At 43.1% G+C, this 285,393-nt stretch overlaps 1 protein-coding gene, 2 non-coding genes and 2 pseudogenes across 3 annotated transcripts; 1 reads left to right on the top strand and 4 right to left on the bottom strand.

Moving 5' to 3' along the window:
* Positions 1 to 40,315: 40,315 nt before the first annotated feature.
* On the bottom strand, positions 40,316 to 242,415 carry TGFBR3 (transforming growth factor beta receptor 3). The gene is made up of 17 exons (XM_070405583.1): positions 242,139 to 242,415; positions 214,240 to 214,415; positions 158,093 to 158,277; positions 114,459 to 114,596; positions 89,011 to 89,194; positions 84,430 to 84,598; positions 82,266 to 82,413; positions 77,123 to 77,312; positions 72,798 to 73,123; positions 72,253 to 72,405; positions 69,417 to 69,557; positions 69,075 to 69,233; positions 64,503 to 64,802; positions 61,197 to 61,317; positions 53,008 to 53,049; positions 50,550 to 50,657; positions 40,316 to 43,707 (listed from the first exon to the last, which is right to left on the bottom strand). Exons 2-17 carry the CDS (start codon positions 214,304 to 214,306, stop codon positions 43,589 to 43,591), a joined length of 2,550 nt encoding a protein of 849 aa, XP_070261684.1. The 5' UTR covers positions 214,307 to 214,415; positions 242,139 to 242,415; the 3' UTR covers positions 40,316 to 43,588.
* LOC139001896 (large ribosomal subunit protein uL15 pseudogene) lies at positions 222,136 to 222,597 on the bottom strand (annotated as a pseudogene).
* A 17,397-nt stretch (positions 242,416 to 259,812) lies between the features above and the next one.
* On the top strand, positions 259,813 to 259,938 carry LOC139004771 (U6atac minor spliceosomal RNA). The gene has a single exon (XR_011470587.1). It is a non-coding gene; the product is annotated as a U6atac minor spliceosomal RNA (small nuclear RNA).
* Positions 259,939 to 267,014: 7,076 nt separating this feature from the next.
* LOC139002443 (large ribosomal subunit protein uL22-like) lies at positions 267,015 to 267,976 on the bottom strand (annotated as a pseudogene).
* A 905-nt stretch (positions 267,977 to 268,881) lies between these two features.
* On the bottom strand, positions 268,882 to 269,017 carry LOC139004642 (small nucleolar RNA SNORA66). The gene has a single exon (XR_011470496.1). It is a non-coding gene; the product is annotated as a small nucleolar RNA SNORA66 (small nucleolar RNA).
* Between the last annotated feature and the right edge of the window lie 16,376 nt (positions 269,018 to 285,393).

The raw sequence follows: 285,393 nt of genomic DNA on the forward strand, positions 1-285,393 counted from the left end.
TCTCCCTCTTCACAAAAGCAGTATTGCATCGAGTGACATAAAGAACTTTTTCATTGCTAAAGAACTTGAAAAATGATTTTTATGCATCTTTAAGGCTTGTGTTAAATGACCCAACTTATTGGAAATTTCTTAAATGAAGAAAGACAATAAATCATCCAGGGACAGATATTATAATCATTAAATGCCTCTTTCTAAATCATATGACTTGTGACTATTTCTGAATTAAATGGCACTTAAATCAGCATTATTATTATCTCAACTCAGTAAATACATAGAAAACACCTAATAAAAAGTAAATAGTAAAAACTGAAATTGTTTGTGACGATTCTTTCTGCATAGTGGGAAATGGTTGATTATTACTTTCTTCTTTAAACTTATAGATACTTACACTCACTTTTGTCACATCTCTTCTTTGTTTTCTAAGTACATGACCTTCCTTGACCCAGGAAGTACATGGCACCAACCCCTTTTCCTGAAAAGAGCAAAGTGAAACATTTCCCCTCCTGTCAGCTCTGAAGAGCAAGTATATTTTCTTTCCCAATTCAGTTTTTCCTGAATTAGATTTGCATTTTTTTTTTTAGCTCTAGCAAAATCTCTCCCACTGAGGTTACAGATCTGGCCCCTCTCCCTTTGGTGCTCTTGATGGGTTCAGATCATCCTAATTTGTTCCTCAGGCACCAAATTCTGCCCATTTTACCTCTGCTCTATCTTCTTCCAAGAACTAGTTTCTTGACATTCCACTTTGGAATTCTTTCCCTATATTACTTCTTTCAGCCTGACTAGAAGTGATATAGATCGATAGATAGATAGATAGATAGATATTTCCTAGAGGCCTGGTGCACAAAAAATTCGTACACTCCAGGGGGTCCCTCAGCCCGGCCTGCGCCCTCTCACAGTCCGGGACCCTTCAGGGGATGTCCTACTGACGGCTTAGGCCCGCTAAGTCACAATCTGGCCTCCCTCTTCAGGAGGCAACAGGGCTGATCAGGGCACAGTGCCAACCAGTGTGCCCCCCCTCAATGCGCCTCTGCTGGTCGCTGCTGTCTCCCCTCCCTCTGCCCACTGGCATGCACCTTGGCTGACCTGGTGCTGCCTGCTCGCCGGCCCCATCCCCCACTGATTGGTCATCCTGCTGATCAGTCAATTTGCATATTACGCTTTTATTATATAGGACATAGATCCTATATAATAAAAGGGTAATATGCTAATTGACCCTCATGCCATCGCAAAGATGGCGGTGCTCACAGCCAATAAGGAGTGAATATGCTAATTGACTGCCCCACCCTCAAAGATGGCAGCTCCCACGGCCACAAGATGGCAGTGCCCAGTCCCCTCAGCCCCGCTGGGGCAGCAGGCATGTGGCAAGGCTAGGCCTTCCCCCAGGCAGGCTCAGCTGCTCAGCCCGCCTGCCTCCAGAGTCCCCCAGTCCCCTCAGTCCCCCAGCTGCTCAGGGCTGGCCCGAGGCGCAGGCAAACCTCAGATGGCCAGTCACTATGAGGCACACTGACCACCTCTTGGTCCCTTTCCCTGACTGGCAGGCTCTGATCGCCCAATGGCAAAGGGGGAACTGGGATAGGGGGCAGGGCCAGGGAGCAGGCAGAATGGCTGACCTCTTGGTCCCTCCCCCCCGCTGGCAGGCTCTGATTGCCTGATGGTGAACGGGGAACCGGGGGTGGGGGGTGAGTGGCGGCGGGGGGCAGGGCCAGCTGCGGGCAGCCGGGGAAGATGGCCCTGATCACAGCCCAGGCCTAAGGACCATACCCATGCACGAATTCATGCACCGGGCCTCTAGTGTATGTGTGTGTGTGTGTGTGAGTGTGTGTGTGTGTATAATTTTATTTTTCTTCATTGATTTCAGAGAAGAAGGAAAGGGAGAGATAAAAACATCAATGAGAAAGAATCACTGATTGGCTGCCTCCTGCACGCCCCACACTGGGGATCGAACCCTGACGTCCTAGTTCATAGGTTGACGCTCAACCACTGAACCATGCTGGCCACAGAAGCGCTTTATTCTTATTGGTAAATTGAGGGGTAAAGGGAACTCCTCCAAGCCTTTTATCTTTATCTAAAGGGGAGATGAGTGCTAAGTGAATTCTTAGCACTTAAAATGTAAAACCCCTTAAGGAAAGAGGACTGGCCTGGCACACAGAGCCTGTAGGTCAATCACCTTGACTGTTCAATGACCATATTTACTTCTTAGATCACTGTGGTCTCCAGGAAACTAACGTGGCAAACTGCCTGTTAGTTCTACCTGTTCACTGTCAAGACGTCTTAGGAAAACTGCTTGTAATTCTCTCCTGGTGCATTTGTACCTGGAGGGCAGATTAAATTGATTTTGATCACCTGACATTCTACTTCCTACAAGGGTGTCTCCTAATCCTATTCCATGAAATGCTGAATGCCATGGACCCCAAGATGGGTAGGGCCACTCGGGCAGATTCTGACTGTAACAGATAAAAATAATTATTTGTTTTGAGGATGCTTATTTTGATGTGGAGGAACAGGGGCTAGACTGTAACTAGGTCAGGAAAGGGGGAATACATTTTAAAAATAAACGTGAGGGGGAAAAAAAAGATCAGGAATGACATAGCAATTTAAAGACAGAAACTATAGTATGGCTGGGCTCCATGGGAAAACAGACTAGGATCTGGAAATCTACGAGATCTGCTTCTCTCTGGGTGACTGTTCCCTTCTCCTTCCCAAGCTGACCAACTTCCCTTGCTTATCCATATTTTCAAATCCCTCATAACTTTGTAATGCCTTTGACTTACCATAGCCACCCAGGATCCTACCTAATAGCAACTTTCTTTTTTTTAATCGTCACCTAAGGATATGTTTTTTTAATTGATTTTTAGAGAGAGAGGAAGTGGGGTGGAGAGAGAGACATTGATGTGAGAGAGAAACATTGATCAGTTGCTTCCCATACGTGCCCTCACTGGGGAGCAAACATGCAACCTAGGTATGTGTCCAACCTGGAAACGAACCTGCAACTTTTTGGTGTACGGGATGATATTCCAGCTAACTGAGCCACCTGGACAAGGCCCTAATGGCAACTCTTTGAAGTTTATTCGTTTAGTTTTATAATAGGTACAACTTAATAGATAATGAATTCCCCCCAAACCTGTCATCCAGCTTTCAATTATCAACATTTTGCTAAACTTTTGTTTCTCTTCTCTTGTAGAATGTTTTATAGCAAATCTCAGAAATCATTTCACTTTACTTCTAAATACTTTTATTGAATTTCCATAATTTAAGATCATTAGATCCGTTCTAATAAGAAGGAATCTGATTGGTCTATCTCATTATTTTAAGTTTAGCCATACAAATGGTTACTGGACTGTCCATGGAGTGTATGTTTTTGGCTCAGGTTACCAACCCAGTCCCATCAAGAGTGACTGGGGACAACAGTGGCTATTGACACAAAATAAGCCTAATTGCACTGCTTCTCCACAAGGTCAAAGGTGGAACCGTTGTTTTATAAGGGATTCAGGCATGGTACGTACGCATTGTAACACTTGACTTAATCATCCCTGGATCACTGAGTCACCCACCAGGACTAGGATTAAGATGAGGGAAGTGAGGCACTTGAGTAAGGCACAGCATTTAGGGAAAGCCAAAATACTTAGTGGCCACGATAAGTAATACTTTAATGCAATTTTTCAAAGAGTCAAAATTACCTTTAGAAAATCCGTGGTGAACATAATATCAAAATGTTAAATAAGGACAAGCTCAGCTCACAACAAGAGTAAAAATCGTCCTTCATTGAATGATAATCTTGTATGCTTCAGGTACTTTACATTCATTAGATCATTCAGTCCTCATAATAACCCCATGCGGAAGGTATAATGAAATATCTTTAAAAAATTATTGATATAAGGCAGTGATGGCGAACCTTTTGCGCTTGGCATGTCAGCATTTTGAAAAACCCTAACTTAACTCTGGTGCCATGTCACATATAGAAATTTTTTGATATTTGCAACCATAGCAAAACAAAGACTTATATTTTTGATATTTATTTTATATATTTAAATGCCATTTAACAAAGAAAAATCAACCCAAAAAATGAGTCTGCGTGTCACCTCTGACACGCGTGTCATAGGTTCGCCATCACTGATATAAGGCATCAAAAACTCAGTCAAGACACATACAAAAAAAGCAACCACAGTTTCTGTTTTTAAAATGTCTTCTTCAATTTTCCTTTTCCCGGTATGTGCTGTTCAATGACCTAACTTGCTTAGAAAAATAACAAGGCCTTTCCAAAAGAAACAACATTTAAATCAAAGAAAATCCCTACAACAACAGTGTTTTTAAACATGATTGTTTTAATACTCTGATATTTCCAACAGGCTGAGTTTTTGAAACCTCAAATTGGGGTGCTTCATCACTCAGGGGACTAATACTTCAGGGGAGTTTTATAGCTGCATTTAGGAGTTGCTAGGAGAGGTTATTTTGCCTTTGAACTATGATACTTCTTCAACAAAAAGGAGGTTTCCATTATAATTATTTACACTGGAATCTTAGTGACAGGCAGCTACTATTAATCATTTACTTATTCAACAACTATTCATTGGGTGCTTTCATGGTCCAAAGCCCACGCTTGGGACACAACTAGGAAATGAGACAACCAAAACCCCTACCCTCATGAGATTAACATTTGATGTTTAGTGTTATTGTAGAGCCGAGTGGCATGTTTGATTTAGAAACTTATTTTACAACATTTAAAAGAAATAATTTTAACTTGTGCAATTATAACAAAAATCAGAAATACATTCAATTTCAACTGGTTATAGTTTGAATGCACTGGAATATCCCCTAATCAGTAAAGCCCTAGACCCGTGGTCGGCAAACCGCAGCTCATGAGCCACATGCGGCTCTTTGGCCCCTTGAGTGTGGCTCTTCCACAAAATACCGACTTCTGCGCATGGGCCACGAAGTTTCAATCGCACTGTACGTGCATGCCCGCAGGTACTATTTTGTGGAAGAGCCACACTCAAGGGGCCAAAGAGCCGCATGTGACTCACCAGCTGCAGTTTGCCGACCACTGCCCTAGACTGATGTTACCATTCTCCTAAATATTCTAGCTCATTCCCAAATAATGGCTTATTAGTCCCCCCCTAAGCTACACATTTAATAATTAACAGATTTGCTCATGCTACACGGTTATTGTGTGTTGGTAAGTCTCATATTTTTTTCCTTCCTTCTTCTAGACTGTCTTTCTGAAAACAATTCAAGAATGTAATAAGGAGTTAGTGAATTCTGCCCTTTATGACTTTATCATGAAAATGAATAAGGGTAGTTAATTTCATGACAAGTTTAACCTACTTTTCAAATTATTTCTGACCATAAAATGTTTCCATATGTTATCGGATGGCTCCCAGCTGCTCTATGAGCTGAGACATGCCTTTTCTGGTAATGCCATGTAATTCCAATGCCGACAGTCCCCATGCACAGAGATGCTCTCTCTGGCTTTCCAGGACTTCAAGACAATTCTTAGGAACTGAGGCCAGCATTGCTGGAACAAATCTTTTTTAAGGTAGGTGGATGCTCTTACTGGTTCCATAGTTTAAATTACCCACTTTGATAACTTACTCATTTCCAAAGACACTTGTTTTCTTGAAAAAAATTGTCTCAAGGCCCCATAGTTACACACTATCTTTGCATTAAAATGCAATTGCTGAGATATCAGGAATAGTAAAGGGGACATCACTAATGAGCTTAGGGAAACAAAAAGGATTATAAGGGAATACTATGAACAACTATGTCAACAAATTAGATAACATAGATGAAATGAATGAATTTCTAGAGAGAAAACTGACTCCAGAAGAGGTATAAAATATGAATAGCCCTATAACAAGTAAAAAGATTAAATCATCAATTAAAAACTTCTCCTAAAGAAATGTGCAGGCTTAGAAGAGGGAGAAATGTGTCAAAGTATACCACTACAAAACATCATCAAGTCACAAAGACAACATCAAGAGAGGGAGAAAGAAATTACAAAACAGCCAGAAAACAATTATTAAAATGGAAATAATAAATCTTTACCTACCAGTAATTACTTTAAATGTAAATGGATTAAAATGTCTAGTCAAAATACATAGAGTGACTGAATGGATTAAAAAAAAAAACAACAAATCCAACAATATACTGCCTACAACAGTGGTCAGCAAACCGAAGCTCGCGAGCTACATGCAGCTCTTTGGCCCCTTGAGTGTGGCTCTTCCACAAAATACCACGTGCAGGCGCGCACATACAGTGCGATTGAAACTTCGTGGCCCATGCGCAGTTGGTTTTCGGCCTGGGCGAGTCTATTTTGAAGAAGTGGCGTTAGAAGAAGTGGGGGGTGTCGGTCAGTCAGGTGATGGGAGACACGCGGGAGAGGCACGTGCGCTTCATGCACGAGTTGAGTGAGCCAGTCAGCAGTCTCATTGTGCAGTAGTTAGTGCTAGTCGCGTCCGCAAATCGCGCACAGGTGACAAAAGATAGATGAAACAAGTATACAAGACGAGTGTGGATGGGAGAGTTGGAAGGGGTCAACCTCAGCGAACGTACCTCAATCAGATTGAGGACGTTTTTAGCAAAGGCCAGGTTAGGAGTACCCTAATTAAGTTAATAACAATGTACCTACCCATATAGTTTAAGTTTAAAAAATTTGGCTCTCAAAAGAAATTTCAATCGTTGTACTGTTGATATTTGGCTCTGTTGACTAGTAAGTTTACTGACCACTGGCCTACAAGAAACTCACTTTAACTTTAAGGACACACATAGACTGAAAGTGAAGAGATGGCAAAAGATAGTTCTTGCAAATGGTAACTAAAAGATATCAGGAGTGGCTAAACTTATATCAGACAAAATAGACTTTAAGTCAAAAACTGCCAAAAGAGACAAAGGTGGTCACTATATAACGATAAGGGACCAGCTAATTAAGAGGATATAGCATATATATATATATATATATATATATATATATATATATATAAAGCAAATATTACCAGAACTGAAAGGAGAAATGGATAACAGCACAATAACAGGGGACTTCTATACCCATTTTCAATGGCTAGATCATACAGATAGAAAGTCAGCAATGTTGAACTTGAACCATACTTTAGACCAAATTGACTTAAGGGTTATACAAGAACATCCATCCAATACATTATTTTCAAGCACATTCTCTAGGGTGTATCATATATTAACTCACAAAATGAGTCTTGGCAAATTTAAGAAAACTGAAATCATACCAAGTAACTTTTCTGACCATAATGGTATATAAAACTATAATTCAAAAGCAAGAAAAAAAATAGAAAATTCATAACTATGTGGAAATTAAACATATGTCTGAAAAACCAATGGGTCAAAGAAGAAATCAAAAGGTAAATTTAAAAAATATATTGAGACAAATAAAAATGGGAACACAACATACCAAAACTTATCATATGCAACACAGTTCCAAGAGAGAAGATTATAGCAATAAATACCTACATTGAGGGGGAAAAAAAAACACACACACACACACCTAACTTCACACTTCAAAGAACTAGAAAAAGAACAAACTAAATCTAAAATTATATGGGAGGAAATAATAAATATCAGAGTAGAAATAAATGAAATAGAGAATAGAGAAACAATGGAAAAGATCAATGAAACTAAGAGTTGGTTTTCTGAAAAGATTTTTAAAAAGACAAACCTTTAGCTAGACTAAAAAAAAGAGAGAAGACTCAAATGAATAAAATTATAAATGAAAGAGGAAATATTACAATTGCTACCACAGAAATACAAAAGATCATAAGAGACCACTATAGCTGGGCTGGTGTGGTTCAGTGGTTGAGCTTCAACCTACGAACCAGGAGGTCACGGTTCGATTCCTGTTTGGGGCACATGCCAGGGTTGCAGGCTGGATTCTCAATAGAGGGTGTGTAGGAGGCAGCTGATCAATGATTCTCTTTCATTGATGTTTCTCTCTCTCCCTCTCTGAAATCAATAAAAACACATTTGAAAAAAGAGACTGCTATAACACCTATATACCAACAAATTGGACACATTTGAAGAAATGGATAAGTTTCTGGAAATGTACAACCTACCACGGAGGTTATAAAGAAACCGTATTATGAAAAAAAAAAATACAAAAAACAAACAAACAGAAACAAGCAGAAAATCTGAACAGGCCAGTAATGAAGAAGGAGATTGAATCAGTAATCAAATACCTCCCAACTAATAGAAGCCCACACATTCTCTCCCATTACTTAGACTCTTAGTTACCTTCTTGAGTGCTGTTTTTGTAACATTTACTGTGTGTGTATTTTTACTAAAAAACAAATGCATATTGAATGCAGAAAACTTATAAAACATAAAGAAAAATTTTAAACTACTCAGAAATAATGTCACTAATATTTTTCTGAGATAGATTTTTTAAAATTGAAACTGGGGTTATACTACACATACTGTCTTGAAGCCTGCCTTATTCATTTAACAATGCATTATTCCTTTAACACTGCTCTTCTACAGCCTCATTTTCAATGGTCCATAATAAATGCATTCCTAATTGTTCTATTAGGCTTGTTCTCACTTTTTGGTATTAGAAGCAACCCTGTAATGAACATCATTAACTATTTTTGCACAGATTTAACTAATTTCCCAGAAGAGCTTCCTTTGCGCTGTTGGCCCAAAGGCATTCTTAAAGCTCTTAGTTATAGGTTGCCACCAACATAATATTGATTGTCTGGGCTCACAATTTACAACTGAAGACCCCATTGGGTCCCCAGCTTCCTCCCTGAGGAACACGGCAGGACAGAATTATAAACTTCAAAGCACTTCAAATCCAGTCTTTATTTTCTGTTTGATGCTGTGAAATCGCTTTATCTCTCTATTTTTCAATGCCTCCTTTTGCCAGATGAAGCTACAGCACTTTCCTCAATGCAGTGAAAAAGCCCCTTGAAACGATTATGACTTCCCAAAGCACATATTACTTAAACCAAAGAATCCTGAGAGACCAGGCTCTGTCCTCAAAATCATACTTCATCTGCAAAAGGGGGAACAAGCCTGCTTTGTCTTCCAAGCCCATTTTCTCCTGTTTTATTTTTAATCACATCTGGAACTTTACTGAATTGAGAACTGGGGAGAAGGAACCAAAGGGCTCAAGAACGAATTGTCAGGAGCTGCAGCCTTCACCGCTGTCTGGTGCAAGTGGGCGTTTCCAGCCAGGAGGCCTGGGAGGAGGCAGTGAGCTCTTCCTTCTCAGCCACACGAATCCGGCTTGGTGTGGAATAACGCTTGTTGAACTTTGAGGGGATGGGCTGAGCTAAGCCTGCTGACCCAGGGCGGATGCTCCTCACCCTCACCCCAGGCAGGGGAAGGAGGGGTTGGGCTGCCTCCAGAGGGGGTGCTGGGAGACGGGAGTGGTGGGAGCAAAGGAGGAAGCAGAGGCCATGGTGGCCTCTGTAACTCTGGGGCCTTAGTCCTGAATTGACACCATTGGGCATCCAGCTTTTTGCATCCTGCTGTTGTGGATCAGTCTCAGCAGAGAAAGCTGAATGTCCTCACTGTGGTTGTATTGAAGACATGGATGTGAATGAAGCAGAATTGGAGTCCAGCACCAGACTCTTTTGTTGTCCAGGTCACAAGATCTCCAACAACTTGCTGGGTAGCCATGCTTTTCCAATACTCAGCCACCCCAGGGCTTCCAGGCCATGAACTTCAGAAAACCCTAAGCAGATGATCTGAGGCATTGGAAGAAGGCGCCCTGACCCACACTCAGAGCTCTCCAGGAAACCTCAGGGCCCTTGGTTTATACATTTGCATTCTTCTGGAAACCCTCAGCTTCCCCAAGTTACATGGCTTTCACAGCACCCCAAAGGGACCCAGTTGCTTTTTTCGGGTTGAGGTACTTGCTTGTATGAAGTCACTTCACCCAAGTGACTCCTCAGACCACACAGCCGCCATTCTTCCCTGACAAATGAGCACGGTCCTCCCTCTTGGCTTCTCACGTGGACCACATTTCAGGATGGCGCTCCTCAGAGTGCAGCCAGTGGCCCTGCACGTGACCCAAGGTCCCATGGAAACCACAGCAATGGCAGAGATCCATCATGTGTCATCCTGGCCTCAGAGACCTGCCCCTCAGGCAGGCTGGCTGGATGTCACAAAAAGTCATTAAATAACAAATTAACTGTTGGGGTGTTAACCCAGAGCAGGCTTCACAGGGCAGCGAGAGCTAATCTGAGTCATTGTAAAATGGGTCCCAGTGGAATCCAAATAAACAGGGAGGTGCAGGTCTGGCCCACTGCCTGCTGAGTCAGAGCAGGCCTCCCTCTGGCCCGCCCCCCTCCCCCCATAGGTCCTGCCTGTCCTGGTCCCCGTGGGGGCTCACGCTTGCTGCAGGAGAGGACAGACTGATGCCTGCTCAGGGAGGGGGACAGTAGGTCGCCCTTTGGCGGTTTTCCCCAATTACCCAATAGGCAGATAAGAATGTGTTTATGGGTTAGTAAGGTCGGAACAGCCCAAGAATTGTTTGGGAATTGTTTATGTCAATCTGATATTATATCATATACATGTGTATGTATGTACATATTATCACATACACTGATATACACATCAGAAAAATCATACCTTTGCTTAACTTGTTGACACTTTCTTTGTGGTTTAGTTTAGTTTTTCTTTTGAATTACAGGGGAGTACATGTGCACAAACACCATCATCTTTCCTGAGCTTAGAGCTGTTCAAGTCGTGTGAGGGGTCGGAGTTTTGAGAAGCTGTGGCTGGGTTAGTATGGTTGGAGGGGAGACAAGCGTGGATCATAGCTGTGTTCAAGAACTACAATAATACTCGGGATTGTTAGTAGATGTGAGTGGTGTCAGCTACTTTGGGGGCAGCAGATAGTAGAGTGTCAAATGCACAAACTTTGTGGTCACACAGGCTGAGTTCAAAACCCAGCCCTGACATTTATATCCGGGCTGGTCTCAGCGAGTTATTCATCTTCTCTGAGGATCAGTTTTCTCATTCAGAAAATAGGTGGCCCTGAGGACTGGGTGAGCTAACATGAGTAGACCACTTGAAACATATAGTAAGTATTCAGTAAATGATAGCTGTTAGTTTAAGCTTAAGTTTTAAAAGCAATTCTGCTGTTTGTATTATCAAGACTTACAACATGATAAATTTTGCCTCCTTTAAAATATTTTTTTGTAAGTAAACTATTAGGTTTTAAAAATATATACTTTTGCTCTTTAATATAGAAAGATCCTCTGTTAAAGGCTGGTAAATAAGCCATATAAGCCCTTAGATTAAGAATGTAAATGTCAATATAGGTATAATATATTATATGGAAGCCAATGAAGTTAATATATCAATTTCACCTATAATTAAAAAAAAATCTAGAAGGAGTGGAAGAAACGCTGTCTTTACCTAAGCTATGTTCCCAAAGTTGGAAAGGACAGGAAGTGAAAGGTAGCAGACCCACTGAGACAGAGCAGGTAAGTGTTCCCATCCCGTTAAAGACCAAAACAAGAGTCCAGGGAAGCAAAGATTCACACAGGAAAGGCCTAGAAAACTGACAGCTCAGTGGAGGGCTCCCACCAGCGCGCTGCTGCCCCGTGACTGATAGCCCCCATTGTGTCCGAGCCTAGTGCTTCCGGGCGGGAAGTCCCAGCCTCCGCACCAGGATAAGGCCAGTGAAAGCCAGCCTGGGAGCAGGGCCAGTGAGGGCATCTCACTGCCACTTCCCACTCTCCTGAGCGGGCGGGGCTCAGGCTCCTTTCCCAGGCCCTCAGGGTCAGGGCTAGTGTGAGGTGGGCTGGTGGGGGTCAGTTGTTAAAGCCAGGCCAGGGGGTGGGAGTGGGGTGCTGGTTGAAGGTAGGGGTGTGAGAGAAAAAGAATTTGAATGTTCGCAAGGTGGCTTATCTTTGGGGAACATAGTGAGGTCAAGGGTTATGGTAGATGGTGATTTGAGAGTTGAGATAGGAAGAATTCTCTCTCCCCTGTATATTGTTTCCCTGGTTTTAACTTTATATTTTGGCTAATTTGGTTAATAAATTAAGACAAAATAAATCTTGAGTTTTTTCTAAAATCTGCTTACTTTGGAGATGGTAATGTTGAGCCCAGGGAGGCCCAGCTGGGGCTCTTTCCTGGGTTCCTGATGACATATCCTAGTCACAAGTTTGGGCTAAAAGAGTCCCAGTATGTGGGCATTAAAATGCCTGACCTAGGTTTGCCTCTGCCCATGCATTTTTAAGGATAGGATGAGAGAATTTTTTTTTTAAATATATATATATTTTATTGATTTTTTACAGAGAGGAAGGGAGAGGGATAGAGAGTTAGAAACATCGATGAGCGAGAAACATCGATCAGCTGCCCCCTGCACATCTCCTACTGGGGATGTGCCCGCAACCAAGGTACATGCCCTTGTCCGGAATCGAGCCCAGAACCCTTTGGTCCGCAGGCCGACGCTCTATCCACTGAGCCAAACCAATCAGGGCAGAGAATTTTTAATGATAATAAAAATAATGATGCTGTTATTGTGATTAGCTGGTTAATATTAATAATAGGAAGAGAGCAAAGGGGAGGCCAGACTTTATAAGCATGGTCACCTGGGCAGCTCCGCCAGGAAGCTACAGCTTCACGCTCCCCAGGGAACAGCGGTCCATTCCCTGCAGATCACTGGGGGAAGGGATCCAACAAAGGTGGAGATGGACACATATGAAGTAGAAGTCGGAGGGCACAGGAGAGGTGCTTGCCTATCAGTCTGGCCTGGGGAATAACGGATTGGCTAGGGGGTGGACCCCTCCAGAAGCATGAAGAATCTTGAGTTAATTGGTCAATTTGAAGAAGTTCCTGGTTAAAATCGCCAGAGCTCCTTGCTCTTGTTCTCTCTTGCTCTCTCTTGCTCATGACCCGCACTTGCCTGTGCACTGGCCTGTTCTCTCGCCATAGCCATGTGGTCTTGAGCAGCCGCATCGTGTATGACCCTGCAGACCCCACACACAATGGACTGCAGCCGGGGACGCGAGCTAAGCTAGGCAGATGCCTGAACGGACTGGACTTTAATATGGAGCAGAATCTCTGGGCAGTGGCTTTAATTCTGGCCCTGCTGATGACAACACTGGACTTCTTCCATGGAGAGATGAACAGAGATAGGACCTTGGACGGAACCCCCTTAATTTTACATCATTAATAAAGCTTTCCACAAAACCCAATCCTCCATGGGGGCCTCAGAAAGTTCTTTCCCTCAAGGCATCCTGACCTCCACTCCCACCGATAACAATGACAATAATAATAACAAATTCATATAGCACGTGCTGAGTCCCAGGCACTATGCTAAATGCCTTAGATATGATAACTCATTTAATCCTTATAACAACTCCTTAAGGTAGGAAGTAATATTATTTCCATTTTACAAAGGTAGAAACTGAATAACAGATAAGTAATTTAACCAAGATCACATTGCTCATAAAAGGGAGAGCTGGGAATTGAACACCGGCAGTCTAATTCCACTCACCAATTTCTTACCAGCTACACTATGTTGTCTTTGGTTAAGTTGTAACTTCATATCTTAATTTTAAAACAAGAATCAACACTTTATTACAACTGCTTTTAAAAAAAAAAATCACATGATTGCTTTATTCTCATTATAAAATGTATAGTTAGTGTAGAAAATTTGAAATAAATAAAAACAAGAATAAAAGATTTTTTATAACTGCTCTTTAAAAAAATCACATTATTGCTTTTTTCTCATAAAATGTATAGTTATTACAGAAAATTTGAAAAAAGGAAAACATCACCAAAAAAATTAAAACTAACTTTCTTCTTGCCACACAGAGATAAATACTATTAACACTTTAATGTATTTTCTTTCAGACACTTTACTACACATAAATATATGCACAATATTAAGATAATACTCTACAGATTATTGTAACCTGCTTCTTCTCCTGGAAAGAATTCAAGAATGAGTTTTTATGCCATGCGGTAGTCTACGACTTGGGTATCCCATGATCACATTTCTATCATTTATTTAACCAACTGCCTACCATTTGGACACTCAGTAATTAGTTTTTTAACTCTTAAAAAATTCATTCTGTGATAAGCATAACAATCACTTTTAAGTACATTATTTCATCCTGCTGAAACACAGAGGGTTCATTAATGTGACAATTATCCAGTGAGTTCTAAGTTTAAACAGAAAGTTCTGAGGAATTTGAAAGGCCATCCAAATGCAGTTTTCATTCTTCCCTGGCTTGCAGAGCACACAGATCCGGGCTGAACTAGCATGGAGTATTAATTCACCTTGATGGCTAGTATTTTTTGGACACCTACTATTTGACAAGCACTATTTCAGGAGCAGGGGCTACAGCCTCCAGAGCATTCATGGAGTTTTATAGCAAGAGCCCAGGGGCCTGGAGTCCCTAGGAAGTCTGGCTGTGTGCCTTTGGGCATGTAACTTTGAAGCTTAGTCTCTTCCTATGTGAAGATAATAGTACTTACCTCGTGGACTGTTATAAAAATTAAATAAGATGTCATAACCAGTTTGGCTCAGTGGATAGAGCTTCGGCCTACGGACTGAGGGGTCCCGGGTTCGATTCCGGTCAGAAGCATGTACCTTGGTTGCGGGCACATCCCCAGTGGGGAATGTGCAGGAGGCAGCTGATCGATGTTTCTCTCTCATCGATATTTCTGACTATCTCTCTCCCTTCCTCTCTGTAAAAAATCAATAAAATATATATATATATATATTTTTTTTTTTTAAATATATTTTATTGATATTTTACAGAGAGGAAAGGAGAGAGATAGAGAGTTAGAAACATCGATGAGAGAGAAACATCGATCAGCTGCCTCCTGCACACCCCCTACGGGGGATGTGCCCGCAACCCAGGTACATGCCCCTGACCGGAATCGAACCTGGGACCTTTCAGTCCGCAGGCCGACGCTCTATCCACTGAGCCAAACCGGCCTCGGCTAAAATATATATTTAAAAATAAGATAATACTTGTAAAGGTTTCCTACAATGTCTGGCACATACTGAGTGCTCTACCTATTACCGTTAGCTCTGACCTTGCCCTTCTGCCTTTACTGGTCAAGATCTGTCCATCCGAGGCTCTAGTCCAGGGGTGGGCAAACTTTTGACTCGAGGGCCACAATGGGTTCTTAAACTGACCGGAGGGCCGGAACAAAAGCATGGATGGAGTGTTTGTGTGAACTAATATAAATACTTCAAAGTAAACATCATTACATAAAAGGGTACAGTCTTTTTTTTTTTTTTTTTTTTTTTTTTTTTAGTTTTATTCATTTCAAACGGGCTGGATCCGGCCCGCAGGCCGTAGTTTGCCCACAGCTGCTCTAGTCTCATCTCTCAATAATTTTAAAACTCTCTATTATCTACATTTAAAATAATCCATCTCCTCTCCTCCTGCCGGAGCTTAATTGAGGGGACTGCCTGACCTCTTATCGCTTGAGTGGTGAACACTGTCAAGGAAAAAGGAAACACGAAGTTAACAGATAAAAATACAGACTTCAGCAGTTAGCCTTCCAAACAACAGTAGGTACTTGATTAATCTTGAAACTTAGAGTCAACAAAACAATGGCTTAAATTGACTCTGGACAAAGAGATTTGCCCCGTGCGAGAAAATCCTGCCCAGTGCCTCATGCTCCTTGGAGTTCAGTTTACATTTTGAGACTATCTAACCCTCCAGTTACTCTTCTACAAATCACATCTGCTGTGACCCACACCATGACCGTATCACTGATGCTGAGTGAGAAGGGTGGGAGGAGTAGACCGCTTCATTCCACTCAGGGCATTTCAGTCGCTTTTGTGGTCAGGAGCTTCCTGGGATTCCAGGGTTGCACAGCAGAAAGGTGCTGGGGCCCAAGTCACAGTGGTTGCTCCACCCATTTCACTCTTTCCTCTGCAACATCTCAGCAGCTTGGTCACTGCATTTCATTTTCATTCCTTGACAGCACTAACCCTTTTTTTTTTTTTTAAACTTTAACTTATATCATTTAAATAGCAAATTACAGTGCAAAACTGTGCTCGTTGAAATGGAGATTTGCAAGGTGCTGGGGGGGGGGGGGGAGGGGGGAGGGGGGATGCCAAAAGTATAGCCATGAAATCACAAAGGGCCTCAAGTTTGCTTAAAAATCTTCTCAGCTATTTATCCACAGTCTTTTCAAAATGCTGCAAGTTGTGGGAAATAAAGGCGGCTTTCTGTAATCCCGGAAGATAGCATTTGGGCAGGAAATGCGCTTTTTCAGGGAACCAGATTTAGGAGTCCTCGAGGAGGCAGCGTCATCTAACAGGTGGAGGATCAAGCTGGATTTTCTGTTCCTTCACCCATAGGCAGCGGGGTTCTAGAGCCGGCTGGACACTTCACTTCTGGTGTTCTTGTTTCCTTTTCTGTGAAGTGAGAATCGCGCTGCTAGGTAACCTCTAAAGTCCTGTAAGGTACTATGAAATATTTTTTAAAACATGATTTTGTACATTAATTAGAATTTGGACACCTGCTAAATATATTTGTCAATAATATAAGATGGGCAAAGAGCATGAGCAGATAATTCATAAAAAAAGACAAATAACTAAAAAACCTCTCCAAAGAAGGTCAACTTGATTAATAATCACAATTTTCTATTTACCCAAACAATAAATCATTTTAAGAAACAATTTATACTGTAAAGGTTTTTTAAAAAGTCCCTGGAGAGTTGAGATCACCTTGCTTGCTGGGAAGGTCATGTAGGTACAGGTACACCTACTTCAGGCAGGGTGTGAGCAGGGGAGGGCCCTGATGCCTCACAGCCTCACCCTCCATCCCTCCGTGGGGTGGACCCGGTTGGTTTTGTGTGTGAGCACTGCTTGGGCAGCCACTCACTTCTGCCTCACAGGCTATTTGCTGTGGGGATGTTGGCAAACTCCCGGTCAGTCCAATCGAACACAATCCTGAGACTTTGACCAAATTATCAGGAAAATGAGTTTCCTTTCTGCTGACACTAATAGATATAAGAAAACATCATAAACTAGAATGATGGCTGCCAGGAGCTGGGGGCAGAGAAAAACGAAGAGTTGTTTAATGGGTACAGAGTTTCCATTTTACAAGATGAAACGGTTCTGGAGATCTGTTGCACAACAATGTGAATGTACTTAACACTACTGAATTGTACACTTAAAAATGGCTATTTCTAAACCACAATTGAAAACATTTTAAATTAATTAAGAAGAAAAGAAGAATGAAAAAGAACCCATGCACCAGGAGGCCCTGTGACCCAAGACGAGGGCTTCATTGAAAATGAAGCCAATACAGAGAACGCAGAGGTGAGCCATCAAGTCTTGATGACTTCATGTAAGTTCCTGAATCCAGTCATCCCTGAAGCTGGTCCTATCCATGGGCTTTAATATTTTTTTAAATTATTATTTTGTGATTAACAACACTTTATTTGTTGAGCCTCACTAAACATATTTTTAATTTTTAAAAAATATTTTTATTGATTTCAGAGAGGAGGGAGAGGGAGAAAGAGATAGAAACATCAACGATGAGAAAGAATTATTGATCGGCTGCCTCCTGTATGCCCCACACTGGGGATCGAGGCAGCAACCCCGGCATATGGCCTGACCGGGAATTGAACCATGACCTCCTGGTTCATAGGCCAATGCTCAACCACTGAGCCACGTCAACCGGGCTAATTTTTAATTTTTCACATACAGTTGACATACAATATATTGTATTAGTTTCAGGTTTATAACATAGTGATTAGACGTTTATAAAACGTATGATCACCCTGATAAGTCTGGTACCTATCTGACACCATACAGAGTTATTACAATATCATTGACTATATTCTTCATGCTGTATCTTATATCCCTGAGACTGTTTTTACAACTGAAAAAAATGTTTAATAGGTTTTCCCCAAAATTTTCATCTCTTGACTCTAGAGACAGGAAAGAAGAGAGAGAGAGAGTGCAAAACATCATTTTGTTGTTCCACTTACTTAAACATTCACCAGTTCGTTGATTCTTGTATGTGCCCTGACCGGGTATCAAACCCTCAATCTTGGTGTAGTGGGACAACGCTTTATCCAACTGAGCTGCCTGGCCTGGGCTATAACTGGCAGTTTTATAACTGACTTTTTATGTCATTATTATTTTTAAAGTGATACATCTACAAAGTTTTAAAAGTAAAATAATATTATAAGGTTTATAAACAACAACAGTCCCCTGACTACTCCTTTCCATCTCCTTTATCTTCCTCAAGTATTTTCTGCTCTTTATGTCCATATGTCTAACCCATAGGGGTATACTGCTACTCCTCAGGTCAATACTTTTATATATTATCCATTGGCTTTCAACACAGAAGATGAAGATTTAGCCCTATTCCTCTTCATCAGTCCCTTACCCTACTTCACTCTTCCAAAATAGATATTTTAAAATGTTTGGTTAAATCACTGTTTAGCTTTCATCTTACTATGACATGTAATATGATTACATTTCTTTCTTTTGCCATTTGTTCTTTCTATAGTAATAATTCCCCCTCCCCTTATCCTCTTTTCAGTTTTCATTATTATAATTTCTTCCTGCGCTAACAAAAGCATTGTAGAACCCTCTGGATTCAACTTTCTTTTTCAGTTACACATCTGCTGTTCCTTCAGCTCCATCTGTTCCCTGGAGACATTCCCTCCTGCTGCCTTCCCTCTGCCTGTCTCAATCGGACTAATCAGCTTCCAGGCCTGATGTGAGAATTCCCTGACTTTATCTTCCAGCACTTCTAAAACAGACCCTTCCTCTTCCTGAGCACAAAGCAAGACTGTGTTCGCTTCAGCTGGTGGAACATGAGCAGAAGTGACGCTCGCCACTTACGGACCTGAGCCATCAAACACTCCAGAGATCCTCCTCTCTTCCCCGGGGCCACATTGGAAGCCAGGGGTTAAAGATGGCAGAATCTTTGTCAGCTCAGCCCCGAAAAGCTTTGTGGGGGAGTCCCACCCCTTTCTGCTGTCTTTATCACTCATTGAACTCATATGAATGAGAAAAAAAGTTTACTTATTCTGTGATTGCTCCATTTTATGGTGTGTAGTTTCTATTTCGATGATGCAATATCACCTATTATGTGTCTGAAGACACTGAAGGATTTTTGTCATGGTTTTCAGTTTTCTTTTTTGCTGCCTGCGTTGTCTGTTTCCTCTGAGTTCTTTTTGCCATCAATCTGCCTTTGCGACTGTCTTTCACGTTGTTCTTCCCCAAGTATATCAGTCTCATCATTGACCATATTTGAGAGCGAGGCACTAAAAAGCGGGTTAAAAGCTATGTGAAATTTTCGGAATATGAAAATCAGATAAAAGAGGTTTATTGCTTGGTGATCTTTATTAGGGTGATAAGATGACTGGCTTGCTTTTTTTACTTGAGAATGGTCAAATCTCACTGTGGTAGGTCTTTTCTCTTGGGCTGGCCAGTCTCCTTAGAGATGAATTCCCTGTCCAGGCTCCTGCCTGCTGGGGTTGGTGGTCTCACCACTCAGAACGTGGAAATGCCCATTTTTAGAAAATTGTCTTCACCTCTTCCATTTTCAGGTGCCTCCCAGGGCACCCCTGCCATATTTGATGTCTCTGCTCTGGAATCTCTCTGGTTGAAGTTCTCCATACTGTGAATCTTCAGTCTTCCCCAGGGCTCAGGAGAGGTGGGGACCTTCTCATATACGCTTTCACTTGATGCCTCTGTTTTCAGCACCAGGCCTCCCCTCGCCCTCAGACACTCTTGTCCCTGGGCCTTGCCCAGGTTCTGTGGTGTGAATGGGTTCACTTCTCCTTTGAATATCTTTGTATTGAGGGGTGGGGTGCACCACCCAGATATTCCTTTTTTGATCGAGGCTCTCATTTCTCAGCTGTTGGGTGTATTGGCTGATGAAGGCTGATGGCTGAATTCCTTCCCAGGAACTGGCCCTGGATGAAGGGACTGGCCTCACCCAACGTTATCTTCCTTCTGGGGAAGCCACATCCAGTGATTGCTCGGTGGAGGGATACAAAGGCCTGCACCCCTTGTCTCTGTTTGGGACCACTCTAAAGAGCTCCCTGGAGTTTGTTGAGACCATTGTGACTGCATCCCCGTTTCACGTCCTCCTCTGCCTGGTCCTGCTTCTTTCACTCCACAGGTGTGTTTCCAAGAGCTCCGCCTAATGAACTTCCTGCATCAGAGCTCCACCTCAGCATCTGTTTCACAGGGAACTCAATCTAAGACACCTCTCTGCTCCCTAATGTGATTTTCATACTCCAACAATTTCCTGGCATTTCTCATCTACTATTGTCTCCTCTCTTTGGCTTTGTGAGTTTACGCCTACTTTTTTTTCCTGCTCTATTCTCATTTCAGTGGTATTTTTACAAGGCAGCTGGGATAAACACATGTGTTTAATCTGTTTTGCTTAACCAGAAGTGTGAAAAGTATTCATAACATCATGGACCATATGAGCCCCCCAGCTTCATATAGGTCAAGTGAAATGTACTAAATTAACTCCATTTCTGAGCACCATTTGAGATGAAATATTAAGAAATAAGAACTCATAGGTAAACATGACAGGTCCAGATCATCAGTGGAAAAGCTAGACAGTAGCCTCCATGCATTCCTGGCACACCCCTGCCCAGTGAGTCTGCACCAAGCTCGGAGCCTGCTGTCTGTCTTCTCCAGGCCTTTGTACCTGGTGCATCCTTGGCCAGGAATGTCCTTTCCTCATTTCACCTGGAGGGATGCTCCGAATCTTCCAGAATCCAGTGTAGAACACCATCAGGCCCCATACCCAGCATCAGGCCAAGTACTGACCTGTTATTCAAAGCACCCCACACCTACCTTCATAATAGCACTCAGAACAGCAGGACTATAACTGCCTGTGATTTTGAGCTCTTGAGCACAGGAACTGAATATTTGTCACCCAAATATGTTTAAGACCTAGGATTTCTCACAGTACTGGACAGATAGTGGATGCTCAATAGTGTGTGTGGAATAAATGAATGGCTTGATGGCTGGATGATTTGAACAGGCTCTCCGTGGAGTCAGCCATAGATGAGCAAGGCCTCAGGTTTGAGGAGAAGAGTCCAAATCATGAATGGGTTTCTCCTGTCCAGGCCCTCACCAAGGGTCACCTTGGTGAACAAGAGCCCAGAGATACTAGAGCAAAGGAATCATTCCAGCCAAACCGAATTAGGTTGGCAGAAATGGAAGAAAAGATGCTAAATTAGCTACTTTGAAATACTGATCTCAAAAAGACAGAGAGTGGAGGCTATACATAAAAATTATTACCAGCCTGAAGTGGCAAAAAAACACAAAAAAGAACCTCCCTAAGAGCTTAGAATACCTGCAAGAACACTGCTACAAACAGTTGTGTTTAAGGGACTTTAAAAAGATCGGCATATGTTTTAACTCATTGTATGTTCACAATAGTCTTATGAGTGGGTGCTTGTTTATAGTTTATAGATGAGAAAACTGAGGCACAGAAAACTTGCCCAAGGCCAGGAGTTGAATCCAGGAGGTCTCTTAACCACAAGACAAAAGCTTCTTTCTCTCCTACCATTTCTTGATGTCACCAACTCACCACCCACCCGAAGTTGCTAGAAAGGAAATTCACCCTTTCCCGCCTTGACAGCATTCCCAGCTGTGTTCAGTCTCACAGCCCCGGCATAAGTAAAGTTAGGTGAGGAAGGGAGCTGGGAGGGAGAAAGGCCCAGTTGGCTGGTGCTTTTATTTCTCTCCTTTGACAAATGAGTTCTGGGAAGAGTCAGTGTAGAGGACAAGGCGGGGAGGGGAACTCTCTGGAGGGGAGGCCCAACTGGCTGTGCCTCACTGCAGGGCGGTCCCCTGCAGGCCTTGTCGCAAGGACTCAGGGGTCTGCTATCAGAAGATGGGCTTTAGTTTGTGGACCCGGGAAGAAGGGGACACTATGCAGCAGGGATCAAGTTAGAGCCAATGACTCACCCCGCACGGGGCCCAGAGGTTCAGGAACACATCACAAGATGCTGAGACACGTCTCAGACACTTGCCAGCTGAGTCCATCTGGAACATGACTTCTGAGCATGAAAGACCAGGGAGACGAGGGGAGGGGCCCTAAATGTGAGGGTCAGTGAAAGCTGACTCAGAGATGACTCCAAAGGCCAACAGGGGACGATCCAGCCCTGTCTCAGACCAGCCCCAAAGTGCTATGAGAGGTCATGAGAGCTGCAGGGCTGAGCCTCGAGACTACTTTCCCAAGTAGGGAGGGAAAGCCGCTCCAGTGTCGCCCAGCTCTTCCCCATACCCTCCCCCTTAAGTCTCCTTACTCACATTAGGACTGTCTGTTTTCTCAGGATGGCCCATCCCGACATGTGGGAGGCAGAAGAAAGGGATGGCCATCAAAACCCCCAGGGATAGTCTCCTTGCTATTCCTCTGACTCCCTTGGAAGGATTGCAAAAGGACCTTGTAAACCAGGCCATGGAATTGTTCCCACTAGACTAAACCGAATTTTCACACTTGTAATTATTGAATTTGTTTGTGGAGTTACTTATTCCATCTTTCTTTCTCATTGGGCAGTAAACTTCACCGGGGGTCAGTTTGGTCTTGTTCACCAGTGCCTAGGAGAGGGCCTGGTGAATGAATACATACTGGCTGAGTGACACACGGTGCAGGACCGTATCCAGCCCTTAGAGATTAGTATGAACAAAACTCTCCCTGCACCTCTGCAGGGACCAGCCTTCAGAAGCTTCAGATGCTCTTGTTGCCCCCTCCCCAACTGACCAGAGCCTTGGGGAGTTTGTTGTTGTTGTTGTTGCCTTTGCAGACTTGGCAATTATAGCTCTGCAGGGAAATGACTTGGAGCCAGAGCCCAGGTCACGTGGCTGAGGCCCCAGTTACAGCTCAGGTGTCAGGGGCTGGGGTGGGGGCTCTGGGCTAGGAGGGCAGGATCTCTGGGAATCATTTGGAGACTGAAGGGCTCAGATGAAGAATTTGAGAAGCTGGGCAGTCACTTTTGAAAGGAAATGTCAGTAACTCGGGAAAAACGAGGACGAAGGGCGAGCTCCTTGGCTATGAGGAAGTGCGCTGGCTTTGAGTCAAACTGGCTCTCTTCCAGATTTTTATTTCTGGTGTTTGGTGGTTAAATAAAAAAAGCTTATAAACTTAACTCCAGTTAGAAAAAAAATACAACTATTTCAAATATTGATCCTGGATAATCCTTTCAAACCTGGCAGGGGGACCACCCGGTGTGAAGGGGGACCAGCCCAGTGGGTGGGAACCAGGGGAGGGCTGGGGCCAACCATGGCCCTGTGGCTGCTGAACTGGAACAACACATTGCCATTGTGGGCAAGTGTTTTATTGGTCACCTTTCTCCCTCTGTTGGGTTTTAAGGACCAAGGAACAAAAACAAAACACAACAAAAAAAGAAAAATCAATTTTTAGGCATGCAGCCTCCAGCAGTGATTCTCAAATGGTTCCAGATTGCTCACTCTTATCTCTCTTGGTGGAAATAACATGTAACTATATATTTAAAATGGAAATGACTTCATTGGATCAATAAAAATATGACAAATCCCCAAAAGAAACAAATGCCCAATAAACACCTAAAAAGATGTTCACTCCCAATAGCTGTTAAAGGAATGTCTTTCAGATTCAAAAGGGATGAAAGAAATAATGTTATTTGCATATTTTAACTGTTGGAAAACGAGAGGTAACTGGAAGACTACAGAATTGAGACCTCAATCAAGTGACTGGACACCATATTCTTACTAAATAGTTATATGATTCCCAAACACCCACAATAACCAGTATTAAATATGAAAAAAGATTACATTCATAGTAGCAACCATCACAAGATTAAAAATGCCCAGGAATTAATATAACAAGAAATGAGGGACCTATATCAACAAAAGCATTCCAAAAACAAAACAAAATGACTGTGGTAGGCAGTTAGACAGACATGAGCAGCACAAGGACAATGGGCCAGGTACAGAAGGTCACCAGAGTGGAAAGTCCTGGATGCCTAGCAAAGAACAAATGTCAGTGGGACCTCGCCCCAGGGTGACCTTTCCTCCTCCAACACAGTTTTGGTCATTGCATTTGGTCCCCTTGACTTTCCCTCCCTTTCCTCCCTAGAGATAACATCTAGACCTCAGTTGTATTTCCGCTCCAGGCCCCAAAAAAGCATCAAAACTAGACAAGCAACCCCATGGCTGACTTCAGGACCAGCTGCATTGCATAATGACCAATCCATCAGTGGACACCCTGACCCTGAAAGGACACACCTGGAAAGCTGCTAAATATTCCAATGAGATCTTCCCCTGGGACCTCCCCCAAAACCTCCATCCTTAAAACCCTTAGGATGGAGGATCCAGAGAACTCTCCTTCCCAGGAGCATGTCTGAGCCTTTTCCTTCCCCCTCCCCCTTCCATTAAGGTGCCCCCTCCCGATATCAAAAAGGCATTTCTTATCAGCCTAGCCCAGTGGTCGGCAAACTGTGGCTCTTGAGCCACATGCGGCTCTTTGGCCCATTGAGTGTGGCTCTTCCATAAAATATCACGTGCGGGCGCGCATGTACAGTACGATTGAAACTTCGTGGCCCATGCGCAGAAGTAGGTATTTTGTGGAAGCACCACACTCAAAGGGCCAAAGAGCCGCATGTGGCTCGCGAGCCGCAGTTTGCTGACCACGGCCTATTTGCTAACACTCTTACTCTGCTCTATTTCTCTGCATGTTTGTTTATTTGATAGACTTCCCTAGAAGAATGTAGGTTCTCTGAAGGCTTGTCTGCTGTTCACCGATGTGTCCCCAACACCTAGAATACTACCTGACACTCAGCGTTAGTTGCATGAAAAAGTAAATGAATGCGTGAACTGCCACAGAAGAGACATGACCTAGTAAGCTTCTTTTCAGGTTTTTGGAAAGTGTTCTGTGAAACTCAGGGGGCATAGGTAACAGTAGAAACTGGTATACCAGCTGCCTCTTTTTTTTTCAGTCCAGGGTTTTACATTCTGTATTTTTTTCATTCTTATCATCATTCAAAATGCAGTTCTAAAGCCTCATGGCTTCTATCCAAACCAACACGGTTTATGACATGGCACAACCAAACTCCTTCTTCCTTACCCATTTCCCCAAACACATCCACATCCACACCCACAATTAACCTTAGCAAACAAATTCCTCACAGCCAACCAAGTATATAAAAGGCTATATTTACACAAAGATTAGGAGGAGTTTATGCATTTCACAAAAGGATCCTTTGCTTTGGAAAAGTATTCACCACAGGAATCCTTTAAATAACCAGTTCACTAAATGAGTTTAAAATAGGACTTGGCTTCAAGCATCTCCCCTAGAAAAAACACCACCACCTACCTATGTTCTAGTCAGTCTGCCTGTACTCATGGCCATTATTTTATTTAATCAGGGATATATCTAGTTATTATATCAGTTTATTTGTATCGTTTGAGTTTCTTTGAGCATTATAAACCACCATATTCTTTCCCAGTGAATATATAAAAATATGTAGCATTCTGTGGTTATTTAGTCTTGGGGAAAATAAATTTTACACACCTCTAAAGCACCTAAGGAGGCAACTTCCATTTCTAGCCATTGTAATATCATACTAGTTTTCCTCTGTAAATACCTCTTAAACTGGCAAAAAGGTATGAAATAGTTGTTTTCAAATTCTAAACAGGACTATCATTCTTGAAAGAAGGTAAATAAATGTGATGAACCCTTCTGTTGCCCTAACTTTGTGCCCCACTATGGTACTGGGAGGGGCCCCTCAGAGCATAGCCGGCTTGCTGAACCGAGAAAATAGAGATCTGAGTTTGGGGCTATTGTGGTGGTTGGAATGTAGGCACTGGAGAGGAGGGAACTCTGCAGAGGATAAACTCTAGACATCTGTTTAGGGGTCCCCATGAATCTTGGGCTGCCTATTAAGCAAATACGGGCAAGAATCCACAAGGCTGGGCAAAGAACCACTGCCAGAGAAATAACCACCACTGAGGTGCTATGAACTAAAAGATGACTAAAACTCTCCCAGGACCAGGAGTCATTCAAGTCCTGACCAGCCAGATGGAATGATCTCACTGAACCTGCAAGCAGTGAGGAGAATGGTAATCTATCCTTTGAGTAAAGTCTACTCTAGACCTAAGTTGATTCACAAGTAAATTAATTGCCTGCTAAAACAGAACTCAACTCTCCATTAAAGAAGATAACAAAATCAAGCACTCAACAACTTAGCATCCATAATGCCCAATGATTACCAGACATCTGAAGGAGAAATACAACCCAATAATAAGGAGAACTATCAGTCAATAGAAACATCCACAATATTTACTTTCAAGAATGAGAGAATTCTGATTCAATAAGAAGGTAAATGATGTTCTGATTATTTTGTTTAAAAACCAGAAAAGTATATAATACTTTTTAGAAGGATTTACATCCATTTCAAATGGAAAAAAATAAAAAGATTTTGTATGTTGAGAGGTAAGCATTACCCCTTTGAAAATCACTCTTCATATGAATAATTTATAAAATTACCATGCTGTAAGGGGCCACAGAGAACATCTATTCCATGATTTAGAGATGAGAAAACCTAAGCCCAGTGACTTGCTCTGGTAATAGCAGCTGAGTAGTCACTGAGCCAGGTGAGCTTCCTGGCTATGTTTTCTCCATGCTGCTTCTAGACCCATCTTGTTAATTTTTAAACTCCACAGTATTCATTGCAGATCTGGAGAGCACTGTTCCTGCCACTGGACCAGAGAGAGTCTAATAAGGCCCTTTTCTCAAGGCACTCACATTCTAGTGGGAAAGACATGCAACGAGCAAAAAACAAAAAAACAACAACCACACAAATGATTAATAATTCCAGATGGTTAACTAGACTTACTGTGGTGATCATTTTGCAGTATATACACATATCAGTTCATTATGCTATATGCCTGAAACTAATATAATGTTATAGTTCAATAATATCTCAATTCCAAATTGGGAGAACTACTTAGATGAAAATAGAAACCAAAAAACAGCAATAACAACAAGATAGAGAGTGATTGGGGAAAGTTGCCTAATTGGGTTGGTGTGGTCAAATAAGTCTTCTCAAAGGAGATATCTGCTCTGAGGCCTGAATTATGACGAAGAGCTAGCCATGTGAACATCTAGAAGAAAAAAATTCCAGGCAGAGGGAATAGCAAGTGTCAGGGTCCTGAGGTGGAAATGAGCTCAGCATGACTGAGGTAACGGAGTGGGGAGAAGACTAGTGATGAAGAGTCAGAGATGGCGGATTTATATCCTAGACCAATTGCTAATTTACTGAACCTCTTAGTTAAGTCTTGGTGACCAGTAAAATCCTGTCAGACCCTGACATATTATAGTTCTCTGATATATTGAGCATGTACAATGTGCCAGTAACAGTAGGTGCTATGCAAAGGTTCAAGAAGTAAGATGATGTCCCGGTGTGGTACCATAAGAAGAAAATGGGCCTTGAAACCAGCTGGCCTCCTGGGTTCACATGTGTAAACCACGTGTTCTTGGGCAACTTCTTTGGGGGCTTAATAGAGCTTCAGCTTCTTTATTGATAAAAGTGGACACAATGCTGACCAGCTCAGAGTGACCAGAGGACTGAGTGAGATGTAAAATAAAACCCAGTCCAGTGTTTGGCACATACTGGCAGCTTTAAAATATGTTCTTTTCAATCCTCTTTCTAGGAAATATGAGAGGTGACACTCATTCTAAAGGTAAAGGTGTGTGAAAATGCCTAAAGAGAGAGTGAAAAGGTACATTGATTACATGATCTGTGTGACATGCCTACTATGTGCCAGGCACTCTTTTAAGCCATGGAGATAGAGTGGTGAGCAAAACAGACCCTGTTTATCTTGGAGCATCTATTCTGGATGGGGAGAGACTGATAATAAACAAAACAAAACAAATAAGAAAAGATATCAGTGAGGAATAAGTGCTACACAAAGAATTAAACGCAAATGGCGAGATGGAGAGGAACTGGGTGTCTTCTAAAGACTTGGGCTATCCAGGAAAGCCTTGGTTATGTGATACTTAAGCTGAGATCTGAAAAAAAAAAAAAAAAAAAAAAAAGGAGGGTCTGGTTGTATGATGATGAACAGCATTCCAGGCAGAGGAGCAGTGAAGGTAAGGCCTCAGGCAAGAAAAAGATCATAGTATATACTATGGTGACTGGAGTGTAACAGGTGTGCTGTAGACCTATGTTAACTGAGGCCAGAGATGAGGAGGAGTCAGATCCCTATGGCTTTAAATGCCAAGATAATTACAATAAAGGACCGATCTGCCCAATATAGAAATAATTCTTAGAAATTGAGAAGGTAAAGGACAACAACCCAATAGAAGAACAAGCAAAGGACAGAACAGTTTACAGAAGGAGAACAATAGATGATCCTTATACTTATAAAAAGATGCATAACTTCATTCATCATAAGATAAATTCAAATTAAAATTATATCGAGATTCCATTTTTATCCATTAGATCAGCCTAACTACCAGAATTGGATAGTACCCTCAGCTGGTGCAGCTGTGGGAAAACGGGCATTGTGGATAGGAACACAAAATGATGCAACTTCAATAGGATACATTTGGTAATGTTTATTAGAAATATAATCGCATGGACTCTTTGGTCTGGTAATTTTTTTTCTGGAACTTTATCCTGGAGATATGCTTGCACACAAACCAAAGAACCTACATATAAGGCTATTCATTGTATCTTGTTTATAACAGCAAGCGATAAAAACAAACCCAGTGTTCATTGAAAAGGGGCAGACTAAACAGATTATGTGTTCCCACAGTAAAATCTCACATGGCTATATGGCTATAAGAAAGGAATGAGAAATTGCCTCATTCTGAGATGGAAATGAAATATATTAGGTGAGAAAGTAAAATGCTGAACATGAACATGCACTACCATGGTGTATATAATAAAGGACAACATAAGGAGAGATTCTTATTTGCTTGCATTTACTTTAAGAAACATGACAAACTTGTAAACGTGATTATCTATGGGGAAATAAAATGGGTAGACACAAGAGTAGGAGCAAGATTTACTAATATATACTTTTTTATCATTTAAAGTTTCAAATCATGTGAATTGTATTTTTATTTAAAACTTAAAAAATAAAAAAGCCAAAGACACGAATGGCTAAATAGGAAAACCTACAGCTTGAACTAAGAACACCTGAAGGCCTTGATGAAGAATTTGGAATTTATTCAAAGTGTGATGGGAAGTCATAGAGTTTTAAACAGGGATTGACAGGATCTAGCGTATTTCAAAGGGAGAGCTCTAGCTGCAGAATAATGGGGCATAGAGGATGCAAAAGTCTGCTGGGTGTGTTGGTTCACCTTGGAGATGTGGATGCCTTAGACTAGGATGAGTTGGTGCAGATGGAGAGGAGCAGAAATGTTTTGGAAATAAAGTCAAAAGGACTTGCTGATGGATCAGCTGTGAGGGCTGGGAGAAAAGAACGGTTGTACTTTGAGCAATGGGGTGGATGATGGTGCAACCAGAGGTCAGAGGTGATAAAATAACTTACAGATGGAGCGGTTCATAACGTTTTATGGAGAAGATTGCGAATCAGCACAGCTGTGAAGGGCATCAGGATCTGAGGAGGTGGTGAGAAGGCATTGCAGATGGAAAGGAGGGAATGGAGCAGGCAGGGGGCACAGGGCAAGGGGCAGGGGACAGAGGGCAAGGGGAGGTCTCTCCTAATTGTGGCTTGTTTTTCTCCATTTCGGCTCAGTTCAGACTCCACAGGCATGAAATGACTTGAAACCAAATCCTCCATTTCCATTAGCACATGCTTCTTTTAACTGCTTCCTACACTTCCTGTGACTGTTTCCTTATAGCAACTGAAGAGTTTCTATCACGCACATTGGTATTCTGAGAAATACAGTAAAAGGGAAAAATCGACCAGTCAAAATGGGGACTGTCTGGCTGTTTTTAAGATTTGTGGCTTTTTCCTTCGCTGGCACTGTGAAGATTAATAAACAGAACCTTCATTTAAATTGGATGTCAATTGCCCCAAACAGGAAGAGCAGTACCTGGCATCTCCAACAGGTAGATGTTTTTCTACTCCACTACTTCAGCAAGAGGGAGGATTTTCTCCACAACCACTCAGTCGATGAGACTTTAACAACTCAGCCAATGAAAAGCCACTACTCTTCTAACTACCATTTTCTCCAATGGACTCTTTGTTTATGACAGCTCCTCTGAATTCCCCCTTTCCTCTATAAAAGAACGTCCCTCTCCTTTGTTCTCGGGACCTGGGCATGGTTTGCCATTAGATTGCATATCCCTAATTGCAGTTCTTTGTTGTTCCTGAAAAAACTCATTTTGTTGGAGAAATATCTGGCTATTTGTTGGAAGTCAATAGAGCAATACCTGAATTGCCTTCTCTCGGAACTGTACTAGAGTGGTGAAGAATGGTGAATTCCCCTAGAGTCCAGGTTGGATGCTCCAACAGATACTTCTACTTTTGAGGCTAAGAAGCTCTTAGTTTTTAACTCTCCCCTCCACTTAGGAAAAACATGTGATAACTAGACTCTTTAATGGGGACACTCTGCTGCAGGTGCTGTGCTTATCTTGAAAGAGTAGTGGCCACAGAAATTTGTGTTTCTGGTGGAAATACTTGAAGCTCTGGTTTCCACTTAGATTGTTATTCTCTGGGTTGGGTTTTAATACCAATAATCCAGTTTTCTCCCTTCCCACCCTTCTCCTCTACTAAACAGAATCCATGTGTTTTGTCCCTGTTAAAAATCAGTATATTTCAACACTCTTGTCAAGAGCTCTGTGTTCTTTGCAGGAACTATGTCATAGGCAGTTTATAAACTGGACAAGTAACAGACCAGCAAAAGCTGCTCCACCCAAGTGACTTATGAAGGCTTTCAACTCTGGATCTTTGATTGGTCAAGTGAAAGGAACCAAGTTGGGTTTTAAAACGAAAAAATGTTTGTTCTCCTTGCCCATCCTTCTTGTCCAGATGGTGTGCAGTGGTATATAAAAGGATCATGAGATCTGGGGCTTCTGAGCCGAAAGAAATATTGATAGCATGTTAATTAAAAAGAAAGCAGAGTGCTGGCATGTGGTTAGAGTGTCAGCCAATGTACTGCAGTGTCACAGGTTTGATTCCTGGTCAAGGGCACATACCTGGGTTGCAGGTTTGATCTCTGGCTTCAGTCTGGGCTTGTGGGAGAAACAACCAATCAATGTCTCTCTCTCACATCAATGTTTCTCTCTCTCTCTTGCCCTCCTTCTCTCTCTCTCTCCCATTCTCTCTAAAAAGCAATGGGAAAAATAAGTAAAGAAATAAAATTTAAAAAGAAAGAAGAAAATGGCTGAGATATAAGTCGTGTGTGTGTGTGTGTGTGTGTGTGTGTGTGTATATGTGTGTACTCTCAAACCTCATTTCTTTTTACGTCAAGGGTTCACTTCAGCATGTAGTTCTCCCTGGAAGTTCTTTCCTTTAAAAAAAATAAGATAAAATCTCAGCAATAGTAAATGGAAAGGTCATTAAAAATCAATTTAATCTGTGATCTTCTGAGGAAGAGTTGGTGATGTGATTTGATCTTTATTTTTTAAGTGTGAAATCAAATCTACATAAAGTGTTTAGTTCCTCTGAAGAAGTTGAGATTTAGACACAAAGGCAGCAACTATGCCAAACTCAAACTTTAGATTATCAATGACATCTATAAAATTTAAACCAGCCACTTGCCCATTTTCAAACACATTGTGTTGGGAAAGAGCAATGCTACAGGTCTGACTTGCTTTGAAACCAAAGAAGATGTCAAGAATCACGTACCTCACAAAATTACCCCCCACCCCATACCTCCAAGCACCACATAGTCATACCAACACTATTAATTTGCACCCCATGCTGTACCCCACATCCCTGTGATTATTACTGAGGGAAGGTGAACAATTTGAGAGGTATGTGATTGCCTGGACACTGTGCTGTACACCTGCAACCAATACAAAGGAATGTATTATTTCATTCATTGAAGGTGAACTGTAATTGTATAAAAAATAGATGTCAACATTTTCCTTGAAAATGGCACTTGGTAATTTTACTTCACTTTACAGAATTCTAACATTTACAAGTGCTAGGAGAAATCAAAACTTTACTTAGCTAATATTAATTTTTTAATAAACTTTAATGGGGAGGAGAGAAGAGGAAAATAGTAGCAAATCATCATGCAAATCAATAGTTTCTTAGTCTGCTCAGGTTGCTATAACATACCATAGACTGGATGGTTAAGCAGCAAACGTCTATTTCTCAGTTCTGGAGTCTGGAAGTCCAAGATCAAGGCCCTGGCAGATCTGGTGTCTGGTAAGACCACTTCCTGGCTTGTAGAAAGCTGTCTTCTCATTGTAAAGTCACATGAGGGTGAGTGGAAGTAAGGCCTCTCCTTGTCTCTTCTCCACCTTCAGGACTTAATTACCTCCCACAGGCCTTTCTCAAACAACTTCACACTGGGGGTTAGGCCTTCAACATAAGAACCGTGGGAGGATGCGAACATTCAGTCCATAGCATTTCACCCCTAGCCCTCCAAATTCATGTCCTTCTCACGTGCCAAATACACTCATTTCATCCCAACAGTCCACCAAGTCTTAACTCTTTCCAGCATCAACTCTGAAGCCCAAAGACTCATTTAAATGTCATCTAAAGCAGATATGAGTGAGAATTAAGTTAGATATGATTCATCCTGAGGCAAAATTGGTCTCCTCCTATGAATTTGTGAAACCAAACAAGTTATATGTTTCCAAAACACAATGGCAAGACAGGAAGAGGGTAGATATTCTGAAGGGTAGCAGAACATGCCACCTCAGAGGTTGACTGCAGCAGTTCAGGACATGCTGCCCCAAAATATGCTGCTTTGTTGTATTGATTATTTTAAGCTGTAGGCACTTGAAAAACAGCAAATTCAGGAAGAGGCTTTCTCTGAACTCTCCTTATCTGCCTAAAGACAGATCCTCCAACAGGAACTTAATGGTCATAAATCCTCCCCCTGAGAGTTTTAGCAACCAAGGAGGATTGACTCATTACCGGATAGAAGACTAGACATAGACACCACACCCAAACTTTGTCACAAACTATCATACCCCCCATCTATTCTTCTAAGGGCCTGTTCATCTTTCCTAAAAACCATTTACTCTCCCCTAAAAGGCCTACATTCCCTGCTCCTGCCCCTATTAAGATGGCATTTAATCCTGAGTTCTAAAGCCACCTCCTTGAGTTATTCATTTTCTCCTGGGTATCTACCATGCATGAGGCACATGTATGGAGGAGGTATACATGTTAATAAACTTGTTCGTGTTTCTTCTTGTTAATATGTCTTTTATTACAGGGGGTCTCTCAGCTAAGAACTCAGAAGGGTAGAAAGAAAATTATTTCACTCCATCACAATTCCCATTTCAAAAGGGGGGAATAGGAAAGAAGGAAGGGGTGATGTGTTCCCAGCATGTCCAAAACCTCAAAAGACCAACTCCAAGGCTTGAGAATAATCTCTTTAGCTCGATGCTCTGCCCTCTGGGTCCATTGAGGTGGCAACATCACCCACACAGCCCAGCCATGTTGAACCATAAAAGTTCTGATTTTTTTACATTGAAAAATAGACAGCATATATCATAGAATCCTTTAAGAATCTAATGAAAATTATGACTAGGACCTACCACCCCAAAGGATAACTGCAGCTGTTCCTATATCTACCCATTTCCTTTGACCTTCCATCCCCAAAATAAAAGAATCACCGTGACCTTGTTATTGACTACTTGGTAGAATTTACCTGTAAAACATTTGACAATGTTTTTTCTCATTTCTTAACTGTTTTCTGTTTTGTCATATGTTAAGATCCTAATGAATTATATCTATTTCTGGTTCCTCTATCCATCTGTTTGAGTTATCTATTTAAATCTTCCTATGCTACTACCTTACTATTTTTACTATCAACTTTTATACTAAATTTTAATATCTGCTAAAGCCAAATGTCTCTCACCATTCTTTTTCAAAATTTTACTTCAATGGGAAATAGATGAACTTTCAAATAAATGCTCCTGGTAGAATTGAATAATCATCTGGAAAAACCCCCCACAATAATAGACACCTACCCTCAAACTATCTTAAAAATATGAAATAAAGATCTACATTTTAAAAGTAAATTAATAAAAGTATTAGTATTTATCTAAAGAGACCTTAAGCAAGACAGGAAACCCAGAAGCCAAGAGGAAAAGATAAACATATTCAACTACATAAAATTAAACACTTTATCTTGGCAATATCCATTATAAACAGAATGAATTAAAAGACCATCATGGCCCTAGCCAGTTTGGCTCAGTGGATAGAGCGTCAGCCTGCGGACTGAAAGATCGTGGGTTCGATTCTGGTCAAGGGCAAGTACCTTGGTTGCAGGTTCAATCCCCGGCCCCCGATCAGGGTGAGTGCAGGAGGCAAAGGATCAATGTGTCTCTCTCTCACATTTGATGTTTTTCCCTCCCACTTTCTCTCTCTAAAAAAAAAAAAAATCAATAGAAAAATATCCTCTGGTGAGGATTAAAAACAACAACAACAAAGACCATCATGGATTAGAAAAATATTTAACATACATTACATATGACATTTCATATCACTAATATGGAAATTATTAAGAAAAATATTCTCAATAAAAAAATGGGCAAAGTAAATGGAAATTACAGAAAATCCTGAAAAAGACCAATGACCATCCTATCTAATAAAGAGGGAATATGCTAATTGACCCTCACACTGTCGCAAAGATGGTGGTGCCCACAGCCAATAAGGAGGGAATATGCTAATTGACTGCCCCGCCCTCAAAGATGGTGGCACCCACAGCCAATAAGGAGGGAATATGCTAATTGACTGCCCCACCCTCAAAGATGGCAGCATCCACAGCCACAAGATGGCTGGCAGGGGAGGGCAGTTGTGGGTGATTAGGCCAGCAGGGGAGGGCAGTTGGGGGCGACCAGGCTTGCAGGGGAGGGTAATTAAGGGCAACTGGGCCGGCAGGCGAGGGCAGTTGGGGGGAACCAGGCCAGCAGGGGAGGGCAGTTAGGGGCAACCAGGCCATCAGGGGAGGGCAGTTGGGGGCAATCGGGCCAGGAGGGGAGCAGTTAGGCGTCGATCAGGCTGGCAGGGGAGTGGTTAGGGGGTAATCAGGCCAGCAGGCAGAAGCAGTTAGGGGCAATCAGGCAGGCAGGCAGGCAGGCGAGCGGTTAAGAGCCAGCAGTCCTGGATTGTGAGAGGGATGTCCGACTGCTGGTTTAGGCCCGATCCCTGTGGCCTAAACCAACAGTCAGACATCCCCCAAGGGGTCCCAGATTGGAGAGGGTGTAGGCTGGGCTGAGGGACACCCACCCCCAGTGCACGAATTTTGTGCACCAGGCCTCTAGTCCTATCTAATAATAGACAAACATGGTAATTGACCGTACCCTCACTACACCCCCATTGGCTAATCAGCGAGATATGCAAATTAACCCAACCAAGATGGCGGCCGGCAGCCACGCAGCTGAAGTGAGCAAGAGGCTTGCTTGCTCCAATGATGAAGGAAGCCAAGGTTCCCCGCCTGCCACAGCCTGGCTCTGAGCTCCGAAAGCAACAAAGTTTCAATTATAGAAGTTAAACAAACCCCAGATACCTGCTTTCAGCAGGCCGTGGCCTCAGAGCTGGAGCGAGCAGGAGCCCAGGTTTCAGCTCCAGTGATGGCAACAAAGTTTCAATTATAGAGGTAAATAAATCCCAGAATAAAAAAAGAAATAGAAAAAAAGGAGAGGCTGGGAGCTTCAGTCGCCGGCCAGCCTGAAAATGGCCCTCAGTCCCTCACCCAGACTGGCCAGGCACCCCAGTGGGGACCCCCCACCCTAAAGGGGGTGTGGCCAGCCTGAAAACAGCCCTCAGCCCCTCACCCAGACTGGCCAGGCACCCCAGTGGGACCCCTACCCTGATCCGGGACACCCTTCAGGGCAAACCAGTCGGCCCCACCTGTGCACCAGGCCTCTATCCTATATAGTAAAAGGGTAATATGCAAACTGACCCTAACAACAGAAAGACTAGGAATGATTGGTCACTATGACACACACTGACCACCAGGGGGCAGATGCTCAATGCAGGAGCTGCCCTCTGGTGGTCAGTGCACTCCCACATGGGGGAGCTCTGCTCAGCCACAAGCCAGGCTGATGGCTGTCAGTACAGCGGTGGTGGTGGGAGCCTCTCCTGCCTCCTCAGCAACACTAAGGATGTCCGACTGCAGCTTAGGTCTGCTCCCCGCTGGCAAGTGGACATCCCCCGAGGGCTGCTGGGCTGCCAGAGGGATGTCTGATTGCCAGCTTAGGCCCAATCCCTCAGGGAGCAGGCCTAAGCCAGCAGGTGGTCATCCCCCAAGGGGTTCCAGACTGCAAGAGGGCACAGGCTGGGCTGAGGGACCGCCCCCCCCAAGTGCACAAATTTTTGTGCACCAGGCCTCTAGTATAATAATAATTTAAAATTCACTGGCAATGAGGATAATACAAATTGATATAATGATACAATATTTCAAGCATCAGGTTGGCAAAATTTAAAACATGTAGTGTTGGTAATAATAGTATATGTTTATGAAGTAATTAGTGTATCCTATATACTTTATGTGGATTACCTCATTTAATATTCATGACAATTCTAAGAAGGAGATTTTAAAATTTTTGTTTATTGGTGAGAGAGAGAGAGAGAGAGAGAGAGAGAGAGAGAGAGGGAGAAAGGGGGAGAGAGATATTTGTTGTTCCACTTATTTATTCATTCATTGGTAGCTTCTTGTATCGAACCCTCAAGCTTGGCATATCAGGATGACACTAACTAACTGAGCAACCCAGACAAAGCCAAAAAGCAGATTTTTTTTTTTTTTTTTAATTTAAGGAAATAGCTCAGCTAGCAAATGGTGGAACCAAGTTTAAAACTCAGGCAATCTGATGCCCAGGGCCCAAGTTCTGTTTCAACAGCCCAAAGTGGACTGGGCAGGCCTGTGGCAGTGTGATTTGCTACAATCTTTAGAGAAAGTAATGTGGTAATAGAGACTAATATTTAAAAACTCATTTCCTTTAAAAAAAATAAATTAAAACAAACAAACAAAAAAACCTCATTTCCTTTGACCTGCCATCCCCAAAATAAAAGAATCACCATGACCTTGTTATTGACTACTTGGTAGAATTTACCTGTAAAATCACCCGAGTTTGACAATGTTTTTTCTCATTTCTTAACTGTCTTCTGTTTTGTTGTAAATTTTAAACCACTGATTTTCTCAATGTTGAAATGTGCTTTTGATTTTCCGTTGCTTCTTGAATTGCTTCTGGCAAATTATTTACTCCATGAAATTGTGTCGTTTACTAAGGTGATGTCTCTCAGTTCCCAGTCTACCCTTTTCTATCTTCCTGGTGGTCCTGGTACTTGGATACAGCAAACCACTCCCAACTCTAAGTTCCTACAATCCCCAGCCGACATTTATCAACTCTGTTACCTCAGTGTCCTTTTTCACTTTTTCAACCATCCAACACCTGCTTAACCAGGTCCTCATATTAATGGTTGTGTTAAAGTACCTAGTGTGGTTTCTGTTCACCCACCAGGACCCTGACTGACACATCACCCACAAAGTCTGTTTTCAAGTTAATTGGAATAAAGTTGTTCATGGCAACCCCTTGCTTATTATCTCTGCAATATGTGTTTTGTCCTCTTTTCATTCCTAAAGCATGCGTGTGGTTTTTGTTTATTTTTTACTTAATTTTTGTCTATCTCTAGTAGGCTTTTTAAGTAATAAATAGTTCTTGGCATTTTTTCCTAATTTTCTATATTGGATACACTTTCATTTTCAACCTCTTTCCCCCCCTCCCCCCGTCCCCCACCCAGTATAAACATTTTACAACTATAAATTTCTCATAAATTATTGTTTTGTTACGTTTGAATTCAGAATTTTCAAGCCTATATATTTTTAAATTTCTATTATGAGTACTTCTTTGGACAAAAAATTATTTAGAAGTGTTTTAAAATTTCCAAATGTATTGAATATTTTTAAATGATCCTTTTCTGATTTTGAAACTAGTTGTGTTGTGGTTATGGAACGTGATCAATATGATTAAGTTCTGTGATATTTGCTGAGAATTCCATTATAGTCTAGTAGTGGTCAATTTTTATAAATATTCCATATGTATAAAATTCTCAAATTTGGGGATGCAGGATTCCATATATGGCCGTCAGTTCAAGCTTAATTGCATTGTTCAAATCTTCCATGTCTACATCATTTTGTTTTGTCAACTTCTGAGAGTAATATGTTAAAATATTCTACTGTGATGATGAAACTGCCAGTTTCTCTTTGTGACATGGTCACATTTTTGCTTTAAAGCACTAGAATGCAAGGGCATATAGTCAAGGATATTAACTGCAGCAGAATATCTTGGCAAAACCCTGAAAATTGGCTAAATTCATTGCATGAAATATTAGACAACCATTAAAAAGCATGACTTTATCCTATACTTATTAATCTAGAGGGAGATCCACGTTACGTTAAAAAGGCAGGTTTCAGAGTATGTACATTGGGATCTGTTTTAGTAAACTCAACAAACATTCCTCTATTTGTGAATACATGTTTTGATATGTTTGAGTTAGAAAAAAAAGGCTGTTAACATTAGTTCTTCCCAGGCAGTGACTGAAGGGGCTGGGAAAGAGTATTGACAAATAACTGTTTTATTTTGCCTCCTACAACTTAAGGAAAGTCTAGTAAAATAACGATGACCAGCACTCATCTCATGAAGCCTCGTTGAAGATATGCCTGTGAAGAAAGGAAGTCACACATGTTATATGATCTTATGATAGTGGCATGTACATGTTGATAAGGAAATGTCTGGGAACACACACACACTAAGTCAGTGTTATCTCTAACTGTGAGGATTATGGGGGCTTTTTCACTGCCACCTATGTCTGTATTGTTCGCATTTATTTTATACATACATATTAATGTGTGTGCTATAAAAATAATTGTTTTAGAGGATGTAAGTACAAAAAGGCTATGGACTCTCTCAGCAAAGAAACCCAAAACAACAAAATCTCAGAAACTTCGATGCAAAATTTTACTATAATATCATGTAGTTGATAGCTTCTTTGAAGCCCCTTTATAGATCGCCTAGGTTTCTGCTCCATAGACATAAGGAGAGTTTAACGGCAAAAAAAATCAGTGGGACTGCTGCCCTGGCTGGGTGGTTCAATCGGTTGGAGTGCAGTCCCGTACACCAAAAAGGTTGTGGGTTTGACTTCCAGTCAGGGCACATACCTAGGTTGTGGGTTCGATCCTGGTTGGGGTACATATAGGAGGCAACCTCTCCATGTTTCTCTCTCACATTTCTCACATCAATGTTTTTCTTCCTCCCTCCCTCCCTCTATCTCCAATCAGTAAAAACATATCCTCAGGTGAGGATTAGAAAAAGAAATGAGTGGAACTGCCAATTTCTCCCTCTATCCCTTGGTACTGGAGAATGGCTGGACTCCCGTCTGTAACAAGAACTCCAGCCGCACTGCAGGGAGACGCTGTGTAAGCCCCTCGCACTGTTCCTGCTGTGTGAGCACCTACCTGTGTGAGTGTGAGTGTGAGGGGCGATCAGCTGGCCTTGATACCTTTTCGGGTTCCTATTTCTAACTCTCTACATTATTCATTCTTAAAAGGGCAGAAGATAGGAATGTAATAGTGTAATATATAAACACATATTCAATGTCATAGTTTAACCTTTGATACTAACAATTTATATTCATCACATAAATGTATCTGGCTCTAAAGAGGTGAGTGAAGAGGCTGGGAGGTGGGCAGATGACTCTCTTCCAGCCAGGTTTAGGTTGAGCTTTATCCTGAAGGCGAGAGGCGGTGTTCCGAAGGTGGATGTACTTGGATTTATTGATTTGGGGGTGTGGGAGCCAAAGAGGAGTCGAGTTTGATGCCCAGGCTCCTGGCTTGAGCAGCCGGAAGGTGGCAGTGCCATATTGAGAGGGAATACCACAAGGAGCACTGGGGTATTTGAAGGAGATAAAGAAAGTAGATCCAAAGTACACATTATTTCTCTCTCCCGCCTGTAGGAGATTGACAGAAAGCCCAGGAAAGGATTCCAACGCTGACACCCACTTCTAGGTCTCCTGCCACACGCTTCCAGAAGAGTGACAGCTCCTGCTGCTCTCCCTCCGGCCTGCCCCGCCCTCCCTCCGCTCCGGAAGCCTGGGGTAATGTCAGTCTCCCTCTCTCCTCCTCTTCATCTCAGCTGTATTAGATACACTGAGGAGACAGTCACAGTGCAAAAGGGTTCTATCAGCCTGAGGGTAGAATTTAATGATGACCAAACAAGACATGCATTAATAATTGATATATATCTTTTTATTATGCACAAATAAAGTACTTAAAACGGTGGTTATCAAAACTATACATCTAAGCATGTTCACAAAATTGCCGACACATTGAACAGAGGAAAGACTACATACAACAGGGGTGTTCAAACTGGCCACAGGGATTTTAAGGGTACTCTTTTTACCCTCATAGATGATGAAAAACAGCAACAAAATCAGGCTCATTCAGGAAAAACCAGAAGAGAGAAGCATTGTACTTGGAAACTGATAATAGTCCTTTTCAGAAAAACGTCTGTCAGTTTCATGAACAATCCCCAGCTAAAACAAACAGAAAAAAAAATCACACACACAATTCACCCGACAAAATGTGCTCTGTTAACACAACCAGCAGTACAACCATCACTCAAACCATGAGGTAGTTACAGTACAAAAAGACTGGCATGCGAGTGCGCGCCCCCCACAGGCCCACAATCATGCCCACCACAGAACACACGCAGGAAACGGGTTTACAATCTCATTACAGACAAGGAAAAGAACATTTCTGTTGTGGTGGTTGAGAAAATGCTACAGAAACGCTTAGACAGAAGGCATTTCTGACTTTTAAAATACAGAGCAACAGCTGGTAAACCCCACATGGTGAAAAGCTACAGGGTGTTTCACGATAATCTGCCTTGGAGTTTAGAGCATTTTAACAACAGCCTGAGCATCCAACAAAACAAAACAAACAAAATGGCTTCTGCACACTCAGGGTGTAGCCTGCAGAAGTGACAAAGAGGCAGCAGATAGGAGCGTTTAACTGGAATATAACAACAGTTTTATAGAAACTTGCAAAATGTGTTATAAAGTTGAGCTAGTATTTTGTATTAAAACTGTGAAGTCTGAAGCAACTGGAAATGCTGTAACAAGAGGCTAGGGAGAAAACACTATTTTTTTTTTAAATGCTCATTTTTAAAGGAACATTTCAGAACTACTTAATGACATTCACTCTCCAATTAACATGGGATCAAGTTTTATCAACACAGATTTCTTGATCTGAATAATACTTCTGACAATCAGACCCAAACAAACAAAAGTTGACTCTTTTTTTCTCTTTCTATTAAAATCTTTTGGTTTGCATCTATAAATTTGTAAATTAATTTTAAATTACTTATAAAATCATTGGCAATGTAGCATCTCTCTCAAAAATATACATTTAAATATATTACAAAAAGTTTTAACCCTGTCCATCTAAAAACTGGATCTTTTAATACTTCTTTAATAACTAATTTTCTTTTTTAACAGAATGGAAAGGGTTTTTTAAAAAGCAAAGAACTGATCAGAAGAATTCACAGTAACTGAAGTTAAACATTTCATATGGAGTAACTTTTTTAAAAATCTAAAACACTTAAATATATCTTTATACACAATTTTTTGTAGTAAAATATAGCTATAAGTGACTTAAAGACTCTAGTCTTCTTTGAAGACATCTTTAAACCTTTTTATACATAGAATATGCTAAAACAATACATTCTGCTGAAGGTTAGGCAAAGCGCATTATTTTCAAACACAGGTAGCATAATCTAGTCCTGCACTCTGATACCCTTATGTTAAGAAATGTTAACTAGAGGGAAAAAAATTATCTAACCTCACATATCTTCATTTGTATGTGGAAATATGCAAAATTATAGACAACCCAGAAATCTTAGCCTTCAAGTCATCCTTTTTGGTTAAAATTATCCTGATTGAATGTCTATGCCTCTCAAGTAAGTCAGAAGATTACTCTAGAATTGAGTAACCTTGTTTGCCTTGCAGACATTGCCCTTAGGTCTTGGGTATCATCAACATTTCCTACTGAAGGTTTCATTCACGGAGAACCAAGCACAACTTCCTTACTTAAGGGCAGTAAGATTTGCTTATGAATATTTTGGGGTAGAATCTAGCCTGTTCTATTTGTAGAATGTTGAGTTGTTTGGGGAGGGGAGAGGCGATCTGGAAAAAGAATAATATTTATTTGCAATGAAGCTATCCTCAGTAGTAAATGATTTGGCATGGAAATTTTTCCTCTGGCTTCTTTTTTAACATAGAGGTATCAGTTGAGCTTACTTTAATTGCAAAGTGGCATGATATTATTCCATTTTCTTCCATTATTCCACCTTAAATTCTTTTCGAGTTTGGGATATATTTAAGGCAAGAGAACTACAGCAACCCAAAGGAGTGTGCCCGTCCCCTATCCCAGCACTTTCTTGGCAGAATTGGTGACACTGTTCACATAGCAGGCTCTGCCCTGCATTTGCATCTTACAAGAGCTTGGTTTTTACAAAAGGGTCTATTCAAAAGGTTGACAAGTTTTGAGTGGAAACACTAATTCCCCCAAATATATTTACGAATACATTGAACTCTAAAGGTATAGGAATTTTTAAAAGGGGAATTTTTTCTTCTTCACAACTACAAAACGAATGTGCCAGATGACATATGCTTTTACTGGCATAAATATCACCAAGCAAATTCCTCCTTAATTTTAAAACTAAATTTTGCCCTGATTTATAATTAATTTATCAGAACACAGTGTCATAAAGGGGAACACATCTGCAGTCCCAGATTTTGGCCATTTTCCATTTCTCTAGGCCTGTAAAGAAATAGGAAATCTGCATTAAGACGCTTGCAGTGGGTGTGCTGGTGCGGGAAGAGGGAGGAAGCTGAGGATGTGCTCAGTGTTGGTTTGGGCCCAGGGCACAAGAAAGGAATGTTGCCTTGCTGTGTGTCAGGATGCGGCCCGGAGGAGGGCAGTGTCTATTAAGCAAGACAGGGCCTCCCCGGGGCGGGGCGGCAGCAAGGTGAGAAGTGTGCACCCAGGAGGCGCGAACTGCGTGTAGAGGAATAGAAAGTCTTGAAGCATCTCGTTTGCTTTACATCTTGGTTCAGCTATAAAGGAATCTTTGGCCACATCTCCCTGGTTCTATCTGGCTGTCATCCTTTTACCAACTCCTTGAGTCCTGGGTAGAGCTCAGGGCCCCAAATTATAGATGTTCTTACCTGGACAAAGCAGCATTTTAAAAACTGGCATGTGTTTCACATTGTAAGCCCCCTAACCTGTGAGGGGCTGGTGGGCAAGGCCACCACCTTAGCTTTCTCACACGGAAGTCCAGGGGGCACATGGAGATTCGCCCTGGGTTGGGGGGGTGAATACAACAGGTGATGTTTATATCGAAATTCACTCTCTCTTTACAAAGGAACCACAATCAAGCCTTTCTGGAGTCTGGCCACCCGTGCTGTCCGGCCGAGCCCGTGGCAGTGGCGGCTGGGCTAGGCCGTGCTGCTGCTGGAGCAGGGCGTGCTCTGTGTGCTGCCGATGCTGTGGGCCGCGCTGCTGTTCTCCGAGGCCGGCGGGGAGGTGGGGACCTGCTGCCTTCCTGCAGTCTCCCCTGTAGTTGGTAAAGAAAAGGGGCGAAGAGAGACACATGTTACGGGCGTTCATTCCCCCAAAGACCATTTCTCTTTTTGCCATTTTATCTGGTGTTCATCTCAATCACGGGCAGAAGCAACTAGACCAGAAGGCCTTCCACCATAAGGTTGTTCTGTTTGCTGATCTTTTGTTGTTTTTATTTTTTAAAATACGTTTTTACTGATTTTTAGAGAGAGAGGAAGGGAGAGGGATAGAGAGAAACATCAATGAGAGAGAAACATCATCGATTGGCTGCCTCCTGCACGTACTCCCACTGGGGATCGAGCTCGCAACACACGCATGTGCCCTGACTGGGAACTGAACCGGCGACCTCCTGGCTCCTGGGTCAACACTCAACCGCTGAGCAACACCGGCCGGGCAGTCTTTTGTAGTTTTTAAAGTCTCCTTCGTCGGAAAGCTAGAACTGTTTCCTGGGTGACTGACAGGCAGTTACAGTGGTTAACACCCCTGATAGTTGAGGACGAGTGCCCAGGATTCCAGTGCCTACAACCTTGGAAGAAACCACCACCACCACCTGTAGCACGTGACCCAACTGACCAGCGCTTGCATTCAAGAAACACTGTCCGTCTCCTCTCATTGTAGGGCTTGGGAGGGGAGACCTTTAAACTGTAATACGAGACCATTGGCAGTTTGGAGACCTTTTTGTCGATGCATTCAAAACGTGGGTGGTGAAGCCTCGCTTTCGTCACAGCAGAGAGAGCCATGCACCCCAAGCACACAACCTACAATCGGAGGAGGCGGCGCCTACTCTCAGAAAAACCTTTTGGGGAAGGGGTTCCGCTGTCCACTCATGGGGACTGTGGTTGCCAGGGAACACGCCCCCCTCCTAGGCTCACTGCGGGGCGCCCGGCGAGTATCTCCTAACACAGAAAACATCCCACTTTTCCTTACGTACCCACTGCATTTGCGCTAAGCCCATCCCGTGCCAAGTGTGCAGTGCTCTGGAGCGGGAGGAAGCCCGGGTCACACACATGGTTTGCATTTAGCGCCACAAAAGCCTGAGAGTTAAGTGTTTTCCTCCGTGCAACGGGCCTCAGGGCAGCCCTCAGAAATGGCTCGAGGTAGGGAAAAGTGATCAAGGCTCTCCGATGACAAACACTGCCTTTTCTTGGAAAAGTCAGAGCGCACACTTCATGAAGGAGTGGTCGGCAGTCTCCCCCGACCCCCTCCAATGTCTGTTTATGAACGAGCCTCCTCTTTCCTGTCCTCCTTCCTGTCCCGCTGAAAACACACAGCTATCAGCTGAAAACACACGAGCAAAGGCTCTGCCCTCCGGGCTCAGGAGCTGAGTCCATTCCCTTCCAGGGCCCCTCCAAAGCCTCTGCCAAAAAAACAACAACAAAAAAACAGTTTTGCAAAAGGTAGACCTGGCTCATGCCCATGGGTCTGGTTACAGCTTCCCCACCCCCACCCCATTTTAGGAACCGCAGCGACAACACACATTTTCACATGAACCTCAGGGCATTTACATGCTTGTCGCATACTTGGCCCTTGCTATATTTCCTCTGATTATCTTTGCTTCTGGGATTGGCGGGATGGAGAGGAACTAGGAGGTCAATATTCTCCAGAAGCGGAGAAACACTATTTTTCCTCTTCTTTGTTTTTTTTTGGCAATGTGTATTTCGGACCCTCCCCAGCACTGCCCTCTACCCGTCCTGTGTGTATGTGATTAAAGGCGGGGAAGTCTGCTTCCATGACAGTGACTTTCTGCCACAAACTGTCTTTCCCCACAGTGGGAGCTTTATTTCTAAAAAGAAATCAAATCTCTTAGTTATTCTGATGTCCACCCCCACGGGCCCCAACACACACAAACCCAAAATAACAAAAACCTCCAGAGACCCAAACAACTCGTGATATACTTTAAAAATTCAGCCCCTCACAATCCACATGTGCATCCACACCCAGCTGCCTCCTCATGTTATTAATTAGAAGGTCCGATGTGGCTGTGTGTGAAGCATATTGTAAGTATGTATTTTCCCCTTTTAAACAAAGGCTATATCAGGAAAGCAGGTTAAGCCTACACCCCAGCTGCTCTTTATGGCTCACCTGGGCTTCATCCGTGCAGCCTGAGAGCAGCGCAAGCAAGGAGGCCTGCGCTCCCCTATGGACAACCAGCAAGCCTGCCCCATCCTGACGTTGACATGTGCCTGATTATTCACACTCAGGAAAAGTGCCAGCACTACTCCCTGCCCAGGAAGTCTGAATATTTGCTTTCTGATGTCTATTTGCCAAATATAATTTGTTGCCATGTCAGTTTATTTTAATCAGGGCCCATTACAAAGGTCTTTCAACTCCCGGAGTTTTGGAAACTCTAGTGATGTTGACGCAAAACACTGTCCCAAATGAAACCCACGCAACACAAAACAAAGAAACCCCTTATGCTCAAGATGGCAGGACACATTGTATTAAGGTGGCTAAGTCAACCTAACCTAGCAGTCCATGGACCTGAGCCAACAATGTGCCAAGGAGAGTCTCTGCGAATCTGCTTGGAAATGTTGAAAGCACCATCTTTAGACGATCCCTCCTACCTCTGTGGCTGTTTTCACATGTAAGACATGGCATTTCTCAATATAACCAAGTTGCCAAAAACGTGTACGTTTTGAGCAATTATGAAAAAGTTTGTTTCACTGTCAGATGGTAGTGGCACTACAGAAAAAGTCACCATGAGAAGAGGGGGTTAATGTGCAGATGTTTCTGCTTAACAAATGAAAAAAAAACCCTGGGTTTTCTGAGATGGATTCTCTGCTCTCTATCACAGTGACCTCTGGCTTCTTGGAGCACTGACTTTCTCTGAAACATCCCTTGCGTGACAAATACAATCAGCCTAGTTCTGGAGAAGATGGGCAGGGAGGGCCCTGGGGGTAAGCAGGAGGCCAACTGAATCAATGGAAGGAGTTTAAGGAAAGCTTCTTGCTCATAAATACCAAACTGGGCCACCAGGAATGTCTTCGGTCTTCATGTTTTGCTCCTAAAATCTCAAACCACATCGAGGAAGAGAGACTTGGGGAAGAGGGAGAGTGAGCAGAGGAAAGAGGCATTTGTTGCATGGGGTTCACAGAAGGAGGGTGTGTTAGGACATAGTTTAATTACACCCAGCTCTGTGGCTGAGCCTACATATTGCCAGAGAAGCTTTCAGAATATATGTTTTTAAGGGATAATCTGTTTTACTTCTTTAGCTTGGCATGGAATTGTCCGGATCTGATTCCCTGCCACCTCTTTTTGGCGGTCTAACTTTACAACCGGGTCCTTATCTCTAAGTCTCTCAGCATGGTGGGTCCTGGGGAGGAAACCTGATTTAAGAAAGATCTGAATGACACGGAGAGGCGCTATGGGGACACCACAGATGGAAGAATTTTAGAGAAAGGTGATAGGAATTTCGATTATTTAGCCCAAAGGAGACTGTTTGCAAATATTGTCCATAGAGGATAATTACAAAGAGGAACAGACAGCTGTTCTTTATCTCCCTGAGGGCAGAACACAAGGAAATGAGTTTAAATGCCAGGGATAGGGGTTTAGGTCACAGAGAAAAGAACTTGCTGATTATGAGGATCGGTTAGTTCTAGGGGGAATGTATAGAATTTCTTCCTTGGGAGATATGTAAGCATTGGATTGAAAACCGTGTGCCTGGGGGCGATTTAGATTTAATATTACTTGATGCTGGGAAAGAAGACAGATATTTTCCTCAAGGTCTTTGTGTTGGTTGCAATTTTGTACCAAGTAATATCTTAATCTCTTGATATCTTAACTGTAATTTTTTTCCACAAACTCACTCCTGTAAGAAGAGCGAACCAGACTGCCTTTGGTTTAGGGAAGTGGGTCGCTTTCACACACTGACTCACCTCACTCTCCAAGCTCTAAGACCGTATTTTTGCAGCCAAGACCGCAGGAGGGGTGGATTTTATGTTGCTGTAAGTTGTGGGGAAAGGAGAATTGTTCCAAGGCAGGAATTAAAATTTCCCCACATGCCCTGCCTACCACTTTCTGTCTGTACTCCTGCAGGACGGCCCACCTGTCTGCACCTGCACCTGGGTTTTGGGTGGGTGTCTCCCTTTAACTTACCCGAGCACTTGGGTGAAGAGCACATCCTGCCTTCTTTGCACTCACACCAGGGTCTTCCCTTCTGTCCCAGCTGCATTTTTCTGATCCCTGGACTTGGTCTCTTGCCTCTTACTTAGTCGCATGGTAGCCTAACTCTGGCTGTTTCTCCCTTCACTTGGACTAGAGGTGGGAGCTGGGAGAAACTTCAGCCCTCTAAGAACATTTGAAGCCTCCAGAGCTGTTCCTCATGAAAAGCCGTTCACCTGACTCAGGCAGAGCGGGGCATGTGCTTTAAGAACGCACGCTCTGTTCCTCCGAGAACTGCTGGATAGAAGCCCCTGGGAATGGAACAGGCACACCTAATTCAAGACCCCAGCATTTTATTACGCTCTGTGAAGCATGGAGTTCCTCCCATCCTTACATTTTTTTCCTGCCTACACATACAAACAACCTTAGATAGCTTATATTTTTTTTTGTAGGACTTTGGGTTTCAGAAAGCTTTTCACATGCATTTCTTCCTGAAGCACTCTCACCTCCACCAACCCTGTGGAGTAGGGCTCGTCTCCATGTTTACTGAAGGGAAATATAATCCCTGCACCTGGGTCAGGGGATAAGACCAGCAGTTGAACAAAGTAGAGCTTCAAGTCCAATTTCTGATGACAGCCCACACCTACAGGTTGTACAGACACACGCGCGGAGGGCAGCCTTCCTCCTTCTCCAGCCCGCCCCCACCTTTTCCTTCTCTTTCTCCTCTTATTCTCATCAAACTCTGAGTGCACCCTGTTCAGGGGACAGAAAGGCACGTTTAAAGTAAAGATACATGATAACAACTAACCTATCCCTCCTACAGAGTTTCCCCTGCAAAAGGGAGGTCCTTTAGCTGGGAAAACGGGGAGGAACCCTTTTGAAATCAATAACAAGTGACGGAAAACGTCTCTAAACTGAAGGAGTGAGCTCGTCTAAATAACTACAATTAGGATATCATTAATTGGTACAAAGTCGCAACCAACTCATAGGCCTGGGGGAAAATCTCACCAAAATGGCAATTTACAGATTTTTAATCTTACTTACGTATTTTTTGACCACTTAAACCATTTTTATGCATATAATTCAGTGACATTAACAACATTCCCAATGTTGAGCAACCATCACCATTATTTAACTATAAAACATTTTCATCATCTCAAACAGAAACGCTACACCCTTTAAACAATACTCATCACCTCTCCCCTCCGCCCCTGGTAACCTCGATTCTATTTTCTGTCTTCACACATGTGACTACTCCAGGTGTTTCATAAATAACATCATCCAATATCTGTCCTTTTGTGTCTGGTTTATTTCACTTAGTGTATGTTCTCAAGGTTATCTTTGTTATAGCATGTTTAGCATTTCATTCCTTTTAAAGGCTGAGTAATATTTTATTGCATATAATTTACTTCATTTTGTTGATACATTCACCTGCTGATGGACATTTCCGTTGGGCTATTTACATCTTGTGATTACTGTGAGTGCTGCTGCTATGAACATGGGTGTGCAAGAACCTGTTTGAGTCCCTGCTCTTAGTTCTTTTGGGTATATACTTAGAAGTGGAATTGCTGGATCATATGGTATTACTACATTCAACTTTTGAGTAACTGTCAAACTGTTTTCTGTGGTGGCTGCACCATTCTACCTTCCCATCTGCCATGCACAAAGGGTTTCCATTTCTCCACATTCCTGTCAACATGCTATTTTCTGTTTCTTTTTTATAACAGCCATCTTAATGCATACGAAGAAGGTATCTCATGGTTTTGATTTGCATTTCCTTAATGATTAGTGATGCTGAACATCTTTTAATGTGCTTATTGGCCATTTATACATTTTCTTTGGAGAAATATTTATTCAAGTCCTTTGTCCATTTTTTAACTAGGTTGTTTATCTTCTTGTTGTTGAATTGTGGGAATTACTTATATATTCTTGATATTAACCCTTTATCAGATATAAAATTTGCAAATATTTCTCTCATTCTGTGGGTTGTCTTCTCATTGTTTGTTTTTTAAAATGTATTTATCTTTATTATTGAGGGCATTTCTCTCTCACATTGTTTCTCTCTCCCTCCCCTTCCTTCTCTCTACAATCAATAAAAACATAATGAAGAAAACGAATTTTGGGGGGTAGAGGAGCATAACTTGAAAACAAAGAGCTTTTTTCATCATTTGTATTTGTTTACAATTCATGAATATATATTTTGAAAAATTAAATAACTTTCTAGAAAGAAATGAGAATTTTATGTTTATCAAAGAGGACAGGTCAAGAAATGTTGGTTTAAACCATTAATTAGGGACTCTGGTGGGCTCAGTCCTAGGCAGATGTGGTAATAAAATCTTGGCTTCCCTTTTCACTTCCTGCCCATTTATATTTCTATTCTGAAGTCTTTAGCATCGGGGGAATAGTTTATATTTCCAGTTTGTCTATATTACCTTCCTTTAATTAAACACAAACCACAAAGTAGCTTTATTAGAAGCTAAACTTCACCAACATCTCAATTGCAATTAACGTTAAGTAGTTTAAACAACCCTTTTCCTAAAACTGTTTAAAGCAAATTATATTTTTGCAAAACCCAATTTATGCCAAATGTGTAAATGTGAGAATAGGGGGAATGAACTTTCTCTCTCTTTCACTCATTATCTCATCCATTCATCCATGCAAAACGAAACACTGGGAGTCCGCCGTGTGGCAGGCACACGGGATGTGCACCGAGTACTATTCAACAGTCACACTAACCTGTGTGGGAGTAGATGTACCACAAGGCCCCCGTTAGGAGTGCTCCAATCACAAACGCTGCAAACGCAATGCCCATCACGGTTATGGTGTCCAGACCATGGAAAATTGCTGAGGAAGAGAAATACTTTATGTTAATCTGCATCAGACGTTGCAATTTTATATTTGTCTCACAAGCACCATCCGAAAGGCTAAGCCCCGACTAATGCAATCTGGGAGGATTCCAACAAAACATACGGTATTTATAACTTACAAACTTTTTCTTTAAAGAAAAGTCAAATTATCAGACTTCCAAGATTCCTCAGTTTGCAATTGTTTTGAGCAACAAACTTACTAAAAAGATCAGATTTGTCAACTCTGTAAAACCTTAAGTCTCTGGTTCATTGTCTATTTGAACGGTGAAGAGACTTGAAAATTCAGAGGTTAAGATGCTTTGGAAAATAAGGTGAACTTTCATTATAAAAATCTGGTTAACTGCTTTTTATTCACGGAACACTTCCAGCAATGAGACACTACACAGAAAAACACACTTCAAATACTTTACAAACATACTTTATGCACATTTAAAAGTAGGAAAGATAACAGGAAGAAAGGAGTGAGAAGGAGAAAACAAAATGAGGATAAACTGTTCCTGTGGATTATAACATTTCACTGATACCCTCATATTAAATCCTCAATCTTAACAACTACACATTGTGTCATTTAAAATAACCTACTTTTTAACACTTTTCCAACCGTGATCTTTCTATGAGGGGAACGGAAATACTTCTCAGTGGGGGATGATGTCAGTTTTATGGTCAGCAAAACATATAAATAGAACCAATTGTTTCTCTGTTTGGCAAAGATTTTTATATTTGAAATCAATTCCAGGCCACAGAAATAGAACATTTCCTTTCATTTAAGAGAACTACCTGCTTTGAATCACTTAAGAAAAGTTAAAATCAGTTTCCAAGGGAGAGGGGTTTTCGGCAGAATAAGAATTTCTAATGTCTCTGTTTTTATATCAATTTAAGCGATAGGCTCTCCCCGTTAGTTCAGTACTGTGTCTAGGATCCTCTCCAGTCAGAAGTGACTCCAGGTGACCTCTATGTAAATTAAATCTGTTTGCCTTTCAACTCACTCTGTCAGTGTAAAAGATCCAGTTATAGAAAAATGTGACCCTTGAGCAGGCCCAGAAAAGGTGCAGGAAAATATGTCATCGTGGAGAAGATTCTGGAAGGATCCAAACTCCCAAGTTCCAGTCCCCAGTTGTCTAGCCGATACCCATTGATGTTCATTTAACTTCTGAGAAATTGGGGCTAGCCCTACTTCACCTGCTGCAGGCAGGAGGTGAACAAAAAGGGTTTGTGAAAGGGCTGGGGATCCCCTAAGGAGTAAGAAAAGGGCAGAACGCTCTGGAGGTTAAGATGAACCTAGCCATCTGCCTCATTTAATTTAATCTAGTTCACAGAACAACGGATGTTAAAAGATGACTTGCCTTTTTACGCCTGCAGATCACAAAGTGGGGCAGGGTTAAAATTTTTAGTGAAAACATTCTAAAATTCTAGAGGTGGAGATGTCATTTATGAAAATCTGACCAGGTAAGTATGAGAGCATGTGTCCATGTGTGTCTCCTTCTGGGTTAATGGTACTGTTCCATGATGGCATGAAGGTAACGCACTCATTTAATAGAATGTTTATAAAGGGATTCTCCAGGCTATCACGTGTGTGCGAGGGAGTTAGCCACGGAGACTAACCTGGACAGTTTCAAGGAAGGAAGCAACATCATCTAGAAGAGCTCTGGGTGTACAGGCAGAAAGCCAGGTCCTAGTCCTCTGGGCTTTTCATTACAACCTCAATGTTAATTACAACCATGGCCGAGGTACTTCATTGTTTCTGGGTCAGAATTTTCTTCCATATAAAGTGATGAAACTGGCCCAGATAATTTCCAACGCATCGTTTTGTAGTAGTTTCTCTCTCTCTCTCTCTCTCTCTCTCTCTCTCTCTCTCTCTCTCCTTATAAGCCGTCTTCCCCCAAGGCCCTTTGGACTACAGATTGTCTTGAAGGTACAACTAGTTCCCTTAGCTTAACAAGTGAATGCTGTTGACAGTGGTAAACGGTAAAGCAAACCACTCCCATAGCTGTATGCTAATGCTTTCAGTTCTCAACTGATGTAAGTATGTAGATAACAAACTTCTCTCTCTAAAGCTAAGAAAGTTACTACCTTTCCATTAAGGTCATACACACCAATGGGTCAACAAGTTCACATTTAAAGGTGGTGAAGGTACAGAGGGAAAAAGAAAGGAGAATGAAGTAAGGACAGAGGGAAGGGAAAAATAAGTATAAGAAAAAAAGAGGGGAGGGAAAGTAAGAGCATAAGTCTCCTTATCAAAACTCAAAGTTTGGCATATGCTCCATAACCAACTCATTCTTATAAAAGCCCAGGAGGCTTTATTTCGAAATAGTTGCATAAAGACTTACGTGGAGAAATTGGATTCGGTTCCTTAATGTTTGGACTTGTTCCTGAAACAAAAACATAAATCACAATGCATCACCCAGAGAAATCAAGTTTTAAGCAAAAGGTCATCAAAAACTCCACAGACTCTGACACTTTTCTATTTGTTAATACTTTGTGAAAGTTCTGTCAACTGTCCTCTTAGATACCAGAATTATAACATGAATTACTCAGAAATTTTAAGTGGTAAACTCTAACCATCAATGATACAGGCTTTCTGGTTTGAAAAAAACTTGAAGGCAAATACCTAAATGTAAGGAATTTGAGTCTGACAATTTGTGTGTGTGTACACCTTTATAGTTATTTAGGAAAGGATTCAATACCTTTAAATACCATATTTCTCCAGTGTATTATAATATTATTCCTAATTTAATGTACACAAATTCTAGAAAAGTATCTTTACTTTAAAGCTTAATGCTATTGTAGTTGAGGTCCTCTTCATCACACATTTGCACTATTTTTTAAAAATGTGTTCTTATTGACTTTTAGAGAGAAAGGAAGGGAGAGGGAGAGAGAGATAGAAACATCAATGATGAGAAAGAACCATCAATGGGCTGCCTCTGGCATGCCCGTTACTGGGATCGAGACTGCAACCAGGCAGGCATGTGCCGTGACCAGGAATCAAACCAGTGACTTCTTGGTTCCCAGGTCGATGCTCAACAACTGAGCCACACAGGCCGGGCTGCACTATTACAGAGCTTCCCTAACTGCTCTCCTTGTCTCCACCACTGCCCGACTCCAGATATTTCCTATTCCACATGTGCCTACCAGAATGAATTTTCCAGAGCCCAGAGGTGGTTATGCAATTGTCCTGATTAAATGGCTCAATGACTCCCCTTCATTTATAGGGAAAATATTCAAACTCTTAGCGCAGCACACAAAGTTCTGCCTCCCTCCTCTTCCCACCTCTCTCCAGCCTCCTTCCCTGTTGGGGTCCTTCACCTACTAGTATGCTGGGCTCCTCATCTGTCTGTCTATACCAGCCATGGGCAAACTACGGCCCGCGGGCCGGATCTGGCCCGTTTGAAATGAATAAAACTAAAAAAAAAAGACCGTAGCCTTTTATGTAATGATGTTTACTTTGAATTTATATTAGTTCACACAAACACTCCATCCATGCTTTTGTTCTGGCCCTCTAGTCCAGTTTAAGAACCCATTGTGGCCCTCGAGTCAAAAAGTTTGCCCACCCCTGATCTATACTAATAAAAGGGTAATATGCTAAGTAGGCCAGGAGACTGGCCAGGGAGGGCAGTTGGGGGCCATGAGGCTGGCAGGGGAGGGCCTAAACCGGCAGTCGGACATCCCCCGAGGGGTCCCAGATTGGAGAGGGTACAGGCCGGGCTGAGGGACAAAAGAATAATATTTCATGACACGTAGAAATTATATAAAATGCAAATGTATTCCCTACGTAAAGTTTTATTTGATCACAGCCATGCTCATTCATGTACATCTGGTCTGTGGCTGCTTTCATGAGGTAACAGCAGCTCTGAGTAGTTGAGGCAGGGACTGTATGAGCCACACACTGAAAAGATTCACTACCTGGTCCTTTATAGGAAAAGGGGACTGAGTCCTGGCACAGACTCAGCCCCATTTCTTTAGAATTTAAAAGTGGTAAGTGTTGAGTGCCTCTCTTTTCATCTCTATTTTCATTCAATGAAGAAGGAATACATACTGTGTTGGACTCCACAGTGAAGTGCAAAGAACTTATGAAAAATTGGCCAAAAACAATCAACGTTTGAGCTGCTGTTTACAAAAATAAAGAAGCTAGACAGGATTATAAAATCTCAGGAATAGCCACCTCAGCTGGGCTGACCACATCCTCGCAGCACAGGGTACTGTGGTCCAGCCGAGGGGGAGGGATGCTACCAGACGGGTCAGAGCCACTACCACTGAATGGTGCCTCCTGGAGCTGTGCAATATGGTGGCACTGGAATGAGTTATACTTAAATAAAATTACTAAGAAAATTAAAATAATTGTGTGATTTTAAGAAAATCTAATTCAGTATGCAGAACACCCACCACCAACAACATGCCCACAAGAAACTCTTTCCTGAGAGTTTGGTTCTATCAGCCTCATTGGCAGCAATAAAATAATGACGATGACAATTTATATTTGTACATCTCTATGGTGTGTTACAAGTGACAAAAAGCTTTCGCTTATATTTTTTCATTTTAAACTCCCCAGAACCCTATGAAACAGGGGTAGTTAACCACAATGTTCTCCAACTTTCAAGAAGTAGTGGTTTGATTTGCTGAACTAAGTCCAAAGGCATTTAAAGGTCTCCACAGTGTGCATCATGTGAGAAATATACACACTTCTGGGAACAGTTCCATCTAATTAACTATCCATGGCTCAATTTTGTCACTTAGAATCCCTAAGAGGTTTTAAATAATGATTCTCCCCCAAGGAGACCTCCCATGTAAGAATTTTGCAAGGCCTGTGTGATGGATGGCATTGTTTTAAATTTCTTAATGGACTTATGTTATGATCTAATCCTCTTCCCCCACCCCAAATGGGGGCCTTTTCACAGAGTTAAGCAGAAAAAGTTGTTGCTTATGTCCCGGGGGTAAAGCTCCTCCGTGATTCCTGTGCATAAACAATGACAAGCACAAGCTGCAGCACTGAGGTTGGAGGGTTTTTACCCTCTAACTTCTTTGTTCCAAAATCCCTAATAAGTTCGGAGTAGAACTAAGAGAGTTTGGTCTCTATGGAACCCTGCAATCGAGTTGGCATGCTGAAAGGAAAAGAGTGGCCACAACAATATTTACTTTGGGTTTAAGGGTCAGATTGTAAGAAAGGAATCCTAGCTATTACTGTAAAAAGAATTTTAACAATACAGATTTCTTTACAGAAAGAACAAACTATAATCAACATTCTGAATTGAATCTTTTCGTATACTCTGAGCAAATTTTGGTCAACTTCTAGCACCAAAAGTTTCCTCCTTGGAGTGGCAGGCATGGTTTTCATAAACGGGACATTTCTGGGGTTATGCATGAGTAACTGGCCACAGCTTTCTGGCCTCCAACTTTCAACTCAGTTCTCCTCAACATGCTAGAACGAGCAGGCCCAAAGGAAAACAAGGTATCTAACTGGTACCTACATCTATTGGTATCTGGCAAAGAGGGGGAGATGAAGAAGCTAGAGACTCAGGAGCCTTTATGAAGTCACATTTAAGATTCAGTTTTTACTAGTACTCACTTTACTTCACTGTAAATGAACCCCTTCTCTGGGTTGTTTCAATATTTATGGCATTTGCTGCAACTGCGGAGTCACTAATCTGTATCCTTCCACCAGGATCAATACTCCTCACCTGAGCCTGGTTTTTGTGTCTTGCCCTCCAGGGGACATTTGATTAAGTCTGGAGACATCTTGGGTCATCAGAGCTGATCGTGGAGGAGTGCGCTATGGGCAACTAGTGGGTAGAAGGATGCTGCTCAACACCCTCCAATGCACAGGACAGCTCCCCAAACAAACGCCATTTGGACGTTATCCAACCAAAACACCAAGAGTGCTAAGGCTGTGAAACTGTACTATGCCCTGAAGGCCGTAAGGACAGGGTAATCTATTTACTATATGCCAAGCATACAGTAGGTACCCAAAAGACTTTTTTTGGGGGGGGGGGGGGGGGCGGGGGGGAGAATAAGTAACCATAAATATCATGTATACTTTTATTTTGATCTTATCAGCTCTACTGGGATCTTTTGATGGGTCTTACCTTTCAGAGGTGCACAGCGGAATATTTATGGATGAAATGAAATGTCTGGGTTTCCTTCAAAACAACCCAGGGACAGGAAGTGATAAAACAAGACTGGCCACGAATTGGTAATTGTTGAAACCAGATGGAGGAGGGTTCATGGGAGTTCATTCTATTTTTGTATATATTTGAAATTTTCCAGATTAAAAATTTTTTAAATGTGAAGCACATTGAATTAAAAAAAATATGCCTAAGATACCTCTTCTCCCTTACGGGATAGAAACTAAATGTCTTGGTGTGTCAATGAAGTATTTCTATATTTCTTTCTTCTCACCTTCCCCTCATTTCTACCTCAGGCTGAGGACAAAACCTGGCTGGTGCTTTAGAGTATTTTTGTTCTGGAAAAATCAAATGTGTTCCAAAAAGTAACGCCTCTCTTGGATTAACTCCTAACTGACGTTCATAACTTTCCCTTCCATCCCCTTCACCTCCCTCCAAAAACTCCGTTTGGCTGAGAGGTTATGGGGAAGGAAAGGAAATTAACATTTATTGAGTGCCCATGATATGCTGGGTGCTGTCCTGAGCACACTTTTATTGTTTAAAAACTATGTGGTAGAAATATGGGAAAAATTCAGTATTTTCAACATTTAATTTGTTCATTTTAACTCGCTGAGAATTACATATTATATATAAATCATGGCAAATTGGGTATGACATTCATTGTGGGATTTTTGGTGCCCATTTTTCATGTGTATGTCCAAAATTTTAGAGCCCCAAATTTCAGAGAAATTACTCTTCCCTTTCACAGTTAAAAACAAAACAACACACATCACTGACGTGGAAAAACCAATTTTACTGTGGAAGCCTAAGTGTTCTCAAATGCTATAAAAAGTGGTCACAGCATCCAAAGCAAACAGCATGCACATGCCTATACTTCAAAATATGTCAGAAAATATGGCAGGATGGCATCACCTCAACTATTTTAATTGTTTTGCCATAAACCATAATATGCACACACTATTCATGTTTTTTGAGCGTTTTTGTGAGTTATAATTCAAAGTCACAGAATGTCTCCTAAACTTTAATACTCTCTTAAATAGTTTACATGTTTCCCAATATCTTAACCCTCTGGGGGAACAGATTTTTTTCCTAAAAATCTTCATCTTCTTTTCAGTTCATAGAGTGTTAACTATTTACTTGTAGTTTTTATTAAAAACTGGAATCAACTTCCACCTAGATTAAGGCATAGGGTTTAAGAGCACAGGCTCTGGAATCAAAGTGCCTGGAATCGAATCCCAGATCCACCATTTATATGTGGTGTGACCCTGGCCAAGTTACTGAGCCTCCCTCTATACCTGCCTCACAAAGGGGTGAAGAGGATTAACTATAACCCCTATGAAGCACAGAACCCTGTATTAAGTAAATGCTCATTAAATGTTAGACAATCATTATCACCATCATCTATTGCTGAAAGTATCAACAGCAAAAGATAGCTCACCCAACACTGGCTCCCAAACAACTGAGAAATAAAAACTGGCAAAGATGTGTTGCAGGAGCTCGGGAAGTTTCCACTAAAAACAGTGGCCCAGAGGAGGCACCCAGAATTATTTATTTAGTCTTGATGGCCTGTTCTCCCTGCCCACAGAAGGAAGAAACCTTGCTTGAAATGTGTCCATGCTATTGGCAGGAGCCCCTGAGAAGACCTCTGCCTGGCTGTGAAGTTGGCACTGAGAGCCTTTATAAACTGCCCCAGCAAACTCAAGTATTGAGAAATACGACAGACCCAATGGCCAGGAGGGCCAGAACTTGCGTGGCCTTGAGCACCTGTGCCGGTAAAAGGACAGTAAAAGGTCCCATTGGTTGGAAAATTTTTACCCCAAATGTCAATCCCAATAGGAGCCCTGCCCACTTCCAGAGGGAATATAGGATCTGTGTCTTACTATAGTAACACACAACGCTGTCTGGAAGGAAGAAGAAATTCATGATTCTATTATTCAAATAAACAAGTGCTATTAGGCAAATGTCACACTCCCTTTTCAACTGACTGTCCCAATGCACTGAGAGGCAGGGGGAAAGCACAGACTCAAAAGTCTGCATTGAGGAGAAATCATTTAGAGTCAAAGGAAAATAAACATTAAAGGTAAGAGGAATCCCTCCTAGAGCTGAAAACCGTCAGAAAACCTACCCCATTCAGTGCAAAGTGAGAAAGCGTCTATGCACACAGCCCCTGGGAAGTGGCCTACAGTCCAACCTCCTCCATTTGTTTAACAAATCTAAGCAGTGAACTTTCGTCACTACACACTTCTCCACCAAAATCTAGTCTCAATTAGCAAATCTCCTGAAAGTGCTTTGATATCTGGTAAAACTTTCCCCTTGAACTTCACGTAAAGAAAACACTGACCCTTCAGAATAATTGCACGAAGTTTAAATAAAAGCAATTGCCTAATTTACAAGAGGAATTACTTAGAAAAATACTACCGGACTTAAAAGAAGAATGAATGAATTACTGGAAGTTATACTGCTGCAATATTAATGCCTAATTACTGTCTGGCCTAGGAAAAAGCAAGCTGCTGCCTTCAATTACCAGCAGAATTACTGCTCTCAAAGTAGGTAGGAGTAACAGAGGGAGTAAGAAGTGGCTGCTGCTATTGTTAAACCACGTGCCCAGTGCAAAACAGAGCCAGCTGTTGCCCGATTGTGATACACTTTACAGCACAATTAATTTCTTTTTCCCTGGACCCCATAAACAAGAAACTAATTGGGCAATCCATTTATTGAAAGACTATGGCTGCTGTCACTGTTTCAAATGGTTAAAAACCAACTAAAAAAAAAAAAAAGCAAACAAACAATACCTACAATGAAAACAGTGCTGCGGAACCACTAAGCAGCTATATTTCACACCAACTTTTGGATGGCCGGGAAATGAAGAAAAGATTAGTTTGCTTCTTCAAACAGGATAGCTGAGGGTTACAGCTCACACTCTGAAAGGCCTCTGGAAGTCATCTGGTCCAAACCCCTCCTTTTCCAGATAAAGAAAATGAAATCCGAGGCCATGCGGGGAGATCTCCTAAGTCCCACAGCCAGTTATCAGAGAAAGCTAAGAGCTACCCCCAGGCTCCTGGCTCTACACCAGTGCCCTCCCGCCACCCTCTCCTGCCTTTCTGAATGGAGCCTGTTCCTGGGAAGGGGACAGATGTCGTCACCAGATATGACAGTAGGAATGGCACTGCTATTCTCACCGAGGTCACTCCACTGGATGGCATCCACATGCCTCTGCTCTGTCCGGTCCTGTTTGCTCCAGGGCCGCCCCTGTTGCCTACTCTTGCCAAATCCAACAAAGCTCGGATCAGAAATGCCATCCCAGAGCTGCCCGAGCCCAGATCTGGTGTCAACACCATCCAGCAGGTCTTCCAGCTGATGCCCAGCAACTTCAGTCAGGCTGCTCACTGGCTTTTGTCAAGGCCCTGGGTGCCGGTGACAGGCTCCTCTCTGCCCCTCGGGTGGTAGAAGGCAGCCTGGGGCTCTAGCCCTGAGATATTTACCCCAGAGGCTTGAAATCCACTTTCACCCTCCCAGCCTTCTCTTAGTCTGGCACCTTTAGAAAATGTTTCTTTGATAACTGTAACTGCCCAGATGACATTTGGTCGTTGACAGCTGCCTGGTGCGTTCTTGCTTTTTCATGCCCTTGGCTGGAGCGATGCTGCTCTGTCAGATCAGTCCACAGGGCCTCGCAGCCACTCCTAATAGCCCCTCAGAGCCCGACTCTGCTCCTCTGCTGGTTTGGCTGGCCTGGCCTATGCCAGATCTGCTTTGCCCTGCCGTCCTCCCAGGTACTGGTACCCCCCCTCTTAGAGTACATCCTTCCTTTTCTCCTAGAAGATGCATCTTGCTGAATGTTCCTGCATATGCAGAAAGAGCCATCCTTGTCTTCAAGCAACAGCTGTGACTGCATAAAATTCTGAAAACTACATTATAAAAACATATTTGAATACTAGTTCTCAACCTTCCTTCTGCTGTGACAGATGGTGTTCACATACATAACACCCTCCCCAAAGGCATTTGCGATCTTGACAAAACACCACAAAAGCTTGTAGCCAGCACCACCATTCCTAGGAGATCATGGAAAGTCCATCTTTCCATGCCAGGAGGAACTCTAACCCCTTCTTACACAGTTGAGGAAGCATATTTGAATGCGAGAGAGAGTGACATTGTGACCGGGACCACCTTGACTCTGATCAAATAATAAAGAGGAAATCATTTGCAAATGTATCCCTGACCACTGAGCTACATGTCAGTAGGACAATGAACTAAATAAAAAACTCCTCAGGTAAAGAACCCTTTTCTAAAATTACTAATTGGCCATTAATGTATCTTTTGAATAAAACTGGACTTACAGTGTTGGAACCTCCTAACGAGCAGCCCTGAGGCCCCATCCTCTGATTGAGCCTCCCAAAACACACCTTTAGATTCCACTTCCTGATGGATCACAGCGAGAGGCTTGGTGAACGTCTTCTTATTCTGCATCATGGCCCAGATCATTGAGGCGTCCAGGGAGGTGCAGGCTTCATCGGGAGGCACGCACTGCAGAGAGGCAGAGCCAAGAGAGTCAGGGGTCACTCTATAGGCTTCACCAGCTCAGCCCGCACAGCTGTCCTGTGCCCCTTCTCAGACAGCTAACAGCTGGTGGCCACAGAAAAACAAGAGATCTGGGTGTTTTCCAAAGAACTACAAATAATCTGGGAGATATAGTGGCAGGCCCCATGTATTCTCAGCTGCACTTAAAGATGCAAATATTACTGAACAGCTTATAAATATTGTCATTCCCCCCCTCCCCCCACAATCTTCCCATGAAACAACTGGAGGTTTTAGCATTATTTAGTGTGAAAAATAAAGAAACTATCCAACAAATGTTGGCCCTAGACCAAGCCGGTTTCACATAAATGGTTCATGTTTACGATCTGTGATTGTGGGAAACTTCATGTATTGCATTATGAAGGTGACAGATTTTACATCTGTTGTCCAAAAAGATAATCATGTTGTCAAGTCTGTTTGATTTAAATCCTGGTAAAGGCTGTGCAAAATAAAGCTTCCCAGCTATCTGTTTTTCTTGTTCCCAGAGTTCAGGGGAGTTGTGCCCAGGTGTGGATGCCAGGAGATCAGCTGCTTCTAGCTATTTTAAGGCCCCAAACTTAGAACTAGTGTACCCAAGCCCAGTGGACCTGTTTTTAAAGAGTATGATTACATTCCATTACTTTTTCTTTAAATTAACTTTGGTTCCTTGTCTATGCTCATGAATAAGTGAAACTCTAATGTCATCGACATCTATTTGCTTTTGCTGTAAGAAGAAATATATCAACCATTTAAAAAGTCTATAGCAAGGCACCCCTGAAAATGAATTAACTCCAAGCTCTTCCCATCACAAAAGAACAAAGACTTTTGGCTTTATCATCATTGCTGCTTTGAGAAACATGCAAGTCAAACACATAGTATAAACAGACCTCCATCCCCAAACAGAGATAAGCCTTTACAATAGCCCTCTTGTCAAGAGAAACAGTGGATTTTCTGTGAAGGGGCATCATTGTTGAAAAGATTCGCATTTTAGGAAAAGCTTTCTTACTTCCCTACTAGTTCTTCAGTCACGTTAAGAGCCTAAGATTCTAGGACTAACTCACTGCTTGACTCTGGGCAAGACACTGTACTCTCTGGCCTCAGCAAAGGGCAGGGGTGAACTCAACAATCTTTGAGACTGCCTCCTGGAAGATTCTGTGGGTCTCTCTATCGTCACAGAAAACACTCAGCAGTCACTAGAAATATGACATTAACTATAAGCAGTGAACAGGGAGACAGTGGTAACAGCCATCCTAAGCCATTGCGCTATAAATGGGGAACTATCTTATTTGCTCCTCCACCCGAGGGAAGCCAGGTACTATTATTTCAATTTTATAGATAAGGAAAGGCTGGTTCTGAGAAGTCATGGGATTTGCTTAAAGTCCTTGTCAGTCCCCCTGCTCTTTCCACTGTATCTTACCTCAGGTATAAATAGCGACTTTAGGTTTTGGGTAACACCCCATGTCACCCACTGGGACTTACAGTTCTCCTTAGAATGTTGGGAAGAAAATATTAGGACTAATTTTCACAGATGAACACACTATGAAGCTGGGCCTCTACAGTCTAGGCTCTGTGCAAGGGAACAGCCAAAGCCATCAATAAACACCCAGTAACTGCCAGGCCTCCCCTACTGGATGCCTTACTCCTAAAAGTCCTCCACTGCCTGCAGGAAACAGCGGGGTCTCACAGCCAAGCGTTCAGTTCCCCGTGGCTCTCTACCACTGCCCACCACGGCCCAACCTTGCTGGCCACTGGAAGGTGAATGCTACAAGGCTAAGGCATCAATGTTTCCCAGAGCAACCTAAAGAACACGGTCTACATCACCTTATATGTAGGAACTCCCTAATGATTATGATCAGATCGGCTGTATTTTCATATGCACTACAAAATATTATTTGATATTAAGTGGATGCCCCCGGGGAATATGATAGTGCAAAGGATTCAGATCAATGAAAATCTATCTGATACTGATAATTTTTCCTCCTACCTCTACATCTATCTCTTACAACCTATGCAGTGAGAGAATTCCATACCTACAATGCATTATTAATGTCACAGCTCAATTATTAGACTTCTAGACATGGATTTATATGTGACTACAAAAGGATGAGAATTAAGCTTACGCTGTGTAAAATATCCACAGAATAAATGCACACGTGAAATTATCCATAATTACCGCAGATCACAGAAACGAAACAGTGGTAGAAGACACTCTCCATGCGCAAAGTCAACTTTATGAGGTAATTAACTTGCTGACCCCCTTCTTCTCCCCCCCCCCCCCCCCCCCCCAGTAGCCATTCCAGCAAGCTCAAAGGGTTCTGATTTCTGTACAAAATGTACTAGTTCAATATGGGGAGTGGTACGAAGTAAACATGATGAACCGATATGGGACCAAGAAAAATCTAAATATTTGTTACTTTCCCTTAGAAGTCCTCCTGAGACAAGTCAACCTTATAACTCACACAGAGAAGGTCAAAAAACAATCGCAATACAAGTCTCAGTGGGACCTGGAAAAATCAATCCTCACACTGAACTTGTCCTTTCGGCTCTCGGCACTTTTGGCACCGCACACTAACTGAATAGCAAAGATAAAGCCAGACCTCTCCCTCCATGGAAAACAGTCTTGATTTATCATCCATAAAATACTATTACTTAGCATGCATGGAAAAAAAAAATCATACTGCCAGGATTTATTCTCTAAGACTCCAGAAAACTCACAGTTCCCGGCTCACACGGACTTTATTACAGTGGGGCCTTGTCTTAAGAGTTTAATTCGTTCCGTGACAGAGCTCGTAACTCAAATTACTCGTATGTCAAATCTAAAAGTGAACGAGTGAGACACGTGATGCTGGGCTGATATTGTGGCGTTCACTGTGACATTCGCTGCGCCAACTAGCGGTGGGGTATCTGAAGCTGGCTCGTAACCTGAATTTTAGCTCGAAACTCAAAGCAAAAAATCGGCCGAGAGACGGCTCGTATCTCGAAAAACTCGTTAGTCGGGACACTCGTAAGTCAAGGCCCCACTGTACTTTGATAGGGCAGTTCCCAAACCGAAAACCGCCACCTGGGATAACCCGTGGTTGAACGCCTCTGGTAGGTCACACTGACTCACCTAAAACTGTCAAAGTAACAGTACACGTGGATGAAGGCCCACTAACCTTGGGTAACTTCTGGGGGTCCTTTTCCTTCTTGGTACACAAGGTGAGCTCACACTGCAGAAAGAGCAGCGAGGTGTTGAAGACGGGCTTGAAAACAAAGCTGAACCGCTTCTTATCTATCTCGGCGTGCGGGACGGGAAAGTGCACTCTCTTGGGATTGTAGAATTTCACAGAATCATCTTTGGGACAAATGTTCTCAATGATGGTGTAATCAGACATCCGATCGGGGTTTGAATTTGGAGAGATAAAGCACGTTTGGATGGCAAATCCCAGTTCCTGGTCAGCCTTAGTAACAGACACCTACAGAGAACAGCGAGATCAACACAGAAACAAGTTAGCATCTCATTTTTACTTTAGGCACAAGGGGAACACACCAATGTAGTCCTTCTGATGAGAGACATTTCTTTATTCCCATAACATCCATCTATAGTCTTCTTTCTAATGATAAAAGTAACATATACATTCTTTGAAGAAAGAGATATTTTCTACTGAAACTTGATATGGATGGTGACAGTGAATTATTTAGTTCCAACGCCAGCCTGGAAGATTCCAGTACAAAATGACTAAGTCTCTTCAGCCTCCCATAAGTCCTCTGGGAGATAAAAATAAAAGCAAAGTGGATTTTCCAAAATAAATAAAACACCAACAGGCAAAGCTCCTGATGTCATAACAGTGCAGTTGTAAGGCAAGCTCTTTTTTAAAAATTGCTCAAAAAATAGAGACGCAGAATCTACTTAACCTAGGCAGGGAGTACTGGACTTCTAAACTGCACAAGTCAGAGTGGGCCTAAACCATGGCAGGGAAAGCTGCCGATTCATTTAGAGTCCTGCTTCATGAAACAGGCAGAGCTGGCCCTGTGGCTGGATGCCAGCTACGGTGCAATCTGGTGGCGATCACGGGCCTGGCAAAGTGTCCCAGCCGCTCACAGGTCCAAACCAGGCCTTGCCAAGTACTCTCCCTTCACTCTTTAAACCCAACGGTGTTTTAAGGGAAATCTAATCTGGAAACGTTTCCGACTCATTTACACTTCCCTCTTTCAAAACATTCTATGGGCTATGTCCAAACCTTGTTAAGGTTCTTTTCTTTAGAAACAGGAAGTAATGTTTGGCCCAGTGTAAACAGAATTCAAACCTCAACTATCCTGAACTCAGCTAAAATCCCTGCACCAGACTGGATTCTCCATTTGGTGATACACGGATGGCCGTGCGAGCTGCCTCTCCCCTCTACGCTTCATTCCTTGACTAAACTTAGAATCAAAATAAACTTAAACACTTTAGAAATAAAGTGAGGCCTTCACCATAGGCCAATAGCTCCAGAATCGTTTCAAAAGGCATGGAGATGTAAACACACTTTCCATTCTGAGAAACCCAGGGGAAGTCCCTGACACTGCATGGGGCTCTCAGTCCACAGCGCTATTTTGCAAGATCCCTTCGTGGTTAACTACAGGACACTCAACAATGGAGATGATTACGATTATGTCACTCCGTTGTGCCTTAAAGCTTAATCCCTCAGAACAATCTGATGAGATAAACATGTTCTTCTCCACTTTATAAACCGAGAAAAAACTGAGCATATAGAATAGATGGCTTATCAAGACCATATCTAGCAAATACTGGGTATAACCAAAGTTTAAGCCCAAATATTCTGATCACAAGTCCATTTTCTCTTTCCTATTTCACTGTAGCTACACAGTCAATTCAACCAGGCCCAAGAAGTGGCCTTGGGAGAACACTTTGTAGGAAATATTTCTAGCAAGTAGTGTTTGATAGTCTGTAAATAGTCATGTTGTTATTTTTGCAATATTCCTGAAAGATATTTTATCTTGAAAAGATAGCAAATTACACATACCCCATTTAAACTAAAAAAGTCTCCTTTAACATGAACTTAGGACCCACAGTGCAAAACTGTGTGATAGAAGAAATGTAAATCTTTTCTCTAATCTCGAAATATGAAATGGCAGAATGTCTAAGGCAGTGGTTCTCAACCTTCTGGCCCTTTAAATACAGTTCCTCATGTTGTGACCCAACCATAAAATTATTTTCGTTACTACTTCATAACTGTAATGTTGCTACTGTTATGAATCGTAATGTAAATATCTGATATGCAGGATGGCCTTAGGCGACCCCTGTGAAAGGGTCGTTCAACCGCCAAAGGGGTCTCGACCCACAGGTTGAGAACCGCTGGTCTAAGGTATCCCAAAAAGTCATTTTGGAGGAAAAAGGTTATTAATAAGTCTTTTACTCTAAAATGGACTGGAAATGAGTATGGGAGGGCTGTGGGCTTTGGAGTGAGACAAACCCCAGGAAATCGCATGCGCTGCTGCTCATGAACGTGAGCTCTGAGCCTCAGTTTCCTTCCCTAGAGACTGAGGGGGACTACCTACTATATCCGGTCATTGTGAGGATGTGTAAAGTCAAAACGACATGCAAACAGCACAGGTCCCGGCTACTCCAGGAACACCAGCTATTATTAGTGGTATTACTCAAGATTTATATTTGGGGGTTATTTACAATTTTTTTAATTCACCAATTCAAATGAACCAAAAGAAAAGTTTCCATTATGTGACCAAATATCACTCAAGATGACCAAAACCCAGATGGAAAAACTGATCAATTCTTGGATTAAAAGAAGGGAGTATGATCTAGAGTAAATAGAGGATTCTGAGAGGGGATATGATAAGGATGGCCAGGAGAAAAAAACTTGGAAATAGTTCTTTAGGCAAGACTATGACTAAGTTTTATTCAGCCTAAGAAAAAAAATTCTAGAGAAAAAGTTTTTTTTTTAATTTTCTTATTAGCAGTGAAATCCAAACTGGGAAACAAAGAATATGCATAACTGCTACCCTGTTTAGCAAAATATTTACAGATCCTCTCTCATGTTTAGGTGGTCTAAAACAACTTTAAAATAAAATAGCATATAGCATTTCCCCCCTGCCCAAATTCTCCTCAATGTACTTGATATTTAAAATGGTAGCAAAAAGATTTGGCTCATTTCTTTCTCATCACTTGACAATGTCTTTGACAGAACTTAATTGTGAAAAACATAGATGATATATGACAAGATGTAAGTGGGAAAATATGAACAAAAAACAAACCCATATCTTAAGTAGGCCCACACTGGAGGGAAAGGGAGAAAAACCAAACACCCAGGGTTGGATACACGAGGAAGATTGGCCACAGATTAGCATAAAGCAGCTGAGCCATAAATTAGCAAAGCCAGGCGCACATTTGGAAAACAAACTGCAGTTAAGCAGAGCCTCTAAAATCTATAGCACAACAGGGAGTCACGGACCAACGGCACACATGGACCGCGCAGCCAGAAAAGCAAGACGGGAACAGCGATCTTGGATTAGAAGAGATCTATGATTAGGAACAGCATGCAGAAAGCAGTATATTTTCCCCAGTGGAGAGAGAAGGTGTACCCAAAGAAAGAGAATACCTCTTAAGACAGGGAATTAAAAAAGAGAAGAGATCCAGGAAAATGTCTAGAGTCAGCAGGCTCCGTCCCAGAATCAGTACAAATACGAGAGTTATTTGTCTTTCTAAAGTAGAAATTATGTGCACTGCAGTTACTGCAATATATAGAAGAATCCCATTTGACCGTTACGCTTCTCACTCCCCCCACCATGAAGCAGAGCACTGGCTTGCAGCTTAGCACCAGAACTAGCTCATCAGAGGGTGACTCCTCTGTAAGACCAGCAGACATCCTGGGGCCATAAGGAAAGTTATCTTCTCTAGAATCCGATCTGAGAACTTGGATATTTGCACTGCTAATACGTTACATTTTCTCTCCTTTCAAATGGCACTTGAGAATACATGATAGTAGCATCCAGTGGATAACAGTGTGGGCTCTGGGGTGAGTCCTGACTCTGAACTCTAAGAGGTACTACCTGTGTGACCTTAGATAAGTTTTGCCTCGATTTCCTCATCCACAAAATGGGGATATTAATAGTTCTGCCTCAGGGGATTACTTTGAAGAATAGTTTATTACAATATTTATAACTGAGTTTGGCACAAAATAAATCCACAGTAAGTGTTAGCTGTTGTTATTTCATTATTACTACCACTACCTAATATTTTTGTAGCTATTCCACAGACTTATGTTGTGCATGATCATTATCATTGTATAGGAAATAGTTTTAATAAAAGTACAGATACATCTAAACAATGATCTAGGAAAAAAAGACAATCTTCATGAGATATAGTAGCACATAGCATTTCACTAACTTGTGTGCAGTTTAAAAGATAATATGTGAGGTGGTTTGAAACATTTCATGATTAACTCTGACACTGCCACTACTGAGCTACTGTTCCAAAAATGCTAATCAAGAACAGGTTTTATTAGAATTCACACTGACAACATTTTTAAAACATTCATCTATAGAACACTCTCCATTTAGGATAATGTAGCAAGTCCTGAAATTTTCTGCTTTGGTCAGAAATCAAGCTGGAAGCATTTTCACCCAGAGCTGGTCAAGGGCTGTAAGGAAGAGCAGGGCAATTGAGCTCACACCCCAGGAGCTACTACAGCTGCGCACTAACCTGAAGGCCAAGGCTAATGTTGCAATCTCACCTCAACATAGATGTGTCCATTCTCTGCCACCGAGAAGACGCCCTGGGAGGGCACCAGAAAGAGGTCAGTGTTGTACAGCTCCATGTTGAAGGTGATGTTTCTGTTGGGAGGGTCCTGGAAACTCCTGGGATTCCCCACATGCCGCAGGCTGCAGTTAAACTGGGGGAAAAACAAGACAGAGGACCATCAGTCAAAGGAAGGATCAAGGATAAATGCCCTGTAGCTTTGTGAGCTTTGGACTTTAACATCTTAATCCCTGCCCCCACCTCACCCCCACCCCCGTCCTGAGTGTTCCTAAAGACAACATCTTCCACATACGACCTAATACAAACACACACGTACCACCACAATTTCAGGTCGGCTGAAGTGGGAAGTATCTCCGTCATCCATATCTCCTGGAAATCCATTATCACCGGACTCCAAATCTTCATAACCATCTGGCCAACCACTACTACCCCCAGGGGACGGAACCTGTATCACAATCTAAAAGGCAAAGATACCACAGAGAACGTCATAAAAACACCAAATCACATACACTTGGTTTCACGTGCATGTGTGAAAACCACACACACACACACACACACACCTCCAAGTGCGCTTAGGATTTCTTCTTCAAAGAGACGAAAAATAAAGAGAAACCCAATTCGGGTTCAAAATATGTATCTTCCTTTGTGAAAAAAATATAAATAATTTCAAACAGTGAGAAAACACTAGACATTGAAGTAGGGTTGAATGGGGTTATCAATAGACCTGCCTATCTAGTAGGATAGGGGAGCTTCTCTTCATATTAAAGCTTTCACTAGGGGGCTTCTCTTCATATTAAAAGTTCTCTTTATATTAAAAATTCTAAGAAATAGTAAGAGCTGGCTAATGCAGGGAGCTCTTGTTATTTGTATCAATTAGGATTTGTAAAAAGTTTGGTTTGAGTTAGAAGCAAATGACTTAATGTTTACTACTGAGCCATTCTCTCCTCATTTTTTTCTCTCGTACTCCTCTATCCCTCCCCCTCCCCCCACCACCACTTTCTTCCTAATATATTTTTCTATGGTGTAGAGATGCACAAAAGTACATTATGTTTTATTCCATGGCACTGACTGAAATGATTATTCCTAGGTTAGCTGTGGGTAAGATGAAAAAATTCACCTAAGTACCATGACTCCATAAATAATTTCTCTGCATATGTAGGACTGTCATGCTGTCCTTCTGTTTTACTTATTTTATTTTTTGCTTTACATGCTTAGATTATGAATATGTTCCAAAACAAAAATATATAGTAAGTTTGACAACTACTACAATCATAATTGGAACAAATAGCTAAAATATTCACTGAAGGCAATAGAACAGAAAGAGAATGTAGGAAAACCACCTCTCTGTTCTTTACCAGGTCCTCAAAAGAAAGTACTGATGCAATTAAAGCAAGCACCTAGGATACTGCTTACCCTAGAATCATCTTCTCATCATCATAATCACCACCACACTACATACATATAAGAAGAAAGGGTTTTCAAGGGCTCATGATACACCTTTCTCTTCTGAGGCAAATAACCCTTTTTTAAGTTTTTATTTAACAGACAGATTATCATAGCCTCTTATTGGTGTTAATTTACACACAAGTTTTAAATTCCAAAATTAAGTACAGTATATCAGTAATGTGACATTCATTATATCTGGAAAAAATAGATAAATGCAACAAAAATTAGCGTTGGAATTGGCAGGAGGGTATTCATCACAGAGGTCAAAGGTTCATAAATTATTCCAATAACAAAGGGAGATCAGCTGGGCTAGCCCGGTGTTGAGGAAAGATGAGTGCACGAGAGCTCAGGAAGCTAGATTCAGTCCTGGCTCTGTTGTTAACTAGGTTCTCAAACCTAAGCAAGTCTCTTAACTCCCTGGAGTTCAATTTCCCACCTGTGAAATGAGGAAGTTGAATGATGGCATCTTAAGGTTCTGTCCCGCTCAAACATTCTAAGCTTGTCTGAAGCTTGATAAACTTGGGCTCACAAGGAGAGTGGGTGCCCACATGAGCCACAGTGACTGGAGTACCTGATCGCCAGTCTATTCTCTAGGTGGGTCAAGCGTGTCTATCCATCAGCAGTGGAATGAAGGGGAATGAGCAGCCCCTCCCTCCCTGTCCCAAGCCAAAGCTGGAATAGGCGCTAAGAACACACACACCATGTCAAAGCTGGACATAGGATCTTTGAGCCTTATTTTACCATCAAAAGTAAAGTTCCTTTGAGACATCATGTGTCCAAGTCTTTTAATATTTACTGCCTAGGGCAGGGGTGGGCAAACTTTTTGATTCGAGGGCCGCAATGGGTTCTTAAACTGGACCGGAGGGCCGGAACAAAAGCATGGATGGAGTGTTTGTGTGAACTAATATAAATTCAAAGTAAACATCATTACATAAAAGGGTACGGTCTTTTTTTTTTTTTTTTAGTTTTATTCATTTCAAACGGGCCGCATCCGGCCCGTGGGTTTGCCCACGGCTGGCCTAGGGTCATCTCTGCAAGAACAGGTTTAATCTGAAAGACTTTAGATGCACTGACGAGAGCAATTTCAGAAAGGCTTGCAATGGATTATCATTGGGGGAATCTGGAAAACCTCCCTCCGGGAAACTTCAGAAATGAGATTTTCTTCCATCTAGATCTTTCTTAGAGGCGGAGAGAGAGACTAAGTAATAATTTCTTAATAGCCCGTTCTGGATTTCTCTCTTTTGGCTCTTTTGTTCATGGGGGAGGGAGAACTCTGGGCAGGACTCAAATGAGACCAGAGAGGATGGGGTCTGGTTGGCTCAGTGTGTAGATGTGCTCACTCATAGCCCAAGGGCTTGGATTTCATCCTAAGGACCAGGCCTTTGACCCTGCAGCTTAGCCAGAGAGATGGGTCATAATTACCTTGCCAGCAAACCCCTTTTCACCAGGATATGGAAGAGATGACCACCAATGCTCCAACCAAGAAAACAGGGCCTCCCAACTCCCACAGATTCACCAATAAAGCAAATGAAACAAAAATGTTCAGGGTCAAAGTACATCTCATTCTGTTAAGAACGGACACTTGGCTTGGTTCGGGCCTGAGGTATATGCCCCTCCTCATTTTCACAGAAATTTTAAGACTAGTTTTAAGGTAACACCCTGCAAGCTCTGGCCAAGGGCCAGGCTTTCCTCTGGAGGACACTCACGGAGTTGAAGTAAACCACGCCATCCGGGGCGGAACGCCGGTGCCGAGTCCCGCAGCCATTCAAGGGAGACTCCAAAATGAAGTGGGTGCCATTCATCTTGGCCTTGCAGTTAGGATCCAACAGGGTGAGCTCCATCCCCGAGTAGCTGTTGGACTGAAACAACAACCACCAAAACATAAAGGGGGCCCACAGGCAGTTCTGCAGCACACAGTTCACAGTTTGCCTGGTCTTCCAAGTAAAGGTTGCTGGAGGCCTGCGTCCCACCCCCCCTACCAACCGCCTCTCAAACAGGATTGTGTTTGTTGGCCTTGGAAGCCCAATAGCAAAATATTGACACACAAGGATCTGGAACCCCCCTTGCTGAGAACAACAGAAACCGGGTGAGAATCGCAGCCGAGGGGAAGTGAGCCCGTCCAACTGAGAAAACAGTATGGAGCCTCTGGAGTCCCGAAGTGAAAGAGCTGGAGAGAAAGAACTAACATGTACTGGGGCGAGATGCGGGGGGAAGTGGCCTTCTCTTCCCTCCTTTAAGGAACTGCACTGACCTGAAAAGAATCTTTCTCTACAGCCACGGTCATCTTTTCATTGTCACATTTGACTGACAGGGCAACATCCATGCTGCCCTGCACCTCCTCCGGCTCTCTGGGGCCAGGAAACAGCCGTAAGCCGGGGATGACAGGGTCCTTTGGCTGCGGGAGCCCATCTTCTCCCCCTTCCTTCTGGCCTTTCCTGGGGATGTCCAGGAAGGGAAAGGGGAAACCTCCACTCTGGCCTCGCCCTCCCCGGATGGGTGGGTTGTCCAGGTTTCCAGGGTCCAGCAGGATCCGTAACTCGGGAGGGATGGTGTGGACCTCCTCATCTCTCATCTCCTCTGGTGGTGACAGAAGAAAGCAAAACATCATCAGTGTCTGATGCCAGGGCACAATCAGTGTTTGATGCCAGGGCACAATCATCATTAAAGGCAAGAACAGGAAGAATTAGCATGGAGTGTGTAAAATCACACTTAACAAATAATGTATGAAGGAGATGAGTAGTCTGGAAGCCTGAATTTTAGTCCTAGGGTTCTTTCTAACTCACTAAGTGGCTTTGGGCCAGTGGCTTATTTCTCTGTGCCTCAGTTCCCCAAGTTTTAAAATTAAGAGATTTAATGATTAATGAGATCAAGTGGTTCTAAAATTGGTTGCACATTAAAACCACTTTGGAAATGTTAAAAAAAAATCCCTTTGCCCAGGCTGCACCCAAGACCAATGAAAAATCAGACCCTCTGGAAAACCCCAAAGACTCCATAAAAAAAACTACTAGACCTAATAAATGAATTCAGCAATGTATCAGGATACAAAATTAACACTCAGAAATCTATGGCCTTTTTATATACCAATAATGAACTCACAGAAAGAGAAACGAAAAAAAACAATCCCATTTACCATTGCACACAAAAAATTAAGATACCTAGGAGTAAACTTAACGAAGGAGGTAAAAGACCTATACTCGGAAAACTACAGAACATTGAAAAAAGAGATAGAGGAAGACATAAACAAATGGAAGAACACACCATGTTCATGGATTGTTAGAATCAACATTAAAATGTCCATACTACCCAAAGCAATCTACAGATTCAATGCAATCCCCATTATTTTAATAAAATACCAATGGCATATTTCAAAGATCTAGAACAAACTCTCCAAAAATTAATCTGGAATAAAAAAAGACCCCGAATAGCCACAGCAATCCTGAGAAAGAAGAACAAAGTTGGAGGGATCACAATACCAGATATCAAGCTATATTACCAAGCCACGGTTCTCAAAACTGCCTGGTACGAGCACAAGAACAGACATATAGACCAATGGAACAGAACAGAGAACCCAGAAATCAACCCAAACCATTATGCTCAATTAATATTTGACAAAGGAGACAAGAGCATATAATGGAGTCAAGACAGTCTCTTCAATAAAAGGTGCTGGGAAGTTAGGTCAGATACATGCAAAAAAATGAAACTAGATCACCAACTTACACCATACACACACAAAAAAAACACCTCAAAATGGCTAAAGGACTTAAATTTAAGACAGGAAACCATAAAAATCCTACAAGAGTCCATAGGCAGCAAAACAACAGACATATGTCATAGCAATATGTTTACAGACACAGCTCCTAGGGCAGTGATGGCAAACCTATGACACGCGTGTCAGAGGTGACATGCGAACTCATTTTTTTGGTTGATTTTTCTTTGTTAAATGGCATTTAAATATATAAAGTAAATATCAAAAATGTAAGTCTTTGTTTTATTGTGGTTGCAAATATCAAAAAATTTCTATATGTGACATGGCACCAGAGTTAAGTTAGGGTTTTTCAAAATGCTGACACGCCGAGCTCAAAAGATTCGCCATCACTATCCTAGGGCAATGGAGACTAAGGAGAAAAAAAACAAATGGGATTACATTTTTAAAAAAAAGCTTCTGCACAGCAAAAGAAACCATCAACAAAACAACAAGAAAGCCCATTTTATGGGAGAACATATTTGCCAATGATATTTCCAATAAGGGTTTAATTTCCATTTACAGAGAACTCATACGACTTAACAAAAGGAAGATAAACGATCCAATCAAAAAAATGGGCAAAGGATCTAAATAGACACCTCTCGAAAGAGGACATACAGAAGGTCAAGAGACATATGAAAACATGCTCAAAGTCACTAATCATCCGAGAGATGCAAATCAAAACAACAATGAGATACCATCTCACACCTGCCAGAATGGCCATCATCAACAAATCAACAAATGACAAGTGCTGGTGAGGATGTGGAGAAAAAGGAACCCTCGTGCACTGCTGGTGTGAATGCAGACTGGTGCAGCCACTGTGGAAGACAGTATGGAGTGTCCTCAAAAAGTTAAAAATGGAACTCCCATTTGATCCAGTGATCCCACTTCTAGGACTATATCCCAAGAAACCAGAAACACCAATCAGAAAGGATATATGCACCCCTATGTTCATAGCAGCACAATTTACAATAGCTTACATTTGGAAACAACCTAAGTGTCCATCAGCAGATGAGTGGATTAAAAATCTGTGGTACATCTACAAAATGGACTACTACGCTGCTATAAAAAAGAAGGAACTTTTACCATTTGCAACAGCATGGATGGAACTGGAGAGCATTATGCTAAGTGAAATAAGCCAGTTGGAGAAAGATAAGTATCACATGATCTCATTCATATGTGTGATATAATGATCAACATATTGGTGAACAAGAATAGATCCAGAGACAAATGGTAGGGGAGGGGGAGGTTAGAGAGCAATCAAAGGACTTGTATGCATGCATATTAGCATAACCAATGGACATAATCCCTGGGGCGGTGGGGGCTTGCCCAGGGTGGCAATGGATGAGGGGGGGGGGGGTCAATTGGGGAAAAAGGAGACATATGTAAAACTTTAGACAATAAAAAAAAAAGAAGTTTCATTTGTTGCAAAAAAAAAAAAAAAAAAAATCAGACCCTCTGGAGTGGTACCTAACCGGTAATATGCTTTAAAGCTCTCCACGAGATTCCAATGTATAGCTAAAGTTGAGAGCCATGGGGTTAGATGATTTCTAAAGCCCCACAAGCTATAACAATCTATAATTTGAATAAGTTATGTGGGACAATATAATCTATTCGTATGCCATTGAAATGCTTCCCTTGAGTCTAGAGATTGTTTAGAAGAGCTTCTCTAAGGATTTGTTAGACTCCTTGACTGCTAAATTCTAACAGGTATCTGGGCACCATGGCCTTTAGAACCTAGACCTAAAGACGAAAAGAAAAAGCTGCTTGGTTTAGTTTTGTTGTTGTTATTTTTTTTTTCCTAAAAAAAGCAGCTTAGCTACTTAGTCTTTCAAAGGGATGGACATATTCCCAATTGAATTGATTCTTAGTGTTTTTTCATATTGTCAACAATGCAGAGGAAAAAAACCTCTCCCCAGTATTCTCTGCAAGCAAAGCCAATAGATATATGCTTGAGGTCAATCCATCTCAGTGGGAGTTGGAAGTGGAGATGATCAGGGACATTAACTCTCCTCCGATACTATCTTTCTGAAAAAGATAGCACAGCTGTATGGGTGCAAAATAAGTCAGAGCTTTGGAGGGCTTTACAATTTTTACTTTGACAAAAACCTTCACAACAACCCTGTGAGGTAGGTGTATTGTTCCCCTGTATTACTGAGGAAGAACAACCTGAGGCTCAGAAGTTAAGCAACTTCCCTCCTCAAACCGTGAATAAATGGCAGAGCTGGGACTTGAGCCTGCATTCCTATCCTTCATTCTATTGGCACTGCTCTCAGTACTTTGGGTGAGGAACAGGTCTGGGGATCAGAAAACTTGGTATCTGAGCCCCTCTGGCTATAAGGAAAACCTCAAGAACTTGTTTTGCATCTGCTTTCTGCTCCAGCAAGCTGGGGTGATAGCTCCTACATTCCCTCTGGGTGAGAACGAGAAAGCACATGTATGAGTCCTCATGCCTATTTCCATGTAAGATGCGGCCTGACCTAACACTTCTTTCCTGCATCTCAGCTGCAAGTGATTATTAGGTGCCTCTGAGGGAGGAAGCCAGGCTAATATAGCCTTCATGTAATCACAGTGAAGGTGATCTACATAACAAAGTTCTCCAACATGCAATCAACTCTATGCTACTAAAAACAAATCTTCATTAAAGATAGTTTCCTCAAAATAATCTACAATCCTACATAACTTTAATAAGCTTTATAGTAAAAAGTAGTCAAACAAACTATTGAAACTTGCAATAGAAAAGCAGGACTATGTAAGCTGAAATGAGAGTTCCCCATTGGAAAGCTTCATCTGAGGGATACTTTTAATACAGTTTTTTAAAAAGCCATACTTACCATTGTTTTCAAGCCGAAGATGAAATCTGTTAGCCACAGGAGCCACTGTGTATGATGTCAATGGACTGTAGCCATTGTCCAAAGCCCACCTGACTAGATTCTCTTGGGTTGAAGGAATGTCATCTCGTATTGATTTGGTCATTATCATGGATCTTTCACTCTCTTTCCCAAAGCCAATACTGTTAGGAGCCTGAGGATAGTAGCAAAATTTCACTTATGAGTCTAAACAGTGCTTTAGATAAGAATAATTAAATATCTAAAACAAATAGAGTCTATATTGTATATGAAGAAATTATTCTTTTAATCCCTATTTTCCTTGGACTAAGAATATGAACACTGATGTGGAAAAAAAAAAAAAATATATATATATATATATAATCCTCACCAGAGGATATGTTTATTGATTTTGGAGAGACTGGAAGTGGGAAAGAGAGAGAGAAACACTGATGTGAGAGAGAAACATGGATCAGTTGCCTACCCCACATACCCTGATCCCCACAACCTAGGTATGTGTCCTAACTGGGAATCGAACCTGCAACCTTTTCCGTGTACAAGACAATGCTCCAACTAATCAAGCCACCCAGCAAGGGCTGATGCAAAAATCTTTAACAACAGATTAAGAGAAATCTATTCATGCTGTTTGATCATAGCATTTGGGTTGCTTGTGTTGATAAAAATAATCTAATGATAGCTAAGCTACATACTAAGTATATCTAGTATGTTATTGCAGAGTTAATGTTTAAACTATTAACACACACACCAAATATGTATGTATACTGAACTTTCCCTTATTTTTATTTATACAGATGTGCATGTTATATAAAAAAAAGTCTGTTTCTACTTCCTGTAGCCTAGATTTACATGAAAGAAAGCACAACCTAGTTACTTCAGTAGTAACTAGGAGACTATCTCATCTATGTAAACTATTAAATTCATATGGTGAAACCATTGTTTATATTTCATTTACAATTTATGATCTATTTAGCAATCCCGTAATTTTACTCATCTGCCAATTCCATTAACTGAATAGGCTTAGATCTTATGCTCTAAATATTAGTTAATTTAGGTTACTGTGCCTCTAAATCAATATTTTATCCAGCAAAACAAATCAGTCTTAAAATTGGCTTTCACTTGGTAATCAGTTACAAAATTAAAACTGAATGATAGAAATCTTTCCAAGAAAGGATCTAAGAGGACTCTGAGGAACCAGAACATGGGAGGTAATTTTCCAACCACCTCTGACTCCTGCAGCAGTGATCGCGTCAGATGATGAGGGAGCTGACTGCGGTACAGAGGACCCCAGCGGGAAGACCCGAATTGTCAACAACTGCTCCACAGGCTGAAAGCCCTGCCAGCCGGTAGATTATGGCACTTCCATGCTGCATAAAAATCACTTTAATTTCCATGCCCAATGCTCTTCTCCTCATACATACAGCATTTTCCCTAAATTCCCCATTTGTTTCCCATTCTGTTTGCCCCTAACATGACTAAATGTTAATCCTTTCCCACTGCAAAACCATAGAGGATTCACAGGCTCTAAGTTCTCTCGGCCTCTTTGGTTGTGGGAGATTGGCTGAGGACACATTGTCGATTCAGAGGTTAAAGGAGCTCACCCAGTATGTTTTTCTATGACCCAAGGTGCTTATCTGAGAGGAAAAAAAACTGCCACACTGGGCAGGCACAGTCATGCGCAAAGGGATGGACGGCTTCAACCAAGTTCTGTGGCCACTTGCAAAAAAAAACAAAAAAAAACAAACAAACCTCAGCGTCATAGGTTTGGAATATTCTAACTCTCATTCTGATTCAAAGAAAAGTCCCCGAGGGAAGGAAGGGTTAAAAATAGAAAGAAAACTAAACCGAGGTAAAGAAGGATCCAATCTGTTCTTACAACTTTTTATTCATTTAATCAACAGCAGTCTCTTAAGCACAGCTTCTTCCCAGCCTTTCAAAGCAGCGTGTCGTTTTGATTGGCTGGGGCTGCTTGGCCTCATCTGCCCTCGTCTTTCATGTTGTTGGACAGCTGAGAAAATACTGTATTTCCAGAATACTATCATCATAACTGCCACCTGTCCTTTCTGTACCCATGTGGAGTGATTTGTTTACACCTTTCCACATGAAATCTGGGAGCTGTCAGTACAGCTCACATTGATTATGCCTTGGGATTTACAAGGCTACAAATCTATCTACACGTTTGTGAAGCCGCGAGGCTTGGAGCAATGGCAGGCAAGCTGGTTGCCAGCAATGAGTGAATTTCTCACCCTGTATTTCTGGGAGTCCCCAGGGTTTCCCAAGGCCTCGGCGTAGCTACTCTACTGGGAGTGTTCAAGGGGGGTCTCCAAATACCACTGCCACCTTTCCCACTCACAGCTTCACGAAGGATGAGGAGCTAGAAAACTGAGTGCCTCCATCCCCCCCCCCCCCCCCCCCCCCCCCCCCCCCCCCCCCGACCACCCAACACACATTTGCATCAGAACTGTTGGTGTAGGGGAGGGGCCTGCGGGAAGGGCTAGGCGGAGAGTGTGGTCCATGTTCCCACTGGGATGAAAAAATGTCTAAGAACAAACTGGCTATTGCCGACCTTGAAGTCCTAAGGCCATGAAATAGTACAACGATAAATTTCTAACACGCTTCCTCCATCTATTCTTTTGTTTTGGAGGTTCTTCCAAAATGTGATTATGCATAGTCCATAGAACCTAACGGAAAAGCCAGAGCGTGCACAGCAAGGCAGACACTTCTGGAATTCCCTTCTTGCCCACAGCACAACATTTGCATCTCTTTGGACCATTGCGTCATTTGGAGGGTTCATTCTGCGCACACCCCACCCTTCACACATACACATGCCATCCATGCTCTTCTTTAAATTACCCCATCTAGTTCCTTACAATCTTTTAGTAGACAATTTTCTTTGTTTTCACTTTGTTTAGAGAAGTTAATTGCTCCTATAGACAAACTTTCAAGGGTTGCTTACAGAAGAAAGATGAACTCCCTTTGTAAGGCACGCGTACTGTGCTAGGAGCTTTACCTAGGTTATCTCATTTAATGTCCTCTAAAATATAAGGAGACAGGCATTGCTGTCTCTCTGCTGGAGAAGGGGAACCTGAGGCTCACAGAAGTTTAGAAGACCGGCTGAGAACTCACCCGGTGCAGGCAGTGTGCCACGTATATTAGATGAAATACCCAGTGCCCACTTAGCAAATACTTGTTAAATGAATAAATGAACAAATGAACAAACTCTGTTAAACCTCACAATTACTCTCAAGATGACTACTATCATCGTATCCATTTCACAGCTAAGGAAACAGACTAGATAGAGTTCAACTGGCTTATCCAGTCTCAACTGGGAGTACTGACAACTGGAGATGGGATTTGAATCCAGCCCTGGACAAAGCCAGGGCTCTTTCCACTGTGCCATGCTGTCTTTAACGGGCATACTAGACACAAGGTCACTATAAACCATGTTCCTCTTTCTAAGCACGAATATATGCCTTATTAGTAGGTAACTTTCCCTCACAGCACAGTCAGAATTCACATCTGAGACAGGGAGTTAGGAAATCACAAAGCATGAAACTGATTGGGGGAATAAAAAAGAACATCATGAAACATTACCTAATTGTTTAGTAATGCTGTCATGCATTGTCCAAAATTGGCCTGGAACAGGAGCACGGCCAAGGAGAGAAATATAAACAGATCTTACACTGAGATGAGCAATCTCCAATTCGTAGAAGTGGAGACATTCAGAGCGAACCCCAGGACTGCCACGGGCCAGGCACTCATACTCAGTGAGCGGCAGAGCACTGAAGGGTCAGGGCTGAGAGAACATTTACACAAGAACTCCAGCAGGGAAATAAAATGTACCGTATGTTTCTGTCTTTCAAAGCTTGATTCCCTTTCCTGTTGTTGTTATTCTGAAATTAAAAACATTTGATGGGTGTGCCAGGCAGCAAAGGTTGCAGACACCTCAGGTCACCAACATCCCTCACATGCCATGCCAGGGAAGGCAACCAACACAGCTCTGACTTCACAAAATCACTGCTGGGCCTTGTGCTCAACACCAAATTAATGTATCATCATTACACAGGGTGGCTTGCTTGGATGCTTTCAAAGTTTAAAAGAAAAAAACCACAGGAACCAGAAACGATTACTTTAAATTAAGATGTGTGTGTGTTCGTGGCTTTGCCTGCTGCCTCTGGTGAGCGCCTGTACATGACGTTGCCTAGGGGACCACTGGTTTTGCTCTCTGCTGTACCACACGAAGGTGCCATGAAGAAATAATACCCAACCCAAAGGCTTTCCTCTCCCAAAACACTGAAAACATAACACCCCCTCCAATGGATTCAATGCAGATGCAGAAAGACGAACTGGCCACAATTTTTAAAAAAGACAGTGCACAAAAATGTGAGCCTGCAAAAGCGATGCTAAAGAGGTTATTATCTTCTTAAAAATCAGAAGGGGGATTTTTCTTCGACTTTCGTTATGATTTGCTCCAATATTCTGTCAAATAGTCATTTCCCTAAACGTATTTGAAAAAGTTTCATTTTACCAAATTTCAACATTCAACTTTTCAAGAACTAGTTGCTGTTTGCCTATCAGGCCAACCAGCTACACCCCTTCGGCATATTTCCTTCATGAAACATAATGCTTAGGGAACAGGTTGGGGGCGGGGTTTCCTAGTGTCATCCCACTCACGTTTCCATTATTGTGAATCTACGATCAGTGTTTCGCCCTGAGAAAAGACATGCCAATATCACGTGTTTAACTCAAAAGTCGAGTCCTGGGTCTTCCAGGACTCAATCATGAAGGCTGAATTGTGTTCATGATCTTATACTTACCCTGCTGGGAAACGCACCAATGTATTTCAGGCATGTCACATGGGACAAGCGAGGTCCAGAGAGGTTACGGGACTGGCCCAAGGCCACAGTTTGTAAATGGCAGAGTCTGCACTCAAATCTGGCCCCAGGAGCCATCATTTTAACCATCGCTCTATGCATCCTCATCAGGAGGAGCCAAGGAGCAGGTTATTTTACAAAGTGGAAAATTGCTGAGAGAGAGTCCAAGGAGGCAGAAACTTGACAATAATACCACATATAAACATGGCTTAAATGACTGCCAGTCATCAAAACAAAGAAATGCTCAACCAACTTACAACAACTTTCAGGCTTCCCTTAACATCGAAAGATTTGATCACCCAGTTGACAGACTTCTTGCACTTTAAGATCAAGATGAGATTTTTGACCACCTCAGGATCCTTTCGAGAAGGTCTTATATCAATTATGATATCCACCTGGAAAGCACTGGGAGTGGAAAACAAAGGCAGAGTTAGGACCCAAATGCCAGAAAGTTGCAACTATCTTCCTTCTTCCAAGTCTTCATGTTTCCAGTGTCTGGCCAGTTGATTAAAAAGCTGGAGCCGATCCCAGGCAAATGACATGTGCAAAACAGATTGTTAGTGCACACACAACAAAACAGCCTTATATAACAATAGGAAAATATGCCGCTGATAATTAGCCACTCATATTTTTCTCCTCTTTGAGGGGGAAAAAAAAAAAGGTGGTTAATGCAGCCACTGCTTGAAATGGACTTGACCAAATCAGAAGAGTTTGCTTTTGAAGCAAAATTATTGCTTTTGCAACCTTCAACACCGTTAGTGCTTCCGTGTGTAACTTTCCCTAATGCTATATGTTCAAAATCCTTCAAGACCAGAAGTGGGCAGCAGTTTGATGAGTGGGAGATGACAGGGAGGAGGGAGGAATGGCAGTAATAAAAATAGGTAACTTCAGAATAAGAGGCAAAAGTCTGAAGAATTTCTTGACTTATATAATAAGGTTTGCTTAAGCCATTAACATTTGCTACCGAGTCCTATCTGCACTTACTTTCCCAAACTTCTGGATATATAGTTATTAAAATAAAGAAAACAGATGACCAACCAAGTGATTACTGGAAAATTGATGAACACAACCCAAACTTTGAAGAATTCAGTATAAAAGAGAATTTTTACCAAATAATAATATCTCTGTCATTCCGAATTTAAAGGAAAGTCTTTCCATTGTGGTTTTACACACTTGTAAAGAATAAAATGAATGATATGAACGAAGCCTTAGGCTTAATATTGCAGCATTGTTTGCCATACTGCTTCTATCCTCATTCCCTTTTAATTTTTCACAAAATTCTCCATGTGGGACAGAATGGAATCTTACCAAAACTCAGCTGTAGTTGATTCATTTTTAAAAAATCAAAATTTGATTAGAATTTTAACTTCAACATCCCTCTACAATATAAATTGACATTTTTAAGTCATTAGTCCACATGAAATGCAGGCTAAAGTGGAAGAGGAGCTAACTTTTCCCCCTTTTTATTTCTTCTTTTAAAATTCCCTGTTCATTCTTGATAGGGAGGGTTAAACTTCCAGGCCTGACTCAGGAAGTGGAGGGGGGAGGGGAAGAAGGGGCACAAGGGAGAGGTAAGTTACATCTAAGGGCTGTTTGGCCTGTCACTATGAAGGGCCACCCCCAACACTCATATACACAGCTTGGAAGTAAGCAGTTATGAGTGCAAAGGTGCTTTGATGACACTAGGAACAGGACTCTATAAACACAGAATATTATTCAAATAATAATTATGGTGATAAGACACATTTTGTAATTTTCTTACCAAGGATAACCTCCTAGGACAGCGGTTCTCAACCTGTGGGTCGCGACCCCTTTGGCGTTCGAACGACCCTTTCACAGGGGTCGCCTAAGACCATCCTGCATATCAGATATTTACATTACAATTCATAACAGTAGCAACATTACAGTTATGAAGTAGCAACGAAAATAATTTTATGGTTGGGTCACAACATGAGGAACTGTATTTAAAGGGCCAGAAGGTTGAGAACCACTGTCCTAGGAGATAATGATAGATCAAGAATGACTGCGTCCTGAGGGGGAGGTGGGTGGGAGAGGGCAATGGGGGGGGGGGAAAAAGGACATATGTAATACTTTCAACAATAAAGATTTATTAAAAAAATAAAACCAATAAATTTTTAAAAATTATTACTATTTTTTAAATGACTGTGTCCTATTAATTGGTACCAAGAAGTTTGGAATAGGCTTCAGGAACTCAACTGCAATGGAGAGGACCTAGAGACAGAGGCAGAAAATAAGACGGACTGCTGGTGCCTTTCCTCCCTTCTTCGGGCTCCTGTGAATCTCACCCCAAGCACACGGCTCCCGCCCTCCAGCACAGGAAGGGCCGCCCCTCTCCCTCCCTCCAGTCAAGAAAGGTATTTATTTTCATCTGGTCTTCGTTCAGAACACACACTCACTCACCTGTAGGGGTTAGAGTTGGGGGTGATTAACTCAATGATATGCACTTCCTTGTCCTGGGGCTGCCTGGATATCACACACCCTTCTGCTGCTTTGGGCTGAAGGTACTCAGCCAGGTAATTGAGCGAGAGGAAATTCTTCCCTATGTTGCACGCAGGAGGGAACACTTGATCTGAAAGGAGAGAAGCGCAGAACAACCTGTGGAACCACTGATCTCCATGGTAACCAGATTCAAAAGAAAGAAGGGCAGGGCACAAGGACCATGAGTGCCAAGGAGGGGGTCTGAGATGCCTCCCCTCTGGTCCCCAGTGACCACCTACTGATCTGACTCTAGCGGCCTCTTTTGGTCTAAATCCCCTCCTTTCCTCTTCTCTGGGATACTGCTTGGTCCTCGTCCATTTCCTCATGTATCTCTCAGGCTCTTTCACCGGCTCCTCCGCCTCCGCTCATCCTTTACACACTGGTGGTCCTCAGTCCTAGGTGCACATCAGAATCCACCACCCTGGGGAGTCTGATCCAGAAACCCCAGGGGAGCCTAGCAGCTTTCTTTGTGAAAAGCTGCACAGTTGATCCTGACAGAACACCAAGGCTACAAACCTCATTTCCTTCGTCCATCTTTCTGTCTCATATTCTTCCTGCATGACCTCAATCACTGCCATAGCTCCATGTGTTCCCAGATCACGGGGCCTTTTCTGAGCTGCAGACCTGTACTGTCATCTATCTACCCAGCACCTCCCGCCTAAACACCCACTGAAGATTTCAGTCAGCACACCCCACACTGCATCCAATGAGCTATCCTACCCCCGGTATGCTCCTCCTTGGCTATTTGTTACCACACTTAATAGGAGAGCCAGCTATCTAATTAACCTCTGGTCCACCACGCACAACAAATCATTCCCTCATATTTATTCCTCGCAGCACTTTATACTCTCAGGACTGAAGGCAGGAGCTTGCAGAACGCAATGAGGGCAGACTCTCATCCTGTCCCACAATCTTGACCCAGATGACTACTGTTTCTATGGCGCTGTACAGTTTACAAGGTGCTCTCACAAGCACCGTCTCACTGTGCGAGGGCTGCTCGTCACCCCCACCAGGGAAAGTGATGCAAGGCCCCAGGTCTGAAGACACTCCCCCAATGGCACACGCCGCTTGCACAGCACTGTGGATGATGGGATTTCCATTCGGTGGTTTAAACGTTTAAACAGAACTTGAAACTGCTGGCATTGTGACAGCTGGGACCAGTGTCAAGGAAGTTCTAGGTGCAGCAAACCCTTTTCAGAAGAGGTAATTAATCAGAGCCCTGGCACTTCAATGAAACACACTTCTGCCCTTCTCATTTAATGGACAGGATGCCAGGGTTCAAATTCACGTGCGCGTCTCACCGGGGAGCAGGGAATCAGCCCAGAAGGCCCCAAGCTTGGGTTGATCATTCCCTCCCTCGCCCCTGCCCAATGTGTGCTACCTCCCTCGTGCGGAAGTGCACAGCACACACTGTGGCAACAGGGCTCCATGCACCATGGCGCCCCCAGAGCCATCCCTAGAACAGAGGGGACCAGAGGAGCTCCCCGCCTGCAGCTCCTTCCAAGAGAGTGTTAGCTCTGCATTCTGCATTCTTCCCTAACGACCCCCTCAGAGAGAGAAGAGCCGGGGCTCCGCCAACTCGGGCTGCTGGAGCAGCCTCCTGCCACATCTGCCGAGGGGTGTGCCAGATGAGCAGATGAAGAACGCACACCCTGCAGCTGCGGCCCTGTGGATGCCTCCCCCAGATCACAGGACGGAAAATGATACTGGGGCGGCAAGGCTGAAACTTCATTAAGAAGCAGAGGGTGTGTGGATGCGCCAGGACAGGCCACTCTCGAACTCTGGAGACTAGGACCCTCCTGGGTCTCCAGCCTCTAAATTCAGTTCACAGGGGTACCCGGTAGGGTAGGTCCATGGTATAGGTTTCCTGAATTACCTAACGGTGATGTGAGATTTGAAACATTCACAAAGCACTCACCTACACTGTGACCCTCCTAAGCCACCAGGAAAGGCTGGATTGTTTAAAAGTTGCTGTTATTAAGGGCTCAGATGCCATTGCCACTAAGTTGAATAAGCTAATCACTTTTTATTGTGTATGCGTGCCTGTGTATGTGTGCGTGTGTGTGTGTGTGCGTGTGTGTGTGTGTGTGTGTGTGTGTGTGTGTGTGTGATTTTCCCCCAAATGACCTTCTGCATGCCTGGCATCAAAACTTACATCAACTGCCAAGTAGAAAGGAAACCACAAAGGGGAATCCCCGGGTAGAAACCTGGCATGTTTGGGGTGGGGGAGGGGGCAGTCACATGCTTATTTGTATTTCAGGAAAGGGCTGACAAATGACTTTGAGATCTTGAATGATACTCTCTGAGCCTGGGAGGTGGTGCAAACTCCAAATTTTCCTGCTGCAGAAACTGAGGCTCCAGCGGTAAATCTGAGAGCTGCTTGAAGCTTCACAATTAATGAGACCGGCTGGGATAAGCACCAGGGACTCTGCAGTCCTTCCCCTCAGGTTAGAGCCGTCGTTCTCAGACATTAGTGAGCCCCAGAATCACGTCCATGGCCCCTTCAAACACGGGTGACCGGACCCACCCCCAGAGTTTCCGATTCAGGGGCCCAGGGTGGGCCCCGGAACTGATATTTCTAACAAATTCCCAAGTGACAGGGAGGCCGCAGGGGTGGGGCCCACGCTTTGAGAACTACTGAGGCTAGAGCAAGCGGAGGCTGGGGTCCCTGGGTTGTAGGGTAGAGAAAGGTCGGTTTCTGGGAAGCTAGTTGAAGAGGCTTGCTCAGTGGACGAAAACCCATGGGGAGACACAACATCGCCTCATGGTCCATTGACAGCCCTAACCCAGGACTCTCATTCCCTTTAGCTGTCCCTCTCCATGGTGTGGGCCAAAGACTTAGACCCCGCTGGTGGCTACAGTCAAGGGTCAGGGGCTCCAACGGTGTGACCACCAAGGAGTAAACCAGGTTTTACTGGACTAGACACCACATCCTTCCCTGACCCAGTGTGTGGCCTTGGGAAGTCACTTAGTCCCTCACCGAAGAGCAGGGGATGGCTGGGCACCGGGGCTTGTGCACAGACAAGAGAACAGAGCCCAGCATTCTAAATGTTACCGGAACACATTTTCTTATTCTAACAAATTCCAACGGGGGTCATCAACATTCTTTCACGCTGCTAGAATTGTTTCAGAAATGCAGACCATTGGCCAGGGCTTAGAGCCATTGTGAAAAGAGGTGTTTTATCTTGTTCCAAATGGACCTGACTTCTATTATGAGCTACCTGACTAGCATGACAGTTTAGCAACAAACTTCCACTTTTTAAACCCAAATCTCATCTCGAACTCCTCCTCTCTTTACTCCGCTGAATAATCCTTTCCATCCAGGTGGCCCACTGTCATTTTCAGGTTCTGCTTATTCTGCTAAGGCTTCACACACACCATCACCTGGGTTTGAGTTCAGGCTTTGCCACGTGCTAGTCATGTGGATTTGAGCAAGCTAGCTTCACCCTCCACTAACCCCTCTGTAAAAGAACCGAAATAATGGCCTCCTGGGATTCCCGGGGGGGTTGGGCGGGGCGGGTGCATTCAAAAGCACCTGCTGTGGCCTCTGCACACAGCACACACTCCAACGTCAGTGCCCACCTTTCCTGAATCTGTCAAACAGCCCAGACCCAAAAAGGGCTGGGCGCAGGCACGCGGTAACCCCTGGGAGCTGCCATGCTGCGTGCAGAGGGGGTGGTAGCCGCTGTAAATGCACCAGAAAGCAGATGGACGCTGAGAACCTGAAGTGCAGTTTTCACACAATCACCTGACTCTAACAAGGGCCCTTTCACAAGAGTCATTATTTCTAGTAATTTATGGGGGTTCCAAACATATTCCACTAGAAATAATAATGAAAAAAGTTATTAAAAATAATAGGCTTCCAAAATTGAGTCACAGAATATTTATATCCCTCTGCACGGCAAGGAAATTAAAATGGGCGATCTTCTATCAAGGCTATACAGTTAGTTGCTTTCTCTAATAATTTACCCTGGCACCAGGCCTTTGTATTAAAAATATATGCCAGCACTTTTCCTCTGCTGTTGTCCAAAATTTAACTGACATCTCAAAATCATCAACTGACATCAGCTTCAAATGTTTGCAAAATAATAGGTAAGAGGAAGCCCTAACTGCTGACCCATCCTGCCAGCAACTCCTTCATACCCCCAGTGATCACCTCCTTCTCCACTCTCCACTCTCTCGGCTTCTCGCCCGCCACTCACTTTTCTAACTTCCGTGTACGGCTGTCTTCTAAATCTTACACCACAACCCACCCCCCCCATTACCCCTACCCCACTCCTCTCCCAACTAGGCTACTCCCCCATTTCTCACTTAGCCATGTTAGCTCAGAAGGAAAACGGGAAGGAGGGGACGTCGGGTGAACAGGCCTCAGGGATCCCTCAGGTCCCTGCCAGCTCCGACATTCTGTAATTACATGATTCCTTACCCTAACCACCTGGTCTCAGGAAAGAAAACAATGGACTGCCGTAAATCAGCCATTAACTGAAGTGACATAAAATTTACCTTCCCCCACTTTAATATAAATGTTTCGTGCTATCTTGAGTTCGGTGAACGAAGTGACTGCTCCATACTCCTTTCGGGCCCAGTTTAACAGATGTTCGTTTCCATGTGGGAAGGTCCTTTCTTCTGTTTTTGCTGACAATGAGAAGTTTCTGGATGAGAACTGGACCACAGAACCCTCAGACACCTAGAGGAAAGAGAATTGCACATTGAACGTGGTGCAGTCACCTGGAGCTGAGTCATACTTAGCACTTACCAGACAACTGATGGGTATCTGTCAATCCACTCTCTTCCCTTGTCCCACAGGCAGGTTATCTTTTTTCAGCAGCCGATTACAGAATAACCTCAAGGCTACTTCTCCCCGCTAATGAAAAAGCTACCGAGGACACAGGATGTCCCTTTACATTTTTAAATAACTTTGTGGGGACAGATTGCAGAGTCATATGAAATATCATGGCTATTTTCCAGATATCTAAATTGAAGACCCATCTTTCAAAGTGTTTCAAGTCAAGTCTTGGTGAGTGTCGTCATGGGCTTGGAATGAATGGGCTTCAGGATCAGGGCAAGCAATCCCCAAGTCCTGCTAGCAGGGCAACTAGACTTCCAAGTCTTCCCCTGCTGCAGTATCACCGCCACGGGGACACAGCAAGAGCCCCTCCGGATTATGTTCTCCTGAGCACAGAGATACCAAGAATGGCCAGAGCGTGCCAGTCTTCTACCCCCTTACACTACTTCCTGGCAGTGAGATGAATGTGCACTCAGTTTATTTTTTAAGACCCCCCCCCCACCCCACCCCATTCCCACAGATAATGAAGTCAAGAGGCTGTTAGACTCAGCCTAATAAAACTTCGGCAATGATTTATGCAAGTCCCACACTCTTGCTGAACGTATTTAAATGAATGCTGACCTAGCAAGTGGTTCATCCACAACTGAGAAGCCCTGTCCTGGCGGGCACTGAGGATCCGTAATTTGAAAAACAGTCATAGGTCAGGCCCAGGGCGGGCACCTCGAAGCTTCCTCTACACCAGGGCTTCTTCACCAGAGGGGATTGTCACACTGGGAGAGAGGAGCTACTGGCAGCTAGCACACCAGGGTGCCGCTGAATATCCTGCAGGAATACATAGGGCAGCTCCCACTATAAAGAATTATCCAAATGTCCACAGTGCTGCGACTGAGAAATCCTGGTCTGTATTTGGACTGTCTGAATGTTACTACCACTCAAACATCTCCTGGGTCCCCAAACTGACAGCTCTTTCTTTATTTAAAGTACTTAATGAAGAATAAGAGAACCTTTTGGATTGGCTTGGGAGGGCCAGAACTAATTATTAATAACCTGACCGTAAACTATGACCACTAACAGTAGTCATCATTTGTTGAACATCTACTATGTATTAAGCTCCACACAGTGCTATCAAGTGTGGTAAGGACATTTGCTAAATGTCCCAATGCCAGTTATAAATAAAACCAGTGGGTACCGCTTAGCTTCTGCCTTGTTTTGACATCGCCTGCATAAGAAAACCCCCCTGAGCCTGGCCAGCGTGGCTCAGTGGTTGAGCATCGACTTATGAACCAGGAGGTCATGGTTTGATTCCCAGTCAAGGTACATGCCCGGGTTGTGGGCTCAATCCCCAGTGCGGGGGGGTACAGAAGGCAGCCAATCAATGATTCTCTCTCATCATTGATGTTTCTATCTCTCTCTTCCTCTCCCTTCCTCTCTGTAATCAATAAAAATATACATTTAAAAAAAAAAGAAGAAAACCTCTGAGCCATTTACCTGCCAAACAATTGCCATGCCAACCTATGTATAAATCATCTGAGGCTAAGCTACTTATCAACACGCAACTTCAAACAATGTTTATCTGGTTTTCTGACTTAAGCTCTGCAGTAAAATCTTCTTTACACTGAAAAGCACTTGTGTTAAAAAGTCATTTTTATGCGGCCTGTCACCGAAACAATCCACAGCAGTCCAGAGGCCTTTGTCCCACGGCCAGCACAGTGCTGAATGCTTAGGCAAGCATCCCTGGATGTTCTGTTCCTTTTGTTCTCATTCATGTTATGGCCATAAAATAAATCCCCTGGGTTTTAAATACACAGAGTGCATTTCTTCAAAGTGGAAGGTGGGATACGTCACCCTGGAACATTCCGGAGGCAAGAATGTGAACAGCGTCGGTAAGAGGAGAAATAGGGAGCAGCTCCGGAATGTATCCTGAAGTAATTGGAGAGTTATAGCATGGGGTAGCCAGGAACTCCTGGCCTATCCCTCCAGGCACCATCAGCCCTGCTCTCATCCGCCTTCTCCCGGGCCAGCAGCAACAAGGGTCCTACCTTCAGGGCTGAGGGATTTGGAAAAGGAGTTACTGCCACTCCTCAGGCACATTCCAGTAAGGAAGTAAAGCTGCCAGGAGCAGTGAAGTGTCCCTGACTGTAGGTCAGTGGAAACTTTCTGTGTGGCAAGGGGTTAGTCTGCACTCCCACTGGCCACTAGTTCTAGCTCTGAAAAGGCCTCTCCCAACCCCCAGCGAGTTTTAGAAGATACTGTCATTCCCACCCGACCCTCAGGAACACCTACAAGGTGATTTCCCTGGCAGAAAGGAGGGAATCTCAGAGAAGCTGATGCTCATCAAGGTCAGAGGACAGCACCGGGGCGAGCTCAGAACAGGAGACTGACTCCTGGTCACAGATGGCTTCTGCTTGAGCCCTTCCAGAAAGAAGACCTTGCTAGCTCCCAAGGCAGAAGATTTCTGTTCTTACTTTCTGTCTGTAACATCTGCCTTCCATCCACTGAGCTGTGTCTTCCAGACAAAAAAAAGTCTCCCTCTTTCCTCCAGGAGACAAGCCTTCAAATGTTTGAAGATGTCACTCAACCCTGCCCACCACTTCCCTTCTTCGGGGCACTGTAGCTAGTCCCCAGACACCGTGGTCGGCAGGTCTCCGCCAGCGGTCTGAAATGTGGTGCCCGGGACAAGACTCGGGGCTTTTGGATGTGGTCTGACAAATGTACTGTGATGGGTAACTTTACGTGTCAATTTGACTGGGCCATAGGGTGCCCACATATTGGGTCAAACACTCTCTGAGCATTCCTGTGAGGGTGTTTTGGGATGAGATTAACATTTACACTGGTGAGTAAGTAAAACAGATAGCCCTTACTCTAATGTGTGTGGGCCTCACCCAATCACATACTAGTAAGGGCCTGAATAGAACAAAAGGCTGGCCCTTCCCCCAGTAAGAGAGAATTCCCCTGCCCAGCAGCTCTTCCTGTCCTACAGCAGCTCGCTGGCCTTAGACCTCAAACTGGAATATCAGCTCTGCAGATTTTGGACTTGCTGGCCAATTCCTGACATAAATCTTTCTATAATGGGGACAGTGCATAAGGCCCATGATTGCATCAGGCCCAACATCCCATTAGCTTTTATATCAGCTGAACCCTGCTATTATCTCATGTTCATTGTTTTATCCTTTAAAGATACACCCAACAAATATTTATTGAGTGCCCAGATACTGTTCTAGGTGTTGGGGATATAATAGAGAAGGCAAAAGACAAAAATTCCCCCTCCTTGTGGAGCTCCCAGTCTAGTAAGGAAGCCAGAGGAGCAAAATAAGTACAATATTTAATAATCAGCGCTACCGCAAAATTAATTGAGAGAAGAGGGGAGAGGTACTATACTTTTAAATGTTGTCCTGGGGAAAGTCTAACTGAGAAAGTCCCTCAGCAGTCAGAGACCGGAAGGAGATAAAAGAGCAAACCATGAAGCCCTGGCCAGTGTGGCTCAGTTGGTTGAGCATCATCCCTTGCACCAAAAGGCCACCAGCTTGATTCCTGATTGGGCCACATGTCCGGGTTGCACGTTTGCTCCCCCAACTGATCAGTGTTTCACTCCCTCTCTAAAATCAATAAAAACACATTTAAAAGAAAAAAAGAGAGAAGATACTATTTGAAAAAGGAGAGAAAGCACTCCACGCCGATGTCAAGGGAAGAGCACTCATGATCAAGACAGCGGCAAGTGTAAGGGTTTGGCGCGGGGAGGGAAGAGCAAGGAGGCCAGAGTGGCTGCAGCACAGGCGTGAGGAGGAGACGGGTAGGAGAAAAGGTCAGAGGGGCTCGAAGAGGACAACCAGCGAGTCCAACTGGACCTTGCAGACCCTCGTTAAGGACTGGGGGATGTAGTGCAGGTGCGATGGGCCACCACTGAGAGTTCATCAAAACACCTAACAAATGTTTTAACAAGATCACTCTGGCTGCCATGTCCAGGCTACACTGGAGAGAGACAAGGAGCAGGGAAGTGGCAGTAGACTTCTGGAATTCACCAGGGGAAAAAGAGTGGCAGCTCACACCAGGGAGGTGGTGGTGGTGATGAGGTACCTAAATCCTCAGGTCTTTATTTTATTAGATCAAGCCTCTTCACGTCCTTCCCTTACACCATTAATTCTTTTAATATAAAAACAAAGACTTCTATTTATTCTTTAAATCCATATTTCAAGCCCTTAGGGACCCCATAAAAATCCTTATTCTGCTGGCTGTCAGTATCTCTAAATTTTATATGTGTACCTTCTACACGTTCATCTAAATCCCCGAGGAGCTGAACAAGATAGGCTCAGTTCTGTGACTTATACTCCTCCCATGAATATTAAACAGCACTTGATGGGGTCCCAGGGTATTCGCCAACTACAGGGTGACCCCACACACTGTCCCAATCTTGTCTGTGAAAGAATCATGCTAGAACCTGTTGAGAACCCTACTGAAATAAAGACACGATATGTCAATGTCATTACTCTTCTAGTCAAAGCTCTAGTCCTGCCTCATCTTCATGGTATGGTACCCTTATTAGAGTCTGGCTTAGGTGAGCATTCGTGGAAGAACACAGATGTAAAGAAATTAGCAAAAAAAAAAAAAAAAAAAAAAAACAGAGGAAAAATATTTTTCTAATATGAGGAAGGGTTATAATCGCCATTGCAAGGAAAAGAACTACATGAGTGAATACGAAACGGTTTAAAAATGTTAAGAGCAAGAATTTCCAGGGCTGTTTATTCTAGCCACCAACCTCTACCTTATTTGTAGGTCCTTGCTATGCTACTACCTCATTTCTGGCCCTGACATCTCAACTAACTGTTACAGTAACCTCCTACTCTCCAAGCTGCCAACTCTGCCTCCCCGCCTCCCCCACGCTGTCAGCTGGGAGACCTCTCTAACAGTAAACTCATGACGATGCAGGACAGCACCTCAGCATCTTCACTGGCACATGGCCAGAGAGGGACTCTGCCCACCTTGCTTCCCACCACTCTCCCACATACCCAGGACTTGCAGGTGGCGTCACTCGCGGTGCCAGACAGATCGTGCTGTTTCAGGCTCCCGGGTCTTTTTACAGCCTGCTCCCTGCCTGGACCGCTCTTCCTGCCCCGCACGCCTGGTAACTGCTCCTGGTCCTCCCACAGCTATCGCCGTCTCTGTGAAACCACCCAGGCTCCCTTTCTCTCCTCAGGACGGAGCCACTCACGGTGCCTGGAGCACACACCTCACATGAACTGCACTATTTATCAGCAAACTGCTGCCCTCGATTGATAAAGAACACCTCGAGGGCCGAGGAAGCACCCGTCCATTCTGAGTTTCCTGGGCCTGGCACACTGCTGGGCACAAAGCAGGGCTCGAGCATTTCTTGTTGAATGAAAGCTCAATGCTGTTCCAGGAAAGACGAGGCCAAAACTTCTTCATTCCTGTAACCCTTACTTCCCTCGCTGCCCAGGAAATGATCATTCATCCAGGCTCTAAAGCTACCACATGATTTGATTTTTCACCCAATAACTCCACCTAAAAGCCAATTACTAAATCATTCAGTAGTTCCTTGTCTTCCCCCAGAACCCACTGAACTTTTCTCTTGATTGCTAATTAAAACCCAGTCCTCCGACGTTCCCTGACGTGACGAACGTCTTCCTGTGGGACTGAACAGAGCACTGAGCTCCAGAAATCCTGATTCTTAGCAAGCATCTGTGGAAGGGGCGAGCGTGAGGCGAGGGCCTGTCCAATGAATCCCAGGCTGCTGAGATCCACACGGAGCCACCTCCCCTCCTGAACACTTCCTACTTAAACCGCACGACATCCCCATTTTAAATTCTAGCTACACTACCAGAGTTTTTTAAAGAGCAGCACATTATTCTATCTGCCAGTGCTGGAAGTTTTATTGCAAGAACTTACGGCTAGGCAATGAGAGCCAAGTTTATTATTTTTTCTGGATCAGATTCAACAACCTCATCCAAACGAGCAAGAAAAAAGCAAAAGGAAAGGGGAAAAAAAGCCAAACAGGCAACCGGCCTTTCTGTTTCCACACCTGTATTTAAGCTTTAACTCTTAAAGTCCTCAGCGGATCCACCGGAGCTCAAGAGAAAGCTGCCAAGCGGAGGGCAGGGAACAAATCCTGGCTCGTGGGTGCAGTCACCACTTTCCTGGAACTGAGGCTCTTGGTTTTAGCACTTATCTCAGCACGTCAGCTGACTCAGAGGCCTGGCACTTGCATCCGTCTCTCTCTCTCTCTCTCTCTCTGAGCTCCCCCCATGATGTTTTCCTCTTCAGTGAGGACAGTGCCATACTCTAAGGCCTCACTTAGTCCTACCCCTCTCTTCCCTCTTTCTTGACCCAATCCCTAAAGGAATGTACCCCCGTGAACAGTCCTGATGAGAATACAGGCCATGCCGGCCAGTGTGGCACAGTGGTTGAGCATCAACCTATGAACCAGGAGGTCACGGTTCGATTCTCAGTCAGGGCACATACTCAAGTTGTGGGCTGGATCCCCAGTGCAGGACGTGCAGGAGGCAGCCAATCAATGATCCTCTCTCATATTGATGTTTCTATCTCTCCCTTCCTCTTTGAAATCAATAAAAATATTAAAAACAAAAACAAAAAACAACCAAAAAAAGAAAGTATGTACAGGTCACACTAGATCGTGGGTGGTAATTAAGTCTGATCTAAAAGTTTCACCTCACTTCCTTTAAGTTCACTCCCATGTTACCTTCTCGATAGGGTCTATTTAAAATGACAATCCCACCACCCAGGAGCCCCTACTCTAGCAACCTTGACGCCCCCCAGACCTGCTTCACATGCTCTAACTCCTATGGTATAGCGCCGCCCGGTCACCTTCCCAACTGCCATGTAATTTGCTTATGTACGTGCTTATTACCATGGCCTTCCACGAAATGTTAGCTCCTTCAGAGGCCCTGCTCAGATCCCAGGCACCTACAACAGTGCCGTGTACAGAACAGACACTCAGTAAGTACTTGTCTAATGAGTGAATAAATCTGAAGGTCAAATTAACTGGCAGTGCCTGCCTCATGTTCTTGCTGAGCAGGGTTCTGAGGTTCTACTCGGGAGGATTCGAGAAACTGGAATGAGTGCCACGTGTCTGTCGCTGCTGTGCCGCTAGCCAACGTAGCAGTCATGAGCTGTGTGCCCCCACTGAGCACTGGAGATGTGGCCAGTTAAACTGACCTGTGCTGTAAATGTAACACACTTAGACTTTGTAGTGTCTTATAATTAAAAAAAAATGAAAGGGAGGAAGGAAGGAAGGAAGGAAGGAAGGAAGGGAGGGAGGGAGGGAGGGAGGGAGGGAGGGAGGGAGGGAGGAAGGAAGGAAGGAAGGAAGGAAGGAAGGAAGGAAGGAAGAAGGAAGGAAAGGAAGGAAAAAAGAATCTCTACTTTTTTATTGATTACATGTTAAATATCATTTTGGATATACTGGGTCAAAGAACATATGCTATTACAAGCAATTTCACTTGTTTACTTTGTAAATTCACTAATAGAAGATTTAAAATCATCTATGCGGTTTGCATCTTATTCCTATTGGACAGCACTGCTCTAGAGCCTCCTCCAATATGACCCTAAGGAAGGATGAACTGATCATTTCCATCCATCCATCCACCCATCTGCTCTTTGGTCTCGTCTCAGAATATAAATCAATGTCAAGAAGACATTTCAAGCCCAGTGCTTCCCAAAGTGTGATCCTTGGACCAGTATATCACAGACAGAAGTATGTTAAAATGCAGATTTTAGGTGACGTAGGAATGTGGGGCCCAGAAAACTGCATTATATAATCTCCATGTACCCCCCCCCCCCCCGAGATGCCAATGCACACTTCAGGGTCACTGCTCTAGGCCATAGGTAGGAATATTATTTAAACTCCAAATAGTGTTTGCAAACCATGCAGGATTATTTGAAAACAGGCAAGAATATTTTCCCCTAAAAAAGGACACTTATGTAATACCCTTTGTAATACTTTAAGCGAAAAATAAAAAATAAAAAATTAAAAAAAATTAAAAAAAAAACAATAAAAAAAAAAAGAATATTTTCCCCTTGCATGGGTGGGGGGGAGAAAGGGGAGGGAGAGTAAAGCCAAGTCATGAATGGAGTCATCTTCTTGCACATCTAAAGAGAAAGAAATGAGCCTTGTGAAATAAGAGGAGCCATGGCTCCCCAATGATATAGAACAGCCTGCTGAGATCTCAGAGGAAAACCTTTTCCAGGAATCAGTCTCTCTCTCCTTTCTCTCTCTCTCCTTCTCTCACACACACACACACACACACACACACACACACACACACACACGGGGCGGGGGGGGGGGGGCGGAGAGAGAGAGAGAGAACGCGCGAGCTCAGCTGTGGTCCATTTAGAGCTTCAGTTATCAGTTGGGTGAGTGCCTGCTATTCAGGTTGCAGCTCCGTGGGGCTGCTCGAACTCATACCCAACTGCTCACCTTTACCTAACTGACATTAGGGAAAGTTTCGCACCTGCACAATAAGAACTAGCTCCTCTCCCTCTTTTGTCCTGCCCTACACCCAACTTCTACCATTCCTATTCCTTTTTCCTGACTCCTGCATTCAGACAAATCTCTTTTTTGATATTAAGAATAATATTTATTACAGTGTCCTCTTTATTAGTAAATATGAGTAAAATTAATTTTCTTAATTTTTTATTTTTATGTGTCAATAACAGTTGACTTTCAATATTATTTTATATTAATTTCAGGTATACAGTATAGTGGTCAGACATTTATATAATTTACAAAGTGACCCCCCCCATAAGTCTAGTACCCAAATGGCACCACACATAGTTATTACATTATGATTGCCTATATTCCCTGTGCTGTATTTTATACCCCTCAGACAAATCTCTTCTTGGAGCTGCCTCCTTAGGAAAATAGAGCAAAATAAGGAAAACAAATGAGGCGAGGAAAAACACTGACATTACAGAAGCACCTGCCATGCCAAGTATTTGCTAGTTCAATTCTAGGGGGAAAAGACATATGGGAAAGTAGAACAGGCATTTCTCTAGAATTCAGGTCTATGTATAAGTAGGATCTATGCAGGTTGGTCCTAGAACGCCTAACAGTACCCACATACAAAGACACTAAGGAGAGGATGTTTTGATGTATTTTGTGCACAAAGTCCGGCCAAAACAAACTCACATAGAGTCCTGGAACAGTGCTGAAACCTTTACCTCCCAGATGAGGACTGAACCCCAGCTCCTGAGAGGCAAGTCACACGTGCTCCCCACCCAATTTCTGGGATGGCCGTGCTTGCCTATTTCCTCCAAAGCCACGTGACGGGAGACGTGATCTGAAGCATGTCTTCTATTAACCGTATATCATGACTCAATGTTTTTTTAAAGTTTGTTTTAAAGAAATAATAACTTCCATGGCCAGGAACCTACAGTCATAATTTGCAAAGCTACATATTCATGAGCCATGTGCCAAGGGTACCTGTCAATCGTGCATTCAGAACACAGATCCACACAACCATGGAGAAACCATCGGGTGTTTTTATTTTGTATCCACAACCAGAACACGTCCTTTCAAAGACAAGACTTAAAACATATTCAACAACTTTTCTCAAAACACTCATGACGTTCATCCTCTGCTTTTAATTTTTATTTTTGCTGAAATACAAAGAACTAAAGGATTGAAACTGCTCTCTGTTCTTAACACCCTACATGTTTCCGCGTGTCCAAGAGGAAAGTTCTGAGATGCTGCCCTCCGAGTATAAACACACACAAACTTGAATGTGAGTCAGTGAAAAAGCAATACTCTAATCTCCCATGGAAATGTTACAAAAACGATAGCCTATGTGAATATGTATATATACAGAGAGAAGCAGAATATCTCACTCCATCTGAGAGACTCAGTCCCCACAGCATAACAAATTAATGAAGTGTGAGCTGCTTTATAATGTAGAGTTTCTCAGTGTAGAGTCCCAAGCCACAAAGGGATCCTTGCTAGCCTCACAAAATGACCTCTCCAGACTCCCAAATGTACCCTTTCGCGTCTTCCAACGTTAGCATGACGTTAGGAGGAGCCTGACCCAAAATTTAAAGTGCATTTGCCATCCAAAGGGTGTTTTTCAGAAAAAAAAAATGTTGGCATCCTTACTGTTACTTGCCACGATCCTCAGTCTATTTTTGCCTTCCAAATGTGCTTCTGGGAAATCCCTCGCTGGGAAGGATTATTTTATTTTTCTTTTAAATTACATCCAATCTGCCAATCCTGGTTCAAGGGCACAAAATGAATTTCACAAAACACTTGGCTCCAAATAGGTTCCTAGAATTCTCTTTACAGAGAGTTCCTCTTCATCAAGACTGATAATCTGCATTCCAGTTTACAGAGAAGGAAATTAAGGTTCAGAGAAGCTAAAGAATCTGCTAGTCACCAAGCTGGTAGAAAGCAGGGTGGCCAGCAGAACCAGAGACCTCACTTCTCGCTCTACAGCGCGTTCTCCTCCACCACCCAAAATCAGGAAGTCAGCAGTGCTGGGTAGACAGAACTCCTCTTGGCCCCTACTAATAGGAACAAACACTGGGAAGTAATCACCATGAAGGCTCTTCCTGATCACTTACTCAGTTTCATAGATTCTGAATCCGCACATCTGACAATTGAAGACACTGGGGCTCTGAGAGGTTAGGTGACTTTGCTTTAGCAAGGGAACAAGTGCAGATCCAAACTATGTCTGCTGGACTCCCAAACTAGGCAATACAAAGCCAGGCTTTTAAGAGAGTGAAAAGGGGCCCTAACCGGTTTGGCTGAATGGATAGGGCATTGGCCTTCAGACTCGAGGGTCCCAGGTTCGATTCCAGTCAAGGGTATGTAGTACCTTGGTTGCGGGCACATACCCAGTAGGGAGTGTGCAGGTGGCAGCTGATCAATGTTTCTCATTGATATTTCTAACTCTCTCTCCCTTCCTCTCTGTAAAAAATCAATAAAATACATTTTAAAAGTTTAAAAAAAAAAAAAAGAGAGGGTGAAAAGGGAAAGTAGTGAGGCAAAGCAGGGGTAAAAGGCAGGGGTCATGCCTGTCCCTGCCTCTTACACAGAAATTCTCCCCATTGGGTTGTTTCCTTCTCTTTCTCCCTTTCCCAGGGGGGCTGGCTGAGGAGCTGAGCTGGTGAAAGTGGAGGAGAAAGGGAATGAAGGGGCAGACAGAGAGTAATGACTGTTATGGAAACAAAATAATTGCTTGGCTGGAAGAAGGAAGAGCTCTTATAGCAAACAAGGACAACAAAACCTGGCCAAGGCTCTGGGAGTGACTGAATAGAAACTATAGTAGATACGGCACAGCAAGAATATCAGATTGTATAGATTTAAGATGTAAATGCCTCTGCAGTGGTCGGTTCTATATGTTAACTTGGTTTAGCTACCTATTGCCACTATTCACTCAAACACTAACCTAGATTTGGCTGGGAAGGTATTTTGTTGATGTGATTCAAATCCATAAGTGGGTGGCTCTACGTGATGGAGATTATCCTAGATCTGTGGTCGGCAAACTTCGGCTCTCGAGCCACATGCGGCTCTTTGGCCCCTTGAGTGTGGCTCTTCCTAAGCCTTAGGAGTACCCTATTTAAGTTAATAACAATGTACCTACCTATATAGTTTAAGTTTAAAAAATTTGGCTCTCAAAAGAAATTTCAATCGTTGTATTGTTGATATTTGGCTCTGCTGACTAATGAGTTTGCCGACCACTGACCTAGATAATCTGTGGGTCTGATTCAGTCGTTGAAAGGCCTTAAGAGCAGGGCTGAGGCTGGGCTCACACCTGAGAGGTCCCGCTGCCTCTCCTGACCTCTGGCCCCGCAGGTTTCTGACTTGCCTTGCCTGACCCCACAATGGCGGAGGCCAATTCCTTGCAATAAATCTCTTCATATATATCCCCTACTGGTTCTCTTTCTCTGGATGATCCCTGACTGATACAGCTTCTGTGAACTGGTGATGCAAGCCCCAAGAGGAATGGGACTGCATATTCTGGCTCAACAACCACAGGCCTAACAACAGTGTTGTTTTGGGGGGAACGAAAGGGAGGATGGGGTTCTAGAGAACATTTCCTTGGGGATGGGGATGAGGTAGGATGGAGGTGGGAACTTCAGCTCCAAAACTGGATGCTTTTAACCAAAGGCAGGCCGTGTTCCTGTACTCGCCCCCATTTTCCAGTCTACACTGAACAGTCCCTGGTGAGGACCAAGGTGATTGCTACACCACAGCGAAGAAGCTTGAACTGAACACATTTAATGTCTCTGAAGAAAGGATTGCCAGACTGCCAAGGGCGATGCAGATATTGAGCAGGGAACCCTAGTGCAGCCGATCCAGAGATGGGCCGACCAGAACCAGAACATGCTGCTGGGAAGCAGGTCAAGAAGCAGTTTTAAAACTTTTCCCCTAGTGGAATACTGGTGTGACCTAGATCCCAGTACTTAAGCCATTCACAATACACTTTGCTGAAATGAAACCTGATAGGAGAGTCCACGCCACCTCCTCACTGGTCAGGGAGTGATGCCTTGATGTAGCTTGAGTTCAGTTGTTTTTTGTGTGTGTTTTTTTTAATATGTTTTTATTGATTTCAAAGAGGAAGGAAGAGTTAGAGAGAGATAGAAACATCAAGGATGAGATAGAATCATTGATCGGCTGCCTCCTGCATGCCCTTCCACTCAGACTCGAGCCTGCAACCTGGGCATTTGCCCTGACCAGGAATTGAACTGTGACCTCCTGGTTCACAGGTCAACACTGAACCACTGAGCCACACTGGCTATGCACAAGTTCAGTTCTAAAGTCCTGCTTATGAAACAGTCATTAGTGGCTCCAGACTGGAGATGATATCACAGTCACACCCCTGAGTCAGGCGGTGTGACTGTCCCAATGAGGTCTCCATTTACCCTTCTGGAAAGTATGGGGCACCTGGATCATAATCTGTCTCTCAGGAGGTCACCCAATTACCATCCTTACATTATCTGTGACTGGAGAATAATGACAGAGGCTCCAAGCAAAGGGTGGGGGGGGGGGGGGGGGGGAATCAGGAAAAAATGGACTGCAAACACCTGGGAGGTGTAATCAGTGTCAGAATGCTATGCCATTTTCAAGGTGGCAGCCACATGGCTAACTTCCAGCCACTGGTAGAGCAGCTGCGGACACTTTCCGAAGCTTCCCATGGTGTCTAGGAGTATTGTGATTACCTACAGCCACATGTGCTCAGGACCACCTCCCACATCAGGACCTCGGGGGAAATCACTTCACTTAAGTATTTTCCTTTGCAAAAGGAGAACCCTCCCAGGACACAGTGGACAATTAAAATCCAACGTCCCTGGCTACCCCAACTTGCTCAGATGATCAAAGCATAACTTCATTCAATCCCAGGATCAAAATCTGGGATATGTGATGTAAAGAAAGTAGGAGAAATCTAACCCCCACCGCTAATCCCCATCATTTAAAAACATATTCATTATCACTATTGCTAACATTTATGATGACGTTGAGCACTTACAAGGTGCCAGAGACGATTCTAAGCCATGGATTACGGCCACCGTTTACTAGCTGTGTGATCAGGCACAAGTTAACCTCTCTTTGAATCAGTTTCATCTTAAAGTGAGGATAATAATAGTACCTACTTCACAGCCTTCTTATGAAGATTAAATAAGATAATATATGTAACGTGCTTAGAAGAATGCCAGCACATGGCGCATGCTGTGTGTGTTAAATATACACATACAGGTATACACATCCTCACGACAGGTCACAAGAGTTGTCTGACAGAGCAGGGTGGACAGGCCCCAATTCGTTCCCCGCTGTGGCAGGACCATAACCTTCTTGTCCAAACTGCTAGGAAAGGATATATGAACCAGGTCCAAGGGCTGGAGCAGTGTTGGCTCCAAACAGCAGTTCTGAATCATCCAGAAACTACAGGCACTGCAGAAGAGGCTCCCCGTGATACAGATGGAGGGGCTACAGATCAAATGGGCAGTGACCACTGTGGGCTTTTGCCAAAGGTGGCAGGTGGATAAGCCCCTGATTCCCAGGCACACCCTGGGCCCCAGCTGTGCCATTTACCACCCAAATGGGACAAAGCGGAAGCAGACCCATAATGGCTACTTGGCCCAGTGACATAAGAGCCCACATTTGCAACAAAGACCCCAGGCTATTTGGGACAGGATGTGAGGACTAAGGGCAAAAGCAGATCTTGGCATAAAATTGTAACCTGGACAGAGAAACACAAAAAGCTAAAGGGGCTCCTTCCTGGCCAGCAGAAATCTACTTCCAAGCCAGGGAGCGAGGTGATCGAGGGCTGGAGTGCCAGACCCAGGTGGCCTCAAACACCCAGTGACTCTGCACCTAGGAAGGAGTCAGCCCAACCTGCAGGCCCTTGCAGTGACAGGAACTGTGGGCTCCCTTCGGGGACACTCATCAAGGGCCTCACTGTCTGCAGGTTATGAGAGGCCCCAGGCACAGCCGTGAGCCTGCGGCCAGCCCCACCAGGATCTCCCAAGAGACAGATCTCTTTCCCTCCCTCTCATGACATGAAAAAATATTCTGCATCCTCCCTTAACAAAACACTTGCTTTTGCTACCAAACAGCTCTCTGGCGGCTGCTCGCCACACTAACCAAGGGCACCAGAGATGTTAACATTTGATACGATTGCCAAACCCATGGAAAGGGCAGCAGCATCAGATCACCAGATTAGCCTTAGACAGTAAAACCTTAAAGGACGTCATGGGATCCCACACGAAGAAACACCAGTCTTCCCCCCTCAGGAAAATCGGGTTTATTTAACCTCAATCTGTTGTATGAAAGCAAAGCCCTCACAGGGCTGGGGCCCCTGCCTGCACACAGACATGACACACAGCTGGTCCAGCAGAGCCAGGAAAAGTCTACGCCTGCCCAACCTCCAGGGCACGATGTCGTGATCAGGAAGAGTCCACCCAGGCAAACTCCAGAGGCCAGGGCCACGCTTGGGCTCGCTGGCAGCATCTCCAGCCTGAACCCAGGAGTCAGGAGACATCCCATCAAGTCTTTCCAAAGGTCCTTCTGAACCAGGACTACCAGCTGAAACTGGACTCTTTCCACAGCTCTGGTTGCCATGGTGACATTTAGGAAGAGCTCTCACCACAAAAGGGCCAGAAATGGTTCCTAGGAAATAGGGTAGTTGTCGAGCCTAGTTCAGGAGAGGCTCAGGCCCCTTATAATCAGGGCTCTTCGAGACAAGCCACAAAACCAACAGATGAGCAGCCTCTGCACCAAAAATGCACAGGACACAACCACTGGGACTACCCCACAGGACACAGTGACTCATTCCACAAGAGACGTTTTAAAAAAAGAAAAAAGAAACAAATCTTGAAACAGTCAGCTGTGTAATCTGCCTGGAAGAGAAAACTCAGTTGGGGAAAGGCCTTACTTGGAAATACAAAACGGTATATCCAGACCCCTTGTCTAGAGGGTGACACTGCGGGTTGAGCAAAAAGGCTGTGCGTGTGTCTGTAAGCCCGACCCATCGGCCACACGCTGCAGCCCAGGCAGCCTCACGGCGGGAAGGGAGCTGCCTTCGTTGTACTGGGAATGCAAGCATGCTCATTTTCTCCCACTTCCAGGGCCCAACCTCATTGCAATGAATTGAAATTCCTGATCTCTTAACCAACTCCCCCCCGAAATGCAGAGCTCCGTGAGGACAGGCAATGCACCGCCTTTCTCTCTAGATCCCCCACACTTGGCATAGGTCCCCGTCTCCTGCCGGCACTAAAGACGGGGTGTCAAAGAAATGAACAAGTAGATACATAAACCGTCATACCAGGTATGCTAATGTCATGTTTTGCTAAACGTGGGAAGGATTACCAAACAAGGGAAAGGAGACAATTAGAAAATAAAAATAAAAATACATTTCCAGATTTCTTGAATGCAACACAGCAGAGAATACAGCGCTTTTTTTAAAGTTCCCTCCTGCACAAGCAAACTTGAACGTCTGAGTTATTTGTAGGGCACGTGTGGACACCACAGCCCTCCATTACACATCTCCTGGATTCATGAAGAGAAGGACTGGACAGCTCAGCACACATCTGGGGCTGTTTAACAACTGATTGGAAATTTCGCCTTCTGATTTCCAGTTAAATACTGGGCACAGGAAAACAAATAGCACTTGTTTTTCACTGAGCCTTGTCAGCCATCCAAACTGCAGTGCAGAGCAGAGAACTGCCTGTGGTGTGGTGGCAGGGGCCCAAAATATTTGGGACCTTCCTCCCCCCCAACCCCCCAAGTTTAAGTAAAAGGAATAAACCAGATTTTGGCAACTTCAGCTTCTTCACCCAGTCCTCCCCCCCTTCTCAGAAACACAAAGCTAGTTTTTAAATATTAAGCATGGTCCTGGTATTAATTTACATTTTTCATTAGGATTAGATTTTTATTTGTTTTTAATCCAAAGCCAATAGCATCAAGTTTGGTTTCTCTCGGTTATTTCAACTGCCCTGCCCTGATATTTACTTGGATTTGCTGAAGAGGCAATGTTCAGATTACCATTTTTTTGTTTCTAATTAAACTGGGATATAATATCTAACGGGTGTATTATCACAAAATCAGAGTTGGAAAGCGGGAAGGGACTTTAGAGATCGGCTAGTACCGATCTGAATCATCCAGAAACTTTGGAGAAGAAAAAACTAAGGCTCGCCCAGCCAGCGTGACTCAGTGGTTAAGCGTCAACCTATGAAACAGGAGGTCACAGTTCGATTTCTGGTCAGGGCATATGCCTGGGTTGCAAGCTTGATCCCAAGTAGGGGGCGTGCAGGAGGCAACCGATCGATGATTCTCATCATTGATGTTTCTCTCTATCTCTCTCTCCCTCTCCCTTCCTCTCTAAAATCAGTAAAAATGTATTAAAAACAAATAAACTAACTAAGGCCTGAGTAGTTAAGTGATTTTGTCCAGTGAGGTACTGGTATAACTAGTGAGTGGTAGAGCCAAGACTACTCCCCAGACCTGATACCCAAGCTAGGGTGTTATCTAGGAACAAAAGCCCGAGTTACTTCTGAGTAGAGATGCCAGATAAAATACAGGACACTTCGTTATATTTGAATTTCAGATAAATAACAAATACTTTTTCAGTAAAAGTCTTCCCCAAATATCACATGGACATACTAAAAAATTGTTGGTTATCTGAAATTCAAATTTAATTGGTCACCCTTTATCTTTGTTAAATCTGGAAACCCTACCTTGGAGACCAATATGCCCTACCTCTCCATACCTCCAATCAAACACAAACATTTGCATTCATTTATTTCCTGATTTTAATGATAAATGGCTGGAAAAATGAACCACAGCACAGTAATCCCAAGAGTAAATGATGTTGGAAGTTCCTGCTTATTACTTGAGACTTTCCTAATCTTTGAGACACCTTTTTTCCTTACAAGCAATTAAAGCAACTAATCCTGACACTAAGAGGCTGGCCAAGACCTCTGGACTCGAAATTTTATGTTATTAGAAGCCAGGCATTAGGGTCCCATCTTGAAAACTGTCGCTTGTCGAAGGACTTCAAGGCTGCAGGCCCTGCAGGAGACAGGGTTCATGTTCATGTTTGGAACACACACAAAAAAGGAAGGTTTTTTTCTTTTAAAAAAAAACAAACAACAACTCTATAGGTACACAGAATAAAGTAAAAAGATTTTAGCCTGGCCAGTGTGGCTCAGGGGTTGAGCACTGACCTATGAACCAGGAGGTCACGGTTTGATTCCCCATCCAGGTTGCAGGCTCAATCCCCAGTGGGGGGCTTGCAGGAGGCAGCTAATCAATGATTCTCTCTCATCACTGATGTTTCTATCTCTTTCTCCCTCTCCCTCTCTCTTTCTCTCTGAAATTAATAAAAATATGTATTCCTTAAAGTAAAAAGATTGTAAAATTTAGTTAATTAATTTTAAAACTATCCCTTTTAAAAGTGTGACACAGCAAGGTTTTCTCTAACAGCTTTATGGAAATATAATTCACCCTCAATGTAATTACATAAATTACATTAACATAATAATATAATGATAATTCACCCTTACTATTCACTTTATTGAAATGTCATAACAGTCACCCTTTTAAATTGTACAATGGTGTTTTTAGCATGTTTATAATTGTGGTAATATTCACCACTATCTGGTTCCAGACATTTCTTTCACCCCCAAAAGAAACTCGATGCCCTTAGTGGTCATTCCCCATTCTCCCCACCCACCAGCCCCAGGCAACTACTGATCTAGTTTTTGTCTCTATGGATTTGACTATTTGGGACATTTTATGTAAATGGAATCATACAACATGTGGTCTTTTGTGTCTGGCTCCTTTCATTTGTAGTGTTTTCAAGGTTCATCCATGTTGCAATATGCATCACTTACTTCCTTCTCTTAATGGCCAAATAATATTCCATTGTATGAGTATACCACTTTTTTTTAATCCATTAAGTCAGTTCATAGACATTTTGGCTTGTTTTCACTTTTTGGTTATTATGAATAATGCTGCTATGAACATTTGTGGACAAGTTTTGCTGTGGACATAATGTTTTGTCCAACTGTTTTCCAAAGCACCATTTTATATTCCCGCCAGCAGTGTGTGTGGGTTCCAGTTCCCCCACATCTTCAACAACACTTGTTATTATCTGCCTTTTGTATTACAGCCGTCCGAGTGGGTGTGCAGTGGCATCTCATTGTGGTTTCAAATTTGCATTTTACTGATGACTAATGATATTGAGCATCTTATTTATTTATTTATGTGTTTGTTTGTTTATTTATTGGCCATTTGTGCTTTCATTTTGGAAAATTCAAATTGTAGCATTTTTTTTTTTTTTTAAAGAATCTAGTATTGTAGCTCTTCTCAATCTTTTCGGGCAAACTCAGATTGAAAGTTCAGACGTCTATCGCCCAGTGGACCTACCCTACTTTTTTTTCAATGTGGAAATAATTACATACGTAAAAATAAGCTTAGATGATTCTTCTAAGATAGTTTTACTTGTAGTTTCAACCAGACAGACCGAAAGGGTAGGATTATTTTTATTTCTGATTGCACTGAGGAACAACTCTAACTTACCCAATATTCTCTGGGTCACCCATGTACCATGCAAAGAAAAACTAAAAGGCTATGTACGACAACTTCATCGTGTCAGTGTGTGTGTGTGTGTGTGTGTGTGTGTGTGTGTGTGTGACTATTTGAGACTCAGCCTGAAACAATCCCACTTCTGGCCACTTCCATTTCCCAGGTAACGAGAAAAACCAGATAAAGGGACTACACGTGCAGAGGAAACTCAATCCCACGTTCTCCCTGCCCGGCACGCTCCCGCTTGCCTATACTTTGGAATCACGAGGAGTATTGGAGTGATTTGACAAAGAAAAAAAAAAACTTTATTAGACAGTAAGTCCTCCTTAATGTTGTTGACAATTTTTGAAAACAGAGACTTTAGGCAAAACAATGTATAATGAAACCAACTTTACCATAGGCTAATTGATATGAACAAGAGTTAAGTTCCTATGGCATATCTCTGGTTATAAACATCAACAAACTTCTAAAGATCCAAAACACTTCTAATAGTAATCACTGAAATAAGTGTGAGCTGCACATATATTTAAGAAAAGTTAATAAAAACAAGTAAGAAAAGTCATTTCCTACTTATTTCTGATCACAGTTGAGGGTGGCCAGAGCCCATGCTGGCAGCTCAGGGTGCAAGGTGGGAACCCACCCTGAAAGAGTGCCCTTCCATCGCAGGGCCACACTCACCCACACTCACTCGACTGGGACCAGTTAGATGTGCCAATGAAACCAGCGTGCACATCTCTGGTACGTGGGAGGAAACTGGAGTCCCCAGAGAAAACCCACACAGACACGGGGAGAATGTGCAAACTCCACACAGACAAGGCCCTGGCTGGGAATTGATTGTTTTCCCCTTTTCAACAGTTATAACAAAATGATGCCGAAGGGAACAACGTTGTTCGAGGACCTGCTAGGTAATGTTTTTAGTCAGCCTCGTGGGTGGCTGAGGCATTCTGAGTAACACAAGGCCCTGCTAACTAATTATGAAAGGTTTCCTTTTCTAATTTGGGTAGTTAAACAATGCAGACATTCGACTTAAATTAAAAGGTCACCCTGATGGATGAGTAGATGCCATTATTTGAACTTTTCTCATCACCTTACTTAAAAAAAAAAATCTGTTCAAGTATTGTAACTCTACCTAGAAAGTAAAGACAGCTTTAAGACAGCAACACAAATCCTTCAGCAGCACATCAGGAAGGAAGCAAGGGCCTCTGCACCTTAAACCCAGAGTCAAGAGACCCAGCATCTCTCCTCAGCTCCTCTAAGGTCTCTAACCTTGGAGAGGACAGTGGTGGAAATAGCCAAATTTCCAGAGTCCATGGGTCTTCTGAGGTGTTTGGACAAAACACTTTATGCAAAATAATTTAGTCATCTCCAAACTGTTACTCAACTACTATAAACAGAACACACTGTGATTCTCTACCCAGCAGCTGATGCCTCTGCTGCTGTGAATGCCCAGTGGAAGAGTAGGCCCTGAAATTCCCTTCAGACTGCAAGAGTCCCACCTTCTTCACTTAGCGCACTCTCAGGGGAGCTGCCCAATGCAGATAAGGGTTTAATCTCCAACATTTAAAGAGAACTCATACAACTTAACAAAAGGAAGGTAAACAATCCAATCAAAAAAATGGGCAAAGGACCAAAATAGACACTTTTCGAAAGAGGACATACAGAAGGCCGAGAGACATATGAAAACATGCTCAAAGTCACTAATCATCCGAGAAATGCAAATCAAAACAACGAGATACCATCTCACGCCTGTCAGAATGGCTATCATCAACAAATCAACCAATGACAAGTGCTGGCGAGGATGCAGAGAAAAAGGAACCCTCGTGCACTGCTGGTGTGAATGAGGACTGGTGCAGACACTGTGGAAGACAGTATGGAGTTTCCTCAAAAAATTAAAAATGGAACTCCCATTTGACCCAGTAATCCCACTTCCAGGAATATATCCCAAGAAACCAGAAACACCAATCAGAAAGTATATATGCACCCCTATGTTCATAGCAGCACAACTTACAATAGCGAAGATCTGGAAACAGCCTAAGTGCCCATCAGCAGATGAATGGATTAGAAAACTGTGGTACATCTATACAATGGAATATTATGCCATTATAAAAAAGAAGGGCCGTTTACCATTTGCAACAGCATGGACAGAACTGGAGATCATTATGCTAAGCGAAATAAGCTAGTCGGAGAAAGGTAAGTATCACATGATCTCACTCATATGTGGGATATAATGATCAACATAATTTGATGAACAAAAATAGATCCAGAGACAAACGGCAGAGGAGGGGGGGGGGGGGTTAGAGATCAACCAAAGGACTTGTATGCAAGCATATTAGCATAACCAATGGACAAAGACACTGGGGGCGGTGGCGGCTTGCCCTTGGGGTGGGAGTGGCAGGGGGTGTGGTCAATCGGGAAAAAGGAGACATATGTAAAACTTTAAACAATTAAAAACAAACAAACATACAGATGGGAGAGAAAGCCGTTTTCCCTAAAGAAAGCCTGCTGGACAACAGGGCGAAATTCAGATGTCCCAGAATTTAAATCCTTGATTTCTCCCATGTTGGTACTTTTAGATTTATCCCTTGATCTGCATTCTCCTTACATGGGATTAACTCCCAACAGGGATGATGTTAAATTGTTTACAAAAACTGTCTCTTTTCCCCCCCATTGTTAGTGTGCCTTAAACTGATGTCCAAGAGGCAGTTCTTAATAGATCTTTAACAAAATTTGTTGCGGCCAAAAGGTAAACTGAGTGGGGGGGGGGGGGGGGGGGGGGGTGAAAGGATTAAGGAAAGATAGATAAGAGAATGAAATTGGGTCTCGGTGGGACGCTGCTCCCTGATGAGGAGACAGCACCAGCACCCACAAGCTGTGTCTTTATTTTATAGCAGATGCCACGAGGCAAAGTAGGGGCGTGATCACGTTGTTTACAACATTCTCGTGAGTTTCAACCTCACTCAACTACATGCACCTGAATTCCAGCACAAGGCACATGGGGCCACGTGTTTGGACCATAGGTTCAAGCTTACAACCACAGCCATTGGCTATAATTGTGCTGGGTGGGCCCTGCACTCCAGCTGGGACTTGCACGTGGCAATGAGAGGACCCTGTCCTTCCATTAGTCCAAGGCTTGAACCTAGCCAAAACGCTATAGCCGTGCCCCATAAAAATTAAATCAGATAAGTAATAATTAAGAGTAAGATGCTTTCCCTCAGAACCCATGGAAGGGCACGTTGAAGAAGGAATCCAGAAAGTGACCAGTCAACGATGATATAGGTGGCTCACACATTTTCTCTGGACCCACAGCCCAGAGAAACTGGAACTCCTTTCAAGGTGGGGCTGGCTTCATGATTATAAATGTAAGTTCAACATCCTTCCCAAGTGTTCCTTACTATGACAAATAATAAATAGCAACAGAGAGGGCAGGTAATGTCTCTGAAGTTACTGGTGCCAAACTCTGCAGTAAACATTTTATATCTAATCTCATTTAATCAAGATAGTAACCCCGAGACGTAGGAACTATTACCATTCCTATATCACAACTGAGGAAAGTCAGGCTTAGATTAATTAAATCATTTGCCCCAGGTTACTGCTTGGATTCAAACCAGGATAGGTAAAGCCTTTACTCATAACCTCTTCATTCCTTGCCCAGTGTGTCGCCTCAAGCTTCACGTAGCGACTGAGCACCTGAGATGTGGCTCACGTGCCTAGAAACTGTACTGCTGATTTTCGTTTACATTTAAATAGCCACACTATATTGGATAGCATAGTTCTGCATTATAAGGGCTAAATGGGACCTTGTGATCACAAATACCTTTAATTACAGGAGACTGACAATGAATATGAAGGGAGCCAATTTACCATTAGATTTTTGTAGAGTAAGTCCTACCTGGGTTGAGTCCCAACTCTAGTCGTTATTTAGGTCCCTACTTAACCTCTCTAAGTCTCAGTTCCTCCTTTGCAAATGCATCTGTTACATGAGGTTAACACCCACATCATCACAGGGTTATTGTGAGAATTAAATGAGATAAAGTATCAGAGGGCTTACTGTAATACCAAGAGCTAAATGAAGTGCTAGTGATAGCAACAACTCTGACTTTTGGCCTTTTTAATTTAGAAGTGATGTGAGTTTTAATTCCCAAAAAGGCTATAATTTGTTATTAGTAACTACTACCTTATAAATGTACTTTTGAGCTAAAAACTTTTTATTGTGAAATGAAGTCACATTTACAAAATTGCAAATATTGTACAAGAACTCTTATGTACCCTTAAACTAGATTCTCCAGTTCCCAACATTTTGCTATATTTGCTTTATTAGTCTATCTATACATCGGATGCTTTTTTGAATTATTTGGCCCTTTATCCCTTAATACTTAAGTGTATTATGTTTCCTAAGAAAGATAACCTCTTATATAACAATAGTTCAATTATTAAGTTCAAGAAATGTAACGCTAATACAACACTTCAATCTATAAGCCCAAGTCCAGCTTTGCGTGTTATCCCAATAATGTCCTTTAGAGCAGCGGTCACCAACCTTTTAGACCTCATGGACCACCAGTGGACCACGGACCACGGGTTGGCGACCGCTTCTTTAGGGCAATGGCCCCTTCCCTTCCCAAGAGGATCCAGGTCAGGATCGCCTGTGTCTTCTGAGTCTCCTTCGATCTGAAATGGCACCCGAGCCTCTCTTTGTCTTTCATGACTCACATTTTTTAAGAGCACAGGCCAGTTATTTTGTAGAATGTCACTCAATCTGTTCTTCTGCAGCGTCTCCTCCTGATTAGGTTCAATGCTACACAAGTGATTAGGTTCAATGCTACACAAGTGATGCTGTGTTTGTTCTCTGTTACCACACCTGGAGGTGCACAATGCCCATCTGCACCATGTTGATGTGATTTTGATCCCTTGGTGAAGGCGCTGCTGGTATCTCCACTACATTTAGTTACCGTTTTTTCCCTTGTTACTAATAAGTCCTTTCATTTGCTATTAATGAGACTTGCAAATATATTGTCCCCCACACTCCCTCCACCTCCACTGACTTAGCTTGTATTGATGACTCTTGCATAAACAACTTTTACTATGATGGTTGCAAAATGATGGTTTTCTAATTCCATCATTCCTGCTACATTTATTGATGAGCATCCCACTATAAAGAGGATCTTCCCCCTTTTACTCATCTATTTATCTACTTATTAACTGCATTGATTATGGATTTTTCCTTTATTTAATGGGTACCACTGGATTTTTTTTTTAAAGTACTCTTCAAATACAAGTGACAAAAAACTACAGATCTGGATTAATTAATTAGGAAAAATGTATCCATATAATGCCAGAGAAACACTATTAACTGAGACCTCTTACTATTCTGAATGCTTGTGGGCGAGAGAGGTATAAAAAGCCGACGGCTCTGTACTTGAGGACATTAGCATGTAGCTCTACCAATAGACAATGTGAGCTATCACTGTGAAGTGCAGTGTTGCTCATCATCAGACATGATATCATACTCCAAAAATCCATCCAAACAACCCATCAATTTCTCCACAACTAGCAAACTTGAATGTTCTGGCAAACTCAAAAGGACATGATTTACAAATAGTAGGTAATATTTGGATCTTTCCACAAGAGCTGGGTTCCAGCTTTTTTATAAAATACAAATGTTTTCATTTTGGAGCTCACTGTGTCACTTTCTCAACAAACAGAACCTCGTATCAGAAACGAGGCCCGTGTTATATATACAAATAGAATGGGTTTGCGCGTCGTTAGTTTGTGGTCAGAGACCACACACCCAGTGGCTATTTACAATATTTACATTGCTCGTGATGCCACGAGGGGAGTCTCAGAGCTGAGACCAAAGCTCAGGCCACACAGAGTATGCCCATGGGTCCCGCTCTAACGTGCAAACTGGACTTGACTCTCCATCCACAGAGAAGGCATGTGAGTGGTGTTTGTTTTCTGTGAAAGCTTATCTATGTCATCCAAATATCACTAAGAGCATACTCCAAATTTAACACACTGACTATTTCTGGTATTACTTCAATGAAAACGCCTTGCAACGTTTTAGGGTCGTGACATCCTTGTGCTAAGCATCTCTGTGGGGAGGCTTCAAACACTTACCAAAAAAAGTCTGGAGACGCCAACGGCAAGCCGCTCTGTCTTCAGATGCCAGACAAGGGGCTGTGGGGAGTTGAGCAGGAACACGACGGGCTTGTGGTGAATGTGCACTGAGGAGATGGGGTTCAGGTGCAGGGTGACCTAGGAAGCATGAGAAAGAGGACTCTTAGCACTGACTTTCCACTACAGTCACTTAGGACAGCATCTGCAGTACTTTCCCAAAGCTCAGCATTAAGAGAAGCAAGCTGCAAGTTAGTTCAGATTCCTGTCCCTGGGTAAGACACATTAGATTGGAGCAGATGATTTTGCCAATATTTGACTATTTTTCACTACAAAAATGACTATATCATATGATTCAACCCGCACTAATCTCAACTAAAACATGATTCAGCTCCCAGTAATAGCGGAGCACAAATAAACAGAACACATTGTTTCCAAAGTTGGCAAAGGCAGAAGAAGTTACCTTCCCTCAGGACTGCCTTATCCTGCGAGTCACATGACTAAGCTGACCCCTGGAGCCCAGAGGTGGGTCATCCCTGCGGACGGCCAGAGAAACGACTTTCTTCTCTTCCAGGTAAGCTCCAACCTCTCTAGAGCTGAGTTCTGCCAAAGAAAAGTGTCGAAAGCTAAGGGAGAGGGGCTGCCAAGCGGCGCTGCCAGTGCTTTCATCATCCCAGCTATTAGCTTGAAGGGGTTTTCCAAAGAAATGCAGCACAGAGAACACACAGAATAAAAACTGATTGTATAGAGCCCCAGTTAAAGAAAAGAAAAACAAAACAGGGAAGAAAACCATGAGCCTGGATCGGAGCACTATGGCCACTCTGACAGCAGATCTAGGATGTTGTAGGCTACCAGTCGGCATTAGCAGCATCAGAAAGCACCTGTGAGGAGAGTAGGACCCAGTGGTTCAACGACATCCTCCTGGAGCACAAGGTCAAGCAACGTGAACATAGGAAAGCAAAGGGCACCACGACGTGATAAGGAAAAGACAAAAAGGACTTCAGCTGGAAAGACACAGACTCAGTGATGCACTGGGAATGACCACATCCCAGTCAGAATCCTGGTGAGGATTCAATGGTGTAGATCAGTGGTCGGCAAACTGCGGCCCCTTGAGTGTGGCTCTTCCACAAAATACCACGTGCGGGCGCGCACGGACAGTGCGATCGAAACTTCGTGGCCGCACTCAAGGGGCCAAAGAGCCTCATGTGGCTCGCGAGCCGCAGTTTGCCGACCACTGGTCTAGATCTATGCTTGGGGTCTATACAATCATCAGGGACAGAGCACTGAAAGCTGGGCCACTTTACATCTCCCAGCGGCTGCTGGCCCCTGTGATCCGAGGTTTCTTTACCTTTTATCGTGGGGGTGGCCTTCCAGTGTCACTCACCACAGCACATGCTCAGGTCACTGGTAACAAGGCGCTAAACTTTACTTAACTTTCAATACCAATACTTAGCACATGGCGGCCACTCAGAAAATGACAACTGAATATTTAATTTTCAATGACACAAAAGTATTTTATTCTATGAATAATATGCACTATAGTATATAATACCATCTCATTCACTAACTGTTGAGTGTGTGTGTCCTAATCTCTGAAACAGACTATAACCACTCTGTAGGCAAAAGACATCTTATATTTAATACTGTGCTTAATACATAGATCATTTTTAAGTGATTTATTTATCACAGAAAATTTATAAGTGTATGTTACCTAAAAGGTAAAAAAAAAAAAAAAGGTTAAATATATTAATAGGTATAAATAGCTAATTTACAGAAAAGTAAAAGAAAAAATTTTTTTAAATGAGCAATACTCAAACTATTTCTGCAAGACAGCTAGGATCATTAGGATCATTTTTATATTTGGCATGAGGAAAAGTACTGAAAGTACTAAAAGCAGACTACTAATGAACAGTACATCAAGTATAGCCACAGCAAAATAAAATTTTCCTTGGTTGTTCCGACTCTACTTCACAGCGTTTTGGAGATGCCATTTGCATCTAGTAATAAACAGATTGATCACCACTGTAAACAACAGAGGCTGCGGGAACAGAGTGGGGCATTAACTGTAGCATCAAATAAACAGAGATGCACACTACAAAAAGCACACAGTAGGGAGAGTGAAGAAAGGAGAGATAAAACCATTACTTGTCCAAGAGTACCTGAGAAAAGAAACACTCTGCCACTAATAGTACATCAGTAAAAAGTTTTCAGACTCATTCCTTCTAAAACTGTTCACGGAGCATCATCATGGCACAAAGAATAACAATGTATACCCACAGAGGGGACATCAACTCTTCTCCTGATGAATTTCTTTGCAGCCCTCAGGCATACATTTCTTCTTGGACTACATATTTAAAATAGTAATAAATATATAACTCAAATGAAAAAGATTTTTTTTAAAAATTTAGGAAACGAAAAGAAAAATAGGTATGAGACAGATATTGGTGCTTCAGTCCAAAGTTTTCCAGATGGTCAAAAGTGTGAAGGCCTGGCTCACACAATCAAGGAAAGATTTCTAGGAGCCCCAGTTCTGGGAGCTTTCCTGGAAACGGCTCCCTCCTCAATATGTGGCAATGTCTGGCCAAGATGAATCCTCGCCTCTGGCACATGGGGCTTAGGCAAAGCCCCAAAAACCATTTGGCAAAGAAGAATTCACACTATGATTGGGAAATTAAAAGAAAAATATTCCATACTTTTTTAGAAAAGATCATTTGGCAGGAACAGAAAGTCCCCCTAGCACCCACTCATCTAATCCCTCAGCAACCTTCCTCTTCTAGCCTTCCTCCACTTGAATAAATCTTGCTGAAGGGAAGATAAAGGACAACCAAAAACAACCAACAAAAGAATGAAGGTATAGAAGCTCCTGAAATATCTCTTAAAGAATTCCTGCCTACGGTATCTAATTTCTATCAGGCAGGAAAAAAAAAAAAAGATAAAAGAAAAAGAACTTTCTCTTAAGAACCAATTATATAGCTCAGGATAGATTACAGTTACAAAGATAAGAATATACTGCTGCCCAGCTAGTGTGCCTCAGTGGTTGAGGGTCAACCCATGACCAAGAGGCCAATGGTTTGATTCCCGGTCAGACCCCCCATCCCACCCCCCCACCCCCACCCCCGACTCCAAGTAGTGGGTGTGCAGGAGGCAGCTGATCAATGTTTGATGTTTCCATCTCTCTCTCGCTCTTTCTTCCTTTCTCTATAAAATAAATAAAAACATTTAAAAAATAATATACTGCTGAAGATTTTCATGGGTAGATTACTGTCAGGTGATCATTGTCTAAAGACCAGAGCTAAAGCAGCGTACAGCACAGGACTAGCCAACGGAGAAATGATCCAATAATTTTCAGCTTGAAAATCCACACAGTAATTTAAAGAGTTGACACTCAATCCCATGTCAAATCTGCAAAACAATAAAGGCTATCAGTTATCCATGGGCTTCATAAGGAATAGAGAACTGAACTTAGGGGCCCTGTGACTCTGAAGGCTCTTGGGGCACAGTGGGCTGCATCCGAAATGAGGGAACAATGATTAGTCTCTAAATTAGTAGCTTTTCTGTTAATCTTTGGGAGTCACAGAGCATTAGACTTGAAAACGTAATGTAAAATACGAATCCGCTCCACAAACGCTCTCACACACATACAAAATCCAGATGCCCACCAAATTCTGTAGACAATGTCAAGAAAATAATCCATTACAGGACCCATGAACTCCATATTAAACACCCATTGTAGAAGAGCAGAAAAATCTAATGGCAGAAACGGAAACAAAACAAAAAGACTTCATCTAATTAAACCAGAAATTACACCGCTGGTCTGAAAATGCCATCCTCTCAGAAAAACAACTTAATAGATGACAACTCAGAACTAAAAAACTTTCACACGCAGTGACCTCTTTTTTACCATACTTTGACCACACAGTTGCCAAAAAAGCCTAATCCAGAAGCTCCTGCTCTAATTATGTTTGTCTCAAACAGGGCTAAATTTCAATCTTCCTAACGGCGTGAGAAAATGCAAGCAAATATGATCTGTCACATTCCACATGTAGACACTGCCCCTCAGACAATTCTGATCCTTCCTCAAAACGAAAGAAAGCTAATTGGTCTAATCTGTCCTACCACATCTATTTATATCAGGTCTTCTGAGGTTATCTGTGCACTTCAACAAACTACTAAATATAATTAAAGTATTATTCCTATTTTATAAACAAATTTAAAGTAAAACTTTTCCGAGTACTTTTCTGGGGAATCTGAACACAGTTTTGACCAAAGTCATGGCCAAACCTCAGGAGCAGAAAGCCTCTGAGATAACCTTCCTTTTACCCATCAGGAAGCGTGTTCTTCCTTGCCCACGTTTTCACCAGAATACAACAAGGATGATTTTTCCCTGGACCGTGTTAGGGTGAAGACGCCTTGTTTCTCCAAAGATTATCTTTGTTAAGCTAAACCTATATATTGTCTCAAACTCTATAAATCATGTTATGAAAATGAACTGTGTACTACCTTACAGGAAAGAGGAAAAAAACAACAACACCTACTCTCTTTATGGAAAGATGCCATATAAAAATGGTTTTGAATTTCCCAAGATTCATAGTAGAGATGCAAGACATTCTCCTATAGTGATTTCAGAAACGTCTTATTAGACCTCCTGCTCCTGGGATTTGTTACAACAAACAAAAGCAAATTGAGTGAAACAACCGATAAGAGAACCTAACAGTTGTCCAATTTTGCGAATGCGTCAGGGAGGCTCTGTTTCCACATTTCTGATTGTTCTAACGGCCCCTATGGACTTGTGAAACAATGAAGTCATCCATAACCCTACCAGAGAGACTCCTGTTCTCTAAAACCAGACCAAACAATGCTCTGAAAGGGATGATCCAATCATCAGTTTACACAGAGATAGATAAGAACTCGGGCAGCGGGTCTATAACCAAGACCCATAAAATCACACCCTGGTCTGTACGTAGCAGCCATCTATTCCCTCTTCAGAGATAAAAAGATATCCTCATAGCAACAGTGTTGGTAATAATTGAAATCTGGGTCCTGCAGCTCCCATAATTTACACAGACAGACAGTGAGACACAAATCTATTCCAGGACACAAGAGTACCATGGCTAAATTCGAATTTCACTTACATTTGGACAATATGACTTTTAGGAATGCAAATCTGACCCCAGATGCATCAGAAATGTGCAACCAATTGATGGGAATGGGGAACAGTAGTTAGTTGCTGCTGGAGTGTTTTAAAATGTATTCCAGTCTGAGGAACCCTCAAAGCTGACAATGTGTCATTGCTTGTCTTTCACCATTTGCGAATTTATATCAAAAGTTTCCTTAAAATTGTCTTGGAGGGATGGATTTGGAGCTTTTAAAAATTTCCTTATTCCTTTACATTTCTCTGAATTCCTAGAGGCATGTCAATCAGTTGGGCTGAATTCAAGGAATTCTAACCCCCTTAGTGTCTCTATCCCCACCGGGAGAGACAACTTACCATTCTCCCTGGTCCCAACAGTACTTGGGTCAAAGATTTCATCCTATCACTGATACCAAAATGATTTCACCTTGCTATCCCAAATGGCATAAAAAAGACTTCACACTGCTCACTGCTGTGGCAAGTGACATCAAGCTCCTTCCTAAATGGTTTTGTCTTGAAACTCTTTAACATGGTAAGAGGAACACAGCCCATCAATTCCAAAACGAATTCCGCCTCCTCCCAATAAGGATGGGATTCAGGATTGCCTGGGAACCTCTGAATATAATCTAATATGATCACAACACGGGTGGGGGGGCGGGGGGGAGAGGGGAGGGGACCTAAGTTTGAAATGTGATGCAAAAATAAGTCTGCCCTCTCTGCCTATATTTTGAACTAGAGGACAGATGCACAAAATTTGTGCAAGGGGCTCGGCCCCGCAGCCCCGCCCACTTGGCATTCTGGAAGGTCATTCTGCCGTCCAGTCTAATTAGCATATTAGCTCTTTCTTTTATAGGATGCCCTGGAAAAATACTCAGGACTAAATTTGGGTTGGGGATTGAGGCACAAGAACTCATATAAACCGAAGAATATTTCTGAAACAGCAGGTCATGATCCCCTAAAGGGATTCTGGGAGAGTTGTAAGGGGATTCCAGAGACCCTGGACCTTCCTTCCCAGAGCAGCCCACAGCTCGGTCACTATGGGGAAGGGAGGCAGGGAAGGGAGGCACTGGGCATGATATGCTCTGGGGTAGGAACCTGCTGCTGGAGCCCTCAGCAGGCTGTTGCTGACTCACAGGCACCCTCCCACTGCCCTTCATACTGTATGTTACTAACACACCATGACCTTCCAGGATCCTTGTCTGCAGCACCCTCCCACCAGCTCAAGATGCAATTTCCAGTAAATCTTCCCCCATCCTGCAGGCAGAGCTGGAGCTCAGGGCTGCTCCCACAGACCACACTCATGTGTCCACTTCCACATGGCACTGTAACAATCTGTTTAGATGTCTGTCATTTACTTCCCACCCCTTACACTGTGAAATTCTCAGGGCATTCTTCAAGGGCAGAAACTGAGTCACACTCATTTCTGCATCCTTAAGCCTAGCACAGGGCTGGACAGCTAGTAAGCAGTCAACAAGTTTTCTGGAAGATTCTATAAAAGTTGTTCATGAAATGTGGTTCAAGTAATTATTACTGAGTTATACTGCCAAGTCTTTCTGGCCAAAAAGGAGTGGGGAAGGGTGCATCTAGTAAGTAGCACATTAACTTCATATCAAGTTTGACTTGAACTTTAAAACAGTCAAGAAAAGCAGATTCCAACTCATGCTACCAAAATGAATGCCAGAGGCTGCCTAGAATGCATGTTGGAGAGGAATCGGGGCCACATCCAGGCTCTGTGGGAATCAACACCCGGACATTCTTGACTGTAGAGCAGTACCTATGCCATGTATGGGAATCACACTAGGCTAAAAAAGAAAACAGATTTTTAAAATATTTAATAGTTATGCAAACACAAATATGTAAAATGGGAAAAAAAAACAACCAAACCTTTGGAAAATGGTTTCCTTTCCAGGGATAGACAACAAAGATAAAAAATTTTGACCAAATGTTATACTAGCCTTTAGAGTAGTGATTTTCAACTAGTATATCCCAAGAATTTTTAAAATACACAATACCTATTTAGTCAGGGTCACTGACCTCTTTTCCCTTAGATTTTCAAATAAAAAAATGACAACAAGCAACACAACAATAGTCATCTGGTGTGAATGATTCAAAATTATACCAATTTTTTTTTGTCAGATCAACAAAAAATACATTTTTGGCGTGCCACATAATTTTAGTAATTAGTTTATGTGTGCTATGTGATAAAAAAAATGGTTGAAAATAATTGTTTTAGAGGCATAGAATTTTAAATGCTTTTCATTCAGGCAATAAAGTGTGTTAGAACAGTTAGAAATTAAAATTCTAGACAAACTGAAGGGACTCAATATTTGCACATTGATTAATGTGAAAAAAGTTTTATTTTTTTATATCCCTTGTCTCACTTAATAGATTCATTCCAAACACTTCATATTGTTTTCTAACTCTAATATATAACCAACACTCCATATGACTATGTACTATGTAAATTTATTTCCTCTCAACTTCTACTTTTTATAATGAGCTTAAATTTGTTTTTTTCTACTTAAACAGTATTTTGACATGCATATGTCTATAATAACAGGACCTCAGAATGGTCTGTGTGTCTGTACTATGGTGAACAACAGAACTGTATAACAAAGAGAATCACTGCGGTGACCAGTGGAAGCTGATTTCAAAAGGAGGCATAGCAAGAACCTGATTCCTACATGATCTGAATACCGGATTAATCATCTGCATCTGCCAATTGTAGTCACAGAGCTCTATAAAGATTGCTGCTCAAGCACCATCTTAGAGTTGGTGAATTTGAAAAGGCAAAAAGCTCCACCAAAGTACACTGGAATTCAGGTAGTAATTTAAGATACTTCAAGCATCAAAGACTGGCATTTGAATTCCCCTGAGCTAGTGTATTCACCTGAAGCTGATAAGGAATTCCAAATGGGTATAGAGTGTCAGCTTTCTAGCACAAAAGAGAAATCTGGAGAGGAGTAATTACTAAGATACGGATGTTCAAAAAGTCTACACTTGAGTCACTGTAGTCAGTAAGAATAGTGGTGGCAGCAGGAGTGACAGCCACCATTATTTTCTTCCAATAAAAGACAATAGGCAGGCCCAGGGTGCTTCTGTTGGGTTAAGACTTACTGCTCTCAGCAGAAAAAGGTGGTTTGAATAATTACCTATTTATTCCCAATTTAAAGGTGAAGAAATTGGTGCCTAAAGATAAGTAGTTTTTCCAAAGTCATACTGCTAGAAAGTGGCAGTGCTAGGAGAATGAATGTCTCTCATCACCTGTTCTCTTTTTTTTTTTTTTCTCCCTACCTTCCTAACCCACCCTTAATTTTGGGTATTGGCCTTAAGGCACAGGAGAAGACAGGGAGCTACTCTACAGAAGTAAGAGGCAGGAACTATTTTGCTTCTGGAAAAGAAAAGATAAGGAAGAAAAGACGGGGACTGAGTTGTGAGCAAGATGGCTGGGAGCTAGCACAAGTAAGAGGCTGTGAAACTCCACAGGGATGGACCAACAAGTATTTGGGGAACACTGCTGTCTACAGTGTCAGCTACAACTGCTTGGATTGCTTTGATGCAAGTCGTCCTCTATCTCCTCTACCAAAGCTTTAATAACGCTCGCTGTCCCCATGAACGAATGCTCAATGGAACTCAAAATGGTGCTGGTTATGTTTCAAATCCAAGTGAGTCAAGTGTACCTCAGACACATCCCATGAGGAATTATAAACCCGGGAAAGTGGAGATGGCCCCGGGAACTCTAAGGCTCTGACAATCTGCAGAAATAGGCCTTCCTCTGGATTTCTAGAGGCCACGGAATTAACAGAGGTGCAAGCCAATTAACCCTGAGCTCCAGGGGGCCCTGGTTGAATATGTGGATGAGACCAAATTACTCTCTAAGGAAATGGAATTCTGGTCAGGGCAGGAAAAGCTTGGGAATTCTATGAAGTCTGCTTTCCTTTGAAAGCTCTAACAAAAACAACTCCTGAAGTTCTCAATATCTACCTCTCCCTTCCCCCCTCCCCGCCCCCCACCTGCCCAAGGCTATGCTGGTCTCATCCATCCAGGTTATGATGTTAAGTAGAAATGTTTCTAGAGAAGCTTTCATTTCGGTGTTACATGGCCTATCTTGACAGAGGGAGAAACAACTCAGAAATCAAAGCCACGTGGAGAACATGTGATCATTCTGTGTTTTGGGAGCACTTTTCCTGAAAAAGTATTGTTTTCTTTGATCAAATGTTCCACTATCTTTTAGAGGCATGGAATTTTAAATGCCGTTCATTTAGGCAGTGAGCTGTGTCGGAACAGCCTCACACACAATGGAGCAAACGCACTTTGTAGTGTTTATATTAGAGTTCAGTACTTTGCCCCTTTTCCTTCTCAGAATCCGTTTTCCTTGAGCCCAGAAATGAGTTTTCAGGATAAGAACTACGATCACAGAAAGCAGAGGGAAAGTTGCCAAAATACTTACACAGAATGTGGCATGCTGCAGTTGTTAAGCGCCTAAGATGGGACAATATCTCCTTAAAGCCAGTACTGAAGGGTTTATGAGGCAGCATTAAACGCCAGCCCTAGCCAGTTTGGCTCAGTGTATAGAGCATCAACCTGCAGACGGAAAGGTCCTAGGTTCGATTCCAGTCAAGGGCATGTACCTTGGTTGCAGGCTGGATTCCCGGCCCTGGTTGGGGCAGCGTGTGGGACGTAACCAGTCTATGTGTCTATCTCTCCCCCTCCCTTCCACTCTCTAAAAAATCAATGGAAGAATATCCTCAGGTGAGGATTAACAACAACAACAAAAAAGTAGTTCAATACATTTGTTCTAACTGGAAAGGGACAAAGCTACAATAAGGAATACGATACCGGGTAACAAATTGAGTATAGTAACTCAATATCCTTAAAACCCTTTAAGCAGTTATTAATAACCTGGAGGGAAAAAGAAAATAAAAAGTAACAGAAAGAAAGAAGCAAAAGAATTCTAGGAAGTCTAAACAAGGTTCCTTATTTAGATCCAGAAATCCTGTTGACGTTATTTATAGGTAAATCAGAATTGAGTGCCATAGCAGGGACTAGAAATGCATTTTACCTCAGAATGTAACAAGTGCAAATTCTAACAAAAATTATTTGATACTCAAGTTGTATAACTAATACTATACCAGTCATTCATTTCCCAGTAATGAAGAGACTGTAATCCTGTCAAAACCGTACACGTAGTCCTCAAAATTTAAACCCTGATAAATCAATATTATTGAGAATTCATAAATGTATACAGCAATAGGGAAAAAAGGGGGAAAAGTAATTCCTTTCCAAGTTGAATAATTAAAATTGCTTCCCCTGCCGAAACCGGTTTGGCTCAGTGGATAGAGCGTCAGCTTGCGGACTGAAGGGTCCCAGGTTCGATTCCAGTCAGGGGCATGTGCCTGGGTTTCGGGCACATCCCCAGTAGGAGATGTGCAGGAGGCGGCTGATTGATGTTTCTCTCTCATCGATGTTTCTAACTCTCTATCTCTCTCCCTTCCTCTCTGTAAAAAATCAATAAAATATATTTTTTTTAAAAATTGCTTCCCCTATGTGACACAGGGAAATATGAGGTTCTTCCTTAATATTTGGAAATGCTAATTGTGTCTTAACTTTATATACACAGTCTCATTTTTTATGCTTAACATGTGAAAATATAAGCACCTACTCTCTGAATTTTGCTCTGTCTGTTCAACATGGAAGGCATGCGTGCAGCTGGAACATCGGTATTTAGAAAGAGTTTGAAAGTGTTATAAAGGCAAATAGAGAAGGAGCAAGCTATTTTTCATAACGTATCTCTAAAGAACTTGCTCATTCTGAAATCAGAATCTAGAAGGTACCTAAAAGTACCAACATCAAACAACAAAGCTGGTTTATAATTCCGTCACGTCCCAAATGCCTATGAAGTCAGCAGCTGTTAGTCTTCTACTTCTCATTTTCAGCAAAACTACTCTAGTCTACCATTCTGTCTCTGACTCATCCTTTGAAAATACCACTAATAAGCAGTAAGTAGAACCAAAATGGGAAAAGTAGAATGGGGTGAGGGGGGAGGCATTACAAAACATTCAGGCTTAGATTATAAAGTTAAACATTTCAAAATTACCAGTATCGTGTAGGAAAAAAATTAAGATTCTCTGCCATTCATGATGTTCTGGTAGAAATAAGAAATTTGACTCATGACCAATCTCTCTATAAAAATGTGATTTGAAATAAGCAAAATGTGGCATATCCATTTAATAGAATATAAAAAGACGTAAGTACTGATACATATCACAACATGGATGAGCCTTGAAAACATGATGTGAAGTGAAAGAAGCCAGATACAAAAGGCCACATATTGTGTGATTACATGATAAGTCCAGAGCAGGCAAATCCACAAAGCAGAGTGGTACACAGTGCCAGGGCCTGGAGCTAAGGGGGATGGAAGTGACTGCTAATTGGTACGGAGTTGCTTTGTGGGATGATGACAATGTTCTGCAATGAGATAGTGGTGATGGCTGCACTACACTGTAAATGTACAAATGCCACAGAACTGTACACTTTAAAATGGATAAAACGGCAAATTTTACCTTCTGTGTTTTTTAACACACCCCAAAAAGATGTGACTTGAACTTCCATGTGGGACGGACCAGACCAAGTCTTGAGTTTCAAATCTCATCTGGAAAGGCCTTCGTGTGATACCACAAGGAACACAGCCTCTCAGGAGGCTGAAAAGTCACACCGACCCTCAGCACTTCAGATCCAAGGCAGTCAACGCTGAGCCACACACGAAGTAGCTTGCGTTTCCTATGCATCTTCTTTTCATTTATTCGGATAGCATTAGTCCAGTACCTACGACATGCCAGCCTATCTTCCCCTAATGTGCTCACAGTCCAGAGGGAGACAGGCGCATGAAGAGATTATGACAGCCCTAGCCAGTGCAGTGGGTAGAGTGTCAGCCTGCGGACAGAAGGGTCCAAGGTTCGATTCCAGTCAAGGGCACGTATCTCGGTTGCAGGCTCAATCCCCAGTAGGGGCCATGCAGGAGGCAGCCAATCGATGTTCCTCTCTCATCGATATTTCTCTCTCTCATTCCCTCTCCCTTACTCTCTCTCTAAAAAGTAAATAAAAACACTTTTTAAAAATAAAATAAATAAAAAGAGATTATAATAATACAGCACCAATGCTGAAATATGGCCAGGTGTGTGGGGAGAGAAGAGGATGTTAAGAGTCAAGAGAGGCAACAAGCAGCTCAGGCTGGATCTCGAGGCAAAACAAATCGGACCCAAACTTTTCTGTTAAGAAACAGGAAAAATCTGCCAACATGATAAATTTTCTTCTCCCATTCCTCCTTAATTTCCTGAATCACTTGGATTGGCTAGATGACCACTTCTCAGAGATATTTTAGAAACAAAATTCACAAGCCAAGTATAAGCTGGACTGGATGAACACTAAGACACCTTCTGACTCTATGGATTCCATGACTTTATTATTGAATTCTTTTCTTAAGACTTTCAGAATCACTTTACCCATGTCCTATTTCAGTTCTCTACAGAACTTTGCTAAATTTGTTTTTAAACGTCCATATATTTAACTAGGGACCCAGTGCATGAATCTGTGGACCTTGAAAGGAACTCTGGGCCTCAAGGCTGCGGTGTGCACAGGAGCGGGTCTCAGCCCATCTTCTGTGCCCCTGCCGGGTCCCTCCCACCGCGCCCCGGTCCGCTCTCTGCCGGCAACCCCTGTCCCCTGCTCCTGCCGCCGCCACTCCCATATGCTGAGGTCACCGGCCCACTTGCACCTGCTGATGGCACGGAGTGATTGCGGCTGGTGCCAACAGTTGGTATGTCAGCAGGTGCCAGTGGTGGCTGCTGCCCCAATCACCCCTCAGGAGCAGGGGGAGGTGGAGAAGCCTTCAGGGGCAATCGGGGCTGGCAGCCACCGCTTGCACCCACTGACGGTGCCGAGCGATCGGGACCGGCTCTGGGCACCAGCAACGGGTGTAAGAGGTGGTTCTGGTGCCGGCTGTGGGTGCAAGCAGGGTCGGCGCTGGCAGCGGGTGTGAGCAGCAGCTCTGGCACCAGCAGCAGGTGTGAGCAGGGCCAGCGCCAGCAGCAGGTGCAAGCGACGGGCAGGACTGCGGCACATGGGAGCAAAGAATTTTCAGTAACCACCAAAGGCTCGCCTCAATGACACCAACTGGCGCCCTGCCTTGGTCTGGGGCCCCGGTCACCTGCTCCACCATCCCGCCCCAGCAGACCTCGCCATGTTCCGTGCATGCCCCCTGGTGGTCAGCATACATCATAGTGACCGGTTGTTCGGTTCTTCCACCATTTGGTCTATTTGCATATTAGAGTTTTATAGAGAGACTAGAGGCCCGGTGCACAAAAATTTGTGCACTCGGGGGGGAAGAGGGGGCTCCTCAGCCCGGCCTGTGCCCTCTCGCAGTCTGGGACCCCTCGGGAGATAACGACTTGCTGGCTTAGGCCTGTTCCTGGGTGGCAGAGGGCAGGCCCAATCCCTAGGTGCAGCCCCTGGTCGGGCTCAGAGCAGGGCTGATTGGGGAGTTGGGGCGCCGCCCCCTGTCATGCACAGAGCAGGGCAGATTGGGAGGTTGCGGTGCCACCCTCAGTCACACTCAGGGTAGGGCTGATTGGGGGGTTGGGGCACCGCCCCGTCACACTCAAGGCAGGGTCGATGGGGAGGTTGCGGGGCCACCCTCTGTCACACACAGAGCAGGGCCCATCAGGGGGTTTTGGAGCTCCCCCCTGTCATGCACAGAGCAGGGCCCATCAGGGGGTTGAGGAGCTCCCCCGTCATGCACAGAATAGGGCTGATAGGGGAGTTAGGGCACCGCCCCCTGTCACACACAGAGCAGGGCCCATCAGGGGGTTGAGGAGCTCCCCCGTCATGCACAGAGCAGGGCCGATCAGAGGGTTGAGGAGCTCCTCCCTGTCACTCACAGAGTAGGGCCGATAAGGGAGTTAGGGCACCGCCCCCTGTCACACACAGAGCAGGGCGGATCAGGGAGTTGGGGCGCCGCCACTGTCACACTCAGGGCAGGGCCAATGGGAAGGTTATGGCTCTACCCCATCACACACAGAGCAGGGCCTGTGGGGGGGGGGGGGGGTGGTTGGGGCGCCACACCCTGTCACAGAGCAGGGCCAATCAGGGGGTTGGGACGCCGCACCCTGTCACACACAGAGTCGCAGGGCGATCAGGGGGTTTGGGCGCTGACCCTGTCACGCTGATCCGGTGCCAGGAGGCCTCGAGGCTCCGCTGATCCCGGTGCTGGGAGGCATATTACCCTTTTACTATATAGGATAGAGGCCTGGGGGCCGGCTGGTTTGCCCTGAAGGGTGTCCTGGATCAGGGTGGGAGTCCCCACTGGGGTGCCTGGACAGTCTGGGTGAGGGGCTGAGGGCTGCTTTCAGGCTGGTGGTTGTTGACTGAGGCTCCCAACCGCTCCTTTTTTTTTCTCTTTTTTTTATTTTATTCTGGGCCAGCTTTAGCTCTGGCTCTGGCTCTAGCTCTGAGGCTTCCACTGGTTTGTTTGCGTTCTATAATCGAAACAATGTATAACTCTAGCTCTGAGATCCCGGGGTTTTGTTTAGCTTCTATATTTGTTACAAAGTTTCTTAGAGTTGCAGCTCAGAGGCCGGCAGCGCAGGCGGGGAACGTTGGAGTCCTCCTTCACTGCAGCAAGCAAGCCTCATGTTCGCTTCCAGCTGCCTGGCTGCTGGCTGACATCTTGGCTGACAGTTAATTTGCATATACTCACTGATTAGCCAATGAAAAGGGTAGCGGTCGTACGCCAATTACCATGTTTCTTTTTTATTAGTGTAGATAAGCAATACAATAAATTCTTTGAGAGAGTTTCTTAAGAGTAATTATTTCAAAAGAAAATGATACTGGGATACAGCAAGTCTATTAGGGAAGCGATAACAGTTCTTTAGTATTTCATAAAGGTTCAGGATACTGTTGTGGTGGGTTCAGGTCACATCTGCCCATGTCTTGGTATATTCGAGTCTGTGGGAGTTTTTTGCCTCTTGTTTATAAGCTCAGATTCTAAAATTAGCTTTGAACAAGCCATTATTCTTCATAAGTTATTAATTAAATCTCCCCTAAACCTTGAAAGAGATCAAGCAATCATACAGGATTGAGGAAAAGGTTAAATAACTTATGTTTATTATAAATATAATTCTCGGTAAACTCTGAAGAGTTAGGAAATTTTTATAACTGTCTCAAAGAATACTGATGAAAAGTTAAATTTGTCCAGACCATTACAGGTGGCAAATATCCTAAAAGATCTTTGATTTTTAGAATAGAGAAACCTGACAGAGTCTAAGTCATCATCAAATTCCACATCCTTAAGCAATTCCACATTTTTAACCAGAGCTAACAGGTGGCAAAACTATATGATTCTTGTGTCTCCTATTAATTTTCCACTCACCATGGAAAGTTCCCAGTCTACACTGAGAAATAAAGTATGAACAATGTGCAAAATGGGTATCATCCCTCCTACAACAGTGAATGACCTGTTGTTTCATGAGGAGGAGGGATCTTATATTAACCTCAAGCTACTCTAAGAATATCTTAGCACCACGAAACTGCCTTTTGATTGCTACTTTATGGCTTAAAATGGGATGCATAAAGTAAAATATGACTAACCAGCACAGCATAATGATTGAGGGCATGGACACTTGCACCAATCCCCCCGAGTTCAATTCCAATTCCATTAATTCCTTAGCTGTGTGGCCTCAGGAAAATTGCTTGACCTCTCTGTGCCACTGTAACATCATCTAAAAAAACAGGACAATAGTAGCTACCTTTTAAAGTTATTATAAATAATAAATGCTAGTAATATTAGTACTAGTAAAGCACTCACATGCTTGCCTCATAGTTAAAACTATGTATTAGTTACACACAGGCCTGCAAAAGATTTCAGGAATTTTGCACAGTAATCACCTGAGGCATCACGGGGACTTTCTCCTATAAAGCTGGGGTCTCCCGGGCCCTTCTCCTTCTTGTGACCTGCTCTCCATTCGCTACTCTGGAAACTGCTCCTACCAGCTGTTTATAAAAGGGATACACTGCTCTACTGTGGTTTAGAAATTCTCAAGAACAACCTAAATACAAAGTCAGCAAGTTAGACCTCTCAATTCTGTTTAGAAAGGTAGAGGTGTGTATTAATATACTTAACTTAGTTGGAGTTTCGTATTTTCACATGGGATCAATTTTATTCACTTCATGGAGAAGATACCGTGCTTCTAACGAAGGTTTCGTGTCATCGGTGCCCCCAGAGAAAGAAGGTAGCTCTTCCCACTGGGTGCTCCTGACCTTTCTCTTACAGGGGCTCGCACCTGCTTCCGAATAGTAAGCTAACTTTGAACATGTAAACTATCTGAAAGGAGAGGTTGGGACTTGTCTTTTTATCACCTTAGATCCTAGTCTAATACCTGGCACTAACCGGGTACTACATAAATATCTAATGATGAGTGAATGGATGAACAAACAAATCAATAAACACATTTTAAAGTGTAATGAAATCCCTTCCAAGTTCTACATGTTCTCCCAAGGTGGCCAGCGTCTCCTGTAACCCTATCATTTGGGTCACTCTGCCTTCCTTTCTAAATTGCAGGCAATCTGACCTAGTGGTTAAGAGCAGTGACTCAGAGCCAGTTAGAATCTCAACTCTCCACTTAGCCACGGTAGGGTCTTGAGCACGTTAAGACTCTCTGGGCATTAGCTTCATCAGTTGCAACATGGGGATAATACCTGTGCTATTCCATCATATGTCAGAGGATTAAACATGCCGAACGTGTAAAGCACTTAGAACAGTGACTGGCACGTAGTGAAGGCTCTTTAAATGTTAGCTACCATTACTCTCACCCTCTAAAACCATGGCTATTTTTCTCCACTCCCTTGGTTCCTATGGAAGGAAGGTCTTGTCTACAATGTCCTCTGAAGTTTAAAGTCAAAATGGCTTTCCTCACAGTCCTCCAAACACCACACTGTTGGCATCCTTAGACTCAGCCACACCCTCTTCCTAAACCAGCTTCTCTCTGGGCATACACAAGCCCCATTAAAGCTTCTCTTCACCATTACTCTCTTCCTCCCCACCTGGGAAGTCTATAACCGTCTTCAGCCATTCTCCCCAAGCTCTTACTCATATCACTATCATGACCAACATCTCTATGGCTCAGTAAACTCTGGCTTCAGTCAGACTTGGAGATACTTCAAAGTCCCATATGACTGGGGAGAAGGATAAGGGAGCTGTTTGTTTTGAAACACATCATGTCCTGAATGAGATGCCCTGTTTCCACATATGTGTTTACCCGGACACAAACTGACCGCTCCGAGGCCTGCTACGAGCTGGGTGAAGACCTCCAACAGATACACCACCAAAAAGGTTGAGACAGCTGCAAAGGTTTCTGTGTCCCTGGAGATGGAGTTTCACGGAAGGCTAAGAATCACCACAGCAACCAGACTACAAAAACAGTCCACGGGCTTCAGCCCCGCAACTCTGGTAAAGCAATTTGTACTCCGTGAAAAGGCTGGGGCACACAAGTTGAAAAATGATCAAAGTAAACACTGCTCTTCAAGCACCATTTTGCTGTGCTGATTTCAAGGCATCAAGTCACAGCATCAAAGTTGTGGTATGAAAGATGCGCATCAAGTGCCAAGGCTCTGCGAGGCTGAACTAACTGCTCGGTGTGAAGGGCTAGAGAGATTCCTAGCACATTCTCCAAAACAACCATTGCAAATGTGCTCTAAGAGCAGAGCAGGGTAAAAATGTTTGCCATTATATCAAGTTACCTTGCCCCTGCTAGAACAGCTGTTGATCCCAATCTTGGATTTAAAAAAAAAAAAAAAGAGGTGATTTTTCTGATAAAACCTGAAATAGAATTTATCCTATACTGACCTTACATGTATTAGTTCCCATATATTCAAGAAAATAAGCCTTATTTAACACTAAATGAGAAAACAACCTGACCTAGGTTATCTGATCTACTAGCCTCAACCTACAATAGAGTTTACATGGCAAATAAGAAAGTATAGTATATTACTTCTATGCTTTATAGAAGCAGCAATTATGAAATTTAGAAACAAATTTCTTCATGGATTTATAAAACCCTTCAATATCTACTAACATGATTAAAGTTAATTAAGTACGCTAATTATAGCTTGAATATACAGAACACTTTTATTTTATTATTTTAAGGAACTCAAAGTGGTGCACCTAAGTAATCTGACAACATCCTCAAAAGTTAGGTTAAAAAAAAAATTACAATTCCCAATAGCAAGAATTTATAGGAAGAAGATCCTCAGAACTCAACATATATTGGCAGTACTCAAATTACCCTGAACAGAACATTCAGAAATTCGGTTAGAACAATGTGATGTGTACACACACTGATAATAATGCAGGTAGTCTATGAATATTGTGAAAACCGTGGAGACATATACACTTGTATTTGGAAAGCATCACTTTGTATGAAAGGGCTTCAAACACAAATTAGGTATGAAACTTGCCCTCAAGAAATTCAGTTTCATGGGGGCAAAAGATACAGATGTAAATGTGTCTGTGGGGAGCAGAGAGGGGGCACTTCTGCTGGACCCTGAGAGTAAAAAGGGCAGGGACAGGCAGGACTAAGGAGACAGGGCAGGGAGAACCTTGAGAGACATGTCAGGCAGCGTGTGTAGGTTTAGGGAACATTTAAATTCCAATGAAGTTGAGGAAATGTACGAAAGAAAATAGATAAAGTTGGAAAGGTAGATTGGGGCCAGCTCTAGTGGGCTATGACAGCTGAGCTTAACTAATCAGTAAAGGCCAACGAAAGAACAGTATGTAATGTAATCCACTAGAATGGCTTGGCCATGGCTGCTTCCTGATAAAAAAATGGGAACATCAACTTCTGACACATCAAGTGTCACTTCGTTAATTTCATTAATGCACTAAACACACTTCAGTCGCCTCACTTATTTGCTCAAATGAAAATCTATAATAATAAAAGCATAATATGCTAATTAGACTGGATGTCCTTCTGGACGATCTTCTGGACAAAGCCAGGGTTGCAAGGGACGCCTGGGTCCCGGGTGCCAGAGGGAAGTTGGTGTCGGCAGCCAGGGGAAGGAAGGCCTACTCTTGCACGAATTTCGTGCATTGGGCCTCTAGTATATTATAATACAGTGGGGCCTTGACTTATGAGTTTAATTCGTTCCGTGATGGAGCTCGTAACTCAAATTACTCGTATGTCAAATCATTAAAGTGAACGAGTGAGACACGTGATGCTGGGCTGATGTTGTGGCGTTCACTGTGACGTTCGCTGCGCCAACTAGCGGTGGGGTATCTGAAGCTGGCTCGTAACCCAAATTTTATCTCACAACTCAAAGCAAAAAATCGGCCGAGATGGCTCGTATCTCGAAAAACTTGTATAAGATCCCATTCCAAGTTACAGACTGTCATTGTTACTAAGTTACCAAGGAGCATCTTGCAAAGTGAAAAAATTAAACCTTTGTCCTCAATCCCAAGTCTCCTAGACCTGAGGAGCTTAGACTTCGGCTTTGTCCACAGCTCGCAGGCCCTCAATAAACACTTGTTGAGTTTGGGGTATATTTTAACCATAAATAATCAATGAATCAGGCAACTACTGTGAGTTACTAGCCTTGAGCATTTATACAAAAAACAACTATCAGGGTCTCATGGGGCCTGGTAGTTCTGATCCTGGTCATAATTATTCTATGCAAAAATTCTTAAATCCTGCCCTTAGTTCTCTACTAAGTAGAAAATGAGTCAGATCAAGTGTCTTATCTCTTTCTACTTTACTATCACAAAAGGAAAAACAGGTTACCATTCTCCACCCTACCAATGTCTTCTTGAGATGCCCCAAAACTTGGCAAGGCCTCACGATGCTTTTCCAGTACACACCTGAAACAACGCTGAGTCATAATCTCTCTTATAGTATTCTTTTCAAAAAAAAAAAAAGCAAAGCAAGTAAACTGTTGGTAAGTGATTTTAGAATAAAAATAGGCTTGTCTGATTTACAGAAAAGGATTTATTGTTTGCCCTCAGGGGAAGAAGCTACTTATCTATGCCTGAGAAACAGAGAAAAATAACTTTCACTATAAACCACAAACACCAGTGCTTTCCAATCTTACCTTCCTCTTCGTGTAAGATTCTGAACACATCATTCATTTAAAAAAAATGTTCTGCTGAAGTATCTCACTTTGGGACTTAGTGTCCCCATAAATGAAAAGGCTACAGCTCACGGAGCAACTGGTAAAGTCACTAATGGTCCCAAGACAGATCCCAGGAATAGATGTAGCTGACAAAGAAGAGTAAGTGGGCTGATGTCTGAATTATCCATTCAGAGACACCAGGTCACCCAAAATGATCTGTGTACTCAATTAAAGAAAAAGATTGACAAATGTTTAGTTTAACTTGCCAAAGTGAATATAAGAGAGTAAAATAGATTTTTTTTTCTTTCAAGAACTGAAAATATCCCAAAATGAATTTATCAAGCTTGTCAGACCAGTGTGAATGTATTTTAGAGAATTTCTTTTCCTTTCCTTTCCCTTTTCTTACTTTAATTCTGGGTCAGTGTGTGCCCTGTAGTTTTATATGCTTGGCAGAAGCAAAACAAATGAAATACTCAAAGCTAATCCTAAGGGTAAATAAAGATTTACCATGTCTTTTAAAATAGGTAGTGTTGACAAAATAATAGTCTTAAGACAAGTTAATTTATTTGGTTCTGCTGATTTCTTTTAGATATACTTTTCAATGAGAGAGCTATATGACTTATACTAAATTTCAGGAAGACAAGCAGATTTTTCTATTTTCTATTGAAATATACAGCTGCCAACTAATTATGATTTAAAAACAAAAGAGTCAACACAAACATTATTACACCATCAGGTTCTAAAACCACTACTTTGATATGATAATCCTCCTCAATAAGGACGATGGTTGCTCTTGATTAAACCATAAATCATGAGGCTGAGAACAAGTCTCAGTCATTACAATCAACTCATTTGATGACTAGGAATTACTGGAAATTCCTCCAGGGCAATGAGGTAACTTGTGTGTTAGTTAGGCACACTGGTCAGCTCTGGGTCCAAGTGTGAAGTTATGAAGTTCTCTCATTTTTCCTGTATTGTTTACTTCTTCCTGATCTCCCCTCCCATGCACCCCCCCCCCACCCCCAATACTTCATTGGCTATTCAAAAGGCAAAGGAATAGGGCAAGGGGTGAAACTGGAACCAGTGGACTTGGTTATTGTAATCAGTGCTGACAGAAGTCTGAAAGAAGATAAAACCCAAGATAAAAATTTTTGTTGAATAAAAACCACTGACTCTTATTGTTGGAGGAGATTTTAGAAATATTCAACTCCAGACAGTTGTTGTAGATAAGTAAATTGAAGCCCAAAGAGGTAAGGACATACCCAAGTTCCAAACCTGGCTATGGCATCATTGAAACTAGGACCCAAATATCCATTCCAGTAACCCAGCTTCTTTTATCTGCCAGTGGAACTATCCACACGTCTTCTTAAATAACCAATTCTCTGTTACTGGGAAAGAAGAGCTTCCCGAGTCTTCAGAATTCAGGGTCAGCCTTTTAAAACACTGGACAAGAACACAGAAATATAATAAATGGCAAGGAACACCTTCCCCTACAAAGCACCGTATGATCTGACCCTTGACTAATTAATCCCATTCTACCATGCCCCTCCTTTATCTATTCCAGCCACACAGGCCTTCTCACTCACCTCCAATAAGCTGCTTCCTAGCTTAGGGCCTTGATATAAGCAGATCCTTTATGTTGCCTGATTTCCCCCTGGATCTGTTCACGGTTCACCCCCTTTCATCATTAAGATCTGTCTTCAAGTGCACATCCTCAAAGAAGCCTTTCCTAACCACCCTAACAACTACCCCTCCTGTCACTCAAATACTCAAGTACGTTGTGTTCAAAACCATGTAAGCATCATGAGGGCTAAATTCTGCCTTATGTGCCATTGTATCTGTAGTCCTAGAACAGTGTCTGCACGTGGTAAATACATTTTTAGAATGAATGAATGAATGAATGAATGACAAAGGAAAGATGAACCAAAATATGGTTGATTCCACTACATGGTGCGGGGAAATCCTTCCATTATGCTTTTGCTTTTTTTTTTTTTTTTTTTTTTTTAATTGGAAGGAGAAGAAGGCAGCTATAGATGTAGAAAGCTACCAGATAGCTTACTGGCTTCTAGCTAAAGCATATCTCTAAGGTAGTTCTGATAAAAGGTCATTGCCAATAAAACAAAAATAACCAATTTTCAGCCTCCTCAAGATATGCAAGAATTCAAAATCAAGTCATAATATATTTCAGAGTTCACCTGATTCTGCCAGCAAGAGGTCTGCAATGCTGAATTTCTGGGCATGTGAATGATACATTGTTTTATTGAAACATTTTCCAAGATTCCTTTCCAAATTCAACTTCATGGGTTTTGTGTGTGTTTTTTCCCCCTGAAGGGCAAAACACTAACCTGTTTCCAAGCTATCTGGTAATATTTTGGCACAGATAATCCACAGTAAAGAGAGTTGTTTGTATAGAAAAGAGCTATCAGTAACAGGACGCCCCAACCTGCCCCTCTTTTTCTAAGCTCTTAACCTATAGATGACAACTCAGCTATTCACATTAATTCTTACCAGATGGTTCTTTTATTGCAGCTCAAAGACTTACCTCCAATGTGATTAAAGTAAACAAAAGTAGGAGCAATATTTAAGCCCACATTTAAGGAGAGCAAAGAGGTTGAAATCATCTAAATGGGAGCAGGAACAGGGGGAGAACACACTATCCACACATGATCGCTACCTTTGGCAAATACTCAAGGTTAGGGGTATCAGAGACTACCAGTGTCTGGCACTATGCCTGACAAATAACAACAGGTGCTTAGTAAATATGGACTTCATGACTGAATAAATGTCTAAACCTTGAGAAAGCCCACCTTGCCCACAGCCACTCAATGCACACTGACCCCATCTAAAGGAGTTGTACACTGTAGATTCAAGCTTGGGCTCTAAACATTTCTTCCTAGCTCTTGGCCTTGGGTAGAATATTACTTCTTTTAGCCTCAATTTCCATTCCTATCAACTACAGCTAACATCAACTCCCTTGCAGGGTGTTGAGAAAACTGACCAAAATGGCAATTTTCAAAATCCTCTAAGAAAGCAGCTTACCGGTGTTTGTCTTTGGCTCCAACCAATGTGGTACCATGACCTGAGGCCTGCAGGTTCCTGGATATTTAAACAGGATCACAAACTAACAACAGTTGCATACATGACCCTCAGGCTTCCAGATAAAGAACAGCTTTTCTGCCATTTCCCAGCATTCCCCTTTGGATTTGGGTCTCAATAAAGACCCAGCCTGATAGATCTGTGCAGGCAGCACGAATGCAGCCACCTTCACCACCTGGGCTTTCGTCTCCCCTGGTTATTCCTGTTAAGGCAAGGCAACTCTGACCAGCCTCAAGTCTTGCTCTCCAAGCAATACCATATTCATTCCACATCCAACCCCAACACCACATCTGCTCTGAGGCCCCAAATACTGGAACAGAAACTCAATCACCTGCCTTTCTGTCCTAGGGTATGCCTTCCAAAGAACTAGGAACACAGGAAGAGCTAAAGCCATGAACTCCTTCCAAGGCAGCTGAAATCACTGGACTATGAGGTAAAGTTAAACGTTTCTCCCAATGTGTGGCTGGGAAGTTGGGGGACAAACATTCATCTTTAGAGATAAATTGCTCCTTCCGGTGTTAAAGATGATACCCATTCACCCAGTGGGGAAGACCTACAGTAGTAGTACAGCTGAGTACCCCTTCTCCCACCATGAACACCAACAGGCAAGACCACCAGACACCAGGTCTCCCGGCTGCCAAGGTACTCATTGTCCTCAACATGGTTCATGCTCCTTAACTCAGTCTATTATTTACCAGCCTCCTCCCCTAGTCTTTAAAAATTCTCCCTCCAGCCTGCAGCCAAACCACATCCCTATTTCAAACCTCTCCCAATTCTCACCTCCAAAAAGCGCTGCCAGGCCAGCACACCTGGCTCCAATTACTGCAGCAACACGCCTCCCCGGCCCGCGTCCTCCCAACGTGCCTGCTCCCCTAGCACTTCTGTTTACTTCAGCCCAGCTGTAGTTGATTAAGTCTATTTGGTTAAGTTTCTATCATGTGTGTTTAGGGCAATAATATGTTTCTATGTCTCCGTCCTTTCTGTTTACAGGTGTTGTTCTCTGCCCTGGTCCACACGGGATGGCGAGCTCCGCGGCTGCAGCCGGCGTCGCTCCCACAATGCTTTGCACCGAAGCACAGTCCATGGAGGCTGCTGCCCAGGGCTGTCCAGCTGCCTGGTTCTAATTACGCCTGGTTCTAAGGGGCCCTTGCTCTGCAAACTGAAATGATTAGTTCCCCTAATCTTCTGTATTTCAATAAATAAAAGACAGAGGGAGAAAGATTCTTTGTATGTCCTCTGTTGAAACAGTGAAGCCATTTGGAAATCAGGAAATTTCTACTCTGCAAGGCAGTAATATCTAAGCGATGAAACTCAAAAGCATTTTCCCAAGTATTTGGGGGCCAGCTTTGCCCCCAGATCTGTAAATCCTACTTAATCCAGGTTTAAAAAAAACACATAAGGAGACACCAGATACCCTCCGTTTACATTTCAGCTCGTAGATGGCTCCCACCCACTGTCTGCCGAGGGTTTATTTAAGGATACTTTCTAATTTAATAATTTCCAGAAACACTTTCAATTCTGCTTGTCAATTGTTATTTTTTAGTAAATGTAAATTATGTTGTTTTTCATATTGGAGGCCTGGACTAAGTACATTTTTAAAATATGCCCAACTTTTAATGTAGACGCCCTCCAAAAAAACACAAAAAAACTAAGATAAACCCAGGAGCACTGAAAGAAATATTAAATCTGAATCTTCACAACATCTTTATATTGACAAATGAAGAAACTGAGACTCCCATGCTCAAGTTTAAACACAGAAGATCTTGATAAATGGAGGACCAAGTCCACTATTAAGACTCACAATACAATGCTGTTTTCCACACTTTGAAACTTGGGTTAAGAAACATTTATGACTGAACCATACACACCAATACCAATAACCAGATTTTCCAAAAGATATAATTAATATAAGAAATTTACAGATAAAAAATTTTCAAACTCAGTCTGTTTACTAAAGCTAAACTATTACAACTAACATATTCACTTGTTCATTAAAGCGTTTATTTCACATATATTTATTGAGAGCTCACTACATGCTGGGTGTATTCGAATTACTAGAGATAGTGCACAAAACAAAGTATCTCATGGATATTCTAGTGTAAGGAAAAGACAATAACTACGTTTACATAAAAAATATGTTTACATATAACTATCAGGTGGTGATATGAGTTATCATAAAAATGTAAAACATTGGGGTGGTGAACACACAATACAATATACAGATCATGTATTATAGAATTACTAAAGGCCCGGTGCACAAATTCGTGCACAGGTAGGGTCCGGCCGGCCCACCCTGATTGGGGCTGACTGGGGCCATGCCAGCTGGGGGGAGGGGAGATGGGAGGTTGGCCAGCTGGCCCCGCCCCCAATCAGGGTGGGGGGCCTGTTGGGGGCCGGGTGCCACGGGAAGTCAGCTGGCTGGCCCTGCCCCCGATCGAGGTGGGGGGCCAATCGGGGGTGGGGCCAGCTGGGGGGAGCGTCTGCGGGCAGTTGGCCAGCAGCCCTGCCCCCGATTGGGGTGGGGGGGCTAATCAGGGCCACAATGAGCATCAAAGCAATCGGTCGTTCCTGTTGTTCCAGTCATTCCAGCATTCTGGTCACTTGGCTTTTATATATATAGATACCCCTGAAACCCATATAATTTTATTAACCAACTAGAGACCTGGTGCACGAGATTCATGCACCCTCAACCCAGCCTGCACCCTTCCCAGTCCAGGAACCCTGCTGGCTTAGGCCTGATCTCGTAGTCCAGGGCTCTTGCAGTCCAAGAGCCCTCGCTCCTTACTGCCCACCTGCAGTGGAGGTGGGAGAGGTTTCTGGCTGAACAGTGCTCCCCCTGTGGGAGCACATTGACCACTAGGGGGCAGCTCCTGCATTGAGCATCTGCCCCCTGGTGGTCAATGCACATCATAGCGACCAGTCGTTCCACCGTTTGGTCGATTTGCATATTACGCTTTTATTATATAGAATGTCACCCCAATAAATTCAATTAAAAAATTTACATTAAAAATATAAAACAAAGTTTGGCGACAGTAGAAGGGTGTGGCTGTTTGAAACGGAGTGGTCCATGAAGGGCTCTGCAGAGATGGGCTGGGTGGGCCTGGATGGAGGGAGGAACAAGCCTTGTGAATAACCATGCTTCAGGCAATGGGTGGGAGGCAGGAGTGCGCCTGCTCTGCATCTCGGAAGGGCAGCAGGGCCAACAACTGCAGTGAGTATGGTGAGTGGTGGGAGAAGGCTGAAAAGTTCTGCTGGGGGTTATGGATTTTATTCTAAAGGTAATGGGAAGCCATTGCAGGAAATTGAGCTGGTAAATTTTGTGACTGGACTTAAGTTTTAAAGGGATCATTCAGGCTGCTATGTGGAGAATACAGCTTAGCGAATTATGATAGTAGCTAACATTTATTGAGTGCTTATTATTTTCTAAGCACTGTTCTAAGCACTTGTCACAGTTTGTCAGAGCAACCTACTAATTAGATGCTATATACAGGGTGTGCACCCCAAAAATGTATACACACTCTAACAGCTGATAGCTCAATTTTGAAAATGATATGCATTTTAATAAACACTGCCTTTGTAATTATTCAAAGTGTGTGTATACATTTTTTGGGACACCCTATAGATCAGAGGTCCTCAAACTTTTTAAACAGGGGGCCAGTTCACTGTCCCTCAGACATTCCACACATGCGCACTGCGGGTCCGGGACGAGTTGGCTGCTAAGCAGGACAGGCAGCGGTGGCAAAAACACCCGGCGGGCCGGATAAATGTTTTCGGCGGGCCGTAGTTTGAGGACCCCTGCTATAGATAGCATAACTTGCCCAAAGTCACAGAGCTCATACAGTGTGGGACCAGGCTTCCAACACAGGCACTCTAGCTCCAGATCCTGCCCTCTTACGGGACCTGAGTTAGGGTCCACTGTGTCTCAAGTAAAGATGTGATGATGGCTTAGACCAGTGGTTCTCAACCTTCTGGCCCTTTAAATATAGTTCCTCATGTTGTGACCCAACCATAAAATTATTTTCGTTGCTACTTCATAACTGTAATGTTGCTACTGTTATGAATCATAAGGTAAATATCTGATATGCAGGATGGTCTTAGGCAACCCCTGTGAAAGGGTCGTTCGACCACCAAAGGGGTCGAGACCCACATGTTGAGAACCGCTGGCTTAGACCAAAGGTGGTGATGGGGACTGAGATGCAGTGGTGGTGGTGGTGGGGGTAGGGGGAGTAGAGATTAAAAGTGGGTGAATACAGAATATATTTTTATGGTAGAATAAATAGGATTGGATGTGATATCTGAGAAAACATAGAAAATCATGGATAATGCCAAGGTTTTCGGCCTTGGTAACTAGATGGTAGCGTTTTTTACAGAGATGGGGACATAAACAGGGAACGAAATGGGGACAGGAGGCTGCATGGCACTCAAGATAATCTCCCACACTAATGTGAGATAGGGAGTGTATAAGTTTCCTTTGGCTGCTGTGACAAATTACTACAAATGTGGTGGCCTAAAACAACAGTAATTTATTCTTTCATAATTCAGGAGGCCAGATGTCCAAATTCAGTGTTACTGAGTCAAAATCAAGGTGTCAGCAGAGCCGTGCTCCCTCCAGAGACTCTAAGAGAAAATCCATTCTTTGCCTCTTCCAGTTTCTCACAGCTGTCGGTATTCCTTGGCTTGTGGCTACAATCACTCCAACCTCCGCCTCCATGGTCACACTGCCTTCTCCTCTTCTGTGTCAAATCTCTCTCTTGTAAGGACACATGTAATTGCATTTAAAGGCCGGATCATCCAGGAGAATCTCCTCACTTCAAAATCCTTCAATTAAGCACATCTGCAATTTGTTTTTTTCTATAGAACATTCATATATTAACATTTACAGGTTTGGAGGATTAGGATGTGGGCATTCCTTTGAGAGCCATGACAGAGCCAACTACAGTCAGGAATACAAATAAGAAGAAGACAATCCACAGGTACGAGCAAAGTATTAGCAAAATGTATTCCTCTTCTACTTGAGAATTTGATCTTCTGTTAATTCTATTAACTCTGTAACCCTGGTAATCTTGCTTGTAGTTATAATTACCCCTGATTGGTTAATATATTGAGATTGGAAAAAATAAAAATATCTGATAGAGATACTTAGGGGCATTGCTAGGATCAGTGAGCCTGTAAACTGGGCAAGTCCTTCATGGGCACCATAGAAACGGCTCTTATAGAGCATGGTTGTCAATTAGCTCATTTGAGGTGTGAGGCTTCTAAACCAGGGCTACACACACACACACACACACACACGTGCACACACACACACACACTCCTGGCATTTGAGCCCTCAATTGGAGAGCTCTGGATGGCTGTGTGAACTGATGTGTAGGCAGCCACAGGTATCCAAAAAAAGAACACTCTGGCCCTCGCCAGTTTAGCTCAGTGGATAGAGCGTCGGCCTGCAGACTGAAGGGTCCCAGGTTCGATTCTGGCCAAGGGCACATGCTCAGGTTGCAGGCTTGATCCCCAGTAGGGGGCATGCAGGAGGCAGCCGATCGATGTTTCTCTCTCATCATTGATGTTTCTATCTCTCTCTCCTCTCCATTCCTCTCTGAAATCAATAAAGAAATATATTTAAACAAAAACGAAAAAGGACACTCTGCTGCTCTGCTGCAAGCAACGGTCTTTGTCCTACAGCCTTTTGGGGAGAAGCCATCTCTGGCCTGTGACCGTCTCCTGGGTCTAAATAGTTTATTTGAAGCCAAGAAGATCCCCAGGATATTGGTTGCCACATGTAATACAAATATCACTTCAGTTTAATTACTTCCATTTCTTCCTCCACCAAACCCTTGAACACAGTGACCAGCAGGGAAAAGGAGTGGAGCATTTGTTCCATCAAGTCTCCCTCGGGTGGTCTCACTCATAAGCAGCAACATGATTAAAAGGGGCAAAGGGAAAGGGGAACCTGGAAAACACAAATTAATGAATTCACAGAAACGGAGGTGACTGCTTCCCCAGGGAGGAGGCAGTGCCCCCAGAGGACTATGTCATGCTTCCTGCACTAGGCCTTCCCGAGGCCTATTCTGCAGGATTAAATGTGAAAGTCCCAACCCACATCTCTGCTGGAAATGCGCAAGTGGGCTCACCACTCAGAGCCAAGATAAAGGAGAAACCTTTATGAGTACCGTAAGTATGAGTCATAAAAAATAGGAAACACATGTAGGTCATATACACAGTAATAGTACCAAGCCAGGGAAAGTGTTTAGGAAATGTATATAAGAACACATGGCAAAAACAGGACAAAAAATTACCCTCCTGCCCTGCTCCAAAACACACCCAAACACTCACAACATGTCAAGGGGTCATATCACTCTGGTCTCCAATAAACATAGGTCAGTTCCCTATTTGGAAATAGGCAGGCACCTTTTTTTTTTTCCTTTAATGCAAATAGAAGGAGAACTGAACAAAGTGAAAAAAACTTGGATTAGGCTTAGCAAGATTTTATGATTTGGGAAATTTGAACGGCTTCCAACTAAAACACTGGGAATTAGATATTAACAGCATTAAAAATGAAAAAAAAATTTTTCAGAGACATACTTGTTCACAATGGTAATATTACCATTTCATTTAGATTCTCGCTATTTTAACAACCAGCAGTGATAAGGGAGAAAAGAGTGGAATCTTCAGCCCATAAAAAAAAAGCAGGAAACAAAAATAAATAGCAACACATGCACTACCCACCAACAAAGAGCAATAAAGGGCCAGCATTAAAAGCATCTAAAGGATGCTAGGCTCAGCAGAAAGAACGCACAGTGGGGAATAGGCCGAGCCCCGTGGCCAGCTGCACCAAATCAAAATCCAGGGGGTGTTCGGAATAGAAGGGAGGGTAATTGGCCCCAAAAGATCTCTGCGGCCAGATGATGGAGGCACAATGCCCAAGCATGACTCATCATTGGAATGAAGCTCTCCAGTTGCCTTTGATTCTGGAAGACCCCCAAATCTGAGTTTGAGCATGGCAAGCACAGAAGACACCCTAGATGCCCGTATATCTCACATCCAAGCATGCATGTCCGGGTCCAGATGGACCTCTGGCTCCCTGGAGCTTCAGTTTGCTCCTTTCTTCTCAGAAACTTCTGATTCCCAAGGAGAGCATTACCTGCAGGTTTATCTACTTGAGGTTGAGAGGTGCGGAAGGATGCTTAAAGAATTGTTTTTAACTTCATTAAGTGTTCAATGTACCTAAGACGTCAAGAAAGTCAATGCTTTTTAAGAGCTATTCTGAGGTAGAAATATCAATATAACTTCCACCTCCCAAAAACCCAAATGTAGAGCACTAATGAACAACCCCCGCCCTAATCCCCTGCCCCCAGGAGCATGGTGTGATAAAACTAAGTGGTGTGATAAGCTAAGTGGTGTGATAAAACTCATTTTCTCTCCACCTTTCATTTCTCAGTCCTCTTACCAGCTGCCATCTTCCTATTCCTCTCTCACACAGCACCTGCACTCACTAGGAGTGAGGCCACACCTGTGGGGGGCTCACCTCTTAAGGTATGAATGCAGCCTCCATTCAAAGCAGTGCACAGGTATTGAGTAGCTACCCTGTGGTAAGCCCAGCGCTGGCCACATAAAACCAACAGCCACATTGCCAACTTGCTGAAGCAAATTCAAAAAGAATCAGGTGAGTGTACACATGTATCAACAAATGGAAATTAACTCTGAATGTGCACAATGTGGTGTGTGGTTTCCAGGCAAGAGTTAGGCTCTTGCACTGATCCTGCATCCACAGCTGGCTCTCCCTGGCTCACAGTTAGACCCGGGAACATCTAATCTAGTCTATCGTCAAAGGAAGCCAAATCATACCTGCAACTTGCCTCTTTTCCACCCCCAGGGATGTGAAAATTCTAGATGCAGCCAAAGGACTCTGTGGTTTGGATGAAAGTGCCATAAATATAAAGCACTATTGTAGGGTATCTTGGACTAGAACCCAGATAGCGCCAGATGATTGTGGGCAAAGGATCATACCTAGGAGTCAAAAGCATAGCTATTTCAGCTTAGTTTTAGTTCTAAATGAGGAGTGCACTCAGAGCAAAAGCCTCCCAAACACTAGAAAATATATTAAAACGTATAAATGCCAAAACGTAAATTGTTATTCGTTTAAAAGGACTAGCTAGTATTCGGCCATTGAAATTTTAGCATTTCAGACAAGGCCAAGGGGCTCAGAGAAAGGCCTGTTTCAATGAACCCACAGCCTCGGTGCGGTGCCCTGACCGTCTGGAGAGGAAGGCACAGGGCACAAACTGCGGTGGGAGCCCGGGCAGCAGGTCCTCCAGACACAGATTCGGGTCCCTGTGTCTTTAAGACCAGACCCTCATAAATGGACTGCTTCTGCTGGACACCATGCTCTAAATAAACAGACTCTTCTGGCCGACACACAACTTCCTGTAGGGTTCTGGTGGGTAAGGCTTGGAAACGCTGCCAAATCCAATGACCAGCAACTTTTGAGCTGACTTAGAAAACAAGCTAGAAAGACTTGGGTCCAGAGTAAACAAAGGAAAAAGCCACATTAAACAGGGAACAAATTACTATACAGGCAGGGATATTTTAAGTGCTCCCTGAGCAAAAAAAACACACAAAAAATACAAAATTTTAAAAATCAAGTTATTAGATATTTAACAATACAAGGTAGAGCAAAATGACCTCTTTCAGCTGGAAGAGTCGAGGTTGGTTCATACCAGCCATGTGAAGAACTGGCTGCATGTCATCCCCCTACACCATGAGGACAAACCATTCTCAGTGGCCCAGCTTCAAACCTGGCTCACATCAAACGCACCACCCAAGGGAGCGGAGCAGCGTGGAGTCAAAAACCATTTATAGCTCTTTACCCTGCTAAGGGAAACACTAACTAGTTGACCAGCAGATGGCTGAAATCCGTAAGAGTAAAGAAAAATGTAGCAGAACGCCGAAACAGGCTGGGGAAAGACTGAAACAGAGACCTGGAGGATTTAGAGTAAACTGCAGTAGCATGAGATTTAATTAGGAAAAATGCATCAGAGCAGTAATGCAAAGTAGAGGCCACCTGCTCAGCCGCAGCAGGTAAGAGCAGCCTGGGGACAAAACATCAAGTCCACGGATATAATGCAAGTTAACTAAAGGTGCGCTGTGGGAAAGGGAAGTGATCCTTAAATAACATCCCTGCATCATGCAAGAACCCACGGCGCACAATGCCGAAGTGGCCAAGACTTGGGTCCTGCCCTTAAGAAGGCTGCTCTCCAGCTGGGTGTGCAAGATTAACATACAGGATTCGGCAGCAAGTAATTCGAGAAAACATATCATCCCATACTCTGGGGAGGTGCAGACTGTGCTGGGGTAAGGAGGGGGTTCAGAGCAATGGTAAGAAAAGAGGGAGGCAGCCCAGCCAGTGTGGCTCAGTGGTTGAGTGTTGACCTATGAACCAGGAGGTCAGGGTTCAGGGCACATGCCCAGGTTGTGGGTTCAATCTCTAGTAAGGGGTATGGGAGAGGCAGCCGATCAATGATTCTCTCTCATCATTGATGTTTTTACCTCTCTCTCCCTCTCCTTTCCTCTCTGAAATCAATAAAAATATATTTAAAAAAGAAAAAGAAAAAGGGAAGTAGAGGAGGGTTAAGGAATCAGGAAGGGTTTGCTGAAGAGTTCAGACTTACGCATGGGCTTCTAACATGGAAAGGATTGAGAGAATGAAGAAAGAAGGTCGGGGAGAATTAAGAAAAGAGGTGTGGGGCAATGGATTCAGCTGAAAGGTCAGGAGTGAGGCTCAGGAGTCTGCACTCACCCGTCTCCAAGGGATTCAGACACAGGGGGTTCATGTACCACACACATCTGGAGAAAGACTGATCCACAGGATTAAGTCCAAATCCTTACTCGTGCTGCCATTCTGTTCTCATCTCCCATTTCCTGGCCCCAGCCCACACGACCATTGTCCTCACCACCGCTGCCATCCTATCCCAGGGGTTGGCAAGCTGTGTCTGCAAGTGGCCAGATCATAAATATTTTAGGCTTTGTAGGCCGTGCAGGCGACACTACTGTCAACACTACTCAACTCTGCCACGATAGGGAAAAGCAGCCCCAGACAATACATAAAGGAACAGTTGTGACTATGATTCCATTAAACTTCACTAACCAAACAGGCATCAAATGGATAAACAAAATGCGGTATAGCTATACAATGGAACACTACTCAGGAATAAAAAGGAATGAAATCATTAATACATGGATGAACTTCAAATGCATTAGGAAAGTCTCCCATATTCCAAGATTACATTGAAAGAAAATATCTGGAATAGGCAAATCTATAAAGAAGGAAAGTGGATTAGTGGTTGCCTAAAGCAGGGGTTGGGAACACGGGGAATGGAGAGTGACTGCTAATGGGTACAGAGTTTCCTTTTAGAGTGCTAAAAATGGTCTAAAATTAGACTGTGATGATGGCTGCACAACTCTATAAGTATATGAAAAATCACTGACACATACACTTTGAAACAGGTGAACTTTACGGTATGTAAATAATATACAGGGTGTCCCAAAAAATGTAATACTTTAGTAGCTGATAGCTCAATTTTGAAAATGAAAAATATTTTCATAAACAGTGCATTTATATTTATTCAGAATGTGTGTATACATTTTGGGGGGACACCCTATATATACAAAAACAGGCAGCAGGCAGGACTTGGCCCAAAGGCCATAGCTTGCCACTCCCCGATCTGTATGCCAGCCACACGTGTATATGAAAGAACTTTCCTCCACACATAGTTTCTGCTCTTCCCTCTGTGTATGTGGAGGCCTTCCTTTTCTTCTGCACAGCAACTTCTACTTAACTTTCAAGCCCTTCATCAGTGTTCTCTTCTGGGTATCCTTCCCTCCCCTGCAGATAAAATTACCACTGCCTCTGTTAGGATCCTACAACGTTTTATTAATTTTATAACAAATGGTCATATTATTTGTCATATTGTATTGAATTTATTCTCTCTTACAGGCCAAGAAGTGATGAAGATATAAAGATGAGTAAGAATCTAATAGCATGTCTACCTAGCACACAATAGGATCTCAATAAATAATTCATTGAATAAGTCTATAAATGAATGGACAAGTAAATGAGTTATGGGAGTATTTTTTAGAGAAAATTGGTTTTATGAAGTAGTCCGAGAGCCAGACTGAAAGAATTAGGGCGTGAAGGTGCCATTCCCAGGAGACAGGATAAGGAAGCTTCAGGGTCAGTGGTGAGGAACACGGAGATTCAAGAGCAATTGCAGAGAAAATGTCAATAAAACTTGGTGACTGATCAAATAGAAGGTTTGAAGGAAATGAGTAAATCCCAGATGACTCAAAAATCCCAAGACAGATGGTAGCAGTGACATTGATGGTATAGGGATGTTGGACTAATAAGCTAGCACTAGGGTGGCAGAGGGCTTGGGAAGATTCTTACATTCAATTTTAGAAATATAAAAAAGGGCTAGTATTTGATCATGTCCTGTGTCCCAGGCACATACGCCAGCCCTAAGTGCCATAGAAACTTCTCTCAGTCCTCAGTGAACCCTCTAAGAACTGCTACTATCATCTCACTTGGCAGATGAGGAACTTGAGGCTCAGAGAATTAGATAGCTGAGGTTAACTCACTATCTGACCTTACTGACAGCCACTCCTCCTCCGCACCTGAGGCACCTGGGAGCCTGAGGTACATCCTGAGAGGTAAGGTACTTCAGAGGCCTGACTGGAGCTTCATCTGAGAAGCTTGGAGAGGCTGGGGAGTCTCTGGCATGGAGGTGACAACCGAAATACCAAGAACAGACGGACCAACCCCGGGAGCATAGACAAAGGAAAACAAGACCCGAGGACTGCCCTTCAGCCAAGAACCCCTGAGAAGGAAGAAAGAGAAGCTGAGAAACAAACAGAAAAACAGATGGAACGATAGAAAGAGGCCTGGCCGGCATGGCTCAGTGACTGAGCGTCCGCCCATGAACCATGAGATCATGGTTCGATTCCTGGTCAGGGAACATGCCCAGGTTGCAGGCTTGATCCCCAGTAGGGGATGAACAGGGGACCGCAGATCAATGATTCTCTCTCATCATTGATGGTTCTATCTCTCTCTCTCTCTCTCCCCCTTTCCCTTCTTCTCTGAAATCAATAAAAATATATATATTTTTAAAAAGATAAAAAGAGAACCAGACTAAGGTAACATCCTAAAACCCAGAGAGAGAGATGCCAGAAAAGAGGTTTCAGAAAAGGAGCTGAGAAGGAGTATCAGCGGGGAAAGGCACTGCGGTAGAAAGAACTCAGCGATAGGATAGGGGCCCCTGGGTTCCCACCCAGCAATGGCACCCATTTCTTAGTTGGCAGTGAATAAGTCATCACTTCATCCGCTGGTCCTGGTCTCCTCTGTAAGGTGGTTGGGACTAGGTGGTCTCTAGGGCACCTCTCCGGTCCCAGCATCCCAGGAGTTGGTCAAAAGGGCATCATCAGGGACTCCCCAGAGATAAGCTCAGACCAGCAGTCAGGCTGCAGAGAGGAAAGAAGGGAAGGGCAGGGCACACAGACCTTCACCCATTCAAGAAGTGAGAAAGGCAAGGAAAAGCGAAATAAGATGGTGTGGAGAGGTGATCAGCAGGACCAAGTTCACACATGGCCCCTCCACTGTGGGAGAAAGAAAAGGAAAACTAATTAAATGTGTGTCTAATTTTCACAGAAATATTTAGAAAACACAGCGGGGGCATGACTGAAAGTAATATTATAAATACTTCTGCAGAGTTTGAGTATTTAAATCAGACATTAGCTGTAAATTTCCTTTTTATTCTCAAACAAAATGTCAGGATGGCTCACCAGCAATGGAAACAAGAACGCATGGCTGGGTCTCTGGATGTTCTGCACAAGCTGGGCTTCTGCCCAGGCGGCACATCTGGCTCTCAGGCTGTAGACCTGCTCCTTACTTTGGTCTATTGCTTCTTAAAGTACTCTCCAAAAAGTTAGCAAAAGAGCAAAAAGTCACATTTTCAAACGTGGAGGATGCTCTTATAGAAGCATTTTCTAACAACATTTTCAGGAAATTATACAATTTTTGAAAAGAGAAGTTACCATAGCAACGATAGCATGGGTCAGGGTTGTAACCCTAACTTCCATAAAAGACAACCACCACACGGGTTGGAAAGCGCTGCTGCTGGACACATTTGAGAAGGGGACAAGGCAGTGTCTCCTCCAGACTGGGGAAGAGGCAACAATAAGAGGTCCTTTCAATCGGCCAGCCGCCACCCGGCAAAGAACTTGACCCAGTATTACCTCACGCTAAAGTGGCAGCGTCCAACCAGACCCGGTCCCTCTGTGCCTTCCTAGGGCAATTTTACAGATTCTGGGTGTTACTGTGAAGTGACAGGATTTAAGCAGTGTGGCCAGCCAGCATCTTGATGAGAACTTGTAACTCCTTTGCTTCGCTTATGTCCTGGCTTGTTTGCTAAACCCTGATGTTTACGCTTACCACTCTGATTTCTGCTTTCACTTTTTCTAAAATTCCATGGCTGAGTTTTTGGAGAATTCCTACTCGAAAGCTGAGTTTCAGATGGAACATCTTGCCCCAGTGTGTTAGAAACCATCCTTGACTGGCATGGCCAATTCTAACTGGCAGACACTGTCCTCTGCTGAGACAGCAGCCGGCTGTTCCCAACCCTGCTCCTCTGTCCAATCCTGGCACCTCCATACTGCCCGGCAAGGGGTCACCCATTGAAGCCCTAGCTGGTTTGGCTCAGTGGATAGAGCCAAACCAAAGGGTCACGGGTTCAATTCTGGTCAAGGGCACGTACCTTGGTTGCAGGCTCCTCCCCGGCCTGGGCCCTGGTCAGGGCTCATGTAGGAGGCAACCAATCGATGTGTTTCTCTCACATCAATGTTTCTGTCTTTCCCTCTCTCTTCCACTCTCCCTAAAAATCAATGGGAAAATATCCTCGAGTGAGGAATAAATAAATAAATAAATACATACATAGAACTTTGTTATTGTCAATAAAGTAAGTTTTTAAAAAAATTAAGCGCATTGAGTATCTTCAAGTGAATGGGCAATTGTTTTTAAACAAGGTGACTGTCTTATTTATTTAGGGCCTCCAATCCTATGTGAGTCCAATTCAGTTGCCAATCAAGTTAATGAAAAAATTTCCATAGCAACACTCAAATGAATGGAGGAAGGGAGGAGGGAGGGAGGGAATACGGGAGGGAAGCCTCTGGGAAGTGTGACCCTTGTTGTCAGTGTAACTTTCTGGTCTACCTGCTGTAGGTCTGCAACAAGGTGGCCAGCTCAGAGGTAATCTTACCTGTCAGTCCGGGGTGATTTCCAAAACAACCTTCATTTAAAGGAGCACCAGGCAGTGTTTATATGTGGAAGGTATTTGTTTAGTAACTGCATCTCACCACTTTCCATGTCTGTGTTTGAGGGATTCATTTTGACGCTTGCTTAGCATATACTATCTATAAGATCTCTAAAACATAGCCTTGAGTTTGTTTTGATTTATTATCATTATTATTTTATTTTGCATATACACAGGACTAGCACTGGGAAGGCATTCATGAATAACAGTGGAGGAAAAATTGCCCCAGACAGAGAGAGAGAAAATGTTGCTCTCACATATGTACTTTCAAAAAGCCTGTCTTGAAATTTTGCATTAGTTCTTGTAGCGGTAGTGGTTAAAAAGGTAAGCCACACACCCATTCCCTCCACCCCACACACTGATCTATCTATAACTGAGTGGGAGGGAAAAGAGAGAACATGTCCACCTACTTATATTGCAGAAATAGGGGAAAGACGACATTCAGACAGGTAGGTGCAATCCTCAAAAATATTGAACCCCTGAGCTGCCAGATTCCTCAAAGTAGCAAGAAACACATCAAATCAGATAGCAACTCCACATACCGAAGCTCTTGCATTTCATTCATAGCAGGAAGAGTCCTTTATCAGACAGTCCAAGCAAGTTTGGTTACAAGAAGTTGTGCATTAGAAGCAGAGAACGAGCGAGTTACTTTTGTAAAGGCAGCTGAAAGCCTTATGGGGGGAGGAGGAAAATGATCAACTGTGAAAACCATTAGGAGCGGCATTTACTAGTAGTGTTGGTATTAATGGCCACATCAAGTGCAGGGCTTCTGAGCTAAGTAATAACCTTCTACACCAGAAAGAAAAAAAGAGACACTGCCACACACAGACCAATCTTAATACGGCCCCAAAGCCACAGCGAGGAAATGAAGAAGGGAAAGAAAGGAACTTTGAGCACTGGAAAAGGCGATCGCAAGACCACGTGCGAACCCCAACCCGGGTAGGAGATCTGCTGGCTCACCCAGCAGGTAGAGCCAACTGAGACAGGACAGGGTAAGAGCTACAAGGAAAAGGGGAGTGGACGGAAGAGTGGGGAAAGCTTGGACTATTGAGTCCAAAGACATGGTTCAACCTCCTCAAGCCTCCCCCGCTTTCAGACTGATGAGGCCTGGCAGCCAGAACACAAGAGTGCACAGGTGGCTGGCCTACAGCAGGCGCCTCTCCACCCCCACCACCATAGCTGTTACTGTTATCTGGTGGGAGGTGGGGAGTGGGGGGATGGGGGATGGGGAGGGGAGAGAGTGGCAATAAGGGAGCTGTCCAGAGGCAAGCAGAACAGTTAGCATTTTAGATGTGTTTACTTCCTTCTCTTTCTCTCCGTTGTGATCCTTCCTGCCCTCAAAAACAACCAGGAGACTGAGGGCTTTACGCCCCAGTCCTCAGAGAAGGTACAAAGTAAAACTGACTTGGAGCCACATGTGTGATGAACCACACATCCCACTCGGTCCCGCCTGCCAAGAAGCTTGGAGCCAAATTTAAAACCCAACCATATCGACCACATTCACCCACATGGCTAACAAACTACGCTTTTCTTTTTTCTTTTGTCCTCACTTCGCATTTCTGCTTATGCTGTTGGTACGGCTTGTTGTTGTAAGCCCATCCCAAAGCCTTTTTTGGAATGAGGGAGAGAATAAGCAAACGCATCAAGGAGGGTTCCGAGTTTTCTGACAATAAAGTTATTAAATCTGGCCCCTTTCCCAGGACAACGAAGCCTCCAGATCCTCACCCCACCCCTGCAGCCAGTCACTGGCATGCCGTTAACAGTCGCTTCTTTATGTCAAAACACATACAGAAATGTAAACGCCCATATCTTCTGCAGGCTTGCTTTAGAGATCTCATGAGTGTGATTCCAGACCGCCGCAATAAAGCGAGTCGTCATCCTTTTGCTGGCGGAGGGTCTTGCCTTCAATTTGTAAAAAATGCAACATCTGTGAAGCACAATACAGCCAAGCGCCCTGAAAGGAGGTCTGTCTGTATCCGTATGTCATGTTAACCAGGGGCTGATCCTCAGCAGCTTTTCCTAATGCGCAAGCAATTAGGTTGGAAATAGAAAAGACACCTCGCCACATAAAAGCAGTAAAAATTAGATGATAGGAAACAAAATTGTCGCCATTCTAGCAACTAATGAAAGTATGTTACTGTAAACAAGCCAGTGGTGGTGCTGTACCCCCTCTCAGAAACAGGAAACACCACCGGAGGGACCAAAATCCGACAGAGGGTGGGGGTGAGGGTGCCTTTTACTTTGAGGTCAAAGAGCAGAAGGCGCTGGTTTTTAGGGTGAGCTCTGTGCCACCCGCCTGCTGATTCTGAAAGACAAAGCTGACATCCCGGGGCTGTTTCCCTCTTCTGCTCTCTGTGGCCAGGGAGTCCTTTTCCAGTTTCCTGTTCCCTTCGGAGGCTGTTGTGTGCAAAACCAACGATGACAAATGAGAGGTGTGGTCTCAGATGACAACTACAGCGATAGGTCTGTGCTGTCCGGATGAGAACCCAGCAGGGAAGCCAACGGCCAAACGGCTTTGCACACCTTATTGTGGCAAGTGGGTTTCTGATACAAATTCTCTGCTCGCCTATAAAACTGTTTATCTAACTTAAGAGAAACTGTTTCCCCGGATCTTGTCAACCTGCTGTGGTTACTGCATTCAGGTAAAGGCTCTGTCAGCTCCTCCACCCAGGAACAGGGGCAGCCTCTCTCAGCTGACGAGCAACCTTAAGGTGCCTGGGAGGTATGAATGTGGTCAAGTGTTAGGGAGGCGTGATTTATAACGGGTCTTCATGCTGATCACGCACCAACAAGCCGAGGGGAAACAGGGTTGATTTAGTAATTCCCTCACATTTAAGGAGGACACCATGAAAAACAACTATAGCTGTCATCCAACAATGGCTTGGAGCCAGGGTGGCATTCTTTCTGCTAATTTATAAGCAACAACATTTATCATTTCCTTTTGGAAAAGTGTTTGCCTTTAACATCCGGTAGAGACACGCAACAAGGCTGCCTCTGGTCCTCCCACTACTGCCCCCAAAATGGATTGGCTGTGATTTTTAGCCCAGACCATAGAATTGTATATCTATAAAAAGCAAGTCACCCAGAGAGAATAAGGAAGAGTTAGGTGAGTTTAGGTTGGAAGAGAAAGCAATCTTGGTTTTAAAAAAGTGAGTACGGCTAAAGTAAACTTTATGGACTAATTACTGGCAAGTCAAATGATTGGTTCTTTTAAACAGCTTTCCTGAGATAAAATTCACATACCATAAAATTCACCTATTTAAAGTATAATTCAATGGGTTTTAGTATATTCACATTTATCGATGGTATTTATCTATTTTTTTTATCTTGCCTACTTGGGATCTGGCTTTTATTTTTTTTTATTATTTTATTGATTAAGTTATTATACCAATGGTATTTAGTATATTCATATTCAACTGTGGAACCACCACCAAAATTTAATTTGAGAACGTTTCAGACTGCGCCCCGCCCCCCCCCCCCCCCCCGCCCCTCCAAAGAAACCCTGCACTCAGCAGTAGCTCCCATTTCTCCCTTTTGCCCTTCAGCCCAAAGCAATCACTAATTTACTTTCTAGCTCCATAAACTTGTCTATTCTGGACATTTCAAATAAATGGAATCATACAATATGGGGTCTTTTATGTCTGTCCTCCTTCTCTAAGCAAAGCATTTCAAGGTTCATCCATGTTGTAGCATGTATCAGTTCTTCATTTTTATTGCTAAATGATATTCCAGCATATTCTTCTACCATATTTTATTTGTCTATTCATCAGCTGATGGACATTTGGTTTGTTCCGAGTTTTTGGCTATTATGAATAATGTTGCTATGAACATTTGTGGACAAGTTTTTGTGTAGACATATGTTTTCATTTCTTTTGAGTACGTATGTACTTTGGAGTGAAATTGCTGGATCATATGGTTTAAATGATTTTTAAAAACTGTTGGCATGAGTGCAGTAATGTATTTCCACAGTCATAGATGAAGAAGGTGAGAGAGATTTAACATTTCTCCATCCTCATCTTACCACCCATGAGCAAACCCTTTCACTCTCTCTGTCCCGGCCTCTCTGCTCTGATGTCCTCCACACCAACCCCTACATATCAAACACGCAGTCCGCCACGTGAGTGCAGCTCTGAGCTGTGAAACTCCCAAAGATCACTCATCCCATCTTGTTTTCAAACAGGGTTGAACTACAACCATCTAATTCTTAAAAGTCCCCAAGGACAGAAAGAACACAATTCCCTTAGTTGCCTAGTCTCAGAAATCTCTTCAAATCACTTACCCAAAACCATACACATACAATAAAAATACTGAAGGAAGATGAAGAATGGCCAGGTTTTTTAAACAAGCTTTAGAGACTACCCCCTACAAACGCTTTCTTTATTTCCTCACTGAACACACTGTCCCCTGGCGCCATCTAAGTTTACTGGTATGTATCCTAGGTCCTGCTATGGCCTAAAGTGAATTCCACGTTGATCTAACATAATAAAGACAAGTGTGGGAGAGCTGCTGTCATTCCTTGAGGTGTTTTTCTTTTGCTTCGATAGTCTTATTTGAATCTGTTTTCAGAGTCAGCAACTCTACCAGAATGTTCTCCTGTTGCTGCTTCTGTAATAACTCGAACTTTCTTTTTCCTTGGTTCCTCTGAGAAGCATATATAAAATGAGTCATTACTGCTGCTTAAGAATCGCTGGAGTCAGCAGCGCTTCTTAGGAACTGCATTTCCTCCTCCCCCCTCTTCCTCCCACCACCATTTCTCCCCCATAAGTTAAGAATTAAAGACATATTACTGGGATAAAGAAATCTGACCCGAAATATGTGTTGCAGCTACAATGGCAAGCAACCAAGAGCATTAACAATAATTTCCAATGTAGCTGGAAAGGTTAGATGATTTGTCTTTGAAAGGAGCCAACTCCGCACACTTTCATAGGATTAAAATCAGTTTGCTTTTCCTTCTGGACACCTCACCTCTCCTATTTCCGCTCCCCCAAAAAGGCGGAGTGGTTGAGGCGCATAAACAAATGGTTCTGGAAATTAACTTTCTTGACCAGAAGAAAGTTCAAAAATAAATTCTGTTCTACATTAGTTTTCCTACACTTCACTGTGATCAGAATTTTTTGTGGTTTCTCTCTCCCTGGAGAGATAATACTTGAGTGATAACATTTCTGACACACAGAAGCTCAAAAACTGAAAGACTGACAACTGTGTTCCCTTTGGCTCACAATCTAGGTCATTTCTGAGCCACTGACCTTGAGCCAGTGAGTTCTCTGTGCGCCTGCCTGTCACATGGACAATGAGGATAATGATAGGACTTCATGGAGTAAATGCAGTAAGTGCTTCAAACAGTGCTGAGGGCCGAGTAAATGTTGAGTCACTAGGAGCTTGGATCATCACCACACCACCAAGACCACCACCATCTTTGAAAAGCAGCCGGGACAGCATAAGAAGCTACCCCCCCGGGCCTTTCATGTAAGTACCAAGTGTCGTCATCTTGATTCCAGCGTCTTCCCATTTCCCTGGCTCACCCTGCAGGAGCCACAGGTGCATAAGACAAAGCAAAGAAAGAAGAAAGATGGAGCACAGGCGAAGATGGGAAAGACATTTACAATGACAAAGCAATGGCACCCAATTTTGTTCTTTCATAGCCATGTTGAAAAGACGAAATTCGTAAGAATATTCTTTCCAATGGGAGGGGCCAGGAAAGTTAGAAAAAATCTCTAGAGAGGGAAATCCTAGAGTTGACCAGTCCAGAGAGCAATCTGGTAGTTGAAATCCTTCTCTCTCGAGTGTACATTGTATCCTCCTCCCCACGTATGTTCAGACATGATCATCCTTGTTAGACCCTGAATGGAAGAAAAGGACCCTTTGTTCATGGGTAGAAAGCTGGCGCCTGTACCTACCTCTCTCTGTGGCTGGCCGGGCCCCGGGTCCGGGCCCCGGAGGTTCAGGACGTGCACCTCCTGTGGCAGCCCGGTCGTGCCTCTGCTGGCACAGCCTGAGAGGACGGTGAAGCTCTCCATCAAGGCCTGGACCGGATGGGAGGCGTTGACCGGCGACAGTTCACACTGGGCACTGGGCTCTGGACCTGCAGGCGGAATCACAAACACCCGTCAGAAACCACAATCGACTGCACCACAATCAAATTGTTCCGGATGGACAAGCCGCTGCCAGCCCACCCAAGGAGTCCCTCCAGGTAAGTTGTTTCCAGAACTAAACGACAAAAAAGCTAGCCTAGTCTTCTAAAATTCCAATCTCTTAAATTCCTTTTGGATGATTTTGATGTGTATTTGATTACTTCAATTCCCTTTTAGATGCAAAAGTCATGAATGTATTCCTTTGGATGGAGGAAACCTCCCATTTGACATCTGTGTTTAATTCTCCCTTCTCCTCTCACAAGAAAACCAGAAATAAATGAAATAAATTGCCTGAAGTTCCAATGACATTATGCATAAATAATATTAAACACCTAAAAGGATATCCCAAGAAGTTTAAATCCCGACCTTTCAGGTGCTTCTGCTCCTTAGACGAAGCAAAATAAATGTAAGAACAATACAAAATAAGATGCAATGAGTGGAGGCAAATAGCACCAGAGTGTAGAATAAAGTCTGGTCAAAGGTCTGAAAACCCTCTCAAGAGAGGCAGGATGTGAGCAGAGCCTGGTCACCAGTGGCTGCTGCTTCCTCATTCTCCTCCTTAAATCCTAAATAGGCGCATCCCTCTTACCTTTACCTCCTGTAGCCCTCATTGTCTCTGTCCCAAGACCACATAGATCTTCCTAAAAGAAGCCTGGGGTGTCAAGCTCTCCAAGCCGCCTTCTATACAAGCATGGTCCATCTAACCCAGGGCACTCAACTCACTGGTTATTCCAAATGCAAATGCAGACCCTCCCTGCTCCCCAGCATGTCCTGCCCCTGGAGAACTGCTGGCCTGTGAATAAAGCCTGGGCTCCTCAACCTGGCACGCAGGCCTTTCCTGATGCAGCCCCTTCCAATCTCTCCAGCCTCCCCCCCTGCCCACTGCAGCAACACCAGCCAGCTTAACGGTCTCCAAACATACCAGATGTTTCTCAACTCCATGCCGTTATTCAAACTTGTGCCCTTTACCCAAATCTCTCTTCCACTGTAACTCCAACCCCACCACAAACATCCCAAACTGAGGGAGGTCCTCTTTCTCTGTCCTCTTACAATTGCTCTGCCCAGCACTGCTGTTCCGTTTTCCATATTGTAACCACGAGTGTATACATCTGTCTTTGCAAATCCAGTGTGACCTCCCTGATGGCCGTGGGTGTGGGTTCCTCATCTTTATATCCTCAACACCCATCACAGTGCCTGGCTCCAAAAATATTTGTTAAATGAATCACTGAGCTTAAGAAAAAATGGTCCCTTCTCTGATCAGTGATTAGAGCACCATCCCAGGTCCTTGGATTGGACTCTAAGGCACTGATATGGAAAACAGATTGCTACAGTGATGTGAGTACAACCCACTCCATTCAGCCTCATGTCACATGGGCTGGATTGATAGAGAGATGTCCAGGAAGAAGAAGGAACCTTCCATACGTATACCTCACACACCCCTGTGAGCTCGGTGTTATCCCCATTAGATAGTTGGGGAGACTGGGACAGGGCCCACTAAACCTCAGCCTACCAAATGGAACCCAGTAAAAAGCCTGAGTGCACTCCAATGAGGTCTTCCTGACCTCTACACAAGAAAGATGCCCTCCAGGCTTGTAACTCTGGTCCAAAATGCAAATGCAGTTCCGAGCCGGGCGGTCCCACACCCCCGCTGCTATACCCTGCCTGGCATGCTAAGTCTACTTCAGAGCTCATGGACATGCTGTAGGCTGGCAATGGTCATCTCTTCTGCAATGAAGTATGGACCTTCTCAAATAATTACTCCCGCCCTCCGTGCTCCTGTACTGCGTCCAGCTGCTTTCGAAGAGGTAGTGAAGATGTTACAGCAGCAAAGGCAGAAAGTACTGAATGTACAGTTCCCTGAAGTTCCCACACAGGCAAACGGTAGGAGCAGGTTTGCCCCGTGCTGCTCCCTTCCTGCCTTCACCAGCCACAGTGGGATGTCTGGTGCACTTCACATCCCAGGGCTCCAGAGAGAGGGTCTCCTACTCAACTCGGGACACACAGCGGCTATGGCTGCTCAAATTGGAGAGCCTTTCCCAACTGGTTTCATAGCCTCCGACCCTGAATTGGTCATTATCACAGACTAAGCGCAAATAAAGAATACATTTCAGTTCCATTTTTTATGTTCAAAGCTCTGACTGGGCTACGGTTCTACCCAAAACACATCTGTAAAAAGGCTTGCAACCTCCTCCTGATCATGCTACCATCATCCAGCAGGTTTTTCCTTAAATCTCCACACTGCCCGTCTCCACACCAGGGTGGAAGCAAACACTCCCTGGAAACACAAGAGGATAAGGTTTCCCACGGAGAGGGAGGGAGCCGGAGAGGGGATGTCCCCAGAGCTGAGGATGAGGATGCCTCATCTACAGTCTATGCTCTTTGTCCCACCAAGTCCAGGACAGGGCAGACCCCACTTGACGGGCTGCAGTTCCAGCCACGGCTTATACAAGTCAGTCCAAGGTCAAGAAAAGCAGGAAGAATGCACAGGGTACACTCTGACCAAGCGATGATTTGTTTAATGTCTGCATACACCCAGCGGCTGCAGAAGAACAGCATCCGATCATTCTGCTCATTACTCCGTCCCTTGTATCAGCATGATGCCTGGCACACAGCATCACTCAAATACCAATGAGGGAAGGTGGTAAGAGAGGAAAGGGGAAAGAACCACAAGGTGATCCATGCTCAATGGGTTTCCTACCAATAGGGGACTCTATCCTAGAGTTCTTTTACTCTACCTAATAGCCGAAGCTTCAATCTATATAAAAGCCTAAGCGACTGTTATGACCAGTCAACCAAACAACCAGTCAACCGGTTGTTATGACACGCACTGACCACCAGGGAGCAGACACTCAGTGCAGGAGCTGCCCCCTGGCGGTCAGTGCATTCCCACAGCCAACCTCCCATAGCTGGCCAACCTCCCGCAGTCCCTCCCCCTGGCAGGCCCTGATTGGGACAGGGTGAGACGGTTCTGATCAGCCCCTGATTGCCGACCAGGCCGAGGGACCCCACCTGTGCACGAATTCATGCACCGGGCCTCTAGTCTTGTAATAAAGGGGAAAATTCAATCATGAAATAAAGGAGGTGGCATTTTGGGTTGCTAATAATCAAGTCCCAGCCCTAGCTGGTTTAGGTCAGTGGATAGAGCATCGGCCTGCAGACTGAAGGGTCCCCAGTTTGATTCTGGCCAAGGGCACATGTCTGGGTTGCGGGCTCGATCCTTGGTGGGGGGTGTGCAAGAGGCAGCCGATCAATGATTCTCTCTGACCATTGATGTTTCTAGCTCTCTCTCCTTCTCCCTTCCTCTCTGAAATCAATAAAAAAATATTTAAAAAAAAAAAAATCAAGTTCCAGCTGGGGCTTCCCCACCCTCAAATGTCACAGAAGACAGAAACCCAAACCTGCTTTTATCCTATTAACCCAGACACTCTCCTGGCAAGACCCTTTTCTCCCAACGGCACAATAATCCTGTCTCCCCCATCAGCAGATCAGGCAGGCCCCAGCTTCATCCTGCCACCTCCTGGGTCCACCCCAAGCCTTCCTACCCCTCCTCCTGTGGCCACAGACAACCTCCGTGAACCAGTCTCCTATCCTTTCCCATTGCCCCACAGTGGGTTCCTTCCACAGTCTACCCACACAATGCCAGACCCGTCTCCAGTTAGAAAAACTGCCACCGGGCAACCAGGTGACCCACCCCCAGCCTCTCCCACAGATGCGCGAGGCAGCGAGGCCGCCTTGATTCTCGCTTGACCACCATGGGGCCCAAGTGTAGTGCTTCAGCCACAAACATGCTCCGAAACCCCATCTGACTCATCTGCTCACTTTCATGGTGACCTGTGAGCTCCGGAGCTGCTAGCTCAGGCTCTCACTGACAGCGTCGGAAGGCTGGGAGTTTTTCTTGTGGCCACCGCTGGAAACCCACAGCCCTTCCTTCCCTGAGCAATCTCTACCCCACAGTCGGCAAGCAAGCGAGCAACGGGCCCTGCTGATGATGCTAATCAGCACGGCAGGCGCTCCTCACCACAGTCAGCACGAACCAGGGCACGGTGATGCAGAAGAAACGCTGGCTGAAAGCAACACCAGACGCACGCTCCTGCTACCCTTGCACCGTGCTTTCTAAGCAAAAGGCATTTTAGAGACCCGGTACTGTCTGAGACCTCCCAGAAGCTCTGTAACGTGGGTAGAACAGATTTCCTTCCCATTGTAAGTAGGTTGCTGCCAGCCACCGAGCTGGGCGCACGTTTCAGTCAAGTGCCTCCTGGCAGTAACGCACCTCCAGAGACAGTCCTCACTGTTGCTCCCAATCTAGATATTCCCGTTTCTTCTGGGCATCCAGCACTTGCCCTGCCCGGATTCTTTGGGTGTAATTTCCAAAGCAGCCTAACTTTCTCTTGGCCTCAAAGTCTGAGCTGACTTGATCCTTCTCCACGGCTACTCAGCAACCTGATCTCAAGGTCTCGTGCATTGTTTTGTTTGACCTGTTCTCCTCCCTCCTAACCTGAAGTCAGACTCCATATTTCCAGCTCAGGACATCCTCCTCAGCCACCAGGGCAGACATACGGCCTCTGTCCACCCACAAGTTGCTGCTTCTATTAACTAAACACATTTACGGACCAAAGACAGCACAGATCCAAGTAAACCCTGTGGTGAGAAACTCCGCAGGTGACCCCGACCAAGCAGCCGCTTTCACAAAGCAGGGCCCTGCGTTCAGCAGTGGGGCCGCAGCAACGCTGTGAAGCAAATGGTGGAACCCAGTAGGGTTCCATCCCCCTAATGAGCCAGGGTTTGATTCTTAAATAATAAAATTATCATGCTCCTTGTCTGGGCCACACGCTGTGCACATATCATGTCTAATCCTCATACCACCACATACAGACAGTGTCAAAACACCCATTTTGGAGTTGTGAAAACTGAGTCTCAGAGAGGTTAAGTGACTTGCCAAAAATCACACCCCACCAATACCTGGCAGGATGGGATTCGAACCTGGGTTTCTCAAACTCCGGGTCCAAGCTCTTCCCGTGACAAGGCACTGCCTGCTTCTACCATGACTTTTCCAGTCCTTCACCTCGGGACTAGGTGAACATACTTCTGGGCCAAACATACATATTAACTCATGTCTGATAAAATATAATAAGCTGCTTGGTTCGCACTTGCAACCTTTCGGTTGACTTAACAGACTTCATAAACTTAATGAGAAAACAAGCTCATTTCTCATTTCACCAAATGTCTTCTTCTTTTTCACGAATGCTTGCTTATCTGCACGTGGGAAATGTTTCTAAAATCTGGCTATAACATCAATGTCTAAATTCCCAGTTCCACTTAAAGAAAAAAATGCAAATAGACTCACCCTTTCATTATGTTCTTCTGCTACAACACAGCATTCCAGTCTCAGTTACAGAACCCCCACATCCACGCTGGCGGCAGGCCAGCCCGGAGACTTGACATAATACAGACAAAGCATCTGGGAACAGATGCATTTGCTGCACACACTTTAAATTTAATCTGTCCCCAAAGAAATTAATATCACACCCCATGCAACAGAGTCAAATATTGGGCGGGGAGGGGTAGTTATTGTTTGGGAGAGGATATAGTAAGTAATTTTCACATTTAATAAATGTGATCCTTACGCGTTCTAAATACCAATGCATACCACGTTGACACAAACATCTGGTACCTATTCCGCACGATTTCCAGCACTCTGATTCCCCATGTCACCCAGGGTACTAATGAGGAGCGTGTGTTCAGCTGTAATAAAAAAATGGTAAAGATGCAGAGGGAGTCAAGGGGTAACCCTACAGCCTGGGACCAAAACACTGCAGTGGGGAGATTTTATTCCAACAACACCACTGGCTAATAAGGGTTTCTGTTATTGTCCCACAGGGAATTCTGCAATGCTGTCAGCTGCAAAGAGGGACAAACTCCCACAGACTGTGGAGCTGGGCACTGCAGGATCATTCTGCCCCTGAGCCGCAAATCCCTTCTACCCCCACGGGGCGCAAGAATCCCTAAGAAAGAGCGTCGGAGATGGTTTCCCAGCCAATAGCACAGCCTGGCTCTAATTGAGCTTTATGGGAGGGAATGTGACAAACACTAGGATACCTTGCAAAAGCAAAGCTCCAAGAAAAAAACACCTGGAAGGCCCTGGGCTCAGGAGGGCCTGCAGGGTACACAACATGTGCTCATGTTTATACCATCTCAAATTACAACTCACTGGAGCCACAGCCCCTTGGGAACAGAGCTGCGGAATGTACCACCAGTAAAATCCAAAGCGGGCCCTTCTACCACAGCCCCCACCTGGGTTTTTCAGCAATCAAACCTGGCTTAAGGCCGAAGCGTACCCCTGGTAAGAAAAAGACAAAGTCCTAAAACCTCTAATATGGATTTCTCGGGGGAGGTGGGGGCGGATTTTTCTATAGCAGATTTTTCTATAGCTTACCATAGTTTCTCTCAAGCTCCAAGTGAATATCTAAATCCAAACCTTCCTCTTGACAAACCGACCCTCTTCCAAGAAGTCAACTGCCAGCTTGTTGGGCCGAAAGCCAGTGCATATTTGTCTATTGTTGTGCTGAAACCATGGCACAACCATGTTGGAGAATTTCCTGTTCAAGGGTGTTTTTAAATGTTCAAAGGAAAACAATGGGCAGAGCTTCTTTAAGAATCTAAATTCTCCAAGTGTTGGGAAGTGCCAAGCTCCCAAGGGTGCTCACTCTTCCATCTAAGCAGGATTCCTCTATACAGCCAAGAGGTTATCAGGAGAGTTTAGACAGCTCTGTGAGGAAGTGGGGGTGGTTCGGTTTGGAAGCGGGGAGGGGCGGCTGTTTATAACCTGAAGAGAAAAGGAGGCAGAGAGGGCATGTTCCAGAAGTCACCACTGGGTAGGGCACAGGAAAAGTGCTCGTATTAAAGACCCAGTGGTCTAAGAGGAACATGGGACCAGGGGATAGAAGAGCTGCATTTTAGACCCAGATCTGTCACTTATTAGTTGTCTGACCTGTCTTTAAGCTTCTCATACTCTCCCTCTCTCTTACTCTATGACAGGCTTGACTTGTAGATCCAGTGAGGTACTCTACATACACATTCTTTACAAATTTCAAGTACTGTTAGAGACATACAGTTCCCTGGGGGGAAGAGAAATAAATGAATGAAAACACTTTCTACAACTGGGGGAAAAAATGTTTTCTTTATGAGCTTTTAGAATGATTAATAAACTATCTGAGATAGGATGTTCTTATACGACTCCCTAGCCATTACTCCCCAAAAATTATTTCTAAGAGTTGTACTGGGAAGATTTAAAATAAAACTATGTACAATATTAGAGAAAAAATTCCTGTTATCTGAGCACACTCTGAAAGTGCAACTCCCAAAGGTGAGAACAGCCCATGTTTCTCTCCCCCTCTTCCCCAGGAATTCCCAAAATCAGGAAAGGGGTAATCTGGCTCCCTCCATCGTGGCTGACTCTCTTGTTGCTTACTTTCACTCTACAAGATAGTACACCTGCTCCTGTGCTTTTTTTTTTTTTTAGTTTTTTGTGTGTTTTTTTAAAATATATTTTATTGATTTTTTACAGAGAAGAAGGGAGAGGGATAGAGAGCCAGAAACATCGATGAGAGAGATCGATCAGCTGCCTCCTGCACGCCCCCCAGTGGGGATGTGCCCGCAACCAAGGTACATGCCCTTGACCGGAATCGAACCCGGGACCCTTTGGTCCGCAGGCCGGCGCTCTATCCACTGAATCAAACCGGTTTGGCTGTTCCTGTGCTTTTAAAAAATATGTTTTTTAATTGATTTCAGAGAGGAAGAAAAAAGGAGAGAAAGATAGAAACATCAATGATGAGAGAGAAGCACTGACTGGCTGCCTCCTGCAAGCCCCCTACTGAGGATCAAGCCCACAACCCAGTCATGTTTCCAATTGGGAATCAAACCATGACCTCCTGGTTCATAGGTTGACGCTCAACCACTGAACCACACTGGCTGGGCTAAGACCTAAAGGAAGCTGAGAATGAAGGAGACACTGGCCACACTACTCATTTATGAGGAGATTAGAACTTATGGGATGCTATTGCGTAAATGGCTCAGCACAGAGACCAACAACAAATCTGAAGATTTGGAGAATGAGAGAAAATAGAATCTGTTTTCTCCCATCATGTGAGTTTGAGACACACAAAATAATAAAAAGAACGTATACTTCTTTATTAAATGGAAAATACTTAATTGATCCAGGTTTAAAATATTATACATAATTTAGACTCATAACCAATAAAAATTATAATTTAACTAGAGGCCCGGTGCATGAAATCATGGACGGGTGGGGTCCAGCCAACCCACTCAGATTGGAGTGGGAGGGGGCAACCAGGGGTGGGGCTGGCTAGGGGGAGGGGCCACGGGCTGTTGGCCAACCAGGCCCAACCCCTGGTCGAACTCCCGGTTGAACTCCTGGTCGAGGGGACAATTTGCATATTAGTCTTTTATTATATAGGATTCCTACAAATGCATTATTTTGTGGCAAGTCTGGAAAGCTGCCCCCCATTAACCCTGAGGGATGCCATCACCAAACTCCTTCATCTCTCATACCTCAACTTATATGCAAGAGAGTGGCTAGACTAACTTTTTCATTTTTTTACCTCTAGAAAGCTGGTGTCTGATAAGAAAGAAAAAGATGAGCTGGGGTTTCCAGGTTTTGCATCAGTTGTGGGCCAACCAAGCAGCACATGGATGGGACTCTCAGTGCAGACCGGGGAATACTGAGCCTCAGAAAGACAGAAGGATAGTGCCCAGCTAAGTAACCCTGATGCAGAGCCACATTTTTGTACCTCGGTTCAGAGATTCTGTAAACCTGTTATACCCGTTATACTTTTCCATTACAGCCAATATCAGCTTTTAGTTACAGATCTATTGTCTCATTAATGTGGGCGTGTGCTTGTGCATCTTCTGCTTCACTGGAAACCCCATGAGGGCAAGGACCATGTTTCTCTTGCCGATCCCGTCGATCCCGGTGCGCAGCACAGCGCCTGGCATGTGGCAGGTGTTCACAAATACTTGTTGGGTGATGAATTCCTCAGTCAAATAAACAAAACCCTAATTCTCTATGGACCAGGGAACCATATCTCAGCCCTGCCACACTTCAGCTTTGTAACCCGGGGTCATTATTTAACCGCCCTGTGTCTCTGCTATCGGGAGGGAGTTATAATAGTATCTGCCCCAGAAGACTGTTCTTAGAAGTAACTCATTTATATTATCATGTAACTGTACTTATTATGACCATCTCTTCAACTATGGGATGTGTTCTGAAAAAGAATACTTTTTAATCTATCTCAACCTTCTTTTAAAGCATTAGGAGTCAGAATATTAGAGCTCAATATCCTCCCTATCACCCAGTAGGTTTTTTATTTTATTTTAAATATATTTTTATTGACTTCAGAAAGGAAGGGAGAGAGAGATAGAAACATCAATGATGAGAGAGAATCATTATTTGGCTGCCTCCTGCACGCCCCCTACTGGGGATCGAGCCCACAACCCAGGCATGTGCCCTGACCGGGAATCGACTTCTTGATTCATAGGTTGACATTCAACGACTGAGCCAAGCCAGGCTTTGAGAGGCCGTTATAAACTAGTTGATGAAAAGGCCTTCTCTTCCCTTCCTTCATAGTTTTCAGACAAGTTCTGCCATGGCTTCCGATCCTAAAGATGCACATTAATGTACCAAGATAGGTCTGACCAGGATCCCCAGTTTCAGTGGGCTCTATTAGAAAATTTCATGATCTAACCAAAATGTCATGCTATATATGCCCTTATTATTTATATACTCAACTACTTCTAGAAAGGAAATTGAGGGGCTTTTAATAAAAAATTAACAAAAACAGGCCCAGAAAATCCAATTCAGCTGCCAATCTATTAAAAAGTGGCTATGACAGAAGGAGGAGGAGGAGGAGCAGGAGGAGCAGGAGGAGGAGGAGGAGGAGGAGAAGAAGAAAAGAAAAGAAAGAAATCTTATTGAAGCACTTAACTAAAGGAAACTACTTAATTTGAGCATCCAACCTAGCTCTGAGCTTCCTGACAGCCAAGGTAAAAGAAAAAGTGATGCTTATGAGATTTCATAAAAATGAAACAAATCAGCTATTTGGATAAGAAAAATATTTTTCCTAAGTCTGAATTTAAGAGGCCTATAATAACGTGAGGATCAGTGATTTCTAAAAGTCATTTTACAAAACCATAAACATAACTTTTTTATATGGCCTCATTAACAATAGAGGGAATGTAGTCTACAGCGAATTTCATTCAGGGCTCCAGGCAATTCTCTCTAGTGTGCACACAAACATTTCTAGAACTGGAAGATTTTTTAAAACTTTTAAAACCAATAATTTGCATTAATGTGGGTATAAAAGCAAAAAAACAAAATGACATTAGTTTGCTAAAGGCTTTGGGGGATTTTGTGATCTTGATTTTTAAAAACATGCCATGCAAAAAGTCAAAAATTTTGGATTTTGCTGTGTGGATCAACAAGTGATTTTTGAAAGAATAAAATCTAAACAGAGGTATCAGTTTAGGGTTAGATTCAATCCAATTGCATTTGACCTAGAGATACATATAAAATAAATTAGTGTACTGTTGCTTCATAAACTCTTCCCCAAGACTTAAAACTGAGATAAATGAGATACCTGTTCAGAAAAACAACTACTGGGCATGCTCAGGACAAACTTCACACACAGTAAAGCACTGTAACACACACATCTGTACCTGACAAAGCACCCTTTCAAAACAGATGGGTCATGATGTTTCAAAGCTCAACTTGTTGTTTTTTTTAAGTTTGTCACATTCAATCAAAGCAATTTTTGTTTTTCTGAAATCTGCGTGTTATTTTGGAGAAAACTTTTCTGCGGTGTTTTTCCACTCTGGATCAACTAGCCCCTCTCTTTTCCTCCCAAGTGAACCTCGGAAACCACTGTGCCAGAGGGAATTCACCTTTCCTCACACAAAGACAAACTCTAATACTTTCAAATGGTCAATGTGAAAATAAGATCCTTTGTGTGCCAATTTCTAAAACAAAAAGGACTTTGTTTCATGATTTGCACAGAAAAATGTACCAAAGTTACACCAATCTATTATTTAAAGTAATAATAAAGTCCTTCTCTCATTTTATATCATTCTCCCTCTTCTCATCATACTTCACCTGGCCCAGCTTACCACTAATACAATAAATGCCCCATTTATTCAGCAGTGACTAATAATGAGATATCCCACATATGCAGATCTTCCAAATAACTAAGGTTTTACCCCTTTCAAAAAAGGAAGTGACTTTAGTCATTTTAAAGGTAATTCTACCTAAAACATATTACACATGTAATTACTTCTTGGCCACCTTAAATAATTTTTTTACATATATGTTTTTGTTGATTTCAGAGAGGAAGGGGAAGGGGGAGAGAGAGAGAGGAACATCATTGATGAGAGAGAATGACTGATTGGCTGCCTCCTGCACGCCCCACACTGAGGATCGAGCCTGCAGGTATGTATCCTGACCGGGAATCAAACCGTGACCTCCTGGTTCATAGGTCGACACTCAAACACTGAACCATGCCAGCTGGGTGCACTGTAAATATTTTGAGCATCCAGAATATTGCTTATTAAAATTTTTGGAGGGCCTATACGGCCATCTTTATAACTACTAATTACAGATTATTAAACTTGGCATTTCAGTATTTATCTCTACACCAAGTGGTTCCATATATCTATATTTTATAGTCTGCCTACACTTCCTAAACCTCTATTTTTCTCAACTCTGGCTTCAGGCCAGTTGCCACCTGTTACCCTCAACTCTAAATTAACAAGCTCTGGATGAGGGCCCTCCCACCTAGAGTAACCTATGGGGACTTTCGACAGCTCTCCTCCTTATAACCTACCAAACATTTTGGCTACCTTGCATGCTCCAGATGCAGGGACCTGCCAAAAAACTGATACTGTATAATAATATTAGTGACAATATTAGCAACAGAGTAGCAGCACTGTCCACACTAATCTAATGTGAATGGCAAGCCATCAGAGAAAGGGGAGCTTAAGCACTACTGTGAACTGTTGGGAATTTTAAAACTGTGCTAAAAGTCCTACTCTCCCATCGCTCTCGCAAGCATGTCAAACTCACGGGTGGCAGGCCGCATGCCTCAAGTTTGACATGCTTGCTAGGACTTCAAGCATTTTAGAAAGTTTACCTTTTTAAGAAGAGGAGAAAGCAAATATATAAATAGGAATATATATTATATTAGAGGCCTGGTGCATGAAATTCATGCACTGGGGGGGGGGGGGGGGGCATCCCTCAGCCTGGCCTGCACCTTCTCGCACTCCGGGAACCCTCAGGGAACCCTTTGCAGGCCTAAGCCATCAGTCAGACATCCTTAGCACTGCCACGGAGGCAGGAGAGGCTCCCACCACTGCCACTGTGCTCCCCAGCTGTGAGTCTAGCTCAGGGCTTCTGGCTGAGCGGCGCTACCACTGTGGGAGCTCCTGCATTGAGCGTCTGCCCCCTGGTGGTCAGTGCACATCATAGTGACCGGTCATTCTGCTGTTCGGTCAATTTGCATATTAGCCTTTTATTATATAGGATGCTATATATAAAGTTCTCTTGGTGTCTCCTGTCTTATTTATTTTTCAGGACGAAGAGATTTAACCTGCACATCCCAGATTCATTATAATTTTGGCATCATTTGCACTCTCTTCCACTGTAGTTCCTCAGTGTAACTTGTAATCCCCATTCCTTCCTGTCTTCCCTCTCCCATCAGTGAGAGCAGGCAACGTCATGGAAATCAGTGGTCCCTGTTCCCGGTCAGTACAAATGAGCTACTGTGTCCAGTACAGTGCAGGGCAGACTGCAGGCTGGACAGAGAAAACACAGAACAAGGCCACTCAAAAAGCCCCTGTGCAGTATAATGGTACCATCTGCAGCTCTCTAAAGTCAAGCTGGGACATGGAATCCCCTGGCCTTCTCTGTCAGAAGAACCAGTCAGACCAAACTCTTTGCAAATCACGGTTATGTAAGGAAAGGCATCTACATAGACTATTGCAGTTTTGCAGACTCAGGGAGATTCACTTTTTAAAACCTCTTTTCTGAAATGAAAGCATTTCTTTGCCCCAGAGATAACTCATAATTTATCCTAGATTTCAACCTTTTTACTGTAAAAAATATAGGAAATTGCATGGAAACAATGAATGGAAGTGCACTTTTTTTAAAAATCAAACAAGAACAGGAAACTTTCAGTAGTTTGTGGTAAAAACTATGCATTTGAGCCAAAGAGAAATATTAAACCACCCTCTTTTAGTGCCTAACTGTTCACCGTCTCCCATCCCAAACATAACAAGGATATACAGAACTGACATCCATGAAAAAAATCTCAAGACTAAGGAAAAATGAACATTTACAGGCTTCAAAAATATGTTTCCCCCAAATTACTTAATGAACTCTTCAACCAAGCCTACACCTATTTCTTCTATTATTGTATGGCCAAATGAGTCATAATAAAACTTTGGAATATTAAAGACAATAAGTGAGGAAATTCCAGAAAATATAAAAACTATTTCAGAGAGGCAAAACAGGGCTCTATTTGTTTTTAATGCATAGGAATGAATAAACCAGCAAAATAACACCAGCAATCACAACAGTGAACATGTCTGGCTACAGTTCTAGAACATGAAATCTTCCGAATTTACCACCTCCTTCATGCTAAAGATTTAACTTCCTTAACCTCCAGTACCCTCCTTACTCTAAAAACTTCTACTATTTAAAAATAGATATTTTTTATTTCCACGACATCTAACACATCAACTGACACCCAAAACAAAAAGGAAACGCTCACATTTAATTCTCATTCACTTTATTCTTAGTCCAGCCTTGTCTGGGCAATGGTTCCAATTCCTAATAACATGTCACATCCCTGAGTCTCAGTTTTCTCATCTTTAAAATGGACATAATACTTGTTCTACCTAATTCCCATGGTTGTTAGAAAAACAAATGAGATCATACATTGGAAAGGTGATTTTTGTATGTGGTGTTTTGTTGTTCTTGTTGTTGTTGTCAATCTTCACCCGAGGATAATTTTCCATTGATTTTTAGAGAGAATGGAAGGGAGGGGGAGAGAAAGAGAGAAACATCGATGTGAGAGAGACACATCGACTTGTTGTCTTCCTCATGTTTCCTGACCGGGGCCAGGGATCAAGCCTGCAACTGAGGTACGTGCCCTTGACCAGAATCGAACCCGGGACCCATCAGTCCATGGGGCCGACGCTCTACCCACTGAGCCAAATCAGTTAGGGCAGAAAGGTGGTTTTTATATTAAATGGGGAAGCTCTATGCTACTATGAAGATATTACCAATAAATATATGAAAAATCAGTAAAAAAGAACCTCCTTTCTCCTCACCACCCTGCCCTCCCCCTCCAAAAAAGCAGCTCACAGCCCACAGTGCAGACCTTAGAAACTTAGAGGAAAGAAGGGTGAACATGGCATTAGAAGACCTGGGTTCTAGTCTCAGCTCCACCACTAACAAGCTTCTTGACCTGAGCCACCTACTTAGCTTCCTCCCCTGTAAACTGGGGCTAATACTACCTGTCTTGCCAGAATAAATGAAAGTGATGAATAGCAAAGTATTCTATAAGCTTGAAGGTAAGATCTATATAAGAAATTAATGAATCGATTTGCCTAACAAAAAGTTCGGACTTTTTGTTATAAAAGTGATGGACAAGGAAAGAAGCTGGCTGTGATCAGACCTTCCCCAAACACCTGAAGGAAGAAGGCTAAACAGAGACAGAGAAGCTCCCACAGTGGGAACTCACGGATTAACTACATAAAGAAATGGGGGCTTTAGAAATTGGAACTGAGAGCAAGTAACTGTGGGTTAGAATCCCCTGAGTCCACTTAAACTTGTGAATTGAAATATCAGGCCAGATCTTCTCCATTCCTGGTTAAGACAGAGGCAGGCAAACGCTAATTCTACCCAGCATTCCAGAATCAACAGCAGCTCCTGCAGAAAGCAATAGAAGCAGCGTAAGAGGAGAAAATAGATCAACAAACTACAACAGACCAGTCGCTTAGTAATTAAAAGGAGAAAAAGAAAAGAAAATAACCTCTTTCAAAGTTCAACTCCAGGCTGAATTCCTATCAGAAACCTACTGGAGGCCAAAGCCCACATCTGCATAATATTTTAAATCTGAGGCTGGTCTTTGAGAAAACATTTGGCAAAGATTATCAAAACACTGATTTCTCATTCTTTCTACTCATTTTTCTCAAAAATTTTTATGCCTAATCTTTGAGCTTCGCTTACCACTCCTGCTTTCTCAACTGCAGTCAGCAAATACAAATCAATTTGGACTCAACAGACACCATGTAACATATTCTTCTGTACGTATTCTTTTTGTGTGTCGCTATTTCCCTTTTGTAATTGAGTGAACAGCACACATCCGATTAACAGCCACCGAGATGGGCCCGCAGGAATCGCTCCTGACAGCGACCTGGCAGCGGCGGGTTCTGCCTGGATGCCCACATGTTCACTTAAACTGAACACACCATCTGAGTCAGTGGTGGGTCTCTTCATCTTTACAAGATTGTGTCTTTGAAAATCACTAGAGACTGTGGATCCTGCCTATTGGCCTCAACTGAAACTTTAGACGCATGTGATGTGTTCACATTCAAGTATAACTGGACCGAGTTAGCAGCACATCAAATGTAAAATGAAGCATCTAGGAATGTAACGACATGCCTTATTTCATATTCCTTTACATACGCAGGATAAAAAGGTACTTATTTAACGCCCTCCCACCCCCAAATGAATACAGGATTTTAACTATATTGAGATATGATTATTTTCAATTAGTCTCATGGAACAGATATTCTTATTGAAGAAAACACCTTCACGTAACCACATTATGAACTCACCCTAACCCCCGAGTACCTTTGCATTAGTCGTCTCTCAAGTACACATTTGACAGAATCAAACTGTGGCCTCAAATAATGAGAATGACTGTCCTCACTAAATACTCAAGAACCCAGCATACAACAAGAACCCTAGCTGTGTATTTACTTTAAAATAAGAACAGTAACTTTTAACTCTACGCTTTGGACTCTGCCGCTGGCCTGATTTTTTTTAAAGAGCTACCATGAGACCTAACTCCAGTTAGCTTAGTGTGTTAATGCAAATCAATAGCCATCTGACGGTATCTTTACAGACAGAGCATCATAAGAACATATATTTCAGAAGGCCTGGGGGTTGTGCTTTCAAGGTCCATAGTGGACAATCCTTGGAATAGGTCTGCGGATGTTAGCTCAGTGTAATAAATGCGACGCAACCCCCTCTTCACGACAAGTCACTTGCAAAGGAACACGCTGACCTTGGCCGAGTTCTCAAAGGTTTAGACAAATAGGGACTGCAAGAAGAGGTTTTTTGTTTGTTTGTCTTCAAATACTGCCTTTTTTAAATCGCCCCCTTGATTTTTAAGCCAGAAAGGATGCGAACGTCTACATGACTATAGTCACCTTCCTCCCACTGCTTTTAACTGCCTATGAAACCATCTTAAACTGCCGGGCCTTGCCAGGACAAACGTTGGCCCATGTATTCCAGAAAGGCCATGACTATTCTGAAGGTCAAACAAAACACGGATTCTTTCCACCCAGAAAGGAAGTCTGTGCGTTCTGGGAGGTGGCCCCCCAGCTCAGCCTTGACTTGGTACGCAATGAAGCAAGTAAACCAAGAGCTGGAAACAGCCTTGAGTTTTAATCTGTACTTTCTGAAGGATGCTACTGATAACAGGGCCTTGGGGGGTGGGGGTGGGGGGGGTTTAAAATGTAACTGATGTTCACATTTCTCTGTCTTGGCTCTTCTCCTCTTACAGATGCATATACAGATGTGTGAAGTAACACTCCACCAACAAAGCTTTCAATTCAACTACAGTATATAAATTTGGATTCCTGCACCATTCATGAAAAAGCTTGACTCATCACTTGGGGTTGTTTTTTTTCCTATTTACCAAGTAAGTTTCCACAAGTCCTTCTTATAGTGAAAGTATCTTAGTGATAAAGTGATAGCGGTGCTAAAATGTGAGGGGGGTGGTAAGAAAGAGGGAGGAGGAAAGCTTTTCGCTGTCTACTTCCCATAAAGAGCCAAAAACCTGTTTTCAAACAGTAAGGCACAAGACCAGTGGTAATTGGCACGCCTACACTACAAACACAATGATACTCTTTTTCTTTCTTTGGCATATTGAAACAAAAAGAGATCTCAACTGTGTTGTTTGCAGATGAGGAAACTGAGGCCCAGAGAAATTAAGGGACAGTTTAGCTTGGTGGCCAGCACTTATCACAATACGGTCCACTTTCTTCCGGGGCCTGGCCATCCAGAAGGCCTCGCGCTTCCCCAGCTCCGGCACCTCATCTTCACTCCCTCGCCGCTCTGCTGAAAGCCCACCCAGACTTTAAAGCCCAGCTATGGCCTTCACCGCCTCCATAAAGCCTCTCGGCCACACATACCCTTGCCCTCGCCTCTGAAATCCTGCGGCACCAAGCTGCAAAGCTGAATGTGCTATTAAAGTCAGAGAAAGCGTTTTCTACTTAATCCCCCACAGCACCTAGCTAGGATCTCGTACATAATAAGCATCCAATAAAAAGTTCTTAAATGGAATAATTTGATCAGTTAATGAAAAAAAGTGACATTTCCAAGTAAAATCCACGCCCCGTGATGGCAGCGTCTAGCTTGCACCACAGGGCCCCAGAACTCCACGGCGGCCTTGAATGTATGGGTGTGGCGAGGTGTGTGCTGTGTTGTGTGCACACACATGCAAGTCTTCACAACCAAGGAAAGAACAGTGGGAACTCCCGCCGTGAACTCAGTTTTGATATTTCTGTAAGTGTCCCCACAGCCCTAGCTGCTATTTTATACTTTCACTCTTCACTAAGAAAAATTTTAAGCGGGATCATTTCCTTCCCCCCCTCACCCCCCCCCCCCCGCCTTTTTTTGTTTTAAAGAAAGTTTAGGACAGCAAGGAAAACTGCTGAGCTGAGACACAAGGAATAGCTGAGTCTGCACATGCCTCATTGTTTTCCATTCTCATTCCAGCACGGCTGTGGCTGGAAACCAGCATTTAGGATTCCCGGTGGACCTGCATCCCTGGTGTTCCAAAATGTCACACTTGACACACTGCTCTGTGAGGAGAGAGCCCACTGAGTATGTTCCCTCATATATATCCCGTATCTTTAGGGAAGTAACCAAAATATGTGTTTGGGAAAGGAGAGGGAAAGGGGCCGAGGGAGCGCTCGGAGATGTAATTACACCTACACAAGTGGGACCTTTTGTGTGTGTGTTTTGGAGGTGGAAGGTTTAATGTAAACATTAACTTCATTTGTGCTGCAGGCTTTTATATACACACTGCGTCGCCATGCACTTGAGCACACATCTGTTAAAAGTGCTGAGCCACTCACTATGAGAAGGCCATTTACTCTGTGGGTCTGCGTTCTGCTGCGCTTTGTTTTGTTTTCGGATTTTCTTAGCTTTCTTCCTCAAGTGCACTGATGACTTAATTTTAAATTTTTGATTATTTTATTGCTGATGAGATCCTCCTGTGATCCAAGGACACAGGTCATTTTGCCAGCGAGGAGAACGGATTCCTCTTTCTAAGCTGCTCCGATTCTACCTCTGGGAGGAAAGGCTGCTCGCGCCAACTTCGGGGACCTACACACACAGGGTCCGGGTAGAGCAGGAAACCACCCTGAAATCCTCACCATCACCCCATTCCACTGTCCCTATGAAAGGGACCACTTCTCAAAGAGCCAAGCCATCCCACGGGCTGAAAGTAACCCTCAGATGCATACAGACATTAAAACTCAAACAAGCTGAGATAATGCATCCACCGAGGCTGTTCTGTTGGGAGAGGGCCGCCAGGCTGCATCTAAACATACAGCTTTCTTGGCAGTGATTTCTTTTCCTGAGCTTGATACAAATCCACGGCTGACAACAGCAGGACATTGCTGTCAGAGCACCCACGGCTCTGTGTTGCCACCATCACAGCCTCCTGAAGTCCTGAATCCCACCTCCAGCCTGATGACTCTGTAGAGGCTTCAGCAGCCCCAGCCCCCAATTTGAGGGAGCCTGCTCTTCCTTTCTCTACCCAGGCTGTGATTCCATTACTTCAAAGATAGTTTACCTTTTATCATTTTTCTCAAAGTCCTTAAGAAGAGAATGGGCCAGCTTCAGGACAACAGAGAAAGGACACCGAGTTGGTCATCACAAAACAAGGGTTCAAGTTTTGAATCGGCATCTTAGAAGCCATGTCACTTTATGCACGTCACAATCTTCCTGACCCTTGGTTTCAGACAAATGACGAACAGTAGGACATGCTTCACAGTATTGTTAAAAGATTTAATGAGCCCTGGCCAGTGTTTCTCAGTGGTTGGAGCATCGGCCTGTGCACCAAAGGGTTGCTGATTCGGTCCCTGGCCGCGGCGGTCAGGGTGCGTGCAGGAGGCAACCAATCATTGTGTCTCTCTCATCTCTCTCTCTCTCTCTCTCCCCCGCCCTTCCCCCCCAATCCCCCTTCCACTCTCTCTGGAAATCAATGGAAAAAATATCGTCGGGTGAGGATGAACAAAGAACCAACAAAAAGATTTAATGAGATAATACATAAGAAAGTACCCAGTGCATATTAAGTACTTCCTAGCCTTTTACCTACAAAGCAACCATAATGCTCAATTACTGCTTCTCAGAGGGTTTGATCATTCGACAATAAAGACCCATAGGAACATTTTGAGCTTTTTGCAATCTTAACTAGGTTCGGGTAGCAACTGAGGTGGCCCGAGTCTCTGTAAAGGTATTGCACCATAACTGCAATTATGCCTTATTGTAATTGGTACAACTGTAAATACACCAACTGCATTACATCATAACTTCACAACATTACTGAAAAGGCACTGTGGTGTTACACACATAGGTGTTAACTGCCATAATATTTACAATAGGGAAATACAAGAAATAACCTAAACGTTCGTGAGGGTACATCTGTACCATGAAATATATACGCTGCAGTTAAAACGGTACTATTTGTACTAGCAGAAAAAGCTTAATGACATATTGTTAACCTTTTTTAAAACTGCAGAATATGAAAGAATGATATAACTCATGAATTCCCCTGAAACTATGTGTATATATTCACACATATGTAAGTGCATAGAGAAAGGATTGAATACATAATTCTAACGGTAAATAGTCCTGACCTAGGTTGGGGCAGTGCTAAAACGGGTCAGGAAGATGAATGGGAACTTTGACTTCGCTCTCTGCTTGCTACAATATTTAACCCTTTTTGCAATGTAAATGTACTTCAAATATTACTTGTATCATGAAAAGTTTTATTCTGTCATTAAAAACTAAAAATATTTACCCTACTTTATCATAAAAATAATTCTGATAAAGCAATGCTGGGTGATTCATTTTCTGCTCTGGATGTCTTATTTTGGTTCAGCATGACACGTGGTTCCAAAAAAAAACACCCAGTGACTCTCTAGGCCCAGACGGCCCTGGTCTACTCTACTCCCATGACAACAGCCTCTCCTGCCTTGAGGACTTTGAGCCAACCGCCTCCATCTCCATGGTCAGTGACTGCAAGCCTGGGGGCCTGCTGATGCTGCGGTGCTGACGGCGGAGCCGTGTGCCATCTGAGATTGTGCCTCCATTTTCTGTCTGTAGAATAGGGAGTTATCTGCACTTCGCAGGGCTGTCACAGAGCTTATACTACACATACTAAGTCCTCAATAAATGGCAGCTTTTATCATTGCCATTACTAACCCGGAAATTCTCGGGGACTCAAGATGAATTCTCATCTGTGAAAGGAGGGCCTATCATTTGATTACTTCTAAAGCTTCCAGCTCTAATAGACCATGTGCGTGTGCTATGGGGGAAAGCGGACAAACACATACTGAAGAGTGCAGCCTGGTGGCTGGGGCCAAAGAGAGCCACAACCTCCCAGACGGCCCTGACAACGGTGGGACCCGTGTGACTGTTAGCACGTCATGGGGTGAGAGGGTGAGAGAAGCCTGTTCTCTCCCATTTAGAAGACGTACAATTTGAAGGAAAGAACAGACAATAGACATAGCATTCACATTCTTCTACTGGAAAAAAAAACCACACTCAAAAAAAACACACAAAAAAAACATTTTCAATATCCCCTAGTGCCTGCTGTAGGCTGGGAACAGCAAAGCATCACAAAATAGATGAATTTTAGTGTGTGACCTTCCCAAACACAGCCCTTATTTTCCAGCCTCCTCAATCTTTTGGGACAGAAGTTCTAGTCAAATCCCTTGAGAGCCAACTTATAATAATATCTCTGCCACCTAGGGGGTAACGTGGGGATAAGGACACATATGTAATATCTTAATCAATAAAAATATATATATTAAAAAAATATCTCTGCCACCTAAATCTAACTTTTGGGGCCCAGCTGAAACCTCACCTGCCTATTAACCTTCCCAAATCCTCTCCATTAAAGCCCCGCCTCTCTCTTTCTCTTTGAACTCCTACAGACTTTGTTCTATAATTCTATTAATTTCTATTTTATACTACACTTATTTGCATGCCTGTTTCACCTCTCTTACAGGACCATAAACTCCTTTATTAAGTTAAAAAATGTCCAATTCAGTTCCGCATTCACAAGCATTTATTGAGCAGCTACCTAGAGGCTGAGTACTAGCCAGTGTCCTGAGGATACAGCATATTCACCATCTTCAAGGAGCTCACAATTTAATAGGAAAAGAGAGCAAGTGAGCAATTTCAATAATCAAGGTGCTGTAGGAGCACAGAGCCTCTCGAATCCACCGCAAGGGAGGGGAAGATGAAGGTGAAAAAGCTTCCTAGGCAGACGATGTCTAATGCTGAGAAGTTAGCTGAAGCTACCTAAGCAAAAAAGGATAGGAAAGGACAAATCTGTAGGAAATCAATATAGGTGCATCAACTTTGAAACTGCATGGCAGTTTCTTATAAAGTAAAGCATGTATTTACCATACAACTAAGCAATTGCTCTGCTAAATGAGAACATATGTCTTCATAAAAGACATGCTTGCAAATATTCACTACCATTTTTCATAGTATTCAAAGGAAACAACCCAAATGTCGACCAAAAGGGAATGAATAAGAAAAATTGGGGTCTGTCCATACAGTGGACATACTCAGCATCAAAAAGGAACCAACTGCTGACACGTGCAACACTCTAGCTGTTGCCTCAGGTTGTTGACCGGATCGTTGCAACTCAGAAACATCTGGCTGAAAAGAAGGAGCAGATACAAATGAACATAAGAAATCCTGAAATAGGCAAAACTAATCTAATAGTGACAGAAAGCAGATCAGCCTGTGCCTGGGACCAGAGATTCTGACTGCAAAGGGGCACAAGAGAATTGGGGTGGACCCTAGCCAGTTTGGCTCAGTGGCTAGAGTGTCAGCCTGCGGACCGAAGGGTCGCAGGTTCGATTCTGGTCAAGGGCACGTACCTCAGTTGCAGGCTCCTCCCCAGACTGGGCCATGGTCGGAGGGCATGTAGGAGGCAACCAATCAATGTGTTTCTCTCACATCGATATTTCTCTCTGTCTTTCCCTCTCTCTTCCACTCTCTCTAAAATCAATGGAAAAATATCCTCCAGTGAGGATTAAAAAATAATAATAACAAATAAATGTTTAAAAAAAGAGAGAATTGGGGTGGAGGGAGGTGATAGAAAATATATATATATACATATATATATGTATATATTCTATATCTTAATTATAGTGGTTATTACATATATACATATATATATTCATCAAAACTCAAACTATGTGCATTTTAATTTATATAAATTATATTTCAATAAACCTGATTTTAAAAGAAAAATATAGCACAGTGTTTAAGAACACAGTCTGGTGCCAGACTGCCAGCCCTATGAAGAGTTAACCAATAATATTAGTAGTATTACTACTCATATTCTAAGCAGAGGAAAGAGCACAAGCAAAGATCTAGAGGTAAGAAACAACATGATAGTGTGGAGACTACAAAACAATTTACAAGGAAAGATGTGAAAGAGATGAGGCCAGAGAGGTGGAGAGGGTCAAAGGTTACGCATCTCAATGTCTTCACATCTAACAGAGAGCTTCTGACACATCCAATTAAATGTTTATTTTTTCAATTGATAAATACACACCACTTGACATCCACCTGGATGGCTATAATCAAAAATACAGATAAGAACAAGGATTGGCGGAAGATGGCGGCATAGGTAAACACCGGAGACTGCCACCGTGGACAACCACTTCAAAAATACAACTAAAAGTCGGAGCGAACATCAACCAGAACCACGGGAAGGCTGGCTGAGGAGAGTCTCTTCAACTAGAAGCAAAAACAACAGCATTCCGACGCTCAGCGGAGGCACAGTGTGGAAAATTTAAAGGTACGGCGGTGCGGTGGTGAGGGTGCGCGCGCAAAGCGGGCTGGCGGCTGAGGGCGCGATTGTCGTTTTCAATCAGGAGCGAGTCTCAGACTCTGGGCTACAGATCCGGGCGAGTCTCTAGGGACCCAGACTCAAACGGGAGAAGCGGGACTGTCTGGCTATGGCCCCTCCGAGGTTTGCAGCGATTGCTGGGACAGAGAGGCAGAGCCCCTGGGGAAGGACTGAGAGCGGCCATAGCTGCTCCCTCCCCCCCGCCCTGTTGAGCCCGCCCCGCCCAAACCCTGCGCACAGCCATTTGCCGATCGCCTCAGGCAAGGGCTGGACTAGCGCCTCCCCTGAGGACTGAAGTTTTCCCACAGCTGATTTCCACCGCCAGTCGGCCTGGTGGTCAAATCCCTCTAGTGTTAACTACAACAATTAAGGCTTGGCTAGAACAAGACTGCGCACAGAGACCACAAGGGGGTGCACCAAGAAAGCATAAAAGATGCGGAGACAAAAAAACATGACAGAAATGGAGGATATGGAGCTAAGAATCGCAATTTTGAGGGCTTGCCATAAATTTGTGCAGAGCCTCACGAAAACTAATGAGACCCTCGATGCTACGATAAAGAAATTAGAAAGTAAGCATACACGGACTGAAATAAAGAATATTATACCCAATAGCAGACCAGAGGAGCACAAGAATCAAACCAAAGATTCGACAAACACCCAATTGGAAAAGCAAAATGAAAAAAGAATCCGAAAGTGTGAAGATAGTGTAAGGAGCCTCTGGGACAGCTTTAAGCGGACTAATATCAGAGTCATTGGAGTGCCAGAAGATGAGAGACAGCAAGATATTGAAAACCTATTTCAAGAAATAATGGCAGAAAACTTCCCCCACCTGGAGAAAGAAATGGACTTACAGGTCCAAGAAGCGCAGAGAACCCCAAACAAAAGGAATCCAAAAAGGACCACACCAAGACACATCATCATTAAAATGCCAAGAGCAAAAGACAAAGAGAAAATCTTAAAAGCAGCAAGAGAAAGAGGCTCAATTACCTACAAGGGAATACCCATACGACTGTCAGCTGATTTCTCAACAGAAACTTTGCAGGCCAGAAGGGAATGGCAAGAAATATTCAAAGTGCTGAATACCAAGAACCTACAACCAAGATTACTTTATCCAGCAAAGCTATCATTCAGAATTGAAGGTCGGATAAAGAGCTTCACAGATAAGGAAAAACTAAAGGAGTTCATCACCGCCAAACCAGTATTATATGAAATGCTGAAAGGTATCCTTTAAGAAGAGGAAGAAGAAGAAAAAGGTCAAGATACAAATTATGAACAACAAATATGCATCTATCAACAAATGAATCTAAGAATCAAGTGAATAAATAACCTGATGTACAGAATGAACTGGTGACAATAATGAATCAGGGACATAGAAAGGGAATGGACTGACTATTCTTGGGGGAAATGGGGTGTGGGAGATGCGGGAAGTGACTGGACAAAAATCATGCACCTATGGATGAACTCAGTGGGTGGGGAGTGAGGGTGGAGGGTGGGGTGGGAGCTGGAAGGAGGGGAGTTATGGGGGGAAAAAAGAGGAACAAATGTAATAATCTGAACAATAAAGATTTAAAAAAATAAAAAAAATAAAATAAAATAAAATAAAATAAAAAATAAAATAAAAAAAAAAAAGAACAAGGATTGGCAAGAATACGGAGACACTAGAACTCTAATATATAGCTGCTTTGAATGTAAAATGATGCAACCACCTTGGAAAACAGTTTGGCTGATCCTCAAAAGGTTAAACACAGAGTTATCACATAATCCAGCTATTCTACTCCTAGATATACACATAGAGAGGAATAAAAACACATGCCCACACAAAAATTTAGACATGAATGCTCATAGCAGCATCATTTGTGTTATTTGTAATAGCCCCAAACTGGTAACAATACAAATGCCCATCAATTGATAATGGATTAATAAAATATGGTATATATATACAATGGAATAGTATGTAGTCATAAAAAAAGAAATGAAGTACTGATCCATGCTAAAACATGGACCAACTTTGAAAATATTATGCTAAGTAAGAGAAGCCAGGAACAAAAGTCACGTATCGTATGATCCCATTTATATGGGATGTCCAGGATAGGCAAACTCATAGAAACACAAAGTAGGTGAGTGGCTAGCTGGGGCTGAAAGAAGGGACGAGTGGGGAGTTACTGCTGGTGGATATGGAGTTTCCTTTGGGGTGATGAAAATGTTCTAGAACTGATTGTGGTAGTGGTTGCACAACTCTGTGAACATACTAAAAATCAATGAATTGTGTACTTTAAATGAGTGAATTGTATGGTATATAAATTATATCTCAATAAAGCTGTTATAAAATACTTAATGAGCAATAAGATGTCAACAGTCCACTTATTTCAAGTAACATTTGATAAAAGTTAAACACAAAGGAAATTGTTTAATTCAATGTGTCCAAACCCACATTAAGTTCTGACAATGTGCTAGGTATGGTGGCCACAAATATTGAGTAAGACAGAGAGCCTTAACCTTAAGAAGTTGAAGTCCAGGAGTGAGAAGAGAGGCCAGTATGCAGAGGGCCCACATCAGAAGGCCCATAGAGGGCTGTCTAAGGACAGAGGGAACACAACCAAGGGCCAGGACCGCCTCTCCATTACTCTGCCCGTGACCTTTTATCCTTCTGCCATGGTCCTACTGGATGTCCGTTTCTTCTATGATAAGGTTTACTCGCATTTATGTTGGTAGGAGGCCCTTGTGGTGAGCAGTGGGATTGATTCTCAGCTGAGCAGTCTAAGCCAATCATGGCAACTCCATTACTCTCTGCCAGTGACTGGTTCAAGGATGGGCAGGGCTAAGTCAGTTCAGCCAATGAATGCAAAGAGAGGCCTGCTGGGAGTCTGGGGAAAGCTGCTCTCTCACTCCTAAGAAACCTGAAGGCAGCATCATTCTTCTGTGAACTATGAACAAGACCACAGGCCTGATACCTACTGACAGCCACTCCTACAACCACCAGCAGAACCGTCTTCAGTTAAGATGACCCTCTGGCTGGTAATGTGGAGAAACAAAGCCACCTACAAACTGAATGAAATTAGGCAAGTTCCCATTTTCTCCTGTCTACCACTAAGCTTACGAAGCGCCTGATGGTGTCCCCTGATGTTTTCTCTTCCCTCACCACCAGGAAGCACCTACAGTGCAGAGACTATAAGCTACATCTGTTTCATCTCCTCCCTCCGAGTCTAGCACGTTGTCAACCATTGCAAGTCACGTGTTCTGAAAGAACAGAAAACAACGGGCAGAGTTGTTAGTCTGTTCCCATTACGCTGAACCCTAAATATTTTTAAAAGCAGAATTTAACAGGAAAAAAAGACATTTAACTAAATAAAGGCCTTCCCTATAAAAACAGACATAGTTCCCATTATTGATTCCATCAAGGACCATATTTTACGGAGAGAAGGCTCCTGTCCCTTCCCCTCTGCCACTTCCTGTGGTGCACGGGGAAAAGGCCCTGCACTTCGAAGGGAAGGGGAGCTGCTGGGGGTAGGGACCCTGGAGGTGTGATGGAAAGTGCCAGGCAAATGACTGGCATTTGATGTTAAGCACCGTGGCAACAATCACAACAACAGAACCCGTGGGGCGTGTATGGACTGGCGATTACAACATGGAATGGCACTGGTTTCTATTCTCAGCATGTGTCACTGACTTACTGACAAGACAGTTAAACATAAAAAGGGCTCATTATCAGTGGCCAGTGGGACAGAGTCCCTGAACTAGAAGGAATAAGAAAACTCCAGCAGAGATTCCCAAACCTCCTATTTCTCAACAGTTTCCACTTCTTTCTCCAAACCGTCCCCAAAACTGCTATTACCAAAGTAAACTGATTTAGGTTGACTTCCACGTCCTTTCCCTGGTGTGAAGGCACCAAAGGATGAGCAGAAGAGACACAAAAGATCCCAATCGTCCTCCCCTTCTTAAGGAGGAAAAGCCTGCTGCATGAGACCATTCCGTAACTAAGAATAAGTGACTGGTTGTGATCACACAGCGCCAGGCGCACAGCAGGCAGAGAAATGTTTACTGAATGACCACAGGAAACGAGGAGAAAACATCTGAGTGCTGGACGGAGAGACACAAAGCCTCGACTCTCCCAGGCCCACTTTTTGGCCAACCTGTTAACAATAATAGCGATGCGTGTCATCAAAAGCTGAAAAGAGCCAGTTTTGCAGCCAAGGCTGCTGCTATTCACTGCTCACCTAATGAATAAACCTATTCAGTTTCTCTGACCCCCGTCCAGAGCGTGAGTGAGTTATGGCCAGTGCAGGCATGGACTCCAAGCCAACTTGCCATTAACCCCACTAACTACTGGGAATAGACACTAGAGAAACCTGTTTGGCATCAGACTGTCTGGGACATCACTTGGCTCAGGCCTCATCTGGTCCAGGGTAGTGGGCGTCCAGATAACCCTATGGTCTGCTTTTCAAAGCCCAAGAGAATCTGAATGTCATGACAGTTGTAGAATAAACCTGGAAAAGTTTACTTCTTCCCCTGATTACAACTACTCAGAGCAAAGCCAGGGGTTCACCTACACCAATATTCACACCCATGATGAAGGCCCAAATATAGCCGATCAACCCTGTCAGCACCTTGGCTTCGTGAACCAAGCAGCCAGGGGAAAAAGAGTTTGCCCAATGACCAACTCACACTTCACACAGGTATCTCAGCCACGACAGGATGGAAACATCACCTCCACAGCCCCGTGTACAAATCTTCAGCACTGAGATGAATGGAAACCAACAGGATGCTTGTGGTTATACTTTAACTTAAATCCACAGTTAACGGAAAACTACTGCTGATTTGGTTTGGTTTATCAACAGGAATGTTCATAAAAATTATCGTGAGCAAACAATGGCCGCCACTCAGTACAGCAGGGGCGTAAACAGTGAAGGAGGAGCAGGTGAACTCAGCTCCACTCCCTTCCCCACAGCGAAGGGTCCCTCTGAATGGATCACCCTCAGGGCAGCCGCTGTTCCAGCCCCAGGACTTACGGCTGATGTGAGGGAGCAAGGGCTGCTGGGCAGAGGCAGACCCGGATCCTCCCAGAAGGAACTCTGTGACTCTCACTGCAGTCACAGCCAGTGGCACCCCCACTCCAGGCCCTTCTCCCCCTTACGCCCAACTCCTTGACATCTGATCAGATCAAGAAGAGCAGGTGGGAAGCCTTGAGGCCTCCTCCAGGCAGTGAATGGGCGTTTTAAACTTTAAAGCTAACTTACATGGATGTGAAGGAGCCCCTCTTTCTTTGAACATGTCATGTTCCTGGGCATCTCTGTTCTGTTGGCAAATCACCTCTCAACCTCCACCACTCCCCCTCCTCTGGGATACCTCAGCCACAGCCGGAGCACACTCGCACAGGGACGGACGAGGCATGGGGTGGGGAAGGGAGGTCTGAGTGGAATCAGAAGGCCGATGCTCTGGCTCTGGCTCTGCTAAACTAGCCAAGTGTCCTATCACCTGGCTTACATATCTGTAAAATACAAGAGTATGGCCCAGCAGGTGTGGCTCAATGGTTGAGTGTCGACCTATGAACCAGGAGGTCAGGGTTCGATTCCCGGTCAGGGCACATGCCCGGGTTGTGGGCTCAATCCCCAGCAGAGGGCGTGCATAAGGCAGCCGATCGATGGTTCTCTCTCATCGTTGATGTTTCCATCTCTCTCTCTCTTCCTTCCTCTCTGAAATCATTAAAAATATGTTTAAAAAATAAAACAAACAACTAAAACATAAATAAAATACAGGAGTGTGGTTTGATGATTGGGCCCTTCCAGCTCCAAAACTCTAAGTCTTGGATGTGGACTACAGTTCTATCCATCAGGGCCCCAACGAAGTACCCCGTGAACATCTACGTGAGGCCAAAGGGCACAGACTCTGGAAGAATCCAGCCCTGGGATCCTAACCTAAGAATATCGGAAGCGCCCAGAACACAGCAGTCTCCTGGAAAGAAGCTCTGGGTTTCAGAGTGTGCTCCAAGTTGTCCCTGGCTCACCATTTCCCAAGGGAGCCCTGACTACCAAGGGTGCTTAGGACACAAAGGACCATCACTGTGCAAGCAAGGACTCAATGAGGGCAAACTCCAAACTCAATTGTGCTAGACAAGGATCCAGTCTTAAGGTACAGACCCAAACACAGTTTTCCCGTTTACATAAAGGCAGAACCTAAAATAAGATTTTCAAAGACTTAGATCCCTGGTGCCAAACAGTTTCCTTTTAAACCCACAGCTAAGAGTCCAGGACTGTGCAATACAAGGGTTCATTTAGAGAGCTGCCCATATGGGTACCAGGGTCTCTGACATCCCTAAGATACGCTCCCCCTGGCATAGTTTGGCAACCCGGCCATGGTGCACGTCCCATAAGGGAATAACGCTTCCCTGGCTACTCTTGTTTGGTGCGCCTTTGTTTTGGTTTAGCCCTGGCAATCTGGCAGGCGATGTATTTCCAGGGGGAACTCTGTCCATGGTGTAGATGCCCCAGGCTTGAGGTCTTCATTCATTTTCATAAACAGAGCCCAGTTGCCACAGCGACTGGTGCTAGGAGCAGCTGTTAAATAGCAGAGGTCACCCACAGCTTTCTTTGGGTTCAACAGTCTGGGGCTCTCTGTTCCTACGCCTCTGAACAGTGGGGTCAACGGGAGCTGCAGTCACGCCAGCCAGTCCCTCATATAGGAGCTGGGCCCCGAGGAAGAACTGCCAGGCAAGCTGCTAAACACCAATGTGAACTCAGGGGCACCCAGACCCACCTGAGAGACTTCAGCCTGGGGGCAGGAAGAGTAAAGGGCAGAGGAGTGGCAAGTTCCTCCCTGCAGCTTCCACACTCCCCAGTATGAGAGGGGGCATGGCCGGAGCTCAATGCAAAGGGGAGGATCTTGGAAAAGTGCATGCAGAGTTGGGCCTGTATAAGCAGAGCAGGTGTGAGGCCCAACCCGTGTCTGGAAACACGTGTGCCCCTGCCCACATCCCCGGGGGCCGTCCTAATGATCAGCTATTACTGATCATTTGCTAAGATCAGTGATAGCTGTTGTATACTCTGCAAAGCCCTGCTTCTGTCCTCAAGGTAGCTACTTTCAGATATAAACAGCTATTTGAGAGAGAGAGAGAGAGAGAGAGAGAGAGAAAGAGAGAGAGAGAGAGAAAGAAAGAGAGAGAGAGAGAGAGAGAGGGGGGGGGGGGGAGAGAGAGAGAGACTACTCGATAAGGCAGCTCCCTTTGGCCCTTACAAAACCAAGTCATCTTGGTTGGGGCCCACGGCAGTGGTAAAATGGAATTGAACATAAAACTCACTTAACATCTCTCAGCCCATTCCCATGTTAACAATGTGGAAGTAATAAACATTCTTTGGTCGCAGAGCCAGTTCCAGAGACAAGTGATCATTTAAAACTTAAACAAAATGAAAGCATACCTTTCCCAGAAACATATGCTTCTGTCTTTATCAACCATGAGCCATATACACCGCTACAAGGAGAAGAAAATGGGGTGGAACGTTCCCTAATTCGTCAGTGTAACTCAAAGGTAAACCTGACAATTTGGATCAAGCATGCTTTGCAAATAAGACCCAAATGTTTGATGCATAGATGTTCTTGCATTAGTCCCGCCGCTGCAGTTTATTACAGGCCTGAGGAAGCCTAAACAGTTAAGAAGTTTGTCCTTAGGCAAATAGTTCAATAATTTAGACTTCAAAGACTCCATATTAACCTCTGTTTACACAAATGTAATGTTTCCTTTGCCCACTGAACATCAAAATAACTCCCCAATTAATTACCTCTATTTAAAACACACATACACACACACACACACAAAACACACACACACAAAAACCTAAAGCCTGTTAAATATAATGGCCAATATATTTTAAGGGGGAAAAAAGCATGCTGAAAATCTGCTTCACTCTCTACAGAGGCAAAGTGATAATTACGACAACATCCATGAAATTTGATTAATGTAGACAATTATTTTTTTAAAAACACTTTCCCTTCAAAATTATAATTTTTATCTATTTTCCCCCATTTGCCTATCAACACTGTGAGTCTAACATGGGAACTGAGTGAGTTTTTTACCCCCTATACTCAGTCAGTACTTTTCCTCAGAGCATTCCAAGTTCATGATTAATGGAGCACCCCAGAAAACACCTCACCTCCCACAGGGAAGTGTAAATCAAGCACAGCGAGGGGCTCTAAATGGGAGGAAGAAACTTTGCAAATACTAAGGTCAACACGGGAGGTAAAGAATCAATATTCCTTTGAATTTGTATAGGGTTTTTAAATTTGCAAAGTTCTATTTTCCACTGTATTACTCTCAAAACATCCACATTTGACAACAATGTTATACGTTGTGCCAGGGCTCTCTTCTAAGTGCTTTACTTACATTTACATATTTGTTCCTCAAAACAACCTCGAGACATACCAGGATTGTCACAGATGAAAAAACTGAGGTAGAATGATAAGCAACTCACTCAAAGCAGGAAAGTCACTGACTTCTGAGTTACTGACTTAACTGACTTAAGAGTTAAATGACTAAGAGGAAGCCAGGCGGCAGGGGGAGGGTGGGACCTGGACTAGAAGGCCTTCTGGTTCCAAATTCAAAGAGTTTTTCTTCCTAGAAAAAAATGCTGAATCAAGCTATCCCAAGGAATACGCCAGATGCGTGCTGACCTAACTATATGTCCTCATTCTATGGAAAACTCAGCTACCGGAACATTAAAGAGGGACACAAACACCAAAGAAAAAATGAGGCTCGAATTTCCTTAATTAACTGTTGAAAGTTCTCAGGTAAAGTCATTTTTCTTTTTCATCTACGTATTTCCTACCACATTAGATAGTCTGCGCAAATTACCTGAGGAAAAATTTAAGAGCCTTCAGAAAAATGAAATTCTGTTTGGACATTGTCTATTGGCATTTTCACTACATTTTTCTCCTACACTGTAATATTTGGATGGCTTTTTACAACTCATGTTTCTGGCAAACTTTTTTCTTTAGTACTCACAGTAGAGCTAAGCTCGCAGAACATCATCCAGGCTGCAACGGGAAACTGCTACGGAGCCGGGTGGATTTAAAACCTCAATTCTGATAGCATGGTATATACCACTGTCTTTGACAAAATTAGAAACCTCTCCTTCCTTTCTAAAAAATCCTCACATTTCAAAACGGAAATGATTTTTTTTCCTGAATGTGTTTGAAAGTTGCAAATAATAATAATAATAATAGTAATAGAAGATACTTTTTCTGAGACATCAGTTCTTATTCTCTGATAGGCTTCTCCTTCAGCTCAGGCCCAAAGAAAGGGCCATGACCAACAAGTGAAAGTGACATTAAATTGACAACAGTCACATGTGTGTTGAATCTTCAATTCCATCATTTAAATATTGAGCACCTGCTATATCCCAAGGTCCTGTAGCTGCTAGAGACACAGCAGTAAACAACATAATCAGTTTCTCCTCTACTTTCATGAAGCTTCCATTTTATGAAGGAGAAACAGACAATAAATAGATGAGCACAAAGAAGCTCTGCCCTCAGGGAAGGGCTCTCACAAGGATGCTTGGGGTGTTTCCTAAGAGCGGGCCTGGCACTGCCCTTCCCCTCCCCCCGAACCTGGCTCACAGCCCCGCTGTAGGCTCTGCGGGGAAATGTCTATGCCACATGTGTTCCCAACTAGCTCAGGACAACTCTATCTAGAAACATAAGCCTTACTTCTTTTACCAACAGGGAGCAAAGTCCTTTGAGCTCCCCCCACTTAGACATACAATATCCAGAATCTATTTACTTCACGGTCACCATTCAGATGGGTGATTTGTTAGCCAAATCCTATATAGCTCCACCAGGCAGAACTAGGTGCTGAGAGTGATGGTTACAGCCAGATGGGTTCTGCAACACAAGAAAGAAGTTCCCAAGACTCAAAGATATTTTAAATTCAAGCAAGGCTGGGGGCTCAGTCAACAAAATACTAGAAAGGTGATTTATGTATCAGGCTGAATTGGACCAGATCATCTCTAAGGTTCCTTAAAATACCAACATACCACAAAGCTAGAACTCAAGTAGTGTGCCTCATGAATGCAAAATCTCCCCAAAAGTAACTTATCCTAAAACATTACTTGAAGATAATGTTGCTAATGAGATAAAAATTCACACATCCTGAAGAACTAAGCAACCTCAAACACACCACAGGTTAGCTAAGCAATCATTTTAATCGGACACAAATACTAATGGCTGCAGCTTGGCAGTGCTCAGGGAGTGCCAGCAGCTTCTGAGCACGGGAAGCATGGCATCTCATTAAATCTTCAAGACAACCTACTGAGATGGGTGCTATTAGGAGCTCCGTTTTATACACGCAGACGCTGAAGCAAACAGAGTTACACAGTTACTTAGTGGCAGACCTGGGATTTGCACCCAGGCAGCTGGCTCTGAGGTTGTCTTGTTGGGAGTTGGGGCGCGTTTTCCTCTTAGATTGAGTTACATGAATATCCTCAAATAGCTAACTTCTTAAAGGAGCCTTTGAAATTTGACGAATGAAACCTTTTTGATATAAGATCATCCTACACTTTTTTTCTAGATACAGTACATACTAAATTTACTTTACTATCATTTACTAAACTGTAGATGTGTTCGGAAAGTTAGTTCCGGCTCCAAATCTTATTTCCAAGTAGTAGCTCAAACACTGGAAGAATCTGGCTCAAAATCAATTACAAAATTTTCCGATGACAGTATAGCAAACACACTGCGTTAGATATGTATAATTCTGCTAAATATCAGAGATGCCCAAATTGGTGATTATGACAGAGCTGGCCCTCCACTGTGGCAGTTTCCATTACAAAATCCACTGTACAGGAATGCGGGATCCCGTTTAAAAACTGATTTAGACTGATACTTAATAGGACGACATACTGTTGGCCTCCCCTTCTCCAATGTATCCTCATTGAAGCCATCAAGTCTCCTTCCTTTTCAACTGAAAAATGAAAATGTCAGTTCCAAATTGTGGGATTCTTAACACCTTATAGCTGGCATTTTATGTCTATATAAATATTAATAATGTCTAAAGTCTTACAGTATGGAGTTTCCTCAAAAAGTTAAAAATGGAACTCCCATTTGACCCAGTGATCCCACTTCTAGGAATATACCCAAGAAACTAGAAACACCAATCAGAAAGGATATATGCACCCCTATGTTCATAGCAGCACAATTTACAATAGCTAAGATTTGGAAACAGCCTAAGTGCCCATCAGCAGATGAGTGGATTAAAAAACTGTGGTACATCTACACAATGGAATACTACGCCACTATAAAAAAGAAGGAACTTTTACCATTTTCAACAGCATGGATAGAACTGGAGAGCATTATGCTAAGCGAAATAAGCCAGTCAGAGAAAGATAAATATCACATGATCTCACTCATATGTGGAATATAATGATCAACATAAACTGATGAACAAAAATAGATCCAGAGAGTAACCAAAGGACTTGTATGCATGCATATTAGCATAACCAATGGACACAGACACTGGGGCAGTGGGGGCTTGCCTGGGGTAGGAATGGGGGTGGGGGTCAATTGGAGGGGGGGAAGGAGACATATGTAAATCTTTAGACAAGAAAGAAAGAAAGAAAGAAAGAAAGAAAGAAAGAAAGAAAGAAAGAAAGAAAGAAAACAATGTTGAAAAAGAAGAAAAAATAATAAAAATATAGGTCACTCATCCTCCCCACACACCCCCCCAAAAAATAATGATGTCTAAAGTCTTAAGTTTTTTAAAAATCAAGTACTAAAATAACTAATTAACTTCATGAAGTTTATAATTATATAATGGATGTTATAACCTGAGCCTGCTTCAATAGAGGCAGCAGTGGTATATCAAGATCCCATAATAAATAAAAATGATTTATATAAATATTTCTACATATGCACACAAAAGAAATTTATACAAACACAGAGAGAACATGATAGCAGAAAATTCTAGGAAATCACACACTTTTTAACTTGTGATATATATAAGCTGACAAAAATTCCAGCAAGAATTTAAAATCCTTCCCTTAGTCATTATAGTAAAATCCAATCATAATTACAATTCAGTTTATTTAAGGGGACAGTGAAATAAATGATTTTACTGGCTCAAAAAGTGGGCACAAGGCCCTGACATCCTTGCCTCACACATACTCCTATGTCATATCCTCTAGATACGGTCTTCTTCATTAACCTGGCAAATAACACCCTTTAGAAATTACTTGCATTGCTCCATAATGTCCGTGCTGCCACAATGGCATCTTTGAAAGCAAGGAATCATAGAATTTGGGAGCTGAAGGAAATCTGAAGTTCCTCAAAACACTCCCCCTTACCTGCCAGGTGAGAAAGCTGACAGAGATGCTGAGTGGCATCCCCATGACCAAGGCTCCTAGTGAAGCCCTAGACTGGACTGACTGAATCTTCCTTTAGGTCAGAAGACAAGCTCTACCCCAGGCCCCAAGATACTTCTTCTTTCATTCAGAAAGCAGCAATCTGGAAATGTTTCAGTCGTAGGATCCTTTTATGCTTTAAAATTACTGAGGACACCAAAGAGATTCTGTTCAGAAGAGTTATTGCATTTACTTCAATAAAAATTAAAACTGAGACATTTATAAATTTTTACTAATTCATTTTATATATTTTTTAATTTTTTGTTGTTAATCCTCTCCTGAGGATATTTTTCCATTGATTTTTAGAGAGAGTGGAAAGGAGGAAGAGAGAGAGAGAAACATCAATGTCAGAGAGACACAATGATTGGTTGCCTCCGCACTATGGAGCCTGCAATGGAGGTCTGTGCCCTTGATCAGAATCTAACCCAGGACGCATCAGTCCACAAGCCAACGCTCTATCCACTGAGCCAAACCGGCTAGGGCTAGTAATTCATTTTAAACCAATAATATTAAACCCATTGCATGCTAACACAAATAGTATCTTTTATGAAATATATTTTCTAAAATAGAACATAATTTATAGTGAGAATAGTAGCTTTGTTTTACGTTTTTGCAAATCTCTTTAATTTCTGGCTTAATAGAAGACAGCTGAGTTTTTGGATCTACTTCTGCATTCAATTTGTTGTGATACATTGTTCTGGTTGAAGGATATGAAGAAATCTGGCCTCACACAGATATGTAGTTAAAAGGGGAGGCCAATCTTAATAGTCTTTTCATATGCTTCTCACTATTTCTTTTTTGATATTACACCTAAACTCAATAAATAAACAGTCATTTCTTAAAGGTCAGTCAGCTGCAATGTGGGATCTGACTCACATACTGAACTTTTCATAGCTTATTATTTTAAATCCATTGCTCTCCCCAAAATACTGAGGGAAAAGTAATAACTTACAACAGAGAATTCTGGCAGGCACCACCTTAATCAAGGGATAAAGGTTAACATCACCAGTAATAAGACATATAAATATAATGTAACCTTTATCCTTCCCAAAAACGCATTCTCTCAATGCACTCATGAGAGGACATCAGATAAACTCAAATTGAGGGAAATTTTCCAAAACAACTTGTCAGTACTGTTCAAAAGTGTCAAGGTTACTGAAAGGCAGAGATCTGTCACAGATTGGAGGAGACCAAGGAGGCAAGACAATGTGAGATTTAGAGTTGTGTCCTAGAACAGAGAAAGGACATTACTGGAAAAACTGGTGACTCCAAATAAAGTCTATCCTTCAGTTAGTAATAGTGTATTAAGATCAATTTCTTAGTTTTGATGATTGTTCTGTGAACATGTAAGATGTTACCATAAGGTGAAGCTGGGTGAAGGGTATATGAGAACTCTCTGTACTATTTATGCAATTCCTCTGTAAGTCTAAAATTATCTCAAAATATAAAGTTCTTAAAAATCAATTGCTTTTCCTTAGATTATCAAGCTGTGAGATCTTTTACCCACACATGATTTTGTAACATCATGTACTGGTCATCTGGAAAATAATGGTTCACTGAGTTATGCAAATATGCCAAATGTTGACACACTTCTTATACAATATCAAAAAAAAATCACATTTGCTAATATCTCCATGGGTCTCATTCGAAAAGTATTTAACTACTAAGAAACTGCCACAGTCATGGTAATGGATAAAAGTTTTCCAAAACTTTAATTTTTGCTTTAAAAATAAAATTTTATCATTGGTAACAAATACTGTCAATTGTTTTCCTTGAAATAACAGGCTCACTTTGTTCTTTTTCAAAAAAATCTCTGCCAAATACTGAAGTCTGGATAACCAGCATTTGTCTGTCAGTCATTCTTTCAAGTAAAATGGTATTCCACGAAAAACAGGCTAGTTCAGCATGCAATTCAAACAATTGCACAAGTGCCTCTTCTCAAGACAACCAGCGTACTCTGGAATGTAGAAGTACTACGCGTATGCTTCCCATTTCATCATACAGAATATGAAAAAGACACATACTTGAGAGTGTTTACTGCTTCATCAAGAACATTGTTAAATGAAACTGGTGTGTGGCACTGGCTTTTTTATCCAATATTGATTTTACACCACCATTGCAACGTTAACCCAGAGAAAAAGACAACATCTTAGAATTCCTATAAAAATAGTTCTGAACACACAGACCTCCTGAGAAGATCTCAGATCCATGACCACACTTTGAGAACCACTGGTTTGTAGAGTTAACCTTCAGGTCCTCAATGAACTATACCACCAATACTTTAGCCAACTTATAAAGTACTAAAAGAAAGTATTATGCTAAACTTCATATAATGTTTTCCAAGAAGCAATAGCTTGTTGTCCAAGACTCATAACAATTGAGTGATAGATCCATTACCTGTCTTTAAATCAACCATCACAGGCGGTTTTATCTAAGAATCTGAAAAGACAGTGACCCCTCACCCAGTCTTTATGGGGTAGCCCTCATCCCAACACTGCCTCTTTCCCCCAACACTGAGTACGTTAACATTCAATTTTCTTATTTAAGCAAAGTGTTTCTTTTTCTTGTACTTTATAAATGAGACAGCATTATAATTGATTTATCAATAAATAGTAAGCACCCACTACGTGCTATGGACTGGGGATTTATCAGTCAACTGGCCCCACCCTCTACCTCAAAGGACACATTCAAAGAGGGACAAAGAAGACGTGGAAACTCCCCTACTTGAGAATTTTTATATACAGGGTGTCCCCCAAAAAATGTATGCATGTTTTAACAGTTGATAGCTCAATTTTGAAAGTGTATTTTAATAAAAACTGCCTTTGAAATTATTCAAAGTGTGTGTATACATTTGGGGGGGAAACCCTACTGGTAGAAAAAGCTGCACCAGCGCAAACTGACTTACCTTTTCATGGAACTTACATGTTAGTGGGGGAGATGAATAATAAGCATAATAAGTAAATTGTAAACATGTTTTAAGGTGATGAGTGCTCAGAGGACAAAAAATAGATCAAGATAAAAAGGAATGGGGCCCTAGCTAATTTGGCTCAGTGGATAGAGCATCAGCCTGTGGACTGAAAGGTCTGGGTTCAATTCCAGTCAAGGGCACATGCCGGGGTTGTGGGTTCAATCCCCAGTGGGATGGGGGGGTGGCATGCAGAAGGCAGCCAATCAATGAGTTTCTCTCATCATTGATGTTTCTATCTCTCTCTTCCTCTCCCTTCCTCTCTGAAAGCAATAAAAATATTTTTTCTTAAAGAAAGGAATGGGAATACCAGGGATTGAGAGGGATTACAAATTTAAATAGGATGGTCGGGTGGAACAGAGCCCAAAGGTACCATACAGATGAGGAAAATTACCGATAGGTGGTCTCACTCCCTTGTTTCTGGGTTTTCCTGTCTCCCCAAGCCCCAATCCTCAGAGCCACTACCTATGTCTTGCTTATCTTCCAATTTCCAGCTAAAGGTCAAGTTATCTGGCTCTAGACTTAACCCTTCAGCTATTGCTCATTTCAAAGCCACCTGAGCCCTTGCTCAGCTAACAGAAAATAGTCATTTCCCAAAGAAATGCCCTGACCTGGCTTTTCTCTGTTGAAAGCCCACAGCTAAACAGCAAACTCATTCTGCCCATCATAAATTTGTTCTAGCTGTTGTTGTTTTTTCCCTAAATTGTGTGGCTCTCTAAATAATGATTAACTTTTTGAAAACCCACTATGCGCCATCAACTGCTGGCTGCTTTATATGTATTTTATTCTTTCAACAACCAACTGAAATACATATTTTTAGCAGTATTTTATAGATAAGGTAACAGAAGCTCTGAAGATCATAAACATGGGACTCAAATTCAAATCTTCAAAACAAGAGAATAAGAAGAGAGCTTTTTATTCGCAACCTCCTCACAACTTCATCAGTCCCATTGTACCACTCTGGTACTTACCAATGAACCACGCTGAGCAGAACATATAGAAAATAAAGGAACCGGACATTGATAGAGTCTGTCTTATTGGTAGAGTCAACAATTGTATTTCAGGATCAGACCTATTTTTGCACCAACAATAGGCCTGAATAACAGACTTTCCAATTTTAAAAACTGAGTAAAATGGGCACAACTTACAATCTTTGGTTTCTGACACTGCCCCTAACTCTGAACTTTAGTGTAAAGGAAGAAATGCTACGGATACCCTGTGCTCAGCAGCACCAGTTTGAGCCTCAGCTAAAGAAAATATTTCACACTGAGCTCTGACTTCCTACAACTTAGAGCAAACCCAACCAGGCCAATAACTCACTTTAGCAAGTCGCCTTAATTATTTGTGACTGAGCTCACTCTCCAGATGGTCAGAGGGAGTATTAGTTTTCATTATTATTAATAAAGAGTAGTTTGAAGGATAGAGAATTTTAACTCTAAACTAGATACTCTCAAACCTAATTCTAATAAAATAGACAGTCAATACCTGGACATTCTATAGTCTTCAAAACAACTACAGAAAACTACAAAAGCAGTGCTGAAAGAAAACCAAAATAAATGGAGGTATACTATGTTCATGGATAACAAAAGAAATATGGCACACTACAGATTCTGTACACTTTTCATTCTACCAATGGCAAGCCTAACCCCTCTCTCTCCCACTCAAATATATTTAATGTAAGTAACCATGGTAGTTTTAGGGTAACCCTTAATTTTTTTTTACATTTTTTAAGGAAATTCACTCTTTAAAGTCATTAACTATTTGTTGGAACACTGGGATATGCCAGTAAGTACTTGACACTATAGCACAAAATTAATCTCTAAAATAAAAGAGTAATAAGACTGAATAAAATAAAGCAGTGAAAAAAATCATAGTTATTTATTGGAACAAAGACTTTATTCCCAACTGTAAAAATATCTTTCATGGTCCCTCACAGCTCTTAGATCGGCACACCTATCCACTCCATCAAGTTTCCTGGGGACCGTCTGCAGAAAGGGTTAATCGTCCAAAGTTACCACTCCAGACCTGCTGGTTAGGAGGAGGCAGGCTGCCCAGGGAATCAGGATAACCAGCCTCACACCGAGTGAACAGAGGCCACTGTGCACTTAGGAATAAACTCCTCAACCAGCACATACTCTCCTGATGTTTTTCACGCAGGCTTTTTCCAACTGATTCCAAGTTGAGTAATAAACAGAAATAATAGACTTTGTTGGGCCTTCCTTGAGTTCAGGAAGATCTGACAATATAATGAAATAGCTGAACACAGTCCTCTGAAATTTTTCATTAGAATTCTTTTCTCCTGAATCATGTTAATAAGGTACAAATTGGCCCTGGGGTTTGTACGTAACTACTTACTCATGGGCTGCTCCAGCTCAGAAGGTCGGGAAAAGACTGAGGCCTGCCAGTAGGAGGCAGGGCCAGGCCCAGGTTTGGAAGATTTCTGGATGGAAATCTGAGCTAAATACTAATTAGAAAACAGCTCCCTTATATAACACTCAATTGGCTCTGAGGTGAATCTAGAACACTGTTCTCTACTTTTATCTGTATCTGCTCTCAGAGTCGCCAGAACTGGCATTTGGCTCAACAAGCCTCAAATCACTTCCATCTCTTGTTTTTTAATACATTTTTATTGATTTCAGAGAGGAAGGAAGAGGGAGAGAGAGATAGAAACATCAATGATGAGAGAGAATCATTGATTGGCTGCCTCCTGCATGCCTCCTACTGGGAATCGAGCCCACAACCCGGGCATGTGTCCTGACCAGGAATCGAACCTTGACCTTCTGGTTCATAGGTCAACGCTCAACCACTAAGCCATGCCTGGCCAGGCTTATTCCATCTTTAAGGGGTAGCAACTTCATTATTTTTCTACAAATCAGCAGGCTAAGCTAACTCTAGGCATTATTATTCTGTAAGGTATTACAAATGTAGCAAAATGACGCAAATATATTCCCCTCTCCATACCTACAGTATACCCTGAACTTAAACTGGCATGCACTGGACTTCAGATTGAGATAGTCTGAACCCTGTTTTCCAAAAGCAGTAGCATTTTGCTGCCCTGGGCCAGCTAACCAGAGGAAATGAGGAATCTGACTTGTTTTATTTAAAGAAGAAGACGAAAAAAAAAAAAAAAAAAAAAACACTTTAAGGCCTGTTCCTGGTGCCTTTGAACATTTAACACTTAAAACCTGAATTGTTTCATAACAAACTAGGGCTGCCTTTCCTCTCTCTAAGAAGAGGCCCTTGGGGAGTATTTATTTAGTTAATGAATGTTAAGTAGTTGTGTTTCTCTCACAAAACAAAAAAACAAAACCCGAAGATGCCCCAGCTCTGCAAGGCCACATAAGCTCCAGGAGCCAAGAGCCTGGAGCAGTAAACTGGAAATTTAGGGAACAGTATGGCCACAAGCACTTGTCCACAAGGAAAAACAACCCCCCTCTTGGCTCAACTCCAAAAGGCAATTGAGCCCGTAATGTCCGGGCTAATCTCTCAACAGCCGCTCTGCCAACTTTCTCCTACAGGCATTAGGTTTTTCAGCACGGGTTTTGCAAATAATCTAAAACAATTAATTAGAGCTTTTGAATACATCGGGTACCATTAATGAAACACTGCCAGACAGCCTTTGGTAGCATATTTCCAGAGCTAATTAAACGTGGCAAACAGTGGCAAAGAGCACAGACTCCCCGGGCACCCGAGAGGGCCAGGCTGAGCCCCGGGGGGTGACAGTGAAGCCATCCCTGCGGGCCACCCGGGTGAGGAGGATGGGGGGCTGCTGGGTCAGGTCCTCCACAATATGCCAGACCCTGCTCTCAAATTATATAATTATCAGACTCTTGCGATTGAAACTATTCGTTCACCCTGAAGACATTTTTTTACTTCTAATGAGTAGAAATTCTTAATTTAATACTTAAAAGTTTGGTATTCCTTCTAGTCCGTATTTCCATCCCCAAAGAGATTGGTTTAAAAAATATTTTTTAATGTATAGTTGTTTTTAAAAACTAAATATTAAAATGAATCTCATCCCCAAACTCCCTTCTTTCAGAGTCCTGCATAATCTAAGATTTCCCACTCCCATAACCTCAGTCATGTGGGAAATCTTTCTATTTTTTTCACTATCTAATGCCACACAGAATTCCAGACCGCTCCACATGCATGGCTAGCAAGATAAACACATCTTTAGGAGGCCTAGGCAAAAGCTAGCAGGGGGCAAGAAGTAAAAATGTTGTTGCATTCCTCTGGACTTTTCTGGTGCAATTTCAAAAACAGAACCACCACCACCTGGGGCTTGTGGCAAACTCCAGGGCGGCACTTAGGTTGCTCACTGCCCCTCCTCAGCACCCCCCATGCCAGTGATGAGGTCTGAGAAAGCAAATCAGAAAACCTTATACACTACTCAGTGGCAAAACAAATAAATAAGTGTTATGTTAAAAGACAACTTTGCAGGCCCAGGGGTTAAATCTTCTCAGTGTCTTATTTCAATTTTTAATAAATATTGTGTCAGGGTATTTAATAAATATTAATAACAACTGAGGGAATATTTTTCCCTTCTGAAAAAAAAAAATTTTTTTTTAAGTTCTAGCCTGGAGTCTGATTATAAGAACGAAGTAGGGATCAGTGGGGAAGCCAGAGTTACAAACTAGAACAGCTCCAGCAGAAACGAGTTGTGCCTCACTTAACATTACCTTTTTATAACACCCTTGTTAACCTACCTCACTTTTACCCAGTCAGCTGGTACCAACCCTCATTACCTAGTCTCCTCAGTCACAGCTGCATGTACCAACGTCCTCATGCTCACTAAACCAACACAAGTCTCCTACCTTGGTCTACTAAGTCACAAGGCAAGAAATGAGAACAAGCAGCCCTGGCCGGTGTGGCTCGGTTGGTTGGAACATTGTCCCATACACCAAAAGGTTGTGGGTTAGATTCCTAGTCAGAGTATGTATATTCAGGTTGTGGGTTAGATCCCCAGTCGGGGTATGTATGGGAGGCAACTGACTCATCTCTTTCTCTCTCATCTCTCTCTCTCTCTCTCTCTCTCTCTCTCTCTCTTTCTTCTCTCTTCTCTCTCTTTCTCCTTTCTCTCTCTAAAATCAATTTTTAAAAAAATGTATAAAAATAAATGGGAAAGGCAAAAGCCACATAAAATAAAGAACTAGGGGAGAATTCCTTCCTTAACAACTGTGATGATTACGCCAAGGTGTAGCCCCAGCTAGTAAATAATAAAGACACACCTGGTTTCTGCAGGTGTGCCACACTTATCGCTGGAGAGCTAAAAGCATCTGTGGAACTCACTCCCTCAAACCAAGTTCCTCATCAACACATGGATCCCTCTGACTGGAAGGTTTTCAAGATGGCCATTCAAAGGCATGCTAAAGACAAGCTCCCTTAATTTAATACTTAAGAGTATTAAATTATGACAGTAAGAATTTTCTGGGTGTTTGCTGGGTCTGTGTTACAATTTGTGCATTAAGAAAAAAGACTGATCTACGCTGTCAAACATGGTCCTCAGACCTGCAGCATCAATATCAGACGGGCCTGTTAAAAAATATAGTCTGCCCTAGCCAGTTTGGCTCAGTGGATAGAGGGTCAGCTGGTGGACTGAAGGGTCGCTGGTTTGATTCTGGTCAAGGACACAACCTTGGTTGTAGGCTCCATCCCCAGCCCCGGTCAGGGTGCTTGTGGGAAGCAACCAATCGATGTGTCTCACATTGATGTTTCTCTCTCTCTGTCTCTCGCCCTCCCTTCTAGTCTCTCTAAAAATCAATGGGAAAATATCCTCAGGTGAGGATTAACAACAAGAACAAAAAATATACAATCTGTGTCCCATTGAGGCCTACTGAACAGAATCTGCATGTTAACAAGACCCCCAATATTCGTATGCACATTGAACTTTAGAAAGCACTGGTCCAATGTCAGCTTATAGCTTCCAATTCCAAAAGCAAGGTGGGTATACCTCACCCTCAGGCAAAACCAATATGAATATCCATATTATAAAACATTTAAAAGTGATTATTTTCTTTACAGAAAAAAATGTACTATATGTATCAAGCTTCTTGCTCATACTTAATATGTAGTTTAATTACTAAAAATGAGTTTATAAACAATACATTTATATACTACAGAAACTTAGATGCAACTGTATTGCTCTGAAACACTAGTTTGTCTATGGGAAGCACCTTTGCCAAAGGTGGTAAGAACCTCAAAATCCATTACCCTGTAAAACAGGCCACCTGGGGAATGACAAGAATGAGACCAAAATCAGGAGAATGAGGTGTAAAGAGGGCCCAGGCTTTTAAGACAATGATTTTTCAAGAACAGTCATTCACAATGCAAAGAGTTTTTCTTTAAATGTTTTAGGGGATTGTTCTGTGTTTCAAGATACAGCTTTTACTGTTACGTAGAAGTACTTATCTTTACTATTAGGTTATGACACAGTGTTCCACTGATATGCATTTACCATCTTTCCTCCCCAAAATGAGCAAATTGAAAGAAAATTTAAAAATCATTATTAATTTCATAACTATATCCCTCCCATAGGTCCTTCCTTCTAATTTCTGCTCCTGGTCACCATAATCTTGACTCAATTATTTTTTTTTTTCTTAAATCTTTATTGTTCAGATTATTACATTTGTTCCTCTTTTTTCCCCCCATAACTCCCCTCCTTCCAGCTCCCACCCCACCCTCCACCCTCACTCCCCACCCACTGTGTTCATCCATAGGTGCATGATTTTTGTCCAGTCACTTCCCGCATCTCCCACACCCCTTTTCCCCCCAAGAATAGTCAGTCTATTCCCTTTCTATGTCCCTGATTCTATTATAATCACCAGTTCATTCTGTACATCAGGTTATTTATTCACTTGATTCTTAGATTCATTTGTTGATAGATGCATGTTTGTTGTTCATAATTTGTATCTTTACCTTTTTCTTCTTCTTCCTCTTCTTAAAGGATACCTTTCAGCATTTCATATAATACTGGTTTGGCGGTGATGAACTCCTTTAGCTTTTCCTTATCTGTGAAGCTCTTTATCTGACCTTCAATTCTGAATGATAGCTTTGCTGGATAAAGTAATCTTGGTTGTAGGTTCTTGGTATTCAGCACTTTGAAAATTTCTTGCCATTCCCTTCTGGCCTGCAAAGTTTCTGTTGAGAAATCAGCTGACAGTCGTATGGGTATTCCCTTGTAGGTAATTGAGCCTCTTTCTCTTGCTGCTTTTAAGATTTTCTCTTTGTCTTTTGCTCTTGGCATTTTAATGATGATGTGTCTTGGTGTGGTCCTCTTTGGATTCCTTTTGTTTGGGGTTCTCTGCGCTTCTTGGACCTGTAAGTCCATTTCTTTCTCCAGATGGGGGAAGTTTTCTGCCATTATTTCTTGAAATAGGTTTTCAATATCTTGCTGTCTCTCATCTTCTGGCACTCCAATAATTCTGATATTAGACCGCTTAAAGCTGTCCCAAAGGCTCCTTACACTATCTTCACACTTTCGGATTCTTTTTTCATTTTGCTTTTCCAATTGGGTGTTTTTTGTCGAATCTTTGGTTTGATTATTGTACTCCTCTGGTCTGCTATTGGGTATAATATTCTTTATTTCAGTCCGTGTATGCTTACTTTCTAATTTCTTTATCGTAGCATCGAGGGTCTCATTAGTTTTCGTGAGGCTCTGCACAAATTTATGGCAAGCCCTCAAAATTGCGATTCTTAGCTCCATATCCTCCATTTCTGTCATGTTTTTTTGTCTCCGCATCTTTTATGCTTTCTTGGTGCACCCCCTTGTGGTCTCTGTGCGCAGTCTTGTTCTAGCCAAGCCTTAATTGTTGTAGTTAACACTAGAGGGATTTGACCAGCAGGCCGACTGGCTATAGGAATCAGCTGTATGGAAAACGTCTGCCTTCTGGGGAGGCGCTAATCCAGCCTTTGCCTGAGGCGATCGGCAAATGGCTGTGCGCAGGGTTTGGGCGGGGCGGGATCAACAGGGCGGGCGGAGGGAGCAGTTATGGCCACGCTCAGTCCCGTTCCCAGAGGCTCTGCTTCTCAGAACCCCAGCAGCCGCTGCAAACCTCGGAGAGAAAGCTGCGCTCAGGTTCCAACTGATGCCGGATAATCCCGCTTCTCCCGTTTGAGTCTGGGTCCCTAGAGACTCGCCCGGATCTGGAGCCCAGAGTCTGAGACTCACTCCCGACAGAAAACGACAACCGCGCCCTCAGCCACCAGCCCGCTTTGCGCGCGCACCTCGGTACCTTTGTATTTTCCACACTGCGCCGCCTCTGAGCCTCGATTTGCTGTTCTCTTTCCTTCTAGTTGTAGAGTCTCTCTTCAGCCAGCCTTCCTGTGGTTCTGGGTGATGTCCGTTCAGTCTTTTAGTTGTATTTTTGAAATGGTTGTTTGCGGCAGCAGTCTCCGGTGTTTACCTACGCCGCCATCTTGGTCTCTCTCTTGACTCAATTATTACAATAACCACAAACCAGTATCCCCAAATGCACCCTCACCCAGCAGTCTATTCTCAACACAGCAGCCAGAGTGATCCTCGTAAAACATCCTTCAGATCATATCGTTCCACTGCTCAACCCCTCCAGTGGCTCCATATCAGAGTCAAAACCTCTCAATGTCTACGAGGCTTTGCGCAGCCCCACACACGCATCCCCAATTAACTCTGACCCTCCGCACCAGCAGCCACCGGGCCTACCGACTGTCCCTTGAGCACTTCAGGTAAACTGTCACCTAAGGACCTTTGCACGTTTCCTTCTGCCTGAGATGCTCATTCCCCCAGATCCCTACTCACCTCACCTCCTTCCGAGCTTTGCTCAAACCTGCTATAAGCATCTTCCCAGTTGAGGATGTCCCTAAGCATCTCACTTTCCACGGTGTACTCCCCCACTAATAATCCCTAGCTCCTTCGCTTTTTCTCCATTGAACCTGGTAACATTTCCATGATTTTTGTTTATTTCTGGTCTGTTTCTCCCCACTAACATGTAAGCTTCATGAGGACAAGGATTGTTGTCTGCTTTGATCAATGCTTTATCTCCAACACTGGGAGGGGCGGGGAGGATAGTGTCTAGAATGCTCAATAGATGCCTGTTGAATAAACCAATCGATTACCACTTTAGGAGACGTAACCATGTTATAGAAAGTGGAAAACTCATTGTTTGTACTAACTCCGAAGTCTCCCCGTTCTGTGCCTCAGAAGCTAATAAAGCACCAGACTTGGGAGGCTCTCCAAGTTTGCTGACCAGACTACAGGTCCTCATCGAAATAGCAGTTATTTAAAAGTTGAAAGAAATGGTGAAATGATAAATGGTTCTTTCCTTTAACTCAGTGGTTCTCAACCTTCTGGCCCTTTAAATACAGTTCCTCATGTTGTGACCCAACCATAAAATTATTTTTGTTGCTACTTCATAACTGTAATGTTGCTACTGTTATGAATCGTAATGTAAATATCTGATATGAAGGATGGTCTTAGGCGACCCCTGTGAAAGGGTTGTTCGACTGCCAAAGGGGTCGCGACCCACAGGTTGAGAACCGCTGTAAGAAAGGGGAGGATAGGAGCTGATTGGCCTTCTGCTTCACATGCAGCAATGAAACAATAACGTTGGCACGCACAGAGGCGTCCCACCGGAAAAGATGGTCGCGGCAAAGTGCTGCAGCAGTTGGTGGCATCACCAATGGAAATGACAGAGCAGGGCCACCTCCTGGAGCTGATGCTCTGCTTTCCCCTGAGGCCTCTGCTACCTGAGCATCTTTTAGGTTGGGACAGGAGAGGAGGGAGGGAAAGGAGGGAGGGAGGGAGGGAGGGAGGGAGGGAGGTGTTACCCCTGACGGCTCTAGTCTATGTCTAGGCCAGGACTGTTATCCAGGCATGTGAGAAGAAAGCAAAGCAACACAAAGAACCTAAAGCAGTTTTATTAGAATTTTTTCCTTTTGCCGTGACTACCACTTATTACTATACGGGTCCCTTCATTGACAACAGAGAGAATAACTTTAAGGGGGGAAAAAAATCAACATTTCCCTTTGAAAGCAGTAAGATTTTCTACATTCCACTCTAGGCTTTTTTTTTTTTTTTTTGTAAGATTTCTAAGAGTTGGCAGGATAGGGCAGGAGAGTAGCTGGGCCTCGGTCCTGCTGCCTCCTCCTTGGAAGGGACACTCTGAGAGCAGTGCATTGTTTAGCCCTCTAGAATTCCACCTGATCTGCAGTCTCCTCTCGGAGAACAAAAATGTAACTATATTGGCCTTCAGGGTAAATCTTTCCCAGGCCACTCTGGCAGAGGAGGTTTTAAAGGAAAGGCAGCAGCTCGCATGGCTGCAGAGCAGGCCGGGCCAACCTCCCAAGGGGAAGCCCCTCGATGCCCCGATGCCCACATGCAGGGTGGGCCTGAGGGAGGGCCTCACATTGGAACACTTTCCAGGACACTCCCGGCTCCTGCAACACTTCCAAACACCAGCACCAGGAGCTCGGAGCTCTAGCAATGATTCAAGGTGACCTCAGAGTATAAGGAATTAGTTATCAAAGCAAACTAGCTGTAAAAAAGCCAAATTTTATATATATACACACACACACACACACACACACACACACACATACACAATGTGTGAAGGTATAAGCTCTGAGCAATTAAACAGCTGTGTGGGCACTGTCCTGATGAATATATTGATCAGTATTTATAACACAGACCAATATCAGTGTCATGAATTAAATCAGGAATCTAGAAAGCAGGGTGACAATTATACAGTCTAGGATAAGGACAAAAAGGAGAGAAACCTGCTGATTTGTCTGAACGCAAATATATGTATCTTACACTCTTGGTATGCACATCTGGTTACCCAACTATATGTTAGTAAACTCTCTTTGCAAATGAAAAAATGGGGCGGGGCTTTAATTAGATATATTATAACGCTCGCGCGCGTATACATCCAGGGTAAGGGAATCTTTGAGAAATAAACTGATCTTTTTCTTGACTAGTGCTAACTGCCCCAACTCTGTGTGTGGTGTGCTGTGGTGTGCTGTGGTGTGGTGTGTGTGTGCGTGTGTTTACTGTTTCTGTGCAAAAGCATAAACGGGAAGGGATTTCATCATGCTTGGGTGTTCCCAAGGAAAACACAACTTAAAATGCAGGCCACTCTATCTACTCTGGGCTTGTTTTTTGTTTTTTAATTTATTGGTTTGAGAGAAGAGATAGAGATAGTGACAAAGACAGGAATAGAGAGAGAGAAACATAGATTTGTTGTTCCACTTATTTATGCATTCATTCTTTGGTTGCTTCTTGTATGTGCCCTGACTAGAGACCAAACCCACAACCTTGGCGTATTGGGACGAGGCTCTAACCAACTGAGCTACCCAACCAGGGCCTACTTTGGATTTTTTTTAATGTAGTTTTTCACTCTTTAGAATAAATAGAAAGTAGGCACTGAGGTGATAACTGGCATTACAATTGATGTAACTTTTCCCTGAGCATCCAAAAGTGGAATTAAACACAAAAGTGGTTATAATCACCATCTAAAATCAATAATAATCACAGACCAAATCAACTAGCTGTGCCCAGGGATTGAGGGGTTGGCAAGAGAAAGCCTTGTGGAATTTCCTTTGAATCTCCAAGCCTGTCCCTCCTCTGTCCTTTCCACTCCCTGGTGGTGGCCCCCACCCGCACTTCCCCCCCTCCCCACCCCACCGTCCTGCCATTATGAGTTGCAGCCTCTGATCACTCAATTGGCAGAAGGAAGAAACTATGGCAGAACCAGGCTGTTAATCTCGAGTCCAAGAGAAAGAACACCAGCTCCTTCGGGGAGCCTAATAGGAAAAGCATGAGCTCCACAGTTGCTTCCACCCTGCCAGTGACTAGTTTTATGACTGTCCATAAATAACCACTTCAACTTTTTAAAAAATTGATTTCTCTCATTATATATTACATCTTTCTTCTCTAAGCCTCAGGTCTCTCAATGGTAAAATAAGTCTAATAACAGTAGTGGGAGTGGTGGCAGTGGTAACAATGACAAGAACAGTGATAACGATAAATGCCTACCTCACTGGGTTTCTGTGAGGATTCAATGAATCGATACGTGTAAGGTGCCCCTGGGTCCTGGTGGGTGCTGCTCCCAGAGGTGCTAAGGCCAGCAGACCTGTCAGTCAGGACAGCCCGTCTGCAGAAGTGTGTTGAGTTCTGGTTTGACCGCGAGTTGAACCATCTTTCTAAATTGCTTTCCCTAAGTCTCATTATGTTCTTTCTAGAAATGAAAAAAACAATACCTGCCTACCCCAGGGACTGCTACGAGAATAAAATGAAATACTAGGTATAAGAGTGTTTTGGAAACTATAAATATAAAATGATATTGCAGGCATACCTCAGAGATGTTACAGGCTGCGCTCCAGACCACCGCAATAGAGCAACTTGTCATCTTTTTGCTGGTGGAGGGTCTTGCCTTCAATATGTAAAAAAAAAGCAACATTGCCCGGCCAGCGTGGCTCGGTGGTTGAACATCGACCTCTGAACCAGGAAGTACCGGTTCGATTCCCAGTCAGGGCACATGCCCAGGTTGCAGGCTCAGTCCCCAGTAGGGGGCATGCAGGAGGCAGCCAATTGATGAGTCTCTCATCATTGATGCTTCTATCTCTCTCTCTCCCTCTCCCTTCCTCTGTGAAATCAATAAAAATATATTTTTTAAAAATCGCAACATCTATGAAGCACAATAAAGTGATGAATGTCGGTGCTGTTATTAGCTTAGCCTCCCCTGAGGCTGCCAGCTTGTCCCCTTCTAAACCAAGTATTAGCCAGCTGGCATCTCTACTTGCTGCCCCATGGACACAAACAGTTCAGAGCTTTCTTAGCAGGAAAATAGCTCCAACTAAAAACGTCTGTTTTCCTGTGGACTATACCTGGAATTCCAGGTACATCTAGGAGAGATAAGAAGACATGTGCTCACTCAATAGAAATGTGTGTGCACGTTGAGGGCAAGCCTCCAAAAGGATGCGTCTGCACCCAGTGGAAGAGTGGAGTGAGGGAAACAGCCATCCATCAACACCGCGGGCACCGAGGCCAACCCCGTTTCTGCAGAGCTCACCTCAGCGGCACCCCTTCCACCTGGCACAAGAGGCCAGTGCAGTGGAGACAAGTCCATCCCTTCCACCCAAACCAATTTCCCTGAATTCTGTCTGTGCCTCTTTTTCTCCTTATTAAGGTTCCTGGGATCACAGCCCTATGAAACTCTGGCAAGCCTCCGAGGCAGCAGTTAATATTTTTTAAAGATGTGTAGCACAACAGTTTTTAAAGTGAAAACGTAGTGAGCCTTAAACCCATAAGAGCAAGCATTTATTTTTAAACTTCCCACTTTTCTTAAGAGAGATGACAGGATCGAAGGTAAGGTGCCAAAACCTAAGGTAGTTTCGAATCAGGAGGCCCTCTGGTCCCTACGCAGCTCCCGTTCGCTAGTGTGGCCCTCCCGCCCCACAATACTGTGCAATAACCGAGGAACAAGGCAGGGAGGAAAGTGTGAATGTTGTCAAAGCAACCAGTGACCGTGGGGTGTGTCTTGCTGCCCCCCGCCTCCTTCACCCTCAGCCTCAAGCAGAGAAGGAAAACCCCAGGCCAATCCATAGGGATGGAAAAGCAGCCGCCTCCTCTTCTAACCTGAGCTCATTTTATGCGCTGCGCTCCATCCCGTCCTGGGCACGAATCTAAAGGAGGCCTTTTACAGCCTTCACCCTTCTGCTGCCAAGAACCCTGCAACAGAGCTCCATGGCCATGTCAGGGGAGTAAGAATGCAAGTACAGAAGGCCTTTACTTGGTGTGCCTTCGGTTCTGATGACTTGCATATGTCTCTTCCGAGGCCAAAGGGTAGTTTAATCTTGGTTCAGGATGTCTCACTGGGGCTCCTCAATCAAACCAGAGGTTCCCTCATTCCACACTCCGGTTCTCCTCCACGGAGGCTGTGCTGGAGTGGCTGATGGGCCGGACTTGAGAGCCAACTGCCAGCGTTCAAGTCCCAGCTCTGGGGCTTTATACACATTATTACCCACATTGAGCCTCATTTTACTTGTCTGTAAAAATGCAGATAATGATAATAAAACTGATACCCACCTCATAGTTTATCTTATAATGACAAAATAAATGAGCTGCCAGAGAACAAGCCCTTGGTAAATGGCAGCCTATGTGCCAGGCACTCTTGTCTTTGAAGCTAAAAAGGCCGTGTTCTCAGCCTCACTTTGTAAGCCCACAGTTTGAATTCTCAGATTAACAGTGTTTGCCTTTGGCTACGAGGAATGGAAGAAGAGAGAATCCAAACCTCAAAATGATATCCACAAGCCTCACTCTGACATTTAAGGTCCTATACAATCTAGTCCCCGCCTTCCTTCCAAACAGACCTCTTGCTACATTGCCACACCAGTTCTCCAGGTCGCCCATTCTTTAAAAAGCATCAAGCACCTAGTGCCATGTTCTGTGCTAGCCACGTTCTCCCGTGTGGTCAACCTGATGCCTCCCTCTTTTTAGATTCCGCCTGACCTGCAAAGCAGACTCACACCTAGCGCTTCCACACAGCTGTCCCAGCTGCTCTAACCCAGCAGGGCTTCCCCTCCTGACCCCTCAGAGGTCTTGTGGCTTTTACTCGGCATTCATCATACATGGATCATTTAGCTATAGGGTTGTACTTTATATGCCATGTAACAAAGGGATGAATCTTACATGTGTTATGTAGCGGCTAGTACTTGACACTTAGCAGGGACGCAGTCACTGATTTACTAGATGGCACAGAGCAAACCCATTGTCATTCCTTTTCAACAAACACCCTTCTGATGATTACTCCCTCTAGCAGTGAGACTGAAAGGCTCAGTCCACAGACCTAGACTAAGTAGGTTTATGGTTAAATCTGCCACTTGGATGTGTGACCTGGAGGAAGTTACCGCGCCTGTCTGCGCTTCAGTTTCCTCATCTGTAAATGCGGATAAACAACGTGCCCACGCTTTCTAAGGCAGTTATGAGAATGAAATTGAGATAACACTTTGAACAGGGCCTGGCACACAGTAATCAGTTAATCATTCTGTAAATATTCAGTATTATTATCATTACTACTGTCTCCTGGATGTTCAACTCACCTACAATGTCCCAAAAAGCATTTTGTAAAGTATGCTAGGCCTATGCAGAAAGCTATTGGGTATCAGTATCTACAGAACATTTCTCTCTTCTTCATTCTTAGGCTGTTCAAAAGTCATCTCTCCTTCTGTACTGCTGATCAGTTGACTCATGTTGTTACAGAATCTGTAATTCCACTGCACCTTCAATTTTACTGTACACCTCAGCAAAGCTTTGATTGCATATACAACTCAAAAAAGTATTTACCATGGCTTGAAAGAGGAAGGAGGGTTTTGGGCAAAACTGATTCACTATCAAATACATCACACTCACCACTTTACTATGAGGTACCCTCTTCAATTATGTTTCCCCATCTGTCCCCAGTGTCAATGAAAGCAGAAAATTCTGCCTCAAACCCATTAGGTTTGATTATACATCTTGTCATCAAAACAGCACATTTTCCATCAAGCCATTTCCCTCTCTCTACTACTACTTTTCAATGAGATTTTAATTAAGATCAGTTTTAATGCACAGGCTAAAAGGCAAATAACTCTTCAATCATGAGACAAAATGAAACCGCTGACAGAGAGAAAGGGCAGTTCAAATTCACATGCTGCCATTAAAAAAAAAAAAAACTAGCAACTTTCTCTCAAGATATTTGCAACGAGGAAGACATCCTGCTTTCCAATCTCATAAACCAAGTTCTGGAAACTTGCTTTTACTCAGTCTGTGCCACTGCTAGTATATGACTACGAGTCTGAGTCTACTGGAGCCCCAGTTGGTGGTCTGGCTTCTTCACTATAGCACAGAGGTTAAGAGCATAGATGTAAAACTTGGCTCCTCCACTTCCCAGCTACATGACACTGTGCAAGTTATCTAATCTCTCCATATCTCATTTCATCATCTGTAAAAAGAGAAAAATAATCAAACCTACCTCAGAGTTGTGATTAACTGAGCTCATGAAATAAGAATATGCTATTCATTGTTATATTCCATAGTTGTTTAGCCCAGTGCCTGGCTGTAGTGCACACTCAATAAATGGTCATTATCATTGTTATCATCTCAACTGTATGTGAATTCAATAGCCAAAACCAAGCGGCTAATCATTTGTCAAGTCAATGTGTTTCGTGTTGAGACCAGCCAGTTTCAAGAACTAGTTCAACAAAACCATTTTATGTAGTCCATTATAGAACAGACACAAAGCAAATGACAACAAAACAGAGCAGATTAAGCTTCAAGTGTGTTAAGTAACCCTGACTGCCAACACTAAGACATTGATACGGAGGATCTGATATTCTTATTTAAGCAACAAGGTTCCAACCAAGTCATTTGTTTCTTCTCATCTCCGATCTCATACTCTGATGTAAATTTTAATACCTTTTAAAAAGTTAAAGATTTAAATATCTGGAATAGACAAAATTAAGTACCTTCTAAGTAGCCTATGCCAAGTGTGTCTCCTCCATTCTAGAAGATCTATTTATTTTTTAATAAAGAACAAAAAGGGCCCTGGCCGGTTTGGCTCAGTGGATAGAGTGTCGACCTGCGAAGGGCTGCGGGTTCAATTCCGGTCAAGGGCACATGCCCAGGTTGCAGGCTTGATCCCCAGTGCAGGGCATGCAGGAGGCAGCCAATTGATGATTCTCATCACCGATGTTTCTCTCTCCCTCTCCCTTCCACTCTGAAATTAATAAAAATATATATTTTTTAAAAAAGGCCTTCTTCAAATTCTTATTTAGGACAAGAAAGTAAATGTAACCTATGCATGTAATAAAATTAATTGGGATTAACCCCTAGCTTATCTCTACCCACCTCAACACTGAAGGTTAGTTAGGTATCCGAATCACTGACATTAGAATGCCTAGCACCAGTCCTTCAAAATGTATCAGGAAATATACTACGTGTCTGTATAGAAGTCAAATATTTTATTTCCCTGAAGAACATAAATACTCAAGTTTTGCAAAATGTCACATGTCCTAAATTTTCCTAAAGTGAGGAAACATATATCCAAAAGAATATAATAAAAATGCAATTTAGATTATGCATCTTACCTGCTGTAGCTAAACAGGAACTCATTAGGGCAAACATGGCAATCACATAAGGAGGAGTCATTTTCATTTCTCCAGAAGTGTGTCCCGTTCAGTCACCTCCGTCAGCAGTTCTTCGGATTGAAATCTTTGCAAATCAGACGTGGCCTTAAAATCCCTCTTTCCAAGTGTCAAGTTGTCTGTAAAAATAAACATATTTCAAGAAGAAAACTTAATGCAGGAACTCCTTTTCATAAACACAGATTAGGGTGAAATGAAGAACTTCTAAAGAGGCTAAGATAAATTTATCTTAAAAGATGCCAAAACAGCACTCAAGCAAACTGAGATGGGGGTGATAATTACTTACTAAAGGTTTTTATAGCAAAATACTTTTGCAAAACCACATTTACTTTTGACATTTTTTCCTAATTTTTTTGTTGTTGTTAGCCCTCACCCGAGGATAGTTTTCCTTTTTTTTTTTTTTTTTTTCAGAGAAAGTGGAAGGGAAAGGAAGAGACAGAGAGAGAGAAACATCGATGTGAGAGAGATACATCAATTAGTTGCCTCCCATATGCACTCCAATCAAGGCCAGGGATCGAGCCTGCAACTGAGATATGTGTCCTTAACCAGAATCAAACCCGGGACCTTTTTTTTAGTGTGAGGGCTGATACTCTTATCCACTGAGAGTGTAGGACTGGGTAGGACTATTGACATTTTAAGTCTTTAGTTTCCTACAAAACTTTCAGGACCACAGAAGAAAAGCAAGGTGCACTTATGATATAACATACCAGTTATATTGTGGCACTAAGGCAATCAGTGACACTTGATTCATGAATTCCCTAGTGCTAGCAAGAAGACACAGCCTGGCCATTGTGGCTCGGTGGTCAAGTATTGACCCATGGACCAGAAGGTCATGGTTTGATTCCCAGTCAGGGAGGCATGCAGGAGGCAGCTGATCAATGATTCTCTCTCATCATTGATGTTTCCATCTCTCTCCCTCTCCCTTCCTCTCTCGGAAATCAATAAAAACCTTTTTTAAAAAGAAGAAAATACAAATAGCTCTGACTAGAGACTCAATCTAATGTTAAAATGATAGTTATCGCAGGAATCAAATTAAAATAGGTTTAGAATCCATTTGGAAAATAAAGAACTATTAAAAGGCAAGATTCTTATTTCAACTGTTTGCCAGCCTTCTAGCAGGATAAAAGTCTTCCCTGTCTCTTAGCCCCATCTGCAACTACCTGGTTCCTGGACTAGAGGGCCCAGTGGTCCTTTTGAACATTTTCCAATCCATAGAACCTTGAATGGCAAGTTTTGTGGTAGTTTTCTTAACTTGACTCTCCTCCCTATGGCCCTAAAGATTACCTCATTTAGTTATTTCCAGTCATGTATCCCTCAGCCTGCCACAACCCACAAAAGCTGTCCAATTCGACAAACATTTATTGAGCACCTACTATGCTCCAAGCATTGTTTAAGACAGAGGTGAGGAAATCATTTGGTCTGGCCCTGCCAAGGCAACCACAGGCAGGACTCAAAATTCAATAAATCTAGGAGCTTTCCTCAATCCTATATAATAAAAGGGTAATATGCAAATTGACACTAACAGCAGAAAGGCTGGGAATGACTGGTCACTATGACACACACTGACCACCAGGGGGCAGACACTCAATGCAGGAGCTGCCCTCTGGTGGTCAGTGCGCTCCCACAGCGGGGAGCTCTGCTCAGCCACAAGCCAGGTTGACAGCTGCCAGTACAGCAGTGGTGGCGGGAGCCTCTCCTGCCTCCTCAGCAGTGCTAAGGATGTCCGACTGCAGCTTAGGCCTGCTCCCCGCTGGCAAGTGGACATCCCCTAAGGGCTCCCGGGCTGCCAGAGGGATGTCTGACTGCCAGCTTAGGCCCGATCCCCCCGGGGAGCAGGCCTAAGCCAGCAGGTGGACATCCCCCAAGGGGTCCCAGACTGCGAGAGGGCACAGGCCGGGCTGAGGGACCCCTCCCCCCCAAGTGCACAAATTTTTGTGCACCGGGCCTCTAGTAGCAATATAAATGTATATTAAGTGAATTATATTAAGCAAATGATGTTATAAATAGCCAAATGGTCCTTGGCAGAAAAAAGGTTCCCCACCCCTGGTTTAAGGACATGATTCCTCCTCATCAAGAATAAAAATTAGCTAAAACCTAGATAAAAGCACAAACACCCTGCCTGATCGAAGCCCTGGGCAAGGCCAGATCAAGGTGTTTCCAGGAACCATCTCAGATAGCTGGGGATTGCAGCCTTGTCACCTTCACCCAGGAGATAGCACCACAGAACCAGCTTGCTACCTTCAGGGACAAAGCCAGTTTGGGCACTTGTAAGATACAGAACAAAAATATAAAGACAATGGCAAAATGAGTTTCTAATTGAGTGTTCTTAGTTCACTGCTTTAAGTGCTAAGAGAAAGATAGTTAAAATGGCTCTTTACAGTAGTAATGCTAATTTCCTCTGAGGAATAGGGAGAGAAATAGGGTGGTTGTGTTTGCCTGGGTAGCTAGTTAGGTATTAACAAAGGGAAGGGTTGAGCTACACTGGCTAAGCCTGATTAGGTCAGGAAGCGACAGCTTCAGACACCCCAGGGGACAGCCCCATTCTCCCCCAAAAGGGACTTACTCCCCAGCAGGCAGGAAAGACCTGCTTTCCAATCTCCCTGGAGAATAACCAGGCTGGTTCACCGATTACCAGGGGAAGGGATGAACAGGAAAGGGGAAACTCTTTTGTGTGCGCAGTAGCTGCCAGATGAAGCAAAACTGAAGCATGCCCAATAGGAGCCAAAATGAGGATCATAAATGGGAAGAGTCTAGCCTGGGAAAATCTGGGGGAGGATTGGATAGGATAAGAGCACAGAACCCAGAAAATCCAGGAAAGGGATTCGAAGAATTAGGATAGAGATTGGTTATTTTGAAAGAAAGCTTACCCCTTCCCAAACCCAAGGAGATATAATCAAAGTTTAACAAAGGCTCCGGGCAGCATGTTCTCTCTCCGTAGAAGCCCTAGGCCAAGCACAGCGCCAAAAGTACCCTTCCAATAAATCTTGCCACCACACCTCAAACCCCCTATGCATGTATCCTTGAAATGCATTTTCTGCGACACCGTGTAAGAATCCTATTTCCAGCCCTGGCCAGTGTGGCTCAATTGGTTGAGCATTGTCCTGTGCACCGAAGGGTCACTGGTTTGATTCCCAGTCAGGGCATTTATCCAGGATGTGGGTCCAATCCCCGGTCAGGGCACATACAGGAGGCAACCGATCAATGTTTTTCTCTCACACATCGATGTTTCTCTCCCTCTCCCTCTCCCTGTCCCTCTCCATTCTTTTCTCTCTAAAAAGTCAATTTTAAAAAAAAACAATCCTATTTCTAGACCTTGCCCAGGGCAGACCCACCTTGGTCCCAATCCACCTACTGAAACAGTTGAAGGGCAGTGACAGGAGGGAACAGGAGCCTTTTCACTGAATTGCCATTTGAGTTTTATACCATTTGGGTTTTGGAAGTATTTCCTATGCAGAAATAATAACAATAAAGTTCTGATATCTAAAGGAATTTCTTAGACACATCTTGAAACTAAATTATATGTACAAGAGGCACTTTGGTTCAATCTAAGATATGATAGTATATGATAGTAATTAAAAGCCTCCTATGAGCCCAGCTGGTGTGGTGAAGTGGCACCAAGAGGTCACCAGTTCGATTTCCAGTCAGGACACATGCCCAGTTGCAGGCTGGACCACCAGTCGGAGGTGTGCAGGAGGCAGCCGATTGATGTTTCTCTCTCATGGATGTTTCTATTTCCCTATCCCTCTCCCTTCCTCTTTCTCTAAAGTCAATAAAAACATTTTTTTAATCCTACTATGAATAGAACATGGATGGCAGTTAAAAGCCTGCCTAGGTTTGAGTCCACTCTGTCACCTACCCAATAGGTGCTGTTGGGCCAAGTTGGGCCGATTGTTCTCCATACATGAACCTATCCTGTGGGTTATTTTGAAGATGTAGTGCACACACGCACTCATAGCACATTAACATATATTAATACTTAGAATAGTACCAAACACATAATAAGCAATCAATAAGTATTAGCTATTATATCACTATCTGGCCATTCTTTGTGAGGTATACAGGGTGGGCGAAAGTAAGTTTATAGTTGTGAGTATGTGAAACACAGGTTTAGTCTTGTATTATTATTTATTATTGTATTGTTTTCCATACGATCAACTGCAAACCTACTTTTGCCCCACCCGGTATTTATGCCAACAAAGTAAAACAGCTGGGATGTGGTTATTTATATAATTCTTAGCTAGTGTACAAGCAGCTCAAACCTTTTGTTTATTGAAAAATAAACATTTCAACAGACACTAAAAGGAGATAAGCTAAAGAATGGAATCACTAAAAGAACAAAATTGCCAGTTAAGTTGAGGCACAAATCACCGGTGCCACAATGAACCTGTCTCGAAAACCGACTAAATTATAAAGTTAGAGGTCATGAAATTCATGTCAATCATCCCTTGAAGTCCAACCTTTCTGTCACTGTAACTCCACATCACCTCAGATGAAATGGAAGTCTCTTCTGTTACCTTAACAAACCATCAACAGCAAAGAGAATTTGACCTTATCTTTTACCAACAAAAAATTAGATTTCCTGACTAAACTAATTAAGAAAAACGCTCTCTTAAAAAAAAAAAATACACAAATGTTAAAGGCAATTTTCATAAAGCACAACTCCATAAAGAAATCTCAGAAGAAGATGGCTTCCCGGAGGATGTTTATGGAACACATAAACCATAGCCAGCACGAGGCCTGTGGGAATAGTTAATGAGCTCATGTCACCCCCTGCCCGCAGCTGCAGAGGGTCTGTGGGCTGGTGCTCGTTAATCCCGGGGCTTAAACCAGGTCTGAGTAAACCTGAGGAAAAGAAAGGCAAAAGGTTCTATTAAAAATATAGGCTGCAAATTGCTGACAAGAATATTGGGCAATTATTAAAATGCAGCAATTACAGATATAATAGAGCCAAGCTAAACAGTTTGGGATGCCCAAAGGCAAACCACAGCAAGTTTACACCGGATCTTAAAACATCTCCGAGGAAATCCAGGACAAGTTGAAACTACACGCTGCTGCCTCTAACAAAGAAGGAACTTTTCCTCTTTTAGCTTAAAAGTCCCTCCATAACATAACTTATTCAAAAAGAAAATAAACTGCAGGGAGTTTTTGTCTAATCTTCCCAATGTGGTGACAGGATCCTATGGCAGAAGAGAATAAAAAGGGAAGTGTGTCATTCCCATTTGGTGGAACGCCAGTTTTGGCCAAGACGTGCACACATCAACGCCTTAACACACAATTTAGGGGTCAGTTTCCCACCTGGAAGAATGCTGGATGATCGACGGCTCCCAAAAAATCATGGATTTGAAGTAAAACGAGGGAAATACAAACTCCCCATTCTTCTGTGAGGTTATATCACACGCAATGTGCAGAGAGCAGGACGCCCCACCTTGGTTTTGCTGCCCTCACTGAATCTCCTGGATTTTATGAACGACATGCTTCCTTTAGAAATACAAACAGGGTACTCTGAGACCTTGAAAGAACAATTTAGGGTCTAGTCATTTTGCCCAAATTTCAAATGTGTTCTATCAAAGGGTACCAGAACTTTTCATAACCTCAACTGAACAGGAAAACATTCTGAGTGAGTGCTTACTGGATTTTTTTTTTAATCCTCACCCGAGGATATGTTTTTATTGATTTTTAGAGAGATAGGAAAGGAGAGAGAAAGAAACACCATCAATGAGACAGAGAAACATGGATAGATTGCCCTAGCCAGGTAGCTCAGTTGGTTAGAGTCGTTCCGACACACCAAGGTTGTGGGTTTGATCCCCACCCGGTTAGGGCACATACAAGAAGCAACCAATAAATGTATAAATAAATGGGACAACAAATTGCTGTTTCTCTCTCTTTCAAATCAATAAAAAAAAAATGTTTAAAAAGAAAGAAACATCGATCAATTGCCTCCCACATGCACCCAGATGGGGATCCAACCTGAAATCTAAGTATGTGCCCTGACTGGGAAGGGAACTGGCAACCTTTTGTATATAGGATGATGGTCCAACCAATTGACCCACTTGAACAGGGCTGGATAATTTTTTTTAAGATGAATGTGATACTTATTCTTCTAATTTAAGTTCCTCTATGTCTATATCTGAGACCATTAAACTGAGCATGCTGTCCCCACATTCCCTATTGACCCAACAGAGTGCACGGGTGAAGACCAAAAGTAGCTAAAAAAACCCCTACCCAAACACGTCCTGAAAACCATTATGGGTTAAACCAATGTTCAGAAGGAATTGGTTGGGCACAGTACTCCCTGGGTTGACCAGGATAGAGGAAATACATAGCAGGATGATGTCTGGCAGCAAGCTAAAAGCCAGCAATAAAAATCACTAACTTCCCCTAGATGGCTAACACAACTGGCTATATACTCGTATACATGAGATTATTCAAAATCAGAACTTACAGCCAATCAAGTTCTCAACTGAAAGAATTCGCATGCTAAACATATGTGAACAGCTTTTAAAGTTGGAAGAGGTCAAGATGATGTCACTGAAGAGGAGCCAATCCTCACGACCAGCACCTGCCCAAAATAATGTGGCAGAAAAAAATAATAACAACAATACAGCAGAGTCAGCACTCGGAACCGGGTCTGTCCATGACGAGCACTGTACCTCCCAGCTCCAGGTCTGTTGCCGCACACTAGGAACTACTTTCTCCCCCTCAATATTCAGTCTCTGAAAACAGAACGCTTGTCCATGAGAGAGGGAAAAGCCTGCCCTGGCTGCCATCAGACACTGGCATTACCAGGCTGACATATGCGCTCTGCACAAATCATTGCTGATCACAAACTGACTTGATTTCAGGACTGTGGGTGGCAGCTGTAAGTAATAAACAGTCCTTGGTAACGCTGCACTCCAAGTTCTGTGAAAATCCAAAGGGCAGATGAAGCACAAGCCGATGCATTGTTATATCTTAACAGTAAAACTGTTCAGACCCCCATCAGGAAAGTATTCAACAAATTTGAAGATCTTAAAGACAGGGGCCTAGCCAGTGGAATAAAAACATTACCAATCCCTACACTCAAGTAGTAAATAACACCGGAGTCTCTCATACCTTAAACATAAAATGGTTTTCCAACAAATCATTAAAATGTTTCTAGTTTGCCATTTAAGTCAATTTGGGGGGGGAGAGGGAATATACTGTTAAGTCTGCAAATAGTTAAGTAAAAGCTGGTAGAGGAACTGTGCTGATGGCTATTCAACCTGTTATTCAGGGAACTCAGAAAAGAGGCAGGATGGATGACATCAATATCCAGCTTGGCAGCTGTGAAAGGGGTGTAGGACAGGATGCAGAACAGATACTGCTGTTTGTCTGATGACATTTGGATGCCCTTCAAGACCTGTACACAGAGAAAGCAAAGCCACCTCACTGAGTCACGACAGCAACTCTCGGGTTTCTCTACTACACAGAGAAACTGGGTAATTCCAAATCCCCATTTTCAGTCAGAGTTGGCACAAGCGGGGGACAGGTCCTGGCTTTGGAGAAGAAATCTCTGGAATCGCATCTAATCACAATCAATATTCAACAAATATGCCCGGCCAGCATAGCTCAGTGGTTGAGCATCAACCTATGAATCAGGAGATCACAGTTCGATTCACGGTCAGGGCACATGCCCGGGGTTGCGCTTGATCCCCAGTGTGGAGCGTTACAGGAGGCAGCCAATCAATGATTCTCTCATCATTGATGTTTCTATCTCTCTCTCCCTCTCCCTTCCTCTCTGAAATCAATAATATATTTTTAAAAACATTTTCAACGAATATTTTTTTTAAGTACTTGGACATTTTAATGAACTTTCCTCCATGTAGTTTCAAGCTACCAGGACACAGGCCCCACCAACACCCTTAATCTTCTCCTCGGCTCTTCTGCTGAAGAACTTGGCCATCACAATGACAGGCTGCTTTGGGAGCCTTCCCTTCCCCAGAACTTTGTAGTAGCCCGATCGCACCACATCAATGATAGGAGCAACTCCAGTCTTGCTTTTGGCAGCATTTACCCGTGTCTGCTCACTGACCAGGGTCCACAGTTTATCAAGGTTGACAGTTGGGCAGAAGCTCTGGTTCCTCTTCAAGTGGTAATGCCTCATACCAACTTTCCCAAAGTAGCCTGGGTGATATTTGTCGAAGTTGATCCTGTGATGATGCAGGCCTCCAGCATTACCGCGGCCCCCCCGGGTGCTTCCTGTGCTTCCCGATGTTGGCTGTGGCCGTGGCCGTGGCTCACGTGGCCCCTAAGTTTCTGGGTCTTCCTCAGTCTGGATGGCATGTCGGTGACCGAGTTGCAAGAGCTCAACAAATATTTTTTACTGAGCCAGGCACCGTTGAAGACGCCAGGAATATAACATGGAGAAAAAGGAGGCAAAAATCCTGCCCTCGTGGAGCTTATATTCTAGTAAAAGTAACGCCATTTATTACATAAGGCAAGATATTTAATTTCCTGCACATCATCTCTTCCTTCAACAAATCTTTATTTATTGCTTACTCCATGCCAGGCAATGGGAATATAATGGTCAAAGAGACATGTTCTTTGTCCTCATGGGCTTAAAGATGGGATAAACAATCACAAACATGTAACTGCATGCTATAAGAACTCTAAAGAAAAAAGATCTAACTGAAAGATAAGAAAAGTCTAACTGAAAGATAAGAAAAGGGTTAAAAGGTCAGCTGAGGGATGACATTATAGGTAGAGGAGCCATTACAGGTCCCTGTTGGGAGGGAACATGGCTGCAAAGCCAAAAGGACAAGGAATAAGGTTCAAGAAAGAGTTTAAGCAGGAAAATGATGCAATCCCATTGGGTTTTTTAAAATTTCCCTGGTACAGGGCACTGTGGAAAACAGTATGGAGGTTCCTCAAAAAATTAAAAATAGAACCACAATATGATCCAGCAATTCCACTTCTGGGTATATGTCCAAAGGGAATGAAATTACTATGCTATAGAGATATCTACACCCCTGTGTTCACTGCAGCATTATTTACAATAACCAAGACATAGAAACAACCTGCAACCATCAGCAGATGAACAGATAAAGAAAATGTGGTGTATATATACAATGGAATACTATTTAGCCATAAAAAAAGAAGAAAATCTTGCCATTTGCAAAAACATAAATGGACCTTGTGGGCATTATGCTAAATAAACAAGCCAGACAGAGAAAAATACTGTATGATCTCACTTATATGTGGAATCTAAAAAACTGAACTCATAGAAACAGAGGACAGATTGGTGGTTGCCAGAGGTGAGGGGTAGGTAAAGGGGAAATGGGTGCAAGTGGCCAGAAGGCACACACTTCCAGTTATAAGATAAATAAGTTCTGGGGATAATGACTATCATTAGCAATGCTATATTGTATATTTGCAAGTTGCTAAGAGAGTAAATCTTAAAAGTTCTCATCCCAAGGAAAAAAACATTTTCAACTATGTGAGGTGATGGATGTTGACTAAGTTTATTGTGGTATCATTTTGCAATATATACATATATCAAATCATTATGTTGTATCCTTTATTTTTTTAAATATATTTTATTGATTTTTTACAGAGAGGAAGGGAGAGGGATAGAGAGTTAGAAACATCGATGAGAGAGAAACATCAATTCAGCTGCCTCTTGCACGCCCCCTACTGGGGATGTGCCCGCAACCCAGGTACTTGCCCTTGACCAGAATCGAACCTGGGACCTTTCAGTCTGCTGGCCGACGCTCTATCCGCTGAGCCAAACCAGCTAGGGCTGTATCCTTTAAACTTATACATTATGTCAATTATATCTCAATAAAACTGGAAAAAATAAATAAAGATTTCCCTGGGTACTCTATGGAGAACTGAAGGGAGCCCAAAGTGCATAGAAGATCAGTTAAAACTCTTACAGCAGGTCAGACAAAAAAGGAGGTTTAGATCAAAATGGAGCCTCAGTTTCATGAACTTGTAAGACAATAAAAAACTAACCTTACTTACATCACAGGGTTGTTGCAAGAATCTAATGAGATTGTAGATGTAACAGTATAAAAGTTATCATTTTTTATAATTAGCAGTTATCTCTACCAAACAGATTTTTTTTCCCCTGAAGCCTAAGATTAATTAAAGTCCCAATATTCAGTGGCTGTCAGTGGCAAGGAAAACACAAAAATTACTCTTGAGCCTGGACAGTATGGCTCAATGGTTAAGCATCGACCTATGAACCAGGTCATGGTTTGATTCCCAGCCAGGGCACATGCCTGGGTTGTGGCTCAATCCCTAGTAGGGGGCATGCAGGAGGCAGCCAATCAATAATTCTCTCTCATCATTGATATTTCTACCTCCCGCTCCCTTTCCCTTCCTCTCTGAAATCAATAAAAATATACTTTAAAAAAAAAGATTACCCTTGAACTACCTGTATTTGTGGGATGGAATTCCACATGAACACCCACTGGGTAAGGAGGCAGGAGGCACAGAGGGTACAGGGTGTGCAGAGACGCTGGACTCCACTCTACCCCGCACCTCCAGGCCTGTTCCACCCGCACTCCTGGCTGAGAGTGTGACTAACACATCTCTGGCCGCAACATCCTTAGTTTCATTGGGGCTGACCTTCAGTCAGTCCTTAAAAGGCCTTCTGTTTATCCCAAGCCCAACAGACCTCAGTGCCCAAGCAAAATACAGCACAAAGGGGAGGGTGGGCATGAATACATTCTACAAGGTTGTTTTGTTCAGGCCCACAAATTAGGACTGATTTTTCACTCACCCTTGCAGCAGTCCAAAAACCACCTTTCACGTTTAATATTTTGCATCCAAAGATTTTTGTGACTTATAATTTTAAGCCAGAATTAATAGAGAACTGTATTTGAGCGTTCCAACATGGCTTATCCAGATGTGTTACATTGGACAAGTCATTTAGCCTCCATCACCCCTCATCTGTAAAATGATAATGATATTTTGATTGTAATATGATCTAGAATATGGGCATGGTACCTAAAACAATACCTGGCTCACACAGTGCATTTTTTTAAAAATAAGAGTCACTGAAGCTTTTATGGTTAAAACACATCTAGACTTTCAAAAAAACAAGCAAACTACTAATAGTGAGATAATATAAATAGTTAGTTTACATCAAAATTTGTATTAATTTGGGATTTAGACTTTATCCACTAGAATTTCAACAATTCCTTCAATCACCAAAAGATAATGATTCCAAACTCAATACAAGATATGAGTCCTAAAGTTAGTTAGAATATGGAAGAGTTCTTAAAGGGTGGTACAGCTACTGCCTCAGCATCTCTGGTGTAAGTTACAAGGATCCAACTGCAGGCCCTACTCAGTTCTACCTGATGATTCCCCAATTAGCTTCAGGGGTTTAGTCCGGGGCTGCGGAACTCAGCCTGGTGCTGCCACCAAACCAGCCACACTGCCTGGAGTGAGGAATCAGCCATCACCCTACGGGCTTATTAAATCATGGAGCTGCAATTATTCCAGCCCAAGTCAGCAATCTGAATATTCTCAGGACACCCATCATCATCCCTTAGGCCCTCGCAAGCACCAGGCCATTAAAAAAAGCTTTTGGGAAGCAACATCCACTAGACCTCCAGTAGACTTTGTACAAATATATAGTAATTTACTAAAATATATGACTCACGTGTTTATTTCTATCCATAGGGATGCTGCAAATATCTGAATTTAGAATAAATGCTCCAACAATAGACTATTTTGCTAATTACCACTAAGTATACTAATATTACTTTTATTGATCTCACTGACTTCTAATATAAAATTATTTCTCTTGGGTGGGGGGTAATTCCTCAATCGATACATTTCAATTATTTAACTGATACTATTTGGTAAGGAAAGGGCTCAGCAGGCCAAGCATGTGAAACTTTAAGAATTAAAACCCTTCGCGTGGCTGCTGGATGTTGCCAACTTAGTCCAACCTCATCCTCTGCGTGGTCCAACCACACTCCTCTCCATTCGGTCCCACCAAAGGCCAAGCACTTGCTTCCAGAACCAATGTTCACTGTGTTGGACCTCAATGACCCTCCATGGTCCCCCTAACGGGGCCTCTTTCTAACACCTTCAGGTCTCAGGTCTATATGTAAGCATTGCTTCTTCATTTTTTAAATATATTTTATTGATTTTTTACAGAGAGGAAGGGAGAGGGATAGAGAGTTAGAAACATTGATGAGAGAGAAGCATCAAACAGCTGCCTCCTGCACACCCCCCATAGGGGATATGCCCGCAACCAAGGTACATGCCCTTGACTGGAATCGAACCTGGGACCCTTCAGTCCCCAGGCCGACATTATCCACTGAGCCAAACCAGCTGGGGCAAGCATTGCTTCTTTAAGGAAGCCTCCTCTGGTTCTCTCAGATGAAATTAAACCTGGACACCTGAAATGCCGTGCACGTCAACCCTGCAGGCAAATCTTCATGTAATTATTTTCTTCCAGGTATGGCTTTCCCACTCTCTGTTCACTCCAGAAGGAAGGCTCACAGTCTACCTAGCTCACGCTTGCTCATAGCAGACATCGGCAAAAGGCATCGTGCTGTGCACTTTACAATGAAAAGTAGTATGGAACGATACTGAATTATCAGAACATGTCCCAATAAGTAAAAGATAAACCAACAGATAAGAGCTTTGTCTAAGAAAGAACCTATACCCCAGGCAGCCTCGAAGGAACAGGACAGGTGGGAGTTCTGGCATCAACGTGTGTTACAAGCTCAGACAAGTTACTTCATCCTGGACTTTAATTTCTTCATCTCTAATATGAAGAGATTAAACAAGAAATCTTTTACCCTGTACCTTATTTGGAATTGCCATTAAATGGGCTATCAACTAATTCTGAGTCCCTCTTATAAAATGAGACTTCAGCCCCAACCGGTTTGGCTCAGTGGATAGAGCGTCGGCCTGCGGACTGAAGGGTTCCAGGTTCGATTCCGGTCAAGGGCATGTACCTTGGTTGCGGGCACATCCCCAGTAGGGGGTGTGCAGGAGGCAGCTGATTGATGTTTCTCTCTCATTGATGTTTCTAACTCTCTATCCCTCTCCCTTCCTCTCTGTAAAAAATCAATAAAATATGTTTAAAAATAAATAAATAAATAAATAAAAATAAAATGAGACTTCAAACCCACTGGTGGAAATTTGAAATGCATGACCATGTAATGGCTAGCAGGAACTGGAAAGTATCATTTAAGAAAAACATTCAATTTGACGACACAACTGTGCATAAAATGCGGCATCCTTGTTTCATCGAGTTCTGCCTTCTTGCGTTTCGCAGGTACTGATTTTTTCACAAATTGAACATTTGTGGTAACCCTGAGTCAAGCAAGCCTATCATTTCTCCAATAGGCTCAGATGACGGTTAGCATTTTTTAGCAATCAAGTATTATTAAATTAAGGTATGTACATTGTGGTTTGGGACATAATGCTATTCCACACTATAAATAGACTATAGTATAGTGTTACCTTTTATATACATTGGGAAACAAAAAAAAAATGTGTGACTCATTATTGCAATATTCTCTTTATTGTGGTGGTCTGGAACCAAACCCATAGTACTCCAAGGTACGCCTGTACTAATACATTAGCTATCTTTAACACATGTTTTATATAAACAAACAGATTTAAATGAATTATCTTGTGAGTAATGTAAGCACACACAAAACCTGAATTATGTCAGATCTACCCATTTTGTCAAAATTGCCTTAATTATTCTATTCCTCAAACTCCATGAGTTCTACTTGTTCCACTCATCTTATTCCAAAAGCCAGTTCTGATTTTCCCCATCCCACTGTGAACACTAACTCTCTGCCATTTTATGTATAATTTGTTCTATGTTAAATTCTACTCAACGCCAACTCAGAATGTTAGAATAGATAACATCTACTCCAACCCTTTAATGTTAGATTAGCAAAACCAAGAATTAGAAAGGCTCAACGAGTGGCCCAGGTTCCTCAACTAGTTAGTAGCACAGCCAAGGCCTGTCCACATGCTGCTTGGTAATGATTCTGTGTTTATTCATGTGTTTACACCACATTCACCCTCCTATTAGAGACTAACACCCTGCTTTCCTCTTCTCACCTCACGCAACACCTAGCTACCATCTACTGAGCACCTACTGTGTTTTTCATAATCTCTCATTTCATCCTCTCAGCAACCCAAGGAAAGAGATGTCCTTTCCTCCCCTTTGCAGTGAGAAAAGTGAGGCTTTACGATGCGAAACAACCCCAAGGCCACCAGCTAACCAGTCCTGGCCCCAGGAGGGGAGCCCAGGTCTGATTCCACAGCCCATGCTCTGAACCACAAACAGGAACTCCTCCAACTCTGCTCACCACCCAGGCCCTGCACAGACCCTCATGGTGCAGTGTGATCAGACGGAACATGAGGGATGTCATTTCATTTTGAAACCGGGGAGGCAAGGCTCAATCAGCAGTTTTAGTTTCCCTTTTCATTCACTCAACAAACACTTACTAGCACCTGCCTTGTTCCGGACACTGTTCCGGGAGCTGGGGACACGGGGAACTAAACATGACACTGTTGTCATGGAGTTTACCTTCTACAGGGGGAGACAGACCACAAATACATAATTGTGTCAAATGGAGGTAAGTCCTATGAAGGAAAATAAAGCAGGTTAAGGAGAAAGAGTGATGAGAGGAAGGCTGCTGTTTTAGATAGAGTGGTCAGGGAAGGGGTGATAGTGTAATTTTAATAGGAAATACATATTTGGTGGTCCTCCCTATTTCTGGCACAGAGCTGATAAAACCTTTGGAATTTCCTAAGTGATGAGAGGAATAAAGGTGTCTTATGTTACTGAGGTGGCTTTTGAACCCCACTTAAAGAGGGGCCAGTTGCCAGGAGAACTAACCACATATTTGGAGGAGAATAGAGGGGCTGGAGGATAAATCAATGGCCAATGGGCAATGGTTTTATCAATCATTCTTACATGATGAAGCTCCTATAAAAACCTAAAATGATGAGATTCGGAGAGCGTCTGGGTTGGTGAACACCTGGAGATGCAGGAAGAGTGGTGCTTAGCGAGAGCAGGGAAGCTCCATGGCCTTTCCCCACCCCCGGCCCTGTGCGTCTCTTCCATCTGGCTGTTCCTGAGTTACATCCTTTTATAATAAACCAGTGACCTAGTAGGTAAAATGCTTCTCTGAGTTTAGTGAGCCACTAAGGAGGGGGCAGCTGACCTCCAACCCATAGCCCGCAGGTCAGGAGCACAAGTTTGAACCTGTGTCTGAAGAGGACTGAGCCCTTAAACTGTGGAATCTGAGGCTATCTCATGGCAGACAGTGATAGTGTCAGAATTGATTTGAGTTCCGGATGCCCTGCTGGTGTCTGAGAATTGCTTGATGATGTGGGGGGAACACCCCTCCCTTACAGTGGAATTGGTGACCAGAACCCTTTTTAGAAGGCCTCTCAGATGAAGTGACATTGGAGCAGAGAGGTGAGAGACAGCTATGACAGCGTCTGATGGGAAAACATCCCCAGCAGGGGGTGGCAAGTACAAAGGCCCCGCAGGCAGAGGACACTTGGTGTGTCCTAAGAGCACAAAGTGTGGGATGCCACCCCCAGCTGAGCTGGATTCAAATCCCTGCCTTGCTTCTTCCTAGTGGTGTCACTGCGGGCAACTTCCTAAACACCTCCATGCCTCATCTGTAAAGCAGAGGTAATGATTCTATTTCCCTAATGGGGTTGTTATGAGGATTAAGTTAGTTAATAACTTGTGAAAGCACTTAATACCTACTATGGTCTTAGAGTCCAGGAAATAGTAGCTATGGTTTTTGACTAGGTCATTGATAACTTAGCTCCATTCAAGACCATTTACTTTCAATTTGATAGTTTTGAGCCCCAGGATTCAATTATGCTGCTGGCTTTGTACATGGCCAATCTCTTGCTCCTAAGCCTTTGACTTCCTTGGCTGGGCCTCCCGTCCTGATGAGGTGAGTTCTCTGGGAACCACATTGATGTTATCACAAAGAACAGAAGAGCGGGAAGCACACCACGCTGACATCCCTGTTACACTATATCCAGCGGTTCTCAACCTGTGGGTCACGACCCCTGAAAATACATCCTGCATATCAGATATTTACATTACGATTCATAACAGTAGCAAAATTACAGTTATGAAGCAGCAACGAAAATAATTTTATGGTTGGGGGTCACCACAACATGAGGAACTGTATTAAAGGGTCGCGGCATTAGGAAGGTTGAGAACCACTGCAGCTCTTCCTCCACATCAGCTGCTTCTTCAAAAGTGCCATGGACTGGGCCTTGGATGTAAGTCACTGGTTTCACAGGCCTGAATCCCAACAGCGCCTCCTCGCTGCACCTCTGACTGAAGGAAGCAGTCATTTCCTTTGCAACCCTCTGTCTTGAGAAGGGTTAAAACCTCTCTTCAGAATTAAGATGGTAATTTAATTTTTAAAAAGTCCTTTCTCCAGCGTCCTTTCTGTCGAAACGTCCCGTTTCTTTTCAAAGAAACGAGAACATCAAAGCAAAACTCAAAAGTCAGCTGGCCTGGTGGTCTCCAGACCGTTCCTCAGAGCACAGCCCTGCAGCAACGCTGGAAGGTACAGCGAGCTGCCCCGCAGCTGGGCCCAGCGCCAGGGGAAGATGTCAGGGCCACAAGGGAAGTCTGCTCCTCTCCCTCCGTTCTTTCCTTTAATGCTGTGTTTACTTTTCATCTTTGTAGCCCCGTGGGTTAAAGGGCAAACCACAGGCAGAGAGCAACCACAGCAAGCCCGAGCCTGCTGGAGGTAAAATGGGAGTCTTCCCAAGCCACTTGTAAGGCTGGGAGATGGGGAGAGCCCACGGTTGCTGCTTCAAGTCACACAACTAAAAGGAGGTCAGTGTTCTAGTCTGACAGGCCTCGAATGTGGCTTTTTAAACATCAGATTCTCCTTCTTCCAGACAGACCTGAGGGTTTTCCCTTTTTAATATCATAAGTGTACATTTAACTGTAAGAAATACACAAAATCTTGCTTCTTCTTATTCATGTAGTCATCCAACAGATATTTATCAAGTGCCTGTTCAATGTCAAGACTGTTCTAGGTGTGGGGATTCAACAAGGAATCTATAATAATAATAATAAAAGCGTAATATGCTAATTACACCGGACGTCCTTCCGGATGAAGCCAGGGCTGCAAGGGAAGCCCCGGTCCCGGGTGCCAGAGGGAAGCCAGTGCCGGCAGCCGGGGGAAGGAAGCCCTATTCTTGCACGAATTTCGTGCATCGGGCCTCTAGTAAAATATATAAAAATCCCTGCCCTCATGGAGCTCACATCTAGTCAGGGGAGACTATAAACAAGATATATAATTGTATATGAGACCGAAATAAATGCTAAGAAAACAAGTAAAGCAGAAAAAAAAAAAAAAAGGAAGGACACATTTGAGGGTCTCTGGTTTGGTGTGTTTCTTTGTTTTGAGTAAGGACCTATTGAAAGTGAACTTGGTAGCTATTTAGGAGAAAAACATTTCAAGCAAAGAAAACAGCACATGCAAAGGCCCTGAGACAGAATGTGTCTGGTGGGTTAGGAAAATGGCAAGCAGGACACGGAGCAGAGAGAGTGAGCCGAAGTGCGGTTAAAGAAGTAACAGGTGAGGGAGTCAGGGGCTGGTTATGTATGACTTTACAGAGCACTGTAAGGATTTTGATTTTTTTTATTCTGAGTAAGACAGGAATGGTAGAGTGTTTTAAGCAGAAGAATGACATGATCTGACTTAGGTTTTATCAGGGCCATTCTGGCTATTGGGTGGAAAATATGCAGAAGGGCAGAGGGAAGCACTATTTCCCAGTCATGTGACCTTGGGCAGCCCACCTAACTTCTCTGTACGTGGTTCTTCTCATCTTTTGAGGGACTTAAAGGGGATATTTCTGAGCCCCACTCTACTCCCAAACTCTATGACTCTGTGCTGATTTCCTTTGCCTTTCCTATGGTTATGACATAATGATTATAAGCTTGCTGTTTCCCCAATGCTTTAACTGACTTGGAAGTGAGTTGAAGAATTCAATTTGACAACAAATATGCCAAGCCCATGCCACACACCCAGGATACAAAAATGGTAAGAATCTTGCTGTAGAGAAGCCCACAGTCTGGCAGAGGAGGAAAATGAGTTCTTACGAGACAAGAGATGTGCTGTACGAGAAATTAAGGGGGGGAGCAACCAACCGCCTACCAGGAGGAGCCTTGTAAAGCGTCCTGGCTGAGTAAACTGGGGGCCTCCAGAGAGACGGGAAAGAAGGGGATGCTCGAGGGGGGACAAGTATGAAAGGAACAGGGCACGAAAGCACAGGGCAGGCTTTGGGACCATAAGGAGTCTGGGGTGACACAGAGAGGTTCACGGAGGAAGTAGAGGAAAAACGGCTGAAAAAATAGGCTAACGCTGTGTTGTTCATGACTGGACATCCCGTGCCAAGGATAATGGAACAGCAGAGCTTTTTAAAACGTAAGAAGCAAAAACAGATCTGTGTTCTCCAACTATAATGCGTTTATCAACCATAATAAATGCATACTTTGAGACAGAGATGCTCAAGCCAAGAAAACCAACTGGAAGACACCTGTGCAGGTGAGATGGTGATTTGCAAATGGAGAAGAAAATGCCAACTGAGATCTGCTAAAGGTAAGACGCCGCGGAGTTAGTGTGATCAGCCGGGAGAAGCAAGGAGGCAAAAAGGAGTTACTGGCATAGATGTGGCCATTGAGGCATAGAAATATGAGCAACTAAATAACGAAGAAGGGAAGGGGAAAACTGAACCTTGGAGAATGCCAACACCTGAGGATCAGGCACTGAAAAGGACACCTGAACAGAGATCAGGAAGGTGGGGGGGGGGGGGGGGGGGGACCAGGAGAGGTAGTTTCAGGGAAGCCAAGATAATAAAACATGGGGAAGACGGGAGGATAAAGCAGCGAACGCAGCAGAGAGAGGGCAGGGAAGATGCTGACTGGAACAAGTGCAGAATTTTGCACCTTGCCCCTTTTCTAGCACCCAGTCAGGGTGTGGTGAGTGCTAAACTCCAGCAGCTCTGACAGACTCGTTATCAAAGATCCTGTACCACCAGGAAAGTTTTATTCAACACTCTGAGGAGGAGTAAGGTGTGAGAAACAGGAACTAAGATCTTCTGGGGGTGATGTCTCTTAGTTAACACCTGGGTCTCACGGGACCACTAATCCTGAAACTAGCAGCAGGCTTTCAGAAAGGCCATTTGCTTTTGACAAGTGCTGAGGACAATACGTTCACCCACACACCATCCACCTTCCAGTCAGGCTTCTCACCTCTGTATTCTTCTCACACTAGCATGCTAGTCTTTCTCCCCCAGCAGAATAATGCTAACCAGCAGGACTATGTTTCTGTTCAATGCAGTGCAAAAAGTGTAACAACAACAAACACACCGTAGCACCAACTCCCTGGTGTGATACCGGGAGCCCATAACCTAGTACCGTTCAGTCAGGAAACATCTTTACCAAAAATACCCGTCAGTCCCAGAACACTGCGACCAAACCCCTTAGCGTCAGCAGAAACTGCCTAACTGCTCTTCTATTTGCTCTCCGAGAAACAAAAAGGAGACGAAGGAGGTGAGAGTGGTTAATTCCAAAATTACTCTTAATTTCCAATATAGAAGGCTTGAGAAAAATTTGAAAGCCAACATAAAAACTAACAGATTTTTTCTAAGTGCATCAACGATCCTTTCTCCTATACCCTCTATAAAAAAGCAACCCAACCACCAAATGATCATTTTTCTTGGCCTAATTTCCCTATTTTTGTGATATATAATTGGAAACAGACTGCTTTTTCCTGGCTTCAGAGGACAGGATCTTTGGGGTTACAGGAATTGCCAACTGCAGAACCTCAACCTTAGCAAAATTTCTTTTGCAAACCTCTTACCTATGTACATAACACATTTAAATCCCTTAGGTTTTCTTTTAAAATATATACTTTTTTAAAATTGATTTCAGAGAGGAAGGGAGAGCGAGAGCAAGAGAGAGAGAGAGAGAGAGAGAGAGAGAGAGAGAGAGAGAGAGAGAGAAACATCAATGATGAGAGAGAATCATGGATTGGCTGCCTCCTGCACAGTCTCTACTTGAGAGCAAGCCTGCAACCCAGGTATGTACCTTGACTGGCGGCATGGAACTGTGACCTCCGGGTTCATAGGTCAACACTCAACCACTGAGCAACAAGGGCAGGGCTAAATACCTTGGGTTTTCAACAGAATACATTTAAATCCCTTATTATTATGCAAAAGTGATTTTTTTCCCCCTAACAAATTAGACACTCCCCTCCCTTTCCTAACCTCCCTACCTGCCTAGTATCCTGCTTTGTATTCAGTATCTTCCATTTGAAGATTACCAAAAGCCCTACCCAGCAAGGTATATATAGGATACTTTCTGGAAGCATTTTTAAGAGTTTAGCAGAACTGGTTCTACAGGAAACCTTATTAGCCCACACACTGAATGAAAGTAAAACCTTGAATATCTTAAAGAGCAACCATTCTAATAATGAAATAAAGATGTAAGTGCAGAAAACTATGATTGCATCAAGCCACCCTTCCCGTGGCTCCTGTGTCAAAATCATGATGCATCCAGTGGCTGTGCAGCAACTCTAATGATGAATATGATGAACTCAAAACAGAGAGACAGGTGCGCCTCCACAAAATGGGTTGTTAGCCAAAGTAATTTTTCATGATTCAAATGGCAAACTGTGAACACTCAACAAGTAACAATCTCTACAAAGACACAAGAATAAGAAAAATAAGAGGAATGCCTGCTTAGAAACACTAGCAAAAAGAGACCAGCAGTAGTAAACATGCTCACTTAGAACAGTGGTCGGCAAACTGCAGCTGGCGAGCCACATGCGGCTCTTTGGACCCTTGAGTGTGGCTCTTCCACAAAATACCACGTGCGAGCGCACACGTACACTGCAATTGAAACTTCGTGGCCCATGCGCAGAAGTCGGTATTTTGTGGAAGAGCCACACTCAGGAGGCCAAAGAGCCGCATGTGGCTCGAGAGCCGCAGTTTGCCGACCACTGACTTAGAAGATCAGAAACTTCTCCCACACACATAGGGAAGACCTTACACTACATTGATGCAAAATGTTTGCAATGAGTCAATGGTACTTTCCCTCAAAGTTGAATTTCATTTGCACAAAGTCTATTGTAACAAAATGAGGCATTGATCCTTTATGGATACTCATTGAGTTTTGTGTTTGATTATGTTTTGTCTTAAAGAAAAAAAAAACAGAAAAGAGATAACTCATAACAACACAGGGAATGGCATACAAAAGTACTTAGGGTACCCATGTGAACACAGGGCTTTGAGATTTGAATCTACATATTTTACCTCAAATAATCTTCCAAGTATGAAAAAAGGCCACATTCTGCTCCTGCAATCACCATAGTTAGTTAATTATGAAATAAAAGTGCAAATAGCCAGCAGTGTATTTTTGCATCCAATGGCCAATTTCATACCGTCAAAGCACATAAGTCACTAAAAATGCTAACCAAATTATACTCCCAAAAGGGAATCTTCTCCCACAGCAAATGGAATTAAGTAGTCACCAAATTTCCATTAATACAATGGCATAGTAAGAATTTTTAAAAAATAGAAATCCGACTTCTGCTACGCTCTCCACCAGGTGTTCTTACTATCTATGGTGGTTGAGTCATAAAGCTTGTAAGACTACAGGCCATCTCCCAGGGCAATCTGATCAACAACAAAGCTCAAGGACTAGTATTTGTAAACACTGTTTTCTAAAGGTCATTTTTTCAAGGACTAAGCCACTTCAATGTGTTTTTACAAATGGTCCATCTGTAATTTCACACACAAACCTGACCTTCAGTGTGAAGCAGGGAAATGAAGTATGCACCTGGAGAGATAGACAATCAGATGAGTCTTCCTTCTTCAAAAGGCACCCAACTCTGACGCCCACCTTTCCCCAGCATCCAGTGTCCAAGAGGTAAGGAGAGTATATGCTTCTGCTTACTATCCTTTTCCTTAAAGTAAAGACAGAGCTAACATTTCAGACTTAACTCTAAATGATGATTGTGGCAGCCCTGGCCAGATAGCTCAGTTGGTTGAAGAGTCGTCCCAACATGACAAGGTTGCAGGTTCAATCTCCGGTCAGGGCACATACAAGAAGCAACCAATGAATGAATAAATAAGTGGAACAACAAACAGACCTCTCTTTTTCTCTCCCTTTCTCCATCAATAAATAAAATTTAAATTAAAAAATAAATTATTATTTTGCAACAATTTAACATTAAATACTAAAATTGAACTTTGCCAGGCTCTACTATCTCTCAGCCTTCTTTCTCCCCAGACTTGAAGAAACTTTTGGCACAAACACCAGACGGTAATCTACCTTAAGCAGGACATACCAGGATGACCTCTGGGCATGGTTCTGAGACCCACGTTTCAGATCTTCAGGAACCATCTCAATTTTAAATATGGCCTCCATCCCTTGTAGGTATACCTGTAGTTGTCAGCCTATTAAGTCTTGCTTGATGTTTGGCCCGGAAAACTGAAGAATTTTTTTTAAAAAAAATTGAATAAAGTCCAAATGAGATTGGCCTCACACAAAATTTTTAAGACTGTTGCATCAAACACTAACTACTGCGCACAGCTTGGTTAAGAGTGAGAAACATTACTCTTTCTTAAGAGAAGAATGCTCGAAATCTGTGCTAAATCTGTGCAAGGGCTTTGCAAACAGAGAAAATAAAGCTCAATGTCAGTGAGCAAACAAGTGTGCTATTTCAAAAGATATAAAACCAAAAATCTAGAAATGGGCAGAGCCCAAGAAATGGACCCAGATCCTTCCCTGAAGGCCCTTCCAAGCTGTGTTGATTTCAGCTTGACTAGAATCCCAACAAGTTGGCAATAGCTTGTGTTTCATGACATGCTACAGAGACAATGCTATGATTCCAAGCGTTACCCTGAAGATGCGGAACCGGAGAAGTCACTGCCATGGATCTTGCTGCAGTGATACTCTTCCAAAGCCACAAGCGCCCTCACTGAAATTATTAAAGGCTAACTGTTATTTGTGAAAGGCTAGCTTTTCATATAACCTAGATTCACATTTTCACTCCTAACTGTCCATGTTCCTACAGGCAATACAAGATTATTTTTACATTTTGCCTAACTTGAGTTATGCAAATTTCAAAAAGTAGTTAAAATTGTTTAAGTTTTAAAATTTCAAAAGAAGTTTAAAAATATAAGGAAAATGCTCCAGCAGACAGACTGAAACAGCAACAATAACATTTTTAAAATAATTTAAAAGAGCCCTGGCCGGGTAGCTCGGTTGGTTAGAGCATTGTCCCGATACCCCAAGATTGTGGGTTCGACCCCTGACCAGAGCACATACAAGAAACAACTAATGAATGCACACATAAGTGGAACAACAAATGGATGTAAAAATAATAATAATAATAATAACTTAAGAGGAAAAAAATCTCATTAATGAACCTGAGAATTACAATTAGTTTTTGCCCAAGAACAAGTAAAGAAGGCAAAAAAAATTTTCAAAGTGGACTATCAAGAAGAATTCAAAATGACCACAAAGCAAATTCATCCAGGAAAAATACTACAGCAATGTTAATACTTACCAGTCATCCTCTAAATTCTAACTGTTCAGTCTGTTAAGCTTGAAATGTAAAGTCAGGCCCTAGCCAGTTTGGCTTAGTGGATAGAGCGTCGGCCTATGGACCGAAGCGTCCAGGTTTCAGGTTCAATTTAGGTCAAGGACATATACCTTGGTTGCAGGCTCCTCCCTGGCCTGAGCCCTGGTCCGTGCTCCTGCAAGAAGCAACCAATCAATGTGTTTCTCTCACATCGATATTTCTCCCTGTCTTTCCCTCTCTCTTCCACTGTTTTTAAAAATCATTAGGAAAATATCCTCAGGTAAGGCTTTAAAAAAAAAGAAGAAATGTAAAGTCAGAACTTACTATAGATTTCGAACCCAGGAAATCGGTCAACACTTAGTACAAAATAAGTCAGAGTGATCACCTTCTTAGTACTCAAAGGACATCAAGGGACCTTTGGCAGGGCTGGTGTGGCTCAATCCCCAGCAGTGAGTGTGCAGGAGGCAGCTGATCAATCATATCAATGTTTCTCTCTCTCTCTCTCTCTCTCTCTCTCTCTCTCTCTTCTTCTATCTGAAATCAATAAAAACTTTTTAAAAGTCCTTCGCTCCGGGCGCTTAGACCCAGATTCTGTCCTTAGAAAAGCCAGCAGTCACCTGATTTTTGCAAGATACAACCAAGTTTGCATGCAAAAGGGAAAGATTAATTCCTTTGAGCCTTAAAAAAGAATGGGACAATACTTTCCTCTAAACAAATCAATTTTGTCTATCTATAAAGGCTGTCTATTACAATGGCACCCGGAAGCCTTAAGGCATCTTGGCTCCCTGCTATCAGAGGACTGAAAGAGGACAACTAATTTGCCAAACTCTAAGACCAGGAGCCATAAGCCTATTAGGAAGCTGGGGTTTGACGAATGTTTGCTGAATCAGAGTAAACTGGATGATAGCACAGAAGATTAAATTAAATCCTAAATAAAATGCTACTCTAAAGCGTAAGTGCAATACTGAGATTTAAAAAGAAGAAACTAAATCTGAAAGTTATTTTAAAATAAAATCCCCTTGACCCGCCCTAACCGGTTTGGCTCAGTGGATAGAGCATCAGCCTGCGGACTCAAGGGTTCCGGGTTCGATTCCAGTCAGGGGCAAGTACCTGGGTTGCGGACACATCCCCAGTAGGGAGTGTGCAGGAGGCAGCTGGTCGATGTTTCTCTCTCATCGATGTTTCTAACTCTCTATCCCTCTCCCTTCCTCTCTGTAAAAAATCAATAAAATATATATTTTTTAAAAATCCCCTTGACCCTAACTTGGTAAATGAAATAAAGTTAAGTCAATAGTACCTGATGCATAAGCAACAAGAAAGGAAACTGGCCTACAAAACTGTGAAGATCAGGAACCTTTTTTAAAAATCAGTTTGACTGTTTTCAAAACATGTTACTTCTTTAATATGGTTTATATTATACTTACAGGTATGAGTGTCTTTAGACCAGGGGTGGGCAAACTTTTTGACTCGAGGGCCACAATGGGTTCTTAAACTGGACCGGAGGGCCGGAACAAAAGCATGGATGGAGTGTTTGTGTGAACTAATATAAATTCAAAGTAAACATCATTACATAAAAGGGTACGGTCTTTTTTTTTTTTTTTTAGTTTTATTCATTTCAAACGGGCCGGATCTGGCCCACGGGCCGTAGTGTGCCCACGGCTGCTTTAGACACATCACACCTATACTAGACAAACATGACACTTCTGAACATACTACATTAAAATATAAGCTTCTGAGGAATCCCTTATTGTCTTCCACTTGGAAAATGTTAATGAAAAATTATAATCATAGGATTTTGAGCATACTGGCCTCCCTGAGAACAAATTTACTACATGCAGCTTTCTACAAGAGACAAATGAAGATCATTGCAAAAAGATTCACAAGGGTTCTCTCTGGACTCCCAGTTTTCCTCAATAACTTAAAATATTATTCAAAATACACAAAACTACAATCAACTCTTAGGAAAACAAATGGGGAAAAATTACATATGTATTTAATATCTGTCCAGCCACCACAGAGTTGACACATATCCAATATATACATATAGGCCTTGTCCTCAAGGTCATTCTCATTGTCATCAGTTGAAATTAAACCCAGTTCTCCATTGTAAACTCAGAAAGCAACTTGGTTATCTTGCTAGATAAATCCAAAACATTTCCCACTTCTAAAATGTGTGCTTATTACTTACAGGCCTAATAGACATCAATAGTGTGTTATGCTCCCCCTGTTGGCTAATACTCAAAATAACAATGAATTCCCCAGGGGTGGCCTTTGAAGTGCTGGCGTTCAAAAGTAAGTTGGTGACTTTTATATTTAAAAACATGAGCTGGATCAACAGTTGTTAAGCAGAGCTGCCATGTAACGGTCAGATTCCATCAAAACAGGAAAAATTAAAGCTGACAAATGAGAAAGACAAACCGAAGGGCAAAAAAATATGCTGAAGCCTTGAAACACTAAACAATGCAGAATTAAAGCCAACAGCAGAGAGCACCAAGAAACAGAGCAACATCCTTTAACTGACACAATGGCATGAAATCAATTTCATTTTAATAGCCCTTGAGGGGATAAGAATTATTTCCCTGCCTCTTGTGCCAACCCCAAGCTGTTTCCTAGGGAAGACAAGTGACGCTGACCAACACTGTCTGGCGAATTAATAAAAGAAATGAAGAATAAAGGTCCATGTTCATTAACACAGGTCAGAGTTCTATATATAATTACTTGGAGCCAGTTTCAAAGGAGCTGTGATTTGGCACCCCCATAAGTATATCACCTAAATTAACCACCGATATCCTATTTGTGTCGAGGGATATGTGTTCGACGCAAATGGGAAGCTGAACAATGGGAGAAGAGCCTGGGTGGATGCATACAAATCTGTACTTGGCAGTCTCTGCTGGCTGACTGGCTGGAGTCAGAACTAACAGAAAGTTGTGTAGGGGCTTGGGCAAGTAACTAACCTTGGTGTCTGAATCTGTAAAATGGAACTGTTAATGTTTTTACCAAAGAGCTGGTGTGAAGATGAAGTGCAACTGTGTCGGAAAGGCATTTAAGAGCGTCTGGCACAGAGTGTGGGCTCAGTAAACGGTAGCTATGGTTATTACTCCAAAGAACTTGCTCGTTTCACACTGAAGTAACTGCTTGCAGGCTAAAGTACCACCATTTCAGAAAAATTAAAAGGTCTTGACATGCGCTTTGCTACTTGTAGAGACTGACACCCTCCCTAACCGCTCGCTTACTTCTCTTGGCGACGGAGTTCAGAAAATGCCCGGCTCCCCTTCCCTGTCTGTCCGTCAGTCCTACCGTCCCCTACCCGCCTCGCGCTCCCCTGTCACCTCTGGGCTCGGGGACAGGCAGCACTAACACAGCAACCCGAGGAGGCCAGGGCTATTATGATCCCCGTTCCACAGCTGAGGGAATGGAGCGATTCTCTTCTCTGAGCTGATGTTGTAAACCCTAAATCCACGAAGTGCTACTCTGCTTCGCTAATTCACACTGGACAAGCCGGTTCCCTGCACTACGCGGTCATGGAAAGTGGGCAAATGCCCTAATAAGAACAAGATCGCAAGCAGATTCTCCTAGCAACAGCCCGAGATTTCCAAGCTTGTTCTAACCAAATGAACAAGAAATGCCTTCAACGTAAACTGGGAAAGGCAGCTAATGAGTTCCAGGGGGGAAGGGTGAGGGGACGTGCCCCGCTGGGGCTCCGGGCTGCAGGGCTCCGCGCCGCCCACAGCGTGCGCCTGAGGGTGCGGCCGGCGGGGCGCGCAGCGAGGTCCCTCCGGAGCCCGGGTCCCACGGCTGCAGCCTCCGCAGCGGCAACTGAGGGCAAACCCACAACCACCCTTCCCACCGGCGCTGTCACGCGCCCCGTGGGAAGTGGCCCGCGCGTCCCGCGGGAGCCCTAAGCAGCCGCGGAGAAGCGGGATGACGGCGGGCGTGGAGGAGGTCTGCCCCTGCACCGCGCATCGCCCGAGCTCTGCCCACCCGGGGTGTCTGCTCCCCACGCACCGCCGGCCGCGGGACCTGGCTCCTCGGCGCCCGACCAGCGCCACCCGGCCAAGCCCCGGGGTCCGGGCGGCCGGAGCGACGCCGGCCGTGGAGCAGGCACGGAGCCCCGAGCAGCGCCCACAGGCACCGCGCAGCCTGCAGAGCCCGCGGCCGGGGCGGTGCTGCTGGGCTAGCGGCGTGCCCGGGGGTCCCGGCGTGGGCTGCGGAGCCGCGGGCCGGGCCGGCACGTACCTCGGAGGCGGTGTGTCAAGCGGAGATCCACCCGCTGCAAGTTGGAGGGAAGCGGCGGAAAGTTCCCCGGCCCAGCGCTCGGCGGCGAGCTCCTGCAGCTGCTGCCGCGGCCAAACTACGCCATCCGGACCCGCCGGGACTTTCACCGCCTGCAGGGAGCTCCGGGGACCACGCAGGGAAAGTGGCCGCGCACGACAGCCACCGACTTCCCTCCCTCACTCACTAGGAAGAGGAAAGCGCCGCTCGGCGTCCCCGAAACCCTCGATTACCCCCATCGGGCCGACCAGCGCACTCCCCAGCCCCACACACGCGGGCGGGGACGGGCAGGACGCCACAGCAATCAGCGCGCGGGGGGAAGGGCGCTCCTCCTCCCGCCGCCCGCCTCCTCTCTCCTCCCCCTTTTCCTCCCGGACTGATGGATGAGCACCGAGCGCGGCTCGAGCCTGCGTTTCCTTTCGGGCCAAGGAGGGAGGAAGAGGAGGAACACGCGGAGCAGCCGGGCCGCTGCGCGCCCAGGTTGGGGCGACGGGTGGGGGTCCCATTCCTCCAGGAAGATTGGGGTGGGAGGGCACAGGTACTCGGAGGCGAGCTGCAGAGATCGCTCCCTCAAGCTAGGACCCTCAAACTGTCCAGGGCTCTCTGGAGGAGTTGGGCTTTTATTTGGTTCCCTCCGTTTTGATGTAAAAATTCTAAAACCTCCAGTCATTTGATCACACCCTTTTGCCCACTCCCTAGCCCACGCCCCCTGCACACAGTCATTGTGTCCCTGTTTGTTTTTCCCACCTCCAGTCCTGCCTGTTGTCTCAAGATACGCGCTGATGTTGGGAGCCCGTGGGATCCTGCCTCCGGGTCTCTGACAGCGGGGAGTGCGTTACCCAGCCGGTCCCCAGCTCGCGAAATAAGTCAATACCATAAAGGAGCGAGGTCAGCGCAGCTGGTGACGGACGCTGTCCTACGGTTGGCGCGATGTAAACCAGCCTGTCTGCGGCACATGTGCCGTGAACTACCCTGCAAGAGTTGGTGAAGGCAGCAACCAGAACACCGCTCTCATACCCTTGTTTACACCCCGTTTTTCTTTTAAAAGATGCGCTTAAGTCACAGGACACTGCCTTGCCCGAGTGGCTCAGTGGTTGTGACGACCTATGTACCAGGAGGTCTCGGTTCGATTCCTGGTCAGGGCACATGCCCGGGTTCCTGGCTTGGGAGCGGGCTCAGACTCGGGCTCGATGCCCAGTGCGATGATTCTCTCTCATCATTGATATTTCTATCTCTCTCCCGCTCTGAAATCAATAATAAAAAATGTAAAAAAACATGTGTGTGTGTGTGTGTGTGTGTGTGTGTGTGTGTGTGTGTAATCACAGGACACTGTTTTACGAAGAGGCCAGTGAAATTACCATGGCTGATAGGTTATAGAGACAGGCTTCCAGTACTGACTCTGACCTTAGACTAGCTGTGGGACTTTGGACAAAGAGCTTAAACTCTCCAGGTCTCTTTTCTCCTTTGTAATGTGAGGAGGTTGGCCTAGGAGACCTCTTCCAGTTTTAAAGTATCATGACCCAAACCTTGGATATGTTTGCGAGTGGAATAGGGAGGCATCCTATATTATTACTTATATTATTATTTGGAAAGTTATTGGATTTGCCTACTTTGAGAGAAAGGGAGGTATGCCTCATCCTTTCTGTTTGGTCCCTCCTCATAGAGAATCACCCAAATGGAGAAACTTTCCACAAAGGTCCCATCATCGTTGGTCACCTGGACTCGCTGCAGAAGCCTTCCCAATGAACCATTCATTCCTTCCCGGTGCTACTGAGCATCTACTGTGAGAGGCTTGAGCTGGGCCTTGGAGACACACGTAGTCACAATACCCTGGAGGAACCAACCGTCTAGGTGGAGTTTGCCTCAGCTTTGATATAATCTCTCTAGAGTTAAGATGTTAGATTTCCTGAAGACTCAAATTACACATAGTATTCATGCCTCAAATTGTCCTTTTAGTTTCAAGTGTAGACATGAACACTTGAACTGGGTGTGAATATTTAATCCTACATTTAAATGTATCAATCATGTTAAGGCTTTCTCATTTCTAAATAAAATGGCATAGTAGAAGAAGAGAGAGAATAACCAAGTCCTAGAAAATTTACGAGTGTCCTGTCTTTAAAGAGTGATGAAGTGACCGTTCACCAAGGGGCCAGGTTCTCAATGGTGTAACCATCAGCATCTGCTGAGCAGTGAGTTCCTCTATGCCAGGCAGAGTCCTAAGCACTCTATGCATACGGACAGATTTACTTCTCACAGCCCTAGAAGGCTATCCACAAACCTGCACACATACTGAGGCCTGACAACTTGCCAGCATCGTATAGCTAATAAGTGGGAGGACTCAAACCCACACCCTTCTAGCTCTGAGCCCAAGTGTTCAACCACTAGGGCATACTACAAGATCTTTACATATTGGCAAAATGAAAGGTTGGGATCAGGGGGAGGTTGGGATTTTTTTTCAAAACATTTTTAAAATTCTAGGCTATTTAATTAGTTTCTATAAATGATATGGAAGAAGAGAATTTGTGTCAGTTTTTACAAAACTAACAAAGTCTACAGAGTCATTTTTCTCTTTAAATCTTTACACTAATAATGTGATATTATTTGCAGAAATCCAGACACCTGAAGCATAGAACAAAGGCTTAAAATAAACTTAAATTTTTAGTTCTCTAGCAAAGCTCTAGAAACAGGATTCCCCTACCTTTTATTAATTGATTCCTAAGAAGATGAATCCTGTGCTTTCATTGGTTGCTTAGGAACTTGGACTATGTTCAGGCTACAGTATTTGTTACTGTAAGACACAAGCTTCCTTTGGTCCCAGGTGGTGTCTTGGTCATTGTTCCAAATTATTTCAGAAAGAACTGTAAGCTGGAGGGTTACATAAAGAGGTGCACTTTATCTCACTTGTATAAAAACATTTGACAGAAGAGTCTCAGTGATTTACGGAGAGTGTGTTTCTTCCAAGGGACCTCCCTGCCTATAGGTAGGGACCTGCTCCTTTATGGTGATTCATATTCACTGGCATGCCTCCAGACTCTGTGGATTAGCAGACAACTGAACAAAGTCATAATAACATGTTTCTGTTCCTTACAGAAGCAAACACCTCAAATTTCTGAGAGACTGTATCACCAGAAAAATCATTCAGGTTTTTTTTTAACAAGTCCTCAGGTGGTACTTAGCATATGCTTTGCTCTTTACAAATTCTAATTTATTAAATCCTCATAACAATTTTATTATCCTTGTTTTGTTACCAGGACCGCAATGTAGAGTCTGTCTGCCTGCTCGTGCTGACCCAAAGAAATGCAGGAGTTTGCAGTATAGAAAAAAATATAGTTTGATATTGACTTAGCCAATCCAGAGACAGGAGCTTATGCTCTAAAGACAACTAACTCCCAGTGGTGTGTAGGTCACAGGTTATATAGGGCAAGATCACAAGTCTCCATGGATTAGGGGTTCAGGGTCGTGCTGGAAGTTGATAGGTCAGAGGTGAGGGAAGGGGGATAAATCATTTCTTCAGATCTTGAGGACAGTTCTGAGGTTTGTTCTTGCATGGGGCTCATGGGAAAGTAGCCTGCGGGTTGTTCCACCCTTAGGCTCAGGAGCAGAAAGATAACTTAGTCAAGATGTTGTCTTTAGCCTGCCGGGTTCCAGACCTGGAGACCGTTAGTCAGGTCTGGGCTATTGTCTTTTTTTTTTTTTAATCCTCACCAGAGGATATTTTTCCATTGATTTTTTTTTAATTTTTTTTTTTTTTTTTTTAGAGAATGGAAAAGAGAGGGAAAGACAGAGAGAAATATCAATGTGAGAGAAACACATCGATTAGTTGCCTCCTGCACACGCCGAGAGAGGAGAGAGAGAGAGAGAGAGAGAGAGAGAGAGAGAGAGAGAGAGAGGATTTCTAGAGCTAGGATTTAAATGTAATCAGTCATAAGGACCCTCATTTCAGTTTTACAGATTAGAAAATGATGTATAGAGAGGTTAAGTAACTTGCCCAAAGTTACACAAGTGGTAGAGCCGGTGCTGGCTCCAGAGTCTACTCTGAACCTCAACTTGGTGCTGTGAACAGGTGAAAGGGAGCCCCTTCCACTCACAGAGAGTCTTACTTTTTAAAAGCGCAATTCTTTAAAAGTTTCAAAAGATAGAAACCGAAGTTTGTTTAGGAGAAATATTACCTATCCATCCCTACCGCCACATAAAAATAGATTCCTTTCACCCAGTGAAGCGGGGAGAAGAGATACCAATTTAAAAGTTTGTCTGAAACAGCCAACATCTTGGAGGCAATTGCATAACTACTCTTAAGAATGTGTGACAGAACATGAACCAAATGTTCCAAAATTGTTGTGACAGGATACCAGTCTACAAACTACAGCATGTGCTCCTATTTTCTGCTTGGCTGACCCATTATTACAGACAGATTTACTACTTTATTTCTAAAATTTGCCCATAAAGATTCCCGTTCATGCCTGTAGGTGTTTTATACATTACCGTAATCTAAGGCCATAATCTAAAACCACATTTTCTATATCTGTATCCAAGATGAGAATTTGGTTTTCACTGATAAAATTTGCAGCTGGCAAATTTCAAATTAATGAGGGGGAAAAAAAATACTATCAGATAAATCCGTATGCAGAGTAGAGCCCCAAACAGACACCTGATTCAGGCCTGGGGATTCTTCAGAAAACTAGGAAATAAAATCCAAAGCAAATTCCCTTACAGTAACCATGAGTTCCTGCAAACTTGTCATTTCCTGTGCTCCAATGGAGGTTTCCACAATGCACCTTCAATTTCCCCCTCAGCGGGGCTTCTGACAAAGCAGGAAACCTCACACCATTTCAAAGTAACAGCAGCACCCCCCTGAGACCCCCATGGTCTTAGTTCTGGAGGGGGTATGATGGAGCCTCTGCTCTCCTGCCTGGGGAGCAGGGATTCCTGAGGTAAGACTTCCCTCTGACTCCCCCCACCCCTGCCCCAACAGGGCTGCACTGGAGAGAACTTTTGTTTTGGCCTGGAGAAGAAGAAAAAAAAATCACAAGATACAGACATGTGGTTTTGTGTTCAGGGGGACCAAAAAAGAAGAGGAGAACACTTATTAATATTCGAGAATGTTACAAATCTCATTACCTTCATTTTAACAAACACAAGAAATGCTGAAACTCTACTAAAAACACCCAAATTTAAAAATTATTACTGCTATTATTATAGACCCTCTGTCATTAGTGCTCACTTACTCTGTGCAAGACCTTGTTGTAAGTTTGGCCTTTTAAATATTATTTACCAACATATTTTGAAAGTGGGTATTTTCATGTATTGGTTATGAAATTACCTGCCACAACATTTCTTTAGGTCACTCACTGTTCTTTTAACATGTAATCTGAGTGGTGGTGCCAAAATGGCACCAGGTGTTAGGCTGGAGTCAGAGTGAACCTCAGTTCAGGAACATTGGTACTTCAGTCCTGGCTAAGAAAGAATTCAGATCCAAGACTCAAATGCAAGCAAAAGTTTATTTAGAAAGTCACAGAGATAGAAGTGAGCTCTAGAAGAAATGGGCTCAGGCTCAGGAAACAAGTTACAGAGGCAACAGGAGCTTAGGAGAAAGAGAGAAGGAATACTTGCCTGGAGGAAGGGGATGGGGAAATGCAAGGGAGAGAGAAAAAGAGAGAAAGAGAGAGAGAGAGAGAGAGAGAGACTGGGTCCTCCATCCTAAAGGCTTCTAAGGGCAAGGATTTTAGGGGATAATCTCAATAGAATATTCATCAGCATTCCAAGTGTTTCCTTTCCAGGTCCTGGTCTCCACAGATTGATTAGTGCCTGGGCAGCGGGTCATTAGTCAATGCATCTGATCCTGATGTCAGCCATGACATCACTTGTTTGGTTTTCCTGCTTTTCTGGACCTGGAGCTGAAACACAAATGAGGCCTAGATGTTATCCTTAAGGGTCAATTCTTAAAGAGATGGTCATGCAAGGACCCGAATGGGAGAGGAATGAGGCCACTCTTCAGCCCTTCGTTCCTCCATCAAGGGAGTCTGCTGCATGATGAGCCACATGCCAGGCAGGAAAGGTCAGGGGAGGGTCCAAACCACGTGACCAGCCATATGCTAGAGGAGAAAAGGTTTCCCTGGGGGTGAGATCCTTGTTTTCCAAGTTTTGTCCCTTGGTCTTCTGCCCTGGTGACCTGCTATATCTGGCCCATTTTTCTTACTCTGCTTAGGCCTATTAACGGCCTATCTAAGGAGGAGGGTTTCTTGACTGGGTCCTGCACACATATGAGGATCTCACATGGCTGTTTCCATCAGTCTCCATAAGATGCCCAAGTCTTCTAAATCGTTGCTCATCACCTAGATCCTTGTCATCATATGGCTCTGAATGTCCCCTAACTTAATTCAATCTCTCTTTTTCTCAACCTTCTAAACCCTTTCACTTTGCCCTCTAGAATTTATGACAAATCAACAGTAAAATCCCTTGTACAGTTCACCTCTGGAAAAATCTGGCCTCTCAGTTCCTTGACTTCCTCCCTTCCTGCATCCTGATCTTCTACCCTGTTTTGGTCACCTAGTACAATGACCATGTCCAGATCATCTTCATTAGAAGTAACTGCTTCACTTATTTCAAGCATTCCTCTCTGACCACCAATATCGATTATCCCAACTCATTGCCTCTAGTATCTTGATTCCAGCAATTCTTTGACTCCACCAGGATCTCTAATCCATTGTCCCTGCTGCTTTTTCTATCCGAAACCATAACTAGTCTCACTATAAATGTATGACCACAATCCTCAATGGGCTCTTAGCACTGCTCAGTAATCCTACTGTATTTTCTTTATCAGCTCACTCTCTTATTCTCCAACAGGTTTATTTTACTTTTCCTCTTTCCTCAGATCTTCAATACCTTCTACCTCCTACTCGAACTCAACTGATGACCTTGCTTTTTATATTACTTAAAAACATTGAAGCCCTCACCCTTGCTGGAGAGCTGTTTGTTAGAGCATCATCCCATTATGCCAAGGTGCAGGTTTGATTCCTGTTCAGGGCAAATACAAGAATCAACCAATGAATGCATAAATGAGTGGAACAAAAAATCAAAGTTTCTCTCTCTTTCTTTCTCTCTTAAAATATAGATATATAGATAGATAGATAGATAGATAGATAGATAGATATAGAAATGCCCTCAGAAGAAAATATCCTCACTTCCCTACCATCACATCTGCCAGTTTATCTGTGTCTATTTTTCTCTGCTCTGATTTCTCTCTTGTTAACCTGGATGAATTGGTCCTGCTCCCTCACCTGTGCCCTGGATTCCATTTCTTCAACTACAAAAGGACTCTCATCCTGTAGTAATTCCTCACTCACCTGCATCCTCAGATTTCTCTCTCTCAGATTATTCCATCAACTTCCAAACATAGTATAACACTTTTCATTTTAGAAATTCTTATGTGACCCCCACATACCCATCTCACTCCCATTTCTCTACTCCCTTTGTAGTAAAACTCCTTATTTGTTGCCCACGCTTCCTCATCCACCATTTCCTCCTCAGTCAGATCCAATCAGACCACACTTGTCAAGGTCACCAAGTGGCCAGACCAGTAGCCAACTCTCAGTTTTCATTACTTACTTACTGGTTTATGACCCTCGCGCTCACTCTCTCCTCCTTGAGACATTTTATTTGGCATTCATGGTTTTCCTCCTACCTCACTGGCTGATCCTTCCAAGTCACCTGTGCTGGCTTCACTTCCTGCTCCCAGGATCTAAATGTTGGCTTGATCCAGGGCAGGGTCTTTGGTTCTCTTCTCTACTGCAACTCTCTCTCAAGGTATTGTCATCCAGACCCATCTCTTTAAATGTATCCACACATTGCTGATCCTCAGAATTTTATCTCCATCACAGACCTCTCCTCTGAACTCCAAACTCACGTATTTAGTTGATAATCTCCACTCGATTTCTTCAATAGGAAAATCAAATGTTAGATGTCAAAAACTGAACTCCTGCTTCCCTCACACATACCTTCCCTTTCCTCATCTCAGTAAATATCTCCACCATTCATCCAGTGGCTTAGGTCAAAACCTGTGGGTCTTCATTGCTTCCTTTATGTCTCTCACACCCCATAACGAATCCATCAGCCAGTTCTGTTTGCTCTACCTTCCAATAAGCACTTCTACTTTCATTACAGAAAAATAGCATAATCTCTAACCTTAGAATTTTTTTCACCTATACAATTGTGATAGCTCTAGTCTATCTTTCTTCCCACCAATGAACACATATGCGTGCACACATGGTTATTCAGTACTTTCTATGTACACTTCACATTAGTGAATAAAACCTGGCCCCTCCTTAGAGCAGGCCTCCTGTGTAAGTTCACATTAGACTACAAGCACAATGAGGGCAGGGACCATGGCTATCTTATTCAACACTAGAGGCCTGGTGCACCAGATTTGTGCATGGGAGAGGAGGCGCCCTCTTGCAGTGTGGGAGCCCTCGGGGGATGTCCATCAATCAGACATCCTTAGACTCCTGCCACCACCGCTGTGCTTGCCACGACTGTGGGAGCGCACTGACCACCAGGGAGCAGCTCCTGCATTGAGCATCTGTCCCCTGGTGGTCAGTACACGTCATAGCAACCAGCCGTTCTGCTGTTTGGTCGATTTTATTATATAGGATTGTATTCCCAGCTCTTAACAGAATGTCTTACATCTAACAGTATCCAATAAACATTGAATTAATGGGTGGTTTTATTCCAGAGATAGATACCCACAGTTGAAAGACTGAAAAGAACAGTGACATTTTGTAACAACCATTGAGAGAGATGCTCTTGTAGAGGCTCAAAAAGAGACTAACCCCAGGGCTTTGGGTGTTATGAAGGCCAGGACTTGGGAGGCAGCAGAATACACCTGACCTAGAAGAATCGGCACCAATTTGTCCAGACAGGAAACAAGTATAAACAGCCAGAACGAAGCTTGACCTGGAGCCAGAGGTTCTAGCATGAGGAAGAGGCTTCTCTATCTCAGCCAGACCTGCTACCGCTAACCCAAACCCCCAGACCAGAGTACGCAAGCCTACTTGCTAAAGTTAGCTGAAAGGAAAGAGTCCGGTGCCACTCACAGTGGAGACAGTGTGCAATGTCTTAGATATCACTCTTACTTTGTACTATGTTGATTGGGATAAAAATCATATCCACGTTCCTAAGATCATTGCTGGAAAATGCTGGTCATCTTGAAATGCTAATGGAACTGATATTAAAGGCAGAAAGAAACAGACCTTAAAGGGATTTTGCTATTTCCCAAGTGTGAGGGAAAGGAAGGAAGGATGCATTAACTTAAAGTTTCCTCTCTGTCCACTCACCTTTTCCCTTTGGGAAAGAACAACACAATTCCTCCTTTGCCTCTGGTCCCCTACACTACACAGTCCCACTAGCATCCCCTTCGGTTTTCTCTATAGAATGTTAAACAACTTCAACGGTGCTTAAAAGCCAAGCAAACTAATTGTTCAGGCCCTGTTTAAAAAATGAAAGCTTTATACGGTTTTATGCATTCTGGATGGCTTTTTGTTCCTCATTGTTTTTTCTTCTCTTTTCTCTTTACCAAATTTTCTCCTGCTTTTCCTTAAGTGCATACAGTTGTAGGGTTTGTGCACATTTATGAAAATAAGCATGTAAATTATTAAATTGTATAGGTATTTTTCCCTCACATGAATTATTTTCCAGTCTTTCATTGTGCCAAATATCTTAAAAACTTCACTGGTATTCTTTCAACTTTTCCCCAGGCCTGAAAATTTTCAAAGAACAAAGTAAGTTTGGAGGGAAGAAAACTTCACTAGAAATGCTGAACTATAACTTTGCCTTTGACCTGGGATAGTCTCAGATTTCATTCTGCTGGATAGAAATCTCTTTCAACATTTTTTCCCCCAGAGAGCTAAGTGGTATGTATCTTTAACTTATTTAAAAAAAAAAAAAAAGACAGACCGAAGCTCCCAAACTGGTTCTTCAGATATTTGACTTAAAAAAAAAAAAAATAATAACTTCAAGTTAAACTCAGCTGGAATTTTGAGTGTTGCTTGAGTGCACTTGTAGCCTTGCCTGGTTACATTTCTCTTTCCTGTATTTTTTACTATCTGGTATTTCAGCTTTGAGAGTCTCTTTCAGAGGAGGATATAATGGTCCTTTCAATAGAACGCTTCAGCTCCACTGCTTCTATAGGCATCACACTGTCATGCTGAGGCCTGCTGGGGTATGGTATGGCATTTGGGTATTTATGTGGTGGACACGCGGCGTCCACATACTTTGGGAATATACAGTTTGACTTGGGGAAGAGATATATCTGTTGAAAGGGGTGATATGGCCCTGGCCAGTGTGGCTCAGTTGGTTGGGCATTGTCCCATGCACCAAAATAGATTGCCGGTTCTATTTCCAATCAGAGAAAGAAACAGTTTTTTTGAGCTCAATCCCTGGCCAGGGCGCCTTCTGGAGGGTGTGCTTTCACATCGAAATAAACTATTCTTTAAAAAAAAAAAAAGAGCCCTGGCCTGTGTGGCTACATGGTTAGAGCACTGGTCTGCCCACCAAAGGGGCGCCAGTTGGATTCCTGGACAAGGACACGTACCTCAGTTGCAGGTTCTCTATCCACCCCCACCCTACCCCGAGTTGGAGCATGTGCAGGAGGCAAGCAGTCAATGTCTCTCACATCAATGTTTCTCTCTCTTCCTCCTTCCCTCCCTTCTACTCTCTCTGAAAAGCAATGGAAAAATATCCAGATGAGGATTAACAGTAACAAAAAAGAAAAGTAAAGGGTGATTTGCCTGAAAAGCATATTTTTAAAGGATTTTTTATCTTTTGGAAAACCTCATGCAGAAACACTAGAGAGGCATCATGTCCCAAAGGCTTTGATGTGGCACAGTTCCGGTTACAGGGTGTTATCCTTGTATACACAGTATTGGGTTCATTAAGCTCAAACCAACCTCATAATTACATGATTGTGACAAGATTAACTGAATGGGCAATCCAAAAGCCTGAAGGTCAACTGCGGGGCCCTCTGTCCAATAATACTCTCAGTTTTCCGTTATTTTTAGCTGGCGTGGTGAGAATGTGCCTGTGCAGCGAGGCAGGGGATTATGCATGTTTTGTTCCAAGACCCATTTATTACTATTGTGTGGGCTGGAAAGGCACAATTTACCAAACCGAGGCACGAAGTAGAATGCTGACCTCAAAAAAAAAAGGACCGATCTTGTTTACAGGAAATTTTTAAAGTACAGAAAAATTCAATGACACCCATGTGTCAACTCCCAGAATTGATCATTGTTGATATTTTGACAAATTGTCTTTCTATATGAGAAATAAAAGATTACAAATAAAATTCTTCTCAACTCCCTCTCAGTCTCTTCAGAGGTAACCACTTTCATGGATTTAGTGTAAATCCTTAGTGTGTTTGTTATACTTTTACATATACATATGTGTGTGTATTGTATATACATATGCATATATATATATGGAGTAATGCTTTATACTATGAATGTATATGTTCATTATAAAATGTTACATAAGTAGCACATAATTTTTAACTTTCTTTTTCATTCAACATTATAATTTTTAAATCCATCAGTGTTGTATATGTTGAAGTTAGTTCACTTCTCTTAGCTGCTAGATAATATTTCACAATATTAATCTACCATTTTGAAAAATGTTTTTTATTTATTTTTTTTTAAAGAGAGAGAGAGAGGGAGAGGGATAGAGAGATAGAAACATCAATGATGAGCATCATTAATCAGCTGCTTTCAGCATGCCCCACACTGGGGATCAAGCTTGCTACCCTGGGCATGTGCCCTGACTGGGAATCGAACCAGTGACCTCTTAGTTCATGGGTTGATGCTCAACCACTGAGCCACACTGGCCAGGCTAATATACCATTTTAAATTTATCAATTCCCTTAAAGATAATTGCTTCTACTTTCTATTATTACAAACAATGTTTCAATGACCAAGAGATTCTTGTACCTGTCTCCTTCCTAGTTCACATCTGTAACAATTTCTCTAATCTAACGAAGTATGACTAGAAGTGGAATTATTGGGTTGAAGGGCATAAACGATTAAAATTTTACAGATATTATTAATGTGTATGTCATAGGGGGAGGAAGCTAATTCATTTAGATTCCCTCTGATGGAATGAGCCATCTACTTGTCCACACCCTCACCAACAGTTGATACTGTCTGACTTTGCAGTTTTTTAAATCTGAAGAGTGATTTGCTTTACCTTGACTCCTCATAGTCAAACATGGCTTTGTATGTTTGTTAATCACTCAGCTTTAAGTTACATGTGCAGTTCCTAGACAAAGCAAATCTTAAAATACAATTTAAAAACAGTTATCAAAAAGCAATCGTACTAAACTTTGACATATAGATAGCTAATATTTAAAATAGTATCTTAAAATAGTTTTTCATTTTTGTCCATCAGAGGGGATAAGCTGTTTTAGTTACTCTTAATGCAAACAAAAATATGCCTCTTAGATATAATAGCAAAACAAATATCTTCAGTGTTCAACCCAAACAGTGCTCAATAAATTCCTCCTGGATAAATAAATGAAAAGAGAAGGGCAAGAGGTCATTTCAGAGGGGGCATTCAGAAATAGTGCTCTGCTAAAGATAAAACTACACAGTAAAGAAGTTGAAAAAATATAGTCAATATTTCTTTCTACTAATCACATTATGATTATCCCACTTTCAGATTCAAAATCAAATGCCTCTAATGCTGTTTTAACCACTTTTAGCAGGGACTCGCTGTCAAAGATCTATACACAAGGCTTCCCTGCCCTCTCTCTGATGTCATGTCCTGGTTTTGACTTCAAATGAAACAAAGATCATTAACTGAGTGCAATTGTAGCAACCCCGAGTTTTCAGCTAAAAAAGTAACAGGTAAGGATCCAAAAATGTCAAGAAACTGCTTTGACTCTGTTTTTGCTCAGTTGACTTCAATTTGGGGTGCAGATACCTGTTGTCGTTGTTTTTGCTTTTAAGATTCTGAAATATACTCGTCCTAAAAATCACTCTCCATTTATATTGAGCTTAATTATTTAAATCTAATCTTTTAGCTATTAAATGGGCCATTTCTAAGCTATCTTCATTTTAGTGACAGTAACATTTACAATCTCTAGTAACGAGAACTCAAACTATGCCAACTGCAATTTCCTAATGCAGGACCTAGCTTTTTCTTATCAAACAAAACAGAAAAGTACCCCCTATAAGAAACTCCACAGCTTGACCATTTTACCTTGCAACATGTATTCTTGATTTCCTCTTCTCTGTTGACACCCTTGCAAAGTGGACTCGGTGGTCCATTATTAATGCTCTCTGTTTGGAAAATAGTTGGAGTTACAGTAAAGCTGAATCATCATATAGCTATACAAATACTAAGTAACAAATGCTAAAACTGCTCCTGACCTTACTCCCTGAATATCTTCCCAGTGGTGCTTATGGTGAAAGAGGTGGGCTTCACAGCAAACTCAAGAGAAATGAAAGTTCCTGTCTTAAGGAAAGCAGCTGGCAAAAGTATCATGGCTTTTATGATACAGGGTAGCATTTTCACACTAGTGTGCCAAGAACTGCTTCCTTGGACCAATGGGATTAGGAAAAATATATTAATGTATTAACATGAAAATTAATACAGTAAATTTACAATTAATGTGGTCAATAGGTTCTTGGAATTGCAGGAAACCAATGTGTATAAGGAAACCAGTTTACTATAGGGTAATTGATACAAGGTTAAGTTCCTAAGGCATTTTATTAATGTTAAAACAACTTTGAACAAAATGATGTTATTTGAGGACCTGCTGTGCATTAACATTAATGTCAACATATTTAACATTAAATAAGTAACATCTAATATTTAATATTGGCATAGTAACATTAGCATAGTAAAGTTTTTGAGACATTCTGGAGTAAAAGATCCCACATTTTAAACCCCACATTTTCCAAACTTTTTGACCCCAGGACCCTTTCTTAGAATGTAATATTCATAGAACAAATGTTCTACCAAACAGTTTGGAAAATTCTGATAAAGGATAAGAAATATGACTTATTATTTGATTTAAGCCATGCATTTCATTAGGTATTTCCTCAACAAATATTTCCTTTACTACATCCCAAAACCAAGATAAAACAAGTTAATTATTTTTGCAATTGCTTAATCTTTTATATGAGCAAAATGACAAGGATTTAAATGTTTTTACTGAGTTATTTGTTTAAATAATGGCATTGCACATTTAAACATTACAAACACTATTGTATACTGCATTATAGCATTTAAAGACATTAAGTCAGCTTTTTCAACTGTTCCTGAAATATTATTAAAATAAACATATCAGAATGAATGGTATATGTTCCTTGATATCAAGGAATTTCTAGGAAATTTTTCTATCAATATTAAGAGTGCCTATTAATTTATAACTAGAGGCCTGGTGCATGGATTCGTGCACCAGTGGGGTCCCTCTGCCTGGCCTGGTCACATTCCGGAACCCCTTGAGGAATGTTGGACTGCCAGTTTTGGCCCAATCCCCGCAAGCCAGGCCAAGGGACCCCACTGGTACATGAATCCATGCACTGGGCCTCTTTTATACATATAAGATCTTTGGTTAATCTCTTCCCGCCCTCCCTTCTCCCCACTTCCCTCGGAGATTCATCAGTCTGTTCCATGTTTCTATGCCTGTGCATTAAGCATATGCCTCCTGGTGGTCAGTGTGCTTCAACTTGTCACTTAGGCTTTTATATATATAGACTAGAGGCCCGGTGCACAAAAATTTGTGCACTCAGGGGAGTGGGGAGGGGGGTCCCCCAGCCCGGCCTGTGCCCTCTCACAGTCTGGGACCCCTCGGGAGATAACGACCTGCTGTCTTAGGCTTGCTCCCGGGTGTCAAAGGGCAGGCCCAATCCCTAAGTGCAGCCCCTGGTCAGGCTCAGAGCAGGGCCAATTGGGGAGTTGGGGCGCCGCCCCATCATGCACAGAGCAGGGCGGATCGGGAGGTTGCGATGCCACCCTCAGTCATGCTCAGGGTAGGGCCGATTGGGGGTTGGGGCACCGCCGCCTGTCACACTCAAGGCAGGGTCGATGGGGAGGTTGCAGCACCACCCCCTGTTACTCACAGATCAGGGCCCATCAGGGGGGTTGGGGCTCCATACCCTGTCACCCACAGAGTAGGGCCGATCAGGGGGTTGAGGAGCTCCCCCCTGTCACTCACAGAGCAGAGCCCACCAGGGGGGTTGGGGCTCCATACCCTGTCACACACAGAGCAGGGCCAATCAGGGGGTTGGGCCGCTGCCCCCTGTCACACTCAGGGTAGGGCCAATGGGGAGGTTATGGCTCTACCCTGTCACACACAGAGCAAGGCCTGTGGAGGGGGGTTGGGGCGCCACCCTCTATTACCCACAGAGCAGGGCTGATCAGGGGGTTGGGGCACCGCCACTGTCACACTCAGGGCAGGGCCGATGGAGAGGTTATGGCTCTACCCTGTCACACACGGGGGGGGGGGGAGAGGGTTGGGGTGCCGCACCCTGTCACACACAGAGCAGGGCCGATCAGGGGGTTGGGGCGCCACACCCTGTCACACACAGAGCCGCAGGGCAATCAGGGGATTGGGGAGCTCCCCCCTATCAGGCACAGAGCAGAGCTGATCAGGGGGTTGGGGCGCCTTCCCCTGTCAGAAACAGAGCAGGGCGGATAGGGAGGTTGTGGCCCCGCCCCCTGTCACACACAGAGCTGCAGGGCGATCAGGGGATTTGAGCGCTGCCCCCTGTCACGCTGATCCCGGTGCTGGGAGGCATATTACCCTTTTACTATATAGAATAGAGGCCTGGTGCACGGGTAGGGGCCAGCTGGTTTGCCCTGAAGGGTGTCCTGGATCAGGGTGGGGGTCCCCACTGGGGTGCCTGGCCAGTCTGGCTGAGGGGCTGAGGGCTGTTTTCTGGCTGGCAAGTGACTAAAAGCTCCCAACAGCTCCTTGTTTTCTTTTTTTTTATTCTGGGCCAGCTTTAGCTCTGAGGCCTCGCTGCTGAAAACATCGATACAATGTTGCGGTCCGGGGCTGACTGAAAGCCGGTTTCTGGAGTTTTGTTTAGCTTCTTATTTGCAACATAGTAATAGTTGCTTAGAGTTGCAGATGAGAGGCCGGCAGCGGCAGGCGGGGAACGTTGGAGTCCGCAGTCACTGGAGCAAGCAAGCCTCATGCTCGCTTCAGTGCATGGCTGCCGGCCGCCATCTTAACTGACAGTTAATTTGCATAAGGATACGCTCATTAGCCAATGGGAAGGGTAGCGGCCGTACGCTAATTACCATGTTTCTCTTTTATTAGTGTAGATAATGTTAGTGCTTTAAACCTTACAAAGTACTTGTTACAAAGTACTTACAAGCATGTTATTTTATTTAATCTTCCCAACATCCTTGTGGGCTAAATCTTATTATTGAAAAACTGAGATGCAAACAATCTGCCCAAAGATATATACAGAGGTGGGCAAAAGTAGGTTAAATTACCAGACATTATTGCCTAAAAGATAAATCATTAGTATGGATACAAAACAATAATAGTAATAATGATAAGATAAATAATACAACAATTAATAAATTATAATACAAGGATAAACTTTCTCATATTTACAACTGTAAATCTACTTTTGCACTCCCCTATACTTAAGAAGTGATTAACTGAAACTTAAAGCAAGGTACTCTCTATTCAAATCCCTAATTCTTGCCCTAGCCAGTTTGGCTCAGTGGATAGAGCATCTGCCTGCAGACTGAAGGGTCCCGGGTTCGATTCCTGTCAAGGGCATGTACCACGGTTGCAATCCCTGGCCCTGCCAGGCTCATGTGGAAGGCAACCAATTGACTCCATGGATGTTTCTCTGTCTCTCCCCTTCCTTCCACTCTCTGAAAATCAGTGGAAAAATTACCTTGGCTGAGGATTAACAACAACAACAAAACAAATCTCTAACTCTTTTCACTCTTTATTAACTTAGTAAATAAAATTTTTGAGACGTTCTAGAGTAAAAGATCCCAGGTTTAACTCTTAAACCCCTCATTTTTCAAACTTTTAAACCCCAAAACCCTCTTTTAGAATGTAATATCCATGAAGTACCCAGAATACATTTGGAAACATTAGAAAACATAGGACTATTTGAATTAGCTTAGTTTTGAAAATATTTTTTTCACATCTTCTTGGGGTCTGTAAATACACAGAACACTCCCCTCCCCCCCTCAAATAAAGACTCAATTAATTAGATTTTGGAAGCGGTCCCTCTGTGGAAAGTTAAAACAAGCATGCATCACCAGCTGTGAAAAGTCAACATGAAACAGGGCACTGCACACATTCAGATGATGGGGGCCAGGAGCACACATCCGCACAAGAGCCTTGGCTTAGGAAGGAGGAGCTGTGGATCCGGCCAACGTGACTCTCCACTCCCTTCCGCCCGCTGCTGGGCCTCGGGCCTCATTAGATCCTCTGAGATGCCTTCCAAGTCTCCCAAAACCACCAAGGGTTTGTGCATTTGGGGGAAAAGCAGCAACTTCAGGTTCTGCTAGCTGTCTGCTGGATTGGTTGTTTAACTTTTTTTTTTTTTTTTTAAATGCCAGCCCAGGCCACTTTCTATTGTAAGAGAAAACTTTTAAATGCAGATATCGAGTGTTGTCTGAAAGGAGAGAAGGCTAGCACTCCCCTTGACAAGGGTGGAAGAGGCTCTCGGGCTTAACAACACTGATACAGTGAAGGCATTGCTGCCTACTTTATGGCATCTGACCATCATTTTAAAATCAAGAAAAAATAAAATGCAGCCCTAGCTGGTTTGGCTCAGTGGATTGAGCGTTGGCCTGCAGACTGAAGGGTCCCGGGTTCGATTCCGGTCAAGGGCACATGCCTGGGTTGTGGGCTTGACCCCCAGTAGGGGGCATGCAGGAGGTAGCCAATCAATGATTCTCATCATTGATGTTTCCTATCTCTCCTTTCCTCTCTGAAATCAATTTTAAAAAAAGTATATTTAAAAAAATAAAATGAAAAAAATTCAGATATTGAATTTTTGATGGCAAATTCTGATTTAGCCATAAGAGTTTTAAAATAAGATTGCCATGGGAATTAGAAATTCTTATATCTAACTCATAGTAATTATAAAATATTTATACATTTTATGTATGTGTGTGTATATATATATATATATATATATATATATTAATGTTTATGTATGTTTATAAACTGAGTGGCCAGATTATTATGACTGGCCAGATTATTATGACCACCCCATCAGTACTTCATTGACACTTCCAAAAATACTGAATATTGAAAACTTCCTAAGCAAATACTCTCAAGGTTTTATTATTATTATTATTATTATTTGCATAACTAATTCACTTCATTGACCTGATGGGGTGGTCATAATAATCTGACCAGTCATAATAATCTGGCCACTCAGTGTATATTTATAAGTTCATAAGATATTTACTATGTCATTTATACTATATTTATTATATCTATATCTACATAAATATAGGTATATTATCTCTACTATGAGCTAAGTATATCTCCAAAATATGTTGAAAAAAATAAATAATTGAACACACTTTTATGAACTTGGGACACTTAAAGAAAGAGCAGTGGTTAAAAGCCTGGGCTATTAAATTAGAAAGACCTGGGCTTAGATTTTGGTTCTACTATTTGCCAGCCGTGTGAACTTGAGCACATTGCTGAACCTCTCTAAGATTCCTTATCTGTAAGAGGGGAATAATAACACCTGCTTTTTAGGGTTTTTGTGAGAATTAAATGTAAAATAATGACAGGCTTTGCACACTTTCTGGCACATGGAATGTGCCAATATGTTAAAGCTATTATTAGCACAGAGCCTTGAGATCATTTCTCTTGGCATCAATTCCCGTACAATAATCCCATTAACGTTGAAAATGTGGGTGATTAAGTTGAATCTATAATGACACTGACATAACCTGGAATTACATCTTTAAATAATCCTTGGGATCAGTTAGTTTATTTAACAGTTGTCTCTAGGGTACAGGAAAATGTTAGTTATTTGAGCTTTCTAAATTTAGGATTCCAAACCAACAAAAACTTACTGCTTATCCAAAATAGATTTTGATTAGATTTCTCTATTACTCAGAACTGTTGACAAGTTATTTTTGCTTGCACCGAGTTTATCATTCTCACATCTAGGTGGAAAGCAATATCCAAAGCTCTTTAGGTTGAAAGTAGTAGGAATGCAACTCATATTAGCTTAACCAAAGATAATGTATTGGCTCCAGTGACTGGGAACTTTGAGGGTTGATCTAGCTTCAGATGGTGCTAAATATTGCCAGAGCCCTGGATCCCTCCGTGTGTTGGCATCATTATCAGAGACCTTCCATGAAGCCTGGGGTTGGGACCATAAGCTCCAGGCTTATGTGGTTTAGCTTGAGAGCCCAGAGAAAGGGGGCTCCTCTTGCTCCTCACAGCTATAAATCTTAGAGAAACAAATTATAGGGAGGATTCTTATTAGGTCAGAGGAGGCGGGGTACTGTAGTCATCTCACTAAAACAACACGCCTAGGGAAAGACGATTCCCAAAAGAAGATCAAAATCCGACTCCTGACAAAGGAGGATGGCAGAGTGAGCAGGTAAAACCAATCGATGCCCATAGCAGATACTTTGAGTGGGATTGTCTGAAAACAAAGACCTCAGCATGGCCGCCATGTCATGGCATCTATTAAAATATGCACTATTTCATGGAACCACATAAAAATGTTTCAAAGGGGCATTGGGTCGGGCATTCTTGACTCTGCTTATTCTTCATGGTAAGCTCCACATGTGGTAAAAATTTGCAAAAAAAAAGTATAGTTATCCTCATCTGTTCTCCATCTTAAGCAGTATAGTATGTGTGTAATTACATGAAAAAAAGGAAAATTCTTTCTCCATATTGAATAAGCAAATAAGACCAGTAATTACAATACTATAAAAATGAAACAAGGAAATATCTCTCTATATTAAAAATACAAATCAGTCCTGGTTAGTGTGATTCAGTGGTTAGAGCATTGGCCTCTACACCGAAGGGTCTTGGGTTCAATTCCCAGTCAAGGGCATGTACCTGGGTTGTAGGTTCAATCCCCGTCCCCAGTCGGGGTGAGTGTGGGAGGCAACCAATCGATGTGTCTCTCTCACATTGATGTTTCTCTCTCTCTCTCTTTCTCCCACTTTTCCTTCCACGTTCTCCAAAAAGCAATGGAAAAAATATCCTCAGTGAGGATTTTTTTAAAAAATGCAAATCAGGCAATTAACAAATAGTAGTCTAAAATTTTGTCAACTTCAAAATAAGAACAAAAGAGTTAACATTATACATAATGTCAAGATAAACTAAAATAAAACATTAGCATTATTTGCACTAGCAAATTGAGTCAATTTTTCTAAGTAAAACAGAATTACATTTCCAAGGAAAAATACGTTATTTTGAATATAAAAAAAATACAAAAAGAAAAACCCTGTCTCCTTTATTTAGTCCCAATGCTGAAAATAACTTTTAAACTCCTGATTTTATTCTTCAGCATTTTAGCATATGAGTGCACAAAATATTGATGGGTCTCAAATTAGAAGATTCTTGCTGAGACCTCATTGTGTTCTGCAAACATGATCTCATCTTCCAGCTTGGTTATGTTCCAAATCCAGGAGTGAGGGCAAGTTTATGATCAGGGAAGAAAAAAAGGAAAATATTTATATAAGCTCCATAATACAACTTTAAAAAATCCATGACCTATATATGTAAACTCTCTGAACTTAGTATGTGGGGTTACCCACCCCCAAATAGGGAAAAGCCACATAATATGGAGAAGAAGTTGGAAAAAAAGTCAATTCACCCTTTGTAATGGAGACACAAAAAAGAATGAGATGAGCCATCTGGAGATCTCTTTCCAAGAGTGACACATCCTAATTTTGAAACATGATAATACTAGAGTGTCTTCCTAAATCACCAGGATATTGTATAAAAAATCTCATCTGGAAGGCGTCACATTTAAACATGAACTAATTAATATGTAATAAACTGGCATCCTAGAAATGAAATATTGTAATTATGGACTCTTTTGCAATTAGTGAACTGAATATCAAGACTTTTTTTTGGTGTATCTCTATAACCCTTTTAAAGGAGAATGGGCATTGTATGCCCTATTATACATGGTAAGTAACTAGAGCTACTTTATAAAAATCTAATTTTCTTCTAATGTTCTCAAAATAGTTACTAAAGTTATCATGAAAGTTTCAGTACCTAACCGGTACTATTCCAATTTACCTATATTGGGTATAAATGTAATAATACTGTCCCTTACTGATCTGTAATACTGTCAACAATAAAAAATACATATCCTATATAATAATCCTATATAATAAAAGGCTAATATGCAAATTGACCAAACAGCAGAACAACCGGTCGCTATGACACACACTAACCACCAGGGGGCAGACGCTCAATGCAGGAGCTTCCCCCTGGTGGTCAGTGTGCTCCCACAGGGGGAGCACCACTCAGCCAGAAGCCGGGCTCATGGCTGGCAAGCACAGCGGCATTGGCGGGAGCCTCTCCCACCTCCACGGCAGTTGGACATCCCCCGAGGTTTCCTGGACTACAAGAGAGCACAGGCTGGGCTGAGGGACTGCCCCCACTCCCGAGTGCATGAATTTCGTGCACTGGGCCTCTAGTATTAAGATAAAATAAAGTGACTAATAAGAACAGGGGGTTGCGGATAAAACACTAAGATCTATTACCAGTTCTGCCACCAACTAGCTGGTAACCTAATACTTTTTGGCTCTCCTTTGTAAAATACAAAGGAAAGCATAGTTTTCTAAGGAGGTGTATACAAATTTAATCATAGAGAAAGCAACTACTTATATGGTAAAAGTCAAGTGAGCTAACAGAATGAACTTCAATACTTTTTTAAATTAAGAAAAATAATATCTTGTGGTACAATATTAATTCCATAGGTATTCTTGAAACTCAATCTTTGCTGATGATCTAGAGACTATTTTAATAGCATATGGCTTATTCTTGATTAAGGAAAAGATGTGGTTAAATGTTAAGCATCTCACTTCCACCAACTAGAATAGAAGCTTCTTTTGATCTTTTTAGTTCACTTATGTATCAACACTTTGAATGGTGCCTGGTTATGGGAGGCACTTAAACACTTGCTCAATTGGTGAATAAAAGAATGATGGAAAATGGGTCTTTATGACATGCTGTCACCTATTTCAGATCACCTGATGTTTAAAAGTTGTCACCTTTCCATATCTTGGCATTCTCTTTAATCCTTCAGTGGTCTGTGGATCTAGTCTAACACAGGTAAGACCTGGTCAAATACTATTTGTTTTGTTTTCATAAACTTATGTATGTACAAATTATTGTGCAATTTTAACAATAAGAAAGAAATAAAGATCTGAGGCTTTGACTCTACAAGGTCAATATAATAATTAAAAATAAACTTTTAGTTAAAAAAAGATGGTGTCTGGCCGCGGTGGCTCAGTGATTGAGCATCGACCTATGAACCAGGAGGTCATGGTTCAATTCCCAGTCATGGCACATGCCCAGGTTGTGAGCTTAATCCCCAGTGGGAATGTGCAGGAGGTGGCCGATCAATGATTCTCTCTCATCATTGATGTTTCTATCTCTCTCTCCCTCTCCCTTTCTCTCTGAAATCAATTTTTAAATTTTTTTAAAAGATGGTATTATCTTATTTCACATATTTTGACCCTTGTTTTTATGAAAGTACCTTCTTGTTTAGGCATTGTATTAAAACTACCTTAGTTATGTCTATTTTGAGACTTAACCCAAGAATTCTATTTTGTTTTAAATAAACTCTTCTCACAGATTCATCTATAAGACACTTTATTTTTCTGTTCAGGCAACTGCCGATAAAGTAGTTATGCTCCAAGCACTTTAAATAGACCCCAAACAATGAGGTTTATGAAACTTTGAAAAATATGAATAACAAAGACAATTATGATAATAGATTAACTAGCAAGCATTCAGTATTTTCTGATGCATGCTTTTATTTTTAAAAGTACTCTACAAATAAAAAAACACTTCTTGCTTTAACTTTCAACTTTTGACTCAAAATATCAATAGAGGCAAAACAGTAAGCACTTTCATTTATTTATATTTCGACATCTACAGATGCACAGAAAATACAACATCTATATACAGAATTTTTTAGAGGAGAGAAATATGCTCAGAGTGGAATGTCTCTGATGTTTACATTAAAATGAAAGTAGATACTAATCTTTCAAAGGGTCTCAAGACTTCCTTTCTGTCCTAGATAGAGAAGAATCCTCTGATTTAATATTCAGTTTGTTCATTAATCATCACCACTCTGCATCTAAAAAAAAAAAGCCCAATATATTTTACAAGGTCAAAGTCACTAACTCCTTGTTTACTTAAAATATGATAGAGGCAAGAATGAATGAATCATAGAAAATACATTTTAGTGATCAACATACAAAAGATTAAAAACATACTCTGCGTTAATAAAACTTTCAAAGGGATCGTAACCAATTCTGTCAAAGCCTCAGAAGTTCCTGTTTTGGCAGTTAAAAGAGAAGAACATGAAACATTTTGTGAATTTTTTTTCTTCATGGATAATTAAGCACAAGCCATGAGAAAGAAAATGTACACATGTCCACCATATTTTCATCGCTCTGAGTACGAGGGCCGTGGGCTGGAGATTTAACATTCAAAAGAAACGCCGTTTGAACTACATTTGAGACCTGTCACTGATCTTTTCCTTAATGTTTTGTGGTCATTTTATCATGCTTGGCCCCTGTGTTCTCCTTTTTATTTAAAGTGATTTCGTTTAATATCATCTTCTCTTTTATTTTAGGAAGGCCAAACACATTCGCAAATAACCAGAGCACATTATTAGGTGTGAGTGAGCGGTGGGAGGTGGCTCTGTGAGGGCTGCGGTGACATCAATTACCTTCACTGGGCTTTCCCTTCATTCATAAATGACAGCCACGGAGAAATCCAGTTGCTAGCACAAAATCAACAGCATTTCTCCTGGGCCTGCAAGCATTTCTCTCCTTTTATTTGGGGTGGAAATTGATGCTCACACGTGGAAACTGATAGGTAACGCTATTCTCCTTACTGTGCCCCAGGAGTGAGTGCTCTGCAGAGAGGAGAATCAGACTCAATATTATTACTAACTGCTTTTCAAAACCTAAAGAGCTACATAGAAGTGACCCATCCTGAGAATTCTTAGAATTCATTGAGTAACCAACAATTAGTGGCAATATATGTCCATTCATTTTATTTATTCAGCCAACATTCAATGACAGGCCAAGGGCAGCAGGACGCTAATTAGAGATGCCACCATGAACAAGATACCTGCCCTCATAAAAAGTAAAGTCTGGTAGGGAGAAACATCAGTCAAATAATTCTACTTAAATATATATGTATACATGTTGTGTGTGTGTGTGTGTGTGTGTGTGTGTGTGTGTACATTTACAACTACCATAAGGACTAGGCAGAAAAGGTATACAGTGCCATAAGGCTGAAAATAGGAAGAGGATTTGATACAGGGGGAGGGGGAGAAGTCAGGACAGTGTCCTAATGAATTGTGTGATTCTATGTAGTGGGGATGGGGGGAGGATGCAGGAAAGGAGTGAGGGAGTTGGGGCTGGGGCCAGCGAGAGCAATCCAACCCAGGGAGCAGCAAGAGAGGGCTTGTGAAGGTGGAGAAACTGAATGCATGTCAGTGCATCTAGATCTCTGAGAGCAAAGCAAGCAAGTATTGGGGATGAAATAAAGCCAGAAATATAGGCAATGGTTAGATAAAGAAAAGCTTTATTTATTTTTTTTTACTTTTATTGGTATTTATTTTATGCTGAATTTACTCCTGGGCCATAAGTTTTTTTTTTCTTCAGTTTCTTCTGGGATATCTTTTTCTTCTGTGCAGCTTCCTCTTCTGTTTTATGAACAATCAGCTCTTTCTCATGAAGGATACTCTCAGTGTGGTGGGGAGAGCTCCTGTATGGGGTAACCCGCCCATGAGCTCTGTAAGTTCCATGCTGCATCTTGGGAGCTTTGTTCACCTGGATGTGCTCAATGACCAGAGAGTCTACATCTAAACCCTTAAGTGCTGGGGCTGACCAGCAGACCCTGAGTGATGGATGAATGGATTACTCTGACACACATTTCTGTGAAAGAGAGGGCTAAGGGGCTGCTTGGCTATAGGAACCAAAACAGCCCCATTTGCCTGCCTCCTTGGGCTTTTATTGTAATAACAGCTTGAACTAAAATTATTAGATACTATCAGTAGGATAAGCATCTTTGAGAAGTCACATGTGTCTGCAGTGTCCTTTAAGCAAAGATATCTAATAAGTAAACATAAAGATTCCAGTAAAACACCCAGGGGCTTAGACTTGTTTGGAAAAGTCAAGGCAGCGTCTGCCGCCTTCGGCAAGGTCCTGCTAGAAGCCCCTGACCTTTCAGAGATTCCTTCTTACAGATTTTCCAATCAAGTCTCCTGCTTCCCCACACTTAAGTTCAGCATTGCTCTCTGCATTTTTAAGCACGTGCAGCAAAAATTCAGCACTCTTTTGGACCACCAACCCTACTGTTTGGCCTGAACACACCTACCGACTCCACCATTGTAATGACGGAAGGGCACACACTGCTTCTGTAAAGTTACATCCTTCAGATGCTTGGTGACTTTTCGAATCTGCATACGCTTGAAGGCCAGGGCAGTTTCACGAGTGTTCTTAAAGTGAACACGAAGATTTGAATCTCTTGATTTGCAAGATTTTGTGGGTTTTTCTGGGTCAAGTGAATAGCGAACCATTTTCAGAAGTCACTTATGGCCGCTTTGGGGAAGAGCTATAGTTTTAATTTTTCAATTCAGTTGACATTCCATGTTATATTAATTTTGACATAGTGGTAGACATTTATATAACTTATGAAGTAATACCCTCAATAAGTCTAATACCTACTGACACCATAAGTGTTGTTGACTAGATTCCCTGTACTGTACTTTACATCCCTGTGAGCTTTATAGTGTCCTATCCAAGGAGCAGCAGGGGGACACTGAGAGGCAAGAAGCATGTTTGCATTTTGAAATCCTCACTCAGATAGCAGAGCGAGCAGAATGGTCTGGGAGCAGGTAGAGGGGACTCGGGGTGCCTGGCCAGGAGTCCCAGTGGGGCTGATGATGGCCGCGATGGAGATTCAAGGTAGCATCCAGTGAAAGTACCCATCACTTTAGAAAAGCAGAAACTCCAGAATAGCCCTTAAAACGCTGCCAAGTCCATGCAATCAGTTTCCTCTTGAATACTGTGAAGCTGCCTGTTGCATGTCACTGATGTTTCTTTCACTTTTCTTCTCATTCTGAAGAAGGACATGTCAGCTGAGATCCTCCCAGCGGGGCACCAGGGGTGAGGGAGGGAGTTTGGTGCTGAGTTTTCAGACTACGGCAGGGAAGGGCGGAGCCTTTCTATAGCAGGCTTTCCCCCACATGCAAAGCGGTAGGACAGACATGGCCAGGCTTCAGGGTCCCCACATCCTCATGACCGCCCTTTTCTACTCAGCCACCCACTGCATGGCCCAAACTTCATGCTTTGTTCTCCCGCACTCCTGTCACCCAGGCCTGCTTTGCAGAAAGTATCCGATACACAAATTCTCACTAAGATGTGAAGGAAAAGTTATGGATGACTTCTACCAAAGAATATGTAGGTTTTATTTTATTTATTATACTGTGCTATGGTAGAATGGACCACCCCAGTAGCCCCTGAGGCTAATACACTTCTATCACAATTACTTTAGCAAACTTGGTTAGTTCCCCTCACTTTTGCAACACCGTGCAAAGGTAGAATATGTAGGTTTTAATGCCTAAAGAAATGAATCTCTAATCAGGGAAGGCCAAGCATTAGCCAACAGATGGAGAAAGTATTTGGGAAGGCAGAATCACATCGTTTGCCCTGAAATTACACTACTTTACAGTTAGCCGTGCTCTTTTATAACTTGCCTCTCTTACAACATGTGGGCACCAGAGGTAAGAAAAAGAAAAAAACAGAAGGTAAAGAATTGACCAGTTTCCCACAAATGGACTGAAAAGCACATGCCCCTGTTCACAGGCCTTCCCCAGCTCTACTCCGCACCCTCTTTCTAGGAGGCTGCATCGATTTCTATGGTTTAAATGTAACCTGTATGCTGACAATTCCGGATTTATCTCTTTTCCCCTGACGCCCCTCTGAGCTCCGGACTCCTCCATCCAGCTACTTACCCACCTTCTCTGCTTAGACTTCTCACAAGCATTTCAAACTGAACATGTCCAAACTTTAACTCTTTTTTTTTTTAAATCTTCACCCAAGGATATTTTTTCCATTAATTTCTAGAGAGAGTGGAAGGAAAGGAGGGCAGGAGAGAGAGAGAGAGAGAAAGAGAGAGAGAGAGAGAGAGAGAAGCATCCATGTGAGGAAAACGCATCAATTGGTTGCCTCTCACACGCACCCCAACTGGGTCCGGGGATTGAACCTGCAACATGTGCTGTGCTCACCTGGGCACTGGGGGTTTTGTCCCTACTTTCAGTCAGGTTCAATCTAGTGTGGGGTTGCCTCTCACACGCACCCCAACTGGGTCCGGGGATTGAACCTGTAATGCCCTTGATTAGGAATCAAACCCGAGACCCTTTGGTCTTCAGGCTGAAGCTCTAGCCACTGAGCAACCGGCCAGGGTAAACTCTAACTCTTAGTCCTAGCACCAGCACCACCCAAACCCAGACTTCCCCAATGCAGTAAATGGCAACACCATATGCCAGAAACCTGGGGTCATCCCAGACTGCCCCCTCTTTGTAGTAGTTTCCTCTGGCTGCCATAATGTATCACCACAAACTTGGAGGCTTCAACAACAGCATTTATTTCCTCATTGTCCTGGGGGCCAGGCACCTGGAAACAAGGTGTCAGCCGGGCTGCGCTCCCCACAGGCTCCAGGGGAGAACCCTTCCTTGTCTGTCCCTCTTCTGTTGGCTCCAGGGGTCCCCTGAGCGGCATCACCTCAGTCTCTGCAACTGTCTTCACCTGGCCTTCCCCACTTTTCTCGGTATCTCTCCTCTGTGTCTCTCATGAGGACACTTGTCATGGAAGTAAGGGTTTATGTGGATAATCCAGGATGATGTCATTTGGAGATCCTTAACTTGATTACATCTGCAAAGACATTTTTTTCCAAATAAGGTCACGTTCTCAGGCTTCGGGGATTAAGACATGGACGTATCCTTTGGGGGCCGTCCTTCAATCCACTAAAGTCTCTATTACTCCTCATAGCCAACCCACCCATAAGCCCTGGAGAAGTTACCTTTCAATTGTCTCTCTCAGCCAAGCCCCCCACAGTCTTTGCTATGAAGATGCTATGCTTCATTGCTCTGATCCTGATTCAAGTTGCCTTTGTCTCTCCTGAGCATTTCTGCCATGGCCCCTATCAGCAGTGGTCTCCCTGCTTCCACTATAGTTCATTCCCTGTAGCGCAGCCAAGAAGAGTGGCTTCAATCAATTAATTATGTATATAAATAAAGTCAGGCCAAATCTCTTACCTGCTGAAAAACCTCCAGTGCACTTAGAAGTTCCTTTGCACGTAGAACACATTCCGGTGTTCCCCAACCCCAGCTCCCTTCCCCAGCCTTCCCTCCAGCCCCTCACGCTAAGAGTGTTCTAGCCACATGGACCTCCTACTAATTGTCCAGAGAAGGTGCCCCTGGCTGACCTGTGTGAGAATGCATTCTCTGCTACTCTAACATAGCACCCTGTCCATGACTGTCAAAGCATTTCTCAATATGTGATTCATTTTCCAGTTATCACCCAGCTCTTCACAGCAGACTTTTTTAAAATCTTTTTTTTATTGATTTCAGAGAGGAAGAGAGAGGGAGAGAGGTGGAAACATCAATGATGAGAGAGAATCATTGATGGGCTGCCTCCTGCAAGCCCCCTACGGGGGATCTAGCCCGAAAACCAACATGTGCCCTGACCGGGAATCAAACCGTGACCTCCTGGTTCATAGGTCGATGCTCAACCACTGAGCTACACCTGCTGGGTTCTCCACACTAGATTGAACCTGACTGAAAGTAGGGACAAAACCCCCAGTGCCCAGGTGAGCACAGCACATTGTAGATGCCCAATACACCTTTATTAAACAGATGATTGAATTAATTAATCAATGGTTCCCATTGACTATGGAAGTAAGAAGAAACCTTGCCTGGTATTCCAGGTCCCTAGCCTCTAGTCCCCACCCACCACCTATCCTGCCTCATATGCCACTTCTCCTAGACAGGAAGCTTTGGCTCCTGCAAATTCCGTCTTCTTATCTTCCTCCCCTCTTTTTTAAAAAATATATTTTATTGATTTTTTACAGAGAGGAAGGCAGAGAGATAGAGAGTTAGAAACATCAATGAGAGAGAAACATCGATCAGCTGCCTCCTGCACATCTCCTACTGGGGAGGTGCCCGCAACCCAGGTACATGCCCTTGACCAGAATTGAACCTGAGACCCTTCAGTCCGCAGGCTGACGCTCCATCCACTGAGCCAAACCGGTTTTGGCTTCCTCCCCTCTTTGACTTATGCCATTTTCTCCTTTTGGAATGTCTGTCCTCTCTTTTTGCTTACCACTTCTTAGTTGCTTTTCTATGCCCAGTTCACATCTCTCCTCCTGCAGGAAGCCGTCTGTCATCACTCCACCTACATTATTCTTTCCCCCATCTCAGCTCTCTCCTGAGCTGCTTGTACCACAATATCACCACCTCAGGTGATTCTCACTTACGCCTCCCACTGGGCCAAAAGGTATAAGAGCAACCCCCTGTTTCACACTTCTTTGAATTGACCTTGATAGGAATGGAGACATTGAAATATCCTGGAAACTAGCCACTGGCTATTTTCTAGTCTCAGTTCTGCCCACAACTAGTATATGATGTCAAGCACTTTACCTCACCTCTGGAGTTTATTTTCTTCTGGGGTTTTATTTTTCATGTGTAAAATAAAGTGCTTATGCCCGGCTGGCATGGCTCAGTGGTTGAGCATCAACCTATGAACCAGGAGGTTCCAGTTCGATTCTCAGTCAGGGCACATGCCCGGGTTGTGGGTTTGATCCCCAGTGTGGGGCGTGCAGGAGGCAGCTGATCCATGATTCTCTCTCATCATTGATATTTCTGCCTTCTCCCTTCCTCTCTGAAATCAATAAAAATATATATTTAAAAAATAAAGTGCTTAGACCATATTGCTTTTAATAATCAATCAATTTAACAAATCTATTTCAGAAATGGGTATAGAGATTAAGTTAGTTGTTATATAAAGAATTTAGATATTAAGAATGAAGTCTCTGGCACTTAGAAAATACTCAATAAATGAGTTGCTGATTAGTTCTTTTTTTTTTTCCTCCCAGCAAGAAAACTGAGGTTCAGTAAATTGAACAAAGTAACACAAGGTCAACAGGGTAATGACAAAACCCCGGTCCTCCAGCTTAAAAAACCCACACTGTCCCCCTGCCTCTGGGATAATAACAATCACCTTACATACAGGAATTTTACTTCGTATCTGTTTTCATAACTAGTATCTCATTTCATCCTCATACCTATTCTGTTAATCAGGTATTATTATACCAATTTTGCACAGAGGAAAAGTGAGGTTCTGAGGGGTTACATCATGTGCTGAAGGTCGTACAACCAGTAAGGAGCTAAATTAGGAGCGCACCCCAGATTTTAGCCTCAAAACCTAAGTTATTTCCAATATGCCACAGGCACTACAGCAAAGACACTTAATGAAATAAGCTTTTAAAAATCACATTTCTGCCAAAAAAATCCTGCGCTAAAAGTGCACCAATGGTTGCTTATCATAAACTTAGAAAACCTAAGAACAATATTTAATGGATTTAAATAGTATTTTTACATGTAGGTGATTTTTCTGCTATCCCACTTTAGTGTTCTTCCAAAACCATCCAGGGCTCAATGTAGTTCCTATTAGTACTAATGGGAATCGCACACCCTGGTTTTTCACACAGAACACACCTAAAGCACTCAACCATGCAAGAGGCAGAAATGTGTGTTGTCACATAACTAGACACACTGCTGCCCACTGGCACTGTCTGCTGCAAGCTTCCTAACTTAAACCATTTCCCCCCGTAAACATATTTTGAAGTTTGAGGAGATCCAAAAGGCGATGCATTTCAGGATCCATCCCAAATCCAAAGGGGGGGAGGGGGGGAGGTTGGAAAGCTTTTATGGTTTGAGTTTGGTTTAGTTTTTGTGTTTTAAGCTAAAAATGATTTTTTAAAAGATTTTTAATTGATTTTTAAAGAGAGAAGAAGAGAGAGGGAGAGAGAGAAACATCAATGTGAGAGGGCAGCATTGACCAGTTGCCTCCTGCAAACATAAGGGATTAGTAGTATTTCTGCCAACTGAAGGTTAACTTCAGATAAACGCTCCCATTTGCGAAGTATGTGTGCGTGTCCTGCCACCTAGTGGCCACACAAAGAAGTCATCTTTAACTGCTCCTGGTATTGAAATCAATGAAGTGAAACAATATTTTTAGAACTTTGAACCAATTCTCTCAATCTATCCAACTTCTTATTAATCTTTACTGACTCTATCAATATTATATCACTAATGCAGCAGAAAAACTAGCAGCAGCGGGGGAGAAGGGCAATCTATGAATAAGTATGGACTATGTTAGTTGATGATGATTCTGTGAAGAGCAACAAAGCCGTAGGGATAATTAAGAGTGACTGACAAGGTGGTGTGAGTTCCACCGCAGACAGGGTTGTCAGGGAAAGCCTCTCAATAAAAGACCTGAAGTGAAGGGGCAAAGCATGCTGACATTTGGGGGGCAAGAGTAGTTCAGGCCAAGGGAAGAGCAAAGAGGTCACTGGAGCAGAAAGGAAAGGGCTGGCAAGGTCAGAGAGGCGGTGGGGGTACCAGGTCAGTACAAGTCAGGGTTAGAAACTTACACTTGACACTGGGATCTCTCAGTGAGAGCAGGGAAGGCCCTGGCAGGTTTTGAGTAGTGGAATGACCTAACAATTCCGAGTAACTCTCTGACGAACAAAATAAAATACCAAATAACCTGACAGACAAGTTTAATGGAATGCCCGGGGAGAAATAGTTCCCATGAGAATGTAAATTTTCAGAAGATTTATGGAAACAGCTCTTTGAAAGGAACTCACAGGAAGGATTATAGAGGAAGACTGCATAGCGTCTTTACGCTGAAACAAGTTAAGTCAGGCAAGCCAAAGCTATTTCTACTCAACATTGTGGTTTTTTTTATTTTTTAAAAAATACTTTCATAACCATGGTGCATAAATTCTCAAGGCACTCTTCAATGAAGAAATTAATATTTACTAAACGTCCAGGTTACCAGAAGCAGTCTGTATGTTTTACAAGGCTCTAACCTGAAAATACATCTGCGGAGATAAAACACATGCACATAAAAGATAACAATATAAATTGTGAAGAAAAGGCCACATAGCATTTAGGAGAAGGGGCTGTGCTTATGCAGGAGCCACGGAGGGACACCCGTCCATCAGGAACTGAGGCAGGAAAACAGGGCAAGGGCAAGAGAGGTGGCCTGGATCTAGGACAAAATCTAAGAAAATCAAAATGCTATGCCCGAGGTTATAGACTCACAGAATTTGAGAACTAGAAGGAATTCACCACAAGAGGAAACAAATGTAACTATGCAAGGTGACAAATGATAACTAGACTTATTGTGGTGATCATTTTGCAATATATTGAATCATACAAATATTGAATCATGGCCCTGGCCAGGTAGATCAGTTGGTTGGAACATTATCCTGATACTCCAAGGTTGTGGGTTTGGTCCCCTGTCAGGGCACATACAAGAATCAGCCAATGAATGCACAAATAAGTGGAATAACAAATTGATCTATCTCTCTCTCTTTCTCCCTCACCCCCTACTCTCTCTCTAAAAAGAAAAAAAAATCAATAAAAAACAAAACAGCCCGGCCATTGTGGCTCAGTGGTTGAACGTTGACCTAGGAACCAAGAGGTGGCAGTTGGATTCCTGGTCAGGGCACATGCCCAAATTGTGGGCCAGATCTCCAATAGGGAGCATAGGAGATGATGTTCCTCTCTCATCGATGTTTCTATCTCTCTATCCCTCTCCCTTCCTCTCTCTCTAAAAATCAATAAAAAGATTTAAAAAAACAAATATTGAATCATTATGTGTACAACTAAAATTAATATGATGTTATATGTCAATTATATCTCAATTTAGAAAGAAAAAAACTGGAAGTAAAGTTAGAGATGGTTAAAGTCAGAGCTCTTGTTTTACAAAAGAGAAAAATTAAATCAATCAAATGTCCACTGGTTAGTGACAGAGCTGAACCAAAAACAAGGGCTCCTGAGTTTTTAGCCCATTGCTTTTGCCTGTCACCACCCGGAAAATGACCGTGAGCCTATGGAATTCTTAACTTTATTAACCAGGTTGGAATGGAGCCTCGTGGTTAGAAGACGGGATGCAGGCGATGGTCAGTAAGGTGGGAAGAATTCAATAGGTGTGACATCTGGGAAACTGGTTTCTGCCTCCACTGCCTGGAACAGAGCTCCTGCAACCCTTGTAATCTCCTTAGGACCTAAGTGATAAGAGCTCTAGGAGCATCTTTTGTTCTAAAATTATTCTTTAACCCTCGATCCCCATCCAAGGCTCCTGAAACCCTTGTAATTCCCTGGGTGATAGGAATGTCTTTGTTCTACTGAGGCTCCTGGATGAGGACTGATCACTGGAAAACCAAGCCAAGCTTAGAAGTTTGGAATTTTCAACACGCGTTCCCCGCCCCCCCCGCCGCCCCTCCCCCCTCCCATTCTCCTGAGAAGGAAAAGGGCCTTAAAATGGAGTTAATGATCAATCATGCCTATGGACAAAGGCTCCATGAAAATCCCCAATGTTCAGGTAACTTCCTGGCTGGTGAACACCTGGAGGTGCTGGGAGAGAGGTATGGCTGGAGGCATGAAAGCTGGAGCCCATTCTGATAGATCCTCCCTTCCCCCAACTGGTGGGCGGAGTATGACGTAACCTGCAGTCCAGAAATACCTGAGTGACTAACCATGTACCTTATATGGACTATACATTGGACCACCAATCCACACCTGCCAAATACCCTAAGCCCTTGTCCTATATGGACAATGCAGTAAGCCACCAGTGTGCGCCGAGTACACTAAGCCCCCACCCCTTCCCATTCCGCCCCTCAAAAGGTGTGCCCACCCCTGCACGTGCTGCTGTCCTCCCCTTTCGAGACAGGCAGGTCCTTCTCCTCTAATAAAGCCTATAGTCCTGGTTTTCGGCCTCTGTCTGTTTTTTCACATTCTCTCAGCCCTGACCCTATGCACCTGTCATCCAATGTTCACCTGCGTCCTTAATCATACCCTTTTATAATAAACCAGGAAAGGCAAGCACATTTCTTCCCTGAGTTCTGTGAGTCACTCTAGCAAATTAATCGAACCTGAAGAGGGGGTGTGAGTAGCTCCGATTTATAGCCAGTTGATCAGAAGCACAAGTAAAAACCTGGGCTTGCGACTGGCCTCTGAAGTGGAACTGAGCCCACAACCTGTCGAATCTAATGCTGGTCTGGTAGTGAGACAGGCCAGTAAGCCAGGACAAGTGGAATGGGGAAACTGAGGTAGGTGGTGTCCAAACTGGCACCACCCCTAGAGATAACATCTAGGCCTCAGTTGTGTTTCAGCTCCCGACCCAGAAAAGCAGCAAAACCAGGGGGTGACACCGGGACCAGCTGCGATGACTGACAACCCCCTGCCCTAACACTGACCAATCAGTGGAGACCACAACAGAAGGAGCACATCTAGAAAACTGATGCGTATTCTGCTAAAACCCTCCCCTGAGACCTCCCCTAAGACTTCTGCCTGCAAGGGAGGGATAAAGGCCTCAAGACAAAGGGCCCAGCTCTCACTCTTCCGCCCACCCCCCATCTCCTTTCCCCTCTTCTTCCCCTCCTTCTTCCCCCACAGGCATGACTCTACTAAACTCTAAGGGGCCCACGGGACTTGCAACCAGGGGAGCCATGGGCAGCCCCAGGCAAGGCCCCCTTTCTCTGACTTCCCAGAGAGCTAAGGCAGCCCAGGTCAGGGTCTCCTGTTGCTCCTACGCCAAGGGTGGGGGCCTTTTTTCCTGCCAAGGGTGTACCTGTCACTTTTGTACTAGAAAGAAATTGGTTTTGTTTTTATTTTCTTCCAGGTTTATTGAGACATAATTGACAGATAAGGTTGCCCAGGTTTAAGGTGTATCACATAATGCGTTGATGTTCTATATACTGCAAAATGATTACCACAGTAAGTTTAGTTAAGATCCATCCCCTCACCTGGTTACAAATTTTTTTAAAATCTACTCTCTTCTGTTTCTCTAAATTTCTCAACAACTCGGTCAGCTCCCTAAACTCCTTTCAGAAGCCCTTTTACTGTTTAGATTATCGAGGGTGGATTCTGTTCTTCGAGATTAGAGAACTAACTGATGCAGTGAGCGTTTTGGTGGTAAGTGGAAGCTAACAGTGGCACCCAGACTCAAGTGTTCATTTTAAGCACATCGCAGTTTCCATTTATGTGGAGCCTGATTTAAGAGCCATATAGAGTATCTTGTGATATAATAAAAATTTAAATATTTGGTCTTCTTCCTGTTCCTAGCAGAGCTTCCAAAATGCTTGGAATTTCCTGAGCGATGAGGGTGATAGGTGTGGCTTTTGTTATTCAAAAGCCCCCTTGCAACCACACCTGAGATTAAGCCAATACGGTGAACCAGGGTGAGGCCCCTTTGATAGGCTCAGAATGGGAGTTTGTCACCAGAAAGACTAAACACTTGATTAGAGGTTTGGAACTTTCAGCTCCACCCCGACCTCCAGGGAAGGGCGGGGGTCCAGAGATTAAATTCCTTAAAAACTTCTAGAGGAGGAGGGAATCAGAATGCTTCCGGGGTGGTGAACACGTGCAGGTGCTGAGATGGTGTCGGACCGGAGAAGGCATGGCAGCTCTGAGCCCCCGGGCCTCTGCCCACTTCTACGTGGCTGTTCCTGAGTTGCATCCTTTATCATGAACCTTGAAAGGTAAGTACAGTGTTTCTCTGAGTTGTGTGAATTGTTATAGCAAGTTAAGAACCCGAGGAGGGGATCTTGGGAACCCCCAAATTTGTAGTCTGCCAGGCAGAAGTGTGGGTCGCCTGAGCACTCCATGTGCAGCTGGCATCTAATAGGGGCAGACTCGTGGGACCAAGCCCTTAATCTGTGGGGTCTGTGTTAACTCCCCGAAGTCAGTGTCAGAATTTATTAAATTTTGGGAAATCCAGTTGCTGTTGAAGAATTGGTTGTTCGTGTCAGAAAAACCACATAGTATTTTATCTAGTTTGACTTTAAAAGTTTCCTGCAAATAAGACATATTAAAAATAAGCCCGGGCCAGTGTGGCCGGTTGGAGCATCATCCATTGGACCAAAGGGTCTTGGCTTCAGTTCCCTGTCAGGGCACATACCCAGGTGGTGGGCTCGATCCCCAGTCAGAGCACGTGCGGGAGGCAGCCAATTGATGTTTCTCTCTCACATCCATGTTCCTCTCTCCTTTTCCCTTCCTCTGCCTTTCCCGTTCTCTCTCTCTAAAACCAATAGCGGTAATAATAATAAAGCTGGGTGATGAACACAAATATAATATACAGGTGATGTATTGTAGAATTGTAAATAATAATAAGGCAAATAGAAGCTAAAAAGGACTTGGAGACATACTTTATCATTTGTTTAGAAGTTTCGATGGGTTTTGAAGTTACTAACCAGATTTTAACAAAAACTTTGCAAAATTGATGGGTTGAATTACCAAATGAGTATCAAGATGTCATAAATATAAGCAATAGTGTAATTCCATTGGAATCTGTGTACCACAATGAGATATCTTTATTAGCTAGGACTTCATTAAAACCAAATACCAAAATAAACTGAACTAGGTCTGTAAATTGTCATATCACAAAGTGTTAAACAATATTTTTTTAAATAGCAAACATGTATAAATGCATTGCTTTTCCCATATCACTCATTACATATTGTGGGTGTATACTAACTTTTTTTTTTTTCACTAATGGGGTAGTTGGTCACAATTTTGGATTGGTCTAGGCCGGCGTTTCCTTAAAGTATTTTCTATGGATCTCTACATCAGAATTCTCCAGGGTACCCATTAAATGCTGTTTCCTGAGCCTTGTGTTCAAGACATAACTGTTACTTGTGAAAAAGACCTGGCCCTAAGAGGGTTCCCTTAGGGCAGTGGTCAGCAAACTCATTAGTCAACAGAGCCAAATATCAACAGTACAACGATTGAAATTTCTTTTGAGAGCCAAATTTTTTAAACTTAAACTATATAGGTAGGTACAATGTTATTAACTTAATTAGGGTACTCCTAAGGCTTAGGAAGAGCCACACTCAAGGGGCCAAAGAGCCACATGTGGCTCTCGAGCCGCAGTTTGCCGGCCACGGCCCTAGGGCCAGCTGGTAGTATGTGAGTTCTTGATTTAGTGCAGAAAAAATTTCACAATATGAGTCCAGGTGAATTTTAGAGGATGTTTATTAAAGCTGGGGACAGTGAAACAAGGAAGGGCTGGGGAAATGAGCCTGGGCTGCTCTTTTTTGGCTCACTAAGAAGTCAGAGAGGGGGAGGGGGGCTTGGGAACAGGTTCAGGGAGTTGGCCTGGGATGAACTGCTGCTGCTCATTGCTGCCCTGGTTGTAAGCCTTGTAGGGCCTCTTAGAGTTCAGGAGATGCATCCCTGTGGGAGAAGAATCGGGGAAAGTGCGGGGCAAAAGGGGGCTTGCTCCTGGGAGGGAGAGGCTGGGGGTTTAAGGGAGGTCTTAGGGGAGGATTTCAATATAACATTCATCAGCTTTATGCTGAAACCAAAATGAGATTTATTCTCGTAATTTCATCTGTCCTTGGGCGTGGTTGGCAAATGGCACTGATTGGATTTCTGCTATCTGTCCCCCTGAGTAGGTTGATTTAAGCTATTTACCTTCTGGTTAGGGAGGAAAAGTGCTAACCATGTAGTTTTAAAAAAATGTATCTTTATTGTTGAAAGTATTACAAATGTCTCTTTTCTTCTCCCATTGAGCACCTCCCCTCACTTCCTCAACCTCCCCACACCTTCACCACCCATTGTCTGTGTCCATGGGTTATGCATATATGCATTTAAGTCCTTCAGTTAATTTCTTCTGGCCCTCCCCGCCCCCCCCCTCGAAATACATCAGTCTGTTGCATGCTTCAATGTCTCTGGTTCTATTTTGTTCGTCAGTTTATTTTGTTCATTAGATTCCACCTATAAGTGAGATCATGTGATACTTGCCTTTCTCTAACTGGCTTATTTCCCTTAGCATAAACCATTTACTCTTAAATGTCCCTGGTTTAGGGAAGAAGGATTTACTAGATGGCTGCAACTGCTTGGCATTCTGGTTTTTCCAGAGGGTTGCAAACTGCTGTGTAACTATCTGGTCTCCGTTTCCCTATTCCCTTTTGTCCTGGCTTACTGGCCTGTCCCAATATCAGCACCAAATTGAGATATTATTTTGGGTTTAATGAGAGAAAGTGAAAGATAACCAAACAGAAAAAACTGTATGACCACGTGATTCCCTGATATTTAATGCTGTTGTCTGTGAAATATCTCAAGTCACTGGTAAAATGTTTTCTGCAAGTTGATCCATTGATCTGCAGCAATTTCAACCTAGATTTTATGCTGCATTGAATTGAGTATACATGTAAAGCCTGACTTTGTTTTTAAAAATATATTTTATTGATTTTTTTACAGAGAAGAGAGGAGAGGGAGAGTTAGAAACATCAGTGAGGGAGAAACATCTATCAGCAGCCTCCTGCACACCCCCTACTGGGGATGTACCCCCAACCAAGGTACCCTTCAGACCACAGGCCGACGCTCTATTCACTGAGCCAAACCGGTTAGGCCCTAACCGTTAGGGCAAGCCTGACTTTATTTTATCAGTTACCTTATTTAAGTAGTTTTGTTTATGTAATGAACTAAAGGAAGAAACTAGAAACAGAAGAATAGAAAGTCAGTGAATATGTGCAGAAGGAGAACCCAGAGATGGACCTTTTTGTGGGACCCTCCTTTTTGTTGTTGTTAATCCATTGATTTTTTTTTTCTTTTTTTAGGGCGAGTGGAGAGAGAGGGAAAGACAGAGAGAAACATCACTGGAGAGGAACACAACTGATTGGTTGCCTCCTGCACAAGCCCCAACCAGGGCACGAGCGCTGACCAGGGCCCAGGCCAGGGAGGAGCCTGCAACCAAGGTATGTGCCCTTGACGGTAATCCAACCCAGGACCCTTTGGTCCGCACACTGAAGCTCTATCCACTGAGCCAAACCAGGCTCAATGTCAAAATAATTTAAAAATTCATTTAAGTTCACTTTCTCTTTTTTCTTTACCCAAGGATATGTTTTTCATTGATTTTAGAGAGAGGAAGGGAGAGAGAGAAAAACTGCAATCAATACAAATTAAAAAAACAAACGAAAAGAACTGGAAAAGCTGCTAATAAAAATATTGACGTCAAATGCAAATAAGAGGTCAAATTTTGAAACCATGAAATTGAATAGGAAGGAAATAAGACTAGGACTACAAATTATGCCTCCTTTAAAGTGTAGCGTATGTGTTACTTGACTCAAAACCTTTTTTCATGCTTTGTCAACTAATAGGCCTGGTTTCTTCAAATAATTATGGAACATCCTGCCTGTCACTAGTACTATTCTCTCAAAGTCATATTTGTAATACTTTTGAGCATCTTGCCCAAAATTTAGTTATTCTTAATATCTGTCTCACTAAGCAGGTCTTCCCAGGTAAACTTATCTATGATGGCATATGTATAAACACAGGTTGTGCCAGTTCTTTGTTCCAACGGTCTTTTTTCCTATTCTATGATCATAAGTGTATACCTTTCTGACAGCAGAATAACCCAAATATGTATTAAATAATTCATTCGTCAAATAATTATTGAGTATCTGCTATATGCCAGGCACTGTTTTAGATACTTGGGATACATCCTGAACAGAACTGGTAAAAATCCATATGGAGCTTACAATCTAGTAGGGTAAGGAGACAATAAATAAGATAAATGCAAACATATAGTATGTTAGTTATTAGAACTAAGGAGAAAAGTAAAGCAGAAATGGAAATAAGAAATGCACGTATGTGTGTATGTATCTGACGTTTAATTTAGGTAAGCTAACTATGAAAGATCTCACTGAGAAGGTGATGTTTAACGCAAGATCTGAAGAAAATGAGGGAATGAGCCATTCCACTCTGGGGCAAAAGCCTTCCAGGCAAAGGGAACAGCTAATGTGAAGGCTCCGGCAGAAGCACAGCTAGAGAGTGTTCCGGGATCAGCAAGGAGGCAAGTTTGGCTGAGTGCAGCGCACTGGATGAGTAGCAGGCAGTAAGATCAAATATGATGGGGGGGGGCGGAGGGAGGGGGGAGGAGGAGCAAATGATGTAGAGCCTTGAAGACCATTGCAAGGACACTGGATTTTACTATGAGGGAAAAGGGGAGCCGCTGAAAAGTTCTGAGGAGTGGAGTGACATGAAGGAAAAGAGATGTTAAATATGCCACTGGCTATATAATTACAATCATAAGTGCTACCTAATTAGGTCATAATGAAAGTTCTTATCAGGAAGACCTAATCTAATGGAGACCTCCATGAGGGAATGGCTTTAAGCTGACACCTGAGTGTGGGATGGAAGGGAAGAGAAAAGAGCCTGTTATAAAAGCCACGAGAGAACACAGCGCACTGGGAAGAGCTAACAGTCAGTGTGGCTGAAGGGGTGGTGGGAACTGACGGTAGATAAATCATCTAGGACCTTCTAGTTTATCTCAAGGGTTTTTAAAAAATTTTTATATTTTATTGATTTTTAATATTTTATTGATTTTCTACAGAGAGGAAGGGAGAGGGATAGAGAGTTAGAAACATCGATGAGAGAGAAACATCCAGAGAGAAACATCCATCAGCTGCCTCCTGCACACCCCCTACTGGGGATGTGCCCGCAACCAAGGTACATGCCCTTGACCGTTATCGAACCTGGGACCCTTCAGTCCGCAGGCCGACGCTCTATCCACTGATCCAAACCGGTTAGGGCCATCTCAAGGGTTTTGATCTTTATCTTAAAACTAATGAAAACTAATTGAACCATTTAAAAATTGTTAATAATGATATTTGCCTTTTTAAAAGATCTCTCAGACTTCTCTGTGGAGCCTGCACTTCATCCTTCCATTGGTTCTTAGGAGGAGAGCCTAAAACTTGTTTAAAGAAATTTGCACTTGCATGAATCGCTGGCTTTCACTTTCTTTGACTTCCCTTAGACCTTTCATTGTATGTGGGCCACACCTAGATTTGTACCTACGTCACACCCTAAATCCTTTCTTTTCCCTGCATAATAAGATTTTAAACAACAACAAGAACTCAAATACTAAATCTAAACAAATTTGACACGATTATTGACTCTTCCGTGGGGTGTATTTGTTTAAATTTATTCATCGTTGAGTTACTTGGAAATAAAGGCCTTCTAATCTTTTCTTTTACAAAAGTCAGCCATTTTCAGTGTTTTGAATAAGAAGAGCCTTATTAATGTAAACATGCCTGCAAGTCCTTTTCTTTAAGTGACCTCTAGTGTATTGCTTTTTTGTGAGCCCTTGGTCCGGGAGGACCTCCACTCGCATAAAACGGCCGAATTAGGATATGCCAAGGTCTGCGATGACCCCCAGATTTGAGCTTCAGGGAATGAGGTTGATTGGTTTTGACAGCTTATCTGGCAGCTCTTCAGCTGTTTTTGTCCTCCCTTCCCCATCTAGGAATCAATATATTGACTTTGGAATCACTGCAATAGGACCCAAAAGGCGATTACTGTGCAAAATACAGCCTTCTAATACACATTCACAAGTTATGAGGAGGTGGTCACTAAATCACTCCCCTCCGGCAGCTGTTGGGAAACAGCTCTTAAGTGCCACTTAAAACTCAATGAACTACTTGAAGCTGTTGTCAAATACAAATAAAAATGCACTTGAAGAAAAAAATAAAACCCAGTGAATCCTGGGCGGCTACCCCCTATTAAGCTCTCGCTAGATGCAACCGACGGGAAATGTGGGGAGGGCTGGAGAAACGAGGGCAAACGATGGAAACGCCGCAAGCCCCAACTCGGGAACTTCCCAAATAACCCCGCAGGGCTGCCGTTTTACAGTCAATGCCTCCGGGCGGCGCCCCTGCTCCTAACCCTCCGGCTCTCGGCTCTGCGCCTGCCGGGCCGGAAGCGCTCGGCCACCATGTGCCCTGGGCGTGCGGACCTTCTGGCTGCTCTCCGGCCGGCGGCGCTCAGGCCTCTGGCACATTTCTCCCGCCCACGTGATGCGCGAGAGCCAATGGGCGGGCCGCGCGCGCCGGCTCCTATAAAGGCGCCTGCCGCAGCCGCTAACAGCCACCATCCGGGCGAGAGCTGGCGGCGACGGTTGGTGGAGAACCGTGGAGAACCGCTGCCTGCACCATTTTATCCTGTGCAAGCTCCAGGGGACGATCCGACAAGATCCTTCTTACAAGACGTAAGAGCTTCTGCGGGGAGCACGGTCCTGGGGCCCCCGCTGCGCTGGGACCCCCGGGTGGGGAATAACCGTTTTTTTTTCCTCGCGTCCCCTCCCCCATCGGCACCGGGCGACCGGCGAGGCGGTTGGGGAGGCCGTGCCGTTGCCGCCCGCAGCCCAGGTGAGCTGCCCGTTGGCTTCCTTTGGCCTCATCTAGTGCAAGCTCGTTGACCAATAGACCCTATTAAATGGTATGTGTGCGGCTTTTCCCTTAGCCGTGTTTGTGTTGCTGTGGTTCGGTTGGGTTTGGGGGCCTTTTTGTAAGGTTGGGATGGGCGGGAGGTCGGGGCGAGGAGTCGGGGGTCCGCCTCCTCCATCTGGAGAAACACGCTGCGGTGGCGGGATCGGTGGACCGCGGCACTGACGTTTAGGGAACGCATGAGAGAGTCCGGAGCTCTGGCTGCAGCTGGCATTTTTGTTGTGTTTATTATGGAGATCAGCATCTGGGACGGAGAAATACCTGTCCTTGATTCATTTATTCGTTCCACTATCATTAAGCCGTTGGCAAGCTTAACTCGTGTTGAATGTTGCAGAAACGGGTGGGCCTGATCTCAAGGTGCTAGCCTGTGTTAGGAATTAAGGTGAGGTGTGAACAAAAACCAAACCATTGCAT

The sequence above is a fragment of the Myotis yumanensis genome, unplaced genomic scaffold (genome assembly GCF_028538775.1).
Source record: "Myotis yumanensis isolate MYYU_CA2020_CCGP unplaced genomic scaffold, mMyoYum1.0.hap1 SCAF_2, whole genome shotgun sequence".
In the NCBI taxonomy this organism is placed as follows: Eukaryota; Metazoa; Chordata; class Mammalia; order Chiroptera; family Vespertilionidae; genus Myotis; species Myotis yumanensis.

Bases quoted from the DNA above. Each gene is read 5' to 3' on its own strand.
- TGFBR3 (XM_070405583.1), bottom strand. From the start codon at position 214,306: ATGAAAATGACTCCTCCTTATGTGATTGCCATGTTTGCCCTAATGAGT. The intron at 53,050-61,196 runs GTGTGTTTTGGG...TTTTTGTTTCAG, and splicing joins TCAGGAAGTGGAATCTAAAG to GAACAAGTCCAAACATTAAG. The intron at 50,658-53,007 runs GTAAGTCTTTAT...TCTCTTCCTCAG, and splicing joins ACCGAATCCAATTTCTCCAC to CAATTTTCCATGGTCTGGAC.